Raw genomic sequence first — 288,358 nt, 5'->3', positions numbered from 1 at the left:
CTTTAAACTATTACTTATTATTCAAGATTTTCATATTTTTCAAATGAAAAGTTGATGCTCCAAAAAATGACTCTTTCAGAAAGTGAGCACTATTTGGATCCAATTGCGAGATGCGGTTCTAATATAATGTTCGTAAATCAAAGTCGTTTTTCTATGCACTTGAATCTCCTGCAAATCAATGTAGGAAAGCAATGGAAAGTCCTGGCGCTACGTTCCATTTTCGCAAGTTGAACTTCTGTTTTAATTCGACGAACTTCGCTTTCTGTTACAGTACAAGACAATTGCAGGGCTAGTGCTACGATCCGATTGACTCTAACATCTTCTCCCAGTAGAGATTCGAACATAGGATCACTGGCCTGGTAGGCCAGGAAACTACGACCACGCTCAGTTGAATTGTAAGATTTGTGACCAGGGAACTATTTAAAGCCCATTAGAAGGCTCTTCAAATGCCGGTTTAAATGTACACTGGCGCTATAAGTCTTGTTGTTTTCTTTTCTGGTGAGGATATTCCAAAAGGTATCATAGTTTCCTCTGGCTATTTCCAGAATACCAGAATATCAGAGTTAAATCTAAAATATCTCGCTACCTTTTTCTTTTTCTTTAGCTCTCGGTTTTTGGTTTCACTTTTATTAGAAATCTGTTGACGCCTTTTGTTTCCTTTGTGGCTTTTGATTACTTGTTAGAAAAGTTTCAAAAGTTTCAGTTTTTCCCCTTCGATTTTCAGTTTCTCATCATAAATTTGCAATTTGATGCATTATCGCTCGCTGGGATAGATCAATACACAATGAAGCCATTTAGCTGTCAATTGGCAAGTCTGGCTAGTTTGTTTACATCATTTACATACCTTTGTCATTTTCAGTGATTACGATTTTGATTTTTTGACAGAAATCTTATTTTACATTCATCATGTATAACCCTATATTGTCATAGAAGTAAATTCATCTCGTAAACTCGTACTTTATAAATACACCTTTACTCCCTCAAAAGAAGTACTAAATTCATCTATTTTTAAAAATAAATAAATAAAATTTTCCTTTCCTTCTTCTGTTCTACACTGTTACTAAAATACTTGTAGCATAGATTTATTCATCGCCGTGGCCTTCACCTATCACGAGGACAGGTTTCCGTCAACAGCCTTGCGATGTCAATGGCTATGCCGTCGTCACAATAAACTTCTGGTTCTGCCTCTTCGGGGTTGCCTTTCCAGATTCCACCCAGAAAGGTACTTTTCTACAGATCTCGTTTGCTGCTCTCCCAAGCTGCGTCCGATCCACTTCCCTTCCCACTTCAACGTCCCTGAGTTTCTGCTGCCAATTGTTGATCGCTGATTATCAACGACGATCGGGGTCCAACAACGAACGTCGCCTTCAATTATAATTGTAAAGCTTTGGATTCAACCAAAGTAGCACTGTTTCGCTTCAACACTGGCGCCAGGGAAGCCGGTTTCAATCTATTGTGACGGTTATTTTTAAAGTTTTATTTGTACTCTACTGTACTGTACTCTAATATCTAATATTTGGTAGGATGCTAACATCTTCAAAGGCAAATGAATGGAAATTGAATAATATTTCTTACAATGTAAGTAAATAATCTAATTAATCTGGATATAATGACAAATCATGCCTAACTTTCAATCACCGTCTCCCGAAATAAGTTCTGTTCAACAAATCAAACTGAGTAATCCTGTTTTGTATGATGAGAAGGTAAGAGAACATCAGCGTAATTTATTTGTTTCGACGATGCTGGGCCCTGGTGATGACGTAGTTCCTTATTGGATGTACAATTATGAATGTCATAATGCAGACAGCAAACTCGCAGTTTTTGCATTGGCTCTACCGAAAAGCATCAAGACCTGAGTGGGAAATTCAGGTTCTGGTAGATAGGCATAGTGATTGAGTGATCCAGTCTGAGGACCAAATGTTTCGCAGTCCTGCAATTGTCCTGCATTGCTCCATTAATGCTGAAAGCAGAATTGATTTCCGGTGTTTACTGCATCAACCAAGAGTTCTCATGAAGGTCATCAAACTTGTTGTGAATTTAGATTTGACGGGTAGAACAATGTCGTCGGCTAGGTCCAGGTTTGACTGTTCCATTATTCAAAGACTCCAGGACAATTCCCAAATAAGTTCATTGATTATCCCGAGAGTAATATAGTTAGAAGGTTAAGGTTGACTAGTGGAAACTTGATAACGCTTTTTTCCAGTCACCCCACCATAATCACCAGATTTGGCACCATCGAACTGCCTTTTATCTTGCTAACTGTTAGAAGGCCGAGCTTGCATCTGCCAATTATTCACTAATGTTATCGAAAGGATGTTTGTATAAGTACTATGGTAAGTCATGCGATCACACAATCTCGACGAGAAATGTATGATCTAAAAATGTTCGAATTGAAATGATCCTTTAAAGATGCAAGTGGAACAGGTATAAGTAATAGTGGTTCTAGCATTCATATACAAATCAACGCAAAATACTTAGCTCTAACTTCTCACTGCTGAAGAAAACATTCTTTTTGGTAAAATTCGATTCCGCATCTATTTTTCTCACACGATTAAAACCCAAACTAAACGATTCTGAATTAATTTAAATTAAAAATGTAATATAATATACATAAACTAACCATTTTTCTATTCCGCGAACCTGAAAACCAATCTCCGTATACTATTTATAGAAAATGACAACATTTTGCATTGCATTTTTTTAATAATTAACTATCGTTTCACTGCTTTGCAACTTTGTTGCCTTTTCCATACCCAGTTTCTACCCTGACACAAGCTCTACTGACTTGCTAAGTAGAATACGACCTTCGATGCACCGTAAAATACGTCATCTTTAATTTCCGTCGGGGTTAACCTATCTGTTAGTAAACTAAAAAGTTGCACCGATACTCTACGTTGTTTGCTCTAATTTGCATATACTTTTACTGTACCGAGTATTGCTACCGGAATATGCTTCAAAGCGGACGGTCGCAATTTTTAAAATTTGTCATCATTTACCAGCGACTTCACTTCGTATTTTATTGGTAATATTATCGAAACCCATCCCTTTCGATGGTCCAAAATGGATTGGAGGACGTCGTTTTTAAACAACGCCACACGCCGCCTGAGAATAACCGCGTGAGAACCTGTTCGTGCGAAAGCCGTCCTCCTAAGTAGTGCAAAAATGTACCTATCTAACAGTGCATCCCGCGGTCGTGCGTGGTATGCATCGAGTGGTTTTTACCGTAACGTGCTCAATCAGGTTCGAGTACTGCGGCAGTCTAATTTAGAGTAGGTAATTGTGATTTATGAAGGTCAGTCACCTCGTGTGGCGTCTAGAATAACGGAGGGTACATTATTCGCTATATTTGTTGCACATTTTATGGTACAGTTTACAAAGAAAAAATGAATGCAAATTTTATAATCTAATAGAAAAGCACATGTGAGATATCTTTTGTTTCTTGATTTTAGTTATGTTTCAGCGAATTACAGTGATCAACAATAATTACTTTCTTTCACTACCAAATTGCTCAAAAGTCCATTCACATGTGGAGCTACATAACTTTTTTTGCTGTAGTTAAACGTATTTTTAAATCATGTAACAACGGAACTAGTATACAATTAACTTTTCACTATGTGTGTTTGGTTCGATCTTTAATAATACAAGTGTTCAGTAAGTAATGGCAGATTGAACTTGAAATCTTTATGTATTATACAGGGTGTTAGGTAGCTTAATGCAGATATTTTAGGGGATGATAGAGGACCATATTTGACGAAAAAAAATCCTTCTACGCATATGGTCAAATCGCAATTGTTACAGAGTAATTGAACATTTTTAGTTTTCGGTTCTGTTTACCTTAAATTCGCTCTGGTACAACAACTATGCTAGCTAGCATAATTCTGTTACTTTTATTTGAAAGCTGAGAAAATTTTGTGCTAAGAATTGTTCTTAAACCTTCTACTTCATAAAATTTAGTAACTTTTTAAAAGCAAATAGCTATGAAATAAGTGTTCTCAAGGAGTTTTTATCGAATTTCTCCTAAAAATGGGTGATAAAACTGATTGCTGTTATCTACCAGTTTAAAGCTCTGGTACCGTTCTCTAATTCGTTCTTTAATGTAAAATGTAAAACGCCTGTCTCTTTCAGTTTCGTTGCAATTTCATTTTAAACGTATCGCATTAGATGTTGAATTAGTATCTGAAAACTGCAAGAATTCATACATCACGCATAGCACACTAGATTACCGCGTGCGATTAAGACAGTCTGACTCGTATGCAAGACAACAACAATGTTTTTCATAAATTGAGGGTTCGCCGCCACTTTTGCTAGCATAATCTTGCAAAACTCAAGCCGCTTAAGTTTATTTGCTGGCAGCAGCTCTTGAACCTGTAGTGTGGAAAGCATACATTTTTAATTGATTCAGCACGTTATAATTGTGCTTGTCTTGAAATCACTTCCCACGATTCGCAAAGCTTTATGGTCAATCGCTGACGCCATTTGCTGATGAGACCGAGGTTTCCTTCGAAACCTCGTTGAAAAGAACGCTCCTTCTTGGACGCGACGCACGGTGCATTGTCATAGACGTCCCTGAATTAAAATCGTTGTGCAACGAAACCAACACTTCAGGATTTGTATTCACACACTTGCGTTAGGCAGCCGACGATCAGAAAATCTACAACCATACTCCTGCTAGGCTGTCGTTGCTGCACAAATAGCGAAGCTATAACAAAGGTGAAAATCTGCGAGCGCTTCCGGAGAATACATTTTAATACGTTTAGGAACTAATAGGAACGTCCCAAACAGACCCGAGAATTCAGTTTCAAAACGGGTTTCCATATGCGTCTAACCGTGTCCGTCGCACCCGGTAATATAGTGTGCTATGCGTGATGTATGAGTTCGAGCAGTTTTCAGAACCATACGTTTAAAATGAAATTGCAACGAAACTAAAAAAGAGACACGTTTTACGTCAAAGAGCGAATTGTAGAACAGTTCTAGAGCTTTAAATCGGTGAAAAAAGACAATCAGTTTTATCACACATTTTCAGGAGAAATTCGATAAAAATGCTTTGAAAAACACTTATTGCATAGCTTTTCGCTTTTAAAAAGTTACTAAATCTCAAGATATAGGAGGTTTAAAAGCAATTTTTAGTACAAAAGTATCTCAGTTTTCGAATGAAAGTAACAGAATCGAGCTAGCCAGCATAGTTTTTTTACTAGAGCTAATTTAAGGTAAAAGGAACTGAAAACTACAAATCTGTACCGAAAACCAGGTCTCTGACAGGACGTCATAAGAGGCTTATCGGTAACTAAAAACAGGTCCCTGACAGGACGTCATGCTTTCGTAGCAATGGGTTGTATTCTCAGTCACCTCACTGGTCGACTGCTGGACTGCTCGTTTGCTCAACTGGTTGACTAGACTGCTCGCCAGGACTGGTCTATAAGACTGCTCCATTTGACTGCTCGACTGGACTGCTTAACTGAACTGCTCGACTGAACTGTTCGATTCGACTACTCGACTCAACTGCTTGATTGGACAGATCGACTTGACTGCTTGACTGAACAGCTTGATTTAACTGCTCGAGTAGACTACTCGAGTTAACTACTCGATTCGACTGCTTGACACATTTGCTTGACTTACTACTCGACCCTACTGCTCGACTTAACTGCACGATTAAACTGCTCGACTGGACTGTTCGATTCGTCTGCTCGACTGGACTGCTTGACTGGACTTTACTCGACTTAACTGTTCGATTCGACGTTCGACTCAACTGCTTGATTCCACTGCTCGACTGTACTAGTCGACTCAACTGCTCGACTCAGCTTCTCGAATGCAAATGCTTGTCTCAACTACTCGATTGGACTATTTGTATCGGCTGCTCGACTCAACTGCTCAGCCCGATTGCTCGATTCAACTGCTCGACAGGACTACTCGATTTGATTGCTCTACTCAACTAACAGCTTGATTCAACAGCTCGACTAGACTGCTCGACTTAGCCACTCAACCCGACTGCTCGACTCAACTGCTTGACTTAACTGTTTGATTCGACAGCTCGACTTAACTGCTCAACTGGACTACTAGATTGAACTGCTCGACTCAACTGCTCGACTGAATTGCTCGACTGAACTGCTTGACCTGACAGCTCGACTAGCCTGCCTGACTAAACTGTTCGACTCGAGTGCTCGACTCAACTGCTCGCCTAGACAACTCGATTCAACTTTTCGACTGGACTACTCGACTTAACTGCTCGACTGGACTGCTCGATTAAACTGCTCGACTCGACTGCTCGTTTCAACTGCCCAACTCGATTGCTCGACTCTACTCGGCTGGACTGCTTGACTGAACAGCTTAATTTAACTGCCCGATTAGACTGCTCGATTCAACTGCTCGTTTGGACTACTCGAATTAACTGCTCGATTAAACTGTTCGACTGGACTGCTCGATATAACTGATCGACACCTCACTGGTCAGCTGCTGGACTGCTCGATTGCTCAACTGGTTGACTAGACTGCTCGAGTGGACTGGTCGATTAGACTGCTCGACTGGACTGCTTAACTGAACTGTTCGACTGAACTGCTCGACACGACTACTCGACTCAAATGCACGACCGGACTGCTTAACTGAACAGCTTGATTTAACTGCTCGACTAGACTGCTCGATTTGACTGCTCGACTTGACTGTTCGACTCGACTGCTCGACTCGCCTGCTCAACTCGATTGCTTGTCGCGATATAATGTAGCAAAGCAAAGCCTGGGTGCTAATTTCGTTATCGAAATTTGACCTTCTGTTTTTATACGACAGACTACGATAGCATATGGTCATATGATAGACTACGATATCATATGGTCGGTGTTAAATTAGACCGGACCAAGTCGCAAAATTTTAAAAAATGAGTTTATGATAGCAAATGATCAAGAATTTTCACTCTAATCAGACTACATAAATGTTGCAAACAGCCAGAGTTAGAAGATGATTTCGAATGCAGCAAACTTTGAATGTGTTTTTCAAGTCAGTTTTTCTCGACTTTTGTCACTTGGTTCTGTCTGACTTAACACCGACCATATGAATCGGTTTGCGGCAGACAGTAGACGGTTCAGAGCCACTCACACAAAAGAGCCATATTGCCCGCCTATAGCATCAGCACAGTGGAGATAATGTTTTTATTCAGTTAGATAAAATTCAATACGACCATAAAAAACTATTTGTTTCAGTTTCCGGCTATGACTCTTTTATGTACAACATCTTAGAGCTATATTATGCAATATAAGAACTCAAAAAACTAACACAAAGATTAAACATCTTCGCAAACACTGGCCAATAGAATGTATCCGCAGTTTTCTGAATTCTGAACAGACATCTATATATTCCGGATCGTAAGATTCGTGCTCAACTAGTGTTTAATAACTCTGTAACGATTGAGATTTGGCCATATGTGTAGAAGGATTTTTTCGTCAATTGTAATTTTAAAACATCATAGAATCTGTGGTGGACAAATGAAAACGAAGTGACCTCTGCATAAAAGCATTGCTATTAGATGAATCAAAATCATTGTAGTCAGTTATGAGCCCTATATTTCGTTCAAGAATAGGTTACAAAAATAATGGCACAATCATTACCATAGAAACCGCCATGTTTGAATCCAATTGATTCAAATAATATTATGATATCAGAATAATTCTTTCTTCGGTTTTAGAATACATGAATAATAAATTACATGGGTTCAAAATATTTCACGTTCCGAGACCATCGAATATTTTTATCATCGTGATGAAATTGCCAAATCACTGTGTATTCAATATAAATATATTAAAAATATTTAAATGTCAAAATAAACGTTTCTCGAATGAGAAGCCAAAGTCAAACCCGCAAAAAATTGAATTGAGCACCGCATTATTCATGATATGCAAGGGGTGTACCAACTCCCACGAGGTATATCTTTGTGCAAGCGCATATTTAAACTTTGTTGCTTAAATGGTTTTCTGACGTGCGCCACTGATCTTCCGAAGGCTATCTTTGCCCTCCCCTTTGAATTTGATGCACTTCTTCAACGATCTTATTTGACATTTCTCATTTACCACATCCTCTAACTTTCTTTAATAATCTTAAGCCTTGCCTTAACTACTCTTTCGTGATCTCCTTTTATGATCTATTCTGATTTTTTTATGTGAATTTTCTTCAGAAGTGTTACATTAATATTTACGGTAGTGTTACTTTAATATTTACGGTAGTAGAATTAGTGGCATCTTTTTTTCTGATCAAATGTTTATTGAAAAATTTATGCTTGTTCTGTAAAAAAGGGAACAAAAAATAGTATATCGTAGTATATCGGATATAATATTTTGATAGCATACTGGTGTTAATGATTTGATTCTCAAAGAAAAACTCATTCACAATTACGCAATCACTTTCGCTTTTACATCGTGTAGGCTCGGTTAAATTTGGCTAACTTCATTTTTGCTTTGGAGTGTTAGAGACATAGTTAATAATAAATGCATATAAATAATTAATGATTTAAACTATTTTCATTTGATGGCCATCAACAATATACGGACTTGCCGGGGGTTTATGACTCAGTGGAATACACTTTTCTCTTATTCCAATGGAAACAATATTTTGGTGTTGGAAGTATTAGCCATTACTTTCTTTTTTTATCACCGCTCTGTATTTCGGCGTACCACGGCGTAACCTCAAAATCATAACCTCATATAAAATGTTAGTTTCTTGCAAGCATCATCTTCACCTGTGTTCGTCCAGCTTGAACTGTAGCGCCCATGACAACACGGTCAATATGCGCCATTCGGAAAGTAAGTTAGATATGGGCGTGAGCACGAGACCGAAGAAAGCGAAAATTAATGCTTCTGCTAATCAAGTCGCAAAGTCGCATCTTATTACATACTACGTAGACGTCTGTTGCAAGTGCTTTCAGTCACCGTGCAAAAATCAATAACTAGTGATAAAAAGTTTAGTTTTATTTAGTGACATTCCTGCTCGAAGGAAAAATTGAAGGCAAGATGGTATCACAGTGCTGTCGGCTAATTTTAGCAGGCCGGTAGCCAGTTTCCTGATTTTGCAAATTTATTGCATACTTTATGTCGTCAATTCTAAGATACCTATGTCGATATCTTGAGAGATATTCATCGAAGGCAATCATGTTTTGATTCTAAGCTGAGCCTAGGATGTTGGAGCATACCCACATACTTACTCAGAATAAAAAGTTTCTGTGCTCTTTTAAATTTGTCGTTTCCAATGGTATCTTGCTACTTACTGACAATGCTGACAATGCTTACTTGTAGCTGACAAGAAGAATTCTAATTAAATTTTGGATGCAAATTTACAATAGCAAATAAGCTAATTTGCAGCAAAGTGCAGTTGAAATGCCAGTAAAAGGTTGATTTACTGCGAATGTTAATGCTAATTGGACATTAGGGACAGTCGCTGAACAAACAATTATGATTACTTCGAGAGTTCGCCAAGTGAGTTTGTTTATAGTTCAACGACTATGGAAACTGCTGTTCAGACATGCTAACTACTCCGGAAGGATGTCCTCTAAATAGTCAATCAAGTTGAATGGTGCTAATATTTTCGACTGCGTGTATTAAAGTTTTTGTTTTTATTTACTAACATGTGAATTTCGATTTTGTTCTTGCTCTAACCGAAATGTATTTTTTGCGTAGTAGACTTGTGCTTATGTTAAAAAATAGTGCCTGAAAGCTATTCGTTAAATACACAAACGAAACAATTATTTTGATGAACCACTTGAATCAACTAAATGGAATAGCCCATAACAGGGCTTTTGTTCGGAAATGAATTTATTAGCGTTGTGTAATAATCACCAACGGTGTCGATTTCGGCTGTATTATCCACATACGAAAACGCACCGTGAAAATACGGTGAAGGTGAAAACAATCCACATCATTATCAGCCTCGGCTCTCAATGCGCCTTCGCACGTTCCATTCATTTCCGCTTTCATCGTCGTGTCGTGTTTTTGGTTCGAGCTTAATTTCTCAAGGTAGACTATGGTTTCTCAGCATGCTATGTTAGTAATAGTATCATAGCATTAATGATCTTGGTGCCCAATGAAATTAAATTCTAACGAGAGGAATTTGTAAAGTTTACTCGAATTCACTATCGAGTTATTACCGTTTAACTTACTTAACATACTCTGTCGTCAAATTTTTGGAAAATAATTTATGAACATTTCAAATCAATAACCTGTCACGTGATGCAAACGTATCTTGCTTTTTGTATAAAGGATATTAGACTATGACGTCACTAGCCCCGAAAACTTACTGGGCAGTTCCAAATCGCTTTATTAGTAGCCTATTAATAATCTCGTGCAAAATTCATAATGCTGGGAAACGGCTTTACCATGAACATTCGTAATTCATGCGTCCTTTCCTTTGTTTACTAATAGTGCCGTCGAGTTGCATGACGCTCGGAATGTCACATACAAACGATCTCGATACAAACGAGACCTGCCGTGTAGCGTGCCACTTCTTGACCTATTCGCGTTGAACGTTTGTGCTGTTATGGACCCATAAAGCTGCATAAAAAAGTCAATTAGGGTCTCACTTTATTATAACAACAATCTGAGTAAAACTGAAAAAAAAAATTGTTAAGTACCACGCCTGGATGAAATTTACTGAAATTAACCAAAAAAAACGTTTCCTACCACTTTTACGGTATAGGGATGAATAGCGAAATTCCTATCTTCCCGAGGTTCCATATGGTCGTGTGAAATGCGAATAAATTAGATGAAAACGCGACAGACTCGAACCAGACATGGAACAGGTTTCAGTTCTGTGGGTTAGTTGATATCAAGCTTCTGGAGCAGCGGTCTGTGGTCTGTGTCACGTAGGCTCGAAAATGGCTCATTTTTTTGCAGGTGTCTTTGCTTTCGACTTTGCTTGGTTGGATAGGTCGTTGCTCTTTAGGGTGGCAAATACCTTGCGACCAGGATCTAAGCTGCTGCTGGCTTAGATTTGTTCGTTCATGTTAAATGTTGAATGTCGTTTAAAATAAAATAATAAAACTCGGCCACTTTGATACTTGGCTAATTTGGAAGCGAAATCAAATGAAATAATCTATAAATTAAAATCTTATTTACATATTGATCGATGTGTCGTCTGGAATACTAACCTGAGGATGGAAAGATAGTCGACTAAAAAAATTCGACTTTCTGGCATCCTTTAGTTTAGTTGTTTTTCTTGTCTAAGGTATGCCGTTGAGTCTGTAAGTTATCCGACTCGAACTGGATCTACGAGCATGGTAAATGCTGGAAGTCTATTCGCTGTACGACAACGCAACGTGATGACTGATTTAAATACTACAAGTCGCCATCCTGCGGCGTGGTTGACCCTTTTAAGCGGCGAAATAGGTAAAAGGAAAAAAACGAATAAAAAACATGTCTCGAAAAAAACTCGTGAAAAAATACACTGGTGGTGGCAAACGCAGATTGGCTTGTTGGTATCCAGAATTGAGAAATCAACTAAAGTTTCAAAACATTTTAAAATGCTTCAGGTATTTAGTATTTCAAGATCTCAAGATTTTCCAATACCGCTAGAAAAATAAAACTGAACTTTTTCGCCATAAGAAAGCTCTTTCCGTATGTAATTCGATGATGATGGCAATAATAGACATGATTATACGCAAATTTTCTCTTCTAATGTCGCGTAAATTAGAATAAAATGATCTTCATTTGGTCAAAACTGCAAATACAAAAAACAGGTGCAGTGAACAAACATCGTTCATTTGATCAAAATATCAATAAAGACCATTTGCCATAAGAAAACACCTCTGCCGCGAATGCCAGCTGATAAAAACTTTCTTATGTTGAAAAGAGATCAATTTCATCCCAGCGAAATTCAGAGATAATTACTTTTACATCCGTCTATATCCAAAAATCTATGCAAAATGCTTTTCATTTTGTCAAATCCCTTAGAAAAAGATGCGTGCCGTAAATAAGCACCACACCATTGGAATTGGTATCAAAAACATAAGTCTAGCCCAGTGGAATTTGGAGATATTGAAGATACTTACTATAGAACTTTTTATGCGAAGCTTCATGTTTAACACTTTCAGAAAAATTTAGGACTCTTTTTATTTATTTGGGGATCTAAATTACGGTCCATTTTTGCCATTAGACCGTTTAAAAAAATGAACCACTTAACCTATTTAAATTATTTAAGTAGGAAATGAAGAGTAAAGAGCTTTTCAGAAAAAAATATTGACTTGAGGCTTACTTTTTGAATAATTGAAACTGCAAGCAAAAAGGGACCCATTTTAAATCTCTTTATTTTTCACGAAAGCTTAGATTTTTTTGCATGACATACCATGTCATGTCAATGTACCATGTCAATTCGCATGTTTCGTATTAATTTTTTAAATTTGCACAAAGCAATGCAGCCGCAGTGTTTTATATTTACTTGTAAGGAACTGTAAATTTCTGGTGTGCAAACTTAAAACTATGCAAACAGCACTTTGTATTCCAAGGTGAGTATAGATAGGTGTTCTGATGTATTAATTTCATGAATCTGCCATGTATGTAGCACTTAACGACAAATCAGTTTATTTACGAATAAATTAGAAAAAATGGCTGTTTTTATCTTAAAATTGTGGTTTACGTCGTTCGTAACATTCTTGGCTGCCGAAATTGGATTTTTGCACAAAAAGTCGTAATTGAAACGTGCCCGAAAAAATGAACTCTGAAATGTGTACAAAGAAAGACATTGACTACCTTGGCTATACCCATATTTTCATCCACGCTCTCCTCGTCAACACATCCACGTTTTGGTGGAGCGATATAGTTCTAGCAGCGTATGCAATTTGTTATTGATCCTCGTTCTCTGATTTATTTTTTAACCCTCTGACGGCAAAGACCGACGGTCTTTGTATTTTGGGTCTTGGAGTTATTAGCATTTTTATAGTTTAAAGAAGATATGGAAAATGTGTTTAGACCAGTTTGCTTGACATTTTCCCTACTCGTTCAAGAACTATAAATATTTTTATAGCTCAAGGATATGAAAATTGTGTTCAGACCAGTTTACCCGACATTTTGACCACTCGTTCGAAAGTTTTGTATATTTTTATAACTTAAGGTTATGGAAAATTTGTTGAAACCAGTTTACCCGACATTTTGACAACTCGTTCAAGCGGTCGTATCATATATAATAAATAAAGAAAATTGCTGCAATAAAAATTATTCTGTGACTTTTTGTTACTTAAATTTTCATAAAAATACAGTTGCGTCATTATGTCCATATCTCGTGTAATCGATTTTTCTAAACTTAAAGTAATAGTTAGTTATAATTGTTTTAAACAGATTGTTTATTTTAGGTTTAAAATACCAACATAAATGGCGATCAGAGAATCGAGGGGAGGGTCAACGAAATCTCACCGTTTTTTAAACTCCGTTTTTATTAAATCCTCTTAGTTCCTGTTGGTTATATATTACAAGAATATTACGTTTAGAGGTAAACAATTTGCTTCATTTTTTAAGCAAACTGCCCAGGAACTGAAAGAGCCGAAAAGATTCGTTATTTTAAAACAAAATTTTTCCTCCAATAATATAATTTCTTCTTAAAAATTTCCTCGGTAAAAATGTTAAAATGACTATAATCAAAGCAAAAAAGCCCAGCACAAAACACAATGGTGTGAACAGAGTACATAATTCACCATATTCTCTCCAACCGAACCTTTCTGGAAATCAAAACTACAACCCCAACACATACATTTAAATTATATATTGTTTATAACGATGCCAAACATCAATTGAATTTTAAAATTTAAAATCATTTTCAATTTGCGTTGCAAGTTGGACGCACCTTTCTATAAGGCGCCCATAAAAAGACAATAAGGAAGTTTTTCTAATGGTACGTAACCGTAATTAGTGTACTGACTAGTTACACACGAAAAATAAAGTTCAATATATTGATATATTAATATAGTTACACATGAAAAATAACATTCAATATATTGATCGAAATAAAGCCGACATTCCAGAGCACTCGGCGCAAGTGAGACCAAAAAGTGTTTCAAAACAGAACTTCCCATCTTTGCACACTTTTTAGGCGTACTACCGAATATTTCCAGTTCATTTTATACATAATATTCATATCGGTGAAACCAAAGGACAAAATCAAGAGCACTGAAAAAGAAATTTAGTAGTATGGCTTATAAGCGAACAAAAAGTTCTGTCACATTCTTGCGACACATAAACGATGTTAATCGAATCTGGGAGGTTTAATCAATATAATTATGCTAAAGACTTTACTTTGAGTTTAGTGGCAACGGTCCGTTACCGACCCTGCGCCAAACGAATTATGGTCCTCCAGTACCGTCGGTCCTGGGCTACCGTTCTCCAATCCCCACCGAGCACCAGCTGAACGTGCATCGTCTTCGACAGCACACACCCACCGGGTGCGGGGTCTGCCTCGGAGTCTACGGTCTCTTCCTGGTTCTCTACTGAAAATAGTTTTGGCTACTCTTTCGTCGGGCATTCTGGCCACGTGTCCAGCCCACCGCAGCATGCTACATTCACTACCTTCACTATATCAGCATATTTGTATACTTGGTACAGCACGCGATTCAAACGTCTGCGTCACACTCCTTTTTCCAGTTTGCCACCAAGTATAGATCGCAGAATTTTACGCTCAAAAACCCCAAGCACTCGCCGATCAGCTTCCATTAGCGTCCATGATTCGTGTCCGTAAAGGGCCTACAGGAGGATTAGTGTTCTGTAGAGCGCCAGTTTTATGCGAATTTGCAAACTACGGGACTTCAGCTGGCTACGTAATTCGTAGAAAGCCCGATTTGCAGCTGCAACTCGTCGTTTCACTTCGCGGCTTACATCGTTGTCACATGTCACGAGTGTACCAAAGTATATAAATTCCTCCACTACTTCATTTCATTCCCCATCTAACTCCACCTCGACACCAACACCACTTGGGCTCCCACGTTCCCTACCAGCAACCATATACTTCGTTTTGGCGGTGTTAATGGTAAGTCCCAATCCCGCCGCTTCCCTTTCAAAAGGCCTGAAGGCCTCTTCCACTGCTCTACGGTTGATTCTGATGATATCGATGTCATCCGCAAAACCAAGAAGACCGTGAGATTTCGTGATGATAGTTTCATTCCTTTCCACGTTTGCCCTTCGTAATGCACCTTCCAAGGCAGTGTTCAATAGCAGGTTAGAGAGTGCAGCCCCTTGCTTCAGTCCATCCTACGTCACGAAAGCAGCTGAGGTCTCACCCGCTATTTTAGCGCATGATTTAGATCCGTCCAGCGTCGTACGAATCATCGTAACTAGTTTCGTCGAAAAACCATGTTCTAGCATTATCTGCCGCAGCTCATTTCGTTTAACTGAATCGTACGCCGCTTTAAAGTCCACAAATATGCTACTCGTAGCCGCTTTTCTTTAGACGATGGATTCTTTTTTCCGCAGCTCTAGTATCTCTGAACCTCTCTCTGTTTTGACGCGTTGCCGCAGTGAGCATGCGACTCCTGGCCTGGTTCTTTTCATCTGTTATTCTCTGGCATTCGGCATCGAACCAGCTGTTACGCTGTCTTCCACGCATCGTGCCTACCACCTCTCTCGCAGCTGTGTCGATGGCACCATGGATGTTCCTTCCCAGCCCATTTATATCTACTCCTTCTACCTGCTGTTCTGCGATTCGTTGGTCAAGCTTCCTGGCGTACTCCACTGCTACGCCGTCTGCCGTTAACCGCTGGATGTCGAAACGCAGCGTCTTCTCAGTGCGAGCCTTCGCCGTGTTCGACAGCCTTGCGCGAATCTTACTCACTACGAGATAGTGGTCAGATTCGATATTTGGTCCCCGAAAAGACCGTACATCGATAACATCCGAAAAGTGTCAACAATCAAGACATGATCGATCTGAGAGCTAGTCCATTGTCCATTCTCCATTTTGAGAGTGTCCATTTGGATGCCTCCAGGTGTGTTACCGAATATTCAAACGTGGAAAGTAGGTGCTACAGATGGCCATTCCTCTGGCCGCGGCAAAATTTATGAGCCTCAGACCGTTATCATTGGTGGACAGATGAAGGCTATGTCTTCCAATGACTGGACGGAAGAATGCCTCCTTCCCGATCTGCGCATTTGCATCTCCGATGATGATTTTCACGTCGTGTTTTGGGCACTCTCCATAGGTCCTCTCAAGCCTGTCGTAAAACTCGTCCTTAGCATAATCGGATTTATCATTTGTCGGTGCGTATAAGTTGATTAGGCTGTAGTTGAAGAATTTGCCTTTAATTTGCCCGTTGCTTTTGTTTTCCCAACACTACGAAACCGACTCCATGTTCTGCTTTTTAACCACCACTGTAGTAGATGTGGTACTTAAAAGAAGTGCCTGCAATAGTGTCTACTGCACGGAACTCCTTTTCTCCGGATTTTGGCCACCGAACTTCCTGAATAGCAGCAATCTTCACTTCGAGTTGATGCAGCTCTCGAGCAAGCAAGCCAGCCCGTACCGGTTCATAGAGAGTTCGGACATTCCCGGTACCAAATTTCCAATCATTATCCCTTAATCGTTTCCTTGTCCCTTGCTGTGTCCTATACCGATTGTTCTGTCCTGCATTTCTTTCTTCATTATTCGTGGTGATTGAGTTTTCGGTATACTACCTCACCGGGGTCGCCATACCTACATCCCGCTGATGGGTCTGCCATCTAAGGTATAGCTTGCGGGATACAGCATTTCATATTCAGCCGCCCCTCACCTGGAGAACAGCCACTCTAGTTCGCACCTCCTAGCTTAGCTGCTTCAGTAAGCACATGAAGCATTTCCGGGTAAGCCCATCGACCGTGACTTAGATCTGCGTGGAGGCGCCAGGTGGGAGCTTGAGAGAGCCAGAGCTATGTTTGACGCTCCTTCCAGGCAACTCTCTCCATTTCATACCTATACTACACAGTTCAATAAACCTTAGCTATGCAATGTTTAGGTCTCTCGTGCCACGGGATACCTTTACTTCTTGAAATACTGAGTCTCCATAAAGGTACATTACGCATTAGTAGAAGGCTTCTACTGGAAGCATGGATGTCTATAATAAAGTTCAAGTTTGTTATATGATTGTAAATCTTATATTTCCGAAGATATAAGCAAAAAAAAAATAAAAAATCTTACTTCAAAAGAAATTTAAAAAATTACCCCAAATTTTCACAGATTTTACATAAACACTGAAATAAATTGGTTTGCTGCTAGGAAAAGCCCCCTTGAGTTGCCCAACATCTTTTCAGACAGTCATGATCGTCAAATATTGTCGAATAAGCATGTTTAAATACACATGTTTAAATATTAGGATTTCGTTTGAAATTAGCTTTGACCTTTTCCTCCGACCTCCAGCAAGCTGCTCCTGGTTTCCTTCAAGCTCCCATACTAGCACAGTTATTATAAAGCAGTTGTGGCATTTGATATAGAACCAATTTCAGTCGTAAATAAGTTCTTGAGGGTTCTTCAACGAAAAGTACCAAAAGTGTCCAAACTTGTGATTTTAGTCTTGACCTTGAAATGCGGTCAGGCATATATTAATATTTTTTTTTGAAACGATGATTCTACAATTGATGAAGGGACGGTAAGGGAAAGTAATGAAGAAGGATTTTTTAGGGAATGAAGAGGAAATAGTGGAAAGGAAGGGGTGCCAAAAGTGTGCTGCTTGGGTCCTAGCTTATGATCCAATGTCAATCAATCATGGAACCTTTTCGACACTCTTGGGATGGCTGAATTACAGATTCTCAATTTTTTTTAAAGCACGATGGTATAGATCCGGATTTTCCATATGAGCGTGCAAAATTTTTTCATGTGTGTTTCGTATTCGCTCTTTAATGTAAGTTCTTAGTATTGACCTATCATAGACGTTAACAGTTGCGAGATTCAATTTTTATTTCGAACAAATCACACAAATCGAGAACCGAGAATTATAACAGACCTTCCTCAATGTCTTACCGTAAACCTCCACGTTTTGTTGTTCTGCGTTAACAGTATGGCCGTATTTAGGAAACTGCTTTCCAACTTTTATTTGTCATCTGATGTAAAATTGATGTAGCAAAAAGTTCAGAGAACCATATTTACTAGGGTGGAGCACTTTAATGAGTTTAATATAACGTTAATATTCACTTAGCTGGCAGGTACCAAATCGTAAAATGTAACTAAAGTTCATTTTGGCTGGAAAAGTTCGCAAAGGAACGCATAAAAATTCGCTTTCTGCTCGCGACAAGTTCCACATGGTCAACATGGCTAATTGCTAGTCATTTTCAGAGCCGGTGTAACAGCTTAAAACATTTTAGGACAATAAAGAAAATACTTAGGCTCCGAAAAAAAGACCGGCAACTAAAACCGCTTCTTTACGCACGCAATGTTGGCGATCGACCAACAGCGCGTCTGAACCAAATAGCGTCCGGTCGCTTGTTCGTTTCAGGCGTGGAGCCAAAGGGTACAGCATCTTCGCACCGCATGTTGTTGCGCGACATTTGGTGCTGCGCGACCGATCGGATGGCCGCTCGCGAGCAGTGAGCTCGGGCGGCGATATAAAACTCCGGTGCGACAGCGGCGCCAAGCTCACTTCTCGTTCATCTTTCGGCTCAGTCAAGTGCATTCAGAGGAAGCGCGCTGCCTGGTCGTGCATTGTCTATCTATCCGATGCATGTGGTGTTTGTTGTTACAACAGAAGAAACTAAACAGGATAAGCTGATAGGATACCACCTGTTGCTGGACCAATTCGTCCCGAAGGAGTAGCAGAAAATAGTGTTTAAGTGTCCGGTCGAGCGAAAACTGAAAGTTGCTTAAAGAACAGCATCCGTGGCAGTGTTGATTTCGAGCTTTTGGTGGAATGTTCTAAGAAATTTAAATAAGTTTGAAAACAGACAAGTGTGAAGAAAAATTTTGAACTTTGAATTTACGGACAGAACCAAGATCGAGAAGTGGAAAGTGTTGACGTTTTCTAGCGAAGTGTACAGTGCGTGCTTGTGTGTGTTTGGAAGTTTTGCATCAAACTACTAACCGTTAACGTGGCCGTCTACTAAGGAGTATACAGAAGGTAAAGGCTTAAGGCAGTTTTTTATTTTTCGGAGATTATAAAAAGTAGAAACCGGTACGAAAATCATAACGTTTGGAATAAATTATGCAGAAAAGGCGTTCAGTGATTTTGCGCTCGGTCAGGGTTACATCACATCGCAGGATTGGTTTTTGGGTTTTGTGGAACGTGGGATGGCGATGACATTTTTTTGCTTCTCTTCGACGGCGACGTGTTGTTTCGGATATTTTTATTCGTTGGTCTCGTAAACGTGAACTAGTTTGATACTCAGACCGTGCGATGTGCTTTTTCTGGTCGTTTTTGTTTTCCTTTGGAATTGTTGCCCGTTGTGACGTTTGTCCGCGTGAAAAGACAAATGAGTCTTGGAATATGTTACCTTTCTAATAAGGTTTAAATATTTTTTGTTGTCTACACAGAATGGTATAATTGAACAGCTTTTAATACCCCTGAAAGATTTCAGAATAAATGGTTTTGATTTTCGAATAATTTTGCGCTATGCACTTCTTAACCCTCACTGCCCCATAGTAGCACAGGTAATCCATAACTTGTGATATTAAAATCAGCCGATAAATTTTTTAAGCCATTTAGGAATAAATATTTCTGTTTCTGAAAGTATCAGAAACAATTTTGTATAAGCTGTTTAGTTTTAGTTTTACTTTACGAATGCTTAGTATAATCACTTTTGAAATTCGTCAGCAGACACTGATGAGGCCTGCATCCTGCAAGTCCTGGCCGATATACGTACCTGTCGTGAATAAAATTAATAGTAGAATTCAATCATGGAACCGCCCAGTTAGCTTCGAGGTACGACGCTGGTGTAACAAGCGAGTCGTCGTATGTTCGAATTTCGGCTAGGCGGTGCTTGCTAGATAGAGTCAGCAGGATCGTTACACTGGCCCCGTAATTTTCCTGTACTCTAAACAGCCGGCTGCGAAGTCTGTCGATAAAGAAGGGTATAATGTCTAATGACTGTTTAAGCCCCCGGCTTTGCTTTTCAATCGTGGAAAAGTTTTTTTCAATATCAATCTTTGTATTCCGCTAAAACGCTCAAAAAACATCAGTCTATGATAACTTTTAAATTATCAAAAACCGTAAATCACCCTTGGGACAGAGAGGGTTAAGTTTCACTAGTCGTGAGGATCGATACTCGCTAGAAAGATTCACTGTTTCAATCTGTTGATCAAACCTCTGCAATGCAGCTGCAGCTTCTAAGGGTGCAAAAAAAACATTTACTGACTCAGATCCTATTGTCCACTTACCGGTCTGCATCGTTATGAATATCAAAATCGTGGCACCCCCAAGGACGGCGCTGGATCTCAAATAGGCTTCAACTTTCAACTGTTTAAGAGGTCAATCACCAACAGGCACTAGATAGATCGAGGAGCTATAGAAATTAAGCATCGGTCGGTGATTATCTACTAGTGCCTAACCATGAACGGTTTACGAACTGATCCGTAACGATAGACGGTGCTCCTTATTCCAAAAACGTAGCGTCCAAGCGCGGTATAGCCGTGTCGGTGAGGATTTAGCAAAACAAAAAATTTCACAAGCGCTTACACGATGGACGAAGCCTGTTTTTCTCGGTGCGACGCGACACGGTAACGCTATATGCAGTCCAGTCCGGTCAAGATTTGCTGACTTCTGTACCGGCACGTGTTTTCGGTGAGTGCAGTTGAACGAATTTTAGATACAATTCATTTATGTTTTCACAACATTCGCTTCGGGCTTTTTGTTCATGGCCAACGTTGTTTGCGCGAAGTCTCTGGTAGGCTCATAGGTGAATTGAATACTTTTTTGTTTTTTTTTCAGAGACTTGATTGGTGATTGTTGTATTGGTACGATTTTACCTTATTTGCCCGATTATCTCAAGAATCGAACATTATTGCATTCCATAAAATGATTGTGATTATCACTTCTTTCACGCTACTAGTTTTATCTGAATAATTTTAGTAGAGATACATAGGAAAACAATTATTTTATCTTTTATTGCTGTATGCAAGGAAGAACAGAAAAAAAAATAATGTCGAAAATAAATGTCAAAATGTAATGTAAAAAAATCTGGAAAACAAGATGGGCTTGAAATTTTTGAGATCAAATTATGCGCATCGAAAGCAAAATGTAAATTTAGTTTTCAAATCGAATTATAAAATATTTGACAGCACTTACGTTCATATTTTCGGAGATATTAGCAAAAGAAAATAAAAGGTTTGACAAAAACTTTTTTTCTTTAAAAAGGAGGTGGTCATTAAACGTGGGGAGGACCAATCGGCACCAAATTTAGGTAGTAAAAGCCTGACTTAAAACGATTATTCTGACAAAATTTGTTTCAAATCCGTAAAGGTCTATTACATGGATCTCGAACACTGCGTGGAATGTACCTAATATATAATTTTAAGATTTTAAATTTGCAATAACACGAGAACGGCTAGGCCTAAGAAAATAATTATATGGCGAAATTGGTTCAAAACGATGTGTAGAATTTGATATTGTTTAGGTTACACAAAATTGGTCAAATTTCAAAAATTTAAAATAATACAGTAATATTCCGATTTTGTCTACCCTCGATTTTATCAGCTTTTTATCCCGATTTTGTCAGCCTATGAATTTTGTTTAATTTTTGTGCTTTTAAACATGGTATATAAAACTTTTCAGTCTGCTTGAAACTATTCTGATTGTCTGGGGAGAGTTTTTGAATAAAATGATGCCTTCTTACGAGTAATTCGGGGTCAAAATTAGGATATTTTCATAGTAAAAGTTCTATAGTTCCTAAACAAGCAAAGATAGATGTATACTACATTCAGCAATGTTGTGTATTTTTACTATTTGTATAACTTTGTAAAAGAGCAACAAGTTATACAACAACTACAAAAACAGCCGAAATAGAAAAACAGATTTTACCGATTTTTCATTTATGAGAAATAGAACGTTTCTCTCTTTGCTGAAGAGATAGAAGGTTACTGTCTACATCAAAATTTCTTGTAATAATATACTGTAAAACTTTGCAGTACACATCAATGTGTTATTTTGAAATTATAGAAAAATAAACTTTTTATTGCACTTTTAGGAGGATTAATCAAAATTTGAATTTCGCTGGACGATAGAACTTTTAATTTTAAGAAATTCTTCCAAGGGTTCCATATATCTAAAACCAAGTTTTCCCGCTCAAAGCTAATGCGCACCAAAAATGGTTCTGGACCAGTGTGCTGTGCCCGGTTCATTGAGCTTTCGGTTGACCAATTTGGGGTTAAAATTTAATTTTTAGTAGCAGTCTTCGATATTGCGAGGTCTCAAGTATTGAATTTTGATAAAATTTAAAAAAAATTTCCCGATTTTGTCAGTTTCCCTATTTTGTCAGCCCAAAATTCAACATGGGGCTGACAAAATCGGAACATTACTGTATACGAAAAGTGTCCATCGACTAGATTTTATGGCCAAATTTAAGCTATCATAAAATCATAAAAAATTAGGAAAATCGGAGCTTTGAGGTAATTGACATTTGTGATTTTTAAAAAATAATTAATCTTGCTTCTAAATACGTCCTTTTGAAAGTTATTCTTGGCAAAAAAAATTTAAGTTAAATGGCAAATGAATCCTTGCTAGACAATAGTCTAGACAAACCGTTATGCCATCTGAGGTGGAAATGTTCAAGGGCCTTCAAGTATCTACCGGTAAACCAAATTTAGGTGTGTTGGGCCATCAAACGGTACAAGGAGAGCAACAGCACAGTAACACGGTGGTGGTCAGAAAAAATCGACAGTACTCAAGAAAACGGAAAAGGTTACTAAATCACGTTTCCTGCGTACGTGATGGTTTGGGTGACTGTAACTACCGATGGGTACTTTCCATTAGTATTTTCGAGCCGTGAAGTTAAAGCAAACTCTACCGTGTAGCAGAAATGTGATCTCTAAGGTTTCCTAAAGCCGTAATTGAATGACCATTTTGGGGCTTTTGTTAATTAAAGCTAGACAAAATATTTCGAATTCTCTAGACTGTGACATGAAAACTTCCTCTTACGATGTGAACCAAAAGTGACGGAATTGCTTGTGTTGTTCGTTGTTCTTTCCAAAGTTTTCTACAGATTTATTTGCTGGGTCTGGTCGGTCAGAGTGTAGACTTGTAGCTGAGAAACCGCAACACTCAAAGCACGAATGTTGAATCGCAAATCGAAATAGCCTTTTTTGAATTCGTTTCTCGTGTGAATTGAAAAAAATATTCATTCAACGCTTGTTTTTTTGTTCAATTCTGTGCAACAATCGACGTTTGCTTCAGATGATGTTTTCCAAAAATCTTCCGGGCTTGTGATAATTTGCCGCCAATGCAGTCACGGTGATTTGGGCGTCATCACAAAGCGCAGTTCAATAACAAACCGTTATTGGGGTTTTTCTTAACCAAGGCCAAACCGCTGTAACGATCAGCCTCTGCTCAGCACCGGTGGCAACCGGATCTCTAGTTGGCAAATTTCAACCACTGATGCTACTAGTAGATTAGTGAATTAAATAGCGGAACCTCAGTTCGAAACGCAACAGTGGAACCTATAAATAACGTAAATCTTTCATCATTTCCGAAATCATTGACAGAGTAAAGCCCTATTCTTAATTAGTTTTCAACCTTTAACGTTAGGAAAACACAACGCGGCCTTCATTTGGGTCTAAAAGCTGCAGAGTCGGAAGTGTTAACTGCAACTGTGTTTCACGGTGATATTTTACAAAAAAGAAAAGGATTTGGCTGGCCGCAAATCGTTCAACAGTGGTGGGTTAAGCCAGTTTCTGCATGTCGATGTCGATGTCGTTGTCGTTGAATTCAGGTTGCTGAATTTTCTTTCCAAAATACGTTCAGTGGCCACGATTCTCTTAACTCTACGTAAATCGAAAAATAAAAAATCGTTTAAACAGCCAAATAGTAACCCACCATCAATTCCAAGAGAGCAAAACTTTCATTAATAAAATCACAATCATATGACGCAACTTCAAGGGTGCAAAAAGCTACTTTTGAACGGAGCTCCAGACGACCTTGGCAAAGTGCTGATTCAGCGAGAGTAAAGAGAGAAAAAAAACTCGTTTGCACTTGTACAGGTTTTTTGAATCAATTCTGTCCCTTTTCCGAAATGCACCAGCCCAGCTGCTGAATCAGCCAAAACCGCCCTTGCATCTGGAGCAGTCATCCTAAAAGACATTCACTTTGGGGGGCTGCATCAAACGAGATCGAAACTGGTTCCGACAAAAATGACAAAACTGGTGCAGCGCTATAAACACATTCGATTCATTTGATTATGTGAGTTTGTGAGCTTTTCCTAACGGGCTTTTACTTTACGCTGAATCCATCGGGTCTATGCGGTAATGTGTTGCGCAACGCAACATAAGCGATAGGTCGGATTCAAATTTTTAGTTGTTTGGTCCAATAAAAACAATACGGCTTTCACGGGTGAATAGACGATTTGTTACAAACTATGTCACTGGGTCTATGAAAGGCCAATCATCCATCGATCAATCGCTCTGAACGGGACTGTTGCAATAGGTTTCGAGTATAAAAATATGCGTGTTTTTGACACTAATCTTAGTGAATCCGGTTTTTCTGATCCACTCGTGAATTTGCAAAGTTCATGCAAATTATTGCATTGACCTACTCTGGTAGAAAATGCCACAAGTTTCATTTGAAGAAGCTATAGCTATTCTGCAGTCACCCTCTTGTGATAAAACTGCTGACGAAGTGTCTTGACTTGAGAACAGCTTGCGTGTAAACATCAAAACTAGTGGGAATATTATTGTTACCAATGCATCAGTGCTGTTTGCCAAATGCACACTTTGTAGTACAATAGTCGCTTCTTTAAAAGTTAACAGTACAACACGAAGTCTCCTAGTAACCGACAGCTGATACTAGCCGGAGCTGTGATTGGAAAAACGGATGTTGACGGAAGTAATTTGCATATAAATCAACTTTCAATAGGGTTTATGCCCATACGCCATATACTGGGAACTGTTTGAGGAACATTCTATGGTAAACAAAACGTTCGTTCGAATTGCAGTTGACGCTTTGTAGAGTTTACTTCACTATTGATTGCACTAAACAATTATACAAAACTTATTTGACAATCACACTTGGAAACTGAACAGTTGACAGATACTAATAAACAATTTGCAAATAAAATATGAACACTCAAAGATTTTTTTTTAAATAACTCGTATAATTGAAAAATGCAGCGAAAGTGCTTGTTTAGATTTAATTTGATTTCGCAAAAACATAAAAATATTACCAATGCAATGCAGCTAAAATCCTTCTTCAATTCATGTTTTACAATTGACCAGTATTCTTCAACTGGCCTTAGCTCCTAGCCATTGGCAGGATTTTACTCCTTACAAACCACAGCAACGTCATTGTCATTGTACAAGTGTTTGATCAAGGTTGATTTGCTGCAGCAAATCCACAGCACAAACTATAATAAATTTTCGGGTTCATGGTTCTAGAAGTTACGAAATAGTTTACCAAACGAGAAAGTATTCTGGGATCTTCGTTACTTATACTTATTCAGCCGAGAGCCGGGGTGGCTCTTGCCGTATCAAGAATTCCTCTCCATTGTACTCGTACCTGGGCTTCTCGTCGCCAATTCGTTGCGCGTCTCGACACACGCAAGTCGGTTTCAACCTGGTCGAGTCATCTAGCACGTTGAGCCTCTCTATTCCGGTGCCGGTGGGGTTCTTGAAGAGAACGGATTTCACTACACAGTCGTCCGGCATCCTTGCGACGTGGCCGGCCCACCGTAATCTCCCAACTTTCGCCAGGTGTACGATGGGAATCTCTCAAAGCAGTGCCTGTAGCTTGTGATTCATATGTCTCCGCCACTCTCCGCTTTCCGTCTGTACTCCGCCAAAAATAGTCCGCAACACCTTTCGTTCAAAGACGGCAGGTGGACGTATGACTTCCGTAAGTAAAGTTACTGTCTCAAGTACGTAGAAGACTACCGGTCTGATTAGCGTTTTGTACATCGTCAGCTTTGTGCGGCGGCGTATGCTTCTTGATCGAAACGTCTTGCGAAGGGAAAAGTAGGCTCGATTTCCAGCTTGAATGCGTCATTGGATCTCCTTACTCGTATTATTATCGGCGGTGACCAGAGATCCCAAATATACGAACTCATCAACCACTCCCAGTTCATCGCCGTCAATAGTCACTGTCCGTGGGCGGCAAACGTTACTTTCTCGGGAGCCTCTTCCTACCATATATTTGGTCTTCGACGCATTAATTTGTAGCCCTATCCTCCTAGCCTCCGTTTTTAGTCTGGCGTAGATTGCCTCCGCCGTCCCACGGTTTCTAGTAATGATGTCGAGGTCGTCTGCAAAGGCTAGGACTAGCTGCCATAGTTATTCGTGCTCGACTGTATCGTATGCTGCCCTGAAATCCACGAAAATTTAATGTGTGGGCACGTTGTACTTCCGACATTTCTAAAGGATTTGGAGCCCCCATAAAGCCCGCCTGGTACTGTGCTACAAATACTCTTACTATTGGCGATAGAGGACGTAACAAAATCTGGGAGAGCATCTTGTAGACAGCGTTGACCAGCGTAATGCCGCGGTAATTACAGCAATCTAGCTGATCGCCCTTTTTGTAGATGGGACCAATCACTCTTTCCATTCACTCCTCCGGAAGTTTCTCCTTCTTCTTTCGATCCTTGGCCATTTTTGTAGAGTTCTGCTGGGAGTTGGTACTTTCCGATGGCTCTATTATTTTTTCGGTTTACCGGTTTCTCACCGGATCTCTTCGAGATCAGGAGCCTGTATAAAATTCAAGCGAACAGGTTATGAGTATGGCAGTCTCAAGCTGGTAAAAGAGCAAAACAAATTCATACGTGACAGAACGATGCAACATTTTCGTAAACAGTTGGTTTGAAACAGTTTGCGGTTTGTTTTGCTAAATTTTCAATCGCGTTAACATCATGTGACAGTCACCAACACATAGCTGAAACACTCTGAGTATAGGTGAAAAAACCAGCTGATGTTTGGCTGGTTTTATTTCTGTTTTTGAGAGGCTAGTTTGGTACGCTAATATCACATATTGCAAAAAAAACTTGTTTCTGACCGTTCTAAGCGCTTAAATGACTGACTGACTGAAATGTTTGACTGAATGCCCAAAACGTCATAATTGTGAATTGCCATTTTTTGCAATATAGTTTTTTGTCCCAATTCTATTAAGAATGTAGAATTCTAGCCATGTTTTTACGGTCTAACTTACAAATACAAACAGTTCCGCATTTTGTCAAATATCTATCCTCACTATAAAATAATAAAACGAATCTCGTCGTCTTATATTGTTGGTTCGCTAGAGCATTCCATTCATTTTACGAGCAGCGTTCGCGTTTTCATTAGCTTGAATTAGCTGACCTCGAAGACCGAACCGATATTTGCATAAGTCTTGCGGTTTTTCCACTTTGGTTTCAGGTTCCGCCTCAGGCAAAACTTATCACACATTTTCAACAGTTCCATTGACAAATGTTTCAGTGGTGAGCGTCATAGTAGAATCTGTAAATTATAAAAGGACTAAACTTTTTCTTTAATTCTTTTACCTATTTATTATTCTGACAGATACGCATTTCGCAAGCTTTGTTAGTTTTCTAAACAGAAACTTTGTAAGTTTTCCAACAACTGTCAACGTGTGTGTAATGACTTAAACGAAAATATTGTTTGCTCAGTTCTTTTTCATAAAAAACATTAGCAACACTGTTGAAAATTAAACGACATCATTTTTCTGTTTAACGCTACTCCTGTTGGACTGTTCTGCGTAGCAAAAATAAATTACAAAATGACATCTTCGGAAAGTCCCTGTTGAATATCCAGTTTCACTGCGCATCGGTGTACACAATCACTCTACCCTTTAAAACAATTTGTTTGATCAATTAACAAAATCACCATTGTCCTGCCATAACTTTTTGTATACGGTCGTGATTTGTCTTGCCACGAGCCACCTCTGCGAGTTCAAGCGGTTGTCGGAAAATGCAAACTCAGTCGGCTCAAGCGGCTTAGTAGATTATTGACCGATTCGTGTTATGTGTCTATTGCCAACCAATGTTTATCTAAAATTCGCAACATCATGGCACTGAGTGGTGTCCTCCGGTTTGGCATTCCATTCCGCCGCAAAAGGGTACTTTCAAAAGAAAGATTGATTTATGTTTCAATCATTAAGTATGTCAACACACGTTCGGCTAGAGTACTTTAAAATCAGGTATGTGAAAGGACACCAAAAATTGATTTCAGCTTGATTCGATTCAGTAATTATTCTTCAAGGCAAATCCGTTATCAGTGGAAAAGTTACAAACATTATGTCATACGATCTTCGATTTAGCACCTGAAGCGACGCGAGCAGTATTCGGGCCACGTTTTCGAAGAAAGTCGCCAAATTATAGCCAAGTCGTTAATTATGGGTCCGAGTTCAATGTTTAAAAGAAAAGATCACGTAGCAGTTTGTGTAAAATTGAGTTCAAACAAACATTATTTAAACACTCTAGAAACCAAACCAGGTGACAGCTACTCGTACCATCACTGTGCCCTTAAATTGTGTTAGAAGAAGGCTTCTTCAAGAAGCTATCAGAACGTATTCTAACCGGATGCGGACTTTCTCAAGTGAAATAAGCCCGTCGAATAAAAATTCCAGTTTCGCTGGAAGGTTACGCAAGCATGCAATGATTAAAATTTTTAACTATTTTAATCGAAATAAAAACGCGAACTGTTCCGGCTCCGTCACTATACTGTTAGCTTTCACGGAAGGCTTACGTCATTCTTATGTTGTTCTGCAATAAGTCACGCACAGGAATGTAGAACTTACGCTGGCGTTAGGGTTTGTCACCTTTCGCGGTTTCTAGATTCCGCCAAAGAATGAATTATTTCCAAATAGGGAAAAATTTGAAACTAAAACACGGCGTTTCTCTGCAAAGATTTGGGAAAATGGATATCGGTTTGTTACATTCTTTGCGAAGAAGTGTCATCTCACCTAAAGTGGTTTTGACCAGTTTTTTTTCTATGAAAGCTATGGACTACCGGAATATTATCAAACACAACGTAGAGTTGTTTACCGTCTCTGAAAAATACTGACTAGCGATTGTTTGTTTTTCGTAAGGTAACTAGCAATAGAATAGGCAGCAAGAAGCGATTCTCTAGAAAACAAAAAACTTCATTCTAACGTTCTGTGGCAGGTGAGCAGATCTGATTTCGTCTAGCAGTCACCGAAACCAAAATTTTAAACCTGAATAATGGTCCCCTGGAAAGGAATATCCAACTGCGAAGGAAAAACCCGAAAATAAATAAAAACACGTAAAATGAGCTGAATGGTGGGCGTGCGATCAGAGAGATGGTTTTCAACCTCGTATTATAGTTAGTTGCGTGCCAACTTTTCGAACAACACTGCACAACGAAGGTTTTTCGCAACGAGCAGAACACACAACAAACCATTCTGCGTGAACCGAAACCGGGTGGAAATGAAAAATAAGATTCCCAAACGGTTGTCAAAGTGATTCTGTATTCGGACATAGGAGCAAATATTGGCCCAACCGTGCGACCCGGATAAAGCGGCACTTGCTGGCGGCTTTTGCTGTTTCCGTTGATTCAATTAATTGGTTTGCCGAGCTCCGTTTCTGCTGAAAGTCAACTAACTATTCAGTGCCGCTGGAGCAAAAAATAAAGACAAAACTTGCTGCTGAGTAAACCAGTGACCACATTTATGTAAATAAAACTTTGACCTATCTGTCAAGTTGAAGGTTTAGTTAATGAATTTCATGAGAAGTAAATACGAAGGTAATTCATATTTACCGGACACAGACTGAGAGAATTCTTGAGATAGTTTTTGTAAATGTAAGTTAATATTGGAAAATAAAATAGTGTAAAATATTATTACCATGCTAAATAAATATATTTCTGAAACTTATTTCGCAGTGCCATACGATTTTGTATCCGGATATTATCCGTTTTCTTGAAGGGGAACATCACGCGTCTCCAGTGTATTGCTTTCTTTAAAAAATTGTATTTAAAATAGAAAAAAAATTATATCTTTTGAATTTATAATATATAACGTAAAAAATCTTAATCTCTTTTTAAAAATACAGCATCTTAAAACGTACATTCGAGGTGCTTTTTACGTGAGGAATAGGTCCCAAACTTTCTGTCAAATCGTGTTAAAGTGACCTTTTTGCACTCTGGTTTCTGAAGTAAAGTCAGAAAGTTTGATTTGAAGTTTGTTTGGTTATGTTATTATGATATCTGATATCCAAAACGCTGTTAAAATTCGCTCACGGTGTTCAAATACCGTTATTAAAAATAAAATAGGCCTTTTAAACGGTAAATGCCAGTTGGTTTGTATTGTTATCCTACATCACTGAGCCAATTTAAAACAAATCGTACGACAAATTTTTGAGCTACGCCCTTTTGAAGTTTCAAAGGGCAGATTGCTCATATTAAGTAAATAAAAATCTTTTATGAAACTTCCAAAATGAATGTAAATCACAACCGGTATTGAGTGTGCCCATCATTGGCGACCATTTTAGGAGCTTTACACTGTATTGGGACCAACCTTAACCCTCTAACGGGCAACATCGTAAAAACGATGTGATCGAGCAAATGATTACTTTATCATGAAATTACACTCAAAAGAAGCTCGAGTGTTGATTTTCATGAGAAAATATTGATCTGGAGGACCGCTAGGTATGAAATAGTCCAATTTCTCTTTTTAGTTTTCCATGCCTAACGCTCTACCCAAATATTTGTTCAGTTCAAATATGTCACAAAATTAAAAAAAAGGGCGTAAATTACTCATAGAAAAAGTTTGAGCTTGAAAATTGTGTTCTAGATGTTCTTTATCTTCTAACGTACTTTTTTCGGAATTTTTCGGAATTCTTGTTTTTGAAAGATGATAACTTTTGAGCGCATCGTCAGAATGTTGTGATATTAGTATCAACATGTCAGGAAATCTGTTCTGAACGAATTTCTCATATTGTCAATTGAAGACAAATTTCGTATGTGGCTCTGGAACTCCAAAAGCGAAGGCCGTATACAGACGGTTTTGTCCGTTAGAGGGTTAAAAGTTGCGAATTAAGTTATCGTTGTGGGAAATGGCCATTATCGAATATTAACAGATTCCTATCATGCGACACCTCAAATTACGCCAGACTTTAAAAACTAGATCAACCGAAGTCAGATGAACTACCTACCACCACGTTGGTTATATCTGGACAAGCTCCGGGGACTTCCGGGAGCACCCAGGCAACTGGCCAGTTCCATCGCTGAACTAAAACTTATCGTGCGACACTTGTGATAATTCCATTGTCCAATCAAAAACCACTCATTTTTCAAAAAAGCATGTTTCGCAACATGGTCACACCGCGGCGCGCGGATGTCGCTTCGAGTGTTTAGTATAAAACCATACAAATGTAAAAACCTTACAGCATAAAACCCTGCAAATGCAAGCTACTACGCGACATGCATAACAGAGGGTGCTAGTGTGTAAGCAAAATGTGTAGGACGATGGTTTTTAAAGGATTTCCTTCTATATGTCATGTCAGTTCGTCAGTGTAAAAAGTTTAATAATCTTTATAAGATTCGAGTAAGATGTTCAACAAAGGAACATCAAGAAATTTAGGTTTTACTTTATTTACTTTACTTTACTTTATTTTACTTTACTTTACTTTACTTTACTTTACTTTATTTTACTTTACTTTACTTTACTTTACTTTACTTTATTTTGCTTTACTTTGCTTTACTTTGCTTTACTTTGCTTTACTTTGCTTTACTTTGCTTTACTTTGCTTTACTTTGCTTTACTTTGCTTTACTTTGCTTTACTTTGCTTTACTTTGCTTTACTTTGCTTTACTTTGCTTTACTTTGCTTTACTTTGCTTTACTTTGCTTTACTTTACTTTACTTTGCTTTGCTTTAATGGCCGACAATCCATAATAGCGGATCCTAATCGAATGTATTAGGGATTTCCAGGATTCTCGGTTTTAGGCTGCAAGTCTCCAGTCACCCTGCACTCCTGCTGCGCGTGCATCTTCCTCGATCGCACACACGCAACGAGTGCGTGGTCTACATCGCAACCGGCGATCTCGCTCAGATTCTCTGCTGGACACTATTTTCGGTGACCTTTTTTCTGGCATTCGGGCTACATGTCCAGCCCACTGTAATCGCCGGCGTCTGATCAACTGCCCAATGTCATCATATTTATACACCTCGTACAACGCTTGGTTCATGCGTCAACGCCATTTGCCGTTTTCCATATTGCCGCCAAGTATTGCCAACTTTTTCGTTCAAATATACCAAGTTTACGCCGATCTGCTTCTCTCAACGTCCTTGACTCATGCCGTAGAGTACCACCGGTAATGTTAATGTTTTGTACATAGCTAATTTAGGCTTTATTACTCCCTCAAAACGGTTTAAGTCAGCGAAGTTGGTCTCTATTACTGCTATAAGAGTGTAACAAAACTAAAACTGTTATCTGAGAATACCCAATGATCGTAATCAAAATCTAAGTCGAGAGTGAAATTTCCAAAGTTGCATAATGCGAATTCAATACAAAATTGTTATTGAAATCTACCGGAAATAGTAAAGAAGAACTAGAGTTGAAATCAAACAATCAAAATTTATATCCAATCGGCATTTAACGTTTGACTCAATTTGAATGCAAATAAAAATTCAACACGATTTTGGTCTTTAGTACAAATTCAAGTTTATCTAAATCTGAAAACGGCATCAAAAGACATCATCTGAAACTGCAATAAAAATTCGCACAAAATTTCAGTTTCCAATTTCATTATAATCGTTATGCAATCAAAATTAAATTATTTAAATTGCCAGCTTGTTATTGTCATTCTCGAGCCTTAGACTTGCTTGCCCCATGGGTGCCGTCGTTGTCATCGGTCAGTATAGAGCCGTTGGAAATTCATGCCATTTCAAGCAGTGGTCCATTCAACTCCATCTGAGCCCATTCGTCGCCAATTTCCCAGGCTTCTCAGAAATCGCGAGACACCAGCTGACCTGGTCGTGGTCGGTCTTTATCGGCGGTTTTTACTTGCTTTCGGCAACCCGATTTCTCACTAACCTCTTGGTGACCAGATGATGGAACGATACTATCGTACAGAAGTAACTTACCCTTCGCCTCCTCCTGCTACATCGCCTAGAGGTGCTTATCGAAAAACTGCTTCTATTAGGCCAGCCTTTCGTGCACAGTTGCGATTAAGTTTTTCTTCTCTTCTCTTCGGTTAACGCTTTCCTACAACTTGGGTATCCGCCTGGCATATAACAATGTCTTGTTGCAACCGGTATATGACTAATTTCAGTCATGAATAAGTTGCTTCAACTAGAAGTGCCGATCATGTGTTTTTTCTTCCCCGGATCGTTGTTAGCTTGTATGATGCTCATCGGAAGCGAAGCACCTTCGCTGCTTAGATCGATGCCGAATATTTACGGATTATTCGAAGTACTATTTAGTTTAGGTAGCTTGCCTTTACTGGGTCTAAATCGGTAACTTACGGTAATGGTAACGCGATTAGCAGTTTCAATTCGATTACGGAGCGCACAATAATATCACCTAATACTATGTCTCGTCTGTTGAATGGAGAGAATTACTTAATTTTATTGCCGATAGTCCGTCATCGTTCTTGCGTCGAACGAATTATGGTCCTCCAGTACTATCGTTTTTGGGCTGCCGTTCTCCAATACCCTCGACTGGCCCGCTGACCGTGCGTCGTCCTCGACAGCGCACATCCTTCGGGTTCAGGGCCTGCCCCGAAGTCTAGGGCCTCTTCCTGGTTCTCTGCTGGAAATTGTGTTGGCTACCCTTTCGTCGGCCATTCTGGCCACGTGCCTAACCAACCGCAACCTGCCTTCACTACATCAGCATATTTGTATACTTGATACAGCTTATCGTTCATGCGTCTGCGCCACACTCCGTTTGATCGCAGAATTTTACGCTCATAAACCCCAAACACTCGTCCATCGGCTTTCTTTAGTGTCCATGATTCATGTCCGTACAGGGCTACCGGGAGGAGTTCTGAAGAGCGCCAGTTTTGTGCGGATTTGCAAGCTATGGGACTTCAACTGGCTACGTAATCCGTAGACATCCCGATTCGGGGCTGCAATTCGTCGTTTCACTTCGCGGCTTCATCGTTGTCACTACTATGACTACGATATGACCTTATCTAGCTCCACCTCGGCACGAACACCGTTTGGACTGTTAATAGTGTTAATGGTAAGTCCCTCTTTCGCTGCTTTCCGTTTGAAAAAGGCCTTTTCCACTGCTCCACGGTTGATTCTAATGATATAGAGTTTATCCGCAAATGTGAGATGATGATGATAGTCCCGTCTTTCCACGTTTGCTCTTCGTATTGCACCTTGCAAGGCAATGTTGAATAGCAGGTTAGAGAGTGTGTGCTCTTGCTTCGGTCTTGCCTGCTATTCTGACGCATAGTTTTGACCTATCCAGCGTCGCACGAATCAACATAATTAGTTTTGTCGGAATACCATGTTCTAGCATTATCTGCCACAGCTCATTTCGTTTGACTGAATCGGATGCCGCCTTAAAGTTCACAAACAGATGATGAGTCTGCAAGTTGTACTCCCGGAACTTGTCTAGTAACTGATGTAACATCTAAACATCTGATCCGTCGTGGAGCGACCCTCACGAAAACCAGCTTGGGAATCCGCAAACGGTATCAGACTACAGAACAGGATACGGTAAAGCACCTTATAGACAGAATTGAGCAAAGAAATGCCTCGATAGTTCGATGTCCTTTTTCTAAAGTAGAGCAAATGAGGTGATCCATAGTAATTGGGTCTCTTAGAACCTGCAAATCCTATTATAAAAACCCTGGCTACGGCTTTGTTAGTATCAATTGATGTTGATTATCCGATCTCCCCTTAGGCAGTTTTATATCAGTGGCAAAATTTTAGGTTTCACTAGTAAGAATTTGATGCTACATGGTATGGGTTTGCACAGGAAATTGTTCTGGCAGGAATAAACCATCATTATTACAATGCAAAATAACTTGTCGTAAAAGTCGGATTGGTGCTGTACTAGTTTTACCTCTTTGTTTTGAATCGTTCGGTCCACTTCAAACGCTGAAGCTTAGCATGATTCCAAAATAAAAACAATCATATTCCGCGAAATTCATAAGCCACATAATCTCGCTTACCTGAGCGCGATTTTGCTAGCCAGCCAGCAGTTTACTACCGGCTTCAAATACCTCGAATGAACGCGGCGATCGCAATCGATACATTGGTAACTATCAGATTATATGCATTGTGAATTATTTACCGCTTGGTGCGAGAAATTCGATTCCTGTATGTACTTCGTGAAACTGGGTATTGCATTTTTTTTGTTTTTGCATTATTAATCATGTTTGTGTTTTAAGTAACTGACAGTGAACTCTTGCTTGTGCCGACTCGACGGTACTCAGGAATGAGTGTACTTCATCGGTTTAAGTACTCTTGAACAAAGTTTGAAATGGAAATTGCAAGCACAGCAGACAATTTTTTAACCTTGATCCAGTTAAGGATAATTAAGATCCAGAGACGAATCAAGTTCACTGTTGTAGGATGAATATTATGATATAATGAGAATTCCGATGGTAAAAACATACTCATACAGCTAAGTTTGTGTTATGACACAATTCGAATTTTTTATGTACTCTACTGCGCGCAGCATAATTATGACTCTTTTCTCTACTAATACTTAACCCCAGAGTAATTCGATTCATTTGCATACGCTCCTCATGCATTCAGTGGAAGGTCAACCCATAGCAATCAAAGACTCGCTCGCAATCCAATCCATTAAGCGATCGATGGCCACCGAACATACACATGACAACGATGTAGGTCGCCGGCTGGAAGCTCGCGCTCGTCGATGCTGCAGAGCGTCAGGGGTCATTAAAACCAATCGCGAAAACACCTCTTTCTGTGTCGGACCCACGTTCGCTTGCGCTAGCGGCTTACCGGCTAGCTGCTAAAGGTTATAATTTATAACCCTTTTCTGGCATGACGACAACGACAAAGCCAGTGCCAAAGAGGCGAACCGGCAAATTGTGCAATATACGGCCAGTACGGCTTACCGGCTTTCCACCCTGTTGTCCAGCGTCACACGAGATGAGCCACCGTCATCATTCGAGTCTATAATTGGAGTGTTCAAGTGCTTACCAAAGCTCGGGAAAGAAGTGACCTAGGGTAACAGTTTCAAGACTGGACTTTTTTGATCAGCGAGGGATACTACAAAATAGTCGTTTCGGAGGTATAGTATTACCTTTGCTGTTGCAATATTTAGATAGCTTTAGGAATGACTCCATTCATTCCTTAAGCTATCTAAATATTGCAACAGCAAAAACGCGCAGCAATGATTTGGATCTTGACGGTTAGCAAAATAAAAACTAAGTAGAGTAAAGTAAAGTAGACCAAGGTTCGACATTTTATTGCTCTTTTGGGCAAATTGGTTCATAGAACTAACGCAAAATAAAAACACAATCCTCATCGATTTATTGATTCACGATTGGCAATGCATCCGATGAGGAGTTTTCCTTCTGCTCTTTATCCTGTCGACATTGGAAAAATACAACAATAGCATCATTTAAAACGCGGGCTTTAAAGAAAACCCCTCAAACTGTTTAGTTTTCCTTGGAACGTATTGTTTAGACAAAACGCAAGGTTACAATCTTATATTCTGAGCTGCCGCGCAATGGTGCTTTGTTTTTAATTGGTTGGTTACACAACAAACTGAAACAGGTTATTAGTCAAGATGTTATTCAGATCCAAAACGACTGGTTTAAATCGAAACCAAAAATGAGCCAATAAAGCAAGCCTGGGTCGTCGAACGTCTAATGCAACAACAATAACAGGCGTACAAGAGCGAACACGAGCGTGAGTAGATGGAATCCAGTCAACTCTCACCGGTCTTATTTACTTTTGGTTGAATGACTATTTGACATCCGTCACCGGCGTGGTAGCAAATCAGTGGGGCCAACCGTCAAGTGTAATTGTGGCTCTTTGCCGATAGAGTACACCGAGCGCATCGCAGTCCAGTAGGTAAAGGTCGTAAACAAGTTTTCCATAAATACACACTCAGGACAAATCAGGTGCAGCAGGCGTGTTGATACAACAGTTGACACTGACTATGATGGCGTCGATGGTGCACTGCAACGCAAACATGATCGCAATTCTATAAGGAAATGATGCGCATTTAAATGGCAAAATACAGCGATTTGTTTGCCATGGGTTAGTCCGACTTTGTGTGCAACTGAAACAATAATTATTATCAACATTGCTCTTGAACCTGCATTCATAATTTATTTGACAGTGGCGTTTCACACCCATCGCTTCCAAAATGTTCTGTGCAAAATTGCTCACGTAAATTACGCATCCGTAGAAGCGTGCTCGAGCGGGTGGGTGGTCTGCAGTGACATTCATTGGGTGGTCATCATCGGCGCCACCGCGCAATTCAACCCCACCCTCCTCCAAATCGACGACGACGAGACGTGCTGATCGCGCAAACCAAAAACTCTGCTTTTGTCATGGAGAAAATTTACGATCGATCCCGCAATCGAATGCAAATGGTCGTGTTACCCTTGAGGTGCGCAACTAACTGTGAACGCAAGCGCCCCGATCGCGTTAGATAGCTGTCCATTGACAAAAGTCATTAGCTGAACGGCGGTTGTCGAATGGCAAGTGACAGCGAAAACTACAAATAGTCGCAAAAATATTGCGATTTATAAAACAATACAGAGGCACTGCCACTAATCATCATTGGCCACGGATTTCGCACATGCAGGAATTTATAATGGGCAAATCATAAAACATCAACCGAAAACAACGCAGCGGGCGTGTGAAAGAATCACAATAATTGTATAATTACCAGGCGAAGAAGCAGACGAGCAAAACAAACCAGCCGCTTGCTGGCCAATCCATGTGAGGCTTGCGGGCAGTTTGCATGCGGAAGTCCTGGAACATAGCCAAACGGTGCAAGCTTCGTTCTGAATCCATAAGCAACCACCGGCGGAATCTGATCGATTCAGGCTGACTCGATCAAAAGAGTTAAAATATTATTTGGAACTTTGATCTCGTCTTTGAAATCGTCTAGGTATATCGTCAAAAACAAAACTGTTTTCGAATGATTTTTTTTATCGAAACAACCAAGTTGATATTTAGAAATGATCCGTTCGGAATGCAGTAAACAGGCTGTGTTTTGATTTTCACGTTCAAAGTCTCTTGTCAGGGGATCAAAATATCATTGCTCGTACCGAGAAATAAACGACAAAAACGAAGAGCGATAAACTGTTTATTCTCTGCAGCTGACGCATTTTACGCCAACTCGTCTATGGGGTTGGCAGCACCCCCTCAGATTTCAATGAAACTTTTTGTGTGTAAAGAGTTCATGTAAATAAACAACTTTGCATACTTAGTTTTTCGAAAATTGGTCTGCACTAACTTTTGAAAAGAGCTTAATTTTTTTTCTCTTTTTTATTATAAAAAAATATAACTCGAAAATTATAGGACCTACAAAAAATGATCTATGGGTGACTTTTAGAAAATCTTCTGAATTTTCATAAAAAAATTCTGAAAGAAATAAAAAATAATTTCTACACCGAGAAAAAAGCGTTTTAAAAACTAAAAATCGATTTTCCTAAAAAGGCCATCTCAGAAATTGATGAAATTTTTTCTGAAGATAGGTAATTACATGGCCTACAGTTCTTCCATATATCATAAAATTGGCATATTTAAGGGAAAGTTTTTTAAGTCCTTTCCGGAAAAAAGGAATTCAAGTATTTTCAAAAATTATAGCACCTACAAAAAAATGATGTATGAGCGACTTTTAGAAAATCTTCTGAATTTTGATAAAAAAATACTGGAAAAAATAGAAATTAATTTCTACACTAAGAAAAAAGCATTTTAAAAACTAGAATTCGATTTTTCAAAACGTAGTGTCAAAGTATTAAAAGATAGTGGGGTTTTTACGCGCACTTGAGGGTTGACCTCAAGTGGGCTTTTCTCCACTCCTTAGTTTCATTGAGATCCAAAAAGGTCAGATGAACTAATGTACGAAAAACAATAAACAATAAACATTTTGAAGTAGGAACAATATGATTGTCTCTTGTGCGTTCGTGATTTTTGATTCCCTGTCTCTTGTAGTATTTTTTGAGATTTCATTGTCAATCGCAGTGTAGTCTTCCACTAATATTTTTATTGAAAAACATCTTTTTATTTTATCATTTCGCCCATCCATGAAGATTACAATATAATAAGGAGTCCGTTAGGTTTTGGTAACGTAAGGCATAGAGTTAAGAAGGAGAATAGAGCTTGCGTTCCTTTTTGTAACGTAGCATAGGGGGGACTGGGGGTTACGAGAGTAGTTACATAACAAATTTGTTGAAATGAAAAAAAACTTGCTAAAAAGATCCACACAGCTGAAGATCATAAAGTCATTCCGCGGCAAGGTCAACTCACATTCTAGCAGCAACTATTAGTTCAACGGTTGTGAATTGTTGATGAATTCAATCTCGGTCAACATATTTCTTCATCGGTTGAACATATTTCTGAATCGGTGAGTTGAAGGTGTTTCATGTTTTTTTTTGTTTGACAGATTGTACGAGATGCTCCCATGCGCCTCCAAGATGCATTAATACCGGTGAGCTCAATGCCCATTGGGTGGTCGACAGTGACAAAATGCTAGATCAACTTCTCTTTGTTCGACTGGCTCCGAAAAAGTTCGTGCCGCGATAACTTATTATCTCCAAAGCGAGCCTGTTCTGGCGATTAAGTTTTTTATAACGAGAATCTGTGTTGTGAGAACTGGAGCAAGCTTATATAGAGAACTACGTTTCGGCAACACGGTGTTTCACGGCGAACATGTACAGTTTCGTCTTGAATAATCTTTCAAAGTAAATTCGCAGACAATTGTTTAACGAACGCAACGTGATGCATCGATCTAGAGATTTTTTTTCACTGAAATAGCACACATTCAACTAAGTTGCGGAGTACATAAGATCTCTCATCTTCAACAATGCGATTAAACTTTGAGCTATTAACTTCAAAACGCAAATCTGAAACCCCAGTAAATCCGTTTTGGGACGCATTATAATTGTATTGTACACTAACAATCTTGCGGAAAACTCAGCCATATCTCCACTGCCCTTCTGGGATTTTTAGAAACATGTTTCCAATTCACTTGATAGGTTCAAGCTCGTTTCATCAGTCGATATTTGAACATATGGGAACTGGAAGATCTGAAATGAAAAAAAAAAGATTTTCAGCACTTAGCTGAATCGTACACTTCTAAGCATCCGAACCAATAAATTGAGAAGGTGATCTACGAAACCAAGATGATGGGTTTCCTTGGACTGTTGAATACTTTTCAGCAGGTACATTGCTAACCATGTTCCAAAAAATAGTTAAACAAACATATTGAATCGCACTTTTTTGGTAACCCGCGCTCTAAACTATAGCGAATCACTGATTTGGATTTGGATTCTACGTCATTCTGTAGAGTATTGCGCAAAACGGCCATGGACATAGTATGCAGTCCTAGTTTTGACTCAATTACCATATTGAAACATTTCCACATGCATTGAAATGTTAGCGAATTTTAAAGCCTGAAATGACGAAATGCGTGAATGCTTATTGGACCACAACAAATTTCTAGTTTATGAATATGTATACCTCATTATACGTTGCATATTATGTTTATTAATGGAGTGTTTAGTCGACATTTGTTCCGGTTTACATTTTGTTCCGACTGATTTCGGGGAAAATGAGCAAAAAAAAAACTAACCTGCGCAGACACGAAAAACACTTTCCAGGTAGACCTCCAGATATTATAGTTCAAAACTTTCATTGAAATTGCACGATAAATGCCAAAAATTAGGTTTAACCGTTAGGTTCCCCTCGGATTACTGAAGAAATTGCGTTTGTTTTGTTTTTTCCTTTAAATTATGTAAAACGCATATTTTATTTAAATTTTATTCAGACCTAGACCGCATAGAGTCGTCCAAATGCTAACAAGGTCGAAATCGACATGGACTATCGCTTCAAAATATCAATATACATAAATCTGTTGTATATTAGAAAAACTATAAATAGCTGGCTCGATTCTTGCCAGCAAGTCAAAACGATTTGAATGCCCCACGTTGAGTAATCGAAACGATGAGCGACGAACTTGCCCTGGTAGATAAGTGGGTGAGAAGAAACGCTTCGTCATTGCTGGCTGAGAATTCACCCACTTCGTCAGGGCTTTGTTTCTTCTAACGGCTTAACCATGTAACATTTGGTTTCCAGTTTTTCCGTGCCCCTTCAGAACGTTAATCGTAGATGCGTTTGTCACAGCTTAACCTGGAAAGTAATTAGTCGTAGATTCGTAGTCGTAGAATGCAACTATACATTACTGCGTAAAGTCCCTCGAATCGTGAATTCTAACCAACTAAGCTTCCCAAATTGACAATAGTAAGCAATTCGCTAAAGTAATTGCTAATGTCGACATGTGAAACATTGTCTAACGAATACATTGACCCATTATACCGGAATTTCTCTTGACGCTCATCACGATATGTATTAAATGAATCAACAATATGTTTACAGTCAGTGCTTGTTCTAGTGAGAAAAAGAAGCTGAATTAATCAATCAGATTACACGGACTAATAAGAATTGCGTGATCGTTTCCAGTCGAGTAGTATGCACATAAATTTCCGCTGTATGTTAAGAGCGCGCTAGGGAAACCGATCGATTCGCACCGATAAGTAATTCGATGGCGACGTTCGAACTACATAGTATAGTGATTTTCCACCCACCTAGCACGCGACATTGGGGACAACTTCTCTAAAACTGGTCTCTAGCCGTAAGGTAATCTATACTGAATCTAACGGTGTTCTCGAGCGTAGTAAGCTAGTGACGCTTTCTAACCGTGGTTTACCCGCCGTCGCGGAAATTTACCTCCGCTGAGAGCCGGGGTACGATGTAAATTTTAGCCGGCATTATTAATACGGTGTTTACTAATTAATTGCTGTTGGTTTGCGGTTAGTTCTGCATGTCAATGGTTGTAAACCGATTGTTCTAGAGCTGTACATCGCGCAAGCGGTAGTTTGAATAGAAGTATCTGCTCAGTTGAATGTCGTTGACATTGATTCGTTGTCAAATGTTTGATGACATGAGCGTTAGAACTTGACCACCGAGGGTGAATTCTTAGTCATTATTTAGTACTAGAATAGAAACTACCTTCAGACAGGGGATTTTATCGGGAACAAAGTCAGATCGTAAATGAGTGGCATTCGTACACCGTATATATATGGTAAAGAGTACGAGGAAGTAGCGGTACTTCTGGTATCTCGCAAATCAAAATGCACCTGGCTGTATCCGCGATAAAGGCGAAAAACGTTTTTATTTTTTGTCAAAGTACTGGTACTTGCGCGCGAAATTTAAACTCATAAAGACGGAGAATATGAGTTTGTTAATCGTTTCTCAACTTCTAAATAGTGCACAAAAACAACATCACCTTTTCAAAGTTTAATTCATCACAATTTCGCCGATTTCGTTTCGTGCTCTTAGGTAGTAAATTACTTGCATTACCAACTGGTAGGAAAATTCTGGAGAGCGCAGCCGGTTTGACGGGTTTCAATGCAACCACTGCTTTGGTCTTGTGCAGGGGTGCAGTGTAAAATATCTACGCCAGAGTAAATTTTGGCTGAAATTTGTGTGAAATTATGTTCTTTTTGTTTGGTTTATTGTAAAGAACAAACCTTACTGCGTATTAAAGTTAAGGACTCGTAACTGCTTGCATTCAATAGTAGTATGAAACACATTGAAGTACAATATTAACAGTATCGCAGAATGTTCTATAATCTGCAATCGATTTCCATATATAACGGCCATCCTGTGTGCGTCAACCACTTGTGTAATCGAGAAGATTGCTAGTGTTTTTGTGGTGGGAAATAATTTCAACCCTTCTGGAGGTTTCTACCATGCCTCCTCTATAAGTCTAACGAGTCAACTCAATTACCATTAGTAAACAATCTATCGGGAGCTGAGTGTCGACAAGGGGCTTGTCGTAATTGCTGCCTACTGATGGATACTATAGTGATTACCGAACATGATCGGAGGATTGAAAGAAATTAACTGTTTTTATAATTATATATCCTCTGGGTGACTGAACCCGTGATGCGAGTTGCTCCAGTTCGTGTTTTTGGTGTTGTAGAAATACATTAGAGTAAGGAGGGGTAAAAGTGCGATGGGGGTAAAAAGGGGGTTCAATAATTTATCAGTGCAGATTCCGAGTAAGTTGACTACATTGGCATGGATGGGTGACCACTTTTACAGCTTGAACCTACCGTAAATATTTGTTGTTTACGAAGCATAGTTGCAGAGTTATGGGTAAACGTTATTATAGAGGTTTTGATGAAATATTTCCTTATACGGCAAATACGATATCAACCGGAGAATATTACTGGTCGAAAAATTGCAGCAGCGTTTTACATCACTCTTCTTCTTCTTCTTCTTCTTCTTCTTCTTCTCCAGCATAGAGCCGGGGTGGCTCGTGCTGTTTCAAGCATTCGTCTCCATTTAACTCGGTCTTGGGTCACCCGTCGCCAATTTCCTTGTCGTCTCAGAAGTCGCAAATCGCTTTCGACCTGGTCGAGCCATCATCGTACACGTTGGGCCCCCTGTTACTGGTGCCGGTGGGGTTATTGAAGAGAACTATTTTCGTCGCACTGTCGCCCGGCATCCTTACGACGTGTCTGGCCCACCGTAGCCTGGTAATTTTCGCTAGATGTACGATGGGAGTCTCCCCAAGCAGTGCCTGTAGCTCGTGATTCATGTGCCTCCGCCTCTCTGCGCTTTCAGTTTGAACTCCGTCAAATATTGTCCATTAGCACTTTCCGCTCGAACACGGCAAGGGCGCGTATGTCCTCCATGAGCAGCGTCACGGCTTCGAGTCCATAAAGAACTATTGGTCTAATAAGGGTTTTGTACATTGTTAGCTTCGTGCGACGGCGAAAGCTTCCTGATCGTAGCATTTTACGAAGGACAAAGTAGGCCCGATTTCCCACTTGGATGCGCCGCTGGATCTACTTACTAGTGCTGTTGTCCGCGGTCACCAGCAATCCCAAATACACGAACTCCTCTACCATTTCTAGTTCGTCGCCGTCAACGATTACCGTCCGTGGGAGACGCGCGTTTGTTTCCTTTGAGCCTCTTCCTTTCATGTATTTGGTCTTCGTCGCATTTATTTTTAGCCCAATTCTCCTAGACTCCGCTTTCAGTCTGGCGTAGATTGCTTCCGCCGGAAAGATGCAAGATCTGTCGGATAGCAAAAAAAAAAATTTTTTTTTTTCACCCTTTTTGTAGATGGGACAAACCACTCCTGCCATCCAATCCTCCGGTAGCTTTTCCTTCTCCCAAATCCTCGAAATAACTCAATGTAGAACCTTTCTAGCGTTTCTCCGCCATGTTTATAAAGCTCTGCCGGTACGCGGTCCTTCCCAGTGGCTTTATTGGGCTTCAGCAGCCCGATTTCTCGTTTGACTTCTTGGAGATTACGTTCTAGGACATTACTGTCTTCCATGGGCGCTCCTAGGTTAATTTCCGTTCCGCCTCCTTCTGCGACTTCGCTATTGAGGTGTTCATCGAAGAACTGCTTCCATCTGTCGACCACCTCGCGCTCGTTTGTGGTTAGATTCCCTCCCTCGTACCTACACATGTCAGGTTTCGGTGGGTAGCCTTCCGAGTTTGGTTCACCTTCTCATAAAACTTGCGCGTGTCATTAGCTCGGAATAGTTGTTCATTGTAAGTTGGTCAGATGATCTCCAGGTGACTTTGTGGATATCCTTGCGCGCGAAAAAAGTGCTTTGGATCACCAGGCCTCGGGAAGCTGCGAAGTTTATACATCGTTGGTCGTTATCGTTTGTGTCGGTGTGCAGGCTATAGGGTCCTACCACCGGTCTAGACATTTCTTCCCTACCGACCTGGGCGTTCATATTCCCAATGACGATTTTGATGTCCCGTGACGAGCAGCTGTCGTGGCTTCTTTCTCATCGTCGGGTCTACCTTCGTGCGGGCAGTGCACGTTAATGATGCTATAATTGCAGAAACGGCCTTTTATCCTCAATACACACATTCTCTCGTTGATCGCCTTTCAATCTATCACGCGATCCTGCATTCCGCCCAACACTACAAAGCCCGTTCCCAGTTCGTTGGTAGCACCTCCGCTCTGGTAAAACTGGGCCTTGCCGCCACGGATCTTCCATGTCTTCTCTCCTTTGCGACAGATCTCCTGCAGAGCTACGATGCCGATTTTGCGGTGTTCAAGCTGTTCAATCAGCACCCGCTCGCAACCTGCGAAATTTAGCGATCTGCAGTTCCAAGTACCGAGTCTCCATTCGTCGTCCTTGTTCCGTCACCTAGGTCGAATATTCCGCTCCGAATTTGCTTGAATTTTGTAAGTGTGATCATCACTCACATCACATCACTCACATATTTTTTTAAAAAATGTAGCGAGAACACTTTACAAAATATCTTTCGTTTTTGCATAATTTGCTCAAACCCCTTCAAGCGTCTAGCGGGGCAAAAGTGCGATTCACGGACGGGGCAAATGTGCGATTCATGGACGAAGCCAAAATGCATAGGTAATTATATACCGGTCTAGGCACTGTAAAACAGAGATACTAGATGTGGAAGATCTGAGGGTATTGTGTGCTGTGCAGATGCTGGCCGTAGCAACACAGTGTCATCCGCTGGTGATACAAAAATAATCGTTTGGTAAAGTTTCGATTTCCTGCAGAACACTAGCGGAAAATAAAAAAGGTGCCAAATTAAGAATATTTCCTTTTGAAACTTATCGCAGATTGAAGATATTATGGTTTTGTTAGCTACTGTTGTGCTAATTTCATAGATTTAAGCTTCGCACTTTTGCCCCGCTAGTGGGGCAACCTGGGCGGAATAAAACGACACTCCAATAAACACGGCTTTTCAAACTTTATATACCTTTGCCCGCTCAGTTAGATTCGGGGTTCGAATCTCGGTAAGGTGGTACTGCTATAGAGTCAGTAGGATCGTTGCATTAGCCCTGTCCTGTCATTGCCCTGTACTCTAATAACCGGCTGCGAAGTCTGTCGATAAAGCAGGGTCAAGTTCTTCAGGACGTTTATACTCATGGCTTTGCTGTTTTGTACCTTTTTATCGAAGACTAATGAACGTATTAGTACAAACTACTTTTATTTTGTTTTGTTGATAGAAGTTTGGAGAGGACTTTTATAATTTGTGAAAGAAAAAAAAACAATACAAAATTACTTGATGATCGATGCTCATGCAGTGCACAATCAATCCTTATCAATTGATGAATTACCCAAATGCACCTAAAATTTAATATTTAGGAAACACCTGACACAATAATGCTGTTATTTTGGAACTTATCAGTCCAGCACGACCGATTGATCGTCATTTGCATAGAATGATCATGCGTAAGAATTTGGACAAGCATCTATCAGTTGGGGATTCTTCTTAGATGCAATGTATTTCGCAGTTCTTGCAGCTATATTTAATAATTAATTCTATTAGATGTCCTTCTCAGTTTTGTATTCCAACATTTCAGTAAATTTAATTGACCAGTAATAATGCATCTGCGCTTCCGATCGTATCGAGCCAATGATCAAGAAAAGAGCTTCTGTCCTATTGATCGCTACTCGAATGTTATTATCTGTTGCGCAACATTTCTATTGCCTCAAGCAGCCTATTTGATTTTACATCAAACAGTTATGTTGAATCAACAAACAACGATTGATTTTGCGGTTTCCATTAGCATGCAATCGTGAAATATAATAAGATTTGTAATTGCATGTCGAAAAGGTTACGAGTAAGCTGCCCCCAGATTGAACCCTGAATAATTAGTGTTACCCGTAAAAAGGCAGGCCTTCATACAACCCAGTATCGAAATCCTGTGCCCGACTGTATATTGGGTGGGTTGTTTGCAAGCGTCAAACAAAGAAAAAAACATTATGACATGGAGGCACGTCGCAAGCGCTAATTCGACAGCATCAACATTGCTATTTCACGGCAGCAACCATTTTCAATTTGACCACAAACCGCGCCGAGAGCTTCTTCTTACCGATTCGTGTCGTCGTTGGTTCTGTGATCGCATCCGGCAGTCGCACGGTCAACCTCTTATATTTTTATTTCGGTCCACTGAAGATGTCACCGTCTGAATCTTTATTGGTTTATTTTATGTTTTTCTAATGGGAACGTTCGTTCGACTGCAGTTTTGTTGCACAAGAGAACAGCAGGCAGAAGTTATTCTCTGGTCCTTCCAAAAATATTTTCATCTCAGGTTACCATAATTTATTGATCTAGACTTGTGTCGAAATATATTTAAATTAAATTCGAACAAATCAAAGCTTACCAGCCCGATCCTATCGGAGTAGCTAAAGCGTGCCAATAAGGCGTTCCAAAGTAAGACCCAATTATCCACTCGAAGCACGCACGCGTCGCATGAATCATATCAAGCCCAGTGCAGAGCAGATCTGCGCGGAACGGTTTGCAAGAGTAATTTACAATTGTTGTAAATGGTGACCACTTACAGGCAAATACAACGGTTAGCATCGAAACGCCGGCCGGTAACGGCCAGAGGCAATCATCAACCGGTGGTACCCAGAGGGCGTGGAAAAATGTCCGTCGAGGATTCAGTGCTATGGGGTAAAATTGCGCCATTTGTATTCCATGTGTACTGTGCCGCATCATCAAATCTGCCAAACCGGACTGGGTGTGAGAATGATTATCCGCGCAGTTTGCTGTTATTAAGCAACCTGAGCCATCAAACCGGCCAGATTGTTGATCGCAGTTAAGTTTCACGGTCAGCTGCGTTTTGGCCGGAAGATTGGCAATGCTTTTTGGGTGTTTTTTTATGTTGTTGGCGGTAATTAGCAAAAGACCTAGAAGGAAAATCCATTGGCGTTGTCTGCAGAGAAACAAAAATGACTTCGAACCAGTGCATTTCTGTTGATCGACAACCTTTTGCATGTTGAAACAATTGCAAAATATAGAAGGTAAATGCAAAATGGTTTGCATAAAGTTGGATAATAACGTTCTGGTGGTTTGTCGTGACTGCAAACACAACCGGTACGGATGATTCGACATTTCTTTGGGGCGATTATTATTGTTGGACAAATCAGTCAATTCGTTGATTGAATTCTTGCAACATTTTTATGGTTGCAAGTCTATTGGCTGAAATAATTGACATTCCCTTCAACTGTTTGGAACAAATTTCAATCGAAAAAAGAAATTTCTGGAGAACTGTTAGTTGTGCATAAAAAAATACAGTCTGCGAAGGTGACGTTTTATTTTGTGTCCGCTTGAAATGTATTGACAACGTATGTAAGATAAATTATGAAAGCCTAGTGAAAATTGTTTAAAGGTATTTTCCATTGAAAATCACTTTAAAAATAAGAACATATTATCTAAGAACTTGGATGGGTTGCCTTGTTGCAGCAACTCAGAAATATACTCTTTATACATTAGAATCTCGTTTAACGTCCATTCATCTTACATGATCTCGTTTATGTCCACTTTTTTACGTCCGAAATTTGAATTAACGCCCTCTCGTTTTACGTCCAGAATTTGAATTAACGTCCTCTTATTTTAAATCCAAAATTTGAATTAACATCCTCTCATTTTACATTGAAAAAATATGAATTAACGTACTCTTTTTCTACGACCGATTTTTTTTTCGTCCCCCCAATAATGGACGTAAAACGAGATTTAAGTGTATCACATGTTTAGTATCACAGTAAAGCAAATATATGCAGTATGTAGGGTACGGGAGGGTATTTTCATCATAGTTTTAAATTCTGCCTATTTTGCTTTTTTTGCTGATTTACAACTTCAATATGTCATAACTATTTTTCCAAAAATATAAGTAATCTGCTGTTTTTGATTGAAAGAACATTAAAACCCCCTGTTCTTCCACTAGAACTAGGTTTAGGATATCACACTTCACACATCACAACAGCTGCAACATTATGTTAATGTTACGACACTTCTCAAGTGTCATCCATGTTTATTGGTAAAGCATTTTAGCACTGTTCCAAAGTTGACAATAAGTTGTCGTGGTTATTAACACTACTTTTGGCAGAATAAAAGCATTTTATCAATGGTGTTTCTGTTGTAGATTCTTATTAAAAACAGTAAACCAAAAACGGGCGAATTTAATCCACTGACCATCTAACACATTAGCACCATTTCTCAACAAGATAAAAATACAACCCACGATTCCAGTGAAGCAACCGTAAATTTCTGGATGATTTCGTCAGCATGACAGCGCAAAACAGAACGCCTACTTTGACTCGTGCCTTAGAAATGCACTGCTCATCGGGGAGCAGAAGACACCGTCAAAACAGGCTATCCAATTTCAAACCATTATTTGATTACCTGCTGTTCGATGATATTAATGACGTTTCCGGGCATTGGACAACGCGCATCGACACGTTTTTGGGAAATTTGCATCGCTAATTGATCCAGTAAACTGAGTTTGGACAAGTAAGAATGTTTGCTTTCGGTTGTACTTTTACCCGATACCAATTTAACCTCAATCATGTCGGTAAATATTGAGTCAACCGTTTGACATCACGATTGATCAACACGATTAACCGGGAAATGCCTCATCAATTGCGTTTGTGTTGTTTCGATCTTTTGATTAACTTTTGGTTTTTCTTTTGTCCTCAATCTCTTTCAGATGGAACTTATTCTTAAGGTGTACGGAGGATGGCGGTACCTAATGGACGATCTGTCAGATCCCCGGACAAAAGAATGGCCACTTATGAGCTCGCCATTTCCCACCATTGCCATCAGTCTATCCTATGCTTATTTTGTAAAGGTAAGTGACAGTACGTGGTAAGAACGTCACCGAACGAATACACTATACGTTTATTGAGTTTCGGTTACTTTACTTCTTTTTAAGTTACAAAGTGTGTTCGTTCCAATAGGTCGAAGATTCTTTACGACGATTAAACCTAGACCAATTCGATATTTGTGCTTGGGAAATAAAAAGTTGTTTGTTTGTTTTGATTATGGTCACTTTAACTGTTTGGGTCATTCGTGACTTCTGCGCTCCACGGGGTTCGGATTTGAACCCGGGTCATCGGCATGGGAGGCGTGAATGTAAACCACTACACCGGGATTGACTCCAACCAGAAAAAGTGAAGTCTCATTGTTCCAAAAATTTGAAGAAATTTATACGTACGGTGATTAAACCTAGACCTAGACGCCAATAAGATTTTTAATGTGTATTAAAATGTTATTTAACGTTATTTAACGGGTGGCAACTAAAATTTTGGATTTTTTTCTCAAGCTGTCAAAAAAGACAAAGATACATGTAGAAGATTTGATTTACCGAAATTAAAGATACATTATCCATTGTTGAAAAAACATTAGTGTACATTTGAAAACGGTCCGTAATCGGCTGTTCGGCGAAGCTTCCGTTTGATGTCGGAACAGGAGCGTTGTACGGCCGTCATGTCAATTTTGCGAATGCATCTCTTGATTCTACCAATCAACTGTGTGCAATTCGTGGCTCTCCAGTTATTTTTGTACACTAAGGAACTCAAAATCCTGAAGAAATCTTCGATTGGGCGCACTGAGGACACATTCCAGCGTTACGAGACACAATTAGCACCCATTGTTACCCTGTGAATCGCCTCCTGTTTCACCATTTTTTTGGCAAATATCTTGTAAAATAGTTGTTTAAAGAGTACTTCATTTTCCACTAGAATGCCAGGTATTTGATGAAACAGGAACCGATCTCCATTATAGGGCTAGTGTCCCGTAACGCTGGAATGTGTCTGAGACAGATTTGTCGGGTCGTGGTTTTTTGGTACAAATGGGTTCGAATGGGTATTCAGGAATGATTGTGTTTTTTTGGCGTAATGCGATGATGCTCTATCCGGCCAAAACACGTATTGTCCATCTGCATAATGTTTTTGTCGAAACCGGATCAAAATTCTCTTCAAACATTAATCTCGTGCACATCTTAATTGATAACCATTCCAGAGGGCTTGTTGTTGCAGGCACGAGAAGGTGAACGATGTCCTTCTGAGTCCATAATTTTGGCTGGTCTTAGTTGTTGGGCATCTTAGAATATGGTAAACAGTCGAAGCCGTAACACATTCGCTTTTTAAATGTTGTACCGTATACTTTTTGCCGCGATTTCTGTGGCAGTTCATAGAAGTGTACAGCGCGCTTCCGACATGCTTCTTGTTCCGACGCCATTTTGAGCAAAATTTGGTAAGCATAAACAAAACAAAAAATAATAACAAAAACAGGAGAGAAAGAGCTAACACATACATAAAGGATGTCCCACATCAAATTGCACCACGAAAGAAACGCTGTAGACCCATTGGGTATTATCTCTTGAAAACTTGAGTAGAAGTATTTTAAAGTGTATTGTTTACACTCTATTTTTATCGCAGTCAGTTTTTCGAAAATTGTAAAAAATAGTGTCACCCGAAAAGCAACGTCGCGAATTTATTTTGCGCAAGTACCCGGAAAATCCTTAACTCTCTCATCATGAATGATGAGACTTACGTCAAGGCGGACTTCCCGCAGCTCCGGGGCTCCGGGGCTACTGTACTTCACTGCCCAGCACAAGTTTGATGTTCTGGAAGAAGTAAGGATGCAGAAACTTTCATAGTTTGCCAAGAAATATATGATTTGGCCAAGAAATACATCATGTGGCCAACAGAGTGCGCAGTTCGTGACTACCGGGACTGTAAACGGGCAGATCTACCTCAAGGAGTGTCACAGAAGCATCTGCTACCTCTGTCGGAGCAACACGAAGGCTCTACGATCTTCTGGCTGGATCTACCTTCGTGCCAATATTCAAAGGATGTATTGGAGTGGTACGATGCCAACGGAGTCACTATCGTACCCAAAGACATGAACGCCTCCAACGCACCGGAACTAAGGTACACTGAAGTCGCTTTTTACGCGACTATTTTTACGCGGTTTTTTACGCGATTTTCGGGATTTACGCGGTTTTGATTTACGCGGGATGTATCCTTCGCGTAAAAAGCGACTTGAGTGTACATCGAAAAATACTGGGCTATTATGAAGCAGGCACTACGGAAGCATCCCGAGGAGGTCAAGTCTGACGAAGACATGAATAAAAAGTGGATTTCCGTACAGATAAAGTTGCAGCTAGGGTGTACAAAACTTTTCGAGTGGTTATGGTAATGAAGTTGAATAAAACAAATATGCCAAAAGCCTACTAATGGGTTCTATTTTGTTGTCTGAAAGTTTGAACAGGATCGGTCAATTAGGTAATTTTCTGCAGCGTTTCTCCCGTGGTGCAATTTGAGGTGGGACACCCTTTACTCTCATTTCTCTCTGAGCTCGTTTGCTGTTGAGTATAAGGGCCGCGAAAAAATTCCAAAATTTTAGCTGCCACCCGTTATAAAAAATTCAACGAATCAATAAATCAATAATATTTTCTCGTTAAAAAAAAGAAGAAAAAATTTGTTTCAGGTATTCTACTAAGACGCTCAAAAAAACATTAGTTAATTTTCTCGTTGCTCAATATTGAAAACTGAGATTTCTCTTTATGAAATACCGATAAATTTATTAATTTTCTTGAGTAAAATTGCCATATTTTTTGTTTTCACATTAAAAATTTTATTAAGAAAGCTCCTAACAGTATAAAAACCTACTTTGCGTGGTCGTCCTCACTTCTACAATTTTTAATTTGGTGCTTCTATATTCACCGATATTGTATACGATCTAATTTAACCGGTTAACCGAATTGTCTTATCGAAACTTAATTAATGAAGCTGGGATGTTAACCAGTTCAGAGAACAATCAACCAACACCACAGTAAGACCTTGTAGGACGACTATTTTTATTGTCCCATCGGAGTCAGGCTTTGGAGATCGGTTTCCGTAGACATTCTATGATCGCCAATGCACTTTTGTAATTAATCACGGCAAAATGTGCAAGGCTAAGTGAGAGAATAGTTGCATTCCTTTTGTCTTCATATGCACATGCGAAATGATTGTCGATGCGATGGTTTCATATGACACAAATGTAATCGGGGGCCCGTAGAATGAGGCGCAAGCCGTTGAGCTCAATGTCAGTCGCGAGGAGATTCAATCAAAAGATTTGAAATGTTGTTGATGTCGACGAGGGGTGTGTGGTCGTGACTTTGAAGAGATTTCCGCTTGGTTTGATTGAAACGAAACATCTTGCAATTCTAAACTGTGATTTTAGTACTACATACCCCTTTAGTTTGATGGAAACCCAAAGACAAATTACGTCGCAAATTGCCATGTTCTAGAGATTGACTTGTTGTTTATTACCACAGAACGAAACTGCGGCGAAGCCGCCAATAGAATCAGATTAATTAAATTACTGTTTGATATCCATTAAAAAGCATTTTATCCGATATACCTGCCGAAGGTTGTTCAGAGGAGATTAAACGTTACCGGGTGTCTGCAGGAAGCAATGCTCTGTCACAATTCTGTGTGAGCTTTCAGTTGTGTTGACCGCGCTAAGTAGTAAGTAATGCTCTTCCTCATGAAAACAAATGAATGAAGAAGCAGTGAATTTTTGGCAGCTGCCATCGTATGCGTATCCATATTTACCCGGAACTGGAACTTATTGGAAGCGGCTCCGTTTGAAAGTGGATTTTGAAGTTTCGGCAGATTTGTTTTTAAAATTCAACCTAGAAATTTCAGGTAATTTGAGATATGATCTGCACTACTTTAATTGTTTCGAACAGCTGAAGACCATTCACCAATATTCATAAAGCAGCGTGATATTTCGCAGATTATACCCGCAATTACTGAAGCGTAAAAGTTCTAAGAGACTAAAAGACTAAAAGACATGACATAACCTCGTTTCGATCGGACGTCCATTGATCAACGATGACATAACGTACGTGACACCGTTCAAGGCAACGACATAATCCACGAAGGCTGCTGAGATTTTGCTACTGTTAAGGTCAATGGCTTTCATTGTCGTTTCCGAGCTTGTGTTGAACAAGCTATTAGAAGGGTCTAATCATTTTCTCACAACTAATGCTCAAAGCTCAAAGAAGAGCAAAAGCCTTCCTCAGCTGAACCCTCTGACAGAAACAAGTGCTAATCATATCGACTAACCCCGATGGCTGTCATTTGGATAAACTAAAAACTTGCTTCCTCATTAAGGTTGATGGACGTCTTAATCGAAATCAACTCGAGTGTAGCATTTTATGACAAAAATCCGTGCTGCAGAAGAAAAAATATAACTGCGGATATTAAAATTACGATGCTGCTTTTAGCGTCCTTCACGGAATGAATGCATTCCGTTTGTGGACTTAAATTGAAGCTTTCAACCTTAAGTTCAAAACTATTCAAAGTCACGAGATGTTTTCCACTAATTTGCGATTTTCATTGTTCCTCCGCAGGCCGGCCCAATTTGCTAGAGCAAACCAAACCAAAAATTCAAAGTACAAACTAACAAACAGCAATCAGCTCGACGTTTCGGTTCGCCTAAATTGATTTGTCAAACACTCTGAGCAGGTGGTATGACAGATCTGTGCTACCCAGCGTGGCTTCCGTCGAACTGATGAAGGTTAAACTCAGCATGCGTGTCCAAAATAATTTAAACTGTTAATTTTCGGATTAATTGTTAGCTCGAATTTTACGCTGCTGCAAGATTTGGTTTGGGCCCTCGAAAGATGACATTAGCAAAGTATTCATATTGAAAATATGTGAGCAGAATAAACGGTTAATGAATCAATGACATCCTAGTTTCATGTGGAAATTTCTGATTTGACGCTTGAACGTTTTATAAAGTAGCACATTAGTAGACTGAAATTTTGATTAAAATTTTAAACGAGTTAGTCAAAGTCTAGATTTCGACTAATACTATACAATTGTGTATGCGTTTACAACCGGTGTCAACCATAGTGTACTGAAAGGAAACGAGTAATAAATTGGTAATATCTTAATTTTGAGCATTTCCTTAGTATCTCAGCAAAGGTAAAACTGTTTGACAGTTTGACAGTTATATCAGAGATGTTGCTCGAGTGTCAATAAGAAATTCGGAGTTGTCATTGAAAACGGGTTTGCCAAAACTGCATTTTTATGATGACGATAGTTGCAAAATAACTCGAGTGATCTTTTAAGCGTAACAATTTTCCGCAAATCTTCAGACTGGGGTGTTAATTTAATAATGAATGCAAAATTGCATGAAGATACTGCGTTCCATACTTTCGCATTTGACAGTTTGACAATTACATAATTTGCAAAGTATGCAAAAAATGTAGTTTCATGAGTTTCACACAAATTACACAGACACAACGCAGATGTTTTTTTTTCTTCTGAAAATGAGAGAGCTGAAGACGGTTTTATGTCTCTCGGGCCTTGGCCGTTTTTTTCAATTCGAGGTACGCAGTATTTTTCAAAAGATTGTGGTCCTCATTGTCATTGACATCTATTTTCTTAAGGGGCCATCCAGATACCACGTGGACAGAAAAATACCAATTTTCAACCCCCCCGTCCCCCTCCGTGGACAAGCGTGGACATTCCCTCAACCCCCACCCCCCTCCCCTGTTTGTCCACGTGGACATTTTTTTTTCTTATGTCAAATTTAACAAAACAGAAATGCATTGTTCTAAATTTTGTTTTCAACTTGATTTATGCAGTATTTATCAAAAAGCTGACGTGAAAGTAAGCGCCAGTCTAAAGGCCGCGACACAATGCATACGGCTTTTTAGGCGTTGCGGAAATTTGAGTTTTTCCATGGATTTTCCGTCAACTTTCCGCAGCGTATTAAAAAATCCGTATGCAAGGTGTTAGGACCTTAATTCTTATGATCTTGTCTACTGCAAATTATTATCGACTGCAAGAAAGCTGATAGCTTGACTTTCGCTTGACGATTCTTCTCTGTCCGGAGTTTCTTTGTCTAGAGTATCTTTATCCAGAACATCTCAGCTTGACCGTCTACTTCAACGCAACACAAGACCTTTTCGACGCAATGTGACTCGTCATATTTTTTGAAGGCGAAGCCTTTTGGAAATAGGTTGTCCATGGAGGCCCTTTTTTGGCGAGCTGCATTTGATTTTGAGGCAAAATGCAATCATTTGGCGCAAGTGCGACTAAATGAGTCACGTGACTGGTGAATATTCGTGGATTCTTTCCAAGGGGTTTCCAACAGCAGTGATTACTTCGCACCATAGAAAAAAGTTACTTTTGATTACTTTACTGATTACCTCTGATTACCACTAATCAATCTCTTGTGATTACTAAAAATTAATCATGATTACCAATGATTACATAAGATTATCATTGATTACTTTACTGATTACCTTGGATTACCTAATTAATTCGTAAATGATTACAAAAGTAATCTCTGGTTACTACGCACTAATACGCCTTACTGGAAACCCCTTGATTCTTCCGTTACATTTATCATTTCCCAAAGAAGGCAAGAGTTGTAAAAAAATTTCTATTGCAGTTCTATTGAGTTGTTTCTAATTTCTATTGCATGAAAAAAAACTTGTCCATGTGGACATTTTCCGTACCCCCTCCCCCCTTCCGTGGACAAGCGTGGACATTTTCATACCCCCCACCCCCCTCTAAGCTGTCCACGTGGTATGTGGATGGCCCCTAATCTATGTGTACGAATGTTGAATGATGCGGAGGAAAAATATTTCATTAAGATCACAGGCATAATGGGATAACGAAAATGAGATTTTTGTTGTTTGACCGACGAATGTCAGTAAAAATACAATGCCGATGTGTAATTCTTCGAAATTAATTTGACTGGTTGTTATTATTACTATTAATATTGTAAAATAAATTATTTATTTTATTGTAAAATAAAATAAAATAAAATAAAATAAAATAAAATAAAATAACATAAAACAAAATAAACTTAGATACTATTCACAACATAGAAACTCATCTTTTATATTTTTTGATGAAATTGAAACGCCAAACATGCTATTCAATTCACCACCAATCGGCATTCTGTTATTCAACTATTCTTTTTCGAAATTCTTCGAATACAACTAAAACTAAACTACACCCAAAAGCTCAGGGAAACTTTGGCTTTCTGAAGCTACAACATATTTTTTTTTGACTATTGCTAAACCTCTTTTTCGAAGGACAACATCAACCGTGGCGGTGGCAGCTCTCTCGTTCGCTCGTGGCTATTTCACCTTTTGGGCTACGGCGACGGTATCTAAGCCAAGGTTGCACACGATCATAGACCACCGCTGATCCGCTGTTTGTCTCCGAACGAACGGGTGGTGATGACCAAGCAAGTTTCGTTGAAAGCAGCAATCTGCGGTTGGCCTAGTGCAATGACCTCCGCCATGCTGTTATCGGCACAGGTCGCACGCTGCTACTGAAAACAATAGGCCCCATGATCGCTGCGTCGTTGAAATTGATTCCTCCGCCGCAAAAAATAACTCAAAAACTGGTTTTCTATTTCGAAAGATGACATTTATCTATTTCTATTTTTGAGTATCCTTATAATCAATTATTATCTTTTTTTTTCGTTCAGGTCCTTGGTCCTCGGTTGATGGAAAACAGAAAACCATTCCAGCTACGTCAAGTTCTAATCGTATACAATGCCATCCAGGTTGCATTCAGCACGTGGCTTTTCTATGAGGTAGGTTATGGTCGATTCACCCTGCTTGCGATGATGGTTCGTTGCTGGCCTTGGCTGGTTTATTTTCCTATACACACATCAACTGCTGAGAAGCCGGTTTAATTGAGGTTTTTTTTTTATTTCATGAATTTTTACACTCTCTGTGTCATCTCTATCTCGGCAAAAACGCAATCGTACTGACCAGGCTTGTATGGCGGGCTGGATGACTCACTACAGCTTTCGTTGCCAACCGGTGGACTATTCCCGATCGCCGCAAGCCATGCGGGTAAGTAAATATGTCGTACAAAGTCTGGGTGGCTAACCTAAAATTACCTCTTTTTCTGTTCCAGATGGCCTCCGGCTGTTGGTGGTACTTCTTCTCTAAATTTACCGAGTTCTTCGACACGCTATTCTTCGTGATGCGAAAACGCTACGATCAGGTCTCTACGCTACACGTTATTCATCACGGCATCATGCCGGTATCGGTATGGTGGGGAGTCAAGTTTATCCCAGGTTAGTAGGACAATTTCGCACTTGCATCACATATTTCGTGCAAGATTGCTTACTACATTGAATAGTGGAAGTTGGGTTGGGTCACTTGACCCTCTTCGTAAATGGGTAATAAATTAGCTTATCACCCCTTCTGTTGTCCATGGCACAGCCATAGGACCATTCGTTTGAGTTGCAATTTGTTTTGAGATTTCCCATCGATGTTGCTCGAAGCAAAACCGAGGATGTAGCAATAATAGTTCGTCTTCTTGCGCGTGGGGGTCAAATCTAAGCACGAGAGAGTAAATGCCATTGCCGTTGCATTAGTTTCATGTCATCATCATTCGATGGTGTGCCATACTGTCATTAACCTTTTCCTATATTCTTACGACCATCTTCGGTTCGATCAATAAATAATATTTCACCCTCTATCTCTCTCTCTCTCGCAAACACAGGCGGCCACAGTTCGTTCTTCGGCTTGTTGAACACGTTCGTGCACATTATCATGTACTCCTACTACATGTTGGCTGCAATGGGCCCCAAGGTTCAGAAGTACCTTTGGTGGAAGAAGTACCTGACCCTGCTGCAGATGGTGAGTGACGATCAACGGTGCATGAAGATCAATAACGATTTTAACGATTCCATTGCCCTCTTAGGTTCAATTCGTCCTTGTGATGGTACACGCCTTCCAACTGTTGATCTGGAACGACTGCAAATATCCGGCCGCCTTTGCCTACTTCATTGGAGCGCATGCCGTCATGTTCTACTTCCTGTTCTCCAACTTCTACAAACGAGCGTACACGTCGCGACAGGTTAGTATACATTATACTCGCATTATTTCAAAGTTACTAAACTTCTTTTCCATCTAAATAGCAGGCAAAGAAGGACAAGGAAGACAAACTTCTACTGGCGAACGGAAATCTGGAATCGGAACCGAACAAAAACCTGGAAGCGCATCCAACACAAACATCTGGCTATCAGACGACATCGCCGAATGGAAAAACCAGCTTCTACCAGGCCGTGGGCAAAACCGTCGAGGATAGCTACTCGACTACGAGGCATCGGGTCTACATTGGCTCTGTGAACAACTGAACACATCCCCGTTAGTTCGTTGTTCCCCCCCAACCGGCATCCGTTCCGAAGCGATGCTGCTGTGATTAGAGAACGACTTTGCGCAAAACCAAAATGACCACCACCACTGGGATCCCTTTCAACGGAAGCAGCGTTTGTAACAGAGTAAACATAGGGAAGACAGGTCCTTCGTACCGGCGGTAATTAACTCGAATAGGAAATTCCCGTACATATTTTGAGAGAAACAGAGAGAAAGATAGAAAGAGAGAGAGAGAGGGGAAGTATGTCTTGGCGCGAGATCAAGTGATAGCTTTTCGTCGTAGATGACATACTAACAGCCCCTTTTTCGGTTATTCTAATGCGTGCGAGCAACTGCAAAGAAGCGGGCAATCGAACGGTTTTTTATGGTGTATACGATAAATGAAAAAAAAAATAGTTTAAGAATTTTGTTTAGTAGAACAAAAATTTCGCATCAACAGGATTGAAGGTATAAATGGAGACACACAGAAGCTGTTATAAATTTGTGATAATTTGGAATCCATCTAGAAAGGCCGAAAATTTGCCGAGCGAATAACTGCCGAATAGTACAATTTTGGAAATGCCATTCGGTTGCCCTGTTACTGGAGAGACACTCGCGCAGAAAATAAGCAATCTGCTTTCCACATTTTATTTCCCATAGACAATAAGTTAGACATTAGCCCTTCCTGTAGCATATAGTAATTTAAATGGCTAGTTAAGTAAACAGAAAAAAGAGAACTGTAAATAGCTTCTAGGTGTGACAGTTTTAGCTGTTTGTCTGATGAAAACAAATTCGATAGTTTCCAGAAATTATACTGAATAACGTAAGAGAGATAATAAAATCTTGCGACCTGTTAGTAAGTAAAACATTTAATGTTACTTTACTCATTGGATGCGAGTATTGTCTAGGTCAAGCAAAAAATATATAGGCGAAAAAACAACGCGTGTAACGTGCAGGCATATAGAATTTGAATAATTTGTTTTTATTGCTGTGAAAAAATCTGTTCAAGGAACGAAAGAATGTTACAACGTGAATGATTTTGTCCTGTATGAATGACTAATGTGCAATAAAATGGAAAACACGTGAAAGTAACTGCTTTTAGTTTTGAATGAATTCAATTGTTTCCTATTAAAGGCAGACCCAGGAAAACCTTGGAAAATACTGCCAATGGTTAATGTCAAACTGCATTTGTGATGTTCTTTCTCTGAGTAAGATAAAGGATCAGCAAAGTTGTCACCTATTCAAATTTCAATTGAAGTTAACCAAGAAATAAACTGACAATACGTAGGGTGATTTATGTATTTTGGAGAAGTGTTACGCGTATGCTATTTTGGACATTTCCATTTGATTCTGCCGTAAATGTCCAAAATAAAGTATACGCGTAACGCCTGTCCAAAATAAATGAATCACCCTATGAACGATTACGATGATTGTTAGTAGGTGGCTTTATTAGTTTTCATATTATACCTATTAGTTTTCATGTATCAGATAAATGCATTGTGATAAATAATGATGACATCACAGACTAACAGACGTAACACTGAAGTCAATAAAAACGATGATTTCAAATTTTCGCTTAAGCAAAGACTCACTCTGCGTAGCGCGAAGACTGCGCCAGGTGATGCTAGTGTTTTTTCAAGTTTTAGGGGTGTCAATGAAACGATATTTTGTTAGAAAATTTGTTCGAAGTGTTACGACTGTTAGTTTGTGATGACATTATGACTACTTACCTTATTGATAATCCTACAATCCTCCACTTGAAACCCGATTTAATCGAAAGAAATGTTCTTCTGATGAGAAAAGTGTTTATAGAACACGATACTTCAAACTTGTCACAGCATATAGGCTGTGATTTCGGTATTATGCGCGAAAATTTTAAAATGCATTGTCTGTTCACGGTATAGATACTGACAAAGTCGGCAATTCTTTACCGAAACACGCATTTGCCAGAATGATTATTAAGCTGTAAAATTAAACATGAAATGTTCATCTCTTTCAGTCATTAGACGATCATATGAAAATGGAATGTAACGCCTTCGCGGAGAGTCGGGAAAATTTTTGACCAATTTAGCATAAATTAATCCACAGTAGATTTTTCGCGGCGTCACATCACGACCGTTTTATTCATGACCGGCTCGTTATTTCGCGTATACATTCAGGCGTTAATCATCGTTCTTTAGATCGTAGCTCACGTTACGTTTTTATTGCATACCAGAAACGAGTAACTTTTACTCAATTTGTGTTTCAAGTTTTCACATAGGGCTTGGTTTAATATTGCGAAGATTCCACCTTTTTAGAGTTCCACGGGAAAATTGTTAGCGTAGTTATTTTCTGCGTGTCCCACACACTTTTGCAATTTAGCAATTCGACTACTTACTTAATCAGCTCCAGGCCGTAGTTTCCTCTGCTGTACGAAGAAGTCGACTCCATTCTACTCGGTCTATGGCCGCAATTCGCTAGCCACGTAGTCTGCGTAAGGTCCGTAGGTCGTCTTCCACTTAATCGGTCCACCTGGCTCGCTGCGCGCCCCGCCGTCTCATTCCAGTCGGATCATTATTGAGAACTTTTTTAACCGGGCTGCCGTCCGACATCCTCACGACATCCCCTCCCCAGCCCATCGCACCGCATCGCGACCGATTTTTGCGGTGTGAGCGATGGGCGGTTCCCTAAGCATCTGATGCAATTCATGGTTCGTTCGCCTCCCCCACGTTCCATCTTTCATCTGCACTCCGCCGTAGATGGTGCGCAACACCTTCCGTTCAAAAACACTAAGGGCGCGTTGGTCCTCCACGAGCATAGTCCATACCTCATGGCCGTAAAGGACTACCTACTGGACGGACTTCGTGAATATCGGGCCACTCGTGTCTATCCCCGCTCTTCTTATCACACCTCCAAAGCGATGTTGAACAGCAAACATGAAAGCCCATCACCTTGCCGTAACCCTCTTCGAGATTCAAAGGGACTCGAGACTGCCCCTGATACTCGAACAACACACATTACTCGATCCATCGTCACCTTGACCAATCGCGTTAGTTTATCCGGAAATCCGTAGTAGTGAATAATCTGCCAACGAGATCAGGATCGATCGTGTCATACGCCGATTTGAAGTCGATGAATAAATGATGCGGGGGCACGTTGTATTCGCGACATTTCTGCAACTCTTGCCGAAGCGCGAAAATCTGATCCGGGGTGGCATTGGCAGATGGGCACTCATGAATCCCGCTTGATATTGCCCCACAAACTCCTTTGCAAATGGTAATAATCGACGACATAAAAGTTGGGAGAGTACTTTGTAGGTGGCGTTCAACAGTGTGATTGCGCGGTAATTACAACAATCCAACTTATCGCCCTGTTTGTAGATCGGACATCTGCTTTCCGTCCACTCCTCCGTTAGTAGCTCCTCCTCCCAAATCTTTACAATGACCCATTGCAGCGCTCTAACCAGTGCGTCACCACCGTATTTCAGCAGCTCCCCGGGTAGTTGATCAGCCCCAGCCGCTTTATTGTTCTTCAGCCGACCGATCTCTTCTGCTACCTCCTGGAGGTCGGGGGCTGGTATTCTGTCTTCTTCTGCACGTGCTCCTAGATTTATTGCCATAACATACCTTCATGTTCAGCTATATCGCTGTTAAGGTGCTAGTCGTAATACTGCTTCCACCTCTCGGTCACCTCACGTTCGTTCGTGAGAAGATTACCGTCTGATTCCCGGCACACATCGAACTGCGGCACATAGCCTTTGCGCGAACGGGTTAACTTCTCGTAGAACTTAAGCGGTACAGTTCTTCCATCGCCTCGCGATCTCGTTCTTCCTGTTGACGCTTTTTCCTTCGGAAGACCGAGTTTTGCCTGTTCGGTGCTTGTTTATATCGCTCCACATTCGCCCTCGTACGGTGTTGCAGCATTATCGCACGTGCGGCATTCTTCTCCTGCACTAATTGCTCGCATTCGCCATCGAACCAATCGCTTTTTCGGTTCGAATTCATTGTACCTAGTGCCGCTAGAGCAGTACTATCGATAGCGGTCTTAATGCCTTTCCAACCATCTTCAAGAGTTGCTGCGCCAAGTTGCTCTTCCGTTGGTAGCGCTGCTTCCAGCTGCCGCGCGTATTCCTGGGCAACTCCAGTGTCTCGTAGCTGCTCGATGTGGCGGTGGCTGAACAGTACACCAGACTAAAGCGCGAAGCAGAAAAGATTGGGTTAAAGGTAAATACGTCTAAAACAAAGTACATGCTGGCCAGCGGAACCGAGGCCGAACGACACCGCTTGGGCAGTAGTATATTGATCGACGGCGATGAGTTTGAGGTAGTCGATGAATTTGTCTACCTTGGCTCACTGGTAACGGCGGACAATGATACCAGCCGTGAGATTCGGAGGCGTATTATCAGCGGAAGTCGTGCTTACTATGGGCTCCACAAGCAATTGCGGTCGAGCAGACTAAGTCCCCGTACAAAGTGCACCCTGTACAAGACGCTTATTAGACCGGTTGTTCTCTACGGGCATGAAACATGGACAATGCTCGAGGAGGACCTGCGAGTGCTCGGAGTTTTCGAACGACGAGTGCTAAGAACGATCTTCGGCGGCGTACAGGAGAACGGAGTATGGAGGCGGAGGATGAACCATGAACTCGCACAGCTCTATGGCGAACCCAGTATCCAGAAGGTGGCTAAAGCTGGACGGATGCGATGGGCAGGGCATGTTGCAAGAATGCCGGACAACTGCCCTGCAAAGATGGTGTTCGCCTCAAATCCGGTAGGAACAAGACGGCCAGGAGCGCAGCGAGCAAGATGGTTAGACCAGGTGGAGCGAGATCTGGCGGAGAGTACTCGGTGTCCGAGGAATTGGAGAGCGGTAGCCCTCAACCGAGTTACATGGAGAAATTTTGTTCAACAGGCTTTGTCTTAGGACGGCAAGCCACCTAAGTAAGTAAGTAAGCTGCTCGATGTTGGGTCGCGGCGTACGACTTCGACGTGTGTTATACACCACACCGTCGAGAGTTTTGAGCGCATGCAGACTGCAACTAGGAAATGATCCGAATCTATATTCGCACTGCGGTAGGTGCGAACGTTTATAACATCAGAGAAGAATTTACCGTCGATTAGAATATGGTCAATTTGGTTTTCTCTTCGTTGGTCTGGTGCTCTTCAGGTGGCCTTGTGGATATCTTTGCGGGGGAAGAAGGTACTTCGGACTACCATACCACGGGAAGCTACAAAATTTACGCATCGTTGGCCGCCCAACAAACATTGTTGTTGAATAACAGCTTATCAAGCGCTTATTACCCGGTAATTATCGGTACAGTGGTTGGATAAACTACTCTTCAAAAAAATTGTTGGGCGTTGTCTCTGTTGCGGCATGCAGGCTGTTTGGCCCGACTACTGGTCTATATACAGCTTCCCGTACTACCTGCGCGTTCATGTCACCAATGACGATTTTCACGTCCCGTCGCGGACAGCCATTACACACCTGCTCCTTCTGCGTAGAACGCCTCCTTCGCGTCATCGGGTCTCCATTCGTGAGGGCAGTGCACATTGATGATACTGTAATTGAAGAATCGGCCCCTAATCATCAACTTGCACATCCTTGCGTTGATCGGTTGCCAACCAATCACACGCTGACGCTGCCCAGTAAACCATTTGGTTTGTATATCTCGATTGCAACTGAGATATACGAAATCATATCTGAACGAAAAAGTTATATTTCACGCCTTATAAGAACATATATGTACCAAAGTGGAGGCGATATACGTGCGAAAGCTTTGACAATTATTTGTAATTCTTTTTTGCGTAGTTTTTATAACACGCAACTAAATACTCCTGAATATATGATTAAGATATAATCAAATATTGCAACTGTCTATCCTGCTTTATAATTCACAGTCATGAATTGTATATGAAGGCACGCACGACTGCAAAACAACTTATTGTTCACTTCGATTTGACATACTCTAATTATTATACAATTCCAATGTGAAATTGACATGAAAACGATTTATTATGAACTTTCTATTACGATTTTGTGTTATCTGGGTGGTACTATAAAGCCGGTTCCCAGCTCGTTGGTGGTGCCACAGCTCTGGTAGAAAGTAGCCGCTTGATGCCCGCTTTTCCATACCTTCTGTCCTGTCCAGCAAAGTTCCTGCAGTGCTACGACTTCGAAGTTTCGGGGATGTAGTTCATCATAGATATCCTATCGCAACCAATTTAATTTGTATAAGTTTTTTTCTCATAGGCGCTTGGTTTATCACTTGGATCTACACTTTTAAATGTGTTTGCATGTAAATTAATGAAACTACTGTAGTAAGATTAAAGTCACTTCATGTTTATCTGTCATCATTAAACATTATTGAGTGTAAAAGCCTAGCCCAACAAACAATTTTTTTGAATAGTAGTTTGTTCAACCATTGGACAGCTAATTAGTAAGTAACAAGCGTTTGACAAGCAGTTATTCAACAAAAATGTTTGGTAGGAGGTGCTATGCTACATTCCGTTATCGAAACTTGACCTTCTGTTTTTATACGACAGACTTCGCAGCCAGCTTTTAGTATACAGGACAATTGCAAGGCCAGTTTCTACGATCCTATTGATTCTAACAGCCTCTCCCAATCGAGATTCGAACATACGACTTATTAGGCCAGCATCATACCTCGACGCCAACTGAGAGGCTATTATTGAGTATAATGTTGTTTAATTTCGTTCTGCTTCGATCATAGATACTTATTAAATACTCGGTTATTTTGCAAGCAATTGTTTCGGGAGCTTTTGAATCCTTGGTTTACGTGAGTTACGTGGTCATTTTTTTCTATAATTTCTCTAATTCAAATAGGTTGGATTTAGCTGAAACTTGGTATAAACTACCGAAAATGCCTTTAAATGCTTAGTTGGTTTCGAGGTACGATGCTGGCCTGACATGCCAGTCGTATGTTCGAATCACGGCTACTGTATTACCTGACTCACTGCGAATATGCGTTGTGTTCGCGGGATCGTGTTGGTTCGAAAGGTTTCGAAAAATATCGCCCTTGTATCGAAAATATCGTTAATTTGGTCACTAAAAATAACATACTTAAACGTTATATTTCATGTGCCAGTAGTACGCAATAATTGTATTGTGAAACTGAATTGTTATTTATGCAACTTTTTACAAATTAAATGCAATAACAAAAGCACAACTTACAAAAAATCGTTTGTTATCGATATTAACTGCATATGCGTTATAAACGAATAAAGCGTATGGTTACGTTTTATTTCAATAATACGCATATTCGCAGTGAGTCAGGTAAAACAGTAGGCGGTGCTGCTAGATAGAGTCAGTAGAATTGTTGCACTGGTGTCGTAACTGTCCTGTACTCTAATAGCTGTGAAGTCTGTTGATAAAGAAGGGTCAAGTCGCTTGAGCCCAAGAAATTGTTTTCTTGCCAATAAAGTATACAAACTCAGATTTAGAGTAGTTTTCCAACAATTTAAATTACTACAGTATTAAAAAATTCTCGGGTAATTTTTCAAATAGACTTCTTTGCGTCTCCTCTCTTCCGCTTATCACGGCTACATAAATGCATAGGCGCAAAGTTTTGATGTGCGGTGTACCTATTACGTTGGAAGGCAACCTTCTGCTTGTATTCGAACTAACAGCTACCTACCTGTAAACTATCAGAACAGAATGAATATAATTTCATGAAATGAATTTTATTTTGAGCATAAAAACTGCTTTTGAAAGTCAAAAATTCAGTGTTTCGTTTTCGAATCTTAAAGCAGTGGGTTACAACGCAGTTTGCTTCTGGCCATTGGCGGAACTAGACTGAGCCTTCTAAGATGAATTCTATTGAATGTGATACTTGAATGACACATGACTTTAACAGCATTGAATGTTTGGTTTGGTTTGTTTGGCATTCTACGTGTCACTGGTTCGAGCTTCCCTAGAATACTGTTCCGTAGTATGGATTCCTCACTATAATAACACTATCTACCGCATCAAAAGCATCCAGCGTCGCTTCGTACGCTATATTCTTCGATTGCTTCCATGGCGACAGCCAATGAGGAATACTCGATACGAGGATCGTTGCCAACTCATTCGAATCGATACTGTAGAACTTCGCCGAGAAACAGCGCGCGCCATGGTTGTTTCGGATATCTTGACGTCCAACATCGACTGCCCTACCATCCTCCGTCAAATCAACTTGAATGCACCAACGAAATCACTGCGTAGGTTATCTCTACTAAACTTACCTTTTCGGCGGACTAATTACACTGCCAACAGCGCTATCTCTGGTCTACACTCAAAATATTCTGCACATAACTAATGGTAAATTTCCATATGAAATCCCAGATGATTATCATGTGCCGCATATAAGCACAATTTGCCTAGAAATACACATAAAAATTATACGGATATAAATAGTATGTGCAATTATACACATAAAAAATATACGCATATGAATAGTATGTGCAAAAGTTTCGCGTACCCATAAATTATAACTGTTTGGCATATAAAGTTCATTGACTGGGCACATTGCAAAAATCTATGTGTGGTACACATAGAAACTATACGAAAAGTTTTTTCAGTGTACAGTGTTCTTTCAACCGAGTTTCGGCAGTATTTCTAGATAGAATTAACAAAATGCACATCTCTAATACGACGATACAATGGTCGCCATGCTTTTTCTACTGGGTCCGCAAATGACGACGGAAAAATTACCACAGTCACGAAAACGATACGAACAGACTGCCAAAACCGGCAGCAGCTCAAGCTCACACTAGCGCAGTAGCATTCGTTCTCGCTCTCACGCTCGTTGTATGTACCCAGATCCGTATACCAATATCCAGAAAACACCTCACACAACTACTCAACATCTATATTATATGAATGGGGCGCATATGATACGGTTCGTATTTACCGTTTGCACTGGGTCCGTGCGGCAGCAGTTTAGGTTGAGCTCTCGCGTTTGTTGGTTGCGTTGGAACGAGCACTTTTCGGGTACGTTTCTTCCATTGTCAGGTGTTGAGCATTTTACCCATTCGGTGAAGGTTCAGTTTGGTGCTTAAGCCCTTCTTTGGCAAAGTGTTGCGGTGTATATTTTTGTTTCCGGCTGTTGGTGCCGTTTACCATGGTTTAATCGTTTTGATATATTGCCACCGCTAAATACCGTTGCATTTTATACCGACGGGAGGTCCTTCGTCGATAAGGTTTCGTACTTTCTTCGGGATTCAGGAGACGCACTCACACACGGCGAAAGTGAACCGGTGATTCAATACGTGATATTTCCCGCTTTACCGTTAGTAGTGGTGTGTTTTTTTGATATTTTTTCTGCAAACCTAAAGAAAACCGCCATGCATGATGTGTGCGTGAGCTGAATTTTGTGATGTGCTGCGTTTTCCCGTTGCTGCCGCAGATTTTTCTTTTCGGTTTCATATTTCGTTGGACGCGTGGTGCTCGTCGTTTGGTAGCCTCGGTCTCGGATTCGGATCGCAGCCGACAGCTGGCGCTTCTGCACGGTTTTTGTGTCGCGACGTCGTGAACAGTATTTTTGTGGCCGCAAAAAGAAAAAATAGTTTTATATATTTTAGCGCATTTCTGTGTCAGCTTGTTTTTTTATTCTCCTCTCTTCACCACCTCACCGTGTTTGGCTGGTTTCTTTTCCTGGTTTTGAAAAGAAGACGCAAGAAAAGTAGTGTGGTGGTGAATTGAGATATTTTTTGTTTTATCTCGCTCTAGTGTTTGACGTTTAAAATCATCGTCGGCTGATCGAGCTTGGCCGTCACGCTTTGGATTAAACACATACGAATCATTCGCATACTTTTTGAACAGCCAACAATAGCAGTAGCAACAACATCAGCATCGGATTGCTCTCAACTCAACTGGTATGTATTTATTTCGAAGATGAATCAATGTTGGCGATGATGATAACTATTGCAACATTAGTTGTTTGTGTTGTAATGCTGTTTGGAGAAGAACGTGAATAATGTGCGTTGAGGCAATTTTCTATTTATAATTGACGCTTGAGTTGGACTGTTGAATGGGCAAAGGGATAACAGTAGGATTGTGTTGCGAGCAGAAGAAAGCATTAGCGGGTGGGGTGTAAGACTTTTATTTGTAGAGAACCGGTCTCTTCTATTCTAATTTGATCAAAAGGGCGTTTGATAGTATGCGTTGGTTAGAATTTTTGACATTTAATTTCATCCGGGATGCCAAGATACAAAATAGAACTGCGATAAATTAAAATCATGAGTTATTCACGAAGTGTTTGTTGTATTGGGATAGTTTTCATCGAATTAAAACGTTCAATTAAGAGATAGTTGCACTATGATTTTAAACTGGATCTAAACAAATTTGTAACACAGATTCTGCTTTTCTTTTTGACGTAGGAATACGTCTTCATTTACTATACTGGGTAGCGCTTAGTGAAAACGAAAACGGATCTGTAACGTTTGAATGTAGGATTTCAGACATCAATAACTTTTTTATCACTGCATGGAATTTCATCGCCAATGTGTCGGCGGATAGAAATAATTCCCAAAAATTTTGTTATCTGATAAGGCCATTACAAATTATTTTCAAAGTTTTTGTCACCGGGGGGAGGGTCTTCATAATTGGTTTTAAAATCGGAGGGCAAAAAAAATTGTTGAACTCGAGTAAAAGTTTTCTTGTATACTTGTCTATGGACTTTATAGTCGTAAAAACGTCATACGAAGTGTTAACGCTCTTAGCATGAAAGAGAAGTGGAAATTCAAAAGATGTAATTTAGGAAAATCGGCAAAAAAAAATCGTCCGTTTTTTCTCTCATTTGGTAGGTTGGTTTTCATGATTAAATTTTAGAATTTTTTTTGTTGGTAAAATCTCATTGTTTTTCGTCTCTTCTCCCTCTTCAGTGACTCAACATTGCAAGAACAAAAACTTTAAAAAATACCTTATTAAAAAATGCAAAACTCGTAACACTCGTACTCAAATTTTCAGAACTAAAAAACTCGAAATAGAAATAGAACGGAATTTCCGAAAATCGGCAAAAAAATTTATACTGTTTTGTCTTTCTTTTTGTATATTTTTGCATGTAAATTAATAACGGATATTTAAAAAACAAGAATAGATTTAGTTTTCACGTTTAAAGTTTAAGTAAAAATGCTAAAAACGCAGTTTTATTGCTCGATTAAAAAATCTCATTGTTTTTTTTTCGTCAGTTGCCCAACACCGGAAGGACAAAAACTTCTTTAAATATTTGTTATGGCCAATTTTTTCCGAAATGACATCTTGCAATTTTTATTAAGCTTGATTTTTTAATTTCGATGTGCGTTCATTAAGTTCGAATTAATTTTATTTTTGCAAGACGAATTTGAATTAAAAAGGAAAAATGAATTCTTTAGGAGACGATAATTCAAGAGTAAACAACCAATTAAACACTTTGATAAGTGATAGTGATAAGGAGATATTTTGCGTCTGGAATTTTTTGAAATACCCCTAGAAAAATCAGGGAATTTTATTTTCATTAGATAATCGACACCCTGTAAACGTCCTTTTTAGGACTTGACCCTTCTTTAACGACAGACTTCACAGCCGGCTATTAGAAAACAGTACAATACAGGGCTAGTGCAACAATCCTATTGACTGATTTGATCTGTGACCAAAAATGCATACTTTTGTTGCCAAAATCGAAGCACGCCAAAATCGAACCATTGTACACTGAAGTCGCTTTTTACGCAGTTTGTTTTTTACGCGAATTTCGGAATTTACGCGGATGTGCTCAAAACGTCTATTTTTGCGTAGTGTTGAAATCCACAAAGTTTTTTTACGTGAAATTTTGGTTTTTTACGCAAATTTTGGAATTTACGCGGTTTTTTTTACGCAAATTTCGGAATTTACGCTGCCTTTTTACGTGAATTTCGGAATTTACGCGGTTTTTTACGCGATTTTCGAAATTTACGCGGTTTTTTTACGCAAATTTCGGAATTTACGCGGTTTTTTTAGGCGAATTTCGGAATTTACGCTGTTTTTTAACGCGGTTTCGATTTACTCGGGACGTATCTTTCGCGGGTAACAGCGACTTGAGTGTACATCCATTAGCGCACGATATGATTAAAACGTTCTTAATCTTTCTAAGGGGCGTAGATTTTCTCAGTTTGTTTTGGAATTTTTCGCTGCCATGGAAAGTTTTGTGGAAAACTTCCAGATACGGGGATACCTCGATATAAGACAATTTATAATTTCAAAAAGTTGTTTTATATCGAAATTTTCTTATATCGAAACATAAAAAAATTGCATTAGCGGTCACCAATTTTACTCTGTGTGGTGTGTTTACGTTTTTTTGAATTATTTATAAAATTGTTTAAGCTATTAATTTTAGAATAATGAACATCTTCATGGCACCGATTTTAAAACGGAAAATTAGATCATTACCAGCTATGTCAAAGGGATTTGTCTTATCTTATCGAGATAAAAATGGTCTTATATCGAGGTTGTTTTATAGCGAGGCTGTCTTTTATCGAGGTATCGCTGTAATAATTTTCCTTGGTTGATGAGAATACTTTACTACCCATGGATTCATAGTTGACGTAGCTACCGACACCATGATTGGGCATATAATCTTAACTGTGTACTTTTTCAATCAAAAAATCTATCAATTTAGTAGAGTGTATTAATAAAAACTAGAGCGGTTTTCTGATTCATTTCTCGTTTATTATGTTTAAAAATTCATTCGCCAGTTTATGCGAATAACCAGACTGTTTGTTGAAAGATTATTCTCATAACAGTAACCTGTTTTTCAATAGCGTAAAGCTATTGAAAAACAGGTTACTGTGCTGTTTGATTATGCGGGGAGTTACGTCAACTATGAAACCACTTGTAGAGTACCTCTATTTTCCCAAATTTATCGAATATTTTCGAACAAACAAATGTAGTTTGTGTATTGGGCATATAGACTACACAGTTAAGAATACGTAGAACCGAAAAAGTGCATTTTGGTCATATTGCCTTTTACGTCAACTATAAATCCAATGGAACTTGACGGCTGGTTCCAGCGAATACTTCCTAAGTTTTGGGACGGATGTTCTACCTCAGCAAACCCATTGCTGGAGCATTTAGCTGTATAAACTGTGATATTAGAATAGTAAAAAAACCTTTCCTTTAACTATCCCTTAACTTTCTTACAATTATCGAGGGTTTTTTTCAAATTTTTCCTTCAATTGCCCAAATATTAATTAATAGATCCTCATTCACTCTTGCAATTTTGAATAAAGAAGTTGTTGAAAGTTATCACATATCTCAGCTCAGGTACACTATTACCTACAATGTATTGATAAACCAATGAAAAATAAATTGAATTGAACTGTATAAATCCAAGGGCAGTTTAGGCCATTAAGGCTTATAATTTTTTGAGATAAATCATGTCCGAGGAACTCAAAAAGTCTCCTTTGTTGACAACTAAATAGTAGAATTTAAAGAACATTTTTCTATTTCTCAACAAATTTCCTCTTTCCAAAAATAAGTTAGCAGTACATAAATTTAGCGGAAGCTAACAAAAACGCTAACGGTTATAAAACGTTACGGGGCAAGTCTTACGATTTTATTGATCTAATAAAAGTTTTATTCTTTTTAAAAAGAATCTTATTGATCTAATAGAAACCTCTCCCAATCGAGATTTAAACACGACTGATTTATCAGACTAGCGGGTATTTTTGGCCTATGGCCAAACGTAAAAGTGATCGAAAAGGACGGAAAATAACCGCAGGGTTAATGGTATTGCCATATATTTCAGGTCAGTTTCTTTAGATCAAATTACCGAACCATTAAAACCCGATTGAGCAGATATGCCATGTTATTGTTTGGCATTCAGTTGCCATCAAATAGTTCTTCTGGGCCTAAACCGAGGTAAATTTAATTAGCCGAAACCGGTTCCTCCGAAATTCGCATGTGAATTTTTGATTAGCGCTCACATACGAACACAAAACATCAAACGAGAATTGCTGGACTGTATCAGCTTTTCTTTTGAATCAACATGAATAAACGAATTTTCATCGCTTCTAGCATCACTGACATGAAGACAATTCTAACCCTTTTCACAAACACCCGCATATTCCTTGTCGGAGACCGGGAAACATATCGGACGATAGATGCCACACAGGTCGAATCATATCGTACGTTCGCGAGTAGTATCGCAACCGCGAGTCCGCGAGACAAGGACAGTGCGGCGTGAAGAAACACGTGCTTCGTCGCCAACTACTATCGTTTCTCTGTGTTGGCTTTGCTGATTGCGACTGTGTGTGAAGTGAAATTATGTCACTGTATGTAGTAAGAGTACTGCTGGTGCACTGACTCATGACTTGTTCCTTGTGCATTACTATTTTCGCTGTGCAGTGTGTTGTAGAGTAGGCCGTATTGGGCTCGGAAAAACCAGCAGACGCTGTAAACTAAAACAAGAAAAAAAGTTTTGGGCCTTTCGGTTTTTGTAGTGATCGTGTTCCTTTTAAACGCTAGTGAATCCGATTAGCAAGTAAGTGATCCTGAAGCGAAAACAAGTTGCGGGTTGGAGGTAGCAGAGCACATAAAAAGCATATGATTTTGATGGGGAGAGGCGGTAGGTGTGACCGCACCTAGGATCGGAGTGCCATAGGGTTATGGGTGGCTCATTGTTCCGAGTAATTATTTCCTAAGTAAGATTTTCAGAGGATGTTGCACTGGAAATAAGCAAAAATTGATTATATTTTGTCTATTCGAAATCTGTAAGTGTCGTTCTCCCAAAGTTTACAGTGGTGCCTAGTAAGAGGATTTTCTTGCTCCGTAAACATTTTCTCTCTTTCCGCACGAAGTGAAAAGATTGTGTTGATGACTGTGGGAAGCCAGGAAAAGGGAATATCAGTTCACTGTTGGAGGACAAGAATTATTTGCCATTATTTTCATTGTGCCAGAACAGAGAAGCATACGATATTCTCGACGTGATTGATGCAAGTTGAGAAAAAATAGGGCTTAATCCACCTAAAAAGGATGGCATGCTCTCCTCATTTAGTATCGTATCGTATTTTAAATATTGCTTTTTGAAATGACTCAGTTTAAATTAGAATTTAAGAAGCGCCAAAACATAGTTTTACAGTAAGACTATATAATTTTAATCTTGTGTTCCTTTTAATAACAAATACCGTCAGTTCCATTGACAGTACATCTCTATGCATTTTAATTTTTCTCCGACGATGAAAAAGACAAAAGCAGTTCCTTACTACTACGCTAAAATTTATCGCCATTTTATCAATTTTAGCCGGTTGATACGCAATCGGTGTCTGTTTTTGAATATACAGTTTAAAGTATCTATTCGAAAGGCAATTGAAAAGGCTGATAAGCTTTAAGGTCGTTGTTGCTATTTTGAAACCAAAAAGTTACCCCTGGGTCGACCATAAAATCATCATGCTGGTACAAAAATACTTGCAGACTACGTAATTTATTACTGTTATCATTTCTGCGACAAGTGATAAGAAAAATTCGGTGATATCAGGCAATGTTGAAGCGTTACGCTTATGATTCACTTTGGTTTAAATTCAAAAGCGTTTATTCGACATGCCCGTCAGCTGAATCAGCTGATTACACCCGGATCAAAGTGTTGGATGTGGGGAACTCTACGGCTAATCTGGTTCAGGAAATAATAATACCAGTAATTGAATCACAATTTCAAACTGGTAGCTCGGTTCAAGTGCATGTGCTCCAAACCGATACGTTTATTGATTGGATAGCAACCCGCAGCGTTACTGATCGAAATCCCCTCTACTAGCAGCTGATTTGATTTGTAGCTCGAAAGAGTATCGTTCGATTGACCTTCTCGTAGACCCGTTTGGTCTGCTTCATCTTCCGCCGTTTGCAAGTAGGGGACGTAAGTGTGGCGTTTTTGTAGCTTAATTTCGATGCGATGAATGATGCTACACAGAGATGTTTCCATATAAATAGCAACTTGAGATGGAATTTGATCCCGGAAAAAGATCTACTACAATACCGTTCAATGATCGGAATGAAACCTCTGGTTAGTGCTCGACAGGTTGAGGTTACTGTTTGTCCGTATTTTGTATGTTTTTGTATCAGTTTCTTAATTGCAAGCACATTATGAAATGGAAACAAATTGAATGACCTGCACATGACTACTGGTCGCAATGATTGACATTTGTTGCTTATTTGTATTATTATGCTCATACTCTGGGTAGGTTTTTCTTTGCGCGCCTCGAGATGAAGTAAGTTTTTGTTTGCATTGTATATTGTTCCTAGGCGCAGAGGTTTGAATTTTATTTTGTAAAGCTATCAATTAACTCGAATAACGATTATGACTTCAGCTGAGAATTATTTTTAAAGCGTGTGTCGAAACCTTCACTTCAGTTGCGGAAGCACGCACGAGTGGCTTTTTTTCGACACTTGCAAATTAGCTTGTTAATAATGCCAATGTATCGAATAAGACATGAAGAAGTACAATCAAGGGATTGAAAATAATGATATATTATCTTAAAAAATCCTAAAACTAAGGAGCCCACTTCAGTGAAAAAACAAGAAAAAAATTGGAAATTTTTCATGCATTAAACAGTTTTCCTGATTTTTGTTTGAATTTTTCTGCCATCGCACAGTGGTTCAAACAGCGAAATACGTGATCGTGTGTTATTGCGCCGAAACGTGAAGTTTTTCGCATGTAGTGTCTTTAGGAACATTTCTCGGTATAACAGGCCCCTTCTTGTGAGAGAAATCTTTGGGTGATTAATTCCCTTAAAAGTGAGATACGAAATTTATTTTCCCGTATATTCGAGATACAGGTGTGGTACTTTCGGCAAAGTTGTAGTAAATATTATTACAAACAACTTTGTCAAAGACACCATACTTGTATCTCTTCATGGAAATTATCTATTAAGCGTTATTCGTGGACAAACCCTTTAAAACAGTTTTTAATCCCCAACTTATTCTGGTCAATTTTTACGTGTTCATAGTGTTATAGAAAGTTGTTTATCTTGCTAAAATCAACGTTTCTGTAGAACATTATTATATGTTATTTTCCAAAGTTTCGGAGATTTTGAGCTTTTTTGGTGAAAAATAGCACTTCTTTGAGCTTAAATATTTCCCAAGGTGGCAAATGGTAGCAGATCAAACAACTCCTACCTAAAAGTACAACAAAAAACCTATAAAAGCAAGTGTCAACTGACTGTATCTGTTTGTATCCAAAAAAGTTATAGTTGTTTTAAAAATCCATCTCAGTCATGTTTACAGAACAATTAAACTGTACTTCGGATGCAATAAACGCCATTTTGTTTACGTTGACAATCTCTTTCTAACAAGTTAAAATACCAGCAATTTTTTCGCCTATTTTCGAGTTGAAAATGAATGTAGACTTAAAATTGACGCAATTAATAAGAGAAAAGCTTCCAAATAACTAACTTAAGTCTATTTTGTTCAATTTTGCATTGCTCTCTCCTTCCGCATTTTTCCAAAACAACATTTGATGATGAGTTATCTCACCTACACCTTTATTTAACATAATTAACTATATATGACGTACTGCTTACTTAGTCATTCTGAGAAAATTCGGTCTTTCTTGACTCGGCCTTTTGTGACTGTTGTTGAAAGTTGGTCATTTGGATTTCAGCCATTCGTGATTCGACCATTTATGTTTCGGCCATTCGGTACCAGCCAGAGTGTGTTCTTTTGAAAAGACATCAATCGAAGGAATTAAACAAAATAGGCATAAGTTAGTTATTTGGAAGCTTTTCTCTTATTAATTGCGTTAAATAATTTTAAGTCTACATTCATTTTCGACTCGAAAATAGGCGAAAAATGGCTGGTAACTTAACTTGTTAGAAAGAGATTGTCAACGTAAACAAAATGGCGTTTATTGCATCCGAAGTACAGTTTAATTGTTCTGTAAACATGACTGAGATGGATTTTTAAAACAACTATAACTTTTTTGGATACAAACAGATACAGTCAGTTGACACTTGCTTTTATAGGTTTTTTGTTGTACTTTTAGGTAGGAGTTGTTTGATCTGCCACCATTTGCCACCTTGGGAAATATTTAAGCTCAAAGATAGGTTTTTTGTTGTACTTTTAGGTAGGAGTTGTTTGATCTGCCACCATTTGCCACCTTGGGAAATATTTAAGCTCAAAGAAGTGCTATTTTTCACCAAAAAAGCTCAAAATCTCCGAAACTTTGGAAAATAACATATAATAATGTTCTACAGAAACGTTGATTTTAGCAAGATAAACAACTTTCTATAACACTATGAACACGTAAAAATTGAACAGAATAAGTTGGGGATTAAAAACTGTTTTAAAGGGTTTGTCCACGAATAACGCTTAATAGATAATTTCCATGAAGAGATACAAGTATGGTGTCTTTGACAAAGTTGTTTGTAATAATATTTACTACAACTTTGCCGAAAGTACCACACCTGTATCTCGAATATACGGGAAAATAAATTTCGTATCTCACTTTTAAGGGAATTAATCACCCAAAGATTTCTCTCACAAGAAGGGGCCTGTTATACCGAGAAATGTTCCTAAAGACACTACATGCGAAAAACTTCACGTTTCGGCACAATTACACACGATCACGTATTTCGCTGTTTGAACCACTGTGCATCGTGATGAATTTTGTGCTAAACGGTCTGTCTACAGTACTTTTTCTGGCTCACAGAGAAAATTAACTTTTTTTGTTTATAATAAAATTTTAGGTCTGCGATACCTGTTTCGAGGGTTATGATTTTTTAAAACATACGTTGATCGAGAAAATCGAAAATTGCCAATATGGATTTCTGGGACAATTGGCAATCTCGAATTTTATTAAAAATCTTCAGTTATAAGCTTATAAACTGTGTCCGAGTTAAAATTTCAATCCAACGTTGTACGACAAATTTGTACTGACTCAAATCTGCATCCCCTTGATTTATTCTATCCAACGTCATAATATCGACTGATGCCTCACCCGCTGTTCTAACACTTCATTTGGGCTCATCCAGCGTTATTCGAATCAGTTTCATTGGTAATCCGTGTGAAAGGATTATATATTATAATTCATTTCGCCTGACTGAATTGTACGCTGCCTTAAAATCCAAAAATAGATGCTGTGTATATTGTCCTCCTGGAACATATCGAGGGTCTATTGCTCGACTTTCTCGAAAACCAGCTAGATATTCGCTGACAAATCTAAAAAATGGTTTGGAAGAGCACGCTGTACGCCGTATTGAGCAATGTTATGCCTCGATAGTTCCTAGTGGCGAACCAATGTCCTTTTTTGTAAAAAATGGCAAATGAGGCCAACCAACCATTTGTCCAATATTTGTTCATTCGCTCAGTTTTGCTGTTCTGACGCGTAATCGCTATGAGCCTCCCCAGGTAACCAATAAGCATTTCCAATGCAATTTAAAAGCAAGCCAATAAGCATTTAAGTTGCCTTAAATGCTATTTTGGCAAAATATGCGGCTACTTTACAGTTAGCCCTCTTATAGTGCTGACAATGCTTATTTGCAGCTAGTTACCAACAAGAAGAATTTAAATAGAATTATGGATGCGAATTTACAACAGTTATGCAGTCAAAAAGCTGATAAACAACAATCTGCCGTATAAAACGCCTGCTAATAAACGACTGATTTACTGCTTATTTTAATGCTTATTGGTTACCTGGGTTCCCATCTGTCACACGTTGACTTTCCTTAAAATTGAGTGTTGACGCTTCTGGGACAGAACAGAAAGTGAAAGTTTGAACAACGTCAAACTTCAAACGGTCAAAGATTGATAAAAAAATCTCGATTTTGTCTTTCTTTTGGAAGATTTTCGCATGGAAAGCAATAACGCATATATGAAAAACAGAAACATATATTGTTTTCACGAATAAACTGCGTGAAAGCGCTTGAAAAACGCTTATGCTTTTTTAGAAAATTTTTGTTCTGCAGCACAATGACGTTGTAAAATATTTTCGATGTCCTAACTGTCAACCGCTGGATGGTGAAACGGATTGTCCTTTTTGTACCTATTAAAGTACAGGACAATTACGGGGCTAGTGCAACAATTCTACTGACTCTATCTAGCAGCACCACCTAGTAGAGATTTGAACCTATGACAACTGGCTTATTAGATCAGCGTTGTACCTCGAAGCTAACTGGGCGGAAGTATCTGTTCATGGAGCGTTCAATAGTTTCAGGTCACTGTTTTCGAGGATACACAATTATTTTGTTCGCATTCTTCAGAGCATTGCAGCCAGGTGATTCATCTCTAAGTGGACAAACTATTAGAAACACGTCTGTCAATGATAAATAATAATTGAAATATCGAAAATTTTAATAAACTGATAAAGTATAGATATAACTTTCGCCATCTTCTGGTACTCGTACTTCCCATGTGTACACCCTACATTTTCCGAAGATTAGTCATTTCTAGCACGGCCACGCTAGTATTCAAAGAAAAGAATTGGTTAGTAAAAAATTGAATTCTTAGAGTTCTTTCTATTACTCCGAGCTAGGCAGAAGTTTAGTTGTTGCTAAATGTATGTACAAATAGCAAGGCGGTTGCTTCAAAAATAGCTTCATCACCAATTATAACGCAATTTAACGCAATAATCATAAGTTACTGTAAAGTCTTTAACGCAACCGTTATGCGTAGCGCGGTTTAAATGAATTAACCATTTTTTCTTTTACGGTGTTGGACATCGTCTACACCGCTAGTTATTGACTCACATTCGAAGGTCATCTACTGAATCCTCAATTTATTAGGCCCTTTGATGATAAACAAAACAAGATTTAATTATGACAAGGTCACAATCCAGACATCATATTGACAACTTCCTGTCCCTAGAATTTTGGTTACGAGTCAACAAGTCCGACAGATCGATCTACAAAAATCAACTCAAAATATACCTTACCCGTCGATGTAATCAATTGCCTTTCAATGAACCGAAATTCCACTCAAATTTAAACTCCGAACACAGAACGAGTTTCCGAAGACCGACCAGTACAACAAACAGGATTTTCGTGTTGGAAGTCCCTTCCGCAAACCCGGACAGATCAGCGCTCTTCACCAGGGTCACACCGGCTAGCGTGGTGCGGATCAACTCGCAGTTTGATGGTCGAGTTCCAATAGCAACATGCAAGTCGAACTTTGTTGCCCAGTCATGCTTAGATTGCCGTTTGGGTTAGTCGCAAAATGGTTCAGTAATCTTGTAGAGAAGGAAAAAAATAACGAAAACGAAAAAATATGCAACCACCACCGGTGTTATTGCGAGTCACTGTGTGGGCCAGTTGCTTTGGTCGATCAGCTGTTCGTTGCACAGTCGGAGGTCTACTTGACTCTACATAAACTCAGCTCGATAACCATAAAAATATAATACCACTTTCGTGGCTATACTAAGAATAACTGAAATTTTCATTTAGACTTTTAACTTCAATCGTTTAATTATTATTTATTAACCCACCGGAAAGATATGAAAATTAAATTACTTCTAGACAGTCATAATATGCCTAGAAACAGGAAGTGCCTAGCCATCTAAGACGACAGATCCATAAACCGTGCGCGCCCGCCATCCGGTAGAAAGCCACTCTACTAAAGTTGATGAACTCGGAATGGCCAATGACATTCTCGGTTTAGCTAAATTCAATAAAATTTTCACGATCTTTTGAATTCTATGAATTGCTTTTCAGAATATCTAAACGAAATCGGTTAGTCTACCGATCCATTTTCTGCCAACATTGAAGAACATTTCCAAAATCATTCATTGCTACCCTGAATATTGAACTAGGTACGTGCAACCAAAGGAGTAGGTATACAGCGATGCGACGAAGAATGCGTGTCAGTTTGCTAGTGTGAGTTTGTGTGTATGCATGTGGTCAAACTGGGCGTTTGATTTCACCGAAGCGTAGCTTCTTTTTTTGGAACACTTTTGTCACAAATTTAATTAGCCCAATATGTACTGACTCGACAAATTGTTTCTACTGGCACTGCGTCGGATTGCAAGGAGAGGTTCGCTGTTGGTGGGACAACGACCACCGAACAAAAGGTGAAAGGAAAGCAAATTAATAGCAATCGAAATTAGTCGAAAATCGGGTCTGCAGTGTCCGAGGGGACACACGAAGCAACGGATGGTATTCGGATATGCATAATATTTGGGAGAAAGACTGCGCTTTGTGTTGTGCGGTTCGTCCGGTGCGGACAGGCGTACGGTGAGTTGTCGTAGAGGCTTGGTACGATAATTTGCATAGTAATCGAACGCTCGGACAGGGTGTTGTTTGTGACGGATCGTATGACGGAGCAAGTCCGGAGTGGACTTTGGTCGGTATATTGGTAGACTTTGCGTAAGAACTGACTGGCCTGCTAGATAACTGGGTTAATTGATCGTTCCAAACCCGACCAGATCGCGATCGGGCCAGTATGATTTTGATCCGGTTCGCCGGTTTGGCAATACACACCACACAAGTCGGATATACTTCTGTTTAGAAAGGTAAAATTGCTTGCTCTTTACGGCAATCGACGAGTATGTGTTCTAGTATTGCTTAAGTACCCACCAGACAAGAGAGATTGCCGCCGCTGACTGGAGCTGAATGCTCACTTCGAACCGAGCTGGTTACGACAGGAATTGTTATTACGCGTAGAAGGGGCGTTACATCATCACATCTCACTACTGCGGCAAACGGTAATTCTAAGTCGGATTTTTTCGCTTTTTTTTATGACAGCAATCTGATTGAGTTGTTGATTGCAGTTTTGCGTTCGCCGCATATTTACCCTACCAAACAGCGTGTCTTTTGTTGAAGCTCGATCAACAAGAGAACATGTATCGAAGCATTAAATTATTGTTGTTTGTAAACTGAAAGCCAACTGGTAGATGCTGGTTTATTCGCTTAGATCAAATATCTGTAACACCAGTGTGGTAGTTGATTAGTCATTAACGAGGTTTAGTGGTTCGATAATATTTGTTTATAGCCTTGGTCTCGTTAGTAGTTAAAATAACAAAAATTGTAACAAAGTATGCTTTAAGTATGTCACAAATAACTCAGATTGTTTTATAGATTTAGTTTATATAAAGATTAGTTATAAAAACCGGTCTTCGTTGTTAAACTTATACTTTGTTATTTCAGCTATAAATGATTTTTTTTGTATGAAAAACCGCATAAACTTTTTGACGGTTTTGATGTAGGACTACGTCTTACAACAAGGTTTGGCTAGACAGGATGTCATTCCAAAAAATCTTTCTGGAAAAGTGGTCAGGTTTTGAATGCTAATACCTTAGCGGTTTCTCGATCGATTTTCAATATTTTTCAATATTCAATATTCATCTTCTACGCGTTGGCCCCAATGAAGAACGCTATTAATTCGTTAGTGTACACTATTGAAAAATCGAAAACAATGAAGCACTTTCCAACTAGCAATCCTCGCATCCTGATTGGTTGGAAAAGTGTCATCAAAGTTTGAACGTGTTTTTCGCAAAAAAAAGTGACAGAAACTCCCTGTCCCAACAGGTCGAGGATTTCATTACGACGTTTAAACCTACATTAATTTGATATCTGTCCTTGGGAAGTACGCCAGAGTGCTAAACCACCTCTCATCTTCAACTGATGTTATCGTTTGAACATTTGACCTGGTCCAATTTGATGTCCTGAAAGTAAACAATTTTGTTAGAGTATGAACCACCCCTTTTTCAACCGAGTTTATCTTTAAACATTGAATCCAACTTGTCCAAATTGATGTGTTGAAAGTGAAACGTCATAGAAAAATGGGCGGTAATCCTTTCCTTTGGTCAGAATTTGTTCGGAACTGTTGTCATACAACGAAACAAGGCTGAAGGGATATTTGTGCATCTGCCTTAACGCAGTAATCCTCAACTCTCTTATCCGTGAATAGTTTTCGACGTTTCATTTGCTGCTTCGCCTCAGTTAGTTGCCTGTGAATGTTTATTTGCATTTTTTTGAAAACGGTGGTTCTACAATTGACGAAGATCACCTTTCCGCTCTCTCCCCTCCATTCAAAAAAAAATTCATTACTTTCCCCTGCCGTCCCTTCATCAATTGTAGAACCACCGTTCCGGAAAAAAATTAATATATTCGCTATGTGCGCGAAACGGTGCTGCCACCTTCCCAAGTTTGTTCTATTTGTGAAGTTGGTGCATATGTTTGTTAAATAGTGAAAAAGACAAAACTTTGCACCAAATCTTCACAAACTTTCCAAATGGCAGTTTCATGAGAGTACAAGAGATCGATTTGTGCTTACATAGCGAATATGCTTGACCGCATTTCAAGGTCAAGGCTAAAAACACGAGGTTTGATCTGTTTATTTGACCGTCAACTCAGTGTAAGAAACCAAGGTACAAAACATTGTACCTTACATACAACTATAACCTTACCAACCAACTACAACATACAACCTTACAAAACATACAAACAACTTTAACTAAACTACTTTAACTTATATGGTTATAGCTTTCAATCATGAAAATGAAGGAAACGATGTAAAAACATTATTGACTTGTAAAAATTTGGATTTCTCAACCTGCAATTAGTCTCAACAAACCCTATATATGCTGCATATAGCATGTATACATGAAGAATCGTATTATTACATGCATGGATACATGCTACTATAACTACAAAGAGATTTACGTAGTCCTGCGACACCTATGCAGTCGTGTTTTGTACACAACTCCTTTGATTTTGTTTAATAGTTTTTAATTCTTTGTGGACATCTAAATCTTTAAAAACATAAGAATAAACCAAGGCCATCGTAAAGTTGACTATAAATATCTCTCTCTCTCTCTTCGTTTTGGTTTAACACTGTTTGTAAAAACCCTTATTTCTCTATAATTTTGCTACTATCAATTGCAAGCCCCATATAGGGGTCAGTCCCGGCGTAGTGGTTAGTATTCACGCCGAGGAACCGGGTTCAAATCCCAACCCCGCAGAAGTTACGAATAACATAAGCTGTTAAAGTGATTATAATCTAACAAAAAAAAATTGCAAGCCCGCCTTGTGTCTGTACCGAAAACCAGGTCTCTGACAGGACGTCATAAGAGGCTTATCGGTAACTAAAAACAGGTCCCTGGCAGGACGTCATGTTTTCGTAGCAATGGGTTGTATTCTCAGTCACCTCACTGGTCAGCTGCTGGACTGCTCGATTGCTCAACTAGTTGACTAGACTGCTCCAGTGGACTGGTCGATTAGACTGCTCGACTGGACTGCTTAACGGAACTGTTCGACTGAACTGTTCGATACGACTGCTCAACTCAACTGCTTGATTGGACAGATCGACTTGACTGGTTGACTGAACAGCTCGAGTGGACTGCTGGACATTTGCTTGACTTACTGCTCGACCCGACAGCTCGACTTTACTGCACGATTGAACTGCGCGACTGGATTGTTCGATTCGACTGCTTGACTGGCCTGCTTGACAGGACAGCATGATTTATCTGCTTCAACAGCTTGACTAGACTGTTCGACTCAACTGCTCGACTTAGCCACTCAACCCAACTACTCGGCTCAACTGCTTGACTTAACTGTTTGATTCGACAGCTCGACTCAACTGCTCGATTCAACTGCTCGATTGGACTACTCGTCTGAACTGCTCGACTCAACTGTTCGACTTAAATGCTCGACTGAAGCGCATGACCCGACTGCTCGATTAGACTGCTCAACTCAACTGCTCGACTAGACTACTCGATTCAACTGCGCGACTAGACTCGACTGTTCGGTTCAACTGCCCAACTTGACTGTTCGACTCAACTGCTCTGCTGGACTGCTTGACTGAACAGCTTGATTTAACTGCTCGACTCAACTGCTTGACTTCTGTTTGATTCGACAGCTCGACTTAACTGCTCGACTGAACTACTCGACTCGACTGCTCAACTGGACTACTCGACTCAACTGCTCGAATAAACCGTTCAACTAGACTACTCGACTCAACTGCTCGAATGAGCTGCTCGACTCAACTATTCGACTTAACCGCTTGATCCGACTGCTTGACTAAACCATTCGATTCGACTGCTCGACTCAAGTGCTCGATTAGACTACTTGATTCAACTGCTCGACTGGACTGCTCGATTTAACTGCTCGACTTGACCACTCGATTCAACTGCTCGTCCGGACTGCTTGACTGAACAGCTTGATTTAACTGCTCGAGTAGACTGCTCGATTCAAGTGCTCGATTTGACTGTTCGACTCGACTGCTCGACCCAACTGCTTGACTCGATTGTTTGATTCGACTGTTCGACTCGCCTGCTCAACTCGATTGCTCGTCGCGATATCATATGGTCGGTGTTAAATCAGACCGGACCAAGTCGCAAAATTTAAAAAAAAAAAGTTAATGATGGCAAACGATCAAGAATTTTCTAAGCAGCATTTTACTCTAATTAGACTACATAAATGTCGCAAACAGCCAGAAGTTTTTATTCTGGCAATATAAGAACTCAAAGAACTAATACAAAGATTAAACATCTGCGCAAACACTGGCCAATGGAATGTATCCGCAGTGTTCGGAATTCTGAACAGACATTTATATGTTCCGGATCGTAAGATTTGGACTCAACTAGTAATAGATAATAAGGTCATTGCCAGATGCGGCTCCGTGTGACCTTTGACTATTTCAAATCGAAACTGCTGCTTCCCGGAAACATTTTAAGTTTATTTAAGTCGAAAAAACAGGTACAAAGAGAGCTAAATGCTGCTAGGAAATTGCAAAACTGACGAAGAAGTTGAGAAAATTAGTTTTGAACAAATAAATAATCTTGTTATCGCACTGCATGGCTCGAAAGAGCGAGATTTGTTAACTATTAAAATATAAAGAAAAAGTGCGAGACGGTTTTTGTTTTATTAATTTTATTGAAAATTTTTAACAACCTTTGTTTTTCGTAAATATGAGATACCTTGTCTCTCTGTCAAACCAATGAGAATTAAGTTTCAAATATACCGTAATTGAAATTATAATAAGCCATCTTTCATTTGTGTTAATATAACGTAACTTTATTATTAAAGTAACTTTCGAAAAATTGTCATTAACAGCATTTCTTTCTTTGTAAGTTTTCGGGTAATCACTTTTGCTTCTCTATACAAAAGTTTGTCGCATGTTGTGAGTATTACGCTTGGTCACCTATTTTATTCCGACGTTTCTTTGATCGAACTCTATGGACAATGTTTGTTAAACATATCGTTTCAAAAGGATTCATTTATGCAAATCAACCGATCTGTAAATAACTGAATGGTATAAAAAACATTCCAACCATAGCGATTTTTGGAATAAAAAGCTACGACGCTGTCTATCCGCATGATAGGTAGGGTAACGGATTTGTCCACAAACACTCACAACGCGAAGAAGGCAATTCGTTGTAGTTTTTATGTTGAAAGATTCGATCCCGAAGCTGGAATTTAGAATACTCTGACCTTGGCAGAACGGCTCGGGCCCTGCTGGAAGCTTGAGAATTCTACCCGGAATCGTCATAGTCTTATCATTGAACGAAAGCAAACCTGTTCGGTTTCATTCATCAACTTGTAGCTAACCATATGTATTAGCACGGTGGAATGGCTGATATGCTAATTAGGTTAGCAACAAACACCGAGCAGCCCAAGCTTTGCTCTGTCGGGATAACCAATCACAGCTCTAATGTTTCCGAGAAGGCCACTTCTAGCGGCAACAACAATGAATTGCAGTTTCAATCAAAAAACAAGCCGATCCGATGGTTGCATTTCTGATTTTCGTTCCTGCATGAGCGGCTTCTGTTCAATTGGAATAAATTTTGCATTCTAGAATATCAGCCATATTCACGATCATTTTGCTTCATCTTAGCCGATCAAAGAACCAAAGTGTCGCTCAAATTTAGCTAGCTTTCAGTGTCACGGCGGGCGGGCCATTGAACTTCTATACAAATTTAGGTAACCAGTTTTCGGCAAGTATCCGGTCAGCATCATTGTCGAACACGTGTTACGAGCAACGTGACACCATCGAGAGGTGGCTTTGTGATAAAAAAAATCGATTGGACCGCCAACAAACAGGTATCTACCCGAACGTCATCCATTGAGCCAATGTCGGTGCGGCAGATGTTTATCTGCGCTCAAAGCAAACCAATCGTCGTCAAACATTGCTTGGCTTGCTTAATGTTCTAATACGCCGAAGGGGAAAATCTCGTCTGAAGGATGTTTACCTTCTCGAGTAAGCGAAAATGATTTACACTTGGTGTCACGTTTGCGTACGCAAATGGCAATACACCGCTTTAATAAATACAATAGCAAAGAAACAGCGAACGAAAAGGTTCCAATACCGTAAGTGCTGGTTCTCGGGAAAAAAATCATCAGAACAAACTATCGATCGAGATTTTTTTTGTTAACATCGAAAACGCAGGAGAGGTTGTGTAGAGGGCACAATTTGCGCAAATTCATCCTGCGGCGTCATTTTGCACTTGTTCCGGAACTGGTAGTGCTCGGTTGAGATATTCAGTGAGCTGTGAGTAAGTTTGCTTGACCAAATGCATAATTGCATGAGATCTTGAGTGGAGTGGAATGGTCGTTTTTGCGGTCAACATCTACAAACCTAGTCGTGTGGTTTAATCTTTGTTGGTGATGGCTTCAAGGTTTTACAAAGCCCTCGAAGTTCAACTATCGTCATTAAAATTTTCAAGTGGTGTGCATTAACTGAGCTCTAAGCTAAGATTAGGAAGCTGGAAAATTTCTGCGTAGTTTTTAATACATGCTGCTCAATAGAATGATTCAAAAAAATGAAGGAAAATTACACAAAATGTTCATTTAAGACGATTATTAAAGTCAAACTTTTTGTAAAAAATTCAAGTTGTATAATCGAACTGCATCTGTTATTTAGCTAGGTTTAATACCGGTAAACGTATAATTGATTGTATTAGAAACGGAAGATTTTAATCTATTAGTTAATTGAATGACCAAACTGGGGTAGGCCTACGGAGTGATGCCCTGAATTAGAGTCATTCGATCGGTTAATTAATACTGCAGGAAGTGGGATAGAAAATTTATTGCATTAACACCGTTTAGCGTCGTTGGTGTACTCGAAAAATGCGTGAAGACACCATGTACCTTCGACCTTTTCGTTAACAACGGTAAGCAAACTTGAATTGGACTTGACTTAGGTTTTATTAGAAATTCACGCCACTTAATTTTCAAGAAAAGAAAAACAGTCCTTGCTTGTTCACATGCCAATTCGGGAATTTACCGATGTTTGATATTCAAAAACTTCAAAATGTTGGAGGGTTTCAAAACTTATAAAATGATTCCTTACAAAAAATTAAAAGTACCTTTTACGCTAACTGGTTTTGGGTTTGATCCAACCCATCTGCGGAGCGGTGGTCGATCGCGGTCGAAACTCGAAATCGATTAGCGTGAAAGGTATTTTTAATTTTTTGTAAGAACCATAAGTGTTGTGTCGTGTTTTCCCGGGTTTAAAGTTGGAATAAATTGGAATGAGATTGGTGTAAATTAACCAACCTAGTTTTTAAAAGCTATCCGAATAACCTTTGTAGTGAATTCTAGTGCTGATCGGTGATAATTATTGTAACCAATTGCTAGGTACGAATGCTAACTGCTAAAAATCTAGCAGCAGCTGAGGTGTTCAGATTTTATTCATAAACTTTTCTGCATGGTTGGTCGAATAAAAATAAATGTTATGTTTTCGAAATTCACGTGTGAATTTGCAATCAATAATGACGTGTCAATACCAGCCATTCCTCGATACTCTTTCATTTGCTGCCGGTGCCGGTGGGCCGCTTGCACGTCCATTACAGTGTGGCTCACGCCCGTCTTCGTTTAATTGCATGGCTGCATTCCTTTTTTGATTGCAAAAAATGTTCACTCTTCAGTAGCGAATCAGTCTTTCTACTTTGTTGCGACAACCATCTAGTGTCTAATCGGTACCGTCCGATACGTTACAAAACAGGTTGAAAATAGGACCCAATTCTTCGTTTAATTCATTTGCGGGAACGTTGAAAAGAGTACGCACTTAGTTACGAAACATTTTTCGCAGGCTCTGCACATACATATGTACAGCCTTGTACCACAATTCTCTAGCACTACCGTATAGTATAGTAACTGATCCAGTATTTGTCCTGTCAGAGAAAAACAAAATCACCTAAACAGCCTAGGCTATCGGCAATGTAACTAAATTTCCACTAAACATTCCACAAACCACTGCGTGTAGAACCCATAGGACCGACCCATGTACCCGGTTACCCTTCCGGGTACAAGCCATCGAGATGCGGCTGCAGTTAATTACGATCGTTTCCGAGACGCGCACCAGTTTACCGTACAGAGCCAAGCCACCAACAACGTACCTGAAGTGGCGCGTTGCAAAGTGAGAGTTTACCGCTTTGCAACCAACAACGATTGATACGGGGAGGGAATTCAGAGTGCACGGTGTGTCTGCCGATATGTACCGGGCAGAAGCAGGAACACGTTGAAAGCGGAGTACAACCGAAACCTAACATAACGCCGTGGAATACGGTCGACGATACCTGGTTCGCCGGGTGGTTGAATGCTTGCTTGTTTGGTGTCGAAGTGACATAATTGAATTGCTGATGCCGCGAGCTTCAAGTGACCTCGCCCGGTAAATATGTTCGACACAGTCGGTAAACTATATCTTTACTTGTTTCCGTGCTCTGTCAGTTAAACTTGCAGGTTGTGGCTTTGCCTCATAAAGGTATAGTTCTGGTTTCAAGCTTCTACCACAAACCGTTTTCATAAAGGACTCCAATTCTTTGAGGCGACGAACCTTCTCAGTTTAGCACATTTATCAATTGTAACTTTGAAATCTATATAATATTCATTTCGAATCGTGCTTTAGTGATCAAGGCATTGTGGTCACTTTTTGTTAATCAGAGTAGAAAACTATTCTCATGAAGTATAGATCTTGTTTGCTGCTTGATTCTAGCAGAACAAGCCTGAAGAAATATATTTCATCGTGAGTAGTGTAAAAGAATACTGCTTACTTAACGATGGCAATGAATAGAATAGCTATGTTGATAGATATCAGTATTAGTTTTCACTTTCAGTTTTGCAGCTAACTTAATGGGCTGTTAAGCAATTGAATACTAGCCGAGATTGCAGTAGATATAATCAGTAAAAACATTACTGATGATAATAGTCATTAATCTATCAGAGCGCTGATCGACGATTTTATTGTATAAACAACCTGATCTTTCATAAAATTAATTTTGATATTGCTGGCCTTGTAACCCATTCGGCCCTTTGAGTTATGTTTAATCGTAGAATGGTTAACGTTGAACATTTTCCCTAAGCGGCTACGCTAGTAATGAAAATTAACGATATTTGCTCCAACATTCAGAGCAGACTACGGTATAAAATGTTTAATTTTGATTTAGGCCATGTCAAGTATAATAAAACTAAACGTAAGCAGTGGCGACTCGTCCGCATGTTCAACCTGTTCATAGGACAAGCAATAAAGTCAGCCCGAAAAAATTATTTGCATCATTGTTTCATGATTTCGTTTGCACCGACGCATATGCAATACGAATTTAGTTTAGTTACGAAGCTGAAGAGCAAAACGTTCAACACGACGTTTGAACGATGCTTTAGAGATATCAATGAACAGGCAGACCAACACATTATTCCTGGAGCTGATTATTGATACTAGCACCAGGAACAATATGTTGGTACGAAGGGGATTTGAAAATGGCGCTCGGTTAGCATGCACTATTCGCAAAATTTTGTCATTAACTCGTTCATGTTTAGGATTGAACAACTTACGCATATTGCTTGTGGTGTTCTGCAAAGTTATAAACCTATTTGTCAACGTGTGCGTGCATTGCAGTAACGTGGTTGTTCTTTAATTTGCTTCAATAGGTAAATTGAACGAAAAGTTTTCGACTAATATCGTGTTTTTAGTGTTGAGCTTGAAATGCGGTCATACATATTTATTAATATTTTTTTGAAACGATGGTTCTACAATTGATGAAGGGACGGTAGGGGAAAGAAATGAATTTTTTTGGTGAAGGAGGGGAAAGAGCGTAAAGGTGATGATGGGGGGGAGGGGTATTGGTAGCTACGCTTAACAAGTAGTCGGTTTGAATCCTACCTTTTGTCCAATGCTGGAAGGTGCATGGGTCGAACCAAGCTGTAATCTGAGATTATGACCGGATTCGAACCCATAACACCCGCCAGGGAATGTGGCTCGCAGGTACTTGTACTTTTGAACCATAGAGGCGCTAGACAAAAGGAGACTGCAGAACCCACTTATTAAGAAAGCGACGCGTCTGGTTAGGTTTTAGACACAAATTGTGCCTCTTCCTCCGTCTGCTGTAGATAACCACCGACCGAGAAGTTTAAGGACGACGACACTATGCAGGCCCTTACGACTTGCAAGGTACTACACGTGACGTTGTTCGTCTGTCAGCGTGTTAGCCGCGATTCTCAGCGCGGGTTGGGGAAAGGCCGCGTTCCTATGAGTTTTGGCGGAATATACACATAGGGGGAAGTCGTGTATGGCTGGACAGGCCTCTATGCCCGGACACTAGCGATTTCTCAAAAACAAGAAATGATAAAGATATTTGGAAAAATAGAACAATAGTACCTTTCAAGTAAGGTACCCCGCGGCAAGTGGGAATAAGGGGTAAGTGGGAACGGAGCTCCTAACTCTCTTCAACCGCATTTTCTTCAACCGAACCTTTCTAGAAATGAAAGATACAACTCAAACGCATGTATTAACATTATAGATTATTTATAACAGGCACTCCAAACACCAAAATTGGACTTTAAATTTGGGCGTTATTTTCAATTTGCGTTGTAAGTTTGACGCCACCTTTCTATAAATGATATTTTGGCCACAGGCTTTACGTAATAGTTCATGTTTTTCTGACAGTAGGTAAACATAATAAGTGATTTACACCCGAATATTAGTTGTTTAATTTGACAAACGGCGTTAAAAAATGGGTCGAAATAAGGTTGGCACTTCAAAGCACCTGGGGCAAGTGGGACCTATTAAAAATAAAGTGCTTCAGCACAAAACTTCCTGTTTTAATACATTTTTAAGATGTAATACCGAACATTTTCAGTTCAATTACATAATATTTATATCAGTAAAGCTTTAAAATAAAACCGAAAAGGACTAAACCAAGGGGCCCAAAAAAGAAGCTCATTAGCACAGCTTATGTTGGAACAAACAGTTTGGTTACATTTTGGTTACACCTAAACGATGTTAATTGAATTAGGAAAGGCAAAATTGATATAATTAAGCAAATCTGCAACTAGAATTGAAACAATAAAGTGTTGCAGTTATTATAGCGTAACTATCTCTTATGAGTAGCTCTACCGAATTGGGCATGGTAGAACAAACAGATCATAATCGTATTTTCGAGCTATTAAACAATGGTTAATGCTAAATTACGTCTCGCAAGAATTTCATTTCATTGCAATAATGCTTTGCAGCGTAATTGCTCACGATCTGTGTTTTATATAAATTATAAAGTGGCCCATTGTGATCTGATTTTGTTACGCTATTTTTGAATGAACCATTCGTACAAATATTGTTTTTGGTTGCTTCTTGCAATGCTTTAACATTTCTGTATATTAACTTACATAATTTTCTGTTATTTTATGCTTTTTAATCAAATTTGAATATAGGTCCCACTTGCCCCGGTAAATGAGGCAAGTGAGGCCTATCGCCATAATTTTGAAAATTCTCCAGATTCATTTCATGTAAATTGATAGGCCTTTTTCGTAATTAATCCTTCGAAGTGGTACCACTGAAGAGTTTCTGTGCTGAAAGAATTTTAAAATAATCATAGGTATAGATACCACAGTGGAATAAACCCAAACTATGCATTTTTTAGGTCCCACTTGCCCCGGGGTACCTTACTATAATTTCATTCTTTGCAATTATTTTTAACATTTTTTTGCTTTTGAGAAATCGCCAGTGTCCGGGCATAGAAGCCTGTCCGGCCATACACGAATACCCCCAACTCACGTTCCTCGAGACCTCCCATGTTGGCTCTCGCCGTCATCTAGCCAAATATACATCTGCTTGCTCTCTAACACAATTCCTTTAGTTATTTCCAATCCCTCCCCCACTTGTTTGCTAGGGACCACCCTCTCTTTGGTCAACCTCCCAGCGCTGATTTACTTATGTCAAAGAATAAGCGCCAAGTTTGGTGAAGAACGGTCAAGCCGTTCTGGAGTTATGGCGAAACATACATGCAAACATATTTACGTTCACTATTATATATGTATACAGATTTGCCACTATGGTGAAGCCAGGGAATTGATATCTGTAGTCTGTAACTCGTCTTATGTTAGTTCTAAACACAAATATTGGGCCCTCTATCTTTCGGGACTTTCGGACAACAAATCCTGGATGAGAGAGAGTGTTCGTGACTTGTTCGCACTAGTTCTAGTTCTAGTTTCAGCTGTAAGTAAAGCATATTGGTAGTGAGTGAAATAGTGAAATCATGGTATGAAATTGATAAAACTTTTAAGTCGTTTAGGTTCCGAAGGTGGTCAATACGACCAAAATCAGCTTTAGGATCTGTGAGTCATAATGAGCCATGGATGCATCGTAATTCAGAAAAAAAAATATCCGGCGGTGGTGAAAAAGTACAAAGAAATGTTAGAAGAACTATGCTAAAGTAAAACTTTATTCAGCAAAATTGTCCCCTTACCTATATATAATTTTGTCAATTTTTTTCCGGCTAAGACGGTACTATCAAATGTATCAAAATTGAGTTCGGACCATCCTTGATAGGAGTGAGAAAGAAGACACGAAGAGTATCTCCCATTTGCCACATAAGCCCTTTTCACATGTTGCTCAAGACTTGCGCCTTCTTTTCAAATAGGTACAAAATATTTGAACACATATTCAAGAAAAATTATCCAATACCTAACTGGAACTCCTTCAAAAACTTTTGGAAATTAGATTTTCCTATAAGCTTAGATATTTACAGTCCCAATTTTGAAGAATGTTCTATTTTGTACTAAAACTTACACATCAACTACATTAAGGCCAGTGGGAAAATTACGAAAAATTCTAGTTCAAAAAAAATCTAATTTCCTGATTTCAATTCTTGATCCAGGCATTCCAAAATTACACTTAATTTTTGAAGTCTGCATTCAAGCATTGCAGATGTCGAATTTTGAGATGCGTATGGATGAGAATTGTAAATGGATTTGTTCAGTTTTTTTTGCGAACCATGTACCATGAATGTTTTTAAAATGGCGTGACGAGATACAAATATTGTTCATAGAATGTATTTATCAAGACACGGACGCCACCTCCGCTGACCAAGTGTCACGTCGTGACCCACTTTTTTGTTGGTTGTCTGACTTCAACATCAGGTACAGTATATCTTCGTATCGTCACGTCTCGATGCTATCCATGTTAAGAGGGAGAGTCATGTGCGGGATCTCTTTATCATAGAATTGTCACCCAGTCATAGTCACTGCAAAAACAGCAGTAACAACAAGGCTGGTTGGTATAACGAACATGTCGATGATGTTACTGAACGCTTGTGAAAGAGCTGCTGAACAACGAGAAAACGTCACTGCAGACTAGACTCGGAAGATGTAAAATTCCATCTTTTACATAGTTTGGCAACCAGCGGTTTATCGGTATAAGGATGAAGTTAAAATATCAAGGATGGTTCGAGACGTAATGGTAATTGAGTTGTAAAATTAAGCATAAATTCACGAAGCTACCAATCTATACTCGCATAACTAAATAAAAGCCTTGGAATTTTAGTAGATGAAGCAGGTTGATTGTTTTTTGCCTTTCACAAATGATAAACTAGAACATAGCACCGTTCCAAAATAAGTAAACAGAATCGAGCGTCTATTTTTTTTAACATACATTTATAGTGATTTAATTTATCGTGTTAAGCGTGTTGGCCACCACCTGGGTCACTTAATATTACGACTTTACCGCGATGAAACCTACTCCTGTAACCGGAAGTAGAGAATCAAAACTTGAACTGCCTAATGCGTCCCCTTGTTGCATTTTACAAAACGGTGATGCGAAAATCAAGATTACTGATCAACCAATCCTCACCTAGCTTTGCTAGCTTAACCGGCGGCATGCGAAGGTGTAAGTGTGTGTGTGATTTCGCATTACTGTCATCATCAGTCGCCCACTGACAACGGTGTGCCGACCTGTTGCTATCGAAGGAAAACCCGACGACAGTATGTTGACGCTGAAGCTAGCGAGGGGTGCAATGATGTAACATTAAGTCCGTCAATCGGCCAGGCGAGTATGTGCAGCCATCGTTTGGTATGCGCGGAGTCCGATTGCCGTGCGAACGTGTGCGCTCTTGGTCCCTATATCACGTTACGGGGTCTCGCTACTTACTAAGGAGATTCGTCCACCTTCGATTGGGGTGCGCCGGGCAGTTGGCTGGCACTCATTGGCTTGTGATCGGTGATAGACCGGACGGTTATCGGCCGGACAGACTTAATCGCGCACTCAACGAGATCGTTTAAATTATTGTGATAAAGGGAAATATATGCCTTTTTTTTGTCTGCCTGCGTGCCATGGTGACCCCTCGACCTAGTTTGCCTGCCTCTGGCGGTGGAAACCACAAACGGACACCGAGCGTGTAAGGAGTGTGTGTGAATGGAATATACGTCAATGAGCGAGGAATTCGTTGCGTCCTTCGGAATGCATCCGGTAGTATTATGGTAACAGTTAATTGTATGACGAAGTAATCGGATTTCTATGGGGAATTGAAGAAAAGTGTATAAGTTTGAGTTCGAAATCATTTGAAAAAAAGATAATGGTTTTCCTAAGTTCAAGTAGAATAAATATTGAAATCAAATAAAATATAAATCATATAACTGTTGGCATAAGTCTACTGCGAATTGACGGAATACGAATATTGAAATTAAAGCAAACATTTTCACGATTGAATTCCACTATTAATTTCTCTAAGTTGTTTATTTTTTACTTTCCATTAAAGTTTTACAAATGTAAAATATTATACGTAAAAATACTTGTTACTTAATGCACAGAGTTAAAAGTACAACAGCTACCAAATTGTGGTGTAATTACTGAGTGGATCTGAATCTGAATCAATCTGAAACGCGATCAAAAACGCAATCATGTTAATCGCAAACAAGTCTCAAGATAAGTCTGTGGAAAATGTTGAACTCTTCTTTCTAGTCAATTACCTCAAAACGCGCAGAACATATTTATCTAGTTGTTCGCCGAAAAACAATTTTCAATAAAAAAATTGTCTAAAGTTTTCGTGAGTTATCTGGTTGGATGTTTGTGTTCAATGAAACAAAAACCAAAAAAGCCATGAGTGTAAAGTTGCTTCCTTGAGGAACTCCAGAGTTGTTTCAAAAGGTCTGGATTCTGTGTTCACTTTACCTTCCTAGGGGAGTAAAAAACTAAATGTAATTAGTTAGTTTATCACTATTATTTAGCACTAGCTGATTGCTCGACCTCACTCGGGCCCCTTTGTCACTCAGCCATTACTACATCTGTCTTGTTAAAAAAAACTCTCATAATGCAAGAAACAAAACCTTTTTTTTCCTTTGAATATGTATACTCCCTTTGTCAGTTCCTCTCACGTTGTCCCCCAACCACTCGTAAATCTGTCTTCTTCTCGGTACTTCCTGTAAACTAACGCAAAGCCTTTTTAACATTTTAATGTCCACCCTATTCCCCCTTTTAGAAATAAAACAATTTGTACAACTGCTATCGTTCCAAATGCAAGAGAAACGCACCCCTTTACTCATTTCAACCTTTCTCTCCCCTTGTAAGAGATCGTCTTCCTCTTTTATCAACCCCCCGGTGCTGATTCTTTTATGCCAAAAAACATGTGTTTGACAAACGACAAACGCTCCAAAAACTTCAGTCAAACGACGTTTCATGAAGAACAGTCCAGAAGTTTCGGAACTATGCCGGAACATACATTCATACTCACGGTCCTCGTCCCCGTACATGTCGGTTCTTCCCAGTCAGCTCCCTCTTCTGTCACGTCACGCTAATTATGCATCGGTTTGCTCAATGAAAATCGCTATAATGGAAATGAAACAAAGGTTTATTTACCATATATTCCTCCTCGGTGGAACCTCCCTTTTTTCTCAAAATCTGATCTCTCCCCGCTTGTTAGAGATTCCCCCCTTTTGTCAACTTCCCAGTACTGATTACCTAATGTCAAGGAACATATGTGCCAATTGCCAAATTTGATGAAGAATCGTCCAGGCGTTTCGGAGTTATGGCCTCCCCCTGTTATGACCTCTCCTCGACTCACCAAGCCTTCCGCGCTAATTTCCTTATGTCAAGGAACATGTATACCAAGTTTGGTGAAGAACCGTCCAGGCATTTCGGAGTTATGGCCTCCCCTCCCCCTCCTGCTATGAACCCCTCTTATCAACTCCCAGTGCTGATTCCCGTTTGGTATGATCGGTTTGGTACCGAGAAGTCAACCAAAAAAATTGATGTGCTCTAAACTAAATGGTATGAACCCTATTCGATTCTGCGGACTTTTTTTACACGAAATTATATTAGGTTTTTAAGTTTTATTTTCTCAAAATCTTGCTTGGTATAGTCCAATAAGTGTAAAAAACATGTTAAAAATATGAGAAAATTAGTAAAAATGGACACTTACCGATGACAAACAGGAAAGCGGTGGGCACCACGCGATTCTCCGAAAAATTTCACATAAGATTATTCATATTTCATCAGCCTGTAGGCCGTATCCCAATTGCGTCTATTTTTTGGCTTGTTTTTTCCCATAGTACATTATGGCAAAATGACATCAACGTCGGAAAATCCCTCTTTTATTGAACATCTTCTGCAGCGTTCAAATATGGATAAATACACTACAACGCGGATCTTATTTATGCTTCCGCCGCACAGAAACTCAGCGGTGATCATGATCATGACCCATTAGCGGGCCGAGCATGACGAAAAACACAGAGAAAGAGGGCGTTGAAAATTAGCGACAAATCTACCTCTCGCATGCGTCGGGCGGGCGGTGTTTTGTTAGAAACGATAGTCTGTAACAGCGACAGATGGATTCGGAAAAAACTCACGTGAAGGTCACGTTTCGGTAAACGGTAGATTGCTCTAGTGGTCGTAGAAGCCGGTGGGAGGCTGTATGAACGTAGGCAAGAAAAAATCACAAAAAACGGAAAGCGTGAACATGATCATGCGAATATAGATAGACGGTAACAACGTACCCCAAAAACCATGAATTACAAGTCAAAAGAGTGACGACTCGACCTACTGATCGTCATGCTGTCCGCACGATGCTTAGACTATGGTGGATTGATGCGGAAACGCATGACGGTGTAAACTTGGTATGTACTACTGACTGTAGCTTACGAGGACGAGTGTCTGCTGGTTGCGTTTGGTGGGGTATTACCGACTGATTGATCGCGAACTGCGCGGTGCATTTCTGCTTCATCACCTACTCTGTGCTGATATTGGCACTATTACGGCACCCTCTCTCTCCTCTCTCTCTTTCTTTCTTTATGTTTATGGTTACCAATCAGCTCCCGGTCGAAGTTGATTGCTACAATTGAGCTGTCGGCCAGACACATCGCTGCTTACTTTGTGGGTGGGTTTTTCAATCGTCATTGCTTTGTTTTCGTATTTCATTTGCTATTTACCGTCAGGCTAACAAGTTTACTAATTGTTGCACTTCTGTTGCATTTTTTGCAGGTCACACAACAATGGCGTTCATATTTACAGAGATATATGACTGGTACAGAGACCTAATGGACAATAAAAGTGGTAAGTAGGTCATATCCTTGACTGTTGTTTAGATTGAGAAATGCTTTCGCTAAATGTAATGAAAAGAAGAATATTACTGGACTAATTTTTATGAATTTTCGTGGAATACCGTTTCTCAAAAATTCTCAATATCTTGCTAAATAACAAAGTTACAAATTAATTCTTACTCGAAAAAAACAATCAAATTTGAAATTGAGAATTGAAACCAATAGCTTGAGCATGTGATATATTATTTCTAATTGAATTAATGGGTTTGTTAGTTTAAGTGCAGTAATCACAGACAACAGAAAAATACTGTAAGACGCTTTAAAGCATTCGAACAATTAAGCGATTTGCAGTATTCAATAAATACTGGATATTTTTCATCAAATATTCGAGAGAGAAGATATTTGTTTGATATTTGTTTCGGGATGTAATGGCGGATGATAATTGTTACTATTGTGATTTATGATTAAGCTTGAAACTTGAAACAATGAGTGAGATTATTCTTTATATAAATAGATCACTTCGTGTGGAAACTATATGTTCTTGTGTTGGTTTAGAAATTAGTCCTTACTCAAGACATAGAGCGACGAACACTTCATTGGTCCCTAAAGATGATCGAAATGTACATTTTCGACCATAAATATTTAGTGAAATAAAACTAAAGTTTGACTAAAACGCAAAATTTAGTATATTTTGGATTGATGCAGATCCTCTCAAGTAGTTTTTTAAACTTTACTTCCAATATAAAATCGAAAGTTTTTTGTAAACTGAAGTTTTTTGTAAAATGGATTAGTTAAGAGCCCCGGAATATACGAAATATCTGGTTTAATGGAGAATGCCAACAAGCAATGGAGAAAAAATGGCTTGGAAAAATTATTTGAGCATATCACTAGGGAAAACTTGATCAAAAACCGACTCGCAAGGAACCTATTAGAAGATATATTAGAACGACTATTCCGAGCTTATGACACGCAAGGAGGTGAAACAATCTCGTGAGGGCTAAACACTAAAACCTGACATTTTTAGGGAAGGAATCTGCTTACAAACGAGCGCGAGATGGTCTACAGGTGAACACTACAAAGGCAAAGCTGCAGAAGTTTGCCCATTGAAGTTAGTAATGTACCTATTCCCCAATAGGTCATACGAGAAATCAGGTTGCGGGAGACCAACAATGCCATCGGTACGGACCGCTTGCCAACAGAGCTTTATGAGCATTCATAAACAACAACAGACCGAAACGTTAGCAACGGCTACACTGAGTTATTCCCAAGATTTGAGAGAACGAGCTATCGGAGTACGCTGAATGATGGAAGGAATTGTACAAAAAGGATGTTTGGCTCGACACAAAAAGGATGTTTGACTCGACTGTATAACGTGGTAAACACTGCCTCACCCATCCTCATCCTGCTACGCCAGCTATCATCGATAACACAAGGTTTTGTAGGGAATTTTCAGGCAAGAAACCCGCTTACGGACCAAATTTTTATCATCCGACAGAAATGTCAGAAATGAGTACGACGTGCCCACGTGTCATATCATTTTTGACTTCAAAGCAGCATACGATACAGTCGATCGAGACGAACTATAGCCAATAATGCACGAAAAGAGCTACACTGGATGTATTTCGTGCACATCAAGTCCCTTCGAGATGCGGTGAGGGTTGAGATACGGGAATCGAATGGCCTGTCCTGCATGATTTTGAACATCGCTGTTGAGGAGCGATACAAACAGCGAGCAACGAAGCTAGGAGCACGAGCACTCCTAGGCTTAACAGATGACTACCCAGTAAGATATCCAGAAAGAGTAGTCTGGAAATAGGTACCATTTTTTTTATGACGGTAGTTTTTTTTACAATTAACGACAGGGACCACAGGAAGCTAATTAGCTCCATTTATTGTGGATAAAAAGGAGCGATACGCAACTTCTTAAGCGTTGCCTCATTGACCCTCCCTCCTAATTTTCCGCTCTTTCCCGCCAGAGCAGAGATGGACCGAGAAAGTGAGAGAGAGATGGGGAAAGAAAGTTCGAGAGAAGTGAGAGAAAACGAAAGCGAAAGAGAGGTACTGTGTGTGTGTGTGTGTGTGTGTGTGTGTGTGTGTGTGTGTGTGTGTGTGTGTGTGTGTGTGTGTGTGTGTGTGTGTGTGTGTGTGTGTGTGTGAGAGAGAGAGAGAGAGAGAGAAGAGAGAGAGATGACCTGACATGTGTGTATGGACGAGAGAGGGAATCTAATCACAAACGAGAGCGAGTTGGTCCATAGGTGGCATCAGTTTTTCGATGAGCACCTCAATGGCGATATAGCAGGAGACGCAACGGAAGTTAACCTTGAAGTGCCTACAAACGACAACAGTGTACCGGTTCCCGATCTCGAAGAGATCCGACGAGAAATTCGTGAGCTGAAGAATAAGGTCGGAAAGGACCGACTCCCGGCAGAACTCTACAAAAATGGCCCAGAACCGCAAGCAACGGCACTTCATTTGATAATTTCAAGGATTTGGGATGAGGAGTGGATGGAAGGTGTAGTCTGTCTCATCTACAAAAAGGGCGACCGACTAGATTGCTGTAATTACCACGGCATCACGTTGATCAACGTCGCCCACAAGGTGCTCTTCCAGATTTTGTTGCGTCATCTATCCCCAATACCAAGAGAATTATTGGGGCAGTATCAGGCGGGCTTTGTGGAGCCTGTGCTACAACGGATCATATTTTTACTCTCCGACAAATCCTCCAGAAATGTCGGGCGTACAACGTGCCCACGCAACATATTTTCGTGGATTTCAGAGCAGCATACGATACAGTTGAACGCGAACAGCTGCGGCAGATAATACACGAGAACGGTTTTCCGGACAAACTGGCGCGGCTGATCAAAGCTACCCTGGAGCGAGTGATGTGCTGCGTGCGTGTTTCGGGGCCACTCTCGAGTACTTTCGAATCGCGCGGAGGGTTGCTGCGAGGGAATGGACTGTCCTGTAAGTTATTCAATATCGCTATTGAAGGTGTCATCCGGCGAGCGGACATCGCAACTCCTTTGCAGACGATTGGGCAACTCATAGCCGTTGCAGACGACCTCGACATCATTTTTCCCCGTGTTGGGGACGTATCACAGCGACCATTATTCTGATCTATTGTGGTGTCAACATCATTGCTAGAAAGCTTATGACGGCGAAGACAATCTACGCCAGACTAAAAGTGGAGGCTTGGAGGATAGGGCTACAAATTAATGCGTCGAAAACCAAATATATGCCAGGAAGAGGCTGCAGAGAAAGCAACGTTTGCTTCTTACGGACAGTAACTATTGACGGTGATGAACTGGAAGTGGTTGATGAGTTCGTATATTTGGGATCTCTGGTCACCGCCGACAATAATACGAGTAAGGATATCCAACGACGCATTCAAGCTGGAAATCGAACCTACTTTTCCCTCCGCAAGACGCTTCGATCTAGGAGCATAAACCGCTGCACAAAGCTAACGATTTACCAAACGCTAATCAGACCGGTAGTCCTATTCGGACTTAAGACAGTGACTTTGCTCACGGAAGACACACGTGCACTTGCCGTATTTGAACGAAAGCTGTTGCGGACTAGTTTTGGCGGACTACAAACGGAAAGCGGAGAGTGGCGGAGGTGTATGAATCACGAGCTACAGGCACTGCTTGGAGAGATTCCCATCGTACACCTGGCGAAAGTTGGGAGACTACGGTGGGCCAGCCACGACGCACGGATGCCGGACGACTGTGCAGTAAAATCCGTTCTCTTCAAGAACCCCATCGGCACTAGGTATATAGGGAGCCCAACGTGCTAGATGGCTCGACCAGGCGTGTGTCGAGACGCGCAACGAATTAGCGACGAGTAGCCCAAAACCTTGTACAATGGAGCAGAATACTTGATACGGTAAGAGCCACCCCGGCTCTCGGCTGGTAAAGCCAAGTATTTTTTATTCCTTCCGTCGAATTAAGTAAGGCGCACTATTACGCTATGCATTCAATTTGATAAACTTCCAAGTCAAATATCTTTGAACTCTGACGCCAATTGAAACTTTAAATGACTGGATAGTAACACTTTCACATTTCCGCATTCCAAGAATGTCAGTACAGCGCCAAATGTGTGCACGAAGCTAGAGCGCAGTTACTTTCATTGCGCACGACACAGGCCTTTTACGATCGGCAATTGTAGGATTTCCTTTCGAAAACGTTACGCCCAAAGTAGCAGAAGCACCCAACAGAAAAAAAAGTCAACTGCCTCCGATCACCTGACCGATTTCGAACGGTTGCTCGCAATCATCGTCACTTTGAATTATTAATTAGAGAATTGAAGCAAAACACGACAGACAACACATAGCCACAGTCAACTTGGCGGCATAAACAAGAGGGGGAAAACAGTAGCAATAACATCGACGCAAAATTGCATACAAATTTGTAGTAGTCTGCTACATATTAGCATACAAAGCGCACGGCGGTGCATTGCTGCTGCGGTGGGTGAAATAAAACCAGTCATAAACTCTCATTTGCGCCCCCCTGAGGGAGGGACAATGGTTCAATATTGGCTAAAACTTGCCGTTGGTGAATTCCTCAATCGCAGTGTGTAGCTATGTATTATCAGATTCATAATCAAATTAAATACGCAGAATAGCCCAAATTGTATCAATGCTCAAATGCTAATGTGATGTCGAAATATACGAACGATAGCGCGCATTGCGTCGCGTTTAACCTCGGATAGGTAAACTTTTTCTTTCTCGCTATTATTCAGTTTAAGCGTGCGGTAGCAATTTGTCCGCGACTAATGTAAGCGGGAAAGGAAAACTCACGGTTGTCTTGGCGCTATTGATCGTGAACTTGAACGGACGGCGACTGAGGGTTTTCCGAGTTGTTCAGTTGCCTCACTAATCGGTTGTTTTTTCCCCACTTTTTCTCTCACTAGATCCCCGCGTAGCAGACTGGCCTATGATGTCCTCGCCGTTACCTACACTCGGACTGTGCTTATTCTACGCATATTTCAGTAAATCGCTAGCACCTAAACTGATGGAGAACCGAAAGCCGTTGGATCTTCGAAATTTTCTAGTTGTTTATAATCTATTTCAGACTGTCTTTAGCACGTGGATATTTTACGAGGTGAGTCTATGTGATCACGTTTTATCATAACTATAGGAAATTTTATCCACTACTTTGCACTCTTTGTTCTTAGTTCGCACTCTATTGCGATCGGTGCGGCCGGTTGCATGTTGCTGAAAATTGCTTACTGGCTGAGGGGCCGGCCGTCGAAAGAGTGCGCGCGGGTAAAAAAAAACCTATAGTCCTTTCCCTCTCCCCGGCTAAGCGGAAGGTTCATAGGCTGTAATTTTCTACCGAATGCGCTTTGGTACGTTTGAAAATTACGGCAAACCAATGAGGTAATCAAATTACATGCCTCATGTATAATGCTTACCGATTCCTGACACGTGATGCGCTGTTCTCTATCGCTATCGCCGAAGGCTCCATGTTGCCGCTCGATTTAACGCGATTCTTTTCGGTTTAATTCTTTTTATGAAACCGAATTGCTGAAACTCTCTGTTGGCATGAGGATGATGTCATTAAGGGATTTTATAAAGTACAAATGTAGCCATTCTTGGATTTTTTTAAAGATTGCAATGAAATGTGTAGAACGGTTACAAAAAAGCATACATTTATTTGTGCGCTTTTCAGAAAATAGGAATAATACAAAAATATTTAAAATACGTTAATCAGTTGAATTGCGACTTTGTTTTATGATCATTTAGTTTAGTAGAGGTACTGGTTTAACAAGTTTGTCGTCATATGTTCGAATCTAGCCTGGCAGAGACTGCTAGAGTCAATAGAATCATAGCACTAGCTTCGTCCTGTCTACCACTCTAATCCGTCCTGTTGGTAGGTTGGGAGTAACATATACTCATACCTAGATTAGACTATAATAATCTATCTGATTAAACATATACTTAGTTTGATTTATTACAGTAATTTGAGACAGTTATTTCGTGCGAAATTTTGAAATTTCGTATAAACTGAGAACAAACCTGGGCACTAGAGGGTTTATGACAGTAAAAAAATTACATTCCCAATCTGTATTTATTTAACAAATGTTTCTTATACCTCTTAACTAAGCTTCGATGATTTGTTTTTGGTTTTTTCTTTTCAGTATTTAATGAGTGGATGGTGGGGCCACTATAGCTTTAGGTGTCAACCGGTAGACTACTCCAATAATCCCCTTGCCTTGCGGGTAAGTTTGAGCGAATTTTACGCGGAGATTGCCTTAGAATAATATCTTTCCCCATCGACAGATGGCACGAACGTGCTGGTGGTACTACATCTCCAAATTCACCGAGTTCTTCGACACATTGTTCTTCATCCTGCGAAAAAAGTACCAACACGTGTCGACACTGCATGTGATCCACCACGGCTGCATGCCATTTTCGGTGTGGATGGGCATGAAGTTTGCTCCGGGTAAGTTCATCTATTTATGTTAAGCACGTTGAATAAGTGGCAGAACTGGACTAGTCAAATACTCAATCACTTGCATCTACTGCTTCAAATCATATAACAAAGTCTAGCCTGTGAGTCAAGTCATGTTCAGACAGAAAAGTGCAGGATACCAATTACCCCGCACTGTATTGCATAATTCCTTGCAAATATGATCTCGCTGGCGCAATTTTTCGCTCTGTACTCTTTTCTTCTCGGTGTTGCTCGGCCGGCCCGGTGTTGTGACCGTCCGTTCCCTAACCAGTTCCAGTGGCTAAACGCGCACCCCGTGTCCTCACCCGATTCCCACAGCCAACAGACGCATACATCGAATCGTGTTTGTCGATGTAAATAAATAGCTGCGTGTGGTGTTTGCATTTATTACCATATATCAATATCGATGAAGGATTGTACCACGGCTGACAGATTCGTCTTCTAGCTTTTGTGTCGATAAGTCGTCGATTTTCCGCATTTCGACGAGATGCGCAAAACGTTCATCTGTCTATTTTACTGCCAGACGCAATAGGATGTGTTGTAAGTTATCGACAGCTAACCGGGTCAAGTTCAGCTACTCACTGGAGTGTATCCATTTCCCCATTTCCGATAGAAACAGACTGGGCCTTTTCACACCCCGTTGTCGGCGAGATGTTGATGACACTGTAATATCAATAGTCATGTTTCGGTCTTTATCACTGACACCAAATCGCTGAAGTGCGTTGGAGCTTGCAAGGATTTATCACAGTCTGATGCCTTTCACTTGTACTGCTAGCACAATTATTATGGATGCTAATTACCTATATTTTACACCCTCGCTTCAGCTAAATGAGATATACCAAAATTATTAAAATAATTTTAAATGTTTACCTTTTCGTAATATTATTTATGCATGTTTAAAAATTGGTTGGAAATTGGTTTAAAAATTGGGCGTTTTAAAGCCGATCGCACCATGGAAGCTTCGCACAACGTTGATGCAAGCCTCGGAAATTTTCGTGCGTGCCTAGGAAATACCAGCCTATGTACTCTGTCTGCCTGGCGATACCGTACCGGACTGGTGTTTTATTTTCACCTTTATATTCGCCACTTCTGACACAACCGGTTTGTTTACATCATAACAGCAAACCAAAACAGCAGCGGCAGCAGTAACAACAATAACAATAGCAACGACTGCACGGTTCAAATTCCTCCGTCGAGGTCCGTCGGCGCATCTGCATATGAGCAATCATAATGAACCCGTTCGAACAATTCGTCCATTCATACCAATTCATTCGGAGGCTGGCACGACATACCACCGGGACTCGTTTGTTGTGTACGGTTGTAGGACAAGACCTAGAAATCACCGTTCCAAGGGGGCTAGAGTGGTGATGGTTGGTCGCGAATGAGCCACTTTTACACACGACCTTTCTCTACTTTTGCCTTTTTTGTTGTGCTCACCGCTTCGCACCATGATTGCCACAGTCGTCGGTTGGCGGCGACGAGGACAGTGCGCGGTAGCGTCGTCAGCATCATCATTACCGTTGTCTACCGCCTCCCATCAAAAGTGGCAACGGGCCGCCGTATGAAGAACTGGTAAAGGAGATTCTCGGTGAAAGGGAAAGCTTGACACTTACGTGTTATCTTTGTAGCGTGTAGTACATAGATGAAGTAATACGTGACCTTGGAGCGCAAACCGCTCGGGTTGTCTGGTGGGAAAGTGGAACTCTAGGCTTCACGTGTCGACACAGGGAGGAGAACGTGTGAGTAAGGAAAGTTCCGCAGTAGCATCAGATAAATCTGAGTGGGATAAATTTGGATGCTACGCATTTTATCGATTTCAATTTTCACTTCATCACACTGTAAAATTTCATGAGAAATAGAAGCACTGATGTCTAGTTCCGCATAGTTTGTCGTTACTACAAAAATATAAACCATTAGGTGATGGCGGTCTGGGCATGAGATTTCAATATTATTCCCTTGAGCTGCGATGGTAAATTTAAATTATGCAGATCTCTGCATACCAGCGCCAACCAGACCCGAAAACATGAAATGAAATGGAATGGAATGTTACGAGATGTGTATAGATCGAGCCATCCTCAGCATTTTGTAATATCTGCTCTACATCTAGAAGTGTCATTGGAGACGAAAAGTAACTAGCTTTGAATCGAATACAAATATCGTTTTGCTAGAAAGTTTTGAATTAGAAGGCTGGCAAAAAACGCTGAAAGAATCATACTAGTTAGTCGTTGTTATTATCTAGTTGTTAAACCTAGGGACACAATTCATCTAAATCTAGGAATATCCCCTAAAATCCGGGTCGTCTGATCAGCTTAACTTAACTCGGTTCTAAGCTCATCAGTTTCCTAAGCATTTGAATATTTTCAAATGAGCTGCGATTTAGCCTACATAGCTTTCCCGCATGTTTGACTCCTCTCTTTCAGATGCAGGTGGGGCCATTGTGTAGAACAGATTTATATTTGGAAACGGGACACTTTAAAATGAGTGTATTTGTTAACCATTCTCTCAATCGAAAGTCTCTCGCTTTACCTTTACCTTTCTCTCGCACCTTCACTCATGGTCATGGTCAGCCGATTCTATAAAATCTGGCTGGATCTGGCCAAAACGTAACTGAACCATCGTGGCACTTAACGAAGGATAAAATCCTGAAGCACTCCCTTCTGTATACTTCTGAATTCATGGACTTATTCGTCAGAAAAACGCTTGTTTTGCTGCTAAAACAATTTGCTGCTAAACAATTTGCCCTTGTCAAATTATGATTGTATTTGCTGAAACAAACTTGAATCTGTTGGAAACCCTGAACCCCAGGTAGGAGCGTTGTAGAATTTCATTTCCGAGGCATGGTTGATATCGGCTTTCGCATAAGTTGGTCGTCAGCTAGTCGTCAGCAATTAGTCATAAACTTTACAAGCCCGTATTTTGACCACTATTGCTGTTTGAGGCTGCGGTTTGGCTATTTACTTCATTGGTAGTAGACGTGGCCTTCCCGAGGATGGATTCGCCGCATTATACGGTACCCAAGTAATAATTTGGGTTTTATTACACTCTTATGATGGAATTTAAGACCAAAATTGATCGTGAAACCCGTCTTAAGAGTACAATAAAACTCACATTGTTGCTTGGGTAGTCAGTATTTAGTTTCTTCGCTATTACTACTTTCGATACTACCAGTCAAGAGTAGAATAAAAGTTTTAAGCAGCCCAGCCAGAGCTGTTTTATTAAAGTACAGGATAATTATTTGTGTATTTGTTTATTAATTAAAAATCAATAGATTTTTCTATCCTGCTGACTACTTAAAAACTAATAGCAAGAGTTCTAAATCGGGTTTTCAGCACGTTGCGGCTGACGTCAAAGTCCAAGTAGGACACAAAACGGTTGAAGTTCCGTTGTAAGCCGGTTATAGTACCGAAAGTACTGTAATTAGTTCGCCGGTGCGGTATATGTATGAAGGAATTGTTCCGCGTTAAGCGAGGTCGAGTTAAGATGTCGAGTCTTCCTAGAATCCAAGGACAGTCAATCCGGGATGTCAGAACATCTGATACGAAGACGGCTCTAGTTACGTCCCGATGTGTTTGCAGGGTGTCCACGTTGATTAATCTGCAGCGCTGTTCGTAGCTTGGTAGCCGGAACGGATCATTCCATGGTAACCTACGGAGGGCAAAGCGGATGAACCTCCGTTGCACCGACTCTATTCGACTGACACCGTTTTCGTAATACGGGCTCCATACGGGTGCACAATACTCGAGCTTGGAGCGAACCAACGCACAGAAGAGTGGTTCCAAACAATAAATATCATTGAAGTTTTTGGCGATACGCATAATGAATCCCAGTTTTCTACAGGCCTTGTCTACAACGAATGAAACATGCTGTTTGAAAGTCAATTGTTAATTTGCTGCACGGTGGCTGTACTATAGCAGTCGAACAACTCGGTGGTGATCGGGGGAGGAGTTACAGAACTGAAGTCGACGAACAGATAGCCGTTGTCGCGTTCACGCTAATTAATCCCGGGAAGGTTAAAATCTCCCAGAATTAACAAATCATCAGAGGCGGAGGCTGCCGAAGAAATTGTGAAGACCGATGCCATATGGGCCTTGAGGAGCACGACGTCCCTTACTCGATCCGGTGGGAAATAGGCAGCGCACAGGTATAGAGAGCGATAGGATACATTTATAGTCACCCAAACTTGCTCAACGGGTAACCAGTCGTTGTGATCTAAGACAGAGGCCTTGAGTTGGCGATGAACCGCTATTTTCGGCTGTTGTGCGCACTGCAGTCACAACGGAAGACTTCTTAGTTCGGTCCGAAAATTTGTCTGGAGGAGCTTCGTTCGTCAAGCCAGGTTTCGGTTAAAACGATCATATCGTATGGACTATCGACACACGTTAGCAGATAGTCGTGAACGCTTGCGTTCATTCCGCCCACATTCTGCTAGTACACGTGGATGTTTTGCTGGACGTCGCGCGTACTGTTCGGTAACCGGTTGGGTGATGTGAGCCGGGACGACTGACGAGCGCTGGCAGGAAAGGCGCGACTGCGGCGGGGAGGAAGTCCTTCCATGGTGCCACTATCGGTGCATCCCGGTGTCCTATCGACTCTAAGTATCGGCAATGCATCGCCCAAGTAAGCCCAATAATTACGACTTGAATCATACAATCAAGTAAATTTGGTAATAAAGTAGACGTAGTAGATGTAGTTTCCCACGGTTCTATAACGAATTGATGTAACTGATCAGTCAACGCAAGCAATTCCTTGAAAAAAAGTCATCAAAATTGTGAATTTTTGAACTAACAAAAATGTGCATCGTGAAAATAACAAACCATTTATTTTGGAGACTCCACCTTTTTAGGCACCCACACGAAAATTATTAGCGCGATTATTTTCTGCGTGTCCCACACAGGCTTGCAATTTAGCAATTTGAACCATCAATTTTCCGTCATTGCCTCCCCACTATACCCCTTCTTGCTTGACAAGCATATTTTCAATGTTTTCGTAAGTACAGGATAATTATTATTAAAATATTAATTTGCGCAGAACTCTTAATATTGCTGCAAGGCACAATAATCGTGAGACGTTTTATTTTTCGGTAAACTACGCACAGAAAATAAATCTCTTAGCCTTGGCCTTTGCAAGTAGCTGCAACCGATGCAATCTTCATGCGTAAGAAAATTGTTCGTTTTTCGTGAGGTGAAGCCTAGCGAAGCTTTCGAAATGAATCGGTGGTGAAGATTTATCTAAAGCAATCACAACCATGTTCAACAAAACGCAAGCTGACTGCAGAAGGCATCTTTCTTACGATTCAATCGTCATTGCGATAGACATGCACCACTTCTGCGCTCTGTAATTGATCTTTTGTGCGAGCAGGCTAATTGCTGTTACGTTTTGTTGTTGGGAAAAATTTGCAAAATTATTTTAACATGCATTGATAGTTTAGATGTATCAAAGAAGTTAACTATTGACTAATGCTCATTATTGTATTTGTATTATATCTACTTCTAGGTGGCCACAGCACGTTCTTCGCTATGCTAAACTCTTTTGTACATATTGTAATGTATTTCTACTACATGGTAGCAGCCCTAGGACCAAAGTACCAGAAGTATATCTGGTGGAAGAAGTACCTCACCGCTTTTCAGATGGTAAGTTTTCACGTCGGCTACTCCAACCTACCGGAAGTGGAGGTAAATTGATTATACAGCGTCAATGGGTCGGGGTTTCTCGGAAACTGAACGCATTTCCTGACGTACAAAATTTATGAGCTTCAAGTGTCTAACAACATCGGTAAGCTACCGAGTGACAGCTTGGATGTTTAATCGCACATTATCAACCTATTGATATTCGTAAAGCGCGACTCACGTTACAGCCGACAAATTTATAGAGGAACTAGATCAAACGAGTAGTTTTTGAAGGTCAGCACTAATTATCGGAGTGCTCGGTTTGTTTGTAAGGTCGTCCACTTATGCAAGTCATACCGCGCTGGCCGGAGTCATTGTAATAGGAGAAGGACAATCTTAATCACATTTGCATGGATACGTTTATAATCCTTCCTATTAATTTGTTTCAGGTACAATTCGTGGCCATCTTCACGCACCAGTTTCAGCTGCTGTTCACCGAGTGCGACTATCCGAAGGGTTTCATGGTGTGGATCGGGCTGCACGGTGTCATGTTCCTGTTCCTGTTTTCGGACTTCTATAAGCAGGCGTACAGCAAACGGCGGATAGCCAACGCCAAGCGGGCGGCCGAACAGCAACTGCTACAGCAGAAGCAGTATGATGCCCTCACGCACAATGGCATCAATAGTTTGCAGCATCACAACGGTCATCTAGCCTACCAGAATGGGAAGCTATCGAACGGGGACCTGGTCAACAATAATCAAGCAGGCGCCTGTATGGTGAGTTAAGAAAAAATCGATTATTTTCGTTAATGTTTCACGAGTTGAGAATCGATGAGGAAATCATCCCTTTGTTTCTTCCAAAGTACTTTTGTTATCTTCAATTCAGTACGCGTAAGAAAAACTATAATTGAGTTTGTTTGACGTAGGAAGAACTCCAAAGTTGTTAAATCATGCTCATCTGTATTTTTTGTTTGTTCTACCAGTACTTATCTGCAATTGAGTATTGGTGTATGGTTGAGTACAGCATCTTCATTACGGGTTACAAAAAAAGTATCTTCTTGGACTTTGGTATGGTTTTTTGCCCCATAAGAACGGATTGGCGTAATGATGACCCAGCGTTTCTCACGTGGCCCTTTCTTCTAGCTAGAATTCTCGCGCAAAATCACGGACACGCGGGTCAATTCACTTGAATGGCGTGTCGAACGTAAATCCTCCGTCTCCGATTACGGTCGATCAATGAGCCATAATTCAAAGACGAGATTATACGGACTCACGCATAGTCACTGACGTCAAGCAGGTTTTGTTGCGAAAATATACGTTTGCTAATAAATTAAGTGCAGCGATTAGTTGTCAATTGTGAGCAGTCTATCGATCGCGACAACTCTCCGATATGTATAATGAGCTAAGTAGATTCATTAAACTAATGACCACCATGCATCTTGGCTTGAGTGGTTTGTAAGATACTTGCGCTTAACTAGTGAGCTTCTGCTATGGTGGATAACAACAAGTCGATTTGTATTAAATATAATTGGACATTTAATTTAATATATATTGAATTAGTATCAAAGCACTGATAGCAATTGCTCACGTGGAATTCCTAACGCAGACTGCTAGACTTACACCGAAACGAAATATAATTAATTGAAAAACGAGGAAGCAATATATTTATATCTTTTATGACTCCCCAAAAAAAGAATCAAAGATTTAGAAAAGTTCGCACAAGAACCTTCATAACTTCAAAAAAAACTAATACGAACTGTTATCAACACTCTGCTGAATGTCACGCAACACAAACATCAACGCAATTGAGTAATAAAAAGTGAATATTTCACACCCGTGAGTGGCCGGAAAAAAGTGACCGACAACCGGGCGTTGGGTGGAAAGGGGCGAGGACGTCCAGTATCTAGAACAAACAATTAACGATTGTGTCTATTATTGTAGCACAGTAGCTACTACTAGCGCAGCGTTTCAAGTTAAACCGCTTCATTAATTCATAACTCGGCGTCGTACTCTGACAGCATTCAAGTTCGAAGATTTTCGCCGCCAACCCAAGACAAACCGGTAGACGCTTCTCGAACTGCGGATAATTTTACCCTAGAAACACGCGTTCTATGCAGTTTCTCGTCTCGTCGATCCATAGCAGGTGGTCGAATAATTAGTAACCTGCTGGTAATTGTCTCCCTTCCCTCCACCCAGGTACAATCGTTTCTCACTCAACTCTTGACATAAAGTATTTTTCCGATAAAAAACAAAACTAATTTTCCACTTTTCTTTCCGCTCGCATATCTAGCCCATCCTGGACGAACACGATGAGCATGTACGCAAACTGACAGCCAACGGAAACTACCTAAACGGAGTCGGCCCGAAGGCGGCTAACTCGTACAGCAATGGCAGCACGAACGGATTCGTCGATGTCAACCGGGAAGAGAACGGTTCAGCAGCTATGCTGAATGGTGGCGATGGGTTACTTCGGGAGCGGAAGATAATCCAATAACCCGGCGCCAGCGGTCGTTACCACCTCCAAACAGGGAGCAGGAGGAAAAGCAGCAAAATTCGCCGCAGTCAGCGATGAAATGATATCTCACTGTGTTCGCAAGTCCTTTACTTCCTTCCTGGGTTTTGGCAGCATCGTTCGATCGTGGTTCGAATCTGGCCGATTCAGGGGGTGGTAAGGGGCGAAGACGATCGAACAAAGGGGCGGTTTAGTGGGAAAGTTATAAAGTGTTTAATTAGCGGAAGTAACGCGACACAATTAGGAGATGTAAAATTTGCGTGAATGCTGTTGTGTGGGCGGTTATTTTGTTAGCTTGAATGTGCGTACGTTTAAGAGTGAGTGTGAAAGGGTTCTAGGTAGTAGATAGCGATTAGGGAAAGATTTTTTTCTCGTTGTAAGCAAATCGGTGAACAAGCGAACGAAAACGCGGACAGGCATGATGAAATCTGGACGACTGTTATTTTGCAACATGAAATACATCGCGCGAGCAAAGAATCGTTTCAGAAACTACGCTCGAAACCAGGATGTGTAGGAGAAGAATAAATGTGTACAGAAAATTAACTACTTGAAGAGGGGAATAGTTTAGGTAGTTTCTAGGAAAAAGGTGTTTTTTAACTTTTAGAGAGATTTATGCGTACCATTACTAAAAAGAAAGATTTCGAGCGGATAATTGCACCATTTTCTCACGAGTCTATGAATTGTCACAGCTATTCAAAGTTTACGTGAATAAATTTCAGTTTTTGAATTATTCAAGCAACCTCCCGAATACTAGAGGAGCATAATTGTGCGAAATTCCCTAGAAACTGGCACAGCAGAAAGGCGTCGCTCTCCTAGAGATAGACAGTTTTAATCCAGGAAAGTATTTCACAATCAGCAGTCATCGAGTATGATCATGGCATCTCAGACCTGCTGGCAGGGACAATATAGTCTGCATTTTGAAAACAACTTTTACCTAAGAATATGTGGATTTGAATGTGGAATATTCGAACAATAAACAGTCACAATCTGGAGAGAAATATGAAACAATTCATAGGTTACGAAATTAGATACAATAAAAAGAAAGAACAAAAAATAGTGATTTAGCTCACACAGGATGGCATTATGGATAACATTAAATGGTGAGTTGGTCTAATGTTATGACTAGATGAGAGTGTCTAACACGTGGCCAATTTTTTACTGTAACACAGATTTTTTTACACAAAGAGAAGAACATCGAAAAAAGATCAACATTCAACGCACACAGCACACAAGGTATCGTGAAATATTAAATATTTGTCACTAATGATAAAGTTTCGCTACGAGACAACATGAACGCATAGATTTCTTTTTGTGCTTTACAATCAACCAATGGTAATTAAGTTAAAACTTGAAGCAGCAATAAAAAATGCTGAGATAACTGTCCCGCCCAGACTACAAAGTGTCGTGGACGAATCAAATTTTTTATTCTGTATTCTTAACCAACAACTTGGATCAAAATTAATTGTTTGAACATAGTGCTTTTTTAATATTTCAAACAACCCGATTGTGTGCCATCGACGGAGATGCCATCAGATATTTTTAGAGACGATACAGTTTCTTGCTATGTTATTCACGTTCTGCATTCACACGAAAATTTGAATGAAGCAAAGAAAGGGGTATTCGAATACTCGAATTGATTCGAACAAAAAGTGGTGATACTTTCGAACGAATACAATACGAACGAAAACAAGGATATGAGTATGTGGTATTTATGTTAGAAGAAACGAAAAAAATTGATTGAAAAATTAATCTTTGATTGTCGTCGGAAATATGATGACAATTCTGAAAAACTGGGCTTCGATCATTTGGTTACTATTGTTGGGGTAGCTTTAAGATGAGCACCCTACTGAACTGTGAAACCATTTTTCAAATTATACATCGTCCTGCCAGGCTAAAATGAACAACATTACGACAAAGTGGACAAAACTATAGTATTCCGTGGAAAACTCTGACACGACTCCTTAAACCGTCAAAGCAGAAGCGAATACCACCGGAATGCTGTGATTCAAAACCGAAGCCACCATGTATCGCATAAAGTCTTTTGGCATATCGTCATTCAGCCATAATTCCATTTGACGATCTTATCACCTAACGGCCTATTGGTTTAACTGCGAGGTTGTTACCTCGTTGCAAAAGAGTACTCATTTGGCTACCAACTAGCAGCTGCAAAGCGCTGCAAATACAAAAGATAAAACTATACTTTCTTCGACAATATTGTAGATAATAATTAACTCTACAATTACCCTTTACATTACTTTTCTTACGAATTACGAATTCTGTTCCTCTGGGCCGCTGTAGTCAAATGAGTATATACTGAGCAAAAAAAACGAAAATGAAGCCTCCCAAAACCTGCAAACTAGCCTACACCCTTGGGACAGCGATGATTAAAGCACACACTCTACCACAGAAGTACCCGGCGCTACATAAAAAACGACGAAAAACTAGGTAAAGTTGAAGTTTACATCGTTTGGTTGAATTTCACTTAAACATTTGGTTAAAACATCGCAAAATCTAAGTAAACTAACTAAGTAAATTTCTTCGCGGTTGTTGATATTGACCTGGAAAAGGGTGAACATGTGCATTCCATAACCTCTATCCACCAACTCCTATCCTTACCTCCAACCGCTTAGTTGGTTTCGTGGTACGATGCTGGTCTAGTAAGCCAGTCGCTGTATGTTCGAATCTCGGCTGGGCGGTGCTGCTAGATAGAACCAGAAGGATTGTTGCACTAGCCCCGTGACCGTCCTGTACTCTAATAGCCGGCTGTGAAGTCTGTCTATAAAGAAGAGGGTCAAGTCTTAGAAAAGACGTTTAAGCCCAAGGCTTCTTCTATCTTTACCTCCACGTGGTGCCGGCTCGGTTGTCGGTTGTCGTACAGTAACAGAGAAGGGGGCACAGTGGCTCCCGCCCACCTTAAGGTGGCAGCCCTGTCAGCGGCATAAGGACCATAGATTAACAGCCTACTGTACCGGAAAACAAAAAGTTAATGAAAATGAAAGAAGAAATCTATCAGGATTGTTGGCAACGACCTTTAGCATAAAAAACCGGACACGAGTCGGAACATGGAATATACTGACCCTTGTCCAGCAGGGCAAGCAGGCTCCACTTGCAAGGGAAGCTGGCCGCCTGAAGCTTGAAATCCTGGGACTAAGTGAGGTCCACTGACAGGATATTGGCGAACACAAGACATCATCCGGGCAAGTCTTGCTCTACTCTGATATGCGAGGTGAAAATGCTACTCGGCCCTGATGAAGTGGGAACCGATAAATGAGCGAATAATCGTTGCAGATTCAGAACACGGCTAAGAAACCTTACAGCAATCCAGTGTTATGCGTCAACATACGCTGCCGACTTGAAAGAGAAAGAGAGTTTTTACAGCCAGCTGAACAGCGTGGTTGAAAAAATCCCGGAGGAGGCATCCAAATCCACTTGGGCGACTTCAACGTGAAAACTGGCTCAAACAACGCGGACCTTGAACACATCATGGGACGCCATGACCTAGAAGAGATGGGCGAAAACGAGGACCTGTTTACAGAATTCTGTGGTAATAACAACATGGTCACTGGTGGATCGCTCGCGACGGCCGAACAGAAAACCATATCGACCACATCTGCATCAGCCCAAAATGGCGAGGAATTTTCTTGATGTACGCGACAAACGCAGCGCTGATATCGCATCCTCACCATCTTGTTATCGCTGGAATACGTTTGCGCGTCGCACGTGTCCAACGACGGGAGGAGAAAGTTGGGTGCCGCTACGACGTCCGCCGATTGGAGAATCCTGATGTGAAAAGGGCCTTTGTCGAACAACTAGAAACCCGAGCCTCGGAGTTGCCACCTGGTGGAACCGTCAAAGAGCAATGGACCGGCATCAAGAACGCCTTCATCACAACCAGTGATGAAACCCTCGGCAAAGCGCACAGCGGGAGGGAATGGACTTCGGACGAAACTTGAAGGAAGATCGACGAGTGGAGAGAGGCGAAAGCCTGTATTGAGCGATCGCGAACCAGATCGGCTACGACAGCTGCCCGTCAACGATACGCCGAACGAACTGGAGAGGACTGTTAAACGTGCTTGTAGGCGGGACAAGAGAGCCTGAACTAACTCCCTAGCTGAACTAGGAGAAACCGCCACCGCCAATGGTGATATCCGTTTGTTGTACGATATTTCTCGTCGCCTTAGTGGTGCCAGGATGCCGCTAAAGGATAGAGCTGGTCTGCTACTGGCTGACCGTACAGAACAGCTCAAGCGATAGACTGAACATTTTGAACAATTCTTCCGAGTTTCAAACGTCAGAGACCAATAAAACCAGCAGCGTATGACATCTACAGTTCGTCGAATTAATCACGCCAACTCGGAGGCGCCTTTGCTGGATGAAATTGGAGCAGCCATCAAGAGTATGAAATGCAATAGAGCGCCAGGAACAGACTGTATTTCATTCAGATCCCCCAGGCAGCAGGTCTCACAGTCAATGTAGCAAATACTAAGTCTATGGTAGTGAACACCGACAATCCCATTAACTTCACAGTAGCAGGACAAGTTGAGCAGGTAGACACCTTTCAATATCTTGGTAGCCAGATAACGCCCGATGGTGGTACTAAAACTGATATAGCCGCACGGATCAGAAAAGCCAGGGGTGCCTTTGTAGGGCTGCGAAACATTTGGCACTCAAACCAGATCACTCCATGTACGAAAACCCGAATCTTAAATTCAAACGTTAAATCCGTGCTGCTGTATGCCTGTGAAACGTGGTGCGTCTCAGCGGGCACAACGCGGCCCTGCCATACATCATTCGTGCCCGATGGCCTGACAACTGGATATCCAACGAGGATCTCCATCGTCGATGTCATCAACGGCCGATAGCAACAGAAATTCGTGAACGTAGGTGGAAGTGGATCGGACATACTTTAAGGAAAGGAGCGAATGACGTCTGCAGTCGACTGAAATCCACAAGGACAGCGTAGAAGAGGCAGACCCAGAGGGTCATGATGACGCAGTTTAGCCAACGATATCCGGGCTGTAGACGAGAACCTGTCCTGGCAACGGGCAAAAGCCATGGCGGGTAACCGTCAGCAGTGGAGATCTCTGATATGGATGGACACATAAGTAAGTAAACAGTTCGTAATGTTTTATCGCTATAACTGGCAACACTGGTCGTAACGGTCGTAACCTTTTACTTTACGTGATTTCGTGCTAATCATATAAAAACGTTGAAAAAATTGCTTTTTCGAATACGAACGTTATTGCTTAGTCGTAAACGATTTAGCAGCTGTCTAAAAATTCTTGTAATAATAAAGGATAAGCTACGCTTCATTCATTATGTAATGTCGGCAAACCAGCGTTGTAAATGCAGATTCATTTTGTGCTAAATTTGGTTACATTGCTTCTGATAGAACGCTTATTGTTAGGTTTGTTTACTTTGCTCGATTGATTCCCATGGCGAAACAGCGATGATGATACAATTTGACATTTTATCTGTGAAAAGCGAAAAAACGACTATTTTCACGACCGTTCGAAAGACGACTTTTTTGGCCGTCGTAGCCGGAGAAAAGCGGTTCATCAGTTTTGCACTTTCGGGCAAAAGGTAAGAGAATAATATGGAACATGATAAAGCAGGTACAATCTAATTGTTAACCGGTTTATTGCACGCTTCTTGCTGCTACCCTCCGAAAAAGGAGGGAAAGCTGAATCGGTACAAAACCGGTTTTTATTCGAAACCTCTGGCAGAAATCGAACAAAAATCCGGCCTGAAAAACCGGGCGATATTTCTGCCCGAATCGGATGTTGCATTTCTGCTAGTTTTCACGGGTGACGGCGACCAGAAATCTGGCAGAAAAAGTTTTTCGCTGCCAGATTTTTGTTCGATTTCTGCCGGACGCGCCTAAGCGGGAAACATCCATAAAGCTTGCATACAAGTTAAAGTTGCTGCGATACCTACGTGTTCCGCCTTACTTGCTGACTTCGATATTCGATATATCGATATATATGCGACGTATCTGCCCCCTATCGTATAGTAGGATAAACTTTACAGTATTTACAGTCCACAGGACGGTCTGTCTAAATTAAAATATTGTCCAACATTTTGTGTAGGAGTCAAGACGAATTCAGGATAATAAACAAATTCGTTATGTTATATGTTGAATAGGGAAAGTTTATCGCACGATAGAATAAAATCATATATGGATATATGCTATAGCAGTTGCAATTCCACCAAATCAGTTAGTACCTTCCTGACGAAGTTTCATTAAACTCTTTTTCGACCTATGGTTGAGAAATTACTTGGCATTTGAATATATTTTATTTTTAACGTAATTGTTGCATGGTGCAGTGATTAGAAACTTCAAAGTAAATATATGTCACAATTATGTAACGTCATGTTTGTATCTCCAAATAATACATTACCCAAATATGTGTACGTTCAATGATTAAAGTGCCATGCAATGAGTGCCGACTTAATAACCTAAAACGTGCTGGAACTTTTGATACAAAAAAATGTATTTCGAGCAAGTGTTTGATGCGGTCTGTTTATAAACCTTCGCTTAATTTTTTTATCTAATCCGTTGGTTTTCCGGAAGGATGACTCGCTGTTAATGCGTCGCACCATGTGGATGGACTTACTTACAGATTTCGGTTGACCCTGCCACGTACGCGCTTCGTTGATTATTATTGGCTGGAAAACTGTAGAGAGACTGCACATTGCCGATTTTGTTCACCGTTTGCTCTTGGCTCATTTTCGGCCTAACACCGTGAAGAAAAAAAAATCTGTCCCTGAATGCGTTTCTTCACTTCTCGTCACAGAATCTCACGTTTGTTTGCCGGTAACCGAAGAAGCCGGGTCAATAAAATTCAAGAAACGAAGAAAAAAAAATCAAAGCTAAACCAAAAGGTGGCGGAAAATTTGTAATCAAACAAAATGGCTGCCGTGTAATTTGAAGCCTTTGTCCGTTCGCACTTGATGAGATGAAAGATGATTACAGTTAATCATAAAATTCAATTGACGTGGAAGGAATTAACAAAATTCATTACCGCCGAGGAAATGTTGATGTGTGTGTTACTGAAACAGGAATTAAAGGGGAAAACCTGATACCTACATGCTAATTCAGCAGATAATTCTACATCTACTCATTGGGAACAGTTGCAATTTTGCAGCAATCAACATTTTATCACGCCTGCACTTTACTACCAGCTGGTTTTAGTGATAAAAATAACGCCGCTTTGGTCTTCCCTCACTAACCGAACCACCACCCATACGGTGGTGGATGCAATGCGGCCCCCAAAAACTATCTCAGGGTTATCGAGCCGGGTAATCGTGCTTGTAATAAAAAAAACTTATAGAAATAGTATTGAAGAAAAAAGTGTAATGCTGGTGCATCGACGCACGGTGCTGCGATCGACGTGCCGCAATCGCCAAAAACAGCTTCGTTTGGCACGGACGTTGGATGAATTATTTATTTGCGCTTACACCCACCGAAGGGGGACGAATGGTTGGGGGTGTTTTTTTTTCACGGGTCTTTTCAGTTTTGGGAAATCCTCGGACCTCGTTACGGTGATCGACCTTGAAATGATACGGCCTCTGGTAGCTGCGCCCCGAATCGGTTGCACTCGAACTCCAACCGTGTCTGTTAGGGTGATGCAAAAAAGGAAGCCATTGGCAAACTTTGTTTAGGTGTTTAGCGCGGCATTAGCGTTGTGATTGGGAGATAAGATCTATTTAATGGGCTGAAACCATGGCCGTTAAATGACGTGTTGGAACGTACTGCATCTCAATTAATAGATTTATTTCGAAAAGATGTGAAAATTCAAGCATAAAAATTCTTCAGTCAAATCAAACAATCGAGTCAGATTTGCTATTTTGAAAATACTAAACTACTACTACTACTTTTCGGGATCTTGACCGGTTCATTCTTAGCAAATCAGAGTGAAAACAACACTGCTTTTTATACACATTTTTGACATTTGCCCATGGACTACTAGATTAACGAGCGATTGGTTGCACTGCACTGTAAGCATTTTGTTTATTGTTTAGTAAAGTGCTCCTCAAAAGAGGACATCGACTGGAGTGTAAAAACTATCGAGCAATTACATTGCTCAATTCTGCCTACAAGGTGCATTCCCGTATCCTGTTCTGCAGACTGAGACCGTTAGCGGAGTCCTTCGTCGGCGAGTACCAAGCTGGTTTTCGTGAGGGTCACTCCACAACGGATCAGATGTTTATCCAGCGTCAGTTACCAGGCAAGTTCCGGGAGTACAACTTGCAGATACACCATCTGTTTGTGGACTTTAAAGCGGCGTACGATTCAGTTAAACGAAATGAGCTGTGGCAGATAATGCTAGAACATGGTTTTCCGACAAAATTAATTACGCTGATTCGTGCGACGCTGGACGGATCCAAATCATGTGTTAAAATAGCGGGTGAGACCTCAGCTGCTTTTGTGACACGTTGGATGGACTGAAGCAAGGGGATGCACTCTCTAACCTGATATTCAACATTGCCTTGGAAGGTGCATTACGAAGGGCAAACATGGAAAAGAATGGAACTATCATCACGAAATCTCACATGCTTCTTGGTTTTGCGGATGACGTCGATATCATCGGAATCAACCGTAGAACAGTGGAAGAGGCCTTCATGCGAGATTGGGACTTACCATTAACACCGCCAAAACGAAGTACATGGTTGCTGGTAAGGAACGTGGGAGCCCAAGTGGTGTTCGTGCCGAGGTGGAGTTAGATGGGGAACGATATGAAGTAGTGGAGGAATTTATATACCTTGGTACACTCGTGACATGTGACAACGATGTAAGCCGCGAAGTGAAACGACGAGTTGCAGCCGCGAATCGGGCTTTCCACGGATTACGTAGCCAGCTGAAGTCCCGTTGTTTGCAAATTCGCACAAAACTGGAGCTCTATAGAACACTACTCCTCCCGGTGGCCCTTTACGGAAACGAATCATGGACGCTAAAGGAAGCTGATCGGCGAGTGATTGGGGTTTTTGAGCGTAAAATTCTGCAATCTATACTTGGTGACAAAATGGAAAATGGAGTGTGGCGCAGACGCATGAATCACGAGCTGTACCAAGTATACAAATATGCTGAATGCTGATATAGTAAAGGTAGTGCAATGTGGCAGGCTGCGGTGGGCTGAACACGTGGCCAGAATGCCCGACGAAAGAGTAGCCAAAACTACTTGCAGCAGAGAACCAGGAAGAGGTCGTAGACTCCGAGGCAGACCCCGCACCCGGTGGGTGTGTGCTGTCGAAGACGATGCACGTTCAGGTGGTGTTCGTGGGGATTGGAGAACGGCAGCCAAGGACCGACGGTACTGGAGGACCATAATTCGTTCGGCGCAGGATCGATAATGGACCGTTTCCACTAAAGTAAAAGTAAATAAGTAAAGTGCTTCTCAAGACGCATTGTTGGTCCCAGGTCCTGACCAACACGCAGTGAGACCGAAAGATGGAAAGTGGACTGTATCAATAATTTGGCGGTTCCTGCCAATGGATGGTCGACGCCACGACCGACGGTAGTGTCTGATCCGATTCTGTTCGGATCGATAGCCGCTGTGCCGCGGTGAATAATAAATTATGTACGCCACTTGTAACTAATACCACTATTAACGCAAAAAACGCCGTTTATTTAAGTAATTGACTTGATATAGTAATGTATTTTAATTATTAAGAAATTTTAACTATTATTTATTAAACTTAGGTATTTTAATTAGCTTGTAGGATTTTAATTAGCTTTAGGTATAAATTAGCTTGTAAGTATAAATTTTCCTGCGGACTCCTGGCGACCGCTTTGATCGGTAATCGAAATGAAACTGCCAGTGGTACTGATCCCAATGTAGGTCACTGGCGGGTAAATGAAGAATGCGATGATTTTTTATCCTGAGAGGATCTCCACGGCTCTCTTGGCTGCTATCAGTAGTTATCGATTGATCGATACGCCACCGATAGACCTGCGCTGATAACGGCTCACCACCACTTATCCACAGTGGCTTCGGTCGATGCCAATACGATGATGACGATGATATTAATCGGATATGTTTATCTGCTGCAGCTGCCGGAACCGTGTACTGCTTGCTTTCGGATAGTAGAAATTTAGTGGACTGCTTGCTTTCGGATAGTAGCCAGTGATGAAGCGTGGGGTGGGTTCTGTTGATATCCAACATCCTCACCCACCCAGAAATAACTGGATTTCTGAAAATAAATAAGAAAAGGCTCCTCCTCGACTGGGATGGGATGGATGGTTAAGAGACTCGGTTCGCTCGATCAGTCCCTTCGTCGTTTTCGGCGAACTCTGCTGTTGGCAAGATGCATATTTTTTCCACAGGCCGTGTTAGAGTGCCTGCTGCGGTTCTCAATGTAACTACGCGTACAGTACCATCTTGTCCTGGATGAACCTCTTGAATCCTGCCCATCTTCCAACGTAGAGGGGGTGAATTGTCGTCCTTGACGACTACTAGTCTACCAACTTCAACAGTAACGGGTGGACGCCAACGTTTAGCTCTCGCCTGCAGTTGGGATAAATATTCCGTTCTCCATCTTGTCCAAAAGCATTGGAGATTTTTCTGTACTAGTTGCCACTGTTTCAGACGGTTTGTAGGGATATCCTGGTAATTGTAATCCGGAAGTGCTCGAAGTGAGGAGCCAACCAGAAAGTGTCCTGGTGTTAGCGGCTGTAAATCACCTGGATCTTCAGAGATAGACGTGATTGGTCGGGAGTTTAGACATCCTTCAACTTGAACGAGCAACGTGCTCATATCCTCCAGTGTGGCTGGATTCTCACCAAGGACTCTCAGGATGTGATGCTTGGCTGAACGAACCGCAGCCTCCCATAGCCCACCGAAGTGCGGCCCACTTGGGGGGCTGAAATGCCATTGAATTCCCTCTTCCGCACAGTAGTGTGATACCTTGTCGTGATGATCTCTGCTCCTCAACAGCTGCATCAGCTCTTGGAGTTTATTTTTCGCCCCGACAAAATTTGTGCCAATATCGGAATACAAATCCGAGCATAATCCCCTTCGTGATACAAACCGGCGTAGGGCTTGCAAAAACCTCTCCGTCGATAAATCCGACACCAGCTCCATGTGAACTGCCTTTGTGCAGAAGCACACAAAAATAGAAACGTAAGCCTTCACTGCTGGGCGTCTCGGGATTAAACGTAAGTACACTGGGCCAAAATAATCAACACCAGTTTGTGAAAACGGGCGAGTCACATTTACTCGTGCTGCTGGAAGATCCCCCATGAATTGTTGTACTGTGGTTGGCCTTGCTCGAAAACACCGCTGACACTTATGAACAGTTCGCCTAGCTGCATCCCTTCCTCGTAATGGCCAAAAGCGTAGTCTCACTACACTCAGAAGCAATTGGGGTCCTGCGTGCAGCATTCGTTCATGGTAGTGCAGAAAAATTAATTTCGTTAGATGATGGCGTGCTGGTAACACCATAGGATGTTTTCTATCCAAAGATTCCTGAGCGTTCTGTAGTCGGCCACCAACTCTCATGAGATCGTCTTGAGAAATTTTGGGATTAAACCAACGCAGTGGAGACTGCCTTGAGACTGTTTCGTTTTTCGAAAGCGCGTCCCATTCCTTAGGAAAAGATTCCCTTTGAACTCGCCTAATAAGTAATTGCTCTGACTCCTGCAGCTCTTTTGTAGTAAGAAAATCAGATAATCGTTTTTCCCCATTTTTGCGAAGCAATTTTATAACTCGCAGTAAGATTGCCGTAGATCTTATTAGTTTTGGAAATGAAGAAAATTTGCCGAGATACCAATCAGTAAATTCTGCCGCCTGAGAAGATGTAGCGGTAGCTGTTCTGTGTCGTCTTTCCTCCTCCCCTTCACAACCAACTCCATCAGTCGCGGTTTTTGGCCAACGATCACGGTTTTCAGTTAGCCATGATGGTCCGTGCCACCAAAAATCCTGTGGGTTTACACCTCTCGAGATCAAATCTGCTGGATTTTGAGATCCGGGAACGTGCCTCCATGTGTTGACCGTCGTAAGTGTTTGAATTTTAGCCACCCTGTTTGCAATAAACGTACTCCATGTTGAGGGAATTGCTTGGATCCAGCGCAGCACACATGTCGAATCGGTCCAAAAGAATGTTGGTACCTCCATTTTCACTGACTGCTTAACTTTAGTGTACAGCTTAGCGACCAGCTCTGCCCCACAGAGCTCTAACCTCGGTATTGTTTGACATTTTAACGGTGCAACCTTAGACCTTGATGTTAGTAATTGAACAGACACGTTGCCATTAAAGTCCAGACTCCGAATATATACAAGGCCCCCATATGCCTTCTCCGAGGCATCGCAGAAGCAGTGAATTTCCACCGCCACAGCTTCCGGAAGAATAATGCAACGTTTGATGCGAATCCCATTCAGCAAAGGTAATTGAGAGTAAAAGTTCCGCCAATTCTCACCCACCGTTTGAGGTAATGGTTTGTCCCAGTCTAATCTGCTTCCATCCTCGGATTGCAGTGTCCACAGTAGTTGCATAAAAATTTTAGCCGTCGTAATAACAGCTCCGATGAGGCCCAATGGATCAAAGAGCGTAGCTATGATAGAGAGTATGCGACGTTTACTAAGCGTTTCGTACGTTTCCAGTGGTGGAATGTTGAACTGAAACTTAAAAACGTCTGTGTTTGGCATCCAGGTTAATCCCAGCGTTTTTATGGCTGGATCTGGATCTAAATTAATTCCACCGACATCAATCGCCAGATTCTCGCTCGGAATACCTCGTAACACCTCTGCGCAGTTCGATGCCCACTTGCGCAATCGAAATCCACCACTATTCATAATTTCATCCAGTTGCAATCTCAGCTGTAGAGCTTCTGCACTGTCGTTAGATCCTGTGATGACATCATCCATATATGTGTCTTCGGTGATGGCCCTTGCTGCCAAAGCAAAATGTTCCCCTTCATCTAATGCCAGCTGCTGCAAGACGCGTGTCGCAAGAAACGGAGCGGGTTTAGTACCGTACGTCACTGTATTTAGTTCGTAGGTCGCCACCTCCTCAGTAGGCGACGAGCGCCAAAGAATACACTGTAGCGGCCTATCGTTTGGGTCGATCACAATCTGCCGAAACATTTTTTCAACGTCGGCTACCAGCATAATTTGCTTGGTCCTACAGCGTAATATAATTGACCGTAACTCCTCCTGGATCACCGGTCCCGTCAACAACACGTCGTTCAGCGAAATTCCCGTTGATGTCTTACAAGACACGTCGAAGACAACGCGCACCTTTGTGGTCGTACTGGCCTCCTTAACAACCGGATGATGCGGTAAGTAGCATCGGCCTACTACTGCTCGTTGGTCTTCCTCAACCAAGCGCATATGCCCCAAATCTAGATATTCGCTCATGAACGCCTTATACTGGTCAAGCAAGCCTGAGTTCCTTGCCAACCTTCTTTCCGTTGCGTGGAGACGTCGTAGTGCAATGTTTTTCGACTCGCCCAACCGCGATATGGCCCCCTCAGCCATAGGTAATGCAACAGTGTATCGTCCATCAGGTCCCCGTTGTACGGTTTGCGTAAACAGGTTCTCACACCGCTCTTCCTCCGGTGAATAAGATTTTTTGATATCGACCTCTTCGCATGCCCAAAATCTAGCAACCAATTCATCCAACCTGTCCTCGGTCATATGACAGCTGATATGAGGTGATTGCTTATGAAATGATAATCCGCCGCAGACCACCCATCCGAATACCGACTCGTTAAGCGATGGCATCTGCTCTCCCAAAGTGAGCTTCCGACCAAACACGAAGAAATCAAAAAATGCTTCGATACCAAGTACTATGTCTACTCCCATAGACACCGAGAATGAAGGGTCAGCCAACTGGATGTCGTTTGGTATGGTCCATCCTTTCGTATTAATTGAAGTTGTCGGTAAATGAACTGTCACCTTGGGTAAAACCAGAAAGTTCAATTCCCGTGAAAACCTTGATACTCTAGAGCGTATTGTAGCTTGAACCCGTTGTTTAACCCTTGCAGATGCCTGTCCTATACCAAGGACTGAAATATGTACCTTTTGCCGATCCACCTTTAATCGTTGACTTAAATGCTCCGAAATGAAATTGCTTTCAGAGCCCGAGTCGAGAAGCGCGCGAGCTGGTATTTGATTTCCCTCATCATCCTCGACGAGAACCACAGCAGTGGCCAATAAGACTTGCGATGTGAGCTGCATAGCGGAATTCGATACCGATATGTTGGTAGCCGCCAGGTTGTCAACCTGTGATGAATTTGATGACGTCGGTAGATGATAAGTTGAGGTCGCACCGGAGTTTTCACCGCTAGCAGGTGGCGGCCTAGGTCTACTATCCCTTTCCTGCTTAAAGCATACCATCGTGTGGTGACGTGCCTTGCATATTCGACAAGAATATTTAGCCTGGCAATCCTTTGCCTGGTGACCCAGTCTAAAGCAATTACGACAGAGAGTGTGAGTACGAACGAAAGCATCACGCTCCGTTAAGGACATCCGTTGGAATTTTCCGCATTGAAATAGAAAATGATTTGCCGAACACGCCATGCAGCGTCCCCCAGACGATTGCACCGTGTTATAGCTAGTTTTTACCGCCGAAACTTTCTGCTTTTGCGGTAGTGGTTGGTATTGCACCCTTGCTTCCATCGCCCTTGATGGTAAGCATTCCAGAACTTGGATCCGTCAATGGAGAAATTCCAATAACTCCTTAACCGTATCAGTTTCTTGTGTAGACGAAAACTCTTCCCAACTTCTGCGAGTTGACGGATCCAATCGCATTGTGAGGAAATTCGTAAGAAGAAGATCCTTATAATCACCCGGCTGCACTATCTGATCCAGAGTCTGCACGACTCTCTCGAAGCTCTCCAGTAGAGAATGAAGTTCATTGGCGGATTCCTTTAAAACGGTTGGCAACTGGAACAACGACTGAACCTGTCGCTTTTTCAATTGCTTGCGGTTGTCATACCTTTTGAGCAACGTATTCCATGCGATTGTGTAGTTTGCTCGCGTTATTTGCAGCGGGTCGATTAAACTCTTTGGCTCACCCTGAAGGCAGCCCTTGAGGTAGTGAAACTTTTCGACATCCGGGAGTTCTGCCTTGAAATGGATGAGAGATGTGAAAAGATCACGAAAACTTAGCCACTCATCGATGTTCCCGTCAAACGACTGCAGCTTTATTTGCGGAAGGCGAACATGATCGAGCGAACCTTGCATCGAAATATCACCCCCGCGGATGGATTGTTCCAACGTCGGAGAGGGTTGTTGTTGCTTTACCCATTCCAGAAGAAACGCCTTGGCACGATAGTAGGAATTACTAAACTCTCGTCTCTCCTTATCATAGGCAGCCTCGCTATCGGATGGTAAATCATCGTGTGCCTTGACGTCGACGAGGGTTTCTCCGAACCTTTCCCACAGTTCGTCGAGTTTTTGTAGACGTATTTCAACCTCCGACGTTGTACTTCGCTCTGGGAAATGGTCTACAAATTCCACTATATCACCAAAGGATGTTTGAATGCCCTTCAAGCGTGTTGTCAACACCTTCAGTGACGGTGTCTTCTTAGTAGATGATGCGGCAGCAGGCGCCATGGTAAACGTTTATTATAGACGAAGAGAGTAATGTGTGTAGTATTCCGCGGACCAATCCTAGCTTCGCCAGGCATATACTAATGTGTATTTTACCTGACAGAAAAATTAGCTGCACTCCAAACAATAGAAAAATTGGCCGGCAGTCCACAGCATATAATAATGCTGACACGAAGTACTCTCAGTATTTGAATGAAAACGGGAAATCGAGGTACGGGAGCAAGACTGTAGTATCACTTGTAATCCGGGCCACTTCTGGCCGTTTACTGTTGAATCTCACCTTGAGAAACAACCAGATGCACCAATGCCACAAAATTGTTCGAAAATCAGCGAAAATATCGCTCGTAGAAATTTGTACCCCACTAGTAGCCTCAGTGGGTGATTAACGTTGATGATGAAATACAGGTGCACGTTCGAGGAGGATAATTTATTAAAATAGTGAAGAATCTGAGCCTAGCTTCGGCTAACATATACCAGTCACTGGTCACTAACCTGGAAAACCTTTAACGGCGCTTCCTCCTCTCGTAACGTGATCTGAGATAGTAGTTCCTAATTAGGAACGGATCGAAGAAATATGTTCACAGTAGTAAACGGCAATCGTTAATTGGTAATCCTGAGTTTCGTTCCGATCAACGGCAAGGATCCCTTTAGCATTCACCGATGTCCTAGGTGTTTGGTTCCAATAGTGTAGCTCGATGTCACACGATGTCGATGCAATGATGTTCGAAAAGGCGTGTCAGTATTGCATAAATTGCCCGCTTCGGCTGGACATATAGTAGTGGATCAACTTACTTGAGAAAAATCCCTCGGCGCCAATGTCCAGCTCGATTGCGATGGTGGATGATAAGCGTGGGTAACTTTAGTGATGGCGGAACAACCTTTGTTTCCCAATAGAACAATTAGTCCACAGAATGGCGTCCTGTAAATAATGCGTCTATAGAATTGCACCCCGTGCAATGGCGGTTGGTGGCGTCACCTTTGATGGGCCGGATCAATCCTTTTGATCCGGTTCGAAGGACCACTATGTTGGTTCCAGGTCCTGACCAACACGCAGTGAGACCGAAAGATGGAAAGTGGACTGTATCAATAATTTGGCGGTTCCTGCCAATGGATGGTCGACGCCACGACCGACGGTAGTGTCTGATCCGATTCTGTTCGGATCGATAGCCGCTGTGCCGCGGTGAATAATAAATTATGTACGCCACTTGTAACTAATACCACTATTAACGCAAAAAACGCCGTTTATTTAAGTAATTGACTTGATATAGTAATGTATTTTAATTATTAAGAAATTTTAACTATTATTTATTAAACTTAGGTATTTTAATTAGCTTGTAGGATTTTAATTAGCTTTAGGTATAAATTAGCTTGTAAGTATAAATTTTCCTGCGGACTCCTGGCGACCGCTTTGATCGGTAATCGAAATGAAACTGCCAGTGGTACTGATCCCAATGTAGGTCACTGGCGGGTAAATGAAGAATGCGATGATTTTTTATCCTGAGAGGATCTCCACGGCTCTCTTGGCTGCTATCAGTAGTTATCGATTGATCGATACGCCACCGATAGACCTGCGCTGATAACGGCTCACCACCACTTATCCACAGTGGCTTCGGTCGATGCCAATACGATGATGACGATGATATTAATCGGATATGTTTATCTGCTGCAGCTGCCGGAACCGTGTACTGCTTGCTTTCGGATAGTAGAAATTTAGTGGACTGCTTGCTTTCGGATAGTAGCCAGGGATGAAGCGTGGGGTGGGTTCTGTTGATATCCAACACGCATTTTGATATGCTTTAACTTGTTAAATAAAAATCGTTTAAATCAAACTATTCAATTGAAAAGTTTGTCGTTGGCTGCCTAATAGCTAGACTTTTTTATTTATTAGAAGAGCAGTTTACAAGTACATAATAGGGGTCAGTCCCGGCGTAGTGGTTAGCATTCATGCCTCTCACGCCGAGGACCCGGGTTCAAATCCCAACCCCGCGGAAGTCACGAATGATATAAGCTGTTAAAGTGACTATAATCTAACAAAAAAAGTACATGCTATTGTTTTTCGACGGCGTAATTTTACCGAAAAGTGGAGTGAGCTACATGCGTTGTACGTAGCGTTTATCAAAGTAAGAACATTGTATACGTTCAATCTATTTGATTAAAACGAATCAGTCACACTAAACCAAACAGTAAATCAATTTTCATGGTCTGTTTCTGCGTTGAATAGTTCTTTTCCTCTGGTAATCGGTACACGGTACGCGCAAGTTTTCAAAACGCTGAAAATTTTACGCAAAACTTTTCTGCGGCTTGCAAAAGAAGAACACTGATTTACAAGCTGCAGACGTTTTGGAAGTGGTAGAAAATGTCGTCCGTGACCAGAAAACTTATTCCCGCCATTTGTTGGTCGTCCGCAACGGCGAAAAATACCACTTTTCCCTCGTTGCCTGTGTTATTATCGTATTAACTGGACAAGAAAATTTAATAAGCTCTTCAATTGTTGTGTGGTCCTTAAAAGCACCGATTGTGTGATTATCATAACTCCAGCTTGCAATAAACTTGCACTAACGCACTTAACGTAATTTTCTTTTCGGTAAATTGGACTACCGATAACCGCAAACCAGGCACGGCTTGTTGCAACGAACCAACCGAAAAGCCACAGCAGCTATGCGATCGACGAAGCCGTTCGTGTATAGTCATGAGTCACGATGAAATACCAGTCCAAGTGGCCAACTGCAAACGACGTGGGATAATTCTAGTCTTTTTGTTGTCGTGAGCAGCACTTCCGCAGTTAATTATTCCATCACGGCAGCCAGCTCTAGCTTTAATAGTTTCCTTTCCTCAGCAGCCGATGAATACGACTGTCCGGGAACTGCAGACGTGCACGACTCGAGCGTGACTTTCGCTTGCCCTTGATGCTTTCTCGTTTGTCGTGTCCAGACATGCCACTAAGATGTTGGCAGTAGATCAGTCAGCGTTTGAATAATGCTGTTGGATGGCTTACCTCGTGTTATGCACCAGAGCAAGCGACAAGAATCGGTTCCGCCTATTTTTCGTGGTCCGTCATTCCATCATCTACGTTGAAGAAAATGGAGCATTTAAATATCAGTCTGAACAAAAGAACAAAGTTACCAGTGAGCCGTTCACCTTTTGCTGCCCAAGAAAAATTACGCTACGGATTACTGTAGCATTGGTGATGGATGGATTTGCTAAAGAAAACCTAGTGAAAAGCCCTAAGTTCCAAGTTTCCTAAGTTTCATCAATTACCGAAATCCGTTCTTTTAAGGATGAACAAATTCTTATATGAAGATGCAAAAGATGTCACTAAAACTGCTAATACTAATACTGCTTATATGAAGATATAAAAGGTTATTGTTCTCCGCTGATCCCAATAAAGTTTATTGCCAACAATTATTATTACATCAAAACATTGGGTTTAGTTCTAATGCGTTTTCCTGCGCATTTGTTGGGGTCAATAGTGTTCAATTTTGTATTAACTTGGTTTTAATAGCTATCACTTGTGAATTGTATCAAAACTCATTCGAAAATAATTGTAAATTATTCCAACCAATCACGAAGCGAGAATTTATACCTCGACGAAGAGTTGAACAAACTGCTGTCTAACTACCGAGTAAGAGTTATTTTCCATTTTTGAATGGAGTGAATTGAGAATCGATAGTTTTCTATATTTTCCAATTCGATTTTTCGATCTATTGGTGCGAATAGTTTGAAAATCTATTAGGAATTCACTGAATTATAAGCCGAAGCGTGAAAACGCGTTATCACTTTGATTACGTCGATATTATCTAATTTTGCAATTTAAAATGAAAAATTCGAATATCTTTAAACACCTTCAATTTTATTTTTAAATAAATATGCTTAACCGAGCTCGAACGAGTTTTGAGATCAGCTTCTTTTACTTTTTCTGTCAATTTCCAGTTCTCTGCAAGATAGTCAAACGTTCTCCAAATTAACATTTTAATTACATTTTATCTGTTTAGTAGAAGATGTGTTATCTTTTTATGTCTTCCTCTATTTTTGACACGACCTTTTTGAAAAGTTTTTTCAGCCATTTTCAGATCGCTGTTTCTGTTTTTTTTTTTGTTTTTACACGCGTGTTTGCGTGTTTTAGTATTATCACAAAAATTTCGCATATTTTTAATTTGTTATTGATTTTTTTAAGCTCTATTCTTTTCTTCTGCATAGCCACAATTTTGTCACAGAATTGTTCAAAAGACCTTTGAATTTTAAAAACACCTGAATTCATCAAGACCAAGCCGAAAGTATTTGAAGAAAGGGGAAATATGACACAAAGCAAGAACAGAATGTTGAAAATTCTGAACTAAATGAACTATCTCGTTAGCGTTTCGATCAACATTTTCTTCAAGGCCCCGCCAAAATCACCAAGGTGGCACAAACCATCATCGGTTACTTACTGCTGCTGCTCTATCTCAGTCTCGAAGCAATTGCACTCGATAGGCTCTCCAGCCTGGTCAGAAGAGTTTCTACAGTCAAAGAAACTTATCGTTGCGTCTGTTCACCCTGACCGTCAATATCGATGAGCGCACGGTCAAACGATCCGTTTCACGATCACCAAAAAATTGTTCGTTTTATGGCCAAGGGAATAGAACCGAACGAGCTTTCTTTTGCGTGTTGTTTCCAGTCGGTTAAAAAACGCTAATAGCTGGCAAATATACTTCGCCAGTGTCGATTGGCAGGATATGGTAAATGTGTGTACAAGAAACCTCTCCGCCCAGTCTCAACTCAAGTATTGGAGAGGTTCTCGGTTGAATGCTTCGAAGAATTCTTTGATTTTTTGTGACTTCGCTAACGCCGTTGTTCTGCTGAGAAGCGTCTTTCGGTGAGGCGGCAGGACTGGGTGGTAAAAAATTAACAATTAGGGCCACGCGAAAGACGCCAGTTATGTCGAGAGGGCTGTTGATCTTGTGCAAGACTGCGTCCTAGGGTGATTCTCGGGATTTAATCTGAAATTTTAGCCCAAGTTACGAAAGGATTACGCCAGAGCCACCCTAGCCGATGACGCACTTACGATCCCGGCCGATCGGTCAGAGCAGATTTACGTACACGAAAACATCCCGTGGCACTTGTTGATCAATGATTCGCCGAAATGCTATTCATTCGCTTTGCGTTTTTTGTCAATTATCCAGCGTGTTTTACTTAATTTGCACTGCAATTGATTAACAATTTTTGTAATGAGTTCTCAACGTCAGTCACTTTTTACAGCAAACTGAAGTGTCTGGAAACTGGCTGTAAAAACAACTAGTTTTACAAGCTTAATCACACTCAACCAACATGTAAACAGGGATAATCTCTGTATGGGTTAGAAAAAATGGGCCTATACAAGCGACAGCAGGCAAAACATTTGCCCGACACACGTATGTCACACGACTTACGGACATGAATTAAATCCGTCCGCTTCCTCCTTCAACTGACCGCGGCAAATGGGGTGGACGGGCAAATTGCGTTTCTCGATCCCATCAGGTGTGAAGTTTTGCCGATGCAGCAGCGCGTGTAATGAAACGAGCATGACCTTCGATGGCCAAGTTCCGTGAAATTTATAGTCTGCATGCTCTTCTTCCCGGGGTTGGACTCGAGCGCAAAAGATTATCAGGCCCATTAGCGGAAAAAAAGAAAGATGTAAAACAAGACCGTTAAAGTGCTCCTTGGGCAGGATTTCCTACATCTACTGTGCGATACTGCAGTGGAGAAGTCATTTGTTCGTAAGTGAACAATGACAATGGTAGTTTATTGCGAACATATTCGTTGATTTTATTTTCTACGGTTCACAGAAGTCTTCGGGAAATATCCACAGTGGCTGTTCGGTTGAAGGCAAGCCTGCAGCTTGCAGTCTTAAAAGTTATAATTGATTTTTTTTAATTCTGTTCACAACTGTTTACTAGTCTCCAAGCTATCGACCCGTTAATTAACGGACTAGCACAACGTCTTCGTTTCCTCGTGTGCTGAAAGGCGTGACCAAAGGAGCGCAACTTATATTTGTAGTTGTGGAACTTCAAGGAAACTCAGAACTAGAATAATAATCCCCGCTGGTTTTCATGTCAAATGTTAACCAATAAAAAAATTAATTAACAATCACCGCTAGCACCCACTCTTCTAGCATTCGCGTCAACAGCATACATCCAACGAGTAGGTACCAAGACAACGATCAGTGTGTCAGTGATCCGTCTGCAAAATATGAAATCCTCGCTGTATGCCAAACCAGCTAAAGCCTGCCTTATCAATTTGACAATATTAGTATTTTTGTATATTTGTGATTTTTGCAATTCTTCGACTTAGGGTCTGGAGTTGATCGTAAGTAAGTTGATTGATGATCCTTTTCAGTGTCCAAGCTTTATGCATGGGGAGCACAACCGGAAATAGAAGCGTATTGTAGAGCACAAGTTTTAATCCAAAGAATGCCCTGTTCGCGGACAATATTAATCTGTTTACTTCCTACCTTCTCAAACGTCAGAAAAATGCGTGCTTGCGTGCCTATCACTTAACAAGAAGTACACGCAATCGTTACCAGTTCATATTGACTAGTCGGGAATATAAAACCCTGATCAAAACATTCTATATGTACCATGTGCACAACATTGAACAAAACCTTCAAGGCAACCCATAGAACGTCCGGCGGTTGATTAATACTGAACTATCATCCGGCGGAATCTGTTTTCTTCAAGAGCCATACCGGCACCGGGATGTAGAGCGGCCTAACGTGTTAGTTGGCTCGACCAGATCGATACTGATTTACAAGTGCCGAGAAGCTAGGGTAAATAGAGTAAATGTGTAAAATAACAAACAAGACGAACCTCAAAATTCTTGACAATGGAATAAAAATATAGACAAAGCCAGTGATGGCTAAACTGCGGCCCGTGGACTGATTTGAAAGATGGTGGACTAAAAAATGACTATGTTGTCGCATACTTTACATTTTGTTATGCACAGGAACGGCCAGAGATTATTGCGGCCCACGTCATTCATGGGCGATCTGTTTGCCTATGCCTGGGCACTGGACTAAGCGAATATGTGGCTCGAACTAACAGCTCCCAATTTCCGGTTGAGCGAGTTCATTCATTTACACCAAAAAGCCATCTAACATTCCGTAGTCTAACTTCAAGTTATGAAGCTTTTTTTGCAAAGCGAAGTGAAAATTGGCCTGCAAAGGGTGAACATGTGCACTCCCTAACCTCTGTTCACCAACTCTTCTCACTACCTCTACGTGGTGCCGGCACGGGTACGCAACTTCAGTTGTCGTGCGCTAACAGGGAGGGGGCACAGTGGCTCCCACCCACCTTAAGATGGCAGCCCCTTCAGAGGGATAAAGACCTTAGGTTAACAGCCTACTGGGCCAGAAAACAAAACGTTAATGTAAATGGAAGAAGAATTCTCTCTGGATTATTGGCAACGACCTTTAGCATAAAAACACGGACACGAATCGGAACATGGAATATACTGACCCTTGCCCAGCAGGGCAAGCTGGCTCAACTTGCAAGGGAAACTGGCCGCCTGAAGTTTGAAATCCTGGGGGCTGAGCGAGGTTCGTTGGTCGGGTACTGGCGAACACAAGACATCATCCGGGCAAGTCTTGCTCTACTCTGACATACGAGGTGAAAATGCTACTCGAGAAAGAGCAGTTGGATTCCTACTGACCCCAGGGGTGTATGCGGCACTGATGAAGTGGGAACCGATAAACGAATGAATCATCGTTGCCAGATTCAGAACACGAGTTAGAAACCTTACAGCAATCCAGCGGAATCGCACGTGTCCAACGACAGGAGGAAAAAGTTGGGTGCCGCTACGACGTCCGCCGATTGGAGAATCCTGAGGTGGAAAGGGCCTTTGTCCAACAACTTGAATCCCGAGCCTCGGAGTTACCACCTGGTGGAACCGTCAAAGAGCAATGGACCGGCATCAAGAACGCCTTCATAACGACCAATGAAAAAACCCTTGGCAAAGCGCGCAGCGGAGGAGGGAGTGGATCTCGGCTGAAACTTGGAGGAAGATCGATGAGCGGAGAGAGGCGAAAGCCGGCATTGAGCGAGCGCGAACCAGATCGGCTAAGACAACTGCCCGTAAACGGTACTCCGAGCTGGAGAGGGCTGTTAAACGTGCTTGTAGGCGAGATAAGAAAGCCTGGACTAACTCCCTTGTCGAACAACCACCTCCGCCAATAGTGATATCCGTTTGTTGTACGATATTTCTCGTCGCCTTAGTGGTGCCAGGATGAATATAAAGATGCCGCTAAAGGACAGAGCTGGTCAGCTATTGACTGACCGTACAGAACAGCTTAAGCGATGGACTGAACATTTTGAACAACTCTTCCGAGTTTTAAATGTCAGAGACCAACAAAACCAGCAGCATATGACGCCTACAGTTCGTCGAATTAATCACGTCAACTCGGAGGCGCCATCCAGGCGACATAGCTTTTATTTGATACTAAAATTGTTGAAATCAGTTAAGCGGTTCCGGACACACACACATTGCTCAATTCGTCGAACCTTATCGATTGGTATATGTGACTCGGCCCTCCGGGCCTCGGATCATTTTCGTGTTTTTCGCCCAATTTCTAAACCTTTGTTATGGTATAACAAAGATAAAACCTAGCTACCAACAAGGAAACATCACTATTGGTTACAGGCTTAGAGCTTAACCATATACAGTGGACCCCCGTTCGTTTGAACGATTGCTCATGCAAACTATCGGGGTTAGTTTTTAATTTGAACAACTTGCAACCCTAAATGTGCTGGAGCTTGCGTGAACTGGCTGCCCTGCTCTTCGTTATTGTTTTGGTGGTTTGATTCAGATGGCAGTTGCAAGGAGCGAATATTTCATTCTCCGATCGGATTTCTACCATAATCGATGGGAAAACGCAATGTGAAACAGATTAAACACGCTAGATCAGTTCAAACAAATCGTGTTTATGTGCATTGTCTGCATAAGTAAATGATGTCATACTGGAAATGACATTTGAACCATTTTTAATTTGCGCGTCGTGCAAACCAACGGGGTTCAAATTAAAAAGTGTTCAGATTAAAAACGGTCAAACGAACGAGGGTCCACGGTACACCATTGTGTAGTCCTGTCGATCCAGAACTTCGCTGCACTGCTCGTATAGGTGTAGTCTATGGAACTTTTTTGAGAAAACTAAACTTGAAATTTGTATGGGCATTTGACTTAATGGAGGCGCATGGTACATTGTGAATATCCTAAACGTTTAAGTAATAGATCATAAGGAAAATGATATTGTTTAAAAAGAATAATAATTAGATTATGCAACAAGCTTTTCTAAAATCCCTTTTTCGTTCACCTGAAAGTGTTAGTAAACTTTTCTCCTCGTTAATTCCGTTAAGCATGTTTGGTGTTCTGAATTGAAACTACAAATGTAAGTGAAAAAGCAAAAATTCGTGCAAGATTGTTTTTTGCATGTTGCGTATCTTGAAAAATCAAGACAAAATTGCGCTGGTGTATTAAATTCATATGGATATTCATCAATGAAGACGTTCCGATACCATGAATACCATGATACCATAAAAACTTTCAAGCCTTGGTTCCAAAGCATGTCTAGAATTGCCAATACATTGCTCCGCTTTGTCAAGATTGTGATGCCATTGAATTTAATTACATACGTTTCGTATGAAATCCTTAAATGGCCGATTAATATATATAACTGCCGTTTACCGAACCGAGGTTGAGTCAGGCGGAAGTAAAATGATTTTTTCTGAGCGATTTGCGGCTACTCCATCATTTACTTATAACCGGACCACGAATTAATTTTTAAAACTCTGTCATTTTCAACTATGTCCAATAACACCTCCTTCATCCTTTACTTACTTGACTTTTTTGGCGACAATCCACTTATCGAATCCATGCCGAATTCAGGAGCCGTCTCCACATTTCCTGCTGCTCTAGCAGCTACGTAAACAGCGCTCATCCAACGGGTACGCGGTCTGTTTTCGCTGGTCTCTCATCCAACATCCTTACTACGTGACTAGCCCATTTTAGCCTGCCGCGGTTTAGTCGCTTCACAATATTCGCATCTTGGTTTACTTGGTAGATTTCATGATTCATGCGATTCATGATTTAAGACGCGTATTCGCTGTTTCCACAGTTCTGCGGTTAACACCGATGATACCGATGTCGCCCGCAAACGCTAGGATCATATGAGATTTCGTGAAGATCTCGCCTGCCCTTCGAATAGCACGTTCCAATACAATGTTGAAAAGCAAATTCGATAGCCCGTCATCTTAATTCAAACCACAAACGCGTCCGATATTTCACCCGTTATCCTAATGCTTGATTGGAACCATTAACAAAAGAACGTTTCAGCCTTATCAGTTTTGTTGGAAAACCATGTTCGAGCATAATTTGCCACAGCTCATCGCGTTTAACTGAACCGTACGCCGCCTTAAAGTCTATAAACAAATGGTGAGTCTGCAAGTTGAATTCCCGGAATTTATCGAGGATTTGTCGCAAGGTGAACATTTGGTCCGTCTTGGAACGTTCCTCTCGAATACCGCACAGGTATTCGCCAACAAAGGTTTCCTGCAACGGCATCAGTCTGTTCTGAGAAACAGGATACGGGAGAGAATTTTGTATGCAGAATTGAGGAAAGTAATGCCTCGGTGATTGCTGCATTCGAGTCAAAGGCCTTTTTTGTAAATAGGGAACATGAGACCTTCTACCCAGTCCGTAGGAATTTCCTTCTCCTTTTTTTAGTATAACCTGATGGATTGCACCCGTTCTTTCAAAAGTTCGTTCCCGACTTTCCATTCAGTAGGGATGTCATCCTTTCCAACTGCTTTGCCATTTTTCAGCTATTTCGCTGCTTTTATAACCTCGTCCAAAGTTAGTGGATCCATAGCTTGTCCATCATCTTCAGTCGTTCTCCTATTTCTGTTGAGCGCTCCATCTTGTTGACCATTCAATAATGTATCGGAATGTTGATCCCAACACCTAGCCACCTCCTTCATCCATTGCTTGGCAATTTCGCTGCCCATCAAACCAGATTTGCTGGAGTATATTTGCAAATTTCCAATTGCTGTTTTATTCAACATGATACGTAACAAAGAAAAAGTAAAGACGAATGCTTTTTTCGGTTATCCAGCAGCAAAACTATTGTAAACATCTCTGAACGTTTGTCTCAATTATGCCACCGTATTTAGTTAAATAGAGAAAAAATACTGTCCTGTATCGTAAACGAATAACTTGAACCGCAATTAACGTATTATCAGTATGAGAAAAGTTTAATAACACTTCCAGGTGAACAAAAAAAGGATTTTAGAAATGCTTGTTGCGTAATCAAATCATCCTTTTTCTAACCATATCATTTTCTTTTTGAACTGTTACTTAAACTTCAATTACGTAGTCGTGCTAACGTAAGAACTAGAAGAACTAGATGGGTAACTACTTACCGGTCGGCAAGAAGGTAATTTTTATACTTTGTAAGAACAAAAAGTAAAGTGTCCAAAGGTATTTAAGAGTGTTACTTAAACGTTCCTGATATTCAGAATGTACCATGCGCCTCTATTAGGCCAAATGCCCATACAAATTTCAAGTTAAGTTTTCTCAAAAAAGTTCCACCTATACGAGCAGTGTAGTGAAGTTCTGGATCGACAGGACTACACTATGGTGTATATGGTTAAGCTCTAAGCCTGTGACCGATAGTACTGTTTCCTTGTAAGCTTTAAAAAAGGAAAACGATACAAGCCTTAAAATTTAATACGGTATTGAACAGAATCCATAATTCCTGGACTGAAGAACTAACACATTTCGTGTTATCAACGGTATATAAGTTACTTCCCTACCGACCGTGTCTTTCCGCCGCTGGTATTCCAAACCTTCTCTCCTTTGCGACAGATTTTCTCCAAAGCTACCACGCCGAGTTTGCGAGGCAGCACCCGGTCGCCACCTACGAAATTCAGCGATCTGCAGTTTCAAGAACCGAGTTTCCATTCGTCGTCCTTGTCTCGTCACCTAGGTCGATGCCGAATATTGTACATCCGTATTTTCTTAAAAATGTTCAAAATACTTTAGTTTTGATAGGTTGCCTTACACTTGCTTTGCTACCGAATGTCATCATGGGGCTGCCATCTTAGCTTTAGTACCGAGACACCATGTTTCTTAGTTCGGCCGTCTGCTCCGGACCAGCCGCTACTGTGAGTCGCTTATAACCTGGATTCAACCGCTCACTTGGTTGAGGAATCCTTGAATGGTTGAGAGGTGAAATCCGCTCACATGGTTGAGTGAAGCCATCAAGAGCCGCTGGGACATGGGAATAGACGTTCAAGGTTGACAAGACCATTCGCTTCCTCGCCACCTGTATAATTCAGTATAATATTCCGCCAGGATTGGCAATTAAAAATTAAAATTGAAAATCAGAAAATTTAAATTTAAGAAAAAAAAATATAGTTAGATAACTTTAGATGATAAAAACTGGACAGTAATTTACATATGCATCACAGTTATAAGATCCCTGCATTAATGTACATCTATTTTTAATATGCCGACGAAATACAATTCCCCGAAAACCCGCGCTGAGAATCGCGGCTAACACGCTGACAGACGCACAGCGTCACGCGCAGTACCTTGTAAGTCGCAAGTGCCTGCATAGTTTCGTCGTCCTGCTAGTAAAAACAAGTTAGATTAAAACTTCTCGGTCGGTGGTTTCTGCAGTAGACGGAGGAAGAGGCACAATTTGTGTCTACACATAACCCAACCAGATACGTCCAGATAAGGGGGTTGTGCAGTCTCCTATTGTCCAGCGCCTCAGTGGTTCAGAGGTACATGATTACCAGCGAGCCACATGCCCTGGCAGGTGTTGTGGGTTCAAATCCGGTTATAATCTTAGATTATAGCTTGGTTCGACCCTGCACCTTCCAGCATTGGACAAAAGGTATGAGCCACAACGACTACTTGTTAAGGGTAGTTACCAGTTACCTTACCCTCCCCCTCTGGCCTTTCCACTCTTTCCAAACCATTCTAAAAAAAATTCATTTCTTTCCCCAAAAAAATTAATATGAAATGAAATGGTCGAAAGGCTGCCGATGGTTATAGCCCCCCTAGAAAAGAGCGCTAGTTCCGTCAATGCTTTTCAGTGGAAATTGTATCCCCACTTTTGTTACTGAATAATCATAAATTAAACCGTTTATAGTTTGGAATTATTGTCTAATAAATAAATTCACCAACTTAGTAAGTATTTTATTTCTGTAATGGCTATTCGTTTATCTCAACACACCACCTCAAGGCCAGTAGATCGATCATATTTTTCCACCAACAAAAAACAATCCAACCGAACACCAGTCTGCGTGTTGCTGTGGTTTGGTTGGTGAATAGTACCGGTTATTGGAGTTATTAAATTGTTTTTGTTTTCGTACGAATGTCGTCAAACAGCGTTCGGCAGAGTTCAGACGAGTGCAGCTTTTTCTTCTCACTCCTAAACAGCAAAACAGAAGTGTTTGCTTTGGCTCATCGAATAAAATCGAAAAAAGTGGGTTAAAACAGCACCACATCCGTGCGCGCCCCGGTTCAATCGGCGGGTGGGCAGATAAAACGCAACATTGGGGCCGTTACATAAAGCAACATCGCATAATAGTTCAGCTCAATGTCTATGTCGTCCTCAGCAGTGGCTTAGAAGCGTGCGGCGGTTTGTTAAGTCAGTCAACGTCAGAGTGTCGATGGCCAGTTAAGATTGAAATTATTTTGTCGCAATTGCTTCCGGGCTTCCAGGCCTCTCAATGGATTTTAAATCCTAAACTGATGAACGTTGATGACAGACAGTTAAGCTCGATGAGACAAAACAAAACTGGGATCCGAAAAGGAAAAGGCTCTAAAGCCAGCCTTTAATAATGCCAACTTAATTCAGGAATGTTTTGATGCAATTTTAAGGAATCACGTTAATAAACAAATGTAGTGTCCATTGGTATTTGATTATGTTTCGAGGATCATCTGAATTTTCTACCAGACCACTGCTAGTGGGCTCAGTTGACCTCCGGGTGCAACTAATCGACGACGAGTTTTAGAAATCCGCTCTGCCGGCACCACGCCGTATGTAAGACTTATTTTAACACACACCGTTATTAGTATAATTGGATACCGACCAGCTTCAAATGATTGTAACACATACGAGCATCTCACCGACGGACGGTATGACCCCCATTTCAACATAGGTTGAAAATATTGAGAAAAACTAACCTTTATTCTGCCGTTCATCCTTGAACGCCACCAACATGGATGCATGCATAGACGAAATCTCGTAAGTGCGATGACGGCATTGATCGGTTCTTCAAATAATGAAATCGACGGATCCTCACAGCAGCAGCATAGATCATCTGCACAAGTTAAAAAAAAACTTGCTTACGCTCTTCAGCAATCATACAGCGTCGCTTCCGGTGCTCCGGTCCGGTACAATGATTAACCAGCGACGAGGTAATTGTGTACTGTACAACACGCGGTATAAGTGTTAACATTTACATAAACGTGTTTTAGCCCGAAACGGTGGTATGTATATAGTTCACACGAATGACATGTGTAATTATCGTACGTGTACTGGCCGGTTAATGACCGGTGATCACATTGTTTGCATCTTATTCTTTAAAATACCATCACTTAGACAAATTCGAGTACAGACGAGTATTGACGTAAAACGATTGAGAAGATATCATCTTTTCGGTAACAGGATGTTCCGTTCCGGAAAGTGCGGGTTCTTGATCAAATATTTGACGTACCTAATAGACATTATGATGCATATTTTTAATTTTGAGAATATCTCGAGACTTGTTGTGCTTTGGTAGTTTATCATTTATTGCACTTTTACTCACTTTGCTTGGCTTCTTTTTTCGAAAAATAAAATAATGCAGCGTATTTTTCAACTGCAATCAGTTGTTTTTTTAAATGCTAAATGAATTTTTATAACAAACGATTTTTCGTTTTTCCGATTGATTTCAGTTGAAAATACTCTGAAGTTAAAATATCCCTGTTTTTCATACTGGAAACCGAAATACGTAAATATTGCGTCGAACGATATACTCGAGTGCATCGTCTGAATCTATTTGAGCGCTCCTGGTTGCAGCAGTACGGTATTTTGACTGATCCTCGTTAAATGTTGTTGATCGTTTTGCTTGAATGTTGTGCTTTCTATGGAGGCGCGTGATACGTAGCAAATTAGATATAATGCAAGACCATTAAAAAGGATTATACAAATTATATGAATTAAGGGTAGGCAACAGTTCATGGAATAAAATAAAATTGCTGGTGAAAGGCTACACGATTACCAGCAATTGTGGTCGACTTTAAGTTAGCATGCAGAAGTTAAAATTGGTAAACACGAGGAATGGCGAAAATCACTTTCATCATTAATAATTCTTCTTTTTCGAATGACGCACGTTCATCATGACGGTGCAAAACTGGGTCCAAAGTCTACCGCTAATTTCTTCTGTCGTTCTTACCACGATTACCAGGAACTTGACCCGACCGGTTTCCGTCCAACGGCTTACGGTTGCACTTCACTCGGCAAAACTGTTCAATTACTTTTTTGTGGTTTTTTCTTCGTTTAAGCAGATTTTGGCCTTCGAATTGTCTTTTTTTTCTTCTTTAGGCATTCAACAGAGAACTAAAAGGTATACAGTGACCATTATAAAACATTAATCTCACGTCATTTAGGTTTAGTTTCTAGTATCAACGGTAATGATTTCTGGTGGAACGCTGTCCTTCTTATGTTGATACAATGATGAAAAACATGCTGTTTGTGAAAATAGCATTAACAGTATTGGAATGCTCCATGATTTTAGACTTTCTTGAAAGTAGTTTGCTATTATTTTGATTCAGATAAGTTGATGGTAGGATTGATGAAACCATTTGATTTGTACTAAGTCAGTCAAAAACCCGAATTAATCCACCTAGCGGTGTGACCTAACCTTTCTACTGCCGCAATAATTATTTTTTAATTTCTCAGGAACATCTATAATTAACTTGACTATATTTTTAAATATCCGTTCCTTATTTTTCAAAATCCACATCCAAAAAAAACTGAATTTGAAAAAATAACTGAGTAGAGCATTAGTAATGAAAAACGAAGAAGAGAAATTGGACTTTTTCTTAGTTGGCGCTCTTTCAGTTAATTATTTTTGCATGAAAATCAAAAGTTGAGCTTCTTTTGAATAAACTTTAATGAAAAAATAGTCATTAGCTTGATCATATCGTTTATACGTTAGATGTTTTAGGAAACGATGAGATCAAATAAACAAAAGCGGCGCCATAAACATGCTTGAGGATGGGAAATATGATCAATATTATTTCCGGCGCTTGTTATTTTTGCTGGTATGAGTGGACTCATATTCTTTTATTTATTAAAACATGATACATGACACATGAATATTATCTTTTAAAGTGTCACTAGCGAAAACAAATCTTACAGAATTATTAGTAACCTTTTCTTCCTGTTTTTCATATAAAATTTCTAAGCTCTAGCACCTATTGATTGGAAAAGCATCTACTGATGGGCAAAATTTGTTTGAAATTGGTATAAATTTATTTGGGAAAATCAACTCATTAGTATTTTCAATCCTATACACCACTATAGCTCTATGATTGAATCAAATACTTTTCTTCGCTTTTTGCTTTGCTCGTCCGATTGCGAGTAACAGCAAGTAAAGAAAATGACAATTTAAATGTTTCTCACTCTTCTTGTATTTCCATGCAAATTTTAAAATTGCAAATCGCATATACATACATACACGCATACATACATACATACACACATACACCAGACCACTGCTAGTGGGCAACACAATCGACCCTTGATTCATTTATTTCGTTTTTATACATTTGAACGATTTAATATACAGCGCTTAACTGTTAAAGTTTGAATAACTTTTGAATAAATCGTCCGATTTTCAGTAACTTGGTTTCGTTTGATAGATCTCAACAGTAACTTTCAAATGATAATAAATTGTAGGATGTTTCCCTTTAAATTAATGCTTATATGTAACAAAAAGCAGTTTTAAATACATTTTTTTCACATTTCTTTATGTAACTTTCAAACCACAAGCCCCTTCGTCATGAAATCTTGAATTTAAGGTTCTGAAAGACTCCCCTTTCATATGCAATCAATTTTGTTCAAATCGGTTAAGGGACCTATGAGATAATGAAGTCCCATATTTTTCGTATTTTTTACAGAACTTTTTAACTAAAAGTCCGATCAGTATGAAATTAAATAGCGAACAATGGGACACCTAGACCTTTCATTTGACACTAAGATCATTAAAATCGGTCCAGCCATCTCCGAGAAATGTTGGCTCAATCAAAAGCGTTCCACACACACACACACACACACACACACACACACACACATACACACACAGAAAATGCTCAGTTTTCGAAACTGAGTCGAATGGTATATGACACTCGTCCCGCAAGACTTTCTTTCGATTTTCGGTTTTTCGAGTGATTCCTATACCTTTATACTATATTTTCATATAGTAGAAAGGCAAAACATTTCAAAAAATACCTACGCAATTCCATTTTGAAAAAGTATATGTAATTTTTCATACTCCCTCTAAGTACAGAGATCAATTTTTGAAACGTTACAATAAGCTCTAATTTATTTGATTTCAAGTAACTTCTTCAAAATATCCAAGCAAATAATAACAATAATTAAAAGCCATATACGCTGAACAGTGACAAAAAAATTTGTGGAAAAAATTGTTTTTTTATATGGAGACCTCGATGGAGTCCACCAAACCCAGAGAAGACATTATGGCACAAAAAAGGCGCGAAACGAATGTCATGCTGCCTCCAAAAAAAGTTTATTTGCATTTAATGAGATATACCTACCAATAATGATGGCACAATGGCAGAATTACTTTGGTTTACTTACTTGACTGACGGACGACGAATGGAGGATCGCGCACAATCATCCCATTGGTCAAGCTTCGCCAGCGAGCTTTTGCGTCACGGTTTTCTTATTACCTGCCTCCTTGCTTGGGCGAAAATCCCCCTGCAAGATTTTTGTTTTTTATTTTCGGTTCTGCATATTGGTTTGCGAGTACCAGGAACTAGATTTCTCGTACGGATAAATCAATGGCTGGTGGTTCATCGTATTTGGTGCTATCACAATTTGGCTTCTGACTTTTCATCGGATGAAACCTCATTATTTATTGGCTGGTGAGCATTTTTTTGCTACTTTTACTATCTTATTATCGCCTAATGCAAGTGTGGAAACACTGCTCACTACTTGCGCCACCGTTTTCTCCGGAATACCGCGATAATGCTGCTCCCCACTCGGATAATCATCGAGTCTCGATTCGGGATGGTTGTTGTTTTTGCCGGTAGCCGGAGATTGACGTTACCGAGTGAATCAAGTGCGTACAAAAAGCTGCGGCTGACGTCCTTTTCGAGGGTAAAAAGAACGCAATGGCGTTGTACTGTAATGATTATGGACCATTATTTTCGTCTATATAATTAGAAAAATCTTGCAAACTCAGGCTAGTCGAAATTAGTTTACCTCAACTCATTGGTGAAGCATTAATGCTTTATAGCAGTAGATTACTTGATTTTAATAGTTGATTGCGTTGAATTTTAAATAAAACGTGTATATTTTGTCGAATTTCGCAATCTAATACAACTCAAGGTCAGATCACTCGGGCACTGAAATAATTGATAAAGTGTTTCCATTACTTGTTCTTAGCTCTAGGTTGTTGGCGTACTAATATACTGAATAGGAAATATTAAATTGAGAAAAAAAGGTAAATATAAATTAAAAGTTATTTTGTTGCCATTTAAATAGGTTCGTAAATGAATGTATGTATGTATGTATGTATACCACTATCACTTCAACGATTTACCTATGTATGCAAAAAGAATGACCGTAGAATCGAAATTTTTCACCGAGCAGCTTTCGCGTATATGTTGTAAGAAGGGCCAAAAGGGGTTGGATGCACTTGTAAGCAGAGGTACCTACGCACATTCCACGGATAGATAAAAATCCCTTCCAACGTAAACATCTGGTTACTTGATCAACGATTTCGCCGTACAAACTGAACTTGCGTGATAGGGAAAAGGAGAAGGATGTGTTAAACTCCTATCTTTTTAGGGCTGTCCCAATTGATTCCGGCAGATCACACACGTCCATCCTCCAGGTCTCCATTCGTTTAATACCCCTGATCTCTTGAACATCATATGGATAGATAATTAATATTATTCATGTAAAGTGAATAATGAAGTGAATAAAATTCAATATAAAAGTAAAATAAGTATATGTGAAATAATGAATAAAATTTCATATATAAAACAGCATACTCTGGAGAAATATACAAACATAATACACAAATAGTATATATGGAGTATATGTATATGGGCAAAAATAGAACAATCTCACCAGCAATCCTTCGAGTGAAAAATATAATTGCGTCATTTGAGTTTGCGTCAATGCATCTAATATCCAATAATGTATTTAATTTTTCCTTTTGATATCCATGTGCATACTTGTTACGGCTCAAGTTTTGTCTAAAGCAGGATCGGAAGTCTTCGGCCTTGGCAATAAAATAACTCCTTGCTCGGTATTGAACTGCTCGAAGTTTAGATGGCTAATGGCCGTATATTTTATGTTAAGCTTTGTTATACCCTACGTTGTGCGTTTTTACAACAAGTATCATGGCGTAAGAGAGTTTATCTAGTATAACTGTATTAGTACTCAATTATAGCACTGACAGTATTTTGGAAAAACAGGGATGCTTCTATCTGAGAACTGACAAGCTTTAATTGTACAGTACCCAAGTAACACACTTTAGGTCCACTTTGTTGAAGCAACCGAATTACGACTAAAATTAATCATATTTCGGTTACCATAACAATTTTGTAACAACCGTGCTAGTGGGGTAGGAGGTGCTTAATGAGCCAAAACGAAAAAAAATAATTAAAATAACATACTAGACTCACCTGCTACCAAGGCCCTGTAGCTCAGCCGTCTGCAATTAGAACCATCGGCATCGCACCTGCTAGCTTAGCCGCTCAATATAGTAATACTGGGTATGGTCGCGTGGAGGCGCTAGGTAGAAGCGTGAGCTGGTAAAAGCTATGTTAGTCGATTTCTCGTTTGCCTTCCACATTTCATACCCACCATTTAAATATAAATACATACTTGGTTAAGTACTTGGGTTCATAAATACTTACTTCCTCACATCCACAAGGAAAAAATTAACAATATCTATATCTATCTATCTTCTATAACTCCAGAACGCCTTGACCGATCTCCACCTAACATGGCACACATATTCCTTGATATACGGGAGTCAGCATTAAGGGATTGGCAAGAGGGGGGTTCGTAACAGGGGGGAGGTAGACCATAACTCCGAAATGCCTGGACGGTTTTACACCAAACTTGGCATACATGTTCCTTGGCATAAGGGATTCAGCACTGAAGGGTTGATAAGGGGGGTGGGGGTTCATAACAGGGGCCACAACTTCGAAACACCTGGACGGTTCTTGGTCAAACTTGGAACACATGTTCCTTGACATTATGGAATCAGCACTTGGAAGTTGACAAAAGGGGGGAATCCCTAAAAAGGAGGGAGAGATCTAAATAAGTAAAAGGGGTTGCGTTTCTCTTGCATTTAAACCGATTGTAGTTGTGCAACTGACTTTGAGAAAAGAGGAGGTTTATATCGAGGAGAAATATAAGGTAAATAAACCTTCGTTTCGTTTCTATCATAATGATTTTCATTGATCAAACCGATGCATAGTTAGCTACGTGACAAAAGAGGGAGCTAACTGGAAAGGAACCGACAAGTAGGGGGTCGAGGAATGTGAATATGAATGTATGTTCCGCCATAGCTCCGGAACTTCCGAACTGTTCTTCATCAAACGTCATTAGTCAAACACATGTTATTCGGCATAAAAAAAATCAGCACCGTGGAGTCGACAAAGGGTAAAGGGTTGCATTTGGTACGATAGTAGTTGGACAAGTGGTTTTTATTTCTGAAAGAAGGAATAGGGTGGCCATTAAAAAGCGGGAGGCTCAAAAACGTAAAAAGGCTTTGTGTTGTTTTATAGGAATTACCGAGAAGACAGATTTACAAGTGGTTGGGGGACAACGTGAGAGGAACTGACAAAGGTAGTAGACATGTTCAAAGTAATAAAAGGGGTTTATTGCTTGCATTATGAGAGGTTTTGTTACAAAAACAGATGTACAAGTGACTGAGTGACAAAGAGGCCCCGAGTGAGATCGGGCAATCAGCTAGTCTGTAATGGAAGAAATGCCCTTTTACAACTTCGGGTGATTTATTTTGAAATTTTGGATAACCGAGCCTCTACATAATCGAGTCTTCAGATAATCAAGTCTCCTACTAAACGAGTATCGAGCTAATCGAGTCTCCTGATCGAACACTCAGTTAATCGAGTCTCTAGCTAATCGAGGCTCTAGCTAAACGAACCTTCCGATAATTGATTCTCTGAATAATCGATTATCTGCATAATCGTTTCTCTGCATGATCGATTTTCCAACTAATCGATTCTCCAGATAACCGATTCTTTAGATAATCGATTCTCCAAATAACCGTTTTTCTAGATAATCGATTCTCCAGATAATCGATTTGTCAATTCTTCAGATAATCGAGTGCTGATAGACTAGCAGTAGTAGTAGTAGTAAACTAGTACTAGTACTAATACTAGTGGTACTAGTAGTCGAAAATTGCAGTTCTTAAAGAATTTTCAAGATAAAAGCGTATAATGCAAGTCGATGTTAGTGTTATTCATTAAATTTTAGTTTAATTTGGTTGTCATTCGACAGGATAGTGAAACTTATATTCAAGTTGCAAACGTCAACAGTAAACATTAAAGTTAATAGCACAGAAAAGCGCAAAAGGTTAATCGCGATATGATCGTTACTCTTCGAGATTAGCTCCTGACAAGTGCTTCCACACGCGTTCCAGTGAGATATTTGGGGCAAAAGTATTATTTACTCAGAGATGTAATATAAACCTAAAATAAATTTAATTCTAACGCTGAAGTTGTATAGCATTCAGAAAATGTTTAAATAAACCTTATTTTATCCACGAAAGAAAATTCAAAAATGCCAAACCGGTAGTTAGCCCAGCAAAAGTACTTTTACCTCACGGAACCTCGCGGTATGCAAGCGGAAGCAAAAAACGCAAATGTGAAACTGTAAAGTCCGCCACGCTTAGCCGCCGAGGTGTGATTAATTGATGCCGCTGGAGTACTTTGTCGCACTTTTATGGCTATTTAAGTGGATACGATCGTACACAGATTGTAATATGTAACAGTAGGGTTTTTGTAATTTATGAGGTCAGCAATTTAGCTGCTGAACCCACTGGATGATGACTGGTAATTGTCCTAAAAGTGTTCGAGGTTGTTAGAAGCATGAGAACGGCCACGTGCTTATGTTTAGCGAGCAAAAACAGCAACAGTCCTACACACCGAAACATAATGAAGCTGTTTTGGGGTGCCTGTCTGACCAATATTTTTTGTTTTGACCAAATAGAGCTATCCAGTTGTCCTTGATTTGGCAGCTAATTGCGCATCGAAGTACTTGCACGTTTCGGCGAAGGGGAGCAGAAGGAGGCTAACTGCATGCCGTCAAATATGATCAATCACGACGGCACCGGTAAGCCGGTCGTGTTTGAAGGTGGTAGCATTAGAAGCTACTTTTGTGCTACCATCGAACTCCGCGGTCCAAGCGCCATCCACGGCTAGAACGCCACCGCTGGGCGACTTTGAAAATGGTGTTGAACTTACAGAAGGTTAGACCAATCGTACATTTTCAGGTTATATGTATCTAATTATTCATATCAAGATCATGATCGTTCAGTTGAGCTTTAAATATTTTAGGTTCCACCATATATTATTAAAGAAACGAGTTTCTTCAGGTATTACGGACAGACAACGTTGTTGTCACAGTTTTAAAGAACCGGTTCAGCAACCATCCAGAAATCTTTGAACATATTTTGATAGCTGAAGACTGAATTAGTACAATTTTGTCATTTTGTTGATTATCCTTACTTCCGATGTGACTTGGACTCGAACACGACTCACAGAAGAAAAATTTGAAACGTTTTTAACGTTTTTGATTCATCATAAGGTTTGTAATGCAGCGAAAGATTTGAACCAAAATCCAACGCTTACATATCTATTGCAGCATAGCTTGCATTTTAACCTGCGAGTAGCAGATCTCCAGCAAAATTATCTATCTCTCTGTCTCTAGCTCCTCCATATCTCATATCACATTAAAATTGATAACGTGTTACGAATCTCTGAGCGCATTTTCTCGCATCATGGCATGGGCGGAGAGCCAAATTCGTTTATTTCTCCCACGACGGCGCTCATGCCATCGTATCAGAAAACTTGATGAATACATCCCCGTCCCCGCTCGCTAGTCCGCCCGGCCATCCGATCCATCCGTTCCGATTCCCCACCGCCGCAGCCGTTTGTCGCAACCGACGACCATCACGCCATTATTCTTAGTCCCGTGAAACTTTTATTTCTTCTTTGCTTTATCACAATCGCTTGTCTGTATCTATAAGCCACACAAACTATACCTACATGTGAGTTTTGTGCACCGGGGAATGGATTTTATGTGCGACGTTTTACGATCATAATCGCCTTCACTTTTTTACCGACATGTCGGTGTTGGCGTTCGTTAGTCCAATTGTGCATTCTGCAACTGCAACTGGGAACTGGGTAACTTTCGGTTGTTGCTAATTTTCAGCCCAAAAGCTTTACAAGCCGCCTTCGCCTGCTAAGTGATAAACTGAGCCAGCCTCAGCTCGAACCAGGGACAAAACTATTTCACTATTACACCTTCTGATCCTCCCGCAAACATAGTAAACATGTCATGTGTATTCCTCTGATAGAATGAAATCGTGCACAGTATGTCTCTAGTAATTTGATTCATTAACATCATACAACATAATAAAATTGGATACAAAGGACACTAACAGACAAAGAGTAGGCCAAAAAAATCTCCGATAAAGCTTCCATTTGAAGTCATTTGAAAATCATAGGGTATTGCCGTTATCGTCGGGCCACTGTTATGGTCGGGCCATCACGATTTTACAGTTTTAGTAACTCATGACATCTATGATACAAACATTGTAAAACTTCTTACTGTGATGCTAACTTCTCATTATATTGTGAGTTTCAATCGTGTATTCAAAACATCCGTACTGAATTCAGTGACTAAATCTTACAAAACAAAGTTTTTCAGGGGCAATGAGCTTTTTTTCAAGAAATGATTCATGAAATAGATAAATTTTGAAAATATATGAAGTGTATTGTGCTGCACACGAAGACTATAGAAAAATCCCCTCCAGTAAGGTGTTTGGGAAGGCTAAGGTGAAATACTAGAAAAGCGCTATTTGTAAAGGTCGGGCCACTTGACTAGTCATGGTTGGGCCACCAAACTTAAAATTAGCGCAGAAGCGCAATAATAGCTAGAGAATGTCAGTCACGTAAAATGTGATGAAATGAAGCAAAATTAATACGATAAAAACCTAGATTTTTGTTGATTTTTTTATTGTAGCTGTACACTTCGGAAAAGGCGATTGTAGCAATATTGATTTTACAAGATCGCCAAAATTTCGCAAAAATGCAATTAAAAATAGGGTATTTGAGCCGTTGTTCACGGAATTCATTCTTTTCATGTCCCTATATAGAATTTCAATACGTATGTCTTCGATTTTCTACGGTGGCCCAACCTGAACAACATGGCCCGACCATGACAAAAAATTTTTTCTTCACGTAAATGCCTATAACTTTTTTATTTTTCAAGCAATCAGTTCAAAACTTTCCGGAAATATACCTTATTCGTAGACCTTTGCAATTTTGTCCGAAATTCCTTTTAAAACGTTTGTTTCAGTACCGCAAGGTAATAGTTTAGGACCGGATTACTTAGAGCACCACGAAATTCAAAACCTGAGATTACTCATGCCATCTGTCACTCAAGCTTGGCACTATTGCTCATAACATTTAGTGACCGTAACTATGCGAAAGAATGTATGCGTAGGATGTTTTACTTCCTTGTTGGGTACATTTTCCTCTGCGACCAGCTATTTAGTCTATTGTGCCATGCATGTGGTATTGATGTTTGGTCCATTTACAGAGACTATAGTCTACAGAGATGACAAGGCATTAAAAACCGCTAAATGTTAGATCAACACGGAAAGTTACCTTTATTTATGATAGAACTCTTCGTGATTCAAAATTTCACTGTTTTTGGGAGCTTTGTCGCCTCTAAAGATCCATCCTATGATGATAATACCACTATAAATTTATTTATTTATTTATTTATTTATTTATTTATAAATTTTTATTTATTTTTATTTATTCGTCAAGCATTTGTAGACTACATACAGTAATATTATTACAATGTTTACTTATATACTACTAGCTGACCCGACAAACTTCGTATTGCCACAAATTAACCTGTGTTGTACATAAATCATGAATCTCGGATGATCTTTGTCACCTCGAGTTTTGCAAGCCCCCCAGTGGGCGGCGCTTCCAACGGCGGGTCACCGGCAACACTCGCGACCGTCTCGTCCTGAATGATCTAGTGTCACTATAGATAGTTTTTGTGGTCTTGTATTGACTAATGTTTTATGGAAGAGTCTCGAATTTCTCGAGTTCGATTAGTTTTTGAGTTTCGCAAAAATTTCTGTTTTATTTGTATGAGAGTCCATATCCCCCTACCACAGGGGTGAGAGGTTTCTAACTATCGTAAAATAAATTCAAGACTCCAAAATCTCCCACATGCCAAATTTGGTTCCATTTGCTTGATTAGTTCTCAAGTTATAAGGAAATTTGAATTTCATTTGTATGGGAGCTCCCCTCTTAAAAGGGGAAGGGGTCGTAATTCACCATAGAAAAAATTTCTGCCATCTAAAACTCCCACATGCCAAATTTGGTTCCATTTGACTGATTAGTTCTCGAGATAAGAGGAAATTTGCATTTCATTTGTATGGAAGCCCACCCTCTTAAAGGGGAGATGGGCCATAACTCGCTTTCTACAGAAGAGAGTGGTCTCAATTCACCATAGAAAAAAATCTTGCGTCCAAAACCACTTACATGTCAAATTTGGTTCCATTTGCCTGATTAGTTCTCGAGTTATGAGGAAATTTGTTTTTCATTTGTATAGGAGCCCCCCCCCCCTCTTAAAGTGGGGAAATCCATAGAAAATATACCATAGAAAATATTCTTGCCTACAAAAACACCCACATGATAAATTTGGTTCCATTTGCTTGATTAGTTCTAGAGTTATGAGGAAATTTGTATTTCGTTTGTATGAGAGCCTCCTCCCCTCTTAAAAAGGGAGAGGGATCCTAATTCATCATGGAAAAAATGGTTGCCTCCAAAAACACCCACATGCCAAATATGGTTCCATTTGCTTGATTAGTTCTCGAATTATGAGGAAATTTGTATTTCATTTGTGTAGAAGCACCCCCTCTTAAAGTTGGGAGGGGTCCTAATTCACCATAGAAAATATTCTTGCCCTCGAAAACTTTCACATGCCAAATTTGGTTTCATTTGCTTGATTAGCTCTCGAGTTATGAGGAAATTTGAATTTCATTTGTACAGGAGCCCCCCCTCCTAAAGTGAGGAGGGGTCCCAGTTCATCATAGAAAAAATTTTTGTCTCCAAAAACACCCACGTGTCAAATTTGGTTCCATTTGCTTGATTAGTTCTCGAGTTATGAGGAAATTTGTATTTCGTTTGTATAGGAGCCCCCCCTCTTAAAGTGGGGAGGGGTTCTAATTCACCATAGAAAATATTCATGCCCTAGAAAACTTTCACATGCCAAATTTGGTTTCATTTGCTTGATTAATTCTCGAGTTATGAGGAAATTTGAATTTCATTTGTACAGGAGCCCCCCCTCCTAAAGTGAGGAGGGGTCCCAGTTCATCATAGAAAAAAATTTTGTCTCCAAAAACACCCACGTGTCAAATTTGGTTCCATTTGCTTGATTAGTTCTCGAGTTATGAGGAAATTTGTATTTCGTTTGTATAGGAGCCCCCCCTCTTAAAATAGGGAGGGGTTCTAATTCACCATAGAAAATATTCATGCCCTAGAAAACTTTCACATGCCAAATTTGGTTCCATTTGCTTGATTAATTCTCGAGTTATGAGGAAATTTGCATTTCATTTGTATAGGAGCCCCCCTTCCTAAAGTGGGTAGGGGTCCCAATTCATCATAGAAAAAAATTTTGTCTCCAAAAACACCCACATGCAAAATTTGGTTCCATTTGCTTAATTACTTCTCGAAATTAAGGAAAATTGTGTTTCTTTGGTACAGGAGCCCCCCCCCCTCTTAAAGTGGGGAGGGGTCCTAATTTATTATAGAAAATATTCTTGCCCTCGAAAACCTTCACATGCCAAATTTGGTTCCATTTGCTTGATTAGTTCTCGAGTTATGCACAAAATTTCTGTTTCATTTGTATGGGAGGCCCCCCTTTTAGTGGGGGGAGGGGTTTCTAACCATCACTAAAACCTTTCCTGACCCCAAAAAACCTCTACATGCATATTTTCATGCCGATTGGTTCAGTAGTTTTCGATTCTATAAGGAACATACGGACAGACAGACAGACAGACAGAAATCCTTCTTTATATGTATAGATACATTATTCCTATAGTTTAATTTGGATTCTGGACATAGTGGTGCCATTTATTTCGCAATTTTGATTATAATGACGCATCATGTTATTGACTGGTCCATTTTTTCACATAATTGGTTTTATATGGTTTTTCCATAAATATTTTTCGAGTCCTAAGGTTACTACACGGCGCATAAAAGTTTAATTGAGAAAGCAAATCTGCTGATTGGATACGCTGAGAACGACATGTCATTGATAAAGTAAAGCATTGCAAGTTCGCGACGTTCTTTAAGTGTTTGTATATGGATGAGCATGCAACGTGCTTCATAAGATGGTAATAGAAATACTGTCCAGTTAAGTTTTTGAAGCGCGTATAGTAGAAATTGTTCCTGAACAGATTCAATGCGTCCTACGTGTAACGCAGTGTGTGGGTGCCATACAATATTGGAATATTCCAGAATAGGTCTTACGTATGTAACGTATAAAAGTTTTATTGTGTACGGATCTTTGAAAAGAAGCCGTGTCGTTGACTTGTAATTCTGTGCTTTACTCGCTGAAAATTTTTTTCATTTACAATTGATTCAAATAGTTTAGGAATGCAAGAGATAATGGCAATTCCGCGGTAGTTTCGGATGTCTGATTTTGTTCCTGATTTGAAGATAGGGACTAAATAAGAAGATTTCCATATTTCCGAGAATTTTCCATTTTTCAGAGACATGTTAAATAGGCGTTGTAACGGTGTAGTAAGTTCTTCGACCCGATTTTTGAGAAATATGGGTGCTATTCCGACAGGCCCCGGTCCTTTTGACGCATTCAGGCCTTTGAGTGTTTCAAATACCTCAATTTCTGATAGTTGAGAGACAGATATGTTGGAAAATTTAGGGATAAATGAAAAATTTTCGCGGTCGCGGTCTTCTTCTGTAAATGTTTTATATACTTCTTGAAAGAAATTTGCAAAAAGATAGCAGATTTCATTGGTATTATTTCCAATGAGCCCGTCAAGTTTGATTTGGGATGAGAAATCGCTGCTTTTCAATTTAGTATTTACATAGTTAAAGAAATTTTCAGGCATGATTTGACTTCATTTTCGACTTTACTATTACATATATTCTTCATAAGCGTGTTTAGTGGCCGAGTTGAGTTCTTCGCAAATTTTGAGATAGTTATTCAAATTAATGCTATTGTTTTCATTATTGAATTTTTTGTATGCTTTTTGTTTTCTATTTTTAAGATTTTTTAGATGTTAGATAAGGGCGCACTAAGCATGTCTTTTGACATTTGACCGCGTGATCAATCTTGAGACAAATTTTTGAAATGATAAATTTGCTTTCATAACCAATAATAACATTTTGACTATGAAACCAATGCCACAATGCTGTTAAATATTTTCACCTAGAAAATGATTGAAACTACTTACAATCTTCTCAAAGTGTACAAACTCATATTTTGTGTAATTTTAAGCCAAAAAAATCCGATAGGAAGATTCCTAAAGTAGGTCATTTGTCATTTGAAATGCAACAATTTTTATACTCAAAATGTGAATTTGAACAATTTACCTAATTTAATTTCAACAGTTTTGTAAATAGTTTTCCTGATGCTCGGCGCTAGTTAATTGCAGTTATTTACAGTGATAATGCAATTAGTGCAATTACCGGTCGTTTTATCAAGGCTTTACGGTAAAAAATACTTCCTTTTGCAGCCGGTCTGTTTCCTCTAGTGTCTGTGTTGTTTCCGCGCGCGAGGGTTCGCGTCCGACAGATTCTTCCGCGGATACGGGTATGTGTACGACATCGCGTCATGCTGATATGCTCCGGGGTTGTATCTGTGGTCGTGCTTGACTGATATCACGACGCGATGGGTAGAAAGGTTCTTGCCACTGTATGCGCGTGTTCTCGCACATGGCGACGAAATCGGCGATGATTTCTGCAGGTTGGCAGTAACGAGCACAAACGGGAGAACATCGCGAGATGATTTAGCTAACCGAGAGGAACGGAAAATGCAAGCAACATATAGCCAGTGGCCCTTCTCGTAATCCTCCACCCAGCCGCACATTCAACATATGTACCTACAGTGTGCGCTGAAATAATTTGCGTCTCCTTTGCGAAGCAACTGTGATGATAAACTGTTATTTTCCGGTAGCGCATACTGTTCTCGCACTGCCCGTGCCCGCGAGGATTTCGGAGTTCGAGAGAAGTTTGAATGACCAAACTGGTGAGAAGGATCGATTAAACGAAGTCCAAAGAGCACCCAATTGAGGGAGACGGGTGAGGTGGGTGGTACGAACTTCGAAGTTCAAACAGCCATATCAGTGGGTCTGGCCGGGTGCGGATTACCATCGAGACGAGGGTGCGGATGCGGTGGAGCGCTGACGCAGAGAATTCAACAACTCGTTTTATCGGCTTCGTTTCTGCTGCTGATGAGGACGCGGTTGCTGGGGTTGGATGTGGCTGTGGCGGATGCTACACGCGCTCGGGAGAACGAGAGAATCAACTGAGTCCGTGCGAGAGGGAGAGCAACTGCTACTGGCCGTTGTGCGCGAACGAGAAAGAATCAGCTAAGAGTGGGGGAATTGTGTAAAACCGTGCAAAAATCTATTGGAAGCTTCAGTTACATCCATAGGTTTACTTAAGATCGGTTCGGTTCCTGAAACCCTCTTCCTCTGAACATAGAAACGAAGAGTTGTTCTAGCAGTTCACTTTTGTCCCTCGTCTGCTAGAAAGGATATCGAAGGACGCGTTTTTTTATCCGCGAAAGTTGACTAGGCGTGAGTGGTGCTTAGTGAGAGAGCGAAAATAAAAGAAAGTTAAGAATTAACCGTGTAAACCGGAAGTTTGTTCAGTCACCCCCGTGTCCAGTAGCGGGAAGAACACTGTCCTCCAGCCTGCTGTCACTGGAAGTGTGAACTACTAAGTGCGTGTGTGTGCACGCGCCTTTCTTTGGGAATTTTTAAGAGCAAGGCTGAGCAGCATTTGTTGATAGTGTGATCTTTTACCCTTTTTCGGTCGTTCTCCCCATTGTACGGTAGCAGAGAAAAAGGAAGTTTTCAGTCGAAGAATCAACAATATTGTTTGCTAGTTACGGTGTCAGTACGAAATTCGCAGTGAATTCTTTGGAACAAAAGAAATCAACTAGAGATCGAATTTCCTCTCGAAAAGTTTTTATTCCGATTACGGAAGTGGAAGTGGACTGGAAGCAAAGAGTGAGAACAGCAATCAGGGTGTGCTCCTTTATTAGCGAGCACGCGTGTGTGTGCATGTGTGTGTACCTTCGAAGGATAACAATTACATAACATTTCTGAAGGTACAACCCAGCATCCGCTACCAGAATCGGAACCTCAGAAGAAACGGAGACACTCTAACAGGTAGGCATACAAGTGTCCCTTCTCTCAGTTCAGGGTCAGCACCGGCAAAGCACCGACCTATTGACAAATACGAGCACTTGTTTTGTTGTTATTTTTATGCAACCCGTTAATTAAATCACTTCCAGTGCTCGATTATGTGCATCTCGCGGTTTGATGAGCTTCTTTCTTGCTTCACTTGCACTTGAATTTTGTTTTAATTCACTTTTCGCCTCGGTGGTGCAATTCGCGTTTCTTTCCCACGTCTATTCGCTTTAGCAAACGCGAGGGGAGTGGAAAGGGGGCCTACACGGATAGTGGTTCGGCGCGCGTGCTTTAGACTACGGATGGAGAGGGGAACTGTTCATACCGCACCACCACCCCCCGGTGCTGCTGCCCTGACCATTTTCGGTTTTCCATTGAAACGGTGGCATTGGACCGGGTGTTTACTCAGCGCATTGCAAGATAATAACAATTTCGGTTTGTTTGCTGTTGGAGTGGAATCGGCACCACAGATTTCAGTATTCGGGAAGGCTGCCGGGTAATTGGATTCATGCGCTGAGCTGTCATAATGTGTTCGGTAAATAATGATCATGCTGTCATGCGTTAGTTTGGCGCTGCTAGCGGGTCAACAGTCGCCAAGCGAAATGGTAGGAATGATAGCAAAAACTTTTGTGCTTTTAAACATGATTTATAAAACTTTACAGCCTGCTTGAAACTATTCTGATTCTCTGGGAAGAGTTTTTGAATAAAATGATGCCTTCGTGCAAGTAGTTCGGAGTCAAAATTAGAGTATTTTTATAGTCAAAGTTCTATAGTTCCCAAACAAGCAAAGATAGAGGTATACTACATTCAGCAATTTTGTGTATTTTTACTATTTGTACAAGTTTGTAAAACAGGAAAAAGTCAAACAACAACTGCAAAAACGGCTAAAATAGAAAAACTGATTTTAACGATTTTTCGTTTATGAGAAATAGGATTTTTCTATCTTTGGTGAAGAGATAGAAGGTTACTGGCTTCAACAAAATTTCTTGTAATGATATGTTGACAAAATCGGAATATTATTGTGTGTTAAGACTTTTTTACTTTGCAAGTTTAAAAAAATAGTTTACCTGCAGTTGCAATTTATTTACATTTCACATACATTGAGGATAACCAATCAAAAATGTACTTAAGAATGTGGAAAACGTAGTTTTTCGACTTCTTTTAGAAACCGTGGAACGTTTTGTACAGATAATAGTTTTTATGAGAGTTTTGCTGAGAAAATTTGCTTTCATTGATGAAAATTGTTCAGAGCAATTGCAAAAGGGTTAGAATACTCTTAGCTGCTTTCACATTCTGCTCGCGGTTTTTAAAGTTTTATTGCAATCTAGTCAAGTCGTTCCAAAGCGCAACATAATCGACCCGATCGCCTGAATTTTGCAAAAATATGTAACGCATTAATTTGCAATCCTCAGCTCACATTGTGGAGGGAAAACGAAATAAAACTAACCAGATGAATTGACGATGGGCGTTTTGAAAGAACCAATGGTGTTATATAGAAATGTGATAACGGCGACTGTTAAACAAAAGGAAAATGTACGATCATCACCGGAGTGATTCGCGATTAGGGCGCAACTAACAAAATGTAAACATGGAGGAATATCACTGTGATAATTTGCAAGTACATTTTCAAGTCGTAATTCAAATAAAAGTGACCAAATTTGAGTCTAAAGACATAAATTGGTGTAGAATACAGTAATCTTATAATTTCACAGCAATACTGCAATAAATCTGTGCATTCAAGATCAAAATCTAAGTCTTCTTGTTGAACCCCTTGAAATAAGCCTCAACGCATTTTGACAATGAGATTCGCCCAGCCCTGTTTTGCCTTGCTTGGATTTTTTTATTTAGTTTCGCCTGTTTACATGCGCCTGTGTTTTGAAAACAACGCAGTTTCGCTCTTTAGTATCGCCTGTAGAAATGAAAAGGGGCTAAACTGCAAATTGTCTTTTGTTTTGATTAAACACTTCTATCGCCCATCACTAAAAACTTATTTTAAATAATTCTATCGACTAAAACAGAAGAAAGGATTCTTGCCGTGGATATTATCAGTCTTTTTAAGGCTGATGGTGCAATAAAACGATTTGTTTACATTTTGCTAGTTGCGCCGTAATCGCGAATCACTCCGGATCTTTTTTACGATGAACCTTTTAAGAAATGAAATGTATTAACGTGATTCTCCAGCAATTTTAATTGTTTCTACATAATATACATCTACTTCATAATATATATAACATCAATAATATTAATAGATTTTTACCATAAAGAACCAAAAGGTACACATTTTTAGAAAATACTCAACGAAGCTTATTCGATCTTTTCCATTTTTGTTCAATGCGGTACCAAATTTTCAAAAGGGCGTTACTGCAAAAATGTAAACAAACCTAGTGAGACTGTTTCATTCCTCGCCGAAAAAAATCAACCAAACCCAAACACGAACCTAGTGAGAGTTATATTCTGTAGGACTTCCCGTGGGTTAAGAAACCCTCACTCGGTTCTCCGCACCTCCAAGATACCGTATGCATTCCATTCGACAATGTTCGCAGCAGATTTATCTGTTAGGCGGGCGCTTTTTAAGTAGAAGCACCAGGACTAAAACTACATACCTAATCGGTTTCAAACAATTTTTCAATAGATTGGTTTAAAAGGCAACAAAATATCCTGGCAAGACTTTGTTTAGAAAAACCCAGTGATTTGCTGCAAAGTTTGTTATATTTCCACATAAGCAGCATAAATGCTTACACTAACTCCTATAATCAGAAAAGTGTCAGATGTAATTAAGATTCGCATAAGTTTACCTTATCACATTATTCATTCACATTGTGTTATTGTAGGGGGAAAAATATTAAAGATAATCCACATCTCAAGAAATAAAATTCAGAATTGAAATCGGACGTGGGCAAAACACCGAACGTAGCTTATACGGTCGTTACCATTTCCTAAAACGACGCAACCAAGTTCATCTCCTTTTCGTACATGCAAACAAGCATGAAGGGCGGCTAGCAATTTATCGGTGGCGTTGAATTTGTAATATTTCTAGAACCAGTTGAAACTTTACCCGTTTAACACATTTTCGAGTTAACCGATATCGACCAACGCGCTGGCAAGACTGTCAACTGCATACAATTGAGTGAAGCCGAAATGTTTGGTTCAATGGTCCAAGTTGAAAGCTCTCCTTTCAGTAAATTTCGCTAAAGCCCTATTTATGCGGAAACATCTAATAAACTGATGTTAAGTAATAAAAAAGTGTATTTCGATTGTCTGAAATATTTTGAGTGACACAAGGCATGGCTGGATTATAGATACGCATTTTTAGGCAGAGAAATAATAATAATAAATAATTGATCAGGAGCAGGATCGGTTTGAAGCTGGGTGTCATACGTAGTTCGCTTCACAGTTCACAGTATGAATGGTTCTTGAAAATCAATCTGCGCTTGCAGCGATGCGATGTTCGGTGGTGGCTTCAGGAAACAATTTACCTAACAGTCCATTGATATCGGCATCCACCGTAAAAGAGTATTCTCAAGTTTGCAAAAACGCGCATGGAAGCGCTTGATATTTATTTCAGTTGGCCGTGTGAGCAAATGAAATAGATAAGGAAATACGAAAACCTAACGCTAGCAAAAAGACACACGTCCAGCATATATCCGAGGATCTGTTACAAAGCTAGCACACGCAATCCCGAGTGTTACTGAAGTGTTAAAAACCAGCTTCTGAAAGACAACACCGAAATGGATTGTGGTTGCTTTTTTGAGCGTGCAGTTTATTTCATCTGGCATGGCAGCAACTCAAATAAACTTTGTGGCATTTTTAAATGCGGCATGCAGTATGGTTCAGCTGAGGAACGTGCTGCTCGAGCCAGAGATGCTGATGGTTCAGCTTTGAAACATACCGGTTTGGAATGCTTGAGAACTGACAAAACGCGAGTTCAATAATTTGGCAAAAATTCATGCGTGAAAAGCTGGCCTTTTAGCAGCTTTCAATACAGTTCCCCCACAATTATGGACCATTTAAGTTAAAGTATGATTTTAAAACAATCAATTGTAGCGCATACTATTGTTTAAAAGCAGTTTATAAATGTTTTTAGTTACAGAAATATGTAATCTTTCAGTTGATTCAGTTATTAAACCCATTTAGTGCAAGTTTTCCACGGAAATTAAGCTTAAATTATCACTGATCAAATACACAATTATGGATCACTTTTGGAAGCGGTCACAATTATGAAACAATTTTCATCATATTATGGATCAAAATAAAAATACACTTTTTGCAGCGAATTCACTCAATGAACTTTATTCAAATCATGTAATAACATAAACATAACATGTTTCAAATCGTATGAAAGACTTTGTGTGGCTTTTGGTCTGTCTTTAGATGCCTGCCGTCCTTCTTCGAAGATACCTACCGATCAGCTTTTGGGAGTGCTTTTCGCGATTTCATGACTGATTTTTTGTCCTGGAAAGAGAATCTTGGGTTCACCAGCTGCGTTGGCTCCGAAAAGACTAGCATAGGATGAAGTTTTCTTTTTTCCGAATTGTTATTAACGATGTAGATACAGTGAATCTAGGAAGAGTTAATTGATGCAAGACCTTGATTCGCTGCTATGATGCGACTCTGTATGAAACAGTGCAAAGGCGACCGAAAAAATGAAGAATAAACGTAGAAGGAAATCGCGCGTATGTGACCGAAAGCTCGAAGAACCAGTAAATACAAACTCGCTAAAAAGTTAAGGGAAAAATTAACGTTTTAGATTGTTGCATGAGAGCTAACACTCGCTTAACTTTTGCGATGAACCGTTGCATATGTACCATCATAGCGTTTTACGGCCTTACTTAGCTCTTCTGTCCTGCGTAATTCAGAAACAGCATTTTCCAAAAACTCCGCTCTGTGCAGCTTTCGATTCTGCTTAATAAATGTTTGTAATGGATGCTAAACTGTTTGAATTTGTAAAAATTACATTGGAATCAAAGTGATCCATAATTGTGGAAAATTACCTTGTTTTGGTCCCTATTATGGATCACTTTGAAAATTACTTATTTTTACAGGAAAATCATTGGCAACCGCCAACATTTCACTGAATCGTAAAGAACTTAGCTTTATCTTTATGTACGAGTTATTTTTTGTTCGAAAATTGGTGATTATGTCACATAGCAACCTTATGAATGAGGAACGTACTGCTTATGCTGATTGAAAAAACGACAGACATTTTGATAGATTCTCGATAACAACTTTGTACGCTCATTGAAAAAGCATTAATGTCGGGATTTAAAGGATGTTTTATGTGTTAAAAGTTAGTTAATAGGGTATATTTTATTGCAAAAATGCTTCATACCTTCAAACAGTTTGTTTAACTGAGTTATTTAACTTGAAACACAAGAGTGATCCATAATTGTGGGTGATCCATAATTGTGGAGGGAGTGTACCTACAGTATCGGATGAAAAAGTATCGTTATTCGATAATATCGCTTGGAAAAATATCGATGCCGGATACCCGATATATCGAATGAAAATATCAATACCTCCGGTATCGATAAAATATCGCACATCCGGTACAGTCCAGTTTTACGTCCAATTTGAAGTAAAACTTCAAGCGCAAATTATTCCAAATTTACGTTCAATATCATTTTTATTTTCAGTCCAATAGGAAGCACAGATTCAAGCCTAAATTAAAGTTCAATTTCATATCCAATTTCGAGTCGATTTCAAACCCAATTTCAAACTCTATTTGAGTCCAATTCCAAGCCAATTTTCAAATTTGATTTTAAGTCTAATTTCAATAGACCAATCTTGTGTGTTTGTCTTGACCTTTATAATGTGGTCAGGCATTTATTTATTTGTTTTATTATGGTAGTTTTTACAATCGACAGAGGGAACGGTAAAAGGAAGTAATGAAAAAAGGTACTTTTAGTATCCAAACATAGTGAGATAAGACGTGAAGAAGACGTAAAAAGAACGGAAAATTAGGTAAGGAACGATCGTTGAAGCTACACTTATTAAGTATCTGTACCATTCCTCTTTACCCAAACCGGGGGATCCGCTGATTGAACCGGGGTATAATGGGAGCCAATCAGCCAATTACCGGATTCGAAATGAAATTCTGCTCTGAGACCCTATGGATCGCTGATATTGGTAAAACTCTGACCCACATCGGACTGGACTGGGTCCATTAGTGATTATAGTTTCAATATTTCAGTAAGAACCTTCGACAACCAGGCTTGATTTGCCGGGTTGTGTTTTTATCTGTCAAGGATATGTATCATTGTGTAAGGAAGCTTAGCTGGCTTTTTGGCCAAAGGGTACATGGGAATACCAAGGTTAGATTTAAAGCAATTAAATACATTTTTCTTAGCCGGTTAAACTGTTATTTTATTTCTCTCCAGATGTTTGATAAAAGAAAAACTCAAATTCTATAATCAAAACTCAAGAACAACACCGTGTTTGACAACATAAACAAACCTGCCCGTTTTTTCGAGCTAGGTTAAGTACCTAATAATTTAAAATTTAAGCGGAAATGAATTTGACCATTTTTTATTGATAATTTACCAATATGAGAAGTTTTCCATTGTGACAAGAAAACATTTCTCAATCAACTTTGACACCAACGGTAACAGTCCAAGTAGGCCATGAATTCATGCACCAATCATACAGTCTAAATCTTAACTTCAATCACATTTCGAGATCAAGTTGAAATCATATAAAAAAGTAATTTTGTAATGCGGAATTGGGTTTGTTAAAAAAAAAACAACACTCAAACTAAAAATACAACATTGTTGCAAGCGGTCGATTGCCGACAAACGATTGTGTCTTTGAAACCAGTTATTCGACCGGCAGTTTAACTCACCAATTCGTGGTCAAAGCGTGGTCAGTCACTATGAGGCAATAAGCCAAACGTCTTTCACCTCCAGTTGATAGTGCTTGGCACATTTGGATGGTTAGCCAATGGTTTTGAAATAGTTTCGCACAAAATCTAGATAGTGTTAGGCACGTCGGCAGCCAGCGGCACAAAGCGCTCACGCGTACTGAGTGACTGGGAGATGGTCCGTGAGCAATATTTAAACGACGGAGAAAGAGCGTGAGAAGGAACGAACTAAACGGAATGAGTAGCATCATATAAATTTGCATATTAGGGACTCTCGCACAATGCAAACGCACACGTCTACTCACACAACGACGAAGCGGCCTAGCAAAACTGTAAGGTGAGTGGTAACCAGTGGACCGGTTGCGAGAGGTAAATTGTGGTTCAACATGCCATTGACTAAAAGACATTCCAGCGCGTGACAGATGAGTTTTAATAATAAAAAAAAATCATTGATTCAGTAAAAGCTCCCACCAGTATGCTCACATGTGTGATGATGAGCACTGCACGCATTTGGTTGACCCAGTGAGTGAAATTAAGCGAAACCACCGTCAATGGGATGGAAGCCAATGCAAACGCACAGGCAGTGAATGTAGTTCTACCACTTCTTTCTGCTTCCTTCCCAGTGAAATATTTAATCAAGTATGTATTTCAGAGGAATGTAATGAAATTAAATATGCATGACGAAAGTAGAATAAAAGTGCGACTACCGAACGTGCAATTTTAATTCGAACGAACCGCACATGCCATCGGGATGAGGGTGCCAGTATACGTAGTAAGTTGATGGTACGGTGATAGACGTTGTGCTCTTTGAGTTCACTTTGAGAAGAACTTTGTAGTAAAAACTATGTAGAATTGTAAATTCAGTATGAACTTTATTGTGCCTGTATGTGGAATGCGAAATTCTATAAACTGGAAATGCTCGAAACTAGAATGGTACAAATATCAGTGGTTTCCCGTATTTGGTAAACTCATTTTGAAAGACAAAAAAAGAAAAACATTTGATTGAGTATCGTTTCTCATCTCGTGCTGTAGGAATCTCCGAAGATAGACTCGTTTGTAAACACTCGATGGATATTCTGAAAGGAATTTTATTTATCACTTTATCCTGGTATTCCCAGAATGTGGCCATAAAACTGGCTATAGCCAGACGGACACTACCAAACAAAGAATCCGAACGGAATGGATTAATTCTTCATCTTGAGCTTCGTTGTCAATCACATTCGAACCCTTTTCACCCTGTTCATTGCCAAATAAACTGGATTTCAATCTACTACAAATTCTAATTCAGTTACTATGGAAGTCGAAAATCTCATTAAGGAATTTTTCAATAATTTATACAAATTCAAGACACAGGGGTAGATTTTCTAAACGTTCATCGTTTCTGATTTTTTTATTTTATGTGCCAAAAAGGGTTAATCAACCGTCCCGTGTTGAAATGGAATCGACATTAAATGGTCGTAAAAACTTTTGATAAGGCATTACCCGAGAGCGTCGTCATTTTGAAGGTGATATTGAAAACGATTGTCAGCTTCACGAAACCGGTTAATTGAAGGATCCAATTTGTATCATGTATCATGGCTGGAGCGTTTTGAGGGGCCAGTAGCATTTTTATACCAGCGAAGCAAACTAAATGAATAAGAATATGTTTAATATTTGACTGAGCGACGCGATGTTCAAATCATCTGAGATTTTATCCCAGACTCTGCAGTTTACACTGATGGAGTATCAACGAAGCGCAAAATAAACGGTTTATTCGCAAAAAAGTAAAAAAAAAACTTAAAAATGGTCAACTCTAGGTGATAATTGACTTAGCACATTTGGACGCTAGACGCAATCGTGCTTGAAAAAAAAAGAAAACCTCAATCTGCAACATTAGGTAGGCAATTCTGGTCCATAATACCGAATCAGAAACTGGTTTTACTGCTATTGGATCAGACTGCTCGACTGCGGCAGACTAACGCATGTCCAACACAAATTCCACTCAGATCAATCGTCGTACACTACATAATCGATTGTACCTCCTTCCATCTGACGTACGGACAAACCGAGGGTTTCGAAAGGTACGTCCACTCCCTCGCCGAAAATGACATAATCGTCTTCAAACAGAGAGCTAAACGCTTTTTGGGGTCAAACCTGCGGGCAATCGAGAAAGCACGCGTTAGCCGAACGAAGAACCGGTTCAAATCTCACGCCTCACGTCAGTCGGGTCAGGGCCGAACACACCTGCACGTATGTAAATTCAATTACTGTACGGTCAGCCAGCCAGCCATCGGTTAGCGCTACTGTCGGATGTGAGCCGCACCCGGAAACGAAACCTTGAGCTTCCGTAATAACGGCAACTTACGCACAGAAATTGTCGCAAATTGCATCGAAGGCGAACCAGCATCCCGCTAAGTCGCTACGGATAAGAAAGAAAAAAAAATCAAAACTGCGAAGTACAGCTGTAGAGTTCCTTAATCTTGAAATTACCGTTCATGGCGAACCAATTAGATGCACGCTAAAAAAGGAAGCAGAATGAGCTAATTACGCGATCGCCGTTACTGTTATTGCTACCGGATTGTGGCTAGTCAGCAATTCTAATCGGCAATGGCTACCACAGAAGTCAATTGCAGTGTCAAGTTCAAATGAAACCGTACAATGTACCTAGGTAGGAAGCGAATGAGGTGATTGCTGTAGTATTGAAAATTATCGAAACAAAAAAAAGTATTTTCAGTAGCATTGCATTTTACCTAACTTGTTCTCCAAATTAAACTGAGTGAAGACTGTGATTCTTGAAAATGTTGGCATTCATTGGCCTCTTCGCGGCAATCCCAGTACATAATAAGAAAACCCATTCCCATGTAAAAATTCAGAAAATTCTGAGGCCCGTTGAACCGTGATGTACAATAAAAAAATTGCCTTTAAACGTTATTATTATGATAGAATAGCGAGTTTCGGTTTGAAAAGCCTTAATCACCGATAGTATCCTGCAATAATTTGCCGTAAAAGAATGGAAACCAAAAAATCGAAACACAGGAGTGATTTCGCATCTTTTCAAAAACATTACATTAATCTCCGCAGCGACATGATTCTGACGCGAGGATGTCACTCAACCTTTTTTTCGTAATTAAAGTTGGAATTTCCCAGTAAATGAGCGAGAGGGTGAAAAAACATCATGCAACAAATAAGATTAATTTTGCAGATTTGCTTTCCGTGTGTCAATCACATTCGGTTCCCATATGCCGAGGATCTCGCTGTGAACCACAAAAAAAGAACATCAAATACCATCCAATATTATTTACATTTGCGTTTGCCGTTTTCAGATATCTGCTTTATTCCAATATATGTAAATGATCAACAGAAGGATATTCAAGAAAAAAAGATTCAAATTAGTTTTTTAGCGATCATGTGCCATTTTTACCTTTGCTATTTATTTTGCCACGAGCCACCCCGGCTCTATGCTGCTGAAGGAGAAGAAGATTTATTTTGCTTTGATTTTTTTAATCACTACTGATTGACTACGGCACATGTCCGATCGATAGTTTTTTGCCGTTGTTTTAGGAACTTGAAACGTCCGAGCTGGAACACATCCTTTGGACTAAGTTATCCGGAGTAGTGTCCTGTCCGCTCAATGCCATCATGTTGCTTCTCGCGCCCGCGAAACGAGGGCGTATGAAGAAAGCATGTTCTGCAGTTTCCTCAACATCCACGCATTCGGGACACGCGGGGGACTCCGCATGCCCAAACTTGTGCAGATACTGTCTTAAACAACCATGTCCTGACAGAATCTGTGTCAGATGGAAGTTGGCTTCGCCGTGGCGCCTGTTAACCCACCCAGGTAGCTCCGGGATAAGTCGATGTGTGCACCGACCTTTTGTGGACTTTTTGTGGACCTGGTTTGGTTCTAAAGATCGGTATGATGTTTTCATATAAGTCATGTTAGAGAAATTGGAGATTTTCCATATGAGTTTTCTGGAAGGATTGGTTTACGTGTTTTGCGCATCACTGTGAATACCATCGAAATAGTTACGTTACCTAAAATCTGAATTTTATACATACGAATTTTAACATGAAGAAGTTTTAAAAGAACGAGAGCGCGAAGTGAATGAAAAGTGAGTAAAGAGCAGTGTGTAATGAGAAGTGAAAAATGAAAGGAAAACAAACAACAAGTTTGCCCATAATGAAAGAAAAACTGTGCCAAAAATTATTTTACAAATCCTTTGCTTTCCTCGGAAGAATTTTTCCATGTAAACTACCTCAACGGAGTGAAACATTTTGCTCGGTGACCTTGAGAATATGCATTCTGAAGTGCTCCGGTAGAAAAATAAAGATCAACGCTTATTATAGCCAAAACAAAGCAGAGTAAAAGACAAAACGCTCTTCACTTAATTCGGACAATGTAATCTCCGTGAGAATAAATGTAAACAGATTGATGGACATGCTGCTGGCAGCTACAGAGGCGACAAGGCACTCAAATTCCGCTAAATTTTGAATCAAAACGGAGAGTACCATCACAAACAAAGGTAACTCTCCGTTTTGATTCAAAATTTAGCGGTTTTTGAGTGCCTTGTCGCGTCTGTAATTTATAGTTTTTGTATAACTTGCAACTAAAAACACTGACGTGCCGTTCTGATTCAAACTTCGAACACTTGCCTGAAGCTTTCTTTAAAGTAAAAGGTTCGAAAACATTTTTATTCTATCCCCATAAATAGTTCAATAGCGTGACAATTTATTTATTTTCGTGGAAAAATTTAAAAAATGAGGACAAAATGTTATGTTGCAATGAAAAATACTAAAAAATTACAGGTAGGTTTTGATTCAAACTTCGAACACTTTACTGCTGATTTCTTATAAGGAGTCCTACAGTACGCTGTCATACCTCACCGGATAGAGGACATTCTAAAGGCCCAGACACAATGCATACGGATTTTGCTACGTTGCGGAAATTTGACAGAAAACCCATGGAAAAACTGTCCAATTATCGCAACGTAGTAAAATCCGTATGCATTGTGTTTGGGCCTTAACGAATACGTTGGTGTACAATAAGCATAATATTTTATCATATTAGCGATACTAACGAGCATTTTATTCTGAAGTATTCGAAGTTTGAGACTGTTCTAAGTTTGAATCAGATTGGTATCTGTCGGATTGAAAGTTGATCCTTGGCATAAAGACACAGAACCATCCGTTTCTGAACGAATGATTGAATGATCAGGTTAAATTGAATGATCCTGAACAAAGGGTTTGGAGAAGAAGCTGGGCAGGCTTGGGTTTGCTTGTGGACCTTGGAGCTCGTATACCACCGCTTTCTTGCGGAGGTTTATATCGAGCACTAAAGCACTGCAGGATCTCCCTCGCAGCTCTAGATCGTTATCTAGAACCAATTCTGACTTGCTCGAGCTCTAAAACATTAGGTTCGATTCCTAATCAAGTCCAAATAATTTTCGGGTTGGAAACGTTTTGGACGAGCCTTGGACAATTACTGAAATTTTGATATTTGTTTGAAAGTTTGATATGTTTGTATTAGAAGCCAGCTCGTTATTTGCTTTTACCACCTGGTCTTAAGTAGATAAACCGTCCCGCCCAAACCGTTGTAGGGGTATGAGGTGGGACCATCATCATCATTATTCTCACACAACGACCAAGTGCTTTTGTTGTCTGTTCAACCGTTTGCTCTGCCTCCGAATGATGCATGTATACTGTTCTTTCTTACACCACCAGCCATCTTACGCAGAAAGCGCACAACTAGCAGAGCTAATCTTTTCTTCAAACACTGGAGGCTGGAGAGACTATTTGCTCCATTTGCCAAAGAGAACATCAAGCAGGGAATTATATGGATTGTATGAGTATATGGAAACGGTTTGTCCCGTGCCCGGGCCCTTGGGAGGAACAAAACTGACGCCTCGTGCCTTGTCAGAGAAGCTAACATCCAACAGAGAGAGAGAGAGAGAGAGAGAGAGAGATAGTAGATTGATTCGTCTTCTGCGCTTTGCCAGTAAAACGCAGAGAACTTGAGCTATTTTCAGAGCATGACAGAAGCCTGTTCATGATAGATCTCAACGCTGGTTTTCGTCTTCTATAAACACAGACAATTGCTCAAGAACCATCTAGTTAGTGGTGACAGAATCCGGAAGAGAAGTCCGGAGAGTATTTTCTGGCCCCGCTGATCAGTATAATCACCTGTTCCGGTTATTTGCCTTCTCCCTTCAACATGGTACAGTGCCCTAGTAAGCGTTCTAGCATAATTGTAGATCTCACACTGCAGTCTGCCCATACCAGTGGTTTGTTGTTTTTCAGTCTACCTATCGCTGGATCTCGCGGAGGTCGACGGCTGGTAGCCAACAATCTGCTACAGTTCTAAGTCCACTACTGCAATTCAGGTGCTATCCACATGCATCGGCCTACAGCACACAGCCTCTGAGGGTTTAGTTAACCTTTTTGAGTTAAACTTCCGTGTATCATTGGCGCACACTGCTCTTCAGTTCCTCACGATCGCGGTACCTAAAGGTTGTGCGGATCGCTTCAAGCAACTAAGCTCCGGCTGCTAGATTTTTCCGTAGCTACTTGGTATTAGGCCACGCGACTCGGCACTGTTGCTTCCAACAGACAATTGTTGGTCGTTAGGAAGTGATTCGAGTCGATTTACGCACCTCGGTAGGTAAACAGATTGACAAAATGAAACGTCGTTAGGCATATGGACGTAAGGCGCAAATGGAACATCATCCCAAATAGCTCGAATGTGAGTCCAAGTGGTATCAACTCCTTTATTTCGTACATTTAACTACTCACTATCTACTTCGCCCATGCTGCAGCGTGTTCATTCGGTCTCGCATCAATTCGACCTGTTGCCCATTAAACTTTGATGAAAAATTACTTCCATAGCATCTGACATCTGTATGTTTAGCGTACTATGCCTAGCGATACCCGTTTCCGATCGACAGCTCTTCACCGAAATCGTAAGCATCAGAAGCGATAGGCATAAGAAGCTATAAAGCACTATGCTGTTTGGCCACTTGTAGAAGCGCCCTAAAACATGCTGTACATGTCTGGGGGCGCGACGAAATCCATATGACAATCTTTTATCATTGGCGGAACTAGCGCTCATTCCTAGGGGGCTATAGCCCCGGAATATTTTTCGACCGTTTTATTGATCGGCCAAGTCAATTCTTCTAGGGGGGGCTAAGCCCTCCCCTACTTCCGTCAATGTCTTTTATAAGGCTAAAAAATGGTATTTACGGGGTCTTCCCCTGAAAACCGCTGAGAATCGCGGCTAACACGTTGACAGACGAACAACGTCACGTGTAGTACCTTGCAAGTCGGAAGGGCCTGCATAGTGTCGTCATCCTGCCAGTCAAAACAAGTTAGATTTAAAACTTCTCGGCCGGTGGTTATCACAGTGGACGGAAGAAGAGGGACAATTTGTGTTTAAAACCCAACCAGATGCGTCGCTATCTTAATAAGTGAGGTTTGCAGTCTCCTTTTGTCCAGCACCTCTATGGTTCAAAGGTACACGTACCAGCGAACCACATGTCCTGGCGGGTGTTGTGGGTTCGAATCCGGCTATAATCTCACATTATAGCTTGGTTCGACCAATGCACCTTCCAGCATTGGACAAAAGGTAAGAATCAAAACGACTACTTATTAAGCGTAGCTACCAATACCCCCCCCCCCCCCCGCCCCTTCCTCACCTTTCCGCTCTTTCCCATCCTTCACCAAAAAATTTTCATTTCTTTCCCCTACCGTCCCTTCATCAATTGCAGAACCACCGTTTAAAAAAATTTTAATAGAATTGAATTCAAAGGTAATTTTTTATGTTTGTTTTAGATTCGCATCAGTTAAACATGGTTAGAAATTTACGACTAAGAAACGTAAATAAAAAATAACATAGTTTGTTTTTATCTGGCTCCCGTAAAGGGTCGATAAGTGTATTCAAATTATAGCTGTAAGGTTGCATTCCAATCTGGTCCATAAATCGAGCGATTTGTCTGTCATCGAATTCGTGACGGATCAACTGATTTGCGCTGGGGCTGGGGCGTAGCACGATGAAACACACTGCATAGTATCACTCGCGGATCGAGGAACACTAATGTATCATCGTCAAGATTCCTACCGCGCCAGGGTACGTGACCTGCACGCACAATCGATGTGGGCTTTTTGTCGTGTGGAGTCTACCGAGCGATTTGTTCTAGGATGAGTTCTCCCGACCTAAGACCTAAGAATTCGTCACGAGACTCTATCGGAATCGGCCCGTCGGTATTTCCAAGATCCCGTAACTTTTGCAAACGACGTTCAGAATACTTATGTCGGTAGAAAAGGTGACGACGATGGCAGAAGAACCGGTACTGAATACGCAATCAGAGACAACTTTCTGAGTAATGCTAGATTCTGCAGCGTATCCGGTTCAGTAGTTTTCTAGTATTGACTAAGCCCGAGTGATTGAGCCGGTTGTTAATCAGTACCGTAAACATGAAAACTGCTATGAAAGAGAGTTAAAGAAAGACGGTGGCTGTTCCAAGGGGGATTTAGAATAAATTTTTTGTTGGTTGAGTAGTTCCCAGCCTTGTCTACCGGATTGCCATTCCTGCGGTGGTTGGCATAATTGCCGTTACCATGCTAATGACTCTATTTCAAATTGCTTTTTTAATTGCGACCATATTTACCTTGTTGGCTTGTTGAGATGCTTTGCATTTTATGCCATAATGTGCAAAAAGGTTTATGCGACGCATTATGCTACCATAAGTACCACCTACCAACTCACCAACTAACGCAGGGCGCTACTGATGGCTTTGAAGTAACTGGCATAAAAACCGCCCGGCTCGGTAGTAAACTACCGATCGAAAGTGGGCAGTAAACGATTGTAAAGGTACTTGCCTGCGATTCGGCAGTTTCAAGCGGCGTTGCAAATATGAAATGAGGTCCTATTCGACCGTGTGAGAAAGACTCTGTACGCTAATGGAGAGATTCCCGCGGTTGATTAGCCATATGTTGAACATTATTCCGAACAAAGTGCGAAATTATTCTTAATTTGCAATGTTTACTTTGCAAGAGGTGATATTTTGACACTTTCATTGTTAAGTTCTAAATTAGAAACATTTTATATATTTCTTCTGCTACGTATTGCGTATGTCTAGTGTATCCTAACAATAATGACCGACCGAGCCGATTTCAATATACTTTGTTATAATATACAAATTATGCAGACTTCCGGGTCGAATTGCCAATTTACGCAAGAGTTTACTTTCCATATTATTTACGTTAATTTCATGCTCACGAAGCATGCAATAAAAACAACAGTTCAACATTTAACCATCAATCAGCTTACAGTCACAGTCGTACTCATATTTTTTTCGTTCTTCCTAGTTTTGTTCCTCATAAAACTGAATCATTTCTGATCAACCTTCTCGGTGCTGCAACTCGGTTGACATTTCAAATCGCGTAAAATTTAGCATAACATTTAGACTCAATTTCCAGTAAAAATGATATCCGAAAACTTGACTTCGAATAACGGTGAAACTTTTTTTCCTAAGCTTCTACCATTTTGCCTCGTGCCGGTACAGCAAAATCCGACAGGATTACCTTGAGCGCACAACTAGCCGTCAGCAACGGTGATTTTGCTCCGCCTCGGCGTCGCTTTAGCCGGGATGCTTTGAACTCACAACAACCATTCGTTCGTCGTTAGCATTAATGCCCGGCTGCCGATTGTCGACTGTCACGATCATCATATGCCACCATATAACAGCAGTAGTGTAGCGATATGTTTACCAACCAGGCGGAAGTGAACTCCTAGACGTTCACATTACACATGCTCGCACAGGTTGCTTCCTTAATCCACCACCGCTGAAGGTCGGATCCGCTAAGTGGAACAACCATCGAAGTTAGAATGTTGCCGGTTGTCGCTACTTATTTTAAAATTAATCTATAATCAGTGGACTAGCGGGCTGACAAATCAGTTTGCGGCCCGGTGGCTCATGATACGTAGGTAAACAGTGTTTATGAAACTGCTTTTAAACGTAAAATAAATTCTTATTTACTATAACGCTATCCTTGTTCAGCTTAAGCTGAAACAAATTACATGGTCAAGTAGGACAATGAGTATAATACAATTACATCTTTTGACAGTTTTGTTAAATTGATCAACATTTCCCCAAAGGAAAGCTAAGTCTGCGGACGCACTTTCGTTTATAATACCTTATCCCTATCATGCACCACGTACCCATACAGGGTTCAAGTACATTGTCTCGCTCCGAATACATCGAAAGCGCCCACTTTGCCACCCTTTCGCGAAACCTTGACAATCGCTGGATAGCCAATAAAAAAAAAAGGTTTCTACATTGTAACATGACTGGCTGTACTGGCACGTCAAAGTTTATTAATGTAATGTTTTTTATCGACATCAATTAATCGAAACAATCGTACCATCACAGCTGAACCGAACCGTGCCAGCCGGCAGTAACCCTAACCTTAGACGTGGCAAACGATTTAACTTTCACAGCTACAGCAAAGGCTCAATGCCAAGGTTTTTCTGGAAACCGGAGCAAACATCGAGATCAGGGATAAGCGTTAGCCATCCTAGTAGCAGGCTCTGGTTTTCACCGACAGAAGATGCCTTCATTTCAGATTTGTCCACTTTCCAATGCTAGATATTTCATGAACATCCATTGCTCTGTGGCCATCGACTGCATTGTGATGTGCTTTAGTGGAGGCCGCAGCGAAATGTTTGAGGACCTCTCGCGATCATCTCTGCGGTGAATAAGTGCCCGGCCAACTACGATGGTGCCTACTGCGATACGATACCGTATGAGAACATGGTGGCAAGTTCATTACTAAAAGTACTGTACCGGGCAAACATGACAAGTACATGCATTGAACAAATTCAAGCAGGCCAAGAGGCACGGTAAGCAATTTGAGTGCCGTTTCATTGTACTGCATTGAGCTTGCAATCACGTGTTTCTATTCGTATTATAGCCGGTTGGGGGGTGCTCGTGGTAGCTGCAGTAAAACTACCAAAAATGCTCAACGGGGTGTTTGACCATCACGACGCCGCTGGCCCCTGCCGCAAGTCATCAGGATCGTTGTGTGCTAAGTTTGGCAACCGATCGACATTGACTTTAACCAATTTGCAACCCCGAAATTCGAAGACTCGCTCGATTTACATAAGTTCGTCATTTCTTTGCGAAAACAGAATAATGCGTTGGCAGACTCAACGGTGAATTTGAATTAATCACGTTTCTCGTGACGAACTTAAAATTGGAATTTACCATAGAACCCCTAAAGAGCATTTTAATGAAACACGGTGACGGTGCTTTTTTGAAAACATAGACAGCATCATTTGATTTTTTTTTGGAATAATGATCACCATCCAACCGGAACACAATTTGGCACTAACTTTTCAAAAGGTCGTAACTGCAGAATGTAAATAAACCGAGGTAAGGTTTCTCTCTCTATGCTAATTCAGCAGAAAATCTCACTCGGTTTGTTTACATGTCGCAGTTACGCCTTTTTGTGAAGTTGGTGCTGAATTCATTCATTTTCGCGGAAAAGAAAGTTGAACTCTCTAACAACTCGAAAACATCGGAAAAAGCGAAATTTTGCATGGCAACCAGCGACCACATGATTGAACGCTGTGGCACGCAAGCATACCGGTCTCAGAAGTCTCAAAAGCTGAATTCAGGACACTCAGTCACCTGGCTTGATCTTCCAGCGGAGCAATATTTGCACCAGTAGATTCCGGCCAGCAGACAATACGATCTCGCATCTGATTAGCATACCAATTAGCCAAAATAACGAAGATTTTGAGGAAACCGCGACAGAGCAAACGGGACAGAACACATCTCGGTGAAACAGGTTCGCCACAAATGAAACCGGAATGCTGGTTGTTTCTTTCTAAACGTTTCGTTCGGATTCCGTACGGTTTCGATTGCCAGGTGTTCGTTCGGTTATCCTAACCGAAGAACTGGTTTCGTTTTAATGACCCTCCGATCCTACAGGTTAGTTCCAGTCTGGACGGCTGGGATTTGTGAACTTTGCTGTCGATCGACGTCCTATTGCGAGACGGTGCACTCTTTGGAAACTGTGCAGATCGGTCGATACCCAAATGGGTCAAAAAATCGAAATTTTGGAATGATTTGTTTTTTCAACAGTTTGGAATTAATTGGTGGAACCGAATCGAGCCGGAAATAAAATTAAGTTAGAAATTCATCTGTATTTCGCTGTGATTAATACGACCATCCTATTATGTCTAATCATAACAACTTAATCGATATACTAACGCAATTGTATCTCGCAGGAAACAATGATCTCTAGAGTAACCAAAAAAAATCAAACCCAGTTATCGATTAAACTTAACTTTTACGGCATGCGCATTGTTTAGATCAGAGTCTCTCACGGCTCACGATGGAAATTGTATCGCTGGTTTGCACATTTTTTTGTTCACTAAGATCAAATATAGATGAATGAGAAAAGTTACATCAGAATGCTATCGCTGTTTATTCTTCAAGAACAGAAAACACTCACGCAGGCAATTACAAATAGAGTAATTAATCATCTCTGGATGTAGATTTTCCCGGCTCATCAGTCTGATCTATATCCATGAATATTAGTGTTACAGACGATAGCAATTTGAATAACTAATTAGTCAGCTCCTTGATATTGTTGATCAGTGAAATAAAACAAAACATTGGCATGCTTCTATTTTTACACCAAAGCCGCTTTTTTACACGAATTCTGCTGCCCAAATTTTGAAAGTCAGGCGGTTTATGATAATACAGTAATGTTCCGATTTTATCAGCTCCCGAATTTGTCTATTCCCGAATTCATCAGCATTTTATCACGATTTTGTCAGCCCAAAAATTTTGTGTAACTTTTGTACTTTTAAACATGATTTATAAAACTTTTCAGTCTGCATGAAACTGTTCTAATACCCTTGGGAGAGTTTTTGAATGAAATAAGGTCTTTTTTGCGTGCAATTCGGGCACAAAAGTTCTACAATTCCTAAACAAGTAAAGATAGCGGTATAATCATCCAGAAATGCTGTGTATTTTCACTATTTGTACAACTTTGTAAAACATGAAAAAGCCATACAACTACAAAAACAGCTAAAATCGAAAAACTGATTTTAACTGATTTTACTTCTATCTTCACTGAAGAGATAGAAGGTTACTGTCTTCAGCAAAATTTTATGTAATAATCTATCTATACCTATAAAAATGGATTTCTGTCTGTCTGTCTGTCCGTATGTTCCTTATAGAATCAAAAACTACTGAACCGATCGGCGTGAAAATTTGCATGCAGAGGTTTTTGGGGCCAGGGAAGGTTCTTATGATGGTTAGATACCCCCCCCCCACTTGGAACACAAATTTCTGCATAACTCGAGAACTAATCAAGCAAATGGAACAAAATTTGGATGTGGGTGTTTTCGGAGACAAGAATTTTTTCTATGGTGATTTGAGACCTCTTCTTTAGGAGGGGGCTCCTATACAAATAAAATACAAATTTCCTAATAACTCGAGAACTAATCAATCAAATGGAACCAAATTTGGCATGTGGGGGTTTTTAGAGGCAAGAATTTTTTCTATGATAAGGGGTCCCCTTTTAGGAGGGGGGCTTCCATACAAATGAAATACAAATTTTCTCATAACTCCAGAACTAATCAATTAAATGGAACTAAACTTGGCATGTGGGCGGTTTTGGAGGCAAATTTTTTTTATGGTGAATTTAGACCCCTCCCCCTTCAAGAGGTGGGGGGGCTCCCATACAAATGACATACACAATTGCTCTTAACTCGAGAATTAATCAAGCAAATGGAATCAAATTTGGCACGTGAAGGTTTTTGGAGGCAAGAATTTTTTTTCTATGGTGAATTAGGACCTCTCCCCACTTTAGGAGGAAGGGCTCCTATAAAAATGAAATACAAATTTCCTCATAACTCGAGAACTAATCAATCAAATGGAACCAAATTTGGCATGTGAGGGTTTTAGAAGGCAGGAATTTTTCTGATGGCGAATTATGATCCCTTCCTTCTTTAGGAGGAGGAGCTCCCATACAAATGAAATACAAACTTCCTCATAACTCAAGAACTAATCAAGTAAATGGAACAAAATTTGGCATTTGTGACCTTTGCCACAATCACAGTTTAATTTGTGGCAATACGAAGTTTGTCGGGTCAGCTAGTATGCTATAAAATTTTGCAGAACACAGCAATGTGTCATATTCAAACTGAAGAAAAATAAATTTTTTATTGCACTTTTGGGGGGATTAATGAAAATGTGAATTCCGCTAGACGATAGAACTTTTAATTTTAAGAAACTCTTCCAAAGGTTCCATAAACCTAAAACCAAGTTTTCCCGCTCAAAACTCTAATGCGCACCAAAAAAGGTTCTGGGCAGTGGACTGTGCTCAGTTGATTAGATTGTATTGGCCTTTCGGTTGATCAATTGAGGGTTAAATTTAAATTTTTAATATAAGTCCTCGATATTGCAAAGTCTTGACTTTTGAAAAAAATGTTCGAAAAAAAAAAATTCCCGATTTCGTCAGTATCCCCATTTTGTCAACCCAAAATTCAACATGGGGCTGACAAAATCGGAACATTACTGTATTTGAATGTCGATAGTAAAAAGATTAACTCTGAAAGTGCAGATTAAAAATTTGACTTAGAAGGCGGGCAGAGGGGCTTAAACACTCAAAACCACCCCATTGGCTACGTACATGTTCCAATCTTTCATAAATTTTTTTAGTTCCAAAAAACATTTTTCTTGCCAGAACCATTCTTTTCTACTAGCTTTTTAATAATCCTATTTCACCTCGAAAATACATATCTAGTCGTACGCTATCATCGAAATAACGAATCTATTTATATAAGAGGCTTATGTCTGTACCGAACACCAGGTCTTTGACAGCCTGTCAGTGACAGGACGTTATAAGAGGCTTATCGGTACCTAAAACTAGGTCCCTGACAGGACGTCATGCTTTCGTAGCAATGGATTGTATTCTCAGTCACCTCACTGGTCGACTGCTGGACTGCTCGATTGCTCAACTGGTTGACTAGACTGCTCGACTGGACTGGTCAATTAGACTGCTCAATTTGATTGCTCGACTGGACTGCTTAACCGAACTGTTCGACTGAACTGTTCGATTCAACTGCTCGACTGGACTGCTCGACTAGACTGCTTGATTCGACTGCTCGACTTGACTGTTCGGCTCGACTGCTCGACCCAACTGCTTGACTCGATTTTTGATTCGACTGCTCGACTCGCCTGCTCAACTCGATAGCGTGTCGAGATATCACATGGTCAGTGTTAAATCAGACCGAACAAAGTCGCGAAATTTTAAATATGCGTTAATGATAGCAAACGATCAAGAATTTTCTAAGGAACATTTTATTCTAATCAGACTACATAAATGTTGCAAACAGCCAGAAATTTTTATTCAGTTAAATAAAATCCAATACGACCATAACAACTATTTATATCTGTTTCCGGCTATGACATCTTAGAGCTATATTATGCAATATAGGAACTCAAAGAACTAATACAAAGATTAAACAACTTCGCAAACACTGGCCAATGGAATGTATCCGCAGTTTTCGGAATTCTGAACAGACATTTATATTTTCCGGATCGTAAGATTCGGGCACAACTAGTTTATTATAAACCGGGATGTTTCGATCACTTTGACTAAATTTTGATACATTTAGCAGTAACTTATGCTAGTAACTTAAAGTTATGTATGGGACATTTGTAGAACTAGTTATCATCTACATATTTGTGGAAAAAAGTTTTACTGTATATTTTGTCGTCACGCTGGTACAATGCTAGTACATCAATAGTAACTAAATGAACGTTCATTTAGTTACTAAGGAAATTAGCACCGCAGACACAGCAAAACTTTATTCGATAAAATTGTAGATAATAACTAGTTCTACAAATGTCCCATGAATAACTTTATCAAATTTTCTTCGGCTAAGACGGTAATGTCAAATGAATCAAAATTGAGTCAAAGTGAGTCAAAGTGATCGGACCATCCCTGATTATTACTGATAATTACTGGTATATAAACGGGATTTAAGAATTATTTTTGTCTAATTTGTAAGCACTTGAAGGTACAGGGTGAGTAAGAATAATTGTCAGTAAAGTAAATGGTAACAAAAATAAGAATCTTGCATAAATTTTGCATCCAATTTTGAGTGTATTTCGTGTAAAATATATCCATAATATTTGACTTAAATTAGTCCAAATCAAACTCCCACCTACCCTGTGAGCTTTCACCTGGTGTCTGGTGAGACGGTGCAGAATCTTGTTGGAAGCAGTATGGTGCATTCCTGTAGTGTTTTTTGACGATGGGAAGCAAATGGTTCTTTAAAACACTATCGATGTAATATTTAGTGTCGATTTTAACACCAAATTTAATGAACTGCAGTGGAACCTTCAAATTTGTTGAGAAACATCCCCATTCCATCACCCTGGAAACATTCTGGAACCGTTGAACAGCCAGTTTGTCCCGAAGAATATGAGAAAGAGGTGCGGCATATAATATCTGATCCTTTCGTCGGTTGTGATGATCCTCCAGCTGGAACATTTTCGCATTCGAAATCAGAATTTCACAATCGTCGTGTCGCTTGAGTACCTGCCGAGATCTTTCGACTCTTGCAATCTTCTGCTTTTCTGTCAATCCGTGCACCCGTTGTTTTTTGTCTGGAATCAATCAAAGATCATCTTTCAAAATAGTCTTCATGGTTGACTGCGAAATGTCCAGTTCCTTGGCCATCTTACGTTCAGACTGAACAGGTTTCCGGCATTGTAAAAAGGGTTGCAGACAAAAATGAGCAAAAATTGAAATTGTTGGGACCGCCATCGACTCAGAAAGGACAATTTTCAGTATACAGTACTTTTTGAAATTTCATTCAAATACATATCAGAGCAACAATGCTGCGTAGTGAAACAAAGTATAAGTAATTTAAAAATACCGAAACGGCAGTCAAGCCAGCTGGTTACGCAAGTAGCCTGTTGTCCGGTTTTCTATCAATTTCCTTTAATGATAAGTTCGCTAACGGATTGTGATTAAGTGATACGTATTAGAGCGACCGGGTTAACTGGTTGGTATTCAAGGTTTTTCACAGCATTCGCAGTTGCTATTGCAATTGAACCAGTTGCATTCGAAAAGTGCTATGAGATGTTGTAGAGTCTAGTAAATAGAAGAAACATTGTGTCAATAAAATGAAATTCGTTAGCAACGATCACCGTTCTGCTTGCTAAATTATTCATGTTACCTGATGAGTCGCAAGATTGCTATGTATTTTTATGTTCTAATGACTTGAATCTTATGTTTTTGTGGTTTCTTCGTAAATAATCATACTCGTAAACAATCACACTCGATTGGATACATAAACAGAACTGGAAAGTCAATCAACCTACAGTCAAATGAGAATGAATAAAAATACTTCGGTTATTTCAATCTTATTAGTAAACAGAAAAACAAGCAAACCACATAATTAACCAGTCAGAATACACCATTGGAGGCACATTCGTTCAAGTTTAAGCCCGGTTTAAGCGGCAAATGACGTGGCATAACTGAGCTCTTACGGCGTTCTACTTGTGGGGAACTTCTCCTCACGAGGGCATAATTACAGAGTACGGTCAAAGGTCGGTCTGCTCGTCTTCCGAAATGCTACTGCGAACAATAGACGCTCGAAAGCTAAGTAAACGAACGCCGCGACGGCACATCGGAGATGGTGACCACAACGATCGTTGCATAACGAAACGACGGACCCCGCACCTGCACAGTTGTCCTAGATAGGAATTTTCCGTAAGGCCGTATGCTGTTGATGCACTCTACAGATCAGATGATCTAGCTGTGAGTCAGCGGATTACAAGTTTGTAAACCTGCTTACTGACCGGTGTGTCTTTACGGCAAAACTTGTTTCTATATGAACAGTCAAATAGAACCACCTCGGCCATTGTTGTTGCTTGTAAAGATCGCTTTCTCGCTAGCACGAGGCAATTAGATCATGTTTTGATTGGTCTCCGCCAGCACGTCTATCGCCTGAAGGTGGTAATTTTCCGCGTTCCGGTAATCTTATACCTTGTTCCTAGCTGCATCGTTAAGTGTGAACTAAGTGGAATATTTTGCATCCAATTGCAGTAGTTGGTCGATTAGCTTGACGGTGGTAAGTCATAGCAGCAGCAACTTTTTACACTTTTGGTGATCAGCTGTGCAAACCACTCAAAGCCATCCTCCCCAAAACTACTCATTTGACCCACTTTCGGTCCGCTAAAACGTGACGGAAATCATTGCCAACATGCACACAGCATTGCATTCTTATAGGCAACACGTACTACATATTCCACACCGTACGCATATCGATTTCGACCCGGCCAGGCACGCTGAATTGACCAACGCTGATTCTCCGTAGCTGTCAGTGACATTTTTATGCTAACCGAAACCACCAAAATGAGAGAGGAAAAAAATAAACTTGAATATAAATACGACAACCAGCAAACGCCTAACCGATGCAATGACACTTGCCCCATTAAAAAAATTGCAATTATCGCTCGGACGCGATCTGAATGCTGACAACAGCAACAACACCAACAACCCAGAAACCGCTGCCACCTGCGCCACCTACCCAACTCCACGGACGATCGGCGATTTGAAGGGAACCTGCCAACCGGTCTCGTTGCCCCAGTGCACAGTTATAAACAAAGAGCACCAATTTCATAACACTAGACTACCGCCGTCGAACCCCTCGTCAACAGTACCTCGTCGTCAACCCGTTCGAAGGATCGAGTTTCGCTTCGCGCGGCCGCCACAATTACTGGAATGCATTTGTTTGGGATATTTGGTGACCAGCTAGCCATGGTGGCATATTCCACTTGACAAAATTTATTATTGACTAAGGTAAACAATTCTAGATGCCTTCAACCGGTCCGAGGGGGTTTGAAAATTACTCAACTCAATTTAGAGCTGTTCTTGTTTATGTTTCCAAACCGGACGATAAGCCCTTTGGAATCTGGCTTTCATTGACGCTGTCGGAAGAACGACTTCCTACTGTTTTGATTTTAGGACCGAACTAAAAAAAACAACCAACTGGACTGGTTTGTTTTGATTGTGGAGTTGAGAATTTTTCCATCAGAATACTTATGGATAAACAAAGAAAGTCATGCTATGAATCCTGGCTGTTCCAGGGATTTCCCCGACGTATGTTATCGTTGCATCAGCATGACAAAACCGGCCTTGTGGATTTCGCAATCGCACGCACGATGAAGGGAACCTGTTCCTAGCATAGCTTCCAGGTTGATCAACACGATATGATGACCTTGCAAAAATCAGGCGCCGCTAGACTTTAAGCGCCATAACCTAGACATTCTACCGGTCTATTATCAACAGATGAGTCAAGCTTGTTTTCTGGTTTTGATCCATCAAGTAGTTATTTTGTTTGCCTTTCGTGTTATAGATATTGAGGTGACGGTCGCCTGTCGACAGCTGAAGCCCAAACTGCTACTATAACTAGGAGTGAGTTTGATTTATTGCTGCGTGATAATTGAGTGGGACGTGGTATGATGATAAACTAGCAAAAGTTCTAATTTCGTTAGGAAGAGCCTGCTTGAGCCAGCAGAATGGTTCCACATTTATACTAACAATAGGTGATGATTACGAAGTCTCGGAAACGAAATGAATTCCAAGGCTTTCGCTTTGCTTAAACTTAATAAAAATAGAACCGAACAAACATTGTTTAAATGTTGAGAAAAATATCGTTACTGGTCTAACCGGATTTTTACCGACTAAGTTTACTGGGTAAATATTGTCACATTTGTTTTCGAATTGTAACAGTGATGACTAGTGTTCTCGTGTTTTTATCGAATCGTCAAAAATTATGTTTTTTTAACCATCGCAGATTAATAATCGACAGAATTAGAACGCAGTTGAGTTCGAGTTTTGCTTCATTAGTTGATCACGCGAGTAAACATTTGGCACCGTCTGCACCTGTTTTGCCAATTAAATAGAATAAACAAGAGATTAAGGTAAATTTTAGCTAACATTCTTTCGGGGATTTTTTTAGAACAGTTTTGTAGTCTGCAGTCAAAATTGATGAAATAAAATTCAAGATCTTATACCGTTTTTGTTTTTGCTCAAGTCCAACCTAGGTTTGCTCTATAGTTCCAATCGAACGGCTGATAAAACGTTTGTTTTTTCACTCAGATTGAACCTAATTTCGCTCTGGGTTGCGCTTTTTAGACGACGGGTCCACTCTGGGTATTTTCACAGTTTCAACCCCGCTATAAGCAATCCACTAACAACCCGAACACGTTTGTTTATTCTCCCAAAAAGTTTGTTTATTCCGTGGTCGGGTTACCCAGGTTAAAAAACAAAAACGCTATTAGCCAGATCAATTCTATGAATTTCTGTGAAGGGAGTGCACCCCTTAGTACGAGAATGTCACTCACCGCGTGCTGTTTATTGACGGGTAGTATAGGCACATTCATCCTCCACGCAAGCGATTATCGACCGACTGATCCGGTCGTACGCATACATCGTTTCATCGTTTCGGAACACCGAAACATCGCGGTGCGTAGAAAGAGAGTGAGAGCGCGTGGCAAGGGTGCACCATCATCAGTCTCGTCGATCATCACATTCCAGCGCAACAGCGCCGCGCTCTGTCAAGTTTTGTCACTTCACTCTCGCTGCATGCCGTCGTTGGCGGGACCGACGCTGGCGATTGGAAGGAGTTTTGGTTGGAATCCGACTCATGCGAAGAGTGCGCACCGATACCTACGGTCATCATCGGCCGCCAGTCAACCGGCGTGCGACCTTGTCATTATGCAATTGTTTGATTATACAGTTACATTTACTGTTTTATCGCTTGCCTTTTACACGGTTGTTGCTATTGCTATAGGTGAACTGCCGTCTGCTATGCTTTCGGTGTTCCTTTCCACCAGTGGAACACCGTACATACTAACGAATACACTAATCAAAGCTTCAATATCGTGTATGTGAGGTGAACGGCGAGCTGGCGAGAGTGGGAAAAATGCTTAAAAGCCAATTCACGTAAATTGAACTGCTGTAGGTCGAGGAAAAATTGATCTGGATTTAATGCAACAATACAACTCGTTGTCTACATTTTACTAGCGGAATAAACTAGGCAGAATTTTTTCATCGCTTGCTTGATTTGCTAGATGGTAACTCATGAGTACAGTCACTCGCGATTTGTTGACAATGCTGTTAGTTAAAGATAGACTAACGTTTGAGATACTGTATAATGTAGACCAGTCTTAATATCCTGCAGTCTTTTGCGTTTGCACGGTAGAAGCATGTTCGATGAACCTGAAAATACTGAGAACCTGAGCAGAGGATCCAAAGCCCCCAAAAGTAGAATGGTTTTAACAGCTGTTATCCATGGCTAAAAGTAAAAACATAAATGGATAAACCCATAATCCTAAATGTCATGCGACCCGTGCCGCGGGATGAATGGTGGGGGGAGGGGAGTAGGAGGTTCTATAAATACTAAGCCTCAAACGGAGCCTGTGGAGTACCAGAGCGCCGTCCACAGTAATTAGCCCTTACCGCATCATGAGGGGTTCTGATGCGGCGGCCTCTTCTTTCCCCTCAACTCGTGGGATTCTATGTAGTGGTCAGAAAACAAAGCAGAAAAGGCGATGCCCTCATTCTCAAAACTGAGGGGCCGAAATATTCGGAAGTTGAGATGAGAGGGGACGATCGGTTGAAGGGTCTTGACGCGGATGTGCGGAGTATCCGCCGCTCTCGCACCGGCGACATGATCCATGAGCTCAAAAAGAATGCTACTGAGAAGGGTTCGGTCTACAAAGTGCTGGCAGAAAAACCTGGACGAGATCACTGAAGCGGGCAAACTAGCACGAGCTCTCAAGGAGCAATATAACGTGGTGGTGACTACCGAGGCAGTTCGCCTGCGCAAGGGACCGGCGGGAACCCAGGTAGCAACTATAAGACTACCACTGGTAAACGGTAATGCAGCCCTGAAAGTGACTAAGATGAAGGTGGGGTGGTCAGTATGACCACTGAGCGTGTTCCTGCAGTCGGAGGCCTCCTCCCGGTGCTTTAAGCGAGGGCACAAGTCCTGGAGCTGTAAGAGGCCAGACAGAAGCTACCTGTGTAGGAGATGTGACTTTGCGGGCCATATAGCGAGGGACTGTACTGCCCCGCCCAAGTGCCTGATATGTACCGGCCAACGGGACGCTATGCACACAACAGGAGGCCCAAAGTGCCCGGGAGGCGCACCGGCGACTAAAACACGGGAGTCGTGCAGGTAACGCAACTAAACTTGAATCCCTGCTACGCGACCCAGCAGCTGTTGCACCAAGCAGTTACTGAGTCGTTGACGGAGATTGCCATTATCTCGGACCCATACCCCATCTCTGCCGGAAACGGTAACTGGGTCTCGGATAGGTCCGGAACGGCGGCTATATATGGACGACAAGCAGGTTCTCGGTTCAAGAGGTTGTGTCAACCGCAGACTAGGGATTTGCGGTTGCCAAAGTGGGTGAAGTGTTCTACTGCAGATGTTGTGGTCTGCCGAGTTGGTCTATCGAGTAGTTTACGCGGATGATAGACCGAATAGTAGTTGTGCTGAGTGGTCCAAGGCCGCTGGTTGTGGCAACTTTAACGCTTGAGCGGTACAGTGGGGAAGTCGACGCACGAACCATAGGAGTCGGATTCTGCTTGAGGCTCTGGCAAAGCTCAACGTAGCTAACCTGGCCAACATAGGCACCATAAGTGCCTTCAGTAGGAATGGCGCAGAGTCTATCATCGACGTGACATTCGGCAGTCCTGGTCTGATAGGAGACTGGAGGGTAGACAATGGCTACACTCACAGTGACCATCAGGCGGGCCGCTATGGTGTCGGTCCAGTAATAAGGCGGCTGGCGACGGGTAGAGCCAATACTCCAACCACCTGTGGATGGAAGACAACATACTTCGATTCCGAAGAATTTGAGGAAGCGATCCGAAGGGAGTGCGGTGATCGCAAAATGCCCGATCCGAACGCTGATCATTTGGTTAAGGTACTGTCACGAGCGTGCGACGCCGCCGTACCTACATGCTTAATAAATTTAACTCACGAATGAGTAAGATTACCTCAGAAATGAGTAAAAACCGACTCACTTTGACAAAAAGTGGAACAACCCAAAAATATGAGTAATGGCAACTTCTTAATTCTAAGTGGTTTAGGCCGACCTCATAACTGAGTTAAATTTACTCGTAATTTGTGTAAGTACTACTCTATTTTGGTGAAATGGCACTCATTTTTAAGTAAATATTGCTCATTAATGAGCTTCTGCGTTGAACTCATAAAAGGAGTAATTACTTTACATTACTTTAGTGGCAACGGTCCGTTACCGATCCTGCGCCAAACGAATTATGGTCCTCCAGTACCGTCGGTCCTGGGCTGCCGTTCTCCAATCCCCACGAACACCAGCTGAACGTGCATCGTCTTCGACAGCACACACCCACAGGGTACGGGGTCTGCCTCGGAGTGTACGGCCTCTTCCTGGTTCTCTGCTGAAAATAGTTTCGGCTACTCTTTCGTCGGGCATTCTGGCCACGTATCCAGCACACCGCAGCCTGTCACATTGCACTACCTTCACTATATCAGCATATTTGTATACTTGGTACAGCTCGTGATTCATGCGACTGCGCCACACTCCATTTTCCATTTTGCCACCAAGTATAGATCGCAGAATTTTACGCTCAAAACCCCCAAGCACTCGCCGTTCAGCTTCCTTTAGCGTCCATGATTCGCGTCCGAAAAGGGCCACCGGGGGGATTGGTGTTCTGTAGAGCGCCAGTTTTGTGGGAATTTCGTGGCTTCGCGGCTGCAACTCGTCGTTTCACTTCGCGGCTTACATCGTAGTCACATGTCACGAGTGTACCAAGGTATATAAATTTCTCCACTACTTCATATCGTTTCCCATCTAACTCCACTTCTTCACCAACACCACTTGGACTCCCACGTTCCCTACCAGCAACCATGCACTTCGTTTTGGCGGTGTTAATGGTAAGTCCCAATCTCGCCGCTTCTCTTTTAAAAGGCCTGAAGGCCTGTTCCACTGCTCTACGGTTGATTCCGATGATATCGACGTCATCCGCAAAACCAAGAAGCATGAGAGATTTCGTGATGATAGTTCCATTCCTTTCCACGTTTGCCCTTCGTAATGCTCCTTCCAAGGTAATGTTCAATAGCAGGTTAGAGAGTGCATCCCCTTGCTTCAGTCCATCCAACGTCACGAAAGCAGCTGAGGTCTCACCCGCTATTCTAACGCATGATTTGGATCCGTCCAGCGTAGCACGAATCAGCGGAACTAGTTTCGTCGGAAAACCATGTTCTAGCATTATCTGCCACAGCTTATTTCGTTAAACTGAATCGTACGCCGCTTTAAAGTCCACAAACAGATGGTGTGTCTGCAAGTTGTACTCCCGGAAATTTCTAGCAACTGACGCATGGTAAACATCTGATCCGTCGTGGAGCGACCCTCACGAAAACCAGCTTGGTACTCGCTGACGAAGGACTCCGCCAACGGTCTCAGTCTGCAGAACAGGATACGGGAAAGCACCTTGTAGGCAGAAATGAGCAATGTAATTCCTCGATAGTTCTTACACTCCAGTCGATGTCCCTTTTTGAAAATTGGGCAAATGAGACCATCCAACCACTCCTCCGGCATTTGTTCTTCCTCCCAGATCCTGACAGTGATCCGGCGGATTGCTAAAAGGAGTTATGGCAGTGACATAACATTGTCTTTTATATATTAAATTTGTTCAATGATACTTAACAAAAATTTTCTTTCGAATTTCTTTTTCAGATTTCCAACACCGTAGTAACCATTAGGTGTAGTGATACCGGAAGATATTCATTTAGAATAAAGCTTAAAGCTCTATTTTAAGGTAAGATGTTGCTCATATCATGATTCAAAGATTTGGTTTAATTATTGTGCGTCATTAACTATGAGATAATATTTGCTGAACAGAGTAATGAGATCCATGCGAAGACTAATTGTCTGTTTTTATGTACAATAAATTTGAAATAAATTATATTTATTTGTATTTAATTAAATAAAATTACGATCAATTTAAATTAACCACAATTTGCTACAATGTGCAAGCCCAAGCGAAAAGTTTTCCTAATAATCTCAACTAGTTTGATTGTCAGAAGTTATGAAATTAGCTACAGCAAGCAGCATTTTGCTCGATTTAAAACAACTGTACAAATATTTCACCAGACATAACTACTTTTAGTAAAAAAGTATCATAAGATTGGAATAAAACTAAAATTATTACTTGGGATACTATCAATCATTTGTTGATGCAATGGTTAAAATTGACCATTTAAAGCACTGTTGTTTATCGATTTATTCCTTACGTCGACAACTTTTTCAGAATGACGTTTTCTGATAGCTGGGGTTCGTCACCTGCCGTCAGAGGTAAGTCTCTTGTGGTATAGTCATGCAGAAGCAGCAGCCTTTGTTTACAAACAACACTAAATTGTAAACGATAAAATGGGAGTTTGTGAATTTTGCTAGTCGCCACCTCTTCATGTGAAGCACGTATCTACTTTTTTGATTTCCACCATCCTCGTCTTTACGCTGAAACGGTCATGTGGCACAAAATAGCCGCCCAGTGGGTAATCACAAGTGCGTATATAATTTAGCTGTCTTATAAACCTGATCGTGGCAAAACGTACTGCCGATAAACGAACCGAGGTAAATGGTGTAAACCGTAGAGAGAAAGAGAGGAAAAATAACTATCGTCTATAGCTAGCATGGCGAGACCGGTCGCATTAACCTTGATCCAATTTTCGGTGTACTCGTCTGCAAGGATGACCTTGGATTGAGGAGGCGTCCGTCGTCGTTTTTTCTTCTTTCTGCTTTTGCTTCGTAGTTTTCCCTTTCGGCTAGTCCAACCTTGTTGTTATTTGTTACAATATATTTTTTGCTTCACTTCACATTTGGTACGAAGCTAAGGCGCTACGTCGCGTCGGTGGGTCGAGCTTACCCCCAATGTTTAGGATGTTCCGCATTGAGGGCTACATATGTAAAGAAAAAGAACGAACGGTCGCACGGTCAGCGCGTTTTACGATCGAACTTGCGAATCATGCAACGAAAGCTGTGACAATTGCGTAGAATTGATGTTCAAATGTTGACAAAACAGTTCTCTTTCTCCGAGTGATGATCATCGCATCGTAAACATCCTGCTCGATCCCGGTTTCGCTCACAGGCTTACGTCAATCGAACCCAAATCGGCTTGGTATAGTAATTAGTGAGTCAATACTGTCTACCGACTTGGTTATAGCTTTGAAACGGTTAGTTGAATCTTCGTTCTGTCTTGATGACTATCAAGACACAGGCGGTCAGCTGGAACCGATTGCTCATCCGGTACAGCATTGAGGTCGTGTCGTGCATTTGGAGACCACTACTGTTGTGGTGCCTTACTCAACTTCCTTGTGATATCCACTAGCGTTATCGAAGCCGAATGGCCCTGATTAAGTTTTGAACGGCGCGCTAGGATGGTAATAGTCAGTCGAAATATGAATGTTAATTTGCTCTATATTACTAAGAACCATTTATCAAACTGCAAGCTTTTACTTTTTTAATTAGTCCCCTAATGGCAACTATGCAACATTGCATTAAAATCTCATCACAAATAAGTACGACATAATGTTTGCTGCGATTAATTGACCTTAAGACCAAGCAGCACGCCACATTGCATTCTGGTTATTGCCTTCTGTAATGTGTGTCACCTCACGGTCAGCTCACGGTACTTTCTAGAATCTTCAAACCAGTTCTGTTCAAACCTATCACACATGGATCATGTGTTAGTTTACTCGATTTGGCAGTAAATAGTTGTTAGAAGTCATTATAGCACTGAACGCCACCCGTGTCCCGGGCCCGGCCCCGGCACCAGTGCACCGATTAGCCATCGAAATTTCGCGAAAGCAAGAAATCCGGTTCTTGGTTGTCGCTGTTTGCCTGACGGGGACAGTCATGCCACCACATCAGGCGGTCGACGAAAGCCGGTCGCTGTCAACTACGGCTCGTCGACGATTTCCTCGTTCTCTCGACGCGGTCACTTAGCCGGCAGAACGCGAGGTGCAAGTGCAAGAACGGTTTCTTCACATTCGATTTTCGCTTGTTAGCACTGAAGCCAACTGAGGCACGTGGCAGTTCAACGACATCTGAGATTTTCAGATTTTGTTGGTCCCTTCCTTGATTCTTTAAAATTGGGCTTCAATGCCATGTTCAGAATTTGATTTTTGCCACGTTTTTATTAAAATAAATGTTTGTTTACTTCCTTGGTTTCAACTGAACTTTAGTCAGTGTTTAGCACTGCATTGTTCCGATTCGAAAAGTGCAATTGTGTTGTACCCTTTCTTATTTTTGCGAATGCAAATCGGATTCGGCGCGTATTTGGCCCGCAACTGACCCTGCCGTTGCAGCAAAAAAGCAACTCACTGAAAAAATTCAGCCGAACCTCAATTGAGTGAATCAGCACGAAAAACATTTAGCTTCTTCAAAAATTGCATTTGCAGTAACGAACTGTACTGTATTGAGTAAGCTGTTCAACCTCGGATGGCCAACGGTTTATTCGATCAGTAATGATATGGAATAGTTTGACCCAAGGGTTAAGTTGTTGCAAAAATTAAATCACGACGCTTTCGCTAATGGCGAGGAGTCTTCTAGAAACCTTGTAACCTGCTTGCAGTGATACATATACACAGTGCATACGTTTTCCGCTTGCCACACTCGAAAATTTTCCGCTCCCCCATACGCCTCGGCAGTTCTAATCCAATAACCGATCTCGGCAGGATCAGCGCGCAAGAAAATGCGCGACGTAATAACAGCTTCCTGTCGGCTTCGTTAGTTAGCGTTCTGCTATACTGAAGCCAGCAAACCATAGTGCCATAATTGTCGCTCGACTGCATGCGAAAGCTTGTTGCAGCCAGTAGTGTCGGTGGCTGTGACCGCCTCACATCACAGATGATCTGGGTCAAATGCCTGCATACACCGGTAAGATTTTTCAAACTGAAAAATCGTCTGCGTCATGCCTTTCGCCATACAACCCGGGTTGAGAGGCGGCTTCTCGGGGGCTGCTAATTTGACACAATAGTAGCGAAAAAAGAAACAAGAAAAAACATCCGTTTACGAATGATATCTTAATTACTTTTCATTTTCTATATCGTTCGATCTCACCAGCAAAAAGGCTAAATCATTTGCTTTCACATTAAGTCTGCCGGTAGCAATGATTGTTTGCCCTTGGTTCGAATGCTCAGGCTTGAATTATCCAACTAGCATCAAGGGCAATATTGTTGTTGTTTGCACGAGGTGAGATAATTATACCTACAGATCTCATCACGCAAACTATTTTGACACTTAGGTAGGCAGTGAATTAGCTTAAATCTCGCAGGTATTTGATTTTTCAAATGACTTGAGCGTCCAATCGTGTCACTCATAAGATGCATTTTTTGCATTCCAAACTCTAGTACAGATACGAGTGGAATTTTAAAGAACCAGTTCTACTAAACAATAACTCATCGAGAAGTAGCCATATTTAGTTGAAATTCAGTTGGAATAAAATTTACTAATTTCTACCTCAGTCAAACAGAATTTGAAAATGTTGTATAGGACACTTGTAGTGCTAGTTAGTATGTACAGTGTTTCGAAATGAAGCGTTGCTTCTACTTTTGTATTAACGATGCTACATACAAAGATTGTACTCGAACAAAGTGAGTCACATAAAAACGGTCGCAAAAAATTAATTTTTAGGTTTCGAGCAATGGTTAGACCCGACTTCGAGGAGGGAAATCTGGTCACATATGAGTTGGGACTTAAGTGACTACGGTGGGCCGGCCACATCCCAAGGATGCCGGATGACTGTGCAGTGAAATCCGTTCTCTTCAAGAACTCCCCACAGGTACCAGGAATAGAAGGGCCTAACGTGCTAGATGGCTCGACCAGGTTGAAGCCGATTTGTGTGTGTTGAGACGCTCAAAATATTGGTGACGAGTAGCCCAGGGCCGAGAAATTCCAGATAGGCAAGAAGTAGAAGAAGTCCCGCCTTCTTTTTATACTTTTACAGACTGTTTCTTCAGCTTATTTTCCAAAATCTCAGATGTTTTTCGAAGTCTGGATTTCATGATGGCCCAAAACATCTCAATCGGGCAAAGTGCCGGTCAGTTCGGTGGGTTGACGTCTTATTAATACCATCACAGCCACAATAAAGGAATCCTGGAAATAATTTTAATTATTTCTAATCATAGAAATATTTCCAATTATTTTCTTGTCTGTATTGACATTTGCAAAATATCCGAAATATTTCGCAAATGTTCAATCGGCCAGGCCAACTGTGAAGTATTGACACAGAAACGATTCAGTGAAATGAATCTTATATGAATAAGTTATCCATACATAGTTGCATTTCAGAATCCACAGGGGAAGAAGAAACGGGGACGTCTCGTACCAACCGCTTCTGATTAGTAATTAATTTGATTAAGTTTTGATTTTCGTTGGGAGTATTTTGCTAGTAAAGGTTAAATAATACTCCGGACCCTCGGGGATGGGACAAGTACATTTACTTACTTGCCCTTGGTAAAAACCTAGGTTATAGCGCCTTTGGTCGCTCTCAGTTCGGTGAAATTTCAAAGAATATGCCCTATAGTTCGGCACTCGATAAAGATAGAAATTTTATTTCTTCAGCAAAGTTGTTTGTTTTTACAATATTTCCAACTTTGCCGAAGAAACTATGTCTATATTTCCTAATCCTAATGATAAAATGAAAGCAAAAGATACTACGAAAAAAGTTCTACTTTCGGCCCTTTTGGACCACTGTGCGTTGGTTTGCCAAACCAAGAACTTTTCGGCGAATTTTTGCGCCTTTTTCTTTTGTACCTTTACAGCAACGGCCAACCGTGATGTTACAACGTAAAACTCTTGCCCCAGTAACTGTTTTGCTTCCGCCTTGATGTAAGTGTCGTCGTCGTCCATCACGTCACGTTGGTATCAGCTTGCTACCGTGGGTTTTAGCCATCGTGTTTTGTTTGTCTTTACGGTTTGGTGCCTTGAAGACGTGGAGGCCGGCACAAACCAGATGCAAACTTCCCACTTTTTCCCAGTACCTGACCGCCGTAGGATCTCCTTGACGAACTTCACCACCCGGAGCACCGTTAAATGATCGATTTCCAGGTGCTTACCGATGCATCTGTGGGGAGCGGGCGAATTTTCCACGACGGCGCACATGAGTTTTTGGAGATCTGCTCTTGCTTCAATGCCATTGCGATAAGCACTCAGCAGATTGTAATGCAATTCATTCAACGTAAATTTTACACGCTTAACTAGTTCCAGTCAAACTTTCTTTAATTTTTAGTAACACACTGAAAAGTTACAAATTAAGCAATGTGTCTCACTGTTTGTAGTACAGCCTTTAACTTATGCTATGTACCGGTTTGTTAGAATCTAATATTTCTACAGACGATATATTGGTCTCCACTCCCGAAGGAACCGAAAAGATTCGCACAGAATCTGTGGGATTCCTCGCATTGGAACCGTGTGGTGAAATTCTGCATGAGATTCGTTTAGAATGCCGTGCTTCTGAAACCAGGATTGTTGTATGAGAATCTAACAGACGAATCCTCTGGATTCCTATAGCTCGGTAAAGGAATCTCCTTTACTATGAAATAGGTATCCCCTGAATTCTGAAAGCAGGAATCCTGTGTATGTGTGTGTGTGTGTGTGTGTGTGTGTGTGTGTGTGTGTGTGTGTGTGTGTGTGTGTGTGTGTGTGTGTGTGTGTGTGTGTGTGTGTGTGTGTGTGTGTGTGTGTGTGTGTGTGTGTGTGTGTGTGTGTGTGTGTGTGTGTGTGTGTGTGTGTGTGTGTGTGTGTGTGTGTGTGTGTGTGTGTGTGTGTGTGTGTGTGTGTGTGTGTGTGTGTGTGTGTGTGTGTGTGTGTGTGTGTGTGTGTGTGTAAAGGGCTGTTTAGTAAAGTCCTGTAATATAAAATATGGCAATGACAAATTCCGCAGCTTCAGCAACACTGCCACTACATAACTAAACCAGCAGGCTGGAAATTTTAGCAAGTTTTGTTTTCATTTTAAGATCTTAACGACAAGGTCGTCAGAGTACATTTATGGCAATCAGTATGACACCGAATATCACCCTTCCCTTCTTCAGTATACCAACATGCTCCCATAGATTCGGGAATCCATCACAAAAAAATAAAATTAGTTCAACTAACCTGCTAGCCGTAATAAGATCTTGCAACTCGAAGCACTAAACATTGCATTCTGCAGGTTCTATTACTTTTTGGGGCATAAATTACACTAAATACTGAGATTTCTGCCCAATTAAAATTCATCATTATATTTTCACTTGTTCGCCGTCGATTTTTCATTATTTTTTTTCGTCCGTTCCATTCATCACATCACTCGTGAAACCTATCTTGAGGCCCAGAAAACTTTAATTTATCACCCGAACAGTTATTTGGTAAGATATTACAACTGTTCTCTTGAATTGATAGGATAAACTTCACTTCGATTGCAATTCCGTCGTCCGTTGCTGTACGTTACCAAGGGAACGGGCGTATATGTGGAGTGATGCCTACGTAAACATTTGCGCATAAATTGACTAATTTTCAATTTTCAAAAAAATCTACGAATTTTGATATGTTTTCAGAATAGCATTGTTTCCCCTTAACAGATAAAGCTTATCCGTGCAAGTTTTTTTGCTTGTTGGGTATATTTTCCACTGTGACCAGTTATTTAATCTATTGTGGCAGCTGATCCGTGCAAGTTAATCTTAGCTACAAGGTCCTAACCTAAACAAAGTATCTTTTGAGCAGTCAATTTTGAGTTGCTGTTCTTGAAGTGCTACTTCAGTCACCAAAAAGCTTCCATCGTTATCTAGAAACAAAAACAAGTTGACAGTCGCCGTTGCCAGATTATTTATTCGTCCAAATTGCTCCTACCTTCTCCTCTTCCCAAACCTTCGGCAGAGGTCACACCGATCGTCGCGACACTAACTAGTTTGTCTAGCACTTAAACCAGCTTATATCACCATCAGCCCTAATCGGTCGTCCTAAATAGGGTCAAACGACAAACGCGCACAAGTCAACGTTTCGGAGTAAATCTACAGGTTCCCAAGCAGCAGCAGCAGCAGCAGCAGCGAACAACCACGTTTCGATTGTCGTGAACAAAAAATTCCAAAGTTTTACATAATCTCGATCGGTGGCAACAGCATAGGAGCGGTATGACAAGCCAGCAGCCCGGCGGCTACAACGACGACGGCGGTTCACAATAGCTATCAGCCGCTCAAAATGCACTTCCCTCTGGTGCGCTAACTACGGCCCCCAAAAAGGCGCAAATAAAAAAATCAAGTTTTAAAATCCAATTCGAGGTTCAAGCTTTTCTCAGATTGTCGTCAGCTGAGCTGTATCGAAAGGCCCGTAGTAAAAGTGATCGTTTTCGGGTCCCGTCCGCCTGTCCCCTTCATCTGCCGTGATCTTCAAATGCTATGAGCGAGGTTCTCCGGGAGACCTACTAACCGAGATAATGAAAGTAAAAGTATTTTCTCACTGCTGTTGTTGATGACGCAGGGAAGAAGGAGTGCAACGAAGTCCGAGCGAGGGTAGTTGTTTGGTTCGATTGGAACCGCACCACCACCGGTGTTGATGTGTTGGTGATTGTTTTTGATGCAATTTTCGTCCGCTGGTTCGTTGGCTGCCACCAAGATTAACCCACCCTGTGCTGTGGTGTGATGTGTGGGAACTGCGCCGCCGAGCTATCGTGGTCACCGAAGTTGGATGCCGCGCGGGCAGCACTCGAGATAGTGTTGGAGTTGTTAGCATAAACAAACGATATTTCAAGTCTTCAGTTTTTTTTTGGGGTTGTCCGTTTGGGGCTTTGTGTGTAAAGTTATGCAGCGATGGCTCCCCCTGTCGTGGTGGTCGATTGACTGACAGTCGTGTGTGAAATATTTTTAGATTTTCGGAAAACCTGAAACCTAAGGCACGAACGGCTCCTCGGCTGCGGTTGACCTTGGCGCTGTAAGTTTTGTTATGCAATTGCTCAACGCCAAGTGCGTCGCCATCGGTCCACATGTGCTGCGGGGCTTTCGGTGGTTGCTGAGGGAGCCCCGCGGATCGTCCACTGTGCAGAGGTGTAATGAATAGGAAAAACTAGCGGCTAGTGATGGTATGTGCACTGGAGTAGTTTGGTAAGATTTACATACCCTCGAGGGTTTTGCCTTGAAGCGGGATGGGCAAAGTAGCGGGTATGGATTTTCCGTATTTTGCACCGGTGGCAATCGAAAACTGATCAAAGTCGGACCGCAGTGTTCAAAACTTGTTAACGGAACTGTTTACAGAAGGTTTTCGTGGAATGCGAGTTGTTTGGCTGGACCAGCTATATTATAGTCAGATTTCTTCCATTGTTGTTCCAAATCATTTTCCATCGTTACCATGGCCTTGCACATTTCCGACAACACGCTGAAATGGTTCAAAATTGGCTAATAAATTTCTAATTGCAAGGCGTCCGGCCACTGTCGCCGCTGTGTGGTTTACAATCTGCTGAATCATTGTGATCCAAATGGCCAGTAGAGGTTGGTTGCAGTTTAGCAAGCAATGCTCTCTAACGTAGGTCTACTTTCGGTCCACTGACTGCACACTGCCACACACGGGCTGGGGGCAATATCACAAGAATAGCGATCGGTGTAACCTGATGAAACCTCGATGATGATAGCGACTTTTTATTGACTAACTGACTTTTTTTATCGTTAAATTAACGAATTGCTCAATTAGAAACATGCTGAGTAAAATGTAAGTCAAATAGTTGCTGTATTATGGCTTATTAGCTTACGAAAATCATTCAAGGGCAGAGCAAAATTTTAAAAGATTTCGGACTGTAGGATTTTTACACTGTTCAGACAAATGAGACTAAACTAGTTCAGTACAATCAGGTTGTGGTACCCTAATAATGAGTTAGTATGAGAAAAGATTGCTGCCTTGTAGAAATTTTGAACTTCTGCTCAAAAAATGATTTTGGAAACTTAAAATGCGTGTAGAGTTACTGTAAAAATTAATGACCAGAAATGACAGATCTATGAAAATCTTGATTCATTCACGTGTTTGATTGATATTCACAGAAATATAGATCCGTACGTAATATCAAGACTAAATTTTAGCTTTTTGCTGAACTTATTTGATATTTCAATACATAAAAGGCACAAAGTTGTATGCCTCGCCATGGGGCGCCATAACTCCGGAACGCTTGGAACAAACCGGACAAAAATGTTCCTTAGCATAGGAGAATTAGCATGAGGGGTGTGAAAAATAAGGACCAGTGGATCCAAGGGAGGAAGATCCAAATAAGGCTTTGTTTCTCTTTCATTTTAAGGATTTCCGGAGAGAAAACAGGAATACAAGTGGTTAGAACACAAAAATGGAGCAAGATCGAGTACTCACTTAGTATCACTCTTAATTTGATTCGCCAATACACATGCGTTTAATCACTAAATCGCATTCAGTGTTGAAATTTTCTGATTTTTTTAAATTTGTATTTAACTGAATTGTGACCACATTCAGATCAAATTTCTTTAAAATGTGTAATTGAGTAACTCAGCATGATTGTTTATGTTAGCCAGCACGCAATTTAACTAACTTGATTCCAATAAAAAGTTTTATACCTACTTCATCCGTTAAGCGATTAACATTCCAGTTCTCCGGGACTGTTCCAGGCCTCTGTCGCAGGCAAACACGCAACCATTTGCATCCGGACTGCAATTAACATGACCTCGGACGGTCGAGCCTGCCACTTCGTACGGTAACTAATCTCCACCAAGTGAGATAGTCCTGTTTACCATCGAGTAGCAGTCGGAGTGAGTACCATCGATCGACCAAACTATGACTGCGTGACTGCGTCTATAGTTGTTTTCGCCTTAATTCTCGTCACCTTGTCGGAATTGTATATCACCCCCAACCCGTCCTCTTCCGTTTTGCCAGAAGGGGTTCCACCTCGCATGCTTTTCTAACCGTGTCTGTCTGGCCCACAAATTAAGCTGCTGCCATCCATCGTACACAATTGTGTATCACCATCGCATATCTCATATCTACTGGTTTTTAGTGCAACAGCGAACGTTGCAACAAGTGTGTTGATCAAAGTGCACGGCGATCCACCTGACGGCCCACTCTGCTGCTTCAGTAATCAGTACTCTACCGCCTGACGTCGCCAGATAGGCCGGCCCCTGCTTGACGACGATGAGCACTGGCACCTCTCACGCTCTTTTTTCGTTTTTCTCACTCTCCCACACCCATTTTCACTGCCATTCTCATTTGCGCAAGTGTCGGTTTTTGTCAAATAATACCGATTAGTATCTAGCTTTGTAGTAGCACACGTGAGAGTCCCGCCGCGCCGAGTGAGTGTCAACTTCGGAACCCACCTTGGCAATGTCTCGGATCTGTGAACACTGCCTGTTTAGCTCAAGTTCAGTTTAGTAAACTTTCGATTGTCAGCGCGTTCGGATCGCACAAGCTAGCAAACAGTAGTCACTAGTTGAGAAGTAAAGTTTTCGCGACGCGGCATTTTGTCAACTTTTTGATGTGTGTGTTTCGAAATAGACCATCTTTAGCTTGTGGGTCCTGTTATGTGTTGGTGCATGTTGTACGCGGGGATAAATAGAACCCGGAGTTGAACCGTCCGCGGCAGTTCCTGTGCTCGCCAAAACAGAGACCAGTCGAGTTCTATTGTTCGAGCGGTGAGCTGTGTTCTGTGGAAGAAAAACGGCTACTGTGTTCAGTCTCTCGGTGATTTGCTAGGGAGTGCCATGTATAGATCGTAGGAGGATCACGCGGCGGGGCCAAACTTATCGTGACTGTGTCTGATCGTTTTACTGCCAACAGTTACTGCTTTTTCCACTTATCGTTCCGTGCTAATTTTTTTTTGTCGTATTGTACCTATATATCGTAAACAGCTGATTGTGATTCGTTAGTGTAGTGAAACAAAGTGCAATATAGATTCTAGTAAACCACGGAGAAGAATAATCTTGCTTGGCTACGAAGTGTGTCTTCCACCAAGTTGCTCATAGCGTAACGCATCATCGACTACTTCGACCAAAGGTGAATATCTGGCCGCAGCAGTTCGGCACTGTCGAAATGTGATCGTCTTTTTTTCTTCTTATTCATTTGGTTACGATAGTTCGGGCATTGACGATCGCCAATGCCCTCCTAGTCAATGCTGGAGGGATGGGGAAAACGGGGGCTAGTATGGAGAGTGGTATGTTATGTAACCTTTAGCGGGGCTGGGTTTCTTTTATATTATTTTTTTCGCTGTTCGTGTCGATGTGTAAATCTCCAAAATCCAAAGATAAAACAAACGTGAATTTCACAGCCGCCGCCAGATAATGAGATCGGGTGAATAGGCGGTATATGCGATAGGGGCATTGAGCAAGCCGTAGTTGAACGAGAGAACGAACGAACGAACGAGTGTGACGCGATCAACGACGAGTGCGCGCACGCGGTATGTGAGCTGATGATGGTGTGTTTAGTCACAGGCAAATTGGGTCGCACACTTGGTAGCAGTAGCAACAGCGGCAGATTTAGCTCGGTAGCGGTAGGACAGCGGTGTTACATATCGGGCGGGACGGTGCTGCCTGTGGACCTTGCCAACGAATCACCGACGCTGAACTGATAAGCGGTGATGTGACTTCGTCGTCGTCGTTTTTTTGGAGCTGATAGTGTTGCGAAATTAGATTAGAGATAAAAGATAAACAAACGGGGAACATATGTCAGGAAATTTGGAAGCTCTGTGTATCGAATGATATGAAATGTTGTGTAACAGAACCGGGTGGCTCGAAGCTTATCATGACCAGAACCAGAAGTTTTGCGGGGAAATTGCACAACAGGTGTCTCTTAATTCCCTTCAACATCTACTAAGAAAAGCCTAGGTGCTACATGCCGTTTCGAAACTTGACCTTCTGATTTTAAACGACAGACTTCGCAACTAGCTGGATGAGTACAGGACAATTGCGGTGCAAGTGCTATGACCCTACTGATTCAAACAGCCTCTCCCAGTCGAGATACGAACATGCGACCAACTGGCTTGTTAGACTAGCGTCGTACCTCAAGATCAATTGGAAAATTGCGCTTGAAAATTATAATTCACACCAAAATTGAGTGTTAGAAAGTTAGTGTTTTTTGCAGTATAGTGACGAGCTATAGTATACAATTAAAAAGAACACAACAATACTTGAAATTGATGTTGTCGATCAAACGTAAATAGTAAATACGGTAATGTTCCGATTTTGTTAACTCCCGATTTTGTCTACCCCGATTTTATCAGTTTCTAATCCCGATTTTGTTAGCCTTTAAATTTTGTTTAACTTTTGTGCTTTTAAACATGATTTATATAACTTTGCAGCCTGCTTGAAACTATTCTGATTCTCTGGGGAGACATTTTGAATGCAATGATGCCTTTTTGCGAGTAATTCGGGGCCAAAATTAGGGTATTTTTATAGTAAAAGTTCTATAGTTCCTAAACAAGCAAAGATAGAGGTATACTATGTTCTGCAATGTTGTGTATTTTCACTATTTGTACAACTTTGTAAAACAGAAAAAAGTCATACAACAATTACAAAAACAGCTAAAATAGAAAAACTGATTTTACCGATTTTTCATTTATGAGAAATAGGAGTTTTCTATCTTAGATTATCTTAGATAGAAGGTTATTATCCTCAGCAAAGATTCTTGTAATAATATGCTGTAAAACTTTGCAGAACAAATCAATGTGTGTACTGAAAATGAAGAAAAATAAATTTTTTATTGCACTTTAAGGGGGATTGATCAAAATGTCAATTCCGCTGGACGATAGAACTTTTAATTTTAAAAAACACTTCCAAAGTTTCCATAAACCCAAAACCAAGTTTTCCCGCTCAAAGCTTATGCGCACCAAAAAAGGTTCTGGACCAGTGCAGTGTGCTGTACCCGGTTCATTGAGCTTTCGGTTGACCTATTAAGGGTTAAAATTGAATTTTTAGTAGAAGTCTTTGATATTGTAAAGCCTTAAGTCTTGAATTTAGAAAAAATTTCGAAAAAAAATCCCGATTTTGTCAACCCAAACATCAACATGGGGCTGACAAAATCGGAACATTACTGTATTTCACTTTCGCACGAATCTAAGGTACTGCTATCAACATTTACATTGCTGTACAATTCAATATTATAGTGCATGTTTGAATTTTTTGTTATATCACAGATAAATAAACAAGATTGCAACTAGCACTACCCCAGTCTAGTACTGGTAAAACGTTATAAATGAAATCTTTTTATAAATCAAGTATTGAGTATAACTGTTCTGTAAAACGCAGTTTTTAAGCTTTGCAGATTTGCAGGTTTGGTCTCAATCAACGACTAGACACTGCAGGTGAGAATGGATGTATGTATGCATGGGGGGGGAATCCACCATCAGTTCAAGGTCCTGCCAGTGCATGTGGGTAGACTTACAGTAGATTCAAATTTGATTGTCAAATGAATTTCGCACTAAAGCTGTTCTAGAAGAACCAAAAGGGATTGAGCGGACCCACAAGCAGAGAAACTTGTGCGCAATCCGAGATTATAAGAATTTCCTTCCAGCATTAGGATCCTTCCATGTAACAATCAATTTTGCTGCACCAGCTTTAACCCACGTGATGGTTTGTTTGTTCGAATAGTACAACATAAATATTATTTCAGACCTTCAGAAGATTCCTCCTAGTGATTCCAGTTGACTCCTCACTCCATCCTCCAGTCTTCCATTCATATGATGCCCATTGGCGTAGCTAGATCGGGTGCCTGAGGGACCTGGCTCTCTCCAGAATTCTGCAGGCCCCCTGCAGAATTTTCCCCACTGGAATGTGAAAACCGGAAAAAATTCAGTGTATATGTTCCCAGTGCGTAGATGTATTTTTGCAAACATGCAGTTGTTGTCATCGTCAGTAGCCTAGAACTGATTTGGCTTATACTGGTTCAAGCAGTCGTCTACTTGATTTTGGGCCAGTCGTCGCGAATTTCCCAGTCGTCCCAGAAGTCGTAAAGCACTTTCGACTTAGTTGAGCCATACTGCATGTTGAGTCTCATTGTTCCTGGTGCTGGTGCGGTTGTTAAAGAGATTGGTCTTCGTCGTACTCTGGCCCGGCATCCTTACGACGTGTACGGTCCACTGAACTTCGCCAGATGTACGATGGGGATCTCTCCAAACAGTGCCTGTATTTCGTGATTCCATTTGATTTGATAAAATGCTCTATTAGGTTCTGTCATGTAGCAGAGTGTTTTTTGTGCAACTGGAAGAAACGTTTGTGAGTAAATACCAACAGCAACAATCTCTATTGTCTGAATCTACTCTTCAACCATATAATGGGTGAGACCATCTCTTCGCTATTTGGTCAATACAAACGTCTCAGAGCTGAAATGTTGGAAAAGTTAAATATTGGTAAAAATGCTTCGCGAACATTTATATACCCGTGAAGAATAGACTGCAACAAGGTCTAAAGGAATAATGCCTAAGCTCTGTTGTAAAAAGCAATAAACACTTTGAATTTGGTATAGCTTGTTCTATTAACGACAAAATCGTTCCGGCAATCATGAAAGAGCATTTCATTTTGAATTGCGCAATGGATAACTTTCAATGAAACTAATAATATTTAAATACTTTAGAGCAGATAACTCGTAAACAAGAGTGACAATCATGTTAAATAAATACCGCTTTTTATCTTGTTAACAAATCAATCAAAATATGGAACAATGCTGAATTAGTCAATACGCACTTTGCGTCCACATTTAACATAGCAAAAGGGAACATTTCCTTTAGAAATCGATGGCGCGTCATTTTTGGCCGGCACTTAAAATCGATCGTCGCAACATTTTTGACACTGGCGGGTGTTACGGACACTGTCACTATGTTACGGGGTAGGTCACTACATACGTTTCACTCGACAATGTTGGCAGCAAATTTATCTGTCAGGCGGACGCTTATTCTGCAATAGTGCCCTTCGTTAGGTCGACTGTCAAACACCGTTCGTTAATATACGGATAGCACCCCTCTGGGCCAAACAGAGTGCCGCGTCAACGTGTTCGTCAGCGTTATTCTGATAGTTCTTCCCATAGGTATACTGTCAAATTGACGCTGACGAATGCGTTGACGCAGCATTCTGTTTGATCCTTTTTACGCTTATCACGGATGCATAAAAATATTTCAATACAATTTTTTCAAACGGTTAGCTGGCTTATGACGCCAGCTACCATTTCATGCGAAATTTGTAAGTAGGGGTCAGTCCCGGTGTAGTGGTTAGCATTCACGCCTCTCACGCCGAGGACACGGGTTCAAATACCAACCCTGCAGAAGTCACGAATGACCCAAGCTGTTAAAGTGACTATAATATAACAAAAAAAAATTGTAAGTATGATCAATATTCCGTCCAAAAAGTGCAGAGTCTAAAACCAAGCCGAGATATTTGAAAGTTTGTACCTGTTCAATTGTTATCTGTCCAATCCTCGGATTTATGTGTGCAGACATTTTTTTTCCTCAGCGAGCGGAACAACACGTATTTAGTTTTTTTAAGTTCATATATAAAGGATTAGAGTCGAAAAACTGTATAAGGACTTTTAAATCATCATTCGTATAAGAAATAAAAGCTTGTATATCGGCGAGGTGTCTCGGTATTCCTGTAAGATGGAGGTCGTTTATATATATAAGGAATAAAATTAGCTCGATATTGCTACCTTGTGGGACGCCAATATTAAATGTTTGCAAAGAACTTCGCGAATCCTTGAAAGCTACACATTGTTGTCTATTCTTCAGATAGCGTCGAATAGCGCCATTTGCTAGCACCTGTATCCCATAATACTCTATCTTTTGAAACATAATATTACTGTGAACCAAAGTATCGAAGTACACACTTAAAAAACTCAGCAAAATTTGCCGAGATTTGGACAGACGAGCGTTCGGTGAAAATTTCAGTTTTGCAAATCGACGTTTACGGATCTTTACTAACGTTTGGCATCATAAAAAATTTTAACGAATGCTCGGCTGCCCAAATCTCGGCAAAATTTTGCTGACTTCGGCACTTTTTTTAAGTGTGTAAGTTTAGATCGATAAACAGTCCGCCAACAATACATTTATTATCCATGTTACTTAACAAAAATTCGACTAGTTCCACCATGGCTGTCGAAGTACTACAACCTTTTCTAAATGGGATAATGGGGTTTTATGCCGATTTGAGAATGGGTAAAATCTCAACTCAAATCGGCTTTTCGCATTCATATTTGAAATCTTCATTTAGACTCTAGATAAATAAATAAATAAATAAATAAATAAATAAATAAATAAATCCATACTGAAATTTTTATAATACTAGCTGAACCCGGTGGGAGCGTTGCTACGCTAGTAAACTAAATGAATGAAATTTTAATGGAACTAGTGCATTAATAGTGGTTTTTTGGAATTTTGGAATTTGGAGTATTGTTCTAATATTTTCGTTTGCTAATATGTGATTTCATGTATAGAGTTATGCGAATTGAAAAAGCCAGTTCCAATTTTCGTAACAAACTGAAAAGACCAGAAAAAGCATAGTAAAAATTAGGAAACGGACAGTCGACAGGGTAAAAAATAGGTCTCTGAAAGATTACCATCCGTAAGTTGATAAATATCAAGCAATGCCAAAATAAATCAGTCAATCTTGTTTAAGCTTTTATAGCAGAGTCATTAGAGTCATGTTTGTTTCTAATTTGATAGTTTTCCGTAACAGATGGCACAGCGTCATATGCTATTTTTCTTTCATCAGGTACCTATCATTAGCCAGCGACCGTTTTAAAACGTAATCTTATTCGACATTTTGCCATCGAATAGCCCAGTTAGCTTCAAGATAGGGACTGGTCCAAAAAGCCAGTCGTCGTTTGTACGAATCTCGGCTGGGCAATGCTGATAGAGTCAGTAGGATTGTTGCCCAACCAGCACATTTTTCCCACGTATGGTTGCAGAAACTTATTTATGACTAAAATTTGTCGTAATTCGGTCGCCACAACTGGTTTGTAACAACTGTGCTAGTAGGGTGCACTAGCCGAGTAATTGTCCTGTACTCTTACAGCCGGCTGTAAAGTCTGTAGATAAAGAAGGGTCAAGTCTTAGAAACACGCTTAAGCCCCAAGGCTGTGCTCTTTTGCCATCGAATAGAATGGTTCGCAGTGTCATTTATTGTTTCTTTTACGATCCGTCGGAGTACTTATGAATTATTATTCTATACAAAAAATGCAAAAGATTTTCCGTCTATATTATTAATGTCGTCATCCTACTGATTATACCTAGATTACCACTTGGAAGAAATATTGCGTTTGAAACAATTTTTCATTTTTTATTTTGCATTATAAATTTGAATGTATGCGCCACTATTCATTGCCTGCTTTAGGAAGTATTTTGCTCAACTCAGCAAATTCTAAGCTAGAAAAACAAAACACATTCTCGCTCTGAAAAAAACACCACCCACCGCAGAATGTGCTTTCGAATATCAATTGGACATACTATAAATCTACATACCACCCTGCCATTGAATCGTGTCGACAGCAGCAGGTACCAAACTTCACTTCCATTGTGCGTCGTCGGTCGTTATGTCATTCATTTGCATTACGCGTGACAAGCATCGGACGAGGAGGCAGTCGCGGAGTCGGCCGGCCTGTCGTGCTTCGTTCGATGTGCGATCCCCAGAGGTTTGACCCCTAGGCCGGCGCAAAGCAATTTTCGTAATTTAACTTTATGCCAGCACTACATATGCTCGTGATAAGGTCGTAAAACGCTAATAGACTTCTGTTATTTGGCACGGATTTTAAATCACACAGGCTTTCCATAACCAGAACCATCGCTGGAGATCCGCCCGTGGGGTTGCGTTAAACAGATTACACTCGTTTTAGTCCGATTATTGGTATAATATTTCTTGTTTCTTAAAAAGGAAGCCGCCGCTGAACTGCAGTTCACGGTAAAATAATCTATCGATGCTTGCTTGCCACACCCACCGCTCGTGGACACAGAGCCTCCAACGAACCGGTTAGAGAAGTCCCGTCGTAGCGCTGCTTGCGTAAACTGTCATCTTCTGCTCGCAGCAACAAAATAAGACAACGTTGCCGCTTATATTCAACCTTTTAGAACCGTCCACAAAAGGAGCTCTACGGTTATGACAACGGGAACGCAAACGACGTCTGTATGGAAGCGAAAACCAAAACCAACTCCCAAAATAGATTCCAATAGTGTGACGTGTAAACGTGTGCTAGCGACTAATGAGCTTGATATACTCAACGACCAACGAGCAGATGCCACAGTCGAGTCTGTTGCGTTTGATTGCACGATGGTGCACCACATGGGACTGCATCACAAATCCGCTCCGCGGCACGGTACCAATCGGCCAATCAGTAGCTGCGTGTCGAAGTATGTTTTGTTTTGACTGAAACGATGATACATGTATTGAAATGGTTGCGAAAAAAAGGCAGCAAAGTGAGAGGCTTTTGGTGGGTCAACTTTGATCAAAGAAATTGCAAAGTACTATTGGCCAACCTTGGTTCGGAGCCGGTGCTTGGCCTAGCCATAAACCGGCTGTAATTGAAACTACGGGGCGCCTTTGAATGTCAAAAGTCAGCTCTTTTTGTCTGCTGTATCGAGTGCTGGTTTGCGTGGAACTTCACCCAACTTTGGAAATCAAATGTTTTCGATGTGTGACTTCAATATTTTCCAACAGGCGTCGACAACGTTTTGATGACGTTCGATTTTTACTTACACGCTACACATCGCAGAGGCCCATAACCTGGTAAGTTCGATGGTAGTAGGCGGCTGGCGGCTGGCGGCTGATTCCGATTTGCCCCCTTTCTGCACTCATATGGTGAATTTAACATCATGTGTTATGAACGAAAAAAAAAACAAATGAGCGGAAGATGTGTTTGGTGGGGGAGGTTAGAAGACGGAGGTCGATAGTCGATGATGTCATAATCTTTCCGCTCATCGGTCGGTCGACTTACTACACAGCGTTGTTAGGTGCGATCAACGGGAGAAAGAGTGCAGTGCGATGAGTGTCCCAGTAGCAAACCGAGAGAAAGAGAGTTATTGTTTCTTGGGCTAAACTCTTATGCTTTCAATGTCGGTATCGTTCCGCTGGAACAAAAATATGATCAATCTGTGACTGAACACAATTTATATCATCGAATCACCTAAAAACCTTTGGAATCGTTTGAAAATAATATTAAGAAAAAGATTTTTTTTTGTATGATCTTTGAGTGGCACTCTCACAGTAATATGTCAACAAACCAAGAATGTCATATTGAAAGTGACGTCTGTCTGTCTGGTATATACTCAGAGGATGCCAAATGTGCTGATGAAGGACAATAATTTATTGAGTTGAATGCAGAAAGTCATAAAATTCAGACTTATGACCGATTTATCAGGCTATTATTGGAACAGCACAGTAAAGCGATAGCCGCGGAAAGGTCAACTAAAACTATCGCCGGTTATTTTAGGACTTTTATTTATGCGAGTAATCCTGTACCAACTGCGAAGTTTGCCGGTTAAAAAAGGGTTGATCCGCTGAGAGTCGTTTAAGCCCAAGGTTTTGCTTTGCGTTGCTCGGCCTTGGCTTTCTACCGGAATTAATTACACCATTTTCCAAGTTTATCGATCAACCAACCGAACCCACTGTCAACCTGTTGAAGAGACGCGCCGCAAGCACAAAGGTCACAGCCTCTTTCGGTTGTTTATATGTACATACACATGTACTGCCGTGCGCGATGTCTACCGTGGTTCCGCTGCGGGTTGCATGCCGGCCCCAACCCGAAACCGCAAGAAAAACATAAAGCCGAAAACATAAGACGAGAAAGGCATGCGATTATGCCTCCGAGGCAAATGCTGTGGCCGCATGGTAACCGAACAATACGAATATGTGCGTGTCGTTGGCTTGTAGGTGTTTTGTAGCGTACCGGACTGAGAGCTAAGGAAAGCACATGTATTACGTAACTGCCATACACCGCTGCCGGGCTGGCCGGTTTGTTTGTGCTGGTTTTTATTTGTTCAGGTCACTGTGGGTTACGAACTATGTCGTTTTGGTCTGTGCCTACCAGCGCAATCACTAATTGGAGTGGCAAGTTTTAGAAATACTTCCGAAATACTTCTATTAATTTAGTTGATAAATTACTTTTTGACAAACTATAATCATTATGTCTTTTCTGTCAATGTCCCTCGTCAGTTACTTTGAAGGTGCCGTAGCTAGTTTAAGGTCAGTGCCAGAAGCCAATAAAACGATTGACATAACTGACTGAACCAATATCCAGCGAAATCTGGAAAATAGCACGTGACTGGCCCATTTCCACGGTGATTACTCTGTTTATAGCTTCCAGTCGTCTGCGACTTTCTAATGCGACCACCCTCATTGTGTCGCATCACCCTGCCAGCCCAGATGGCGGAAAACAGCTAAGCAAAAATCAAACAAACGAAACGGAAAGGACGGTTGGTCCTTCCAATCAAGACTGTTCGGCGTGACCCACTTTTGCGCTGGCCACCACTTTCGTCCTACCTCTGAAGCGTACCGCTTCTAAAATAACTGAAACCAACGAATCGCATGCTTCCGGTGAATTACTGCCTGTACTACAGTGCCACTAAATAGCCTGTGCTGGCAGCCCAAATCGCGCAGGTGTCTCTCGCCGTGCCGTGACGAGGCGCCAGCCAGTCCAGCTTGATGGTAGACCGTTTGGTTTTTCTTTGTCACCTTCACCCACCATTCCATCCAGCAGTTTCTTTTCCAGGACGATATTCTGCTACTCGTCAGAGGGCATCAGCTTATTGGATTAATTGAAGCTGCTTCTTTGGAAAGTGTTAAATCGGACGGTTGCTTATGGAAGAGAACGGACACTAGCGCTGCTTGCATTCTACATTGTTGCGAAAAGGATTTGGGGGTACAGTATGAGAACCGATCGATAACAAACGTACCCTAGTTTATACAGTAACATAAACCGGATTGATGCCCACAAAGTTTGGTGTGCGGTGTTAAATTTTAAATTTTATTTTCGGACATCGTTTGGCACTGCATGAGAAAGGCTCCTTTAAAGATTACATGACACTGAAGGCCACTAAATGTAAATGTTGCTTGTAATTTTCCTGATTGTTAATAATTTTTTATCTGAAATTTACCGTTGCGGTTTGTCATATTGAGTCAAACATTTGATGTCAATTAAGAGTTTTGAATAATATTAAAAGGAATAATTAACCTCATTCGACAGTAATAACCTAATTGATATGGATTAAAAACCGATAAAGGCAACCATATAATTATATGCTATACATATAATTATGCTTCGATTTCAAGTCGAGCCATGTGTTGTCCGGTTTGCCGTATCTCTGTGTCTTAATCTGATCTAAGCTCAATTCAAATCGACACCAGCATTCGAGGTATGCTTTTCATGGCATGATATAGAAAAATTTGTGGTTCTTGGCCCACATTCAGTTTTAATTTTGTATTAAAATCTTATCCAATACTAAATCTGCTAATTTTTAAATTTATGCCAATAATGGTTTTATGCGTTCCCCAAGGAAGTCAGTTAAGATTTATATAATTCATTCTATCCAGTATCCAACTATCGAGGAATTGCCGCTTTGTGTGCCTCTTCGAAGCTTTTAGAACTAATTGTTCTTGAATTTTTAACGCAGAAATGCTCGCCATATATCTCGCCAGATCTACATGGTTTCGTCCCAAAGCGAGCGACTACCACCAACCTTGTGGCATTCACTTCTTTTGTCATTCGCCATATGGAGAAAGGCTCGCAAGTCGACGCCATCTATACTGATTTGTCGGCTGCATTTGACAAAATGGATCACGATATTGCACTGGCAAAATTCGAGAGGTTGGGTATTTCCGGTAGTCAACTCTCCTGGCTGCGTTCGTACCTGACCTGACGGAATATGTCCGTTAAGATAGAAGATTTTGTTTCGCCTTCGTTTCCAGTTAAATCCGGAGTTCCACGAGGCAGCCATCTTGGCCCGTTTCTTTTCCTGTTAGACATGAATGACGCAAACTTGATCCTGGATTGTTATAAAAAATCTTACGCTGACGACCTGAAACTTTATTACGTCATCAACAAACCAAGTGATGCTCTCTCTCTCTCTCTCTCTCTCTCTCTCTCTCTCTCTCTCTCTCTCTCTCTCTCTCTCTCTCTTCAACAACAACTAGTAGCATTTTCAGCCTAGTGTAAAACAAATCGTATGGTTTTGAACGCTTCCAAATGCTGTGTTATTTGCTTTGGGCACAAACGATCACTAATGCTTCACGATTACATTCTCGATGGTACATCTTTAAAACGTGAAAACACCGTAAAAGATCTTAGTGTACTTCTTGATTTCTCACTGACATTCAAAGATCAAGTGTCATATGTTGTCTCCAAGGCCTCGTTGCAGTTGGGATTCGTCTTTCGATTCGGCAAATATTTCCAGGACGTTTACTGCCTCAAAGCTTTATATTGTACTTTAGTGCGTTCAACGCTCGAATATTCGTCGGTCGTTTGGGCTGCAAGTTAATCCACCTTGACTCACTCAGCGTTATTAGGAGAGATGTCGCCAAGGCTTGCTTCATCAGCGACTTACTAACGTCCTACATTGACTGCCCTGAACTTCTCGGTCTCTTGGACGTGAACATCCGCAGACGTGCTCTTCGTTCCCATATGTTCCACGATATAGGGAGATCCAGGACAAACTATGGGATGCATGAGCCAATAAAAAATATGTGTCGTGTATTTGCGAATTGTTTCGAGTGCTTCGATTTTAAGTTGTGAAGACGTGTTACATATTAAAAATAATTTTCTAAGAGCGTGATCGGTGCGATGTTGTAAACGATGTATTATCTATAAAGTAATTTAAGTGGAGTCATTGGGATTGTTTTTCACTTGTTGACTGCGTATAAATAAATAAATAAATAAATAAATTTGTACTAAATTTTCTCTTCTCATTCTTTTCTTTACAGTTTAGCGTAGAAAATAAAACACACACACAATGGCCTTAATCATGAAATACATTGACAGTATGCACCATTATATGGATAAGTTCGGAGGTAAGTTGATAACGACCAACGAAATAGACTGTATGAAGAATATCTTAAAGTCAGGTTCGATTAAATCTTTTTAAAATATACTTATTTTACGTAATAAAATTTCAGAATTCATTAATAGATTTTGATGATGCCTATATGAATTGGTATAGCATTCAAAAGAAAACGTTATTTTGATGGCAATAAAAAGTTGGTAAAGAAATTCTTCCAAATTCCTAAAATGAATTTTTGACGTAGGACTACGTCTTACGGCAAGATTTGGCTGGGTAGGGTGTCATTCCAAAAAATCTTTCTCGAAAAGTGGTCAGGTTTGAAACGCTGATAGCTTAGCGGTTTCCCGATGGATTTTCAATATTTTTGCTCCAATCGATCGGTACATCTTCTAAGAATTGGCTCAAATGAAGAACGCTATTATTTCGTAAGTGTACACTATTGAAAAACTGAAAATAAATGACGTGACGCAGAATTCTCAAAGCGAGGAAAATCACCGACTCTCTTTGCATCAGTTAGTTGCTGACAATTCTTTACATACCCAAGCAGCAATGTGAGTTTTATTGTACGCTTAAGGTGGTCTTCGAGACCAATTTTGGTCTTAGGTGCCCTCATAAGAGCGTAATAAAACCCAAATGGTTACTTGGGTAGTCTCCATAGTCAAGCATTACATTTAGATTAATTTCTTTCGCAAATGATGGACAAGACAAGACAGGACGGAACCGTAGTGATGCTAATGTTTATTTAACTGTGAACTCCGTATAAGGCAGTAAGGTACAAAACATTTTGCAAACAACTTTAACTTATTTTGTAGCTTTCAATCATGAATAAATGAATGAATAAAACGCTGTAAAAAATTATCGACAAAAATTTTGATTTCTCAACCTGCAGCACAACAAAACAATTTTTTGATATCATCAAATCAAATACATAAATCTGCATATGTCTAACTAAACAGTGTTTGACGTTGAAGTAAGATTTGAGGCACTATTGACATTCATTCGAAAATAATTGAATATTCTCAACCTGCAGTCTCAACAAACCCTATATATGCTGCATGTAGCATGTATACATAAAGAATCGTATTATTACATGCAAGGATATATGCTACTACCGTCACTTACGTAGTCCATGCTACACATACTACGCGCGACTTACGTAGTCCTGCGTCATCTATATGCGGTCGTGTCTTGTACACAACCTATCTGATATTTTGATATTTTTTAATTTATGAATACTGTTTTTAGAACAAACTTATGCAGTAATATGGAATATACCGTTGAAGGCTGATAAAATTCCGACAATTCCGCTTTCGTTAATTGGAGGACAAAAAAATGTGTTATTTATGGGTAATCCCCGTCTATCGAACGGCGCCAAATCCGCACGTAGGATTCATGTTAAAAATACCCTCTTCCGCGTTGCAGAAAACTGGTTTTCTTTTGCGTGTCTTCTGCCGATTGTTTAATTTATTAGAGGCGACTCGGCAGCACCCGTTTGACGTTTGCTCGCCTGAAACACTAAAAACCCGAAACCACTTTGTTGATAACTAAACTAGAATTAACGGAAACGATAAATTTCCCTTCTAATTTGTAAACAAGTATATTAAAAAAATTCCATACTAAGCTCAAGCCTAAAACGAATTTCATTAATATTTAGTAGAAACAAATTAATGATTCGAGCAACTTTTCCGGAGGGAATTCTTCACACTGGGTTGTCCGAAATCGACCACTGTCAATAACAAACAGGCCCATTGTTTGAAATGCATCCAATTATTTCATGCAAATTCGCAAACTCACCGAATAAATCCAGTGATCCCAGCTGGATCAGTCACGCTCACGCATGCAGGCAGGTGTTAATTTCGATTTCAATAGAATGCGGACTACCGGAAAATACGCGATGTGTTTGATTGACACTTGATGAGTTTTCTGCCCTTTTTCCCATGACTACCCGTTCGTTGGGGTCAAACCGAACGCTAAACTCACGAACAGTGTGCGAATTATTGTTTATACAGAGGAAAAAAACGAAGGGTAAACCGCCTACCAATGTACCTGTACATCATCAATTTCCCACCGGGCGTGTTGTGCTGTGGCGGCTGATGGAAAGCAAGAAAAAACTAAACTGCACTCATCTCGTGTAACACTTCGCGTAATTGATACTATTAAGTGTCAACAATGGAATTACGTCTTACCGGCCGCCGCGGTGCACCAGCCTGTTTTCCTTCCCTCGTTCGAGTCGGGGCGTGTGTGATCGAGTGGAAAGCTACAGGGAAATGCTTGTCTGGCTGATTGAATTCTAAACGGGGTATATTAGTTGCACGGAATCTTACATCTTTTGTAGCACATCTTTTATGGCATGTGTTTGTAAGTAATTTGTTCTAAATTTTGTGTGAAAATATTTTAAATTCTAAAATTTATAATGTTATGAAACTCCCAAAGAAACTAATCGATGCACTTGCTCTTATTGATGGTCTTTCCTGCAGCGTCATCATGCGTGTCTTGCATTTATAGCATTTAGCTGCCTGCATGCTTCAGTGCATGCCAGACACACGTCACCAGTGAAGGGTTTAGGATTTTCCAGGGATTCCCGCTCTACTGCTGCCATGACTTGGCTCCGGCTTCTTCTGGTTCATTTAGCATACAGGGCAGAAACCTAAGTCAAGAAATATTCCATTTTTTTTTCTTCTTAAAACAATGAATCGACTAGTAGTGAGAGTGAGAAAACCGGTAAAGCAACTATAGCGATGGGTGCATACTGCTGTGCACGCAGAGAGGCCAACGGCCTGGAAATGGACACTTTGATTGGTTTTGGTTGTCGTAACAAGGATGAGAGGGGGATATTTTCTTGTTCCTTGTAGTGTTCGAATTAAAGCTACTGTTGGATTGCCATTGCCGAGCTTGATTACCATTTTATTTACTGAACTAAAGGACGACAATCGTCTTGTCTCGTGGTTACAGAACAAAAAAACTGTAACGCCTGGTAATCTCGCGTATTTGCAAAACCGTCGACTCTTTTATCACGAGAGCTGCTAATTTAGACCGGTGTCACATGGATTATAGCAAAAGCAGATAACGAAGACCGATCTTTCCGCTGTATCAACATGTCCTCGAATATATCATAAATATTGTCGGCCTACGGCCTTCAGTCAGCTTTTACTCAATTTACGACTGATAAGCAGGTGCTGCAGTCTGAGGTTGTGAGCTCATTCTATATCATCTCATAAGTTTTTTTTCGGAATCCGGAACCAGCCAGCATCGATATCGACCTGCTCGAGAGTGTATTTTTTGTTTCCGATAAAACCCCAAATTGCGATAAGTAATTTTCCGCTAAGTCTAGCATTTATCAACCCGGATTAAGTGTCTTTTTCGGCTGCTCTGATATGCGTGGCTGGAGTCATCCAAAATCACCTTTGGCAGTGCGAATATTGGTAGGTTTATGAAACTCATGCTGGTTCACAAAATTCTTATGTGGGAGTTGCATGGCGAATATTTTTGCAACTCATCGTGATATTACTACGGGAAGCCCAGTTCAACCCGACATGATGAGTAATAAATTTGTTCTATTCGAAATTGAATTCTGTTGGTCATGGCACGCGAAATTGTTCTATGAGTTGTCACTTAAAGTTTTTTAAGATTCCCATGTTTTGTTGCATAATGTTACATGCAACATCACAAATTCACGTTTAAAACTAGACAACGGCCTATAATTGAACCACTGTTACCCAAAATATTATGTTTTCCAATGGAAGTAGGTGACGCAACAACTTACGGGGTCTTTTTTTTTGTCTGTAGAGAAACTGATAGCACCGAATCTATCAATGACTAATGAGCCCGGATGATTGATAAGCCGTTTATCACCATACGCGAGCGGTATGGCGAAAGCGATGAAAAGTTGTGTTTTAATGTATTTTCGGGTTTGAACCAGTTGTTTTGCACAGTTCGTTCCGAGTTCGCTTTATCAGTAAATGGATTTTATCGTTAAGAATGAATCATACATTTTTACTTGTGTTTTTATTGACTCCTGAAACAAAAAGGTCGTAGTGCAAACGTATGTGGCCTGTATAATTTGTTTTTCTGCGTGAACTTGAAAATCGAAATACATAGCGACATGAGTGTCCCGTTTGCCATTATTCGACGAAAATGACAGTACTCAAACAAAAATTAAGTAAACAAACCGGCAAAAATATCGTAACCTATCAATACCGCCAGTCATCTATACTTGCGGAATGACTCCGCAAATGGTCGTCTTTCCCGTACTTAGTAGAATTATTTTACCGTCCCATATTTAAGTCCACCACAAAATTGGTCGGTAAAAAAACTTGACAGTACAATTCAACCACCTCTTTAACCAGTTTTGAATTTCCATAATCCACGAAAAATCCACAATCCACAGCTTCTTATTCAGCAACTCCTATCCTTACCTCCTCGTGGTACCATCCGGGGTACGTTCCTTAGTGGAAATCGGACAACCGGTGGAAACTAGGGTCGTATGCGAGCAGGGAAGAAGGCACTCATGCGAATGCTGAGTGTGAACTCTCCGCCTGCAATGACGGTTCTCTGTAGAAGGTATGACTACTAAGAACCAAAGCAGAGGGCTCAAAGCTCCTAAAAGGAGGATGGTTTTAATAGCCGTTATCCATGGCTATTACGTAAACACTTGAATGGATAAACCCTTAATATAAGGTGTGACGCGACCCGTGCCGAGGGATGAATGGTGGAGGGGGTTCTATAAATTCTCTGCCGCAACGGAGCCTGTGGAGTACCAGGGCGCCCTCCACAGTAATTTACCCTTGCTGCATCAAGCCGGTCTTACCGAGCCTGCTCTCTCTGCCGAAAAACAAAGAAACGAAGGAGGTGAAGAGGAGAATAGGGGAAGCCCTGTTTCTCGTCTATCCTCAACACGTCGACTCGTAGTGCGTCGACAGACGAGGTGGCTCCAACTCTGAAGGGTGAGCTGAAACAATGGGAGAGCCGAACAGTCATGGCCAATTGGATGACCGTATCATCGCTCAAACAATTTAGAAATCTATAACGTCGAGTATTTAGGTTACTCAAAAGTTGCTGAGTCTCAATTAGCGAGATCTCAGCACGCTCACCGGTCTTGTGACAAGATCTTGTCCGAGTAAATATCTTGTTCGGAATCTCGGTTTCGCAGTGAAATCCTTGAACCAGCAAATGAAAAATTCCATTCCGTGCTTGCAACCATGAAATAACGAACATTTTAATTAGAAAGTATACTGTCTAAATAAAAATCATAATGCCTTTGAGTCGGTGCAAGCGAAATCATGAACGAGTGATAATAATATTTTTATCCGGCTGAATTTTGTTACCTGTCCTATGAACAGGTTGAACAGGCGGACGAGTCGCCACTGGATACTGATACTAATAGTAGAAAGGTTTAATTTGCGTCAAGATATAAATGTGTACAAAAGGGTCTACTTGCAGGCGACGACAATGCTGGATGCCACCAACCGTCAAGTAGATTTTAAAATCATCAGCACATACCAATCTGAATTAAGTTCTAAGAAAATAGACGACATCATCGAAAAATGTGATAAACAAAAGTGGTCCCAAGAAACTGCCTTGCGTGGTTATTTGTGACAACCTATTCAAAGCAGTGTAAGACTCTATCGCACACATACGAGCGTAGCCATGTGATAAACTGTGGGGAACCACCCAGTCGTAGAATTTCATGTAGCAGCTCGAGCGATGATTGATGCGGTCAGAGGTAGCTTTTCAGTCAGTGTTAGTAATAATACAATTAGGCGCGAAATCAAGAGATTCGTTGTCACAGAGCGATGTTGTGCAGAGCTAATGTAGTGTCTGGTGCTGCGAATTAAAGCGGCGCTTATGATTATTTCAAATAATTGAGGGGCAGTTTTTGACTCTTCGGTGACCGTCATTCTTGAAGACTGGAAAAATAAAAGAGTACTTCCAAGTTACCGGCAATTTTTCTTGTGCAAAAAACTTGTTAAAAAGGGCTAGTACCGAATGGCCGAAATACAAATGGCCGAATCACGAATGGCCGAAATCCAAGCGTCCGAATTTCAACAACAGTCTCAGAAGGTCGAATCGCGAAAGCCCGAATCACGAATGGCCGAATCACGAAAGGCCGAATTTTTTCGGAATGCCTAATGCCTACTATTCAATAAAAACGTTGAATTGGCAAGTAGTTAACAAATAACTAAAATCAAACAATCGTTTAGCCGTCTGTATTGTAATACTCACCAGCACATTTAAATTAGTTTGAATGGTTCGCTGCCGAAGGTGCATACGATGGCATATATGCCATTTTTAGAGACCTTATGAAAACTCTAATGACGATAGCTTTTGATTCCCATTTCTAATACGTTGAGTAGAATAGCTTCGTAGATTAGTGAGTTACTGCGACAAATCTAGTTCAGAATTGCATTAGCAAATTGTTTTTTGAGCATTGGCGTAATCTTTCTGCATTCAACATAATCCAATAATACCCAATATTTAGAAATCAACAATGAACGAACCCTTTTTGTTATTATTAATCGCAAGTTTCTTCGAGGTATGATGCTGGTCTAACAAGCCAGTCGTCGTATGTTCGAATCTCGGCTAGGCGGTGCTGCTATTTAAGGTCAGTAGGATTTCTGCACTAGCCCCGTAACTGTCCTATACTCGAACAGCCGGCCACGAAGTCTGTCGATAAAGAAGGATTAAGACTTATAAAGACGTTTAAGCCCAAGGCTTTGCTTTTTTAATTGTTTTTTTGTTATGCACTGTACTTCACAGTTTGCCTCCCGTTAGCCAGATAGGCTTTTATTTCAAATTTCCTAAACCCCGAACCCGAAATTTTACTACCGATCAAATTCAAGATTTCAAACTCGAGCTCGACCATCTTCACCGGTAGCAAACAGGCCACTGATTAAAGCAATTTCCAATCTTTTATATGATTGATGAGCTAAGCATTACACAGTCCATTTAGCTCCTCTTATGAAAAATACTCGACAGTTCTCTGCATACCAGCACAGGTTCATTCTAAAACGTTCATTCTAAGCCTAATAAAATCTGCCAAAATTTATTTCGTTTTGTTTACTTAACATGAGCATAAATGAGCGTTAATAGAATAAATGGCTGCATTCGATTAGGTACAATATCTTTCTAACAGGATTAAAATTACGCTGGGGTTTTCTGCACTATTCTTTAAAAATTTACAATTTCGTAGATGTAGTGTGAAGATCACATTAGAGTATGCCAAACCATTACCAACCAATTTGTATTTTACCGCAAGAGAGTAGCCTGAGATAATTACTCTTTCTTTATATCCTGTTGCTAATGCCAAGAAATTACAAATAATTAATAAAAGATACTCCGTATGCTGCATTGACAAGTTCGATTGCATAAGCTTAGTTTTAGGAGTAAGGAGTAAGGAGTATTGTAACATGATTCATTTAATTTAACTTAACGCAAATTTTATGTTTTTATTTGAAATTGAGATCTGTGAATATGTGAGAAAATAAATTTCAACTGAAATCGGCTTTTCCCATTCATAGTATTAATCTTCATTTAGACTTTGTGCTACTTGAAATAAAGCCATAAATAAATAACAAAGAAAAAAACTCTAAATTCGATTTATATGCATACCGATAAAGTGTATGACCCGGTCGTTCGAGTCATACTAACGTGTGAAAAAGTTACGCGCTCTCCACGGTTCTAAATATCAAACGATAACAGATTTCCAAGCTCTAGCTTCATAAAGTTTGATGATCCAATCAGGAAAGAAAAATCGTTTTGTCATTTATTATTAACCCAATTAGAACGCTTCTGTCGCGTGCGTGCCAGCTAGCGGCTAGTTAGTGTAACGTGCTCCGATCGGATCGGGGGAAGCCTGAGGTGGAGATGATGATTGACAATTATGATTGTATGTAAATATTCACACGCACACACGAGCAGGGTGGATCGACGGGCAGCAGTTTGGATACCTGCGAAACTTTTCATCAGCAGGTGTGAATAATGAGCTTTTAACGAATATGACGACGGTGACGCAATCCACACGAGTTGAGTTGTTCAACGGTTTACAAAATATGCTATGAGATTTAAAACTGACGAACCTGTTTCTCGACGCATTACTGAGAGACAGTTATACGGTAACGTCACGTCGCACTGTATGGGTTATAACTTATAAGTTTGTAGTTCAAATTGCTTATTTTTTTTTTAATATTTACCTTTATTTAATTTTTTCAGACCCTCGGACAAAGGACTGGCCTCTAATGTCGTCCCCCTTCCCCACACTAGCGCTATGTTTAGGATACGTTTACTTAGTCAAAGTAAGTACTGTTTGCAATACTAACCTATAATATATGTAATTTGCATGCCAATGCCCACTAAATATGATTCCTTCTGTTTTTTCCTTTTCGATCTTGAATTTGTAAAATTGATGACCTTAACCTTGAGTTGAGGTTTATAACGCACGCATTGCCCTTTTCCGCCGTGCAAGTTCACACCGACCAGCAGTAATTTACGATGAAAGCCTCGAAGTCCAACGAAGTCCGTCTCCGCGTCTGCGTTCCAACCTCTTCAAATTGTTTCAAACGAATGCTGCTGGCGCTGCTCCCTGTTTGCTGCCGGCTCTTTTTGTTTCAATATCGTGCCGCACTGGCTACTTTACACGGTAAATAGTTTCATGGAAACGGTCCGCCCCGCCAGCACCGGCTCTACCGTATTGCTTGCATCATCCCCGTCAGCACCGGGGAAGGTCCCCGATTGACCCAGAGCCGTGCAATCAGCTGTTGTCTCACACCGTACACCCATACCGGCCCCATGCATAGCAAGAGGTCCAAGGTGGTTCGGTTCGGTGGTCACTCAACTGGTTTGCGCGGTTTTTTTTTTCACCCTCTCGCGCTAGAGGCCGGCCGTTTTCGCCAATGACGACAGATCGCCGCACCGCCGTGCGAGTCGGTTGGAGAGATTTCATTCAGATTCTAGGAATGCTTCGCCGGTGTTGAATTTTTGTACGAACTAAAACAGTTTTGTGCAGTGTTGAATAGCATATTTTTTCTGAATATAAATTCACAAATTTGAAGCACGATTGGTTTGCTCAAATTACGTAGAAACCCTTTGTGCTGCGTTAAAAAAAATAGCCTGGAAAAAACCGGCACCATTAAATTTTTATCATGACGTGTTTCAAAAATTAAAATTTATTTATCTGGAAAATTCGTCAAATCTAATGAATCAAAATTCTTTAGGAAAGCAAAAATAGCCGTCGTTGGGTTGACATTCCATACGAGTAAATTTTTAAAATCGAAATTCGATTAAGAGATCACGCAAATTTGCAAGCATTTTCCCATTATTCTGTTATACAACAGATTAAAACTGTCGATAGATAGTGAGGTATGTATCCTCGTTTTGTTTTTCCTTTAAACACAATGAATATTGTCTACTGATGGATAAAAATCGTAAAAACAAAGGCAAACAATCGCATGCTACAGTGGAGGATGCTATATATTCTTGTTTCAATTAATCTCGCGACACAATCTCCTCGCAGCAACGGCGGCAGCAACAGCAGCTCAGTAGCTCAGAATTGTTATTACACCGCTTAAACATGTATAGGGGTAAAATCAGCTAAATACTAGTTTAGTTACATTTAACTACGAAGGGGGTGCCACCGCAAAGTTTGCTCCTAGGTTCGCTTGACTGACAAACACGGTGCGAGGCGCTGGTAGTTAGATTAATTGTTCAGTTTCGCTTCGAGGTATTCTGACAGATAAATACCTCCACACAGCCGCATAGAAAATTTGCCTACGAACGGTAGTAATTAGTTGAGTATGATCTCCTCCTCACCCGCTCGCTTCCAGTAAGCGATGTCTTTCTGTCGCCGCAGATATGAGCAGCAATTAACAGCTGAATGACACGCGAATGATCGGAATTCAGGAAGGTTCTCACTTCTAAGTGAATGGCACCAACCTCTAAGTCTATGCTTGTTTTACCAACGGATTCCGCCGCGCATTCGATCTGTACATTAAAACAAAGAACCTTGTGACACCTCGCGATATGTCCCTGCCGAGATGGCAGTGAACCGGAGTTTCACTTTGACCGCACGCGCAGAATCAAACACCGATGCCGAATCTCGTCGTACCATGAACCGCAAACTTTCGAAATCGAGTTCCATCAGCTAAGCGACGATGATTGAAGTCCTTCGGTAGTGAGTCAAAGTTCGATCTGTGAATTATAATGATCGCAACCGCAACACAACAAAAATGAGACGTGCAAATGAGACTAACAGAAAACGTGTTATGAATACGAATTTACGGTAGCAATCACATGTTTGTGGTCTCGATATGTCAGTGTGGACTCGTTGTCAGTAATACAAACCTTCCGCTGAAAAGGGGCGGATGATACAAACAAAACGGAAAACACTTCAAAGATTCAATCTGAGCTTGTTCAGATTATGTAATTCTAAAATATGTTGGTGTCTTACTAACTTATCTTGTTCAGCTAAGCTGAATGGAATGACGTGTCGGGGGCAACACGCGACGATCATCGATAACGGATAAACGAAACAGAAGGGGAAGAGAGTGAAAGTATCGGTATGATAGAGAAAGAGACTGAACCAGCCACCAGGTAGAAGTGGTTCAAGGTTGCCGCGGTAGGCTTAGCTAACTGTGCATGTCATAATAGTTCGGCATGCTCACGATTCTGCCGATAACTGAATGGGAATTGGAAGATACCTAGTTGATAATTTGCTCTGCAGTTGATGCATTTAGTCGGAAGCGAATAGTATCGAATGAAAAATCATTGTTAGAGTCGTAATTATTCAATTTTAGTGTTTTATATGAGTCGCGTTTAGATTACCCTGTTCAGCGATAATTGGATCTTAAATCAAACATTTAAAGTACCCTTCGTTCGAGGGATTTAGGGGAATGGTGTAGATATAATTGATCAATTCGATCGATAATCGCCGATTGCGATGTTGAGCAACTCATCTATTGAATTTAGTGCTCGAATACTGATGTAAAGTGAAAGAAACTAAATTTAAATTGAATAGCCCGGAACTAGTTGATTAACTGTGATACTTTTTAATTTGGGTCGCTAGAACCTTCATGTTTGTAATAAAACCCCCATTGGTACGCAAGCTTTCACAAAAATTCTTCGAATTAGATATCGGAGAAAATATCGATGTCTAATAGGGAATGTATTGTAAAATAATTTTAATCATTCGATACATTACAAACATTATGATACTCACACAGAGGCGCAAATTTTTTTGACGTGTATTCACAGTATATTTTTTACATCTCAAATACACTAGAAACTTTTTTTACGTCCATTCATTTTACGTGATTTCGTTTTACGTCCGAAATTTGATTTACCGTCTTCTCGTTTTACGTCCAAAATTTGAATTAACGTCCTCTCGTTTTACGTTCAAAATTTGAATTACCGTCCTCTTTTTTTACGACCGATTTTTTTACATCCCCCAATAGTGGACGTAAAACGGGATTAGAGTGTAAACAAATACAAGTCGTTTGTATGCGTTCACAAAGTTGCTTTGGATTGAATCGGTTACTAAAAAGAAAATATAATTGTTCTGAACAGAGAATCAAAATATCATTGTTCATACGCAGAAATAATCAACAAAAACGAAGAGCGATAAACCAGTTATCCTCTGTCTATAAAACTATATAATGTATCACGATAACAAAATAATAAGACAAAGGAATGTCCCTTCACACCACCAAGCAGGACAACTTTCGATGAGAATATATTTTGATACACACTTGCTGCGCTTGTTGTTGGTGATGCTGGTTGGCTTAATTGGCCTAACGACAAGGCCCGCGCAGTATAATCATCTGCTTTGGTCCATGGCAATTGGTCTCCAGTTCCGCGGGCACCCAGTATTCGCCAGTACTTGCCACCTCGCTCGCTGTGCCCCTCTTTTTTTTCCTGTGTGGACTCATCACTGACACCAGTATAGTTGAACTATTGTGATATTGCCCGGGTGTTTGCTGTATGACCCGCACTGCATTTCTTTTTGCTATTATCGCTATTGAGTGAGCGATATACTTATTAAATTTTATGCGTGCTTGTGTGTATTTGGGTTTACCCTTCCTTCAAAACTTGATCTACTTTATCCACTTATTCCTCACTGTCAGTACTATCCCATATTATAGCCGTCCCTGGCGAGGACTCATTCGTTCCTCTGACCAGTACACTTAACTATAGGAGGGACTTTTGCACTTTCAGGAGCCTTTAGTGGGTAAATTTAGAATTCAGCATGAAGGAAAGGTAAATGAAGGGGGCCTGAAAATAAACCCATGCTAAAGTCACTTGACATCGAATGGCTTGATTCAACTAAGATTCGCACCTACGACCGCTTGCTTGTCAAAGCAAACTGTAATCTTGCGGCTACGGAGCCCCCCCCCTCCCCCTCTGGCAGTGCCCAAAGGCCCAAAGGCAGTGCCTTCTTCGTCTTGTTCCTACCGGATTCGATGTGAAAACCATTTTTGCCGGATAGTTGTCCGGCATTCTAACAACATGTCCTGCCCAACGTCCAGCTTTAACCACTTTCTGAATACTTGGTTCGCCGTAGAGACGTGCGAGCTCGTAGTTCATTCTTCGCCTCCATACACCGTTCTCTTGCACTCCGCCAAAGAAGGTTCTTAGCACCAGCCGTTCGAAAACTCCGAGTGCTCGTAGGTCCTCTTCTAGCAGTGTCCACGTTTCGTGCCCGTAGAGGATAACCGGTCTAATTAGCGTTTTGTACAGTGTGCATTTTGTACGGAGGCTCAGATTGTTCGACCGCAAATGTTTGTGGAGTCCGTAGTAGGCCCGACTTCCGTTGATATTACGCCTTTTAATGCAGGTGGTGATGCCGGTATACAATACAATATGTGTTACAGACAATACTTTATCAGCAACTTGAGCTAAAGAGACAAACAGCAAAAACCTTAAGAAAAAGACTAACTTGCTTTGACCTAAAGTCTGGCGTACAGAAGTTACCAACGTCACCTTGGTAACTACCAAACACTGCCGCTGCCGACACAGTGTGACATGATTATGATTGCTTTTGTTGCGTAAAATACGTATTGCATACAGTACTGTACCCAAGCAACAATGTGAGTTTTATTGTACTCTTATGCTGGTCTTCAAGACCAATTTTGGTCTTAAATGCCATCATAAAAGTGCAATAAAACCCAAATTGTTACTTGGGCAGTGTGTCTTTTTCGCAGACAACAATACAGTTGTTATAACACATCTGTATCCATGATAAACAGCTACAATAACTTATCTTTGTCCTAACTTCCATGCAATAGTGACTAACTTACATCACACATTGTCGCAACATTTTGAAGTAGGGACAATATCCTTGTCCGAAATAGTGTAACATACAATCAAATCGCGTACTGCATTGGGACATATTGCAGGGCTTCCGTATGCTTTGCATTAAATCGGTTAGGGAGAGTGTACCAATAGGGGATACGAATGATATTATGAAAAAAATCGGCTAAAAGTTACTCGTCTGTCACGTCATGTTCAATGTGTTTCGCTAGAGCGACACCGTCAACCTCAAAAATTTATTTGAATGAAAAAAGTATTGCTTCATTGTACATAAGCATAACTTCCCTCCCCTGTTCTGGCCGTCCGCCCCCTTATACCAAGTCTATTCTACAATGATTTTTGGAAAACAATATTATGTACTTCGAAAAAGACAGCAATCCATCAAGCTGTCCACAACTGCGGTCAAATTAATGTTACTGGGCAATTATCGAGGACTGAGACTGAACCTTATTGAGACTTATAATAATTCTTAAAATTTGTCAGAAAAAGAATTGGTCAGAATTGGCAGAAAGCGCACAAAGGGCTAATTGGGAGAATTTGAAGCGAGATCTAAAATTTAAAATGCGGACGTTCTGCAGAAATTAAAAATATGATTAATTTATTTTTTATAAATCTATCTTTCTTGGGGAAGAGTAAATGCTTAATGTGAAAAATAATAAATTGGACGATCTAAACAATTTGTTATGTAAATCGGTGGTGTGAAAGAAACACAGATAAAAGCTAATCCTTACGGCTTCTACCTCTTCCAGCGGAATAAAACCGGGGTGACTCTTGCCGTATCAAGAATTCCACTCCATTTAACCTCGGGTATTAGTCGCCTTTTCGTTGAGCGTCTCGACACACGCAAGTCGGCTTCAACCTCCTCCTTATGACGTGACTGGTCCACAGTAGTCTCCCAATGTTCGATAAGTGTACAAGTGTACAGCGCAAGTCGGCTTCAACCTCCTCCTTATGACGTGACTGGTCCACAGTAGTCTCCCAATGTTCGATAAGTGTACAATGGATACCTCTCCAAGTAGTACCTGCAGCTCGAGGTTTATATGCCTACGTATACGTAACTCTTCGTATTCCCTTTGTCGCAGCCCTCTGCGCGATTCGAAGGGACTCGCGAGTGCCCCGAGCCGAAACACATACCTAGCAGATCATGCGCTCTAGGATAGCTTTGCTCAGTCGCGTCAGTTTGTCCGGTAAACCGTTTTCTGCCTGCATTATCTGCCATAACTGTCGGCGCTCGACTATATCGTATCCTGCCCTGAAATCCACGAAAATATGATGCGCAGGCACGTTGTACTTCCGACATTTCTAGAGGATTTGTTGGAGAATGATAATTGAGTGATAATTCGTAACAGCAAGCACCCTCCATAGAGCCCGCGGGAAACTGCCCGTTGAATTCTTTTGCTATTAGGAATAGACGACATAACAAGATCTAGACAGTAGACAACAAGATCTAAATTATAACGTATAATATATAACAAATGTAAGAGTCTCTTTAAAAACATCAGCTTGATGTTTTATTGAATTTTTTTTTAAATAATTTTATGACATTCTTCTTTTAAATGACTATTTGGTCTCGAAAAAGAGAATATACACTTGAGAAGGAACTTTCCAAGATGAACAATCGATCTGCCATAATCGACGTAGGGTAAATTAACGATTATTAGACCAGTTAGTGCTTGAGTAGTTTTCTTCCACGAATTATTTTAAACTGTCAGACGCAACCGATGGTACTTACAATACGAGTAACTTTCGATTAAGCCTGAAAAAATATCAATTTATATTGCAAATCTCTATATTTTACCCATTTTTTAAAACAGATTGGAATGTCCGTTTTCCTTTTATGGACCTTTTGGTTTACAATAGGATAACGACCGGCTCCATTATAGGAATTCTAGTGCATTTTATATGAAGAGGGTCCACTAAGGACGACATTTCACATTGTTAACCATAAAATGGACCCTAGCTTGTTGAAAATGTCGATTTTAGGGCATTAATCATTAAATTCAGCTAAAATCTTATAAACTGAACTGTGTGGTTTGCTTTGTACTTTCTGTTTCATGTCATGTCCGAGGATATGGAAGCACAAGCTAACAAACGCGGAAACTGTACCCGAGGTCCATTATAGGTAAAGGGTCCACTATAGGTTAACTTACCCTAATCGGCGGAAAAGAAAACAAAAACTGGCGAATGTATTAAACGAAATCTAATGAAAGTTTATCCAATATTTCAAATATTTGGTATTGGTCTTTATTAACGAATGGATTTAACTTGATATTTAATCATCATTCATTAAATTGTTTCAAATTGTATTTGAATAATTATAATTTGGTTTATTACGTATTATAATTGTACCATAAACATGTCACATCACATATTTTGATATTAATAGTTGTATTACACTGTAAACTGTTTTTAATCGGATATTTCATTACGCAACATACTAATCTCTTCAAATTTGGTCTTTTCTCTGTCTCTCCCCCTCAGGTCCTAGGTCCAAGGCTCATGGAAAACCGCAAACCATTCCAGCTTCGACACACCCTCATAGCATACAACTTCATCCAAGTCGTGTTCAGTGCCTGGTTGTTTTACGAGGTAAATTGACCGTGCCGTACAGGATAAGCTTCTAACTTTTCTAATCCATCGAATAAACTGTTTTGATTTTCCTCCGTACATGTGTTTGCCGTCCTGTTGCCGGCGCACATGTACGCCATAGGACAAGCACAAAACCGACAAATATTATTTCTGCACGTATCCTGCCAGACGATCTACCTATGACAGCAACTTTTGCCCGGTTTGACAGCAGACGACTGTTCTCCAACTTGTACGAAAATGTCCGGAGCAAGCAGTATTCGACTAAAACGCTAAAGTATGCCTGATTGATAGTCGTTCGATTTTAAACGCGCGTCTAGACAAAACCAAAACAATTACTAAAAAACCCTGCCCGTTTGCGTATTTGATTGAATTGTGCTGCATGCTACTGATCAACGCACCGATTCACCATTTGTACCACGAATGCTTACATTGCAATTTTGTTTGCCGCTGTGTTTGGTAGATTATAGTCATTGTTTTTGCTGCAAAGTAGTGTCTTTTTCGTAAGTTTGCCTTTCAATAAGTTTTTATTGAGCACAAAATTTACCTCCTATTGCTGGAAACTTGTAGCAGCTTGTAGCAGAATGCAATCATGATTCCGATCTTGAACCCGTTCAGAGACCGCATTCGCATCCTTTCACTGCTTCCGGGCGAAACCCGCAACGTCCCGAGAGTGCGAGAGATCAATACACCCTTAACTCGACCTCCAAAGCGCACAGGTTGCGCGGATGCCAACCTGGTGGCCGCCGACCTTCCTTTCACTTTTCGGCCAGACCGCAGTCAGCAACGCTGGATTAACACATGTGTTTTGCGGACGCGATTGTGGCGTTCGTAATTTGAGATCAACAAACGGCCTTCAATATTTTCATTTTCTTATTTTTTCCCCCCATTGATAACGGTCTTTTGGTTCTTGTTCTTGTTCCTGATGAGCCGGCTAATGAGCTTGGAAGTTAGCCCTAAAGCTACGAACCTGGATGGAACTATAAGCAACCAATCGAAGATGTATGATATTAAATCGTTTGCATTGTTTTCTCTCTCTCTTTTCTTTTTATAATTTGCGTATCGATTGCAATTGTGATTCTTCCTTCCCGTCCATGATTTATACGTGCTTTGTGTGTACAGTGTTTGATGGGCGGTTGGTGGGGCGAGTACAGCTTCCGGTGTCAACCAGTGGACCACGGCACTACCGGCCGACCGATGAGAGTAAGTTCAACGCTACCGACCATGTCAACCATCCAGTTCCACCCCTTCCTTCGTTACCACCAGATAATTGTTAGCATTTCGTCTCCCAGAATCAGAAGAAATTCGAGGATGTTGTTCTCTCATTCTCTCGCCACGATAGCGGTTCCGAAATCTAGTATCATTGGGCAGAATGTAGATTAACAACGGCCTATTGTTAGGCTGACAACCGGAACTAGATTCCCGGTCGAGCACCCCCAGATCTATGACCAACGGGGCGGAATATACATCAGGTTCACTGGAGTCGATCAATTGTAACACTGGGTTTTATATTCATTGTAGTGAAGCAAACTGGATCCAGGTCAAATGACAATCCTGGACACAAAAATAAACAAACGATCGTGTGTTTTGGGTGCGTCTGTTGTGTGTATGTGTATGTACGTACCCGTTGCGGGCATTGCGGCCACGAAGAACCCCCGCAGTACAAACGGGACCGTAGGTTGACGATGCTGATGCAATTACTACCATTACTACTACTACTATTACTAGCACTATTATCGACTACTACCACCACTGGGATAGTTTTACTAATCAATCGAACCCCGTACACAGCACGGGATCTTTGAAAAAGAAAAAAAACCTAGCGCTAAGACCTAGGCACCGTCCCGAAGAACCCAGGAACCCAGGTTGGCAGCTCGGGGGAACTTCGAAAAGCTCGCCCCGAACAGACGGACCGTTCGTAGTAGAGTAGTTGAACATGGTGCGTGCAGGGTACTAATGGAAACGGATTTGGACTCACCTTGACAAGGGTACACAATGATAGGCGGTACGTTTTTTGTTTGAAGTTTTTCGGTTGAAATTTGTAGATTAGGCTTTTGATTGAGCGTAGTAAGTTACCGATCGGTACACTAGAGATTTGTGCATATATCATTCGTAGAATATTCTTAATAGATGAACCTTTTTTGCCAACTCAAGCTTGTCTTTCGACAAGAGTTTTATCGATATTTCGTTAACAAATACAATTATCTGAAATAACGTGATTTGGAACGCAGGTAAGTTTTGAAAAAATAAAATTCACAGGACGGTAATATTGCATGGTTCTACATATGAATCTGTATGATTTTTTAGCGTGAGGCATTTAACTCAAATTAGAAAGATTGGCCAGATTCGGGTTAACTTTCACTTTACTGTTACTCACCATTATAAAGAAAGGCATTGAATGGTATTAGTTCGTCAATTTTTATTTTTAGTAAGGTCAACTGTTTTTTATGGAATGCCTTAGAATATAATATAATATAACACATTAAAGAAGAACTCAAGATTATAAACTAGTTTCGCTGATTTTTTGATTGTTTTTGCTATGACCAAGCGGCCCATCTTAAACTTTCTGAACCGAAGGGGAATAATCTACGCTGTAGTTTGCATCAATGACCGTCGACCGCCCAGGACGAATGACGTTTTCAACCTTCTGTTATGACAAAATTAAATCTTCCTTTCACATTTTTTTTCAGTTTCGGTTTTTGTTTTGTTGGTTGCCAGTTTGAAAAGGTTCTGTTTCATGGCCTACTTTTTTATGTTTGTCACTATCAGATTGAGTCAGATCAGTTCGATAAAGTTAAATCAAACCTGAGCCCAATTTCGAAACAGAGCCATTTCAAATAATCGAAGCTTCCGCTGAAAGCTCGAAAAGTGCGACACTTCTTTGAACGGACGACGAGTAAAATCTTCCCGATGGCACTAACTAGGAATTGTATTCTTCTTCTATTGCCTTCCACAGATTGGTGTATCGGGTTGGCTAACGGGACATTATAACTTCCGATGTCAGCCGGTCGACTATAGTAACCACCCTAAAACGTTAAGGGTAGGTTAAGTATTCCAAATTGCACGTGTCCCTTTAGAACAGAACAATTGTTTGAATGAACGCCAATAATAATTAACGCCTGTTGTTTCTGCGTCCTGACAAATAAAAACCGCTCGTATCTTTGTGTTTGTGTGAGAAAAAACTGCTTCCTATCAGTTTTATTTGTAATTGCCAAATCAAAATAAGCTATAATTATTCAGTAGTCATACGCATTTTTCCAAAACCAAAAAAACGAAAGTCAGATGAGCTTCTAACTAGAGTAGTTGTGTTTGTACAATTGTTATTACTCAGGGGTTTTGTTTAGTCAAAAGTGGGGTTGTTTTTATCGCACCTTGTTTCGGCCAAATTTATCCCATCTTTCATTTGATCACTGGTGTAACAGGTTCAACTTCATTCGTATACCTTTATACTGTAGTTAAATTCACATTTCCGGTGGCATATCAACACTAATCTGACATAAACATGTAAACACTATCTACAACTAACACTAACTTTGTAAATAACCGCATTTCAAATCAGAATTAAAATGAGAGAATGCAGCCTTTTAGTGTTTTCAGAGAACCAAACCAAGTTTAAATCTAGAGTTTAAACCAAACTCTATCCTGTCTTATTTATATCTATATGTTTAATGTACTTTTATACTTTAAATTTTCATTTTTCCTACTATTTTTCACCATTTTTGCTTATCTATGAAACAAAACAGTAAAATAGTTAGTTGCAACTCTACTATGCAGTTCCCTTTCTTTCAACTGTATTCTGAGCCTTCTTCTATAAGCTTCCAACGTCATTACCAATAAAAAAATAAAGACAACCCGCTCTTAGCTTTGCTTAGGTCTACATCCCTGCACAACACTTAGTTGTGGCATTTCTTGTCCCATCTCGAACGTGTGCGTAACTGTATTAGGATCCACTTGAATAGGCTTCTGTCCCTATGTGCCAACTGGGACATTTGCTTGTGCTGTTTTTACTAATGTATGCTCTTTTTATGTTGTTTTTCTCCTCTCTGTCGTAAATTGAAACGGTTCGTGAACCGTAATGTGAACAAAAAATAATAATATCACCACAATCGGACCGGATCCTTACCTCGGCCACCCACGCAGATGGTGCACGCCTGTTGGTGGTACTACTTCTCGAAGTTCACTGAGTTCTTCGATACGGTAAGTGTACATTGAATTGTAATTTAATTTGCCTGGTCTGTCTGCCTGATGTCCTCAATAAATGTGACGCCTTCGATTGTGGTCGAGTGTCCGATTTGCGATCCATATAAAGTGACCTTCGATGTATGTTTTTTTTTCAGAATTAGTTTCCATTTACCACAGATCAAATCGTTCGTTTAATCATACGCAAAAACACAGGTAAAATATTTGCACTTGTTACTGCCAACTCCAGGAAAGAAAACCGCGTTTTACGATCGTAGCCGAATAATAAATTACCCATTAATTTAATTGATTCTTCCACCACCACCTGTAATGATCACAGCAAGCGACTCCTCAAACAGTTTGTCAAGTTCAAGTTCGATAAACCAGCCCCTTGCGGCCACCGTTCAACGACTCCTTGATTCATCTCTGATGGATTGGAGCTCCTTTTGGCTCTGCTGCGCAGTTTATTTAGCCGAGCGATGAATTGAAAAATGGAAATCATTCCAAGTTGTGCTGGACGAAGCGAAGGAGACGCTGGGTACTTCTGGCTACCGTCTGTCTATATGTGAGAATATCAAACAACTCTTCAATAAAACCCAAATATTTATGACGCTAATTTTACTACCTCGCGCAGGTTTTTCTAGCTTCCACTTTGCTTGTCCGTACCGCGGATAAGCAATTATTTACTTGGATTCGATAGACGTCTTCACGCACACACTCACTCATACATCTCGATGGAGGTTTCACAGATCCACCCGGTCCAGCAGCGGTGGTGAAACGTGCCGTGGAGTTCTATAAATATTCACATTCTCGTTAATAATTCATAATCGAGTTTAAGGGGTTGTTCGCCGTTGTTCTGATCCCCTCAGCAGTGCCTTAAAACTTGACAGTTGCAGTATTTTGGAACGACATTGCGAACACTGTCTTTCCATTATTGGTCGCAATGGAAAACCCAAATTGATATACCTAGTTACATTCTATGCCAAACTATTTCTAAATATTGAACCACTGAAGCGTGGAGTGGCCATGTCTAATGTCTAATATCTAATTTACCGAACTGCTCTTGACTTTGAGCGCACTGGAGGTAAAGTGCTGACGGGTTCGGCGGGTAATTATCACCGATATTGAATGTGCTATTATTTCGCGAACTGCACAAAACAGAATGTAGTTGGTTTTGAGTGCACTTACCTTTGGCAAAGAATCATCCTTGACAGCTAATTATTGAACGACGACGCACTTCACCTTGTCGAAATGACCTTCTACGGTGCTATGGAAGCCCGACTATTGTATGTGTTTTTTTTTAATTCATACATTTGTTTTCCACTGATCGTGTTTGATCTCGAAGCTCGTCGTTTGTTTGATAAGCTATAAAAACCGTATGGCCTGCTTGAATAGATTGAATTTCCTGTGATTGATCAACAAGAGAATCCCAAACAGGGACCACTATCACTTGAATGAGTTGTTGGGATTATAGCGGGTGTGAAATTGACGCAATTTACACCCAGTAGACGCCCATCTACCGTTTAATCTCTCTACGATGTAGATTTATCTAACTCTACAAAAAAACTGCATCGCTGTATCTTTTATTTTTTCTTTTCGTGTGCACATAACAACTATGAACACTTGCCGCAATTAGCGTTTGCATGTGAGTTTGTCGTCGCGCGGCATCAGCGCCGTCATGATCACCGCGCCATCATCATGGCGGAGGAATGGTTGATCAAACTCAAACTGTACGGCCCCCAGGCGTGACTGCTATCGCAAATAAAACAACCATTCGGCGCAGAGTACCGATCGCTATTTTTATCGTCCTAACAGACGAAGTTGGAAGTCAAAATTTTGGACACGTCGCTATACCCTCTACGGCGCTGCTCCACCGTCAGAACCCAAGCGGCAAACTTTGTTTTAACGCTTATGTCAGGACATTGGATAATTGGGATTTCGAGCAAAAATTTTTCTATGCCTTATAGAGAGTTACGGGAAGTTGTGGGAGAAACTACAACATGCGATCATGCAAAGGTCCGAATTTGAATACTTGACACGTTTCTTGACGGATGCATATGATTCTCACTTCAGTCACGTGCAGTCAAGTCAAGTATTTGTTTACCAAGCCCGCTACGACATCATACTAATACACCAACACCAACTGTTTGCTGTGATCTTGTTCATTGCTGTTCATTAGCTAAAAAAGACAGTCTTTTTATTCGAGCAGGTCGATGTGTGCTTTCTTCAAATATGAATCAATGTAATAGAATGTATGATGATTTTCGCCAAGCCATTTTAATAAAGTTTATAAAGATGATTCAGCGAAACTCCGACCACTCATTACTCAGTTCATGCTGCTCACTACTCGCTTCTCTCTACTGCCAATTTTTAATTGGAAAACAACTCAGAATCTGATTTACACATTAAGGGCATTTGCAGGTAAACTCAATTAAGAGTGTAGAGTGCTATAGATCATTTTGCGATGACGTCATTTTGCCGTCAAATGACACCACTTGGTGGTTTGTTTACATGTTTTTGTCACATCCAGCAGTTTCGATTTGAAATTTCGTGAAGGATTACTGCATCAATTTCTGTAAAATGCATGTAAGGCACTTTCTCTTCAATAAAAACTATAAATTTCTATCATTATCTGCCGGACAAAGATAGAAAACTCAATTCAAAATTTAACACCACGTAAACAAACCACCAAGTGCTGTCAAAAAAGTGTGGTTAGGAGCTCCCGTGTAATGATCTATAGCAGCACGTTCCAAACATCGATAAACTGCTACAGAACTTAACAGTGTACCATTGGTGAACATACTTTGGTATGGACACCTTCTGTGTACATACCGTGAGCAGAGTTGTCATTCGATATTACGATCAGGGATACCAGATTTGCAGATTTGTCTGCAAATTCCAGATTTTTGGAACGGTCTTGCAGATCATTATAAATTTGCAGATATTTGCAGTTTTTATGACTTTTATTGTTTTGGTGCAGATTTTTGTTCGAAGCTCTTTAAATTTTCACAGACTTCCTAAAAAAGTGTGCAGATTTTCGCAGATTATTTTCAAACCAGAAAATTCGAGTAGCCGGAAAACTGCTCGATTTTTTCGGTTTTCGAGCAGTTACAGACTTTTGTTCTCTGATTACGATAGCAACCAAAAACCACGTTTATATTTTCACTTTGTTATAAATCGAATTAGTTACATAAAACTACATGTTTTGTCTCTGTACCAAGTAGCGTTTGATTACGGGGACATAACAATAACATAGAGATTTTCAGGCTAATGTTGTAGAATCATCTTCATCGATGTAAAGGTAATTTCCGCCCAGCGCCGTAGCGTGCAGTTGGCCAGACTGACCCCCGCCAAGGAAGCTAGCTGCTAGGGGGCGCCAAAAATGACCTGAACCTTAGTAAGGCACTCTCGAGTGTAGCGAAGTACTGGATACAGCGAGCTGTAAGAATCATGCATGGCAGTCTAATTATAAAAAATAATAAACTTCGAAGAAACATTGATTTAAGAAACGAGGGTGCGCCACAGGCCGCCACAATGGCTCTGGAATTAGGCAAAAAGTTGGGTGCAAATATAGGATGTTGTAATCCCAATGGTCCAAAACATGGTCCACAGCCCAGTCCAATTTTTTCCCAAATCTGGAACAAAATTTGATTAAAAAATATGTGGTCTACGATATAGTCGAGGTTCAAAATATGGTCCAGATCCAGAACCTGGTTCAAAATCTGATCCAAAATCTGATTGCTGGTTTAAAATCTGATTAAAAATGTGGCCCAAAATCTGCTTCAGGTCCAAAAACTGACCTAGTCCAACTTTGATACAAATGTGATCCGAAATCTGGTCCAGAATCGAGTTCAAATCTGTTACATAATGTGTTACAAAATCTGGAAAATTTGATAAAAAAGGTGGTCTGCAATCTAGTCTAGGTCCAAAGTACGGACCCGGTCCAGAATCTGGTTTATGGCTTAAAATGTTATCTAAACTGCCCAGAATGTCAGGTCCCGAGTTTGGACCGAAACTTGATTAAAAATGTGAACCAAAATATTATCCAAAATCTGGTCCAAATCTGATAAAAATGTGACACAAACCCTAGTCTGGAATCTGCTGTAGCTCCAAGATCTGTTTCAGATCCAAAATTTGGTCCAGGTCCATAATCCGATCCAAAACCTGATCAAAAATGTTGTTTACAGTCTCATTCAAAATCTGATTCATGATAAAAATGTAGTAAAAAATTTGATGCAGGTCCAGAATGTGGTCCAGACCAGGTCTAGAATCGGCGTTCAAAATCTGATCCGAAATATGGTCAAAAATATGATCAAAATGTACTTCAAAATTTGATCCAGCATGTAGTTCCAAAATCTGTAACAAAAGATGATAAAAAATGTGGTCCAAAATCTTGTTTATAACGTGGTCCAGTTCTAGAATCTGGTTCAAAATTTTATTCAAAATCTGATCCGAAATCTGATAAAAAAGTGAACTAAAATGTGGTCCAAGTCCAAGATCTGGTTTGGTCCAGAATGTAGTCCAATATCAGGTCCAAAATCTGATCAAAAATATGGACCAAAATCTGCTTCAGAATCTAGTCCAAATCTGCTCCAAAATTTATTACAAAATTTGGAACAAAAACTGATAAAAAAAATGTAGTTCAGAATATTGTCTAGGTTCAGAAACTGGTTGGTGGTTTAAAATCCTATCAAAAATAATAAACTTTAAACTTGGAAGGAACACTGATTTAAGAAACGAGAGAGTGCTAAGTCGGGTCTTCGCCAAGGGCGCCACAATGTCACGCTACGGCTCTGTTTCCGCCCTGCCTGGAATCTGAATAAAGAGGTTGTTGACAGTCTTCCAATATAAAGGTTTCTCAAAAGATATCAAAGGGCATAATTTTGGATGAATTGCTTTTCAATTTCTATTGATTTCTTTGCATTTATCGTTTTACTGCAATGTTTACTTTAAGTCGAGTCCATCATTTTTAGCATGAAATGTTATCAGTCTGCATCGATAGGGAATTAGGGGTAAAAAGGAATTCATATGCAATTTCACCATTTCTTCTTCCAGAAAGCACCCAACTGCTTAAAATCTAATGATTTTTGATGACAATTAACTCGTAGGTGAAATGAATATGCCATGAAAAAAACATCTGAACGACAAGGTCGTCAAATTCCATTTATGGCAGTCAGTATGGCCTCGAATATCACCCCTTCCCTTCTTCAGTGTACCAACATACTCCCATAGACTCGGGAAACCATCCCAAAAAAAAAATTAGTTCAACTAACTTGCTAGCCGTAATAAGATCTTGCAACTCGAAGCACTAAACATTGCATTTTATAGGTTCTATTACTTTTTGGGGCATAAATTACACTAAATACTGAGATTTCTGTCCAACTAAAATTCATCACTATATTTTCACTTTTTCGCTGTCGATTTTTCATTATTTTTTTCGGCCGTTCCATTCGTCACTACACTCACGAAACTCAACTTGAGACACCGAAAACTTTAATTTACCACCCGAACAGTTATTTGGTAAGATATTATAATGATTTTGCCCAAACTGTTCACTTGAATTGATAGGAAAAACTTCACCTCCTTTCGATAGCTATTCCGCATCCGCGATCGTCGTTGTTGTACGTTACCAAGGAAGCGGGCGTATATGTGGAGTGATGCCATATTTACGTTGAGCATGAAATTGACCAATAATGTTCGCTATTAAATTAACGGTCGTAAAGTGTCGAAAATATACTTATAAAATTCACTGAAAATAAAATTCACCGTAAACAGCATTTTATGTGATAGAATTACTGTCGGATCTCGTTCTGCAGCAAAAATAGATACGCGATTCTACGTTTCATAATTGTTCATAACAGATTATTACCTACTAATAGCAACTCTGTTTTCGTCGTGAAAGTACTGAAATCAATCAAAAATGCAACTGAACTCTGACGACCTTCACCTTAAGCAGTGAAGAAAATAACAAACAGTAGGGTTATCCACCTATTTTGGACAATGCGTTACGTGTACTTTATTTCGAACATTTTCGTTTGATTTTGTCCCAAATGTCTAACATGCCCAAAATAGAAAAGCCCTCCTAATTAAAATGCGGGTAACTGCAAAGAAACAGACTATCAGTTATAAAATTAATTAAATCAAACATTTTCTGTTGATATCCATATTTTATTTTATGGTAACATTTTTTCCCCACGGTTGTAAAAACGCTATCGGGCAACATAAAGCTACGGTCAATTTGGCTCACAAGATTCACCGTTTCGGCCCCAAAAATTCATCGGTCACTCGTCACCGTAAGTTAACCCCATCATAGCACACCGTCCACAATCGAACCTATTGCGTTTCACGCAGTTAATCGCCGGCAGACCAAGGTTTTGGTTAAAATTTACATTCCTAACGAGCACTTCCATCAATCTAACCGCTAATTGATTTCCGTTCGTTTCGTTTCATACCGGCTAACGGCTATTTGCATACCTGCTGCTTGATTGGACGGACGCTCGGATCACATCGACCGCCAGTTCTTCTTTGTGATGCGCAAAAAAACTAGTCAAGTGTCAACGCTACACGTGATCCACCACGGATGCATGCCAATGTCTGTGTGGTTCGGCGTTAAGTTTACTCCAGGTTCGTATTCGTACTCCGGTGTCCCGAAGCTAGCCCGGGAATTGTTTACATTTTTTTCTTATTCTTCAGGTGGCCACAGCACTTTCTTCGGACTGCTCAACACCTTCGTACATATCGTTATGTACACGTACTACCTATTTTCCGCCCTCGGACCCCAATTCCAAAAATACCTCTGGTGGAAGAAGTATTTAACTACCCTGCAGATGGTGAGTTCTAACCCAACCCGGTAGTGAGCGTTTCATTCCAAAGATTGCCTTCCTTTTCAGGTCCAATTCGTTGCTATTATGGTGCATGCTTTCCAGCTCCTGTTCATCGACTGCAACTATCCGAAGGCTTTCGTCTGGTGGATCGGAATGCACGCCGTCATGTTCTTCTTCCTGTTCAACGAATTCTACCAGAGCACGTACAAAGCGAACAAGGTAAGTTCACACAAAATGTCGCAGTAAACTTTTCGACAGGACAGTTGCCATTTGTTTATTTGGAAAACTTCTGCATTTATTTATTGCTTCAGAAGTAGAAGCCGCCAACCAGTTAATATTTTAACCAATCAGTTCGACGAAACCTTGTTTACCCCAAAAAAAAATTGCACTGGATCAAAGACAAACTTCGGTACCGGTGCGGTCCCATTGCTGTCGATTACTTTTTGACGCATTCCGTATCCGCTGAGGAAGTTATTTGAACAAGCACTGTTTGTGTTATGCATGTCAATTTGAAGTACTTATTACTGACTGAATCCAGGCGGCAAAGTTGAAGTGCTGATTGACTTCTTCTAGAAGAATGAGAAGATTTCTAGTGTCAACAGTACCGGGCCTGTAATTGCGCATGAAAAATGATAATAGCCAATTAAATTAAAATATGGTAAACATGTATACAGTATTGGACTAAACATTTGCAATTAATGTCACATAATTACAAAAAGTGTGTGTGAAGGATGTTCCGAAATGGTGTACGACGACCGATCGTAAAACGTTTTGATTCGAATATTTCAGCAAAATAGCAAGAGCAACCATATCGCCAAAGTGGTCAAAGTAGTTCTTGTATGGACTCTTCACTGCGACCAGTAAGCAAACACCGCTATTCTGTATTTCGAACGAATTGGAATATCGAACGAAAGTTCTTTCGAACGAAATTTCCGCCAGCAAAATCAAATGGGCAAAACATCTCGTTCGAAACAAGTCGAACGAAATAAAGATTCGTTCGAAATACAGAATAGGGGTGAAAGCCTAGCTGCTACATTCCGTTATCGAAACTTGACCTTCTGTTTTTATACGACAGACATTGCAGCCAGCTGTTGGAGTACAGGACAAGTGTAGGGCCAGTTGCTACGATCCTATTGACTCTAACAGCCTCTCCCAGTCGAGGTTCGAACATACGACGACTGGCTTATTAAGCCAGCATCATACCTCGAGGCCAACTGGGAGGCACTGCGACCAGTACTGTTAATCTATTGTTAATCGGTGTTTGCTGTAATCTACACTGCATTTCTTCATTACTATATCACGACTCGCAGAGCCCTCCTACGTTTATTAAGCCTTCTACAAATATGCTTCGACGCCCTACCGGGCGGCCTTATTACGATTGGTCTAAACCGAAGACCCCCGAACTCAATATTAGGCATAGAAGGAGGTTCGCATATATGTATACACAGCAAAAATGTTACTACTAACGCCATCTCTTATCCCAAGGGAGTTACTACTGCTTATAAGTGTTAGTAATTGCAACCATCTGAAAGGATGTATGCGTGTGATGTTGATGTACGATGTCATACAATGATGTCAGTATAGTTGTGATGCTAGACTACATATACAACCTAAAAGTTACCACCGTCATCCGTAGAGGGCGTACTGACCCTGTCCTGTACTGAAAAGATAGATATCGGCATGCTCTTCAGCTCTTTTGTAACCTTGGTAATCAGCTGGTTTTCCGTTTTGGCTAAGAAATTATTGGAATAGATCTTCCGTTTGAGATTCGCACGAAAAAATTTATTGGTCGCTCCTGGAGGACATTGGGAGGGTTTGCGATCTTCGGTACGTTTATCTTCAACTGGTCCATGCCCTCCAATGTGCTCTTGACATAATTGGTCGTGTACAGGTCCGGCCAAAAAATTACATCGTCCTGCGCGTGATAACTTCATGATGAAGTCCGCTGCCTGTCGTTGCCGTCCAGCGTCTCGTGTGGGTCTCGTCATCCATTATAATGACTTCGCGCTTTGCAGGAAAGATGTTTTTCGCCAGCCTCTTCAGCTGATTCCTCTGGGTGATTGCTTCCCAAGCAGCACATATTTGGCACTTTTAGTTGCAGCAACTCATTTATGACTAAAATTAGTCACAAATCGGTTGCCACAACTCGTTTGTAACAACTGTGCTACTAGGGTTGTTGCTCCGACGCGGTTGGCCACGACTGACGCTTTCGCATAAAATTGTCCATTTTAGTCAGGTGCTTTTTCACCGTTTGGTCAATTGTTACAGCCTCCCAGCTCAATGCGCTGAACGATGAGGCCACCTGGCAGTCAAAAGTATCAAATTAACTGTCTTACTTCCATTTTTGTCATGTAAAGTAACAATGAAACGAAGTCAATTTAAGAGAGTAAGCGAATGATCGCTTTTTCCATTGGTTACAGTTAAGTTAAGTTAAGTACAACTTACAGTTTCCAAAAATACTGATTTTAACAAAATATCTTTAAAACGTGTGCATCATATTAATATCAAAAATTTGTTTCATTTCTTCCAATGTCCAACCACGCAGGAGAGGAGAGAACGCGCGGCCGCAGCAGCTGCTTTAGCGGCGAAAGAGAAGGAAGCGGCGGCCCTGCTCAATGGCAGTGCTGCCAACGGAAGTCTCTCATCGAACGGCAGTGCCGTACCGCTAGCCAACGGCCATCACCACGGGAAGAATGGAACCGTTCATCACTACAGCAACGGCAGCACCAACGGATCGTTGCTGTCCAACGGGGGCACCAAGACAACCGACTACTACGTGCGGGGTGACCTACCGGCGGAGATTGAGATCACGCAACGACAGCCCAGCAGCCGCAATCCGGCCCAATAATAGCGAATATTATAACACCAGCAAACACACATCCACATTCTTCCGCAGTGAAAACAAAAACTTGTTTTTCCCGTTTCCCCACAAGCCACCAACAACACGTCACACTATTACTACCCTTCCACGCACGCTTAGCAGTTTCTATTGTTATTATTAATTAATTTATTATAGAATTTCTTTAATGTCACCCAAGCGTACCGTTCAATTTTTGCTACTCTTCCATTTTCCCCCAAACGCCTTTTTCGCTTGCCCCATTCTATTATTCGTTCAATCGAAACCAACAACAGATGATCAATCAAAAAAAAACTTTTCTCCCTCCGATCAAGGCAACTGTTTAATCAATCATTACACATACACACACAACCATCAACACACCGATTGATGGCACTGAGACAAAAGCTATTCTACCCTTTTTCCGTAGGAATATATTTAATTGGAGAAAGATGAGAAATTACTTCTTAGGCGAGTAGAGCTAAGGGTGAATCTGTGTGTGTGTGGGTGGGTGGGTGTATGAAAGCGATCGAACGACTCGAGTGGTTGGGGGTGTGTGAATGAGAACCGCAAAACAACATTCGGCAATAAAACATGCTAAAAAATATAACACGTTGTTAAACTTGTACTGTTTTGGATAATGATACAAAAGAGAATATAAGCTAAAAACAATCAAATAACAGACCGAAAGCGGTTAAAAAGTGAAGGAAAAAAAGGAAAATCACACAATCATAGTAGCACAGTGGCAGTGGGTAGCAATGGAAATCAAGTTGCGCGAAAGCTAAACAAAACAAAACAAAATTCTTGATTTTTCTTATAATAGAGAAAAAAAATGTTACCTTTATTTATATTTTAAATAAAGTTAGTAACGTGTGTGGCAAGTAGACAAACAGATAGCAGCAGCTAATAGTGTGCGTGTGTGTGTTTTTTTTTGTTTCATTTATTGAGCATAGTGTGAGTGCGTAAAATGGCTGAATGTGTGCGATTGGTAAATATTCTTGTACATAGTTTAGCTAACCTAAAGATTGTAGACGTAAGCTTAAGGATTCAAAGTAAACACTGAGGATAATGGTGAAGACTCTATTAAGAAAATTAAACAAACAAAGATAGGAACGGAAACAGCAGCAGTAGCTGGTCATAATCTATTGCGCTTTTCTAAGTGCTAAGTAGGGTACGTACTTTTTGCATTCAATGGCTGGTTGTCCTTCAAAGCATTATTTGGATGAGTTTTTTTTATTGTTGTTGGTAATCTATCTATTGTTTCGTGCGGTTCTGCTTTCAATACTAGGAATGCGCTGTGGTTTTACTGTCTTTCCCACCATCGTCTATCGAAACAGTGAGAACAAATACACACACATATATACTAATCAGGAACAGGAGAACGTAAACGGTAGTTCAGAATATATACATAAACAAAAATGGCGCTAGCTGAGAGACAGCGCATACTAGGATTAGACAAACAAAAGAGAGAAAAAAACGAAGGAAAAAACTCTAATGTGATTTCTTTATTTTTTGTAAGGAAAACAAAATGGTATGAAAAATATACTGTAACTGAAAAAACGCTTTGTGTCAATGTTGCTACAGTTATACAAGCCATTAGTCTAGACGTCATTTAGAACGAACAAAAAATCCTATCCAGGTGTATGCGAAGGCAAAGACACACACTCGCACATGAACATACGTGATCCGTTTGACACAACCTCTACAGTTGCAATGAAGCATCCTTGAATTAACTATTCAAAATTAAACGTAGAAAATGCGAATTCTACACAATTGTTTGCAATGTTATTTTACGCGGCAGTTCGCTAGTCGGAAAATATGGTACAAACTGAGAAAATCAACGAACCGATAGTATTCTAAAGGGAGAGTAAGCCTGTAGAAAAGAGTGTACAAAGTAAAAAGAGTGAACCGCTAACAGCGAGAGGCTCAGGTCGATTAGCACTCAGTTTTAAACGAGAGAAATCGCCCATGTTAAATTGTTATATATAAACGCTTTGACAGCAGTTCAAAGCAGTTCATTTATAAAAAAAAATATAAAACAAAACTGTGTACTAATAGACGTGAGGGTAATTTCCGAATTCGGTTTGAGTTTCGCTGTCTTAACCGATCCGGCCTTGTTCTTCCTTTAGAGTACTATCAAATCTTTCTTTTCTGTTATTCAACCGATCATTGCTCTTGGAATTATTCTTAAACCGTGTGTGTTGCATTTCGGTCGAATGTAGAACACGCCAACAATTTTAAATAACATACACAGCAGCTTCATGTTTTGCTAAGCATAGCACCTCATGTGCAGTGTGTTGTTTCGGCTGAAGCCTCTATCTGCTGCATTAGGAAACCAATTCAGATCTATATATTGACTAACTGGTATAAATAAAAAATAATGGAGAAGTAAACTTTTCGTTTCGATGTACGACCTGTTTGTAGAAAAATTTTGTTCGACTTAATTTTGGTCAATATGTCAATACCTTCCTATTTAACGAAGAAACAAATGCCGGTGAGGTCGTTTCATAACTTCACTCGTTTATCTATTTGATTTTCCTGCATTCATATATTTTATTATTTCTAAATTTTATTCTTTTACTAAGTAATTAAAATGATGCCAGGTAGACGAAATTTTTCAATTTTCAGAGAGCGAAAAAAGGCGCTATAACCTTGGCCTATTGCAGCCAGACTATGGTTAATGCCATAAGTTCATCCCCGAGGGTCCGGAGTATCACTTAACCTTTATTAGCAAAGATACTCCCAACGACTACAATTTGTAATCTGTAAATTAATAAATATCTTCAAGGGAAGCGTTTGGTACGGGAGGTCCACGCTTTCTTCCTTTCCCTTGATTTCAATGAGTTGAATGGAATTAAGTATCATTTTTAATTCCAATTAATTCTTTGGAATTCTCTCTGCGGTACATGCTGCGCAGTTGGCCTGGCCGTTGACAAGAAAAATGACCGATTTGAGCAATCGGCATTTTCCAGGATGATTTCAAGTATTGGCTGCGTTAGTGTGAGATAAGATAAGATAAGATATGTCAATACCTTCCTATTTAACTTTCGGGCTGACGGTACGCTTAGAGGTTATGCTTCTGGGTGATTAAACCGCGAGCAACCTAGAGCACATTTGTGTACTGTTCTCGATCATATTCTCCAGTGTAGTAACTGATGAAAGTTTGACGATTGCAGGCCCTTTTTGGAATAACGTCTTCAACGACGAAGCGATGGTTAAATCGGCCGCCGCGAAGCTGAAACTTTCTCGATCCTTTGGAGCGGACGATAAACAACCTGTTTTCGTGAAAAAATGCATCTACGATCTAGCCGCTCCAATGAGTCATATTTTCAGCTTCTCCTCAACCCAGGGGTCTTTCCTATAGTATGGAAATCAGCATAAATGGTTCCTGTGCATAAAATGGGAAACAGGAAAAGAGTCAAGAAAATTCTACTAGAAACATTCGGCTTGGACAAAGGCGACGAAATAAGGACATGGAATGGAAACTTGGTACCTGGAACTGCAGATCGCTAAATTTCATTGGTGGCGAAAGGGTACTGCTCGATCAGTTAGAACCCCGAAAGTTTGGCATCGTGGCACTGCAGGAGATCTGTCGCAAGGGCGAGAAGGTGTGGAGGATCCGTGGCGGCAGAGCCCGATTTTTCCAGAGTGGTGGAGCGACTAACGAGCTGGGAACGGGCTTCGTAGTGTTGGGAAAATTGCAGGATCGCGTAATGGATTGGAAAGCGATCAACGAGAGGATGTGCGTGTTGAGGATAAAAGGCCGTTTCTTCAACTACACCATCATAAACGTGCATTGCCCACACGAAGATAGACCCGACGACGAGAAGGAAGGGTTTAATGCGCAGCTGGAGGCAACGTACGACAGCTGCTCACCACGGGACATCAAGATCGTCATCGGGGATATGAACGCCCAAATCGGCAGGGAAGCAATGTATAGACCGGTGATCGGGCCCCATAGCCTGCACACCGACACGAACGATAACGGCCAGCGATGCATCAATTTTGCGGCTTCCCGAGGCTTGGTGATCAAAAGCACCTTCTTTCCTCACAAAGATATCCACAAGGCCACCTGGAGATCACCTGACCAACGAACCTCGAACCAAATCGACCATATTCTCATCGAGGGCCGGTTTTTCTCGAACATCACCAACGTACGCTCTCTACGGAGTGCGCACATTGACTCGGACCACTACCTAGTAGCGGTACATGTGCGCTCAAAACTATCGACGATTTATACCTCGCGACAAAGTCACCCTCCTCGGCTAAACTTTCGGCAACTAGACAACCCGCGAACTGCCGAAAACCACGCACGCGTGCTGGGTGAAGCTCTGCCTTCTTCTGTGGAGCTAGATACTTCGACCCTCGAAAACGGATGGAGTAGGATACGCTCGGCCGTCAACGAGGCCGCAACCGCGGTGCTAGGTGTGGAAACCTCGAATGCACGAAATGATTGGTTTGACGGGGAATGCCAAGAAGCGATAGAGAGGAAAAAAAGAGCTTGGGAAAACTATCTGAGCATATCCAAGAGAGAATTTGGCCAAGTATCGACGAGCGAGGAATGAGTTGACCACGATCCTGAGAAGGAAAAAGCGCCGGAAGGAGGACAGAGATCGTGAGGAGCTAGAACAACTATTCCGGGCTATTGACACGCGCAAGTTTTACGAGAAAGTGAACCAAATTCGTAAGGGCTACACACCTAAACCTGACATGTGTAGGGACGAGGGAGGGTATCTAATCACAAACGAGCGCGAGGTGGTCGACAGGTGGTAGCAGTGTTTCACCACAACGGTGATATAGCAGCAAGAGACGCAATGGAAGTTAACCTCGGAGTGCCTACAAACGTCAACAGCGTGCCGGCTCACGATCTCGAAGAGATCCGGCAAGAAATTCGTCAGCTGAAGAGCCACCGGAAAGAACTGACTCCCGGCAGAGCTCTACAAAAATGGCCACGAATCGCTAGCAACGGCACGTCATTGGATTTCTAGGATTTGGGAGGAGGGGAAACCACCGGAGGAGTGGATGGAAGGTGTAGTCTGTCCCATCTACAAAAAGAGTGACCGGCTAGATTGCTGTAATTACCGCGGCTTCCCTTTGATCAACGCCGCCTACAAGGTGCTCCACCAGATTTTGTTGCGTTGTCTATTCCCAATAGCGAGATAATTCGTAGGGCAGTATCAGGCGAGATTCATGAGGGCCCGTGCTACTACGGATCAAATTTTTACTCTCCGACAAATCCTCCAAAAATGTTAGAGTACAACGTGCCCACGCATCATATTTTCGTGGATTTCAGGGCAGCATTCGATACAGTTGAACGAGAACAGCCATGAACAGATAATGCATGAGTACGGTTTTCCGGACAAACTGACATACGACGGAGCATACGCCGCCGCACAAAGCTGACGATGTACAAAACGTTAATTAGATCGGTAGTCCTCTACGGACTTGAGACAGTAACTGCTTACGGAAGACACACGTGCACTAGCCGTATTTGAACGAAACGTGTTGCTGACTATTTTTGGCGGAGTACAAACGGAGAGTGACGGAGGCGTATGAATCACGAGCTACAGGCACTGCTTGGAGAGATTCCCATCATATACCTGGCGAAAGTTGGGAGACTACGGTGAGCCGGCCACGTTGCAAGGATGCCGGACAACTGTGCAGTGAAATCAGTTCTCTTCAAAAACCCCACCTGCATCAGGAATAGAGGAACCCAACGGGCTAAATGGCTCGAACACGTCTACGCCGACTTGCATGTGTCGAGACGCGCAACGAATTGGCGACGAGTAACCCAGGAACGAGTATACACTTGTGCACATTCCGGGGTTATAAGAGTCGCCTTCCAGCATTAGGATCCTTCCATGCAATAATCAATTTCGCTGTACCAACTTTAACCCACGTGATGATTTGTTTGTTTTGAGTTGAGAAGTGCCATATTTGCTTCAGACCTTAAGGATTCAGGTTGGCAATCCACTCCATCATCCAGCCATCCACATTTATGATAGCAATAATAATACGATTATTAATATGATATTAAGAGGAAATGTGGTATAGAACAATCTCACCAGCAGTCCTTCTTATGAAATAAAATAGCGTCCTTTGAAGTTCCATAAGTGCTTCTAATACTTAATTTAATTTTTTCATTCTGGTATCCATGTGCAGTATTAAAACTCGTTTTGGCCAAAGTTTTTACTATATGGCAAGAGATGCTTCATAAGCTAAAACGAAAAAAAAAAAAATAATTAAAATAACTAAATTAGGCTTACCTATTAGCAAGGCCGTGTGGCTCCGCCGTCTGCCCAAAACCCCGGTTTTGAGATCAGGCAGCCGGGAACCACCCAGCATCGCACATCCTAGCTTGGCTACTCAAAAGAGCATTACCAGGTATGACCACGTGGAGGCGCTAGGTAGGGGCTTGGGATGGCTAGAGCTATATTGGACGCTCCTCACCCGCAAGAACTTCAATGATATTTACTGCTTGGAAGTTTTTTATCGTCCATCATATCCAATCTCAATCCAATATATTGCGCTCCGATTTGGTGTCCCTGCTATCAAAATAAGGTTACCCGAATCGAGTCAACTTCCAAGTACCCAGCTACAACGTTGTAGGCTCATTGACCTAGACCACCTACATATTCGTCGTGATGTGAATAGAGCGATAATTGTCTCCGATTTGTTGACCTCGCGAGCGGATTCGTACCTTATATAGTGTCGCATCGACGGACTAACGGTTGCTTTAGCACGAATACCGGTCTACGTCATTTTAACCGGTTTCGTTCCAGCTTCGACTCTAGCATCAGCTGCAAAGTGCTGAAAAAACGCTTTTGAACCTTGGCACGTAATTTTTAGGTCTATCAGTTAAGTCATAAGCAGGGATGGTTCGATCACTTTGACTCAATTTTAATTCATTTGACAGTACCGTCTCAGCCGAGCCAAATATGACAATGTTATATATGGGACATTTGTAGAACAGTAGTATTTTAACCACTCCGGGGCAATAATTTACCATTTTAGGATGCAATTGTAATAAAATGTGTCCATCTTTTAGAAAAACATATTCATACATAAGAACACTTTAGGTACGATTTAATACAAAAATTAATCAGTTTAATACAAAACAATAGTGACCTAAGCTAAAACAAGGAGCCCATTTTCAAGACCACTGTACTTCGATGTGCACCTTGCGCTTAACTCTAATATCACACTGCGTCAGTCTGTCCCTGGCGGTCCGGATGCCTTCCACCGAGCAGCCATTATTTTCGGACAGCACTATCAGTCGAACCCTTGGCAACAGTTCCGTTAATTTGTGCAGACACTCGTCGTGTATTTGTGGCACGTCGAGAGTCAACGTTTCGATGTACATTATGTTGGTAGCATACGGGCAAATGCAATCGGTCAAATTACGAAATCTAAGCCGCAGCTCCCGCAGCCGCGGTAGAGACGCGAAATAGAAGAATAAATCCAAATCCAGCAGCTTTCCCTAAAATATAAAGATTGAATATTGTAAATAGAAGTAAGTGTAACGCAGCTGTTCGCAGTACAGATTCACTTAGAACTAGGCACTCCAGGGTCACAAAATCATGGCACACAGTACTGTACAACTTGAACATATCTGCCTGATTCATTCTTCTGCAAACATTAAGCAGCTCCAATGTAGCTAATTTGGGAAAACAATTGCGCACAAAACTGTTGAATTTGTTCACATGCGTGATCTGCACCGAGTATAGCGTTAGTGTATGCAACGTTTTGAACACTACGAATTGTTCCACTTCAGGCACGCTAATAATAGCATCCTCAATACGCAATAGCTGTAATGAATAAAATATAGTTTTCGAACAATTCTAGCTCCGCGAGAAACACAATCTTTTACCTTTAAATTATGCAATTCACTTAGATAGTGAAAGCATTCCGTGGTATGCTCTTTGGTACTAAGGCACAAGTATTGGAGGTTTGTGCAAATTTGAGCGATATTTTTCATTACTAAAGCGTTGATATTACATCGCAGAATGACTTCCGTCAGGTCAGGACAACGTTGGATAAAATGTGCGAATCGCTCTATCAGGCGGAAATCATCAAAATTGCAGTCGACACAATAGAAATTCAACTTTTTTAACAGCGGAAAACTGATCTCACATATTCTAGGGAAATGATCTTCGGTGAGAAAGCAAACCCCAAGCTTTATCAGACGTGGGCTAAAATGCTGCAAAACAACCTGCGGTCGTTTCGAGTAATAGCTAATTTGTAAATTTAGTCCTGTGATGTTAGGCATCGCTTCCCGAATGTCAATCTCTCGCATGTCCAGCAAATTATTATCCACATATAAATCGAACAAATTTGTCAGTGGAGTGAAATATATTTCAGCACCTCGCCGATGCTGGAACGTGCAGTACTCTACGTGCAGCCGCTTCAGATTGGGACAAAGAGCAAAAACTTGTGCTAATAAATGCAACTCAACCGGCACAAAATTGTCTGGTAATATTGTCAGCGATTCCAGACTATCGTAAAATCGAGCTAAAATGTGTAATAGTAACACGCATTTGGCCTGATCGTATCCGAAAATGATCATTAGGTGCCGATATGGTCGCTCGCTTGCTTTGAGAACACGATGATATGTGGCTTCGACACCGGATTGGCGTAAGTCTATTTCTAACTGAACCTCATTCCACCGGAATGCCAACTCAGACCAGCGTCGGCAAACCGTAGCTACCGTTTTCCGGTCATCGAGCTCCAGATAGGAAAAGATATGAACCAGCATCTAAAATCATCAAAAATGCAACTTCATAATTTAATTATTACCAATAAACTTTTCGTACCTCCTCCGGTAAATCCTGCGACGAAGTTGGCATGATGGGATTTCATGTGTAGTTTAATTTGTTTAATTATAAAAGAAACAAAAAGGGAAATTTTAATAATTTTCTGATGATCTTTGTTTTTATTATATAAACACTGTATTCGAAGTTCGAACTTCGAACAAGAAAAATCATTTCGTAGGCAGCTCGCGGCTCGCCTCTCACTCGCATTTAAACTGGAATCACACGGACCGTCAGCGAACATCAACAGCAACGTATCGTAACGGAACGTCAGTGATGGTCGCAGTTAGAGTGATTATATATACAGAGTGGCGACATGTCATCCCAAATGTATGCAATGCGGTTTTTCCAAGGTTTTTCTTTCTCTTTCCTGCATACGCGTTGGATAGGTCGTCTGCTCGATTGGAATAGCATTGACAGATAATTATCATTCCAATTTTGACATTGTCGCCACTCTGTATATAGTCACTCTAGTCGCAGTCTTGGTTTTATGTAATCTACGAGTAATCCTTCAATCGAGCACCCCTCGAACATTAAGTGGCAAACTAAATCTTGATGTTGCTGCCGTCGCTGCTATATGTAACTCCAGCACAAATAAATATTAATAAAAGTACATATAACAGACCTCATACCTCTAGACAAGTAGATAAAGTAAGAAAATACAGATTTTCTTACATTATCTTTTCATCGATGATGAAAAGACAATTCATAAATTACCAAGTAAAACTTTAAATGTAATTTGCATCCAAATTTGTTCTCATACTGTTTTCTCATCAAAGACCGTATATACAGCCTGAATTCGTCAATTGAGTCACGACTGCGCTCCAACTATCGAATTGTGTTCACTGACTGGGCCGACTGACAGTATTGATAGAAATTCCGAGTTGATAGAAAATCACAGAATTTTTACATTCAAGTGCTTTTAGCTTAAAGCATGGCCCAACTAGCGAACACCCAACTAACGAACAAATTTCAAATTGTATACTAAATTGATTGCAGTTTTTCAATCTTTTTTTCAAAGAGGGACAAATAATAACAGCGAAACTATATAATTTTAGCAGAATCAGTTTTCCAACTTTGGGTGCGACATGCTCCCAGCGGAAGTTCGGTATTTGCCTAATTGGTTCGGTACTTGATTTATATTATCTTACCTTTTAGCCCGCTTCTGTGCTTTATGTGCACCGTGGTTTGTTCCCGTAATCCGGTTCTACAGAAAATATGACAATTTAATATGTCGGTCGTTTCTAACTTAGTGTTAGAAGGTTTAAATGTTAAAATTTTAAATTTTTAGATGCTTGTATATTTAAATATTATTAGAGATTAAAAATTCAAATCTTTATATGTTTAAATTTTGCTTTTTCTCACACTGCATACCTCACTAGACCATATTATATATGGTCACAGCACACAGCCCACAGCACGTTTATGCTATTTCTCTCCAACCATAAACTACTAGCATGCGCTTGCTTATCCTGCTGCTCCTATATTTAGCATGTTCACACGTTTGACTCACACGCAATGTCGTTCGGCACGTTTCGATACATGAGCGTGGATAATTTTCATTCTTACAAATTAATATTATTTAGGCTCCTTCATTCTCACACTAACACTTTGCATTTACTTTTCGATGTTTTTTTTACCGACTTGCTTCCATTCCGTCGGCCTGTTCGTTCATTCATTTACTTCTACACGCATTATAAAATTAACCTGCCACTCACACCTTCAAACTCTTTCATTATTCTACATACTACATCAGCTCACTATCGCTACATTAATTTTTCTTTTCATTCATAACTCAAGATGGCGATTTTTTCCTAGCCGTAGCCATACACTGAATATTTTATATTTTGGAGCTTTTCCACTGCTCACTCCGAGACTAACACAAAAACTAGCAATATTGAACCCCCCGAGGATGGCTTCAATTGCGGGAACCACCCTTTTATTTTTCAAATATTGCATTCGCATAATACTGCCACCGCACCACGTTTTTTCCTCGTTGGCCAATAACTGCACGCTACGCATACAAATCTTATTAGGAACATTACTTTTTTTAAAGTTTGTAATTCCCACTAATTAAAAATTAATCACAACGCGCACAGAACAAAAACCTAAACCGTTTAAACCACCACATTTTTCTTCCGAAAACCGAACCGACAAATTTAAAACACATCCGCACGTGACCGTTACCTCTTAGCCAGTGTTGCCACATGTTCATCTGTACTGGAAGGTAAAAAAACCTTTTTCATCTGTACTTTTGCTTTCAAAAATCTGTACCAAAATCTGTACCACAAAGTTTGTTTGTTACATAGGAAAACCTGGTTTATTTACTTTAAAAAATATAAAAATCGCGAATTTCTGATTTCTATGATGATATTTGTACATATTCTTGCTAACCTTAAGGACAGACACGTTTTGTTTTGTTTGCGTTCATGTCAAGAGGTGCTCCCAAGGGTAAGTCGCTTAGAACATTGAGGCAGGCTCAATTTAGGGAACAGCTGACCTCATTGATTGCAATTGCGGTACTCATTTCACAGTTTATGGCACACTGTGGCCCACATTTTTGACATTTAAATTTTGAAATGTTAGAAATTGGCAGCCCTGCCAATGTTTGTTAATGTCAAAACGATCAAACGGTCAATCTGAGCGCTGGCGAATTTGACGGGTTTCACATGATCAGCACCTCGGCAGCACAGTAAGGCACAGACTGAACAAAATTTCCATGAAAGAGGTGAACGGAATGTTCTCAGTGACTTACCCTTGGGTGCTCCTCTATTGATTTCCAGACACAAAACTGAAATAAAAAAAAATAGTTTTTGACACCCAAAAAAATCTGTACCCATCTGTACTTTATGACAAAAATCTGTAATCTGTACCGTACAGAATCTGTACCAAAAAAATCGGAAAAATCTGTACTTTTACAGATAAATCTGTACATGTGGCAACACTGCTCTTAGCAACTGAAAAAACTGACTGAAATTTCTGATTTTCTGATTCTGATGTGGTGTGAGGCAGTGTTGCCACATATTCATCTGTACTGGAAGGTAAAAAAATCTTTTTCATCTGTACTTTTGCTTTCAAAAATCTGTACCAAAATCTGTACCACAAAGTTGGTTTGTTACATAGGGAAACCTGGTTTGTTTGCTTTAAAGAATAGAAAAATCGCAAATTACTGATTTCTTTGATGATATTGGTACATAACCTTAAAGACAGACATGTTTTGTTTTGTTTGCATTCATGTCAAGAGGTGCTCCTCTATTGATTTCAAGTAACAAAACTGAAAGAAAAAAAATAGTTTTTGACACCCAAAAAAATCTGTACCCATCTGTACTTTATGACAAAAATCTGTAATCTGTACCGTACAGCATCTGTACCAAAAAAATCGGAAAAATCTGTACTTTTCCAGATAAATCTGTACATGTGGCAACACTGGTGTGAGGAGTGAGGGTGTGAGTCTCTATAGTCATCTCGAAAACCGGGAAAACTGCTCGAAAATCGATGGCTCAGATTCTAGAGAAAATTAACAAAAGGGCGAATGTCGGAAATATAAAAAAAACGGATGAGAGTTATTTTCATTTTCACTGTGGGCCAACAGCTAACCATCAGGTGTATGAAATATGAAACTGGCGGGAAAATCAACTGTCACCCGGTTTGTTTACGCGGCTTACGCTTGGTTTGGTTCTATATCTTCAAATTTTCCAGTTTAAGCTGGAATGGGAATCACATTGACCGTCGTCCGTCAGTAACGTTACTCGCCTACACTGAGAAAACTTTTCGTATAGTTTCTATGTGTCCCACATATAGATTTTTGCAGTGTGCCCAGTAAATGATCTTTATGTGCCAAACAGTTAACATTTATGTGCAAGCGCAAGTGAAAGAGTAACTTTTCTCAAACAAAAAATGAAATAAGCAACATATATTTTTGTTGTACTTTGAAGTACGAGTTGTTTGATCTGCCACCATTTGCCCCTTGGGAAATATTTAAGCTCAAAGCAGTACTATTTTTCATCAAAAATGCTCCAAATCTCCGAAACTGCAGAAAATCGCGTATAATAATGTTCTACAAAAACGTTGATTTTAGTAAGAAAAACAACTCTCTAGAACACTATGAACACGTAAAAGTTGACCAGAATAAGTCAGGGTTTAAAAACTGTTTTAAAGTGTTTGTCCACGAATAACGCTTTATAGATAATTTCCATGAAGAGATACAAGTATGGTGTCTTTGGCAAAGTTGTTTGCATTGATATTTACTACAACTTTGCCGAAAGTACCAGACCTGTATCGCGAAAATACGAGAAAATAAATTTCGTATCTCACTTTTAAGGGAATTAATCACCCAAAGATTTCTCTCACAAGAAGGGGCTTATTATATCAAGAAATGTTCCTAAAGACACTATATGCGAAAAACTTCGCGTTTTGGTGCAATATCACACGATCACGTATTTCGCTGATTGGACCACTGTGCACCGTAAGCGAACATCAACAGCAATGTAACGTAACGGAACGTCAAGACACTCCTCGTATGAATGCGCTCATACTTGACATACTTGATTGCGCTCATACATACATACTTGAAAATGCATGCAATGCATCTCTGACGTTCCGTTATGATCAGCTAGGTGCAGGGGTTTGATGATGATGATAGGTGAGTAACGTTACTGATGGACGACGGTCAATGTGATTCCCATTCCAGCTTAAACTGGAAAATTTGAAGATATAGAACCAAACCAAGCGTAAGCCGCGTAAACAAACCGGGTGACAGTTGATTTTCCCGCCAGTTTCATTTTCCATACACCTGGTTAGCTGTTGGCCCACAGTGAAAATGAAAATAACTCTCATCCGTTTTTTTATATTTCCGACATTCGCCCTTTTGTTAATTTTCTCTAGAATCTGAGCCGTCGATTTTCGAGCAGTTTTCCCGGTTTTCGAGATGACTATAGAGACTCACACCACAGAACGGAAGATCAACTTCAAGTAAAAGCGAATTCAAAAACTGACCACAAAAGGAATGCAAAAATCAGCAACGATTTTTTCTTACTTCGAGTAAGTTTCTCAGATCGTGCACATTTATGCCACTTTGACTGTGGTATAAAGTGGTATAATATTTTTCTATGCTTTGAATTGACCGTTAGCTCTACAGTTCTACCTGGTTAATAAGGATTGTTGTTATTAATGACAACTTAAAGAAGATATTATTGAAAAGTTATAATCGGAGTAGAAAAGTGTTGCAGTATAATAGAGATTTTACTGTTTTAAAATCTAAAATAAAATATCGGCTTGGCACATATCAGTAATTGAAACTGAAGATTTCAGTTCTTTAGAACGAAGATGGTTTGGAACTTGGAAGCCGTTAATAGATAAAATGATTTTAGTGGAAGGACTTTCGAATACAGGTTGTTCCTCTACCTGCTACCTGTCAAAATTGCACAACTTAGACGTTTAGCAAAATGAAACCTACCTGTTTTTCCCTAAGTTCAATAGATCAGTTCGTTTCATGTTTGGCACCGATCGTTTTTGGTTTATCACTTCATGTGTTTAGACCAATCAGCATCTATATTAACGCACACGTGTATGAAATTTGACACCAATAGAGCCTCTTTGTTCGAAGTACAATTCTCCGATAAGAACACTAAGACGGACCGCTTTAACAGCTGGTAACGGCTGTAACGCTCTGCGGTTGGTTCGCCTTAGCCTAATAAATGGACATAATTTGACTCACGGTACATAGCCATTTTTCTGTGGTTGAAATCTAGCCGTCAAAAGCACTGGGCGGGAAATCATTTCATAGAAATTCAATGGAGCGGCCATTGTTGTTTCGGGGCCAGCATCGATGGGCCCATCAGTATGGGGCTATTGTCAAATCATATGTGAGAAAGTATTGGTGATACCGGACTTACTTAATTGGTTCCAACATGTAGAAGTATGTGTGTTTGAAAATATTTACATGCTTATGGTATTGCGATTATTATCTAAAATTTTTCTTTCGTCGGTTTAGTTGTGCGCCTAACAGTTGCGCGCAGCTCTGTTCTGGTTGCTCGCAGTCAAAGTATCTCTTTTACACTCTTACGAAATCTCGTAAGAAACTGTCAACGCAGGAGTGATGAGAAAAACAACAATATTTCTCTCTCGCTCATCAGCTGAATGCTAGGGTAGCTTGCTTCGTGTTTGCCCGTTCAAACATGGCCAAATTTTTCACAAACGCAACCAGCATTTAAATTTTATCATTTTCGGTTAACGTATAAGACATTGTAACTGTGTTGTTTGTAAGTCTGTACGTAATAAGACAAAACAAATGTTATCTAAGCAAAGAATAAGAGCATAAACATAAAAAACTTACACGTGCTTACACTGTCAATAATATATGATTTACCTTTGCGCACAACTATATTAAACTGGAAAACGAAATATTTTCTCGGGAAGCACAATAACTTTGCTCACCGCAATTTGACACTTTGACTCATTAACAAATCATTGCGTACTACTGTCACTTTAAATGTAACATTTATGTACGTTATTTTCACAGTTTAAAATTATGCGAGGGACCGTCGCTCATAACGATTTGTATCGGATCGGTTTTAAATGCGAACACAAGGTATATTCATTATGCTTCTGGTAGGATTGAATTGTGGATTGTGAAAAAAATTATAAACATCTACAAAAAAAAATTCACACAAAACACAAGCCGCTTTACTAGGGTGAACCTGTTATCTCGCACATCGTTAATTTATACCAGAATATTTGTCGACCAACATTTGAAAGGGGCGGAAGAGCCAACTGTCAAACAGACCGAGCGAGAGTTATTTTTTGCTGGAGCAGCATAGGAAAATCAACTCTCACTCGTTCTGTTTGACAGTTGGCTTATCCGCCCCTTTCAAATGTTGGTCGACATTTGACAGGTCTATTGAAAGTGGTATAATTTTTTCCGTGTAAAAAGCGTTCCTGTTACCACTAGATGGCAGTCAAAAATGAACTGAGTTGTATCCAGTTTTCAAATCGAAGATGATATTCCTTTCTTTGCTCACACCCTCACTCCTCACACCACATCAGAATCAGAAAATCAGAAATCCAGTCAGTTTTTTCAGTTGCTAAGAGGTAACGGTCACGCGTGGATGTGTTTTAAATTTGTCGGTTCGGTTTTCGGAAGAAAAATGTGGTGGTTTAAACGGTTTAGGTTTTTGTTCTGTGCGCGTTGTGATAAATTTTCAATTAGTGGGAATTAAAAACTTTAAAAAAAGTAATGTTCCTAATAAGATTTGTATGCGTAGAGTGCAGTTATTAGCCAACAAGGAAAAAACGGCGCGGTGGCGGTATTATGCGAATGCAATATTTGAAAAATAAGAGTGTGGTCCCCGCAATTGAAGCCATCCTCGGGGGGTTTAATATTGTTAGTTTTTGTGTTAGTCTCGGAGCGAGCAGTGGAAAAGCTTCAAAATATACAATATTCAGCGAATGGCTACGGCTAGGAAAAAATCGCCATCTTGAGTTATGAATGAAAAGAAAAATTAATGTAGCGATAGTGAGCTGAAGTAGTGTGAAGAAATGAAAGAGTTTGAAGGTGTGAGTAGCAGGTTAACCTAATAATGCGTGTAGAAGTAAATGAATGAACGAACAGGCCGACGGAATAGAAGCAAGTCGGTAAAAAAAACATCGAAAAGTAAATGCAAAGTGTTAGTGTGAGAATGAAGGAGCCTAAATAATATTAATTTGTAAGAATGAAAATTATCCACGCTCATGTATCGAAACGTGCCGAACGACATTGCGTGTGAGTCAAACGTGTGAACATGCTAAATATAGGAGGAGCAGGATAAGCAAGCGTATGCTAATAGTTTATGGTTGGAGAGAAATAGCATAAACGTGCTGTGGGCTGTGTGCTGTGACCATATATAATATGGTCTAGTGAGGTATGCAGTGTGGGAAAAAGCAAAATTTAAACATATAAAGATTTGAATTTTTAATCTCTAAAAATATTTAAATAAACAAGCATCTAAAAATTTTAACATTTAAACCTTTTAACACTAAGTTAAAAACGACCGACATATTAAATTGTCACATCTCCTATAGAACCGGATTACAGGAACAGACCACGGTGCACATAAAGCACAAAAGTGGGCTAAAAGGTAAGATAATAATAAATCAAGTACCGAACCAATTAAGCAAATACCGAACTTCCGCTGGGAGCATATCGCACCCAATGTTGGAAAACTGATTCTGCTAAAATTATTTTTGCTGTTATTAGGTATTTGTCCCTCTTGGGAAAAAGATTGAAAAACTGCAATCAATTTACTTAGTATGCAATTTGATAACATTTTACAAATAATAATTTGTCAATTAGGCTGTTCGTTAGTTGGGTGTTCACTAGTTGGGCCATGCTTCAAATAAAAAGTACTTGAATGTAAAAATTCTATGATTTTTTATCAACTCGGAATTTCTATCAATACTGTCAGTCGGCTCAGTCAGTGAACACGATTCGATAGTTGATAAGAATAAAGCTAGACCGGGGATCTCTGATAATTAATAGGTGAATGTGTCTATCACAGCTGTCACAAATATCTCCGAAAATTGCCGATTTGATTGAGTCGACCGGGGTTAGTAAGGGGATATAAGCGGGACACCAGACCTGGTTTGGATGCCGAAGGAGCATTTTACAATGATTGCGGGTAATAATAGAGGTGCTAAGGTAGCAGACGGGAAAATTAAGTCAATTCTTATACTATTTTACATTTAATTCACAATAATAATATTTCTAGCGGTCGGTTTTTGGGGTTTGGTGACGGGTTTCCGTTATCTGCGCACTAGCTCTTCTTGGGATTGAAGGTTGGGATTGGGAGGCGGGTGCGACCTTATATTTTAAAACTTTTGTCGACTACCGCGAACGTCCAGGTCGTGCTACGCTCAATTTACTTTGCAGACCTGTCTTGGGACAATACTCTAATGCTGGGGGATGTAAGATGAAATTTGCCCCAATAAGTTGATAGCCACTGACGATCCGAGATTTGTTTTTCCATTGATTCGTTTGTGGTTGTTTGTGTTGGAAAGTTGACGGCGGGTGCACGGTTGAGGACCGGTATTTGGTGTGGCTGACGAATCTTCCATTTCTTCACTATACTACATTTTACAACTCAACCAGTACAAAGTGTTCAGGACAAAGCACATTTATAAATTCGATCTATCATTTTTCTTATCATCATCATCATTATTATTATCGTCGTCATAAATTACTTTATTTAAAATATGACATTCCGGCCTTTGGCAGAGATCTCAGAGTCAGTTTGTGAAGTCCGCGCAGGGCCGGAACGCCTCCGCCTGCGTGACGGCTATGCTTGAGGCTCTACCTATGTTTTAGTGCGGGACATTGCCTGTCTCGCCAGGTAGAACTGATGTTTGAGATCTTCATGACACTTTGAAAAAAGGGACAAAAGGAATATAGCACAATTGTTTTGTATATTTTCTCTTTAACAAAAAGCATAGTTGGTTATCTTTATGTAATAAATTCGAACTTCGGTCCAAACAAAATGGTTTGCAGGGAGTACAAACCACAACTTTTCTTATAGATTGTAGTTTCTTAGCATTCTGTCCACCAATGCATTCGAAATTTTAGCCTCGTAACGATCGTACACTCGGGATGCTTTTTTCGTATCGCCAACAAACCGTCGGCTGAACAAAGATGCGCCGTAGGCATCTCTAGCTGCTTTAGCTTAGGCAAGTGATCTAACAGGTTCTGCAATATTTCATCGCTGACCTGAAAGAGAGTACATGATTTTCATTTATTAGCTCTTTTCTAGGCTGATCAACTCTTACATTGCGCACATCCAGAACTAACGTTCGGAAGCTACCGATCGAACTAAGATCATGCTGACTATTGTAGTGCACCAAGTTCCTGAAATGCAACTGTAATATATGGAGCCGTGGTAGTTGAGCAAAGCACGAAAGAAGTTTCATATCTAACTCATTTTCCTGTAGTATATAAAGCATTAGATGCTAGATAATCCTGCGTAATGATTTGAAAAGTTGTACCTTTTCGCTCAAGACTAATCGTTCCAATGTATTTAGATTAGACATCAAGTTGCTGTAAAATATGTTCATCGATGCTGAATTCATATGACTGCACAGTCTCAGCAGCTGAAGGGTGACGAGTGCGGGAAACGAGCGCCGAAGGAAGTTGTTCATTTCAAGACTCTTCACGACAGCCAGTGCTTCCAGTGTAAGTAACCGCAAATTGGGCATCACTGGAACTAATTCTGCCTTTTCAATGTCGATATTGGCGCTCATCAAACGTAAAGCCTGCGAAAAGGATTATTACGAGTTGTGCCATACAGTTTAATGCAAAGCAAAACCTTAAGATATTTCAGCTCACCAATCAACGCAAAGTGCTCGTCCAAAAGCTCTTCAGTGTTAAGGCAAAGACTTTGTAGGTTTTTACAACACTTAACTACGCTTCCCAGAACCGGCGTACTGATTTCGTACTGTAAGGTCAATTCAACCAGATGGGACAAATCATTAAAGAACTCTACATAAGAAGTCAATCTGCTCCCTTCCAACAATGAATCGGCCGAAGACAGACTAAGCTGTTCTAGCTGCGGAAAGCCTAGTCTAGAGAAGGCATTGAAATGATCGTCGGTCAAAAACCGAATCTCCAATTGTTTCAGTCGTGGACTGAAATGTCTCAAAAACTCAATCGGCCGTGGTGAAACGTAGCTGATCATCACAAAAAGGCTGGTTATATTTGGCGTCATCTTTTCAATTGGTACATCGTCAAATTCTAGTAAATTGCTTCTCAAATATAGCCTATCTAATTTTGGCAGTACACCGAACGTTATTTCACTGCCGTCATGGTGTTGAAACAACACCGACTGCAAATGCAAAGTCCTAAGATTTCTGCAGATTTCTATAACGTGGCTGAGAAAATCCAATCTCAACGCTATGGTGCTATCCGACATGATTTTTAGAGTCTCTAGTGAGTCGGCAAATCTACGCAAAATGACTAACATTAAGTCGGATTTATCTTGCCGGCTGCCAAAATATAACCATAGATGCCGGTAGCGGCGATTACTAGCTAGCAGTACCCGAAGGTAGGTTCGTTCTAGCTTGTTCCTCCGCACGTCGATTGCTAGCTGAAAATTCATTCGCCTCAGTGCTAATCTTGACCAGTGGAGGCACACTCGCGAAACTGCTTTGCGATCTTCCAGCGACAGGTAAGTGAATATCTTATCCAGCATCTAGAACGGGAAATTGCTATTTATAGGGTTTGTAGGCTGAGTTGAAGAAAAAAAACTATTTCAACATCGGAAAGCGGAGAACGCATCAACTAGCCAACACTAATTAGATTAAATTTTGTTAATAGTACAGAGAGGAAATTCAATCGATCTGTTTATCGCACAATACCTCTTCTGGAAGATCTCCGATAGTAACCGACATGATTTATTTCTTGATGGCTACAACAGCTGACTTTTATTTAATTATCCACAATTTGATTAAGACATCGAGACAAGTTGTACATTGTTCCACTTTTCGCCCTTTTCACAGGCGCTACTGTTTCGGCAAACAAATAAAATTATGCCTAATATTAAATTTCTGTGTGAACTTTTAATGATTACTGCAATAAAAGCTGAAAACACTTGATTTGATTGGTATAATAGACACAATCTAAAACAAAACAAATGATAAGTTGTCGATTTTTGATTTCACTAGTTCATTCTGTCTGGCCATTTCCATACAAGTACAAGTCTCAATTTGTAAACATAAACATTACTGACGGTGCGGTATGTGTACATAGACTGGCGGAGTTGATCCTGTCATGACTATTAGTGATATTCGAAATTTTCGATTATTCGATTACCGATTAATCGGTAAGCGTCATTGTCTGCTGCTGGTATTCGGTTAAAAATATTCGGATATTTTTTTTATTTATTCGATAAATTGAACGATTATAAACGATTAATGGGCATTACTCGGGGATTACTCATGTTCATATTACTCTCTTTGAACTATTCGATTAATTTAGCCCTCTAACGGGTAAGGACGATTACACTTTACTGATTCAACCTTTCGCTTTTGAGTTGTGGGTATTTTGAAAACTGTATTTGAAAAAGCTGGACACGTTGATCAGTTAGTAACTTTTTACCGCGTGAGTAAGCATAACAGAAATTTTGACTAAAAATAGTTGAAAGTATGTTGTTTATATCGGTAGAGTTCTACCAAAATAGGTTAAAAGATTACAGTGATATCTTTGGAATAAGACAAAGCGCACAAAAAATTGGGCACTTTCTTCGAAAATCCAAATGCTTCTCATCGATAGAAGGGTAAACAACTCGAAATCAAACATTCGACCGTATTCCAAGTAATCAGACGTTCAAGAAGCATCAGACTACCAAGCAGAAGGATGGTAGCGGCAGGAAACACGGCACCGCAGACGCAAAGTATGCCATGATGGTAGCTCCCATCTACCATGTACCTATATCAAGGATGGTGGCAATATAGTATACCTGTTTCGGTATTGGTTGGTAGGTTTCATCATTCATCATCATACAGAATAATTTTGTGAGCCACTTCCTAAACAGCTTCCTTCCGCTAGTTTTGGCCACCGTGTTCTGTTTGTCACTCCAGTTCGGTGCCATCCAAACTTTGTACACGTGCAGTCCCCAACGTGTCATTGTTTTTTGCACAAAATAAACCAAAAATTTAACCTGTTTTGGCCATATCCTGAATCGAAATATTGACTTGTGCTTGAATGCGCAACTACCATGCTGGCATTCGTCGGGTCTGTGGTGCCGCGTTTCGTACCGCTGTCATCATTCCGTTTGATAATCTGATGCTTCTTGAACGTCTGATTACTCGGGATACGGTTGAATGTTCGATTCTGAGCTGTTTACTGCTCAGTCGGTGAGAAGCATTTGGCTTTTCGAAGAAAGTACCCAAAGTTTTTGCGTACTTTCTCTTGCTCCAAAGATAAGTACATTCATTGTTATTGCTTATACAATTGTAGCGGATCTGCATAGAGTCAAGTTCTGTCATCTCTTCTTCCTACTCATTAATTCATCATTATCAACGCATTATGGCGCTAGCGTTGTCCACACGGACTCTTTTATCATTATCACAACCACCTTCTCTCAGCCTTGGACAGAACTGCCCCACCTCGTGCTGCAAACGGAAACGGAAACGGAATTTTCTCTTGCTCCAAAGATATCACCGTAAAATCTTTTAATCTATTTTGGTAAAACTCTACCGATATAAACAACATACTTTCAACTACTTTTAGTCAAAATTTCTGTTACGTTTACTCACGCGGTAAAAAGTTACTAACTAATCAGTGTGTCCAGTGTTATCGAATACAGTTTTTAAAATACCCACAAGTCAAAAACGAAAGGTTGAATCAATAAGGCGAGTTCGAAGTTGTAGGAAATTAAATGTAGTTAGGTCATTGCAAATCATTTTCAAAGTTTTTGTCACCCCCCCTGGGAAATTGGCTTGAAAAATCGGGGGACAAAAAAATAATTTGTAGAATATGAGTTAAATTTTTTTTTATAAAATCAATTGTCTGTGGGCTCTACCGCTTGAAAAACTCGAAAAAGGAGTGTACTAGTTGAGTTAACGCTTCTAGCACGAAATAGAAATGGAAGTTCAAACAGTGGAATTTCCGAAACTCGGCCAAAAAACTTTTCCTTCGTTTTTGTCTTTTTGTTCGTAGATTTTTGCATGAAAAATAACAACGTATTTATTAAAAGCACGAATAGATTTGGTTTTCAAGTAAAAATGCCTAAAATCAATATTTTTTTTGCTCGATTAAAAATTTCTCTTTGTTTTTTTTTCGCCCCCCCCCCCCTTCTGTGACCCAACACCGAAGGGACAAAAACTTTTTTGAATATTTGTAATGGCCTTATTAGAAATTTTATAGAAACAGTGGAGCAACTGGAGTAACATATGAAAAAGACGTGTTTAACATAAAAAATTAAAATAAATCTAACTTTTTCTCCGAATATCTCGAAAACGGCTGCATTTAGAAAAATATTAAAATATTTTTTTCAGTGCATATTTTTTTCATGTTGAGAAATCAATTTTCTACAACTTTTGTTTAGACAGAATTTTTGTAAAATCGACAGTTTTCGAGATACAATCTTTCAAACATAATACACATGAATATAAATACGCCCTTCTGGAAAATGGGTCTTAACCCATTATGACCCGGGTATACCTAAATTTGGACCAAATGAAGTGAAACTCTGTAATCTATTATATTATGGCTCGAATGTGTCGGGAAACGCAAAATCGTCATTTGGAATGCTTTCAAGGCCAAAATATCGCAGGTTAAATATTTTATAGGCTCAGTTTCAAACAAACAAATCACAAAGTTTTTTACAGATTTCTTATCGAATTTTGTGATAGACTTTACATATAAATACTAATTTACATGTCAGGTAATGTTTCGACACTAAATGTAGACTTTTTCATGCGTTTTGGAGACAAACATTTTTTCGCCATTTTTTCAACTTTTTTTCCGCCATTTGTCACAACTTTGCACTGTTGAAAATACAGATGAAATGACAAAAACTGACAAATTATATCACACACACACATCAGATTGATGTCTTATCTCTCTTGTAGTGATATATTAACAATGCTAACTATTGAAATTCAGCAGTAAACAGGTTTTGAAGACGAGGTATGATATATCATACGCTGGGTCATAATGGGTTAAATCAAAATGGCGCCAAGACCTGTGGATGGTGCATATTTACTCCTATCAAACATGCTTGTAAAGTTTAATCTAAATCAGAAAGGTTCATATTTTGTCATTTTACGTGAAACTGCTCTATTTTAGTGATAGATAGTGTTGCATTTCAGGTTATCTGGAGGGACTGGAGCGGGACATAAAAGGAAAAGCTGAGGAATTGAGATCTTGGATATTCAATAAAATGGCAATAATTAGACTAAAAGGTTATAAAAACGATGCATTTCATTCTCACATTTACGATTTGCCTGATAAATGCAATCGAAGTATCGATTTAATACCCGAGAATGTTTAAACGTAATTGGCTGGAGGCCTGTGCAAATTCACTAAAATTGTTCAACTTTATGTAAAACATCCAGCAGGTAGCTGTAAAAATCCAGCTTTTTGTAAAAACCACAGAATAGGCACACGTTTTGTGAATCGATTGGTATGCAAACCAGCAAAGTCCATATAGAACTGACTAAGTTATTGTCGTTCAAAATCTGTCATTTTGTCGTGTCACGATCAGTTTTGTTTTCACAGCATGCTACCCTATTAAAGTAAAGACGTAGTCCTACGTCTCTTTGATCAAGATTTGTAAAGTTTTACCTAATAACACAGAAAAAATATCCTTAGACTGAAATAATATTTCTCTTCAATTTTAAAAATTATTTCAACTGCATTGCATTATAGAAGCACAATCTCTAAAATTCATGTATGAAACATTTGTAGAGCTGAACGTAATCTACAATCTGCCTGAATTGAGCACTGCATTTCTTTTCCCTATTCGCTAGGAAAGACCTTTAGACTTTGTCATATAAATTAAACGTTTGACCTTCTGTTTTTTTACGACAGACTTCGCAGCCAGTTGTTAGAATACAGGACAATTGAAGGGCCAGTTGGTACGATCCTATTGATTGCAACAGCCTCTCCCAGCCAAGATTCGAACATACGACGACTGGCTTATTAGGCCAGCATCATACCTCGAGACCAACTGGGAGGGAATACAGTACAAAATTACAGGGAGGTACACTAGAATCTCGTTTTACGTCCGTTCATTGTACGTGATTTCGTTTTACGTCACTTTTTTTACGTCCAAAATTTGAATTAACGTCCTCTCGTTTTACTTCCGAAATTTGGATTGTCTTCGGGAAAGTTACTTAAATGACTGCCGCCATCAAGATGGTATGGAAAATAGCGCAGAATTGACTCACTACGTGGCGCTAGCGTATATGTAGCATTCTTATACAAGCTGTACCTTGCGCTGCTGACTATCTAGAAAGTTGCGGTCTTCGGGAAGGTTACTCAAATGACTGCCACCTTTAAGATGGTATGGAAAATTCAAGATGGTATGGAACCGGCGGCACTAGTGTATGTTTTTTTGTATTTGCCATAACTCATGATCTTGGTTGTACAAGAAGTTCCTTTCTTCAGAAAGGTAGTTTAAGTTACCGAACCGTCCATTCATTTTACGTGATTTCATTTTATGTCCAAAATTTGAATTAGCGTCCTATCGATTTACGTCCAAAATTTGAATTAACGTGCTGGGGTTTTTGGGGCCGGGGAAGGTTCTTAGGATGATTGTGTATTTTTATCCCTCTCTTTCCCGCTTGGTCAACCGTCCATAAAAATTCTACAAAATTTACGCTCGTATTTTTCCATTTGGCACTTAGGGAGCCCCGTTTTGAGAAAGAGTGGTCCCAAAAAATCCCAACTTTTGCCAAGCTTTCCTTCTTTAATAATTTATCACTTTTGAACCACTGAATTGATTTTTATTATTTTGGTACCAAATATGGAGTTAAACCTCAAGGTTTTCAGTGACTGCTTAAACATTTAAAATATTTTGACGTAGGACTACGTCTTTGTCTACTATACTGGGAGCACTTTGTGAAAACGAAAATAGAAGTGTAACGTTTGAATGAGAGATTTCAAATGCGAACTACTAAACTACTGAACGAAACTGAACGATTTATATGTCGTTGAATGGATAAAATGTACAGAAATTTTATGGATGGGTAAAAGAGCAATTTTAAGAAGGGCGTAAGAGGAGGGCCTCCTATACAAATGCAACACAAATTTCCTCAAAACTCGAGAACTAATCAAGCAAATAGAACCAAATTTGGCTTGTGGGTGTTTTTGGAGACATGAATTTATTTTATGATGCTTTGAGACCCCTCACCCCTGTGATACGAGGATATGAACTCTCATACAAATAAAACAGAAACTTTTGCATATTTTCTGCTACGTAACAAGCGGTAAACTGTGAAAGTAAACTAGTAAAACGTTCTCGGAGCAAAATACAGTGAATCGACGTCGCTAACTTACGTACCAGTTGCCATTCATGTCAAAAGAGAACGACATTCGTATGGCACGTCATATTTGCGATGAACGCACTTGGGCTTTAATGTTATTTGTAACCAATGGCCCTTTTAAAGGCCACAAGCGAATTAAAGTAATTTTATTGAAACATGTCATGCTACGCATAATCATATATAATACAATAATCGGTGGGCTGTTCATTCATTACTATTTCAACTTTTATGATGCACACAAGTGATTCTCAAAAGAAATCACTATGTCTCAATGGTTGCAGGCGTTGTATTTATGAACCCCCGTCCACGTATTTTCATAGCCATCATTGTATTCAATGAAGAATTGGATCTAAATACTTTTGCTTTCTCGACTGCGTCGAGGATGTCTGAAACATAGGTTCTTCTTTCACCACAACACTTGCGACGTCGAGTAAAGCGACCGTCATTGTTACCTCACCGGAACTGCCGTCATTAAAATAGACCGATAGTTTAATTTGCATATCCAGAATATTGAATATCATAGCCTCCTTCACTTTTATCGTAAGGGATTCTTCCTTCCACGGTAGCAGATTTTTCCATTGAACTATTCATCACTATTCATTCATACATTCATCACTTTTAACACACAGCTCACGTCAGCAAAACTGAGAATCTCTAAACATTTCAAGCTTTTTCTTTTCATGATTTTTTATTCATGAAAACAGAAACAGATTTCTTTCCGTGTAGACCCAATTATGTTTATTATATGCAATTAAAACATATAAGGTGCCGCGGGGCAAGTGGAAACGAAAATATGTTTAGTTAGGATTTATTGGACTGTGTAATACACACCTATGATTATTTTAAAATTCTTGTAGCACAGAAACTCTTCAGTGACCATCTTGGAGGCGGCAGTCATTTAAGTAATCTTCTCGAAGACCGCAACTTTCTAGATAGTCAGCAGCGCAAGATACAGCTTGTATAAGAGTGCAACATATACGTAAGCGCCACGTTGTGAGTCAATTCTGCATTATTTTCCATACCATCTTGAAGGCGGCAGTCATTTAAGTAACTTTCCCGAAGACCGCAACTTTCTGGATAGCCAGCAGCGCAAGATACAGCTTGTATAACAATGTTACATATACACTAGCGCCACGTAGTGAGTTAATTCTGCGCTATTTTCCATACCATCTTGTTGGCACCAGTGCCAACATGTGAAGGCGGATGGGTGAGCTGTGCCTTCTTACCGCCGTTGGAACAATAGTCACGGTAACAACAGCTGGATGGATTTGTGCCACACCACTGCGAAGGGTAGAGTCCAGAGGCGACGCCGGAGAGGGTGGAAGCGTCACGCAAACACTGAATCCTAGCCGGAACGGTTTACCGACTAGGGACGACGCCAAACTGGAATTCTTTCGGATGTCGGGAAAAGATCACTTTTACTTAACACTACTTTTATTTAACTATACTTTTGCACAATGTGGCACTTTCACTTAGTTCTTATCACTTGTTGTTACTATCACGGTGGTTCAATCGATGTTGTCTCTAAGACGGTTGAAATACTTCTACTACTTGCATTCTGTTAAACGCCCGTATTTATACTACACGGCGCGACATTCTGGTCATCTCGGGCAACTTCGGGAAGGTTCGACGAAATACATTGCTGACATAGGAAAGAAGTGCCTAGAATGTTCGATGTACGTTGCCAGCAGATGCAGGCAGCTTGGAGATGCTTCTCGAATTTTCGAAAGCACGTGTTTCATACGGTTGGCGGATTTTAGCGTATTTTTCGCTATCGCGAACACATCTTGAAGGCGGCAGTTATTTAAATAACCTTCCCGAAGATCGCAATTTTCTAGATAGTCAGCAACGCAACGTACAGCTTGTGTAAGAATGTTACATACACGCTAGCGCCACATAATTAGCCAATTCTGCATTATTTTCCATACCATCTTGAAGGTGTCAGTCATTTCAATAAACTTCCCGAAGACCGCAACATTCTAGATAGTCAGCAGCGCAAGATATAGCCTGCATAAGAGTACTACATATACACTAGCGCCACGTAGTGAGACAATTCTATAATCCATACAATCCGACGAAAAGCCCTTGATCTGCTAAACAACTTTGTCGAAGACACCAACGTTCTATACGGTCAGGATCACGAGTTATTCCATGTTGGAACCAATTATGTCAATTCGTTCACTTTTTTTACGTCCAAAACTTGAATTAACGTCCTCTCGTTTTACGTCCAAAATTTGAATTAACGTCCTCTCGTTTTACGTACGAAATTTGAATTAACGTCCACTTTTTTTACGACCGATTTGATTTACGTCCCCCCAATAGTGGACGTAAAACGAGATTTGAGTGTACAACATTATTATAGCGTCAATACAAATATACAAAGATTTTGAGCAGTTTTTGAACCAAAAAATTGGCCGGTTGAAGATTCATAGATAAGAAAACAACATTGTTTCAGTTTAAGATGGGCCTGGTACAGTTGCAGATCCGCGTGTTGGGCCTCTGTAGGATAACAAAAGGATAAATAGCTGTTCCTCCAAAAATTCGTTCGTTGACGGTTTCTGATGCCATATCCACAGTTCGCTTGCCAGACAAGTAATTTTTTTAGCGAATTTTGACTGTTTTTCGAACACACTCGAGTGCTACAAACTTAGAGATAGCAACATAGTATTCCTGTCCCGGCATTTGTCTTATATTGACCTTGATGTAGGTGAGCCACATCCTGTGCAAATTCTGGTTGGTCATCATGTTCTGTTTGTCATTTCGGTCCGATGCCGTTCGAAGTTTTTACACATGTGGTCCATCCTGAGGGACAGCGAACCAGTAAGTAAGTAAGTAAGTAAGTACGATGTATTTTTTTTTTTGAATTTGTGGTGTCGCATTTCCCAGCCTCCCAGTTGGCCTCGAGGTATGATGCTGGCCTAATAGGCCAGTCGTATGTTCGAATCCCGACTTGGAGGGGCTGTTAGAGTCACTAGAATCGTAGCAACTGACCCTGCAATTGTTCTGCACTCCAACAGCTGGCTGCGAAGTCTGTCGTATAAAAACAGAAGATCAAGTTTCGAAAACGGAATGCAGCACCTAGGCTTTGCTTTTTTGTGTCGCGGTTCCTACTTACCGTCCTTCCGATTGGTATACCCAGGTAACCAATTTAATTTCCAATGCAATTTAAATGCAAACCTATAAGTATTTAAGTCGCCTTAAAAGCTACATAAAAACTATTTTTTGCAAAATATACAATTATTTTACTGCTAACCCTTTACAGTGCTGACAATGCTTATTTGCAAGTTACTGACAAGAAGAATTTAACTAGAATTATGGATGTCAATTTACAACAGCTATGCAGTCAAAAGGCTGATAAACAGCAACGTGCAGTATAAAACGCCAGGGGTGCTAATAAACGATTGATTTGCTGCTTATGCTAATGCTTCTTAAACGTTTTTGTTATTCATATTCAAAATAAATATGTAACCAAACATTACGGATTGGTTACTGCGGAAACTTTATAACTAACATAAAAAATGCACATTCTTGTTGTAAAAACTGCAAATTATACAGCCCTAGGGGTTGTACGAAAGGGTGACGTAGGACTAAATCAGATCATTAGATCAAAGACTAATGTAAACTGCATTTCTAGCTTACGTATGTTTATAAGAATCTGTAAGTGCCATTGTTTAAGTGAATGTGTAAAAGATAAGAGCGAAATATTCAGAACAAATTCTTCTTTAAATGCAATGGTGGCTTTGAACATACGTTACATACGTAAACTTCTGTGCAATCGTTTTATTTGTACGAAAGTCCTTATCCTCCTACCACAGGGGTGAGGGGCCTCAAACCATCATAAAATAAATTCATGGCTCCAAAAAACCCCAAATGCCAAATTTGGTTCCATTCGCTTAATTCGTTCTTGAGGTATGAAGAAATTTGTGTTCAATTTGTATAGGAGCCCCCCCGTTTAAATACGGATGAGTCTCAGTACACCATAGAAAAAATTCCTCCCTTCTAAAATTCCCACATGCCAAATTTGGTTCCATATGCTTGATTAGTTCTGGAGTTTGAGGAAATTTGGAATCCATTCGTATGGGAGCCCCTCCTCTTAGAAGGGGAAGGGGTCTCAGTATACCATAGAAAAAATTCTCACCTCCAAAAACCCCCACATGCTAAATTTGGTTCCTTTTGCTGGATTAGTTCACGAATTATGAAGAAATTTTTATATTATTTGTATGGGAATCGCCCCCCCCCTTCCTAAAGAGGGGAGGAGTTTCAATTGACCATAGACAAAATTCTTGCTTTCTTAGACCCGCACATGCCAAGATTTGTTCCATTTGCTTAATTAGTTCCAAAGTTTTGAGAAAATTTGTATTTAATTTGTATGGGAGCCCCCCCTATTAGAAGGGGAAAGGAGCTCAATAGACCGTAAAAAAATCCTGCCTGATGAAACCCTCACATACCAAATTTGGTTCCATTTACTTGATTAGTTCTCGAGTAATGACGAAATTTGTGTTTCATTTGTATAGGAGAGCCCCCAACCGTGTTTTTCGAAGTTGCACGTTTTTGCATATGTGACTGTCTTCCATTTATGGGCAGTTTAGTAGTTATTAGCATTTAAAATCTTCCATTCAAACGTTACAGTTCTATTTTCTTTTTCACAAAGTGCTACCCAGTCCCAGTAAAGTAAACAAAGACGCAGTCCTACGTCAAATCCTCGCGGTTGGCCTCGAGGTACGGCTCTGTTTTAAAAAACTAGTTGTTTTATGTGCGAATCTCAGCTGGGAGACACTTGTTTGGGTCAATAAGATCGTAGCACTTGCGTCACAAATTGTCCTGTACTCTAACAGCTAGCTGCGGAGGCTGTCGAATGAAAATCGGAAGGTTCAAGTTCCGAAAGAGGGAACGTTAGCAAACCTGAAAGATATTTTTGTTTTACAGCTTTGAATCTTTAGACGTCACTTCAGACGTCAGACGAGAGAATCACTTCTGCATGCTACTGCTCAATGCGGAGGATGTGATGGCATATCATTGCATAATTTTATCCCGCCGCAGCATTGGCATATATTCTACGTAAGCTGCTATAATGAACACACAGAAAACCAGTTCCGGTTTTAAGTTGCAGATTTAGAGCACACGGGACAGGCTAATAGGTACGGAGTGAATCATTATGATCTGAATATAAAAATTATGTTTGTGTATATTGAATATTTTCTTAATTTTTATCTGGAAGCTGTCAACCATATAGTATGAGACGTCATCAAATTGTCGTCAAAGACGAGGATAAACTGAAATATTAAATCTATTAATCTCATATTCTATAATTTAGGCAGAAGTGATTCATCTGGAGTTTTAACATGAAGTTTCAGTGCAAGACGTCTTCAACGTAATTGACGTAGAAGTCCAATTTTTTAGTAAACCGGCATCCTTTTTGTTCATAGTACATTTTTGATGTAGGACTTTTTATCCAAGTCGGATAAAAAGGAGCCTCAGCCAATTATAGATTGGTTATTAATTTATTTGCCAAGTCCACACCACATTTCGACCAAGTTTTTTAATTTTTAAAATTGCTAAAGCTGCAACGCGAACAATGTAATCGTTATTCATTTTAAAATATGTTGACTAATTTTTATTGGGCATCCGGCCTTAGCTAAGCAGCCTATTTTTGCACATTTGAAGCACCTTCATGCCAACGAATTTTATTTCACTGCCAAACGAATTGATTATTGAATTGAATTTTGTGCGTAATAGGTAATGTCAGTGGTAATGCTGCATTAATAAAATAATATACTCACACTGTTTGCAGTAGATTATAATTTTGAGAGTAGTTGTATTTCATAGGTCTTGAATGCCTACTATCATCATTGCCACTTTGGTCGATCACTACTGTGGGAAGATGCGATTGAAAATAAAACGTGCGAGCCCCCAATATTGTCCCAAGCAGTTCTTACCACTTTGCTGACGAAATACGGCGCGCGTCTAGTTTGTTATGAATTTTGAACCTGTTTTTTCATTCATTCACATACGATATCGACGGATGAATTTCTTCGAATCAATGTTTCTTTAAAGGCAGATGAATAGCAACACTCGAATGCCGGTATAAAAGACGCCTTTCTCGCTTCACGAACGTTCAGTTCAGTGAATGAAGTTGTTTCCAGTTGAGCTTAATAGTTAATACTTGAGTAAATAGTTATACCCAAAAGTCAATGACGACTATTTGAATCTTAAGTGCACACAATTTATCCAACTCTAGGATGTATTACAAAGAAACCGTTAAAATGATTTCGTGTAGTGTTTTTCTTCTGTATTTGTTACTTTTATCTTACACCAATAATCAGGGTAATGAAATTTTACCAGCGGGAAATGCGAGAAAAATAATTATTCGACACTTGTTTTTATAGTCTTGGCCAAGCGACAGTGTCAATCGAAAAGTGCCGTTTGCGTTGCAGCAAAGTTCTGTCCACCTATTTACGATGCGATCGTTGCAAGTAATAAGAATGCTATTCGGAAGTCATTCATCAGATCCCTCGAGTGTTTTAGGAGTGGAGGAAAAAAGCGATTTTGCTGCGAACCAACTGACACCACCATAGGTAAAAACTGTGTCGTTCGATCACACGAAATATCCGGTCGATGTGTTGCTCCAGAACATTGCTCATTTCATAATTCTAAAATGTCGAAAAAGGCAAGGAAACACCCGGAAAATCTTTGCTACCAAGATGGCAATAAGGTAAGATTGATATTCGATCAATTAGGGAATTGTAATTCATCGGCTTCTATATTGACCACGATAGGAGTATTTCTGCTGTCCAGAAGAGTATTTAGTGAGTAGCCGGACCAAGACGTATAGAACCAGATTAAATGAGCAGCCAATGGCGATTCAGAATGGTAGGTTTAATAATTTAATTCTCAACTCAAATTTCAATTTCAACTTCAAATCATACAATCAAACTTTCAGACTTCCCTGCCTGCGAGGACGTCCGTGGTGAGCCCGGTCTATGTGTTCCGGTTGGACTTTGTGATCATATTTACCCTTTTCTGGATGGACGTATCAACACAAATACAAGTCTACAGCAATTTGTACGTCGTAGCAGCTGTTCTTCGGATGCTCGTCCAAGTACATCGATTTGCTGTGCGACGTCGACTGCTCGGTCTGGCCTGGAATACATCCAACACAAGAATGCCGCTAAACTTGGGCTCGACCATTGTGGTCATGAAGGCTTTGTGGATAAGATTCTCAAAGGAAGCGAGACAGCTCCGGGTCGATACCCTTGGATGGCTAGCCTCCTAAGCAAATGGAAGAACACGTGGAAAACTCACTGCAGTGGTTCGTTGATTCATCCAAAGTATGTTTTGACAGCTGCTCATTGCATAAGACTTACCTCTATGCCAAAAGCTGTTCTATTGGGAGAACATAATATATCCAACATTCAGTATTACATGAAAAAAACATATGCCGGACCGGGTCAAGTACATGCCATTGAAAAATTAATTCCAAACCAAAATTTCAACGGCTACAGCTCAGAATACGATATCGCCTTGATACAATTAGCAACCCAAGCTACTCTGATTCCAGATGAGGTATACCCAATTTGCCTTCCAATAACCAAAACTTTACTCATGCTGAAACCCAAGAAGCTAGTCGTGCTCGGCTGGGGTGGCACAGAAAAGCAAAAACAATCAGATGTCCTGCAAGAGACAGAACTGCAACTTACCAAACGGACGCCATCATGCTTAAATGAGGAAACGTTTTGCGCTCGGGGAAAATCCAATGAAGGACATTGCAGAGGAGATTCAGGAGGACCATATCAGGCCATAGTTCCGGTGAATAATGAAAATGATAACAAATATGTCCTGTTTGGGGTGATTTCTGACGGTGCCCGCTTTTGCAACGTGCACGATGAGCAACCTGGGGTGGGTGTGTTCGTTGGCAGTCATATCAACTGGATATTGGATAATTTGAAGATTTAAAATACACAGAGTTAAAAACAGTGAACTCACCTTGGTCAAAGTTTCTCGGATATGCCATACAATGCAGTGTTTCAGTCAAGTGCAAAAATTATTAATTAGTCTTAGCTTTATAATTATCAGATCATAACATATTGAGTGTACAACGTGGAGTGTACATAGCGGAATCTCGAAAGGCCATTTCTGTGTTTGTGCGTAATAGTTGTGCCGTTGCAGTTGGATTGTATTATTTTATTCTGTATAGTGTATATATATAAACTTCGTACTGCCACAAATTAAACCACCCAACCAAGACTCCAACATACGACGATTGGTTTGTTAGACCAGCATCATACCTTGACGATAACTGAGAGGTCATAAAGAAGAAGGAATGTTCAAAGGTTCGTTTGAAGCTCTTCGATAGGTATTCGATGTCAATAGCCATCAGTTGTTTGTTTTTATTTGATTCATAAATCGATTGAAAAGAAATAGCCAAAAGAAGTGCATCGCCGAATCTTAACAACTGTTATACTAACATTAACATTATAACAAATAACTGCGCTAGTATTTATTTACTATGAATACGAATATGAATATATGGTACTACCACCTGCCTTAGCAGAACATCCGTTCATAGCAATGAGCCTATCATGTCAAAAAGAGTTGAACATATTCAACGATTAGTCATGCTTCCCAACTCTTGTATGAAGGGCCAAAAGGGAATTGGTCGATAAGCAACATCACTTACACGTACCAGGGATTTAGAGAATCTCCTTCCAAGGGCTAAGTCACCTGAGTCAATCGTTGAATAAACCGTCTTAATGCAGAATGACTCCAGTAGGTGGGGAGAAGAGGCCGCTCATTATCCACGATGTGCTGTTAATCGGGCCAAGATTAACCCTAGAAAGTTGACTGTTTCACTCTCCCTAGGCCCACCGCTTCAAACAAGTGCTCTGACGGTCCCTCCCTCTTCCCGATTGTAGTTTATTTATGAAATGTGGTATATTTGGGTAAAAATAGAACAATCTCACCAGCAGTCCTTCGAATGGAATAGAGTTGCGTCCTTTTAGTTTCCATAAACGCTTCTAATAATTAATTTAATTTTTCTTCTGGTATCCAATATCCATGTGCAGTATTAACACTCGTATTGGCCAAAGTTTTCACTATAAAGCAGTAAATGCTTCATAAGCTAAAACGAAAAAATAATTAAAATAACTTATATTATGCTTGCCAGATCGTGTGGCTCCACCGTCTGCCCAAAACCTCGATTATGAGATCAGGCAGCCGGGAACCACACAGTATCGCACCTCCTAGCTTGGCTACTCAATAGAGCATTACCGGGTATGGCCACGTGGAGGCGCTAGGTAGGGGCTTGGGATAGCTAGAGCTATATTGGACGCTCCTCATTTGCCTTCCCCATTTCATACCCAACTGCGCTAGTATTTATTTACTAATCCAGAAAATTTCGTTATTCCACAAAATGAATTGAATTTCGAACAAAAGTTGTTAATTGTATTTCTAACCGCCTCCTCGAACATGTAAAAATGCCAATGCTAACCTTTTGCTTTAACTCCTTTTTTGTTTTCTTTATTCCTCCGATAATTCACGCACCAAAACAAATCGAAATGAAATCGACAAAAAGTTATCATCGTTACAAATTATACGATGAATAATAGTCGCTTGGTATACTACTTTTGTAAAATTTTAATTAATATACTTTTATTATTGATTTATCAGCTGGATATTCTGTTTAACTACGCTTTACATTTTCCTCTACCAAGCCAAACCATGTTCTTTTGAGGAACCTAAAGAACTTCTCACGTATAACTATGGAAAAACCGGTTTCATAAAGATGAACCAATTTTTATTAAATATAAAGTAGTACTCAATACTAGAGGACATGGATACTAATTTGGCAGCCCAAACATTCTCGAACACTCTAAACTTCGCACAAATCAATCTAAATGTCGTTATATTTCTCTGAATAATCGTTACAAACTGCTGAACAAGAAGCTATTCTGCACTTATCAAACCTGTATGCAGCAATGCCCTCATTGTAACCCAAAAAAGTTTTGCCAGTATGTAAATGAGCAACGAAATAAATCTGGCTTTCCCACAACCATGACTCTTGTTGAGCTGAAACTTCCAATGCATCGGACATATGCGAACTCTTTCGTAAACAATTTAGCGCATTTTCTCCGACGAGAAACTTAGTAATCAACAAGTTTTGAATGCTACTTCAAATGTACCACGCAATGCAGCACTTGGCTCTCACCCAACCATTTCTCCTCAAACTGTCCAGAACGCTTGCTGCAGGTTAAAGAGTTCCTCAAAAACTGGCTCCGATGGAATACCTTCAATCATTTTAAGAAAATGCAGTTCTACAATATGCGACCCTTTATCCAGAATTTTTAATAAGTCGCTGTTATCAGGTCTTTTACCTTCCATCTGGAGGATGTCGTATGTGTCCCCGATCCATAAAAAAGGTTCGAAGCAGAACATAGCTATTTATCGAGGAATCGCGTCATTCTGTGCTAGTGGGAAGCTTTTCGAGCTTATTGTATTCGAATACCTAACTTTTAACTTTTCTCGCTATATTGATGATACCCAGCACGGTTTCATGCCCAAACGGTCCACCTGCACCAACTTGGTTTCATACACATCCTTCCTAGCTCACTCACTGCAGAAACATCTCCAAGTTGATGCAATCTACACCGACTTATCGGCAGCTTTTGATAAAATCAATCACCAGATTGCAGTAGCAAAACATCAGCAACTTGGAATAAGTGATAATACGTTGTGCTGGTTCGAGTCAGTATCCGTCAAAATAGGTAGCGTTATCTCATCACCTTTCTCCGTCACATCTGGCGTGCCCCAGGTAGTTATCTGGGGTCGTATTTCTTTCTGCTTTACCTGAACGATTTCAATTTTACACTGAATTGTATGAAATTATCATATGCAGATGATTTTCAACTCTTCGCAATTATCAGAAACAACGCTGAGGCTGAGTTTTTACAAATGCAGCTGTATAATTGCGCTGACTGGTGTACAACGAATAGAATTATCCTAAATGCCGCCAAGTGCTTCTGTATTTCTTTTACACGCAAAAGATCAATTTTGTGCCATGATTATAAAGTATCTCGAATATCTTTAACAAGGGAAACGTGCGTAAAGGACTTAGGAATTCTACTAGACTCCAAGCTAACATTTAAGGAACATGTAGCTTTTGTTTCAGCCAAAGCATCGAAAAATCTTGGCTTTTAGTTCCGGTTTACTAAATATTTCGTAAATATCCAGTGCTTAAAAACCCGAACAGATATTAGTCGATATTAGAATATGCAGCTGTAGTCTGGGCGCCGTACTATCAAAACAGCACTCAACGGATTGAGTCTATCCAACGAAAATTTGTTCGCTTATGACTCCTCCCTTGGAACGTCCCTTTGAATCTTCCAACCTATGAACACCGCTGTAATCTAATTGGGCTTGATTCTTTGGCTGTACGGCGAGACGAAATTTTTTTTTCTGACATCCTAACCTTTCAAATTGACAGTTCAGTTTTACCTCGGCTCCTGAACATCAACATCCGTCGTCGGCATCTCCGATCTCACCATTTTCTCAATCTCCCCGCGTCACGCACCAATTATGGTCAAAACGAACCTCTCTCTGGCATAGGTCGTGTGTTCAACCGTTGTTATGATGTATTCGATTTCCATTTGTCTCGTTCTGTTCTTAAACAAGCTTTTTTAGCTTTAAAGTAAATTACGTCATTGTACCTGTGTAGTGTTAGCCGTTAGCATACAGATAATAGTTTTTAATACGTGTAATAATTTTAAGTTTTTAATGTGTAGTTAGTAGTAAGTTGTATCGTTTGGCGTGTAATCTGTTGATGCAAAAATCAAGGTTTTGTATCTGCTGAAGAAGGAGCCGTTAAAACCAATCCACTTCCAGGGGCTTTTTCTTTCTCAAAGAATAAACAAGAACAAGAATATATAAAATGCATTTTTCATCTAACGATTTTTTAAAGACAACGGCAACTTTATTTAAAACTCGCTGTACTCCGGTCATAGCACTGTTCGTAGTGGGTGCGTTAAAATGATATTCGCAGCATTGTGACATTTCGCAGTGCTCTGGAACCTACGTTCAGATTAATCTTTCCCAAAATAGCGGGACAATCGATTCTTTCTGCAACATATCGGCAGCAAACATAGCGCTTGCGACGTTTCTTCGCACTTGAAGTGTCTCTAAATGGATCAATCGGCATCGACTCTCGTAACTCGGCAATCGGCATGAAACTCGCCATCTATCATTTATTCGTGTTACGATCATTTTTGTTTTCGCAGCATGCCACCCTATTAAAGTAAGACGCAGTCCTACGTCTTTTTGATCAAGATTTGTAAAGTTTTACCTAATAACACAGAAAAAATGTCATTAGACTGAAATAATATTTCTATTCAATTTTAAAAATTATTTCAACTACATTGCATCATAGAAGCACAATCTCTAAAGCTCATGTATGAAACATTTATAGAGCTGAACGTGATCTACAACCTGCCTAAATTGAGCACTGCATTTCTTTTCCATATACGCTAGGTCAGGCCTTTACACTTTGTCATATAAATCATATAAATTGAACGTTTGTTTGCTAATGATAAAGTTACAACATTATTGCAGCGTAAATACAAATATACAAAGATTTTGAGCAGTTTTCAACCAAAAAATTGACCGGGTGAAGATTAATAGATAAGAAAACAACATTGTATTAGTCTAAGATGGGCCTGGTACAGTGGCAGATCCGCGTGTTAGGCCTTTGTAGGATAACAAGAAGGGCAAATAGTTGTTCTTCCAAAAATTCGTTCGTTGACGGTCCCTGATGTGATGAACGGCTGATACGGCTGTGGATGCCATATCCACAGTTCGCTTGCCAGACAAGAAATTTTTTTTTTGCGAATTTTGACTGTTTTTCGTACACTCTCGAGTGCTACAAACTTAGAGATAGCAACATAGTATTCCTGTCCCGGCATTTGTCTTGTATTGACCTTGATGTAGGTGAGCCACATCCTGTACAAATTCCTTGCACGAGTGTTGGTCATCATGTTCTGTTTGTCATTTCGGTTCGATGCCTTTCGAAGTTTTTACACATGTGGTCCATCCTGAAGGACAGCGAGCCAGTAAGTAAGTAAGTACGATGTATTTTTTTTTTGGATTTGTGGTGTCGCATTTCCCAGCCTTCCAGTTGGCCTCGAGGAATGATGCTGGCCTAATAAGCCAGTCGTCGTATGTTCGAATCCCGACTTGGAGGGGCTGTTAGAGTCAATAGGCAACTAGGCAATCGTAGCAACTGCCCTGTAATTGTTCTGTCGTATAAAAACAGAAGGTCAAGTTTCGAAAACGGAATGCAGCACCTAGGCTTTGCAATTTTTGTGTCGCGTTTCCTATTTACCGTCCTTCCGATTGGTATGCCCAGGTAACCAATTTTCAATGCAATTTAAATGCAAACCTTTAAGCATTTAAGTCGCCTTAAAAGTTAGTTAGAAACTATTTTTTGCAAAATATGCAATTATTTTACTGCCAATCCTTTACAGTGCTAACAATGCTTATTTGCAAGTTTTTTTTTTGTATGGGCTTATCACTTTGACCACAACATTATTGATCTATTGTAATGTTGCCCGGGTGTATGCTGTATTCCGCACTGCATTTCTGTGCTTTATCGTTATTGACGTTATTTGCAAGTTACTGACAAGAAGAATTTAACTAGAATTATGGATGTGACAACTATGCAGTCAAAAGGCTGATAAACAGCAACGTGCAGTATAAAACGCCAGGGGTGCTAATAAACGATTAATTTGCTGCTTATGCTAATGCCTATTAGTTACCTGGATAGTCTGATGCTCCTTAAACGTTTTTGTTATTCATATTCAAAATAAATATGTAACCAAACATTCCGGATTGGTTACTGCGGAAACTTTATAACTAACAAAAAAAAATGCACATTTTTGTTGTAAAAACCTCCCGGTTGGCCTCAAGGTACGGCACGGTTTTAGTTGTTTCATGTGCGAATCTCAGCTTATTAGGGTCAATAAGATAGTAGCACTTGCGTCACAAATTGTCCTGTACTCTAACAGCTTTCGCAGCTAAAGCGGTCGAATGAAAATCAGAAGGTTCAAGTTCCGAAAGAGGGAACGTTAGTAAACCAGAAAGATATTTTTGTTTTACAGCTTTGAATCTTTAGACGTCACTTCAGACGTCAGACGAGAGAATCACTTCTGCATACTACTGCTCAATGCGGAGGATGTGATGGCATATCATTGCATAATTTTATTCCGCCGCAGTATTTACATATATTCTACGTAAGCTACCATAATGAACACACAGAAAACCAGTTCCGGTTTTAAGTTGCAGATTTAGAGCACAGGGAACAGACTAATAGGTACGGAGTGAGTCACTATAATCTGAATATAAAAATTATGTTTGTGTTTGAATATTTTTATTTGGGTGATGGTATTTAATACGCATTGAATATTTTCTTAATTTTTATCTGGAAGCTGTCAACCATATAGTACGAGACGTCATCAAATTGTCGTCAAAGACGAGGATAAACTGAAATATTAAATCTATTAATCTCATATTCTATAATTTACGCAGAAGTGATTCATCTGGAGTCGACGTAGAAGTCCAATTTTTTAGTAAACCGGCATCATTTTTGTTCATAGTACATTTTTGATGTAAGACTTTTTATCCAAGCCGCATAAAAAGGAGCCTCGGATAATTATAGCTTGGTTATTAATTTATTTGCCAAGTCCACACCACATTTTGCCCAAAGTTTGAGTTTTTTAATCTTTAAAATTTTGTTAAAGCTACAACGTGAACAATGTAATCGTAATTCATTTTAAAATATGTTGACTAATTTTTATTGATCATTCGGTCTTAGCTAAGCTGCCTATTTTTGCCCCTTTGAAGCACCTCCAAGCCATCGAATTTTATTTCACTGCGAAACGAATTGATTATTGAATTGAATTGAATAACGTTCAAACTTCTGAATTATCAGTCTACCTTGCATTGAAAATCTGCTTGCTTTGATCAAACGTACATAATAGCTAAACGCAGCCAGCATGAACTTCATGCACGAGAATATAGAATATCAGCATATATAATGTGAATATATAATGTGATATTGAATCAGAATGTGAATCAGAATATATAATGTGATATTGTAACAAACTGATATTCACGTTTGAGCAGTGAAAATCAATAAAAGCAATTTATGTTGTGGTTTAGCATCTATTGCGTTCAGCTGTTGGACATGAGATTTTTCTTTTCATTTAAAATTGTTGTCTATTTTCACGATATATTGAACTTGTATACTATGGTAAAAATCACTGTGCAGTTGTACATACGAAACTCAGAAGCATAAAAAACAATGTATGCTGAGAAAAACGATTTTCTGTTTTGTTTGAAATTCGGTGATAATTTAAGGCCCTGAATTCATAGGCCTTGAATGCCAACTATCATCATTGCCACTTTCGTCGATCACTACTGTGGGAAGATGCGATTGAAAATGAAACGTTCGAGCCTCCAATATTGTCCTAAGCAGTTCCTATCGCTTTGTTTGGGGAAATACGGTGACCGTCTGGTTTGTTATAAATTTTGAACCTGTTTTTTCATTCATTCACATACGATATCGACGGATGAATTTCTTCGAATCAATGCTTCTTTAAAGGCAGATGAATAGCAACATATAACGAATTCCGCTATAAAAGACGCATGTCTCGCTTCACGAGCGTTCAGTTCAGTGAATGAAGTTGGTTCCAGTTGTTAGTTGTGCTTAATAATTAGTATTTGAGTAAATAGTTAAACCCAAAAGTCAATGACGACTGTTTGAATCTTAAGTGCACACAATTTATCCAACCCTAGGATGTATTACAAAGAAACCGTTAAAATGATTTCGTGTAGTGTTTTTCTTCTGTATTTGTTACTTTTATCTTACACCAATAATCAGGGTAATGAAATTTTACCAGCGGGAAATGCGAGAAAAATAATTATTCGACACTTGTTTTTATATAGTCTTGGCCAAGCGACAGTGTCAATCGAAAAGTGCCGTTTGCGTTGCAGCAAAGTTCTGTCCACCTATTTACGATGCGATCGTTGCAAGTAAAAAGAATCATATTCGGAAGTCATACATCAGAGCCCTCGAGTGTTACAAGAGTGGAGGCAAAAAGCGATTTTGCTGCGAACCAACTGACACGACCATAGGTAAGAACTGTGTCGTTCGATCACACGAAGTTTCCGGTCGATGTGTTGCTCCAGAACATTGCTCATTTCATAATTCTAAAATGTCGAAAAAGGCAAGGAAACACCCGGAGAATCTTTGCTACCAAGATGGAAAAAAGGTAAGATTGATATTCGAATCAATCAGGGAATTGTAATTCATCGGCTTCTGTATTGACTTCACGATAGGAGTATTTCTGCTGTCCAGACGAGTATTTAGTGAGTAGCCGGACCAAGACGTATGGAACCAGATTAAATGAGCAGCCTTTGGCGATTCAGAATGGTAGGTTTAATAATTTAATTCTCAACTCAAATTACAATACCAACTTCAAACTATACAATCAAACTTTCAGACTTCCCTGCCTGCGAGGACGCCCGTGCTGAGCCCGGTCTATGTGTTCCGGTTCGACTTTGTGATCATATTTACCCTGCTTCTCTGGATGGACGTATCAACACAAATACAAGTCTACAGCAATTTGTACGTCGTAGCAGCTGTTCTTCGGATGCTCGTCCAAGTACATCGATTTGCTGTGCGACGTCGACTGCTCGGTCTGGCCTGGAATACATCCAACACAAGAATGCCGCTAAACTTGGGCTCGACCACTGTGGTCATGAAGGCTTTGTGGATAAGATTCTCGAAGGAAGTGAGACAGCTTCGGGTCGATACCCTTGGATGGCTAGGCTCCTAAGCAAATGCAGGAACACGTGGAAAACTCACTGCAGTGGTTCGTTGATTCATCCAAAGTATGTTTTGACAGCTGCTCATTGCATAAAACTTAGCTCTTTGCCAAAAGCTGTCCTATTGGGAGAACATAATATATCCAACATTCAGTATTACATGAAAAAAACATATGCCGGACCGGGTCAAGTACATGCCATTGAAAAATTAATTCCAAACAAAAATTTCAACGGCTACAACTCAGAATACGATATCGCCTTGATTCGATTAGCAACCCAAGCTACTCTGATTCCAGATCTGGTATACCCAATTTGCCTTCCAATAACCAAAACTTTACTCATGCTGAAACCCAAGAAGCTAGTCGTGCTCGGCTGGGGTGGCACGGGAAAGCAAAAACAATCAGATGTACTGCGAGAGGCAGAGCTGCAACTTACCAAACGGACGGCAACATGCTTAAGCGAGGAAACGTTTTGCGCTCGGGGAAAATCCAAAGAAGGACATTGCAAAGGAGATTCAGGAGGACCATATCAGGCCGCAGTTCCGGTGAATAATGAAAATGATAACAAATGTGTCCTGTTTGGGGTGATTTCTAAAGGTGCCCGCTATTGCAACGTGCGCGATGAGCAACCTGGGGTGGGTGTGTTCGTTGGCAGTCATATCAACTGGATATTGGATAATTTGAAGATTTAAAATACACAGAAAGAAAAATTTAAAATACCCACAAGTGCGAAAAGTATTGATTAGTCTTAGCTTTATAATTATCAGATTATAACATATTGAGTGTACAACGTGGAATTATAGCGGAATCTCGAAAGGCCGTTTCTGTGTTTGTGCGTAATAGTTGTGCCGTTGCAATTGGCTTGTATTATTTTATTCTGTATAGTGTATACATATAAACTTCGTACTACCACAAATTAAGCCGCCCAACCAAGACTCCGACATACGTCGATTGGTTTGTTAGACCAGCATCATACCTTGACGATAACTGAGAGGTCATAAAGAAGAAGGAATGTTCAAAGGTTCGTTTGAAGCTCTTCGATAGGTATTCGATGTCAA

General features: G+C 40.3%; 7 protein-coding genes and 2 long non-coding RNA genes across 12 annotated transcripts; 4 read left to right on the top strand and 5 right to left on the bottom strand.

Annotated features, from left to right (window-relative positions):
- Positions 1 to 18,563: 18,563 nt before the first annotated feature.
- On the top strand, positions 18,564 to 60,281 carry LOC128732865 (elongation of very long chain fatty acids protein 7). Of its 2 annotated transcripts, none has more exons than XM_053826281.1 (8): positions 18,564 to 19,021; positions 49,729 to 49,869; positions 57,537 to 57,644; positions 57,829 to 57,909; positions 57,974 to 58,136; positions 58,568 to 58,704; positions 58,769 to 58,924; positions 58,989 to 60,281. In XM_053826281.1, the coding sequence occupies exons 2-8, from the start codon at positions 49,729 to 49,731 to the stop codon at positions 59,202 to 59,204; spliced, it is 1,002 nt and encodes a 333-aa protein (XP_053682256.1). In that variant the 5' UTR covers positions 18,564 to 19,021; the 3' UTR covers positions 59,205 to 60,281. The 2 variants fall into 2 exon arrangements, with proteins under 2 accessions (XP_053682256.1, XP_053682255.1); XM_053826280.1 differs by having other exon boundaries at positions 58,986 to 60,281.
- Positions 60,282 to 68,646: 8,365 nt separating this feature from the next.
- Positions 68,647 to 115,112, top strand: LOC128732812 (elongation of very long chain fatty acids protein 7). Its single transcript, XM_053826210.1, has 8 exons — positions 68,647 to 69,052; positions 98,787 to 98,858; positions 103,757 to 103,947; positions 104,987 to 105,067; positions 105,129 to 105,291; positions 110,794 to 110,930; positions 111,356 to 111,682; positions 113,196 to 115,112. The coding sequence occupies exons 2-8, from the start codon at positions 98,798 to 98,800 to the stop codon at positions 113,397 to 113,399; spliced, it is 1,164 nt and encodes a 387-aa protein (XP_053682185.1). The 5' UTR covers positions 68,647 to 69,052; positions 98,787 to 98,797; the 3' UTR covers positions 113,400 to 115,112.
- An 8,332-nt stretch (positions 115,113 to 123,444) lies between these two features.
- Positions 123,445 to 127,756, bottom strand: LOC128733284 (uncharacterized). The gene is made up of 2 exons (XM_053826919.1): positions 125,458 to 127,756; positions 123,445 to 123,566 (listed from the first exon to the last, which is right to left on the bottom strand). Exons 1-2 carry the CDS (start codon positions 127,754 to 127,756, stop codon positions 123,445 to 123,447), a joined length of 2,421 nt encoding a protein of 806 aa, XP_053682894.1.
- A 13,353-nt stretch (positions 127,757 to 141,109) lies between these two features.
- LOC128739805 (uncharacterized) lies at positions 141,110 to 152,769 on the bottom strand. The gene is made up of 4 exons (XR_008412190.1): positions 152,537 to 152,769; positions 147,486 to 147,628; positions 146,859 to 147,405; positions 141,110 to 141,302 (listed from the first exon to the last, which is right to left on the bottom strand). It is a non-coding gene; the product is annotated as an uncharacterized LOC128739805 (long non-coding RNA).
- Positions 152,770 to 159,235: 6,466 nt separating this feature from the next.
- LOC128732845 (elongation of very long chain fatty acids protein AAEL008004) lies at positions 159,236 to 246,964 on the top strand. Of its 3 annotated transcripts, XM_053826254.1 has the most exons (11): positions 159,236 to 159,942; positions 191,623 to 191,704; positions 214,806 to 214,892; positions 223,091 to 223,173; positions 230,663 to 230,770; positions 233,724 to 233,807; positions 234,908 to 234,964; positions 241,465 to 241,570; positions 241,640 to 241,776; positions 241,837 to 241,989; positions 244,316 to 246,964. In XM_053826254.1, the coding sequence occupies exons 3-11, from the start codon at positions 214,835 to 214,837 to the stop codon at positions 244,616 to 244,618; spliced, it is 1,089 nt and encodes a 362-aa protein (XP_053682229.1). In that variant the 5' UTR covers positions 159,236 to 159,942; positions 191,623 to 191,704; positions 214,806 to 214,834; the 3' UTR covers positions 244,619 to 246,964. The 3 variants fall into 3 exon arrangements, with proteins under 3 accessions (XP_053682229.1, XP_053682228.1, XP_053682230.1); XM_053826253.1 differs by lacking the exons at positions 159,236 to 159,942; positions 191,623 to 191,704 and adding an exon at positions 202,318 to 202,914; XM_053826255.1 differs by lacking the exons at positions 159,236 to 159,942; positions 191,623 to 191,704; positions 233,724 to 233,807 and adding exons at positions 202,318 to 202,914; positions 231,890 to 231,970.
- LOC128732847 (uncharacterized) lies at positions 233,026 to 236,506 on the bottom strand. Its single transcript, XR_008411845.1, has 3 exons — positions 236,135 to 236,506; positions 235,572 to 235,738; positions 233,026 to 235,505 (listed from the first exon to the last, which is right to left on the bottom strand). It is a non-coding gene; the product is annotated as an uncharacterized LOC128732847 (long non-coding RNA).
- A 4,750-nt stretch (positions 246,965 to 251,714) lies between the features above and the next one.
- On the bottom strand, positions 251,715 to 253,514 carry LOC128732470 (uncharacterized). Its single transcript, XM_053825721.1, has 4 exons — positions 253,420 to 253,514; positions 252,477 to 253,361; positions 252,148 to 252,414; positions 251,715 to 252,086 (listed from the first exon to the last, which is right to left on the bottom strand). Exons 1-4 carry the CDS (start codon positions 253,450 to 253,452, stop codon positions 251,760 to 251,762), a joined length of 1,512 nt encoding a protein of 503 aa, XP_053681696.1. The 5' UTR covers positions 253,453 to 253,514; the 3' UTR covers positions 251,715 to 251,759.
- A 9,372-nt stretch (positions 253,515 to 262,886) lies between these two features.
- Positions 262,887 to 265,057, bottom strand: LOC128745411 (uncharacterized). Its single transcript, XM_053842485.1, has 5 exons — positions 264,796 to 265,057; positions 263,748 to 264,629; positions 263,428 to 263,694; positions 263,212 to 263,367; positions 262,887 to 263,152 (listed from the first exon to the last, which is right to left on the bottom strand). Exons 1-5 carry the CDS (start codon positions 264,826 to 264,828, stop codon positions 262,976 to 262,978), a joined length of 1,515 nt encoding a protein of 504 aa, XP_053698460.1. The 5' UTR covers positions 264,829 to 265,057; the 3' UTR covers positions 262,887 to 262,975.
- Positions 265,058 to 277,084: 12,027 nt separating this feature from the next.
- Positions 277,085 to 278,382, top strand: LOC128733212 (chymotrypsin-like elastase family member 2A). The gene is made up of 3 exons (XM_053826913.1): positions 277,085 to 277,141; positions 277,206 to 277,299; positions 277,370 to 278,382. Exons 1-3 carry the CDS (start codon positions 277,085 to 277,087, stop codon positions 278,380 to 278,382), a joined length of 1,164 nt encoding a protein of 387 aa, XP_053682888.1.
- Positions 278,383 to 288,358: the final 9,976 nt, after the last annotated feature.

The sequence above is a fragment of the Sabethes cyaneus genome, chromosome 1, assembly GCF_943734655.1.
Source record: "Sabethes cyaneus chromosome 1, idSabCyanKW18_F2, whole genome shotgun sequence".
Classification (NCBI taxonomy): Eukaryota; Metazoa; Arthropoda; class Insecta; order Diptera; family Culicidae; genus Sabethes; species Sabethes cyaneus.
The sequence above is the reverse complement of the archived record's forward strand: the minus strand, read 5'-3'. Positions and strand labels throughout refer to the sequence as shown.

Excerpts from the sequence above, each read along its gene's own strand:
- LOC128732865 (XM_053826280.1), top strand. The coding sequence starts at position 49,729 with ATGGAACTTATTCTTAAGGTGTACGGAGGATGGCGGTACCTAATGGAC. Across the intron at positions 58,137-58,567 it reads GGGAGTCAAGTTTATCCCAG|GCGGCCACAGTTCGTTCTTC; the intron begins GTTAGTAGGACA and ends TCGCAAACACAG. Across the intron at positions 58,705-58,768 it reads ACCTGACCCTGCTGCAGATG|GTTCAATTCGTCCTTGTGAT; the intron begins GTGAGTGACGAT and ends TTGCCCTCTTAG.
- LOC128732812 (XM_053826210.1), top strand. The coding sequence starts at position 98,798 with ATGGCGTTCATATTTACAGAGATATATGACTGGTACAGAGACCTAATG. Across the intron at positions 105,068-105,128 it reads ATAATCCCCTTGCCTTGCGG|ATGGCACGAACGTGCTGGTG; the intron begins GTAAGTTTGAGC and ends CCCCATCGACAG. Across the intron at positions 111,683-113,195 it reads ATCAAGCAGGCGCCTGTATG|CCCATCCTGGACGAACACGA; the intron begins GTGAGTTAAGAA and ends TCGCATATCTAG.
- LOC128733284 (XM_053826919.1), bottom strand. The coding sequence starts at position 127,756 with ATGGTATGCTTTAAGCAGGAAAGGGATAGTAGACCTAGGCCGCCACCT. Across the intron at positions 123,567-125,457 it reads AGCAATTCCCTCAACATGGA|AACCCACCCCACGCTTCATC; the intron begins GTACGTTTATTG and ends GGATATCAACAG.
- LOC128732845 (XM_053826254.1), top strand. The coding sequence starts at position 214,835 with ATGGCCTTAATCATGAAATACATTGACAGTATGCACCATTATATGGAT. Across the intron at positions 230,771-233,723 it reads GTGCCTGGTTGTTTTACGAG|ATTGGTGTATCGGGTTGGCT; the intron begins GTAAATTGACCG and ends TGCCTTCCACAG. Across the intron at positions 241,990-244,315 it reads GCACGTACAAAGCGAACAAG|GAGAGGAGAGAACGCGCGGC; the intron begins GTAAGTTCACAC and ends CCAACCACGCAG.
- LOC128732470 (XM_053825721.1), bottom strand. The coding sequence starts at position 253,452 with ATGCCAACTTCGTCGCAGGATTTACCGGAGGAG. Across the intron at positions 253,362-253,419 it reads CGCAGGATTTACCGGAGGAG|ATGCTGGTTCATATCTTTTC; the intron begins GTACGAAAAGTT and ends TGATGATTTTAG. Across the intron at positions 252,415-252,476 it reads GTGAATTGCATAATTTAAAG|CTATTGCGTATTGAGGATGC; the intron begins GTAAAAGATTGT and ends TATTCATTACAG.
- LOC128745411 (XM_053842485.1), bottom strand. The coding sequence starts at position 264,828 with ATGTCGGTTACTATCGGAGATCTTCCAGAAGAG. Across the intron at positions 263,695-263,747 it reads GTGAGCTGAAATATCTTAAG|GCTTTACGTTTGATGAGCGC; the intron begins GTTTTGCTTTGC and ends TCCTTTTCGCAG. Across the intron at positions 263,368-263,427 it reads GATTAGTCTTGAGCGAAAAG|GAAAATGAGTTAGATATGAA; the intron begins GTACAACTTTTC and ends TATATACTACAG.
- LOC128733212 (XM_053826913.1), top strand. The coding sequence starts at position 277,085 with ATGTCGAAAAAGGCAAGGAAACACCCGGAAAATCTTTGCTACCAAGAT. Across the intron at positions 277,142-277,205 it reads GCTACCAAGATGGCAATAAG|GAGTATTTCTGCTGTCCAGA; the intron begins GTAAGATTGATA and ends TGACCACGATAG. Across the intron at positions 277,300-277,369 it reads GCCAATGGCGATTCAGAATG|ACTTCCCTGCCTGCGAGGAC; the intron begins GTAGGTTTAATA and ends TCAAACTTTCAG.